Consider the following 232188-nt stretch of genomic DNA (forward strand, 5'->3'; position numbering starts at 1 on the left):
TGTCTGTATGTTATGATAGTGACAGTAGGTTTTTGTATAACTGCAAAACATGTTGAAAGAACGAAACAAAGAAAATTGGACACATAAATAAGAAATGTTGGATAAGATTTAACACAGTGAAGTCAGATGAGGCAAAGTAAGAATATACAAAAACAAAGAAACATTATAATACAAATTTTCTATAGAATAGGGTGGCAGAAATGTTTAAATCTTGCAGAAAAATTGATGTTAATAACACATTTTTATAGTAAATAATACATATAGAATTCAGCTGTAGAATGTGAAGAAAAGAAAAGTGAATAAAATGTGTCACTATACCAAAACATTTGCTTTGAAAGCTCTTCTTTAATTATCATGATATCACTGACCTCATCTGTTGTTTAAAATAAAGTGACAAGTAGTGATTCAGAAGCTGGACCGCAGACAAGATTAATTGAATGTTATTGATTTAATAATTTCACCTCAGCCATGTCATGTCATTAATTTGACTCATTTGTATGAAATTTGGATAAATTATCATTTATTACATTGTTCTTCACTGCTTCCAGGAACTATTGCAACTTTGAATTTTTTCACCAATTAAAAAATGTTTCTTCTTCAGTTGTTGTTGAAGGTTTTCCATCACCCAGGTCATGATAATTCAAAGTGCTGTATCGTAGGCAACTGGACAGTGCAATTTTACGCATATTTAACTCGTCAGAAATGTTGAAGATTCATTTAACACAGAAAAGGAAGATGTGGAAAAGTAGAAATATGCAAAAACATTTTTTTTTTTTAAATGCTTTTTTTTCCTATGGAGCATGGTTGCAGAAATTATGTTAAAAACCTGATAATTATAGTAAATGTAATCAATCAAAAACTCTGTAAAAGAAAATGTTTCAAAAAAAATTTTTAAATTGTAATTATTTTGAACAGTGGTATGCAGAAGCTGCATTTCAACCAAGAAGAATTATGCTTTGCTTGATTTCTCACTTTTGTGTTAAACTTTTGTAAAATTGCACAGAAATCACAAAGCATATTTTCTTCCTGCAGATATGCTGTATTTTTATGACAGTATTATGACACTGAGAAAGGCTTTAATCCAGGAAGTGCCAGCAGCTTTGAGGATGAGATTGAAGGCTACTATTGGCAGGGTAGGCCAGTAGTTTCGAAAATGTTTCTGAGGTGGGAGCTGGGAGACGGGGAAAAATTAAAATTCCTCTTTGGCCTGCTGTCAACCTGCGTCTGCTGACTGCTCAGAGGAGCTGCTGCGTGACGGGATTCCTAATGACACTGCAGCAGCTATTGCCACAAATTGCTTTGACTTGATTTATTTCTCCTTTTACAACCCCCCCTCACCACCACCACCACCACCCACTGCTGCTCCTCCTTTCTTCCTCCCAACATCGCCAGTCAAGCATTCAGTTTCTCTCTCTGTCTGTCTCTCCCTCTGTCTTCATAGACACATATTACTGTGTGCTCATGGGATACCATCTCCTCGTCTGCACCATGCCAGTGGCAGGGAACATCTGTCTCTAGGTCCCCCTGCCACACAGCGTTAGAGTCAGGGTAGGTCGCTCACTCGACTGGCCAGTCTGGAAAGGCCTGTGGGCAGAGGAGGGCAGGACTGGCTTGGATGAGGGCGTCCAGGCGGAAACTTGTCCCCAGGTCCATCCTGCTTTGCCTGCCTCATGCCATTTGTATCTGTTTGTCTGTGTGTGTGTGTGTGTGTTGTGGAGATTTTGCGAGCATAGAAAGTGAATTTGTAGGTCAGAGGGCAGCAAGGCATCAAAAACAACTGAAGGCTGCTTGTTCGTGTCCTCTGGCTGTGCGTGTCTTTTGCTGGGCGTCTCCGATGCTCGTGTCTTTCTGTTTGACTTTGTGAAATTTTGGGCGGGCCGTGAAGAAAAAAACTGCATGTGTGTTCCTCGTCCTCGCAGCAGTGCATAACTAGCACTGATGCATCCCTGTGCTCAGCCACTGTTTGGCCAGTTTTAATCTCCTTACATTTAGACTGTTTAAATTGTCTCAGTTCAGTTAAGTTCCTATTTACCTAACCAAAGTGGAATGCTATCGGAGGCAGCAGGCAGTCGTCTGCCAGTCACACAGCAGATAGCTCCTTCATGCAGCGACAGCCCAGATAAGGGGGAATGGGGGGAAAGTACTGTTTAATCAACCAGCTGAGGGAATAGGGGATGAGCGCAGGGGAGCCTGGACCGGGTTGTACCTACAGCTATTCATAAATCCATCCCCAAGTTTCTGTCTTAAGTCCTTTTTTAAGCTCTCTGTGACTATAACTGGCTTCAAACTTGCGATGTGCTAATTTTTGTGGCCTGTCATTACCCAATCTGAGTCTCATGTGCGAGAATAAGTCCACCGTCTTGGGACAGCTGGTACGGCAACACCACTTGAACAAACCTCATGTAGAACTGCAGTAAAACAAGCAATTTTCAGATCATGGGTACATTTTGCGGATGATTATTTCAGACGGCAGTCATGGCATAACATTTTTCCACTGTTCATGTCGCAGTTGTTGTGTACATTCCAACTATTTGGACAAATTGTATTTTTGCGCTTTGGCAATGTTGTTCTTTAAACTTTCATGCCAATTCAGCCCTCTCAAGCTAGACTGTATTGAAGTGAAAAATGCTGCTATGCTACAACAGACAACCACACACCACCGTCCAAATGATCTTCAGCAAAAGTAATCGTAAAATTGCTGGTTCGACTGCAGTTCTGTGTGGTTCCAAGTTTTTTTTGATGTATCTAACTGTCCAAGACCGCGGATGCTCTCCTAACCTAACCAAAGCCGCCATTTCGTCATTTAGATATTTTGCAATTTGAGGTTATTTGATTATCTGATTTAATTTCTTCCTACTTTATATCATTATTAACAGTATTTTTTGGTCAAATGTCAGGTCAGATATGTCAACCTTTTTTACATCATTCTTACTCCTTTTCAGAGATGCGGACTCAAGTCACCGTTTAGATGACTTGCCACTTGACATAACTTGACTTGACACATGATCACCTGACTGACTTGTGTTTATTTTATGTTTACAGTTTATTTTCTTGTTGTTGTTTTTTTTTTTTTTTGCCCGGCTGTCAGAATTTTACTAAGGTGATGGGGCGGGAATATTTCGTTATTGAAAGGACATTAAGAAATAAAAATCTATCATAGAACACACTTTTTTTTTCTTCTTTTTTTTTCTTTCTCAACACTTAATGATAAATAAATAATAAATTGATCAAGAGTATCATGTTAGGTAGGTACCAATATCTTGTTTTTTGTCTTTCTCGGATTGGCTTGACTTTACTTACTTAAGAAAAACATGCTTGAGAACTGTACATAATTACTTGGTCACACTTGCTCTGAGCCTGTGATATAAGTAACAGTAAGAGCAAGCAAACATTAGCTTTGTCTTTTCATTCTGTTAACTACGTAGCCTACGTAATACACACACTTGGCAGTAAGTGGATGTAAATAGTACTTAACAACTGATCTCAACGAAAAAAGTTGTATGTTTGTTTGGTGCAACTCGTTTTAATTTAGTGATGTGTGAATCTCAACTCACTGAAGGCTTAAAACAAAGATAAGATGGCCCTTTCTCTGTCGTCAATCTCTATCTTTCTTCTTGGATCCGTCCTCATTTTTCCCCATCGATTCTCCTCCTTCTTTTCCCCTCAATCACTCCGTTTTGATATCTGTAACTGTCTCTTTCTTTCCATATCCATCCATCTTTTTCCATGCCCTTTTCAGGAGGTGGGGTATTTATCATCTCTATACCTGGAGGTTCAAGGGGCCGTGCATCGGCCTGATAGATGGGCTAGCCACTGATGTGCAACCACCTCAGGAGACACAAACCAGACAGCTATTTAGTAGCTGAACAAGACACATTGCTTTTTCTTTTATTGTTTTCAAACTGCAAGGATGTGTGTGTGTGTGTGTGTGTGTGTGTGTGTGTGTGTGTGTGTGTGTGTGTGGGAGGGAGGGAGGGAGGGAGGGAGGAGAGACCGAGGTTTAAGAGGAGGAGGAGGAAGGAAAAAGGGAAAGGAAAAAAGAACAACAACAGATGCTCCTTGGCTGTCCAGAAAAATGTAGCAACTGTGCACAAGATGGGCCATTATCCATCTACAGTGTATCACTATGTTGTTGACAAATCAATGGCCCTGACAGTGATGATTCTGTGTTACAGCAAACATAAAGCACTCAGACAGTCGCCCTGCCTGCTATGGAGACTGCAGCGAGGGAGCACTCGGGGCAAGGGTGCTCATAGCCGGGAGGGGTGTGTGTTTCAGCGTGTGTGTTCGTATCTGTGTGTGACAGAGGGAGTCTTCAGTGGGCGTGTTTGTGTTTTCTGTGCAAGGGTTCTGTACAAGGCGAGGGCGTGAAAATTGAATGCAAAAAAGCACGCGAGTTGCTCCTGAAAGCTCAATGCCATTGATCACGTTTTATGAATCATACATATTATTGCTCAGGCTAAATATTATGATAAATTACAGATACAGCTCCGTCTGTTCCCCTAGTTTCTAGAAGTAGTGAGGGCAGCACAGAACTTTAATTCTTTAACACAAATCAGTCTTTTCACAAGCCGTCTGCTGAAGCTTTAATGTGAGCCTTGACCTGCTCCTTGTTAAAGCCGCTCTGCATTAATATCCTACAGACTAGACATCTGCAGACATGGTTGTAGCTCAGCTCAATAAGGAGCCACGACTGCAGACTGGAGCCGAACGTGCTACAGCGCAGTAATCCATTCGTGCAGACATACTGTACACTATATGGGATTTATGGTTAACATGCAACGTGCATGCTGAGACAGGGAGGCGGTGCGCTCCACTGGGTACGTACAGAGATATCATCTGTGTGTGGAAAGTCAGAGATGAGTGGGGGTGGGATGTAATGAGTTAGCCAAGACTTGCATGGTGAGTCCTAAGAAAGGATGATGGGCAGAGTTGGGGGGTCATGTGAGTTTGATTGACAGGTAGTCTCAAAGCCCCCTGTGGCAGGTGCCAGGGGCAGGTCAGCGGGGCAGGAGCACTGTTACCCATACAGATAAAAACGGTTGACTGCTGTCTAAGTGCCTCTCAGAACACATGAGCCCGGTGGTTTCTCATTCCACAGAGAGGAGAAGAGAGCCGAGATGCTGGTTTATTAGTTAATTCACTTATTTGTCAGGGATCGTTCAAAATCATGAATAGAAAAAAAATAATAATAATTTTCCCTGTTTTTCATCTTTTGTCTCTGTTCAAATGTTAAAAGGCTCCAGAGAAACTACATTTCAGAAGATATTTTTTTTTCAGAATCACAGAAGCTACAAAATTGCCACAGCCACATACAATAAATATACTACAAATAGCATGCAGAGGTCAAATACATGTGCGTACAGGTGTACAGCAAATGAGGGAAAATGAAGTTGGTAGTTCATACACACCTATATACGCACAGCATTTTAAAGCAGCTTTTTTTAAATTCAATTTAAGTTGTACAAGCTGAAAAGCTTGAACAACTTCACTTGGAAATGTCAAGGTATTTGGTTTTGACGATTATTTTAAGTGAGATCAGTTTTTGTTTTAGAATTGTGATAATATAAAAGTAAGGTTTTAAATGACTGGCTCCCCGCAAATTACAAAAAAAAAGGTGAGCCAGATTGATTTTTTTTTCAACGAAGTCACCAAGGATAAGCATCTGATTTTCTGAAAAATAAACACTTCCTTAAAACAAACCCGGAAGGTTGTGTAAAAACACTTCTGATTATCCTCGAAAACACCTCTAACCATCTGGATGATCAAAAGAAAAGGGTTTTTTAATCGGTTTCTCAAGTTGCAATCATCTTTCCAAACCAGGTATAACCTCGTCTTTTTGTAAAACACAAAAAACTCAATATTAACGCCTTATTTTGCATGAAAAAACAAAATATTAGAAAGAAAAAATCATATGTAACAATTACGGTAACACATCAGAGGAGGGACAAAATGAAGCTCGGTGACACATAAATTAAAATGGGCTCTGTTACTTAAAAGACATGTTGCTGTTAAATGTATACATTTAACCTGGTTTCTGGGGGCTCGGGGAATGTAAAAACCCCACTAAAGGACAGATGTACCACCCTGCTGCCCAAATGAGAGAGGCCACAAAATCTATTGTGATGATAAGAGAGCAGAAAAGAGGCAGGGAGACAAAATCACGCCAGAGGTCAAAAACAAAACAAAACAAAAAAGCCTAATTCTCAACTCAACTAAGTGGCGCCTCCGATGTTATCCAAATGCAGAGAGCGTGGGGAGGACGGGGGGGAGCTGGAGGGGTTAAAAGGGAACAACATCAGCGGCGCACAGGCAAGAAGACAAGTGTCGACGGCGACAGGAAAAAGACGGAGGCTGCCCATGTGCCTCTGTCCCCTCCACCCGACCCCCAAACAACTCCAACCCCTCCCCTCCACTGCAGACAAGCATATGTGGGCTGACAACATGACATTGCCTGTGAAGAGAGAGAGGGAGGGAGAGAGAAAGAGGGAGGACCAGGAGCCTCCGTAGCCCTGACATCCCTGACTCTGACAGCTGATGGAGGCAGATTAGGCTCATGCATGCACACAACTGTCAACAGCCTCCCACCCCACACTCATCCTCTATCCACCCCCCAAAAAAAGCTATGCAGAGGCCTTCCTCCACTCTTCTTCATCCATCCTTTTCCTTCCTCCCCAGCCATGCAAACCCTCCTCTCTATTTATGTTTAAATTCACATTTCTTTTTTTTTTTTCCCAGAGAAATTAAGTAGTGCAGGCTCAGGCTTCGGTTGTACTGATGCAATGTATATACCTTTTTTTAGCCAGCTATGAGGCAGCCGTATTGATAGTCAAGTTCTAACAGCCGCATCAAGATGCAAGTCAGAAACAACAACGTCGAGACCCGACTGCTGAGAGCAAGTTCACGCAAGACGTCTGCCTATTACCGCACGCAGCAGATAGACTATCCATTACTGTAATGTCTGTAATCCCCATGACTCAGGTGCCCTCACACAGCCCAGACGCCTCCTGCGGGGTTAGCCAGACGTACGAACGCAGTTAGCTGATGGATTAGCTTTGCATATAGCTTCAATGTGTTCTTTTGCACCAGTTTCTTATCTCACCGTGAACAATAGGCTCTTTTTTTTTCTGGTTGGAAGTTATTGTTTATGGGAGAATAAAAGAACGAGAGCAGAACGCCTTTGTGTGTGTTTGTGTGTGTGTGTGTGTGTGTGTGTGTGTGCGTGTGTGTGTTGCTTGTATATTTCTGTGAACAAACAAAAAGCTGACATTTTACTCTGTGAGAAGGAAGGAAGGAAGATAAGAGAGAAAGAAAGAAAGAAAGAAAGAAAGAAAGAAAGAAAGAAAGAAAGAAAGATGTGTGTTGCGTTTGTGTGTGTGCGTACTGAGGCAGACATCCACCCTGGGACAGTATGTCATCGATTGAGCTGCAGGAAGAGGCCTATTATCTCCAGCCATGGTTCAAGCGGGGGAGTCAAGTGTGTCATATGTGTTGTCTCTAATTGGCAACCCACCCTGGTGGAGGCTGGCTGGGGTGAAGGCAGAGCTACAATAACCTCACCACCTCCCAGTCTCTTGCACACACACACACACACACACACACTCACCCCCCTTTACTGCTGCCTTAAGAAATGATACATTGCTTTTGTTTTTCATCGCTGACAAAGAAATTAAAGATTTGTGAGTCAAGTCAACACACATCCAAAGACATTCTACCCGACACAGTAACAAACTGACTATCATGCAGAGATCATTATAGAATAATGTACTGTACAGTTCTGTGTGCATGTTGCAAGGCTTTTGTGTGCTATGCTGATAAGAAGACCTAATTTAACTGTCTTGTACTGTGAGTCATTGTCTGCCTGTTTTTTTTTTTGCATAATATGTTATTCTTCATGCTCACGGTCACCATTTGTTCTATTCTTCAGACAGATCTCTTCTCAGACAAACCCTCCTCACCTCGCCTCGCAAGTTCTCTGTCCCCCTCTCCGCTAGCTGGATGCTTATATGGTCTAACACTGCCCTCTGCTGGTGCACAAAACCACAACATCTGCTGCAAAAGGTAGAAAATACTGCAATCCAGACAGAATGCAAGTCAAAGACATGATTTTCGCAAGTCACAGTTTGAATCTTGATCTTCCTATGCTAGGATGATGCATTTACAGAAGTCAGTCTACACTCTGACTGATGCACAGATTGAGAGAAAAGGTATTCAGTGTATAAAATGTCTGAGAGATGTACGGTAACAGGTAAGGTATTTTTTTTTTTTATTCCATATGTTTGTTTTGTTTTTGTTTGTTTTTTTATGTTATTGTCCACCTAAACAACAGTAATACAGCATCTACTCTACTTCTCAACGCAAATGTAATGTGTAAATGAACTATTTGTAAGACATGGACAAAAAAATGTCAAAAAGAACGAACTCTTACTCTTTAAAACACACCTCATTTAAACTCAACATACAATAAATAAAACTCACCAACAAATTCTTGTAAATCACCTCCATACTGTGCCCCCTGTCAGTCTTGGAGGCTGTGTTTGGTCCCAGTTTTCATGGCTTGGCATGCTCACTTTCACATCAGACAGTCAGATCCAGTTGAGCTAGCCCTTGTCGCTATTAGGGACTCCCCCTGTGATCTGAGGTCCCCGTCCAGACGGATTTTAGGGCCACTGGCTCCACAACTAACCGAACCATGAGCTAATTAGCTAAGATGCAGTCAAGGATAGTTAACAGAGAGCAGCAGTTGTCAGTTACACTGGTGAAATATATCTGCACATTTTTGACATACTCTAAAAAGGGTTTCCTCTAAACATGACAAAGCATTTCTGTTTTGATTTGATTTGTGATGTGTGATACTCACTGTGGATGTTTTCTTAACAAATTTGCAGCTTTTTGCGAAACTTGCAACTTTAACAAGTATTTTGGCAGCCAATCAATGACTCACACTCTGCATTCCACATTATACATGCAGAAATTACATTAGTGCTTTGCCATGCACTTCAATGGGCATTAGAGCTTTGGCCTAATTAGCCGCTTGCTTAGAGGCTGTAATACTTTGTTGGCATTGTCGGCATTGACTTCCTGTCATTGAGGCAAGCAGGCAAAAATAACCATAAAAATAACCCTAACCCTAATCAACATAAAGCCGGCTCCTTTAGCTTTCTGGTTGAAAGTTGTTTTTTAATTTATGTTAAACAAAATCCAACAACTGACATCAACTAACAAATTAAAAATACAAAATATGGTTGAATACTTCCAAGAAAAAGGTCAAGACACATAAGCTAAAGCAACCACAATGTGAGGAAAAATGGGCAAAGCAGGGTATATAGTGTCGATGAATAAGGTAACATGTAGGCCTGTTTATTTGAAGATGTCTTGTTGAACCAATATGGATCAATATACATTCAATCCTGTCAACTGTAAAAGTAAAATTAATGTTAACATTTATTAAAAATACCATTCCTTTAATCTTGTGGATATTGATGAACATATGAAAGTTTGACCAAAAATAATTAAAAATCATCACCAGCAGATTTCCAGACAGTTCACCACTGTGTCTCACACTGTCGTCAGTGATAGCGTGAAAACCGACCACAGGTTTCCTCTGCCTCCCTCCAATATTCATCATTAATAGTGTTACTGTCTGCCTGGTGAGCCAGACAGCTACCAGGTTGGGTTCCTTATTTCCTGATCAGTGGGGCTCCTCCTGTGTGTTCAGAGGAATATTGTGTAGTGATCAGACTGCAGCTTCAAGCGCACCACAAGTCCGCTTCGCTATTATCGCCTCAGTGGGACCCTGCATGAACAAGCCTTTGAAACTCATGATCTCATTTCAGCATGTTCTGCTGGGTTGGATACTCTTCAGCAACTCAAAGTGGACAATGTGGTGCAGTGCGAAATTCTGCTTTTGCATGTCATCTTATTTCCCTTTATAATTAACATGCACAATTCTGAAGTTCATGTTTGTAATATCCATATATATGCAAAGATTATGGCCTGATCTGTCTAACTTCCTTTGCAAAAGAGATTAATACTGTAGGCTCTGATTCTGGCAATGTCTGTGAACTGCTTTGTCTATTACACCTTCTTCTTTAATAGACTAAAGTCTTTCTTTTTTTTGGCAAAAAAGAATATGAAGCAAAACAAGTGTCATTCTTTAGCTCACTGTTTCAGTTTTGTATCTGACAACTCTACTGTTTCGACATACTAACTGTTCTTACTTCTCCACAAAGAGGAAAGCGACTGTTGGAAAGCTGTCAGTAATGATCGAAGCCCAACTCCAAATTAATGCAAAAAAATGAAAGGGTAGGATTCCCTTTCACTTCTTCCACCCCTGCGTACTATTAACTAAGTTAACATGGCATTGTGAAAAAAATCCCCCAAAAACTTCCAAGACACTCTCTCTTAAAATGCTTTAACAGTCAAGCCGTGGTCGTGTTAGACCTAAAAACAAACTCAGGCTGTCAAAGGTAGACCCCAGTAAACGCATTTTAATAGTTTAAAGGAAAATGCCTTGGAGGTGTTTTTTTAAACAAATTAATGGTGGTTGCTTTGTGTCTGCCTTCTGCCAGCTTGTAACTGTATGGTAACAAGTTTTTCCATAACAATTTGAAGTGAAAGTACACAGAAGTATTTCAAACAATACTCCATTACAAACATACAACATATTAACTTGCATTATTTGTAATATTATTCAGTGTATTATTGGATAGTAATACTTATGATGATGCAAGTTGCAGATGCGTAATATTGGGTCCATTATACACTGCTTATTGGTCTCATAATAAACCTCTGCATCATATTTTGTAAATTCCTCAGATGTTGAGCATGTGAAATCTTAATTTTAAAGGTAACTAGTGTCTAAGTACAATGAAGAATGCAAAATGTTTGTCTGAAATGTAGTCCAGTAGAGGTATTAGTAGCGTAAAACTAAAATACATCACCAGCAGTAAAATGTGCTTTACTTTCAATTCTATTGCTGATGTGACAACATTGTGTTCACTACTTCTTCTGCTGCCCCCTGATGGACAGAAAATCAACTAATGCTTATCTGAATAATATGTGTAAAGTCAATTTTATTTACATTTCACCAAATAACAACAAAAGTTATCTCATGGAACTTTTCCGTTTAGTCTAGACCATAATTTTAAATGGTTATGGTTTCATATGTATATGTTTGTATGGTTAATTATAAAAGAAAGACAGCAATAATGCATTTCATTCAATAATACAGTAATATAATCCCTAAATCAGGATTAGTGAACATAGTTTCCGTTCTGGGTTCACTCTTATTGTTGTGATCTAGTTGCAGCTTGTCCACTGTTGAGTTAATGTGAGCAGTTATTTCTGCCAACAGTGGGCAGTGTCTCTGACGCTGTAGAGGGTTTTTTAATAGGATGCCAGTAATTGGTTCAGCATTTCAACTTCAGCATCACCTTTGGACCTGGGCTTGTTTATATAATACACACCTGAATCCCTTTTATAGCAAAACATTCGTCTAGACTATCTAATGGGCGAGCTTTATCCTTCCAGCTCCACTTGAAATGTGTGCATGCACTCTGGAATGAGAGCCCGTTGTTAGTGCGTGGGTGTGTGTGTGTGTGTGTGTGTGTGTGTTTGGGAGGGGGGCTGAAGGAAGGGAAACATCAGGGCAGCTCCTGCCAACTGCCTGAGCCTGAAATGACAGAGACAGGTGCTGTAAAATCACCCCCTTTATACCAGAACCCTCTAACTCTCTCACACACACGTGCTCATGGACACGGTGACACATAGAAGCATGCAGACACCCACTCAGCACGCACAGTCGGCCTGCCAACACACTCAGTGATTTCACTGCCCTTTCTTTCTAGCATGAGATTTTCTATAGCTACTTTAGAGTATCATCAGTATCTCTGTTCGCCAGAGAGGTTCATCTGTGCGGCTGATTAGTTGTTTATAACTGTGGTTCGTTATATTGGATGTGTTGAAACTTTACGATTCTTAAGGCCCAATTTTTAATTGTATTTTATGACAGCACTGTGTTATTGGTCTAGTTTGGTTTAGCCAAAAACCACTTGGTAAGGTTGAGGAAAAGATCATGTTTTGACTTACCTGCTTCTGTTGCCACAAACACAGATGAAAACTCTTCCAATATCTTGTCAAAAACCTCCAGTGGTTTCACACTTAGAAATGTTAAAATGCTGTCTTGACATCTTGATGTGAAAAAATAGCTTATCTACATGTCACCTGAACGTAACTGAATTGATGATATGATACACATGAGAAGTACAAATCAGTCCTTCCAGAAAAATGCTGAGTTTTTTGGTGATTGTTGCGGGCAAAAATCCTTGATTATGCGGCACGTTTTCTTAACTTCTTAACTCTCAAACTTACAAAACATTGATGAGTCAAACAAGTTATGTAGCTTTACAAAAGGAATATACTACAACTTCTGTAAATATGAATAAATAAAATATAAAAAAAATAAAATGTGTGCTTCCTGGTTCACAGAGGTAGTGATACAAAACAGACATCTTCTGTTAAAATAAGTGCTTCCAATGCACAAAGTGCAATCTCTACTGTAACGTAAATTTACATACTACTAATATACTTACAACTGTAAGGTTTTTGAAACTAGTATGATTTTTTGTTGGCAAATGAGACTGATTTGCGGGCTTCATCATGGCTTCATCGCGGGGTTTGCAGCTTTTCGACGATGTTCACGTCGTGTAATTACGTCACTTCATAACGCTCCCATGGCAACAGGGGAAAATGGCTGCTCTTGTGTGAAGTAAACGCAACATTTTTCAACATTCTGCTAAGATATATGTAACTTTTTTGCAATGAAAATGCGGGGATTATGAAATCATGTAAGCCCCGCATATTTTGCGTGGAAATCAGCTATTTATGCGGCGAAAGTGCGCCGTATTTGAAAAAATGCAGCCCCCGCATAAATATGCAGACTTTGCCTGATTATGCATTGAATCATGCGATCGCATAATCGCCTTTTTCTGGAGGGACTGACAAATTGAATGTATCTGTGTAACTTACAATGCTGACTGGGCTGGGTACTTAAAAGTCCAGTGTGCAGAATTTAGTATATATCTAGCTGTGGAGTTGCAGATTGTGACCAACTGAATACCCCTCATTCACACTTCACATGCAATGACCACTCAAAACGCGAAAAGGGCCTCTAAAGGCAGTGTTTGAACTGACAGTTTGAGACGTCATATACTGTAGAAACATGATGGTGCAACATGGCGGACTATGTGAAAGACTGCCCTCTCCCTCAGCAGATATAAAAATCATATCCTACAGTCATGAAACCCAATGGTTCTTCATTTCAGGTGATTGCACATTTTTTCATAATTTTGTATTTCTTTTCTGTCAATTTAGCATCAACTTTTTTTGGTTCTGTCACTAATGTAGTTTTATCCAATTTTGCAGTTACCACATGATAGCTTGTTCTACTTCTTTCTATTCTTGTATGTGAAGGTATTGTGCACTCAAAATGTTTTGAACGGTGCTAGATAAATTAAATTGAAGAAGAAGCGGTAGAAGCAGAAGAATAAGAAGAAGGAGAAGTGAAGGAATAAGTTTCCCGTCAGTCTGGAATGATTTGGATTTTTACATTTTCAGAGACTTAAACCACATCACAGAAAAAAAAACCCAATGGCACAATCCTTGATCAACACCATAAGAAATGAATATATATATATGTATATATATACATATATATATATAATAAAAGTAAGCAGTTTAAGTGTTTAATGAAATAAACAATTAACTATGGTTTATCGGAATAATAGTATTGACATAATATGTTAAGTAAAGTAAACAGTAAGTAAATGTCAGATGTCATTTGTCACTGTTCGATGTCCATTTGCTGTCCTTTAAAACTAAATGTGTAAAAAAAAAAAAAAGTGAACAATGTCAATGTAATAGTGTCTCTATGTTTCCTTCTGCGGTGCCATTGCAACATCCACCCTCCTGCGGTATACACAACAGAGAAAGTGTCTCGGTATGTTTGCAATTGAGTCCAGCACCTATGAAATCATTCAACCGGGAACTGCAGAAACCTACAATATCTATAATGGTATTTTTCTACCGTATTTTTTAGCCTATAGGAGAATAATTAGTTGATTTTAGCAGCCACCGTACCCAGTTCTGAGATCCATTCCTGGAATAAAGGGGATGAAGGAATGAAGCTTTCCACTTCGCTTTCTGCTTACTGACCATGATACTTGTCTGAATTCAATTTGCAAGGGGTTTTTCTGAGTATCCATCCAACAGGACAGAAGGCATAATCTACCCCCCAATTCTCTAAGACATACTCATGGTCCAAAAGGTCTGTCCCTTAGAGCATGACCACAGTCACCTACCTCCTTGTTACATCACTTTTTTGTTTTTTAACATCTGTCCTGCAAGTCTCTGCTGTGAGAGAGAAGTCGACGGGGTCCGCAGTTGTTTATCTTTTTAAAGATCCGTATCGACCTTCGACCTGTGAGCAGACTTGCTGATAGGGTGTTGAAAGTATTGTTGAGAGATCTGGACTCCCACGTCCAGCGTCTCTTAATGCCAAACACATCTTTCCTGCTGGTTGTTTCTCCCCTGAGAAGTTAAACTCTCACTCTGTTTTTCCACTTTCTTGCAACAGAGATGGTTGCCTAAAACTCTCATCAGTCATGGCCACGTTTCAGTCAAATTTTAAGCATTGCAGACATGGCAATCTCTGCTTTTGACATCACCCACGGAGCACCATATATCTTCATCTTCTGCTTTGACAGAGTGTTCAAAATAGCAGGAGATCAAAGAGTCCTGGCTGAATGTTCTGAATGTGCGAGGGCACAACACAGACCGACTGGACAGGGAGGTTATGGATGTGGCCTTATGACATGAAGGTTGATCCAGACAAGAAGGATTTAAGAAGAAAACAAGCGCCAAGCTACGTAAGACTGTAAACACAAGAGTTTTTATGTTGTTATTTTGCACTAGCGACTGTAAAGCTAAGCATCATTTTTTGATGAGTTAGGAAACAAAAAAATAGACCTTTAAAGGATAAGTTCACCCAAAAAATCTAAAAATTAAATTGTTATCTTCTCACCTCCATGCCAATGGAAGTTTTGTAGTCCACTAAACATTTCTGGAGCTTCACAGCAAAACATTGTTGTAGCATTCAACTGAAGTAGATGGGGACTTGCATTAAAGCATAAATAAACAACAGAAATAAATGGCTCTGTTCAGCTCGCCCTATGTTATCTAAGTCTCTGGAATCACAGAGATCCCGAATTGATTTGAAAAGATATTTTTCACCGCAGCTTTACAAAAGTACATAATACCTTAATGAATTGTCACCATTGGTTGAATATCACAATAAAGCCTATTGAGTTGAATTGAAATTGAGTACATTATGCCATTTTGCGGGGCCTGGAAGTGAAAAAAGTACCACTGGTTTCCTCTCAGTGTGGCAGTAACGGATGCCCAAAGACAGAAACAGATCGATGTGGAATGTTGTCAAGGAAAAACTGAAGTCATTTTTGTGGCAGACTTCTCAGTTTTAACAGAAATGGAAAGCAGTCCATTGTTGATATGACAACTTATCATAAATGGAGATAGATGTTTGCCTCTAAGTCTTAAAGTGAAACTCTTTAAGACTTAGAGGCAAGTGTAGAGACCCTGGTGATACTACGAGCAACGTTTCATGCTGTGTCGAGCCTTCTTAGTGTTTTAAAAATAGCGATTTTGATGCTATCGCTAATTTGCCCCAAGTACTCCCATTGAAAATGAGTTTGACCCGAAAACGAAAATACGGTAAATCTTAAAAGTGCCTCTTTCATCGTAATTATGCTTTAACACGAAGGTTTGACTTGTATACATTCACAAAAAAACGTAGGTATTTTGGCGAGAGTTTTACTTTAAAGAATAATTGTTAACAAAGTGGTATAACTTCAATCTAAAGTGATAGATGATTTGCTTTGAATATATAAACACAACTGTTACTGTTACTAAATTACAGAGCAAATGAAATATTCTCTGGTTCAGCTTCTGTTTGTTTCTGTCTCTTCTGCATCTTTGGGTTTTGGACCATTATTCCTCTCCTTCCCCTTCCTTTGTCTTCCCGTCGTTTTGAATAAAGTGTTTAATAAAGTCTACCTACTTTTAACTGGTGCAGACACTGTCTCTGTCTACACCACCAACAGCTGCCCTGCTTCTCTCTTCATCTCTCTCTGCCTCTCTGTCTCGCTCTGAGTGACAGCACATGTGCTGGGGTACATGGGAGGGCCGCTGCTGAAATTCTAACCCCCTTACCCCACGACTGTGAGACATACCCCAGCCATGGACAGGGAGGAGCCGTGAGAGACAAACGCTGGGAGAGGAAAGGAAGCAAAGAGAGGGAGAGAGACTGCAAGTGCAAGAGGACAGAGAGAAAGAAAGGAGAGTAAGGGACAGGTTTCAGGGTCGAGCCACTCAGGAGCCCAGTTCTTAGTGGAGCAGCGTCAGATCTTTGAGTCATCAGAGGTCTGTTCATTCTTCTGAGTTTCTGAGTGCAGGTACAAAGGATGGCGGCAAGGATGTTGATGGTGTGTGTGCTGGGTACTCTGCTTTGTCAGGTAAGAAAAGTAGCTGCTGTGGACTAAAATTAATTATATGTGCAGATTTGTTTGAGCATTATCAGTTGCTTTGTGTTTGTTTTCTGTTTTATATCCAGGGTGAGCTGCCTGACAATGAATGGAGTCTGAAAATAAGAAAAGTTAAAGTTGTCCTTATCATGTGGACTGTGGACAAGGTTATCTTTAGTTGATTTAGTTAAACGTTTGACTCTATAAAAGAGCAAAGGTGCTTGAGCGATGGAGGTAGTGTTGGGAGCGTATCCCTCTCCACTTTCTGATTGCTGTAAAAAAAAAATGTCAATACCAAGTGACTGAACATGGATTGGATAGGCTGCTGTAAAGGAACTGGGATCATGTGATACAGCCACCTCTCTTCCTCGGCTATATGCACCTAGATTCAGATTATTTATTTTTTTTATTTACTCTTGGCTACATTGTGGTGTGGACTACAAACACACAACCAAACCATAATACAATTGTCAACAGCCAAATCCCAAATTTCAGCACAAGATTCTTCACTTCCTGCCCCCTCAGAGCGTGATCCTGCTTAGAGATTGGCCATCAGCTGCCCAGCTCCTAAAAATATACAGTTTATGCTTTTACCTGAGTGATGTCTTCTACCACATTTTCATCAATAGAGGCACCAAACTTGCTCTGCAATCACAAGGTTGCAGCTGATCTAAACACTTCATCCCAGTTGGAAAGGGGATGATGAAGTGTTCTGAGGAGGACGAGACTCCAGATGTGTACAGAGGGGCTCGGGGCATCATTAGTAGCCCCTGTCAGCAGACGCCATTGTGAAATCTAAAATGGATGACAATGTAAACTGACTTATTACCAACAGCACTTCCAGCCATCATCAGTCTTTTGCTCTGTTTGGAGTAGTAATGGAGCCCAGGTTGGGAGGTTGAGTGAGTTGGCCTCCAGTGATTCCTGAGGGAAGCCCCTGCTTTGTTGTGCTCTATAATTCAGTCAAAATGTTGCAGATTTTGTCAAGCTGTGGAAGTTAATAATTCAGATCTCAGTAAAGTGTCTCTGACCTTGTTAAAAGCGTCTGCAAAGTTTCAGCATCCATGTGGTCAAAAGCGGCGAATTTAAGCTGCTTTTGTGTTTCATTTTCATATTCCATGCAAAATTGATTGTGGAGAAATTCACTGAAAAGCTACAGGAGTGACTGATCGCTCACACAGCCACAGGGCAACGCAGTTAGTCACAGTGCACAAACCAAAGACTGTAATGACATTAGGCTAAAGATATTTCTGTCAAATCATCTGGACCTTAATATGATCTTCAATATAAACATAATACTGTGAATTGTCTGTGGATGTAGTTGTCTGTAGATTTAATGACAGAGACCATGCTAAACCATGAAACAAGCAGTGTCCCCTAAAGTCCCCCAAAGTCCCCTTTCAGGACTACAGCAGCTGATGATGAAAATGATACATTTGGTGGATTCTTCCTTTAATGAGTGAGTCTATATCACCAATAATTTTAAAGCAATCTCAAGTCCCTACTTTTTCCATCATGTTGGACAATTTGCTACGCGCTAAATAGCAGTTGCAAAGCTCACATGTGAGATAAACACAAAGGATTTTGTGTTTTGTCTGGAAAGAAAAACCCATAAACAAGTTTTTTTTTTATTCTATGATGTACAAGTACAAACATTTCACAAGTAAAACATAGAAAACTGTTACAAATTCTGGCGAATAATCAGAGTGAAATTCATTTAAACGTCAGCAGCTGTCAGTCCAATCCAAAGACTTCCCTCAGTGTCACCTGATAGCTTTCAGTTGATCTTTTTTCATTTTCAGTGAGCTGCTGTAGTTTTGAATCGAGGCAGTGTTCGAACATGCTGGGTGTATGTTGTGTTGAGAGGCGGGCAGAAGCAACAGCTGTGCAGATGCATGCGTGATGCCATTTGTCCCACTCTGTAATCCTCCTTGCGGAAAGAAGAGTGGGTCGCTCCTGGACCATGAAATCGGGTACAAATCAAGAGTCTGTAGCAGCGTTCAGCTGCTGCTGAGGTCTCATTCATCGGAAACAATCAGTCAGAGGATTGAGAGTCTGAATCACAGGTCCTGCTGGGTGTGGATACCTGCAGGCTGTTTTACACTGGGTAGGGTTTCAGAGGGAGCAAAGGGTACAGAGACAACGTCCAGATCATAACATCTAGCTGACTGAAGCCAATTTCCGCTCCTTTTTTTAACCTTGTCACTTTTTTACAGACTTAGACATGGAAGACCAAGTGGTGACAGCTGTTGTTTTACTGGTCCAGCACAGAAATAAGGCAGCAATGTTATGATGAGTTTGCTATTTGGTTTCCCCAGTAAACAAGTCAATTAACCCATGTAGAGATAAAAAAAAAAGCAGCATTCATTTTTGTGTGTTCTTAAGGTTTTTAATGTTTAAACAGATAGTGGTTTTGTTCAGGCGTATTCCAAGTAACAGAATGTGTCTTCTATACTGGAAAAGTAGAGGCGGTGGAGAGTTCTCATTGTATTGCTGTTGATGGCAAATGTGTGCCTCTTTCACATCGGTTAGATTCCTGAATATCCTTTATTAAGGAAAGAAATGACTGATTTATTTATTTAGCCTTAATCAGCCATGGTTTAATATTATAACCTTGCTCAGCATTCCTTAAGCTCAGACATCTGCTCCAAGAGGGACTCACACCGGTAGTGGCACCATAAATAGGCTGTACATACCCATGCCAGGCCAAGTCATGACTTAGCAATGAGTGGGTGTGTGGGAGAAGTTCTGTTGGTGTCTAACTGGTTGAATGTCTATGTCTGAGGACCAATAACAGAAGTGACCACAAGGACACCTGTGTGACCTCTAACCCCTGTGGCCGAATGGGACTGTGAGGCATGCGGCAGGCATCCCTTCTCTGCTGGACCGTCTTTTCTTGAGTTATGTGAGTGACTGTTTCGCTCACACATATCAGGACAGGAAAACACTCTTTACACAGACATAGTGGACTCTCCGGAGAGGTATTAACTCCTTGTTATTATTATATGAAAACTTTTCTGATGCCGTTTTCCAATTCAGGCTTATACTTACAAGTTAGCTCCAAAAAAAAAAGTTCCACTATGATTCGATAGGTCAACTAGTTATTCAGGAGGTCTCCTGATTTAAAGTATTCCAAATGAACAGGAATACTATTTGCAATGGGAAAGCCAACTTATGTTCTCCAAAGTCAACATCACAGGGGTAGAAGCAAACTTTCCCGAGAACGTTAAACACTTCCTCAGCAACAGAGTGCTCAAGTGTGTGTTCTTGCTGTGGGGGCATATCATCCCGAAACAAGCTGTCCATACTTCTGTGAGGGCCCGAGGTGAAAGGCCAAGCTGTAAAGGTTTCTGGGAAAAGCCTCTAAAACAGTTAATCGGCGTGTGGTGTCATCGCTCAGCCTGTCAGACGAGGCTCTCATTGGTCTAATTGGTAACATGACACTTTTTGTGTTCCTGCACCTCGGTCTGGTAAAAACATTATAACAGAGGCAGATACTTAGTGGAGCCACTGTCCAAAACGCTTCAGTTCAGATCGGGTGTGTGTAAAAGGAAGTGTGCAAAATAACAAATGTTTGCAAGCTTTCTGCCTCTCTTAATGTTTTATATTCTAGAAAACGTGTATGTACAGTTTAACTGATACTGTTAAGGTGGTCACAATGGTACAACAAACTTTAAAACACATAGCCGACCTTCACAATGCGTTATCCACCAAATGTTTTGGGATTTTTTCGCATTCAGTGGGGTCGTGTCTGAGATTGTTTCAGATTTCCTCAAACTGTATATCAGTTGAGCAATGCACAGAACACCACTGATACTGAGTTCACAAAACAACATCATTGTATTACCTCCGCCGAGAAGGTCATGTTTTTGCCCGTATCTGTTAGCTGGTTGGTTGTTTTGTCAGCAGGATTATACAAAAATGTTTGAATTTCCAAGAAACCTGGATGTAGGATGGGACACAGCCCAAAAATAGATCCCATTAATTCCAGCAGGTCAAAGTCTCAAACTGTGAAATATCTCAACATCTACAAAATGGATTGGCGTCAAGTTTTGTACAGACACTTGTGGTCTCCAGATGATGTATACTAACGACTTTGGGGGTCCCCTAACTTGAGCACTACCATGTGGATTATATATGTTGTTCGAAGTGAGATGTATTGACTAAGTTTTGTGCAACCCCTTAGCAACATCATTTAGATTATGACATATGACCTGCAAAACTTATTATTGTATCATCCTCAGCCACAATTCATGTTTAGTGCTAATAAGCATGCCAACACACTTAAATTAGATGTGTCAGCATGTATTACAGCCAAGTACAATTTTGAGGTACTCGTACTTTTCTTGAGTATTTTCATTTTCTGCTACAGTGTACTTACACTCCAGTGCATTTTGAAGGCAAATATTGTACTTTTTACTTGCTACATTTAGTTGATAACTTTAATTACTAGTTACTTTGCGTGCTGTATCAGACCCAAAGCAGCACATGTTTAAATTAGTCATTTCATTGGCATTCAAATAAAAGAATAGTGTTTCTGTTGATCAGAAAAATGCTGAATATCGATCAGATCATCAGTCAACCCATAGTATACAGTATTTATGTTCATGTAAACATATGTATAATCTACTTTTACTTGAACATAAAGAACTTGACTCCATTTATTTCAGGAAAATTACTTTTGATACTTAAGTGCATTTAATATCAGTTACTTTTGCTCAAGTACTGTTTGAATACATGTCTTTCATTTAAAACAAAGTAATATCTTACATGATATCTTTCCTCACCTTTGGATACTTTACACTGCTGCTCATGACTTCATTCATATTTGTCGATTAATTTAACTTACCTCAAAATCAATATGCAGTGAACCATGACAGATTCATCTTTTTACATCATTTCCTATTGTTCAGTTTATGAATAAGGCATGGTGTGCTTGAGAAGAGGTGTATTTAAGTGTGACGAATTTGCACTGAAGATCCCGCTGGTGTGCACCTCCCAGCGTGTGCGTTCTCCAAGTTAGAAAAAAGGCGGTCATGTTTGTCCGAGTGTCCACAAATCAGGCAAACTTAGAAAGTGCTATACTTGGAAATACAACTGTGATGCAGCTGTTATTGATGTTGAGGTTAGGTAGCAATGCAGAATGTGTGATATGCGAGTGGAAGTTTGAGAGCTCGTACATGCAGAAGGCGTGAATATGGAAGTAGATGGCTATCAGGATGAATCGGTGTGGGTGACATGCACTGCTGGAATGCGAGTGTAAACATCCCTTCGAGACTGTACATGACGATGGCTACAAAAAGTTAAATAGCCAGGGGTCGGGAATATAGAACAGTCTAAGATTAGCCTGCCCTCTGACTCGATCTGCGCATGCCGGCCATGGTTGCCATTCTTGCCTTCACTGTCCAGCGAGCAGCGTGCCAAAGGATCAGTATATCTGATCACAGGGCAGGGACCACAGGCCATTCACAAAATATTCAAAAATGTATCCACAGATGCTTAATTTAGCTTATGTATTTGTGACTGGTTATAAATGACTGTTCAGTTGTATCTGAAGCAGACATGGCTTTTTGGTCACTTAATACATCCACATTTATTTCCTGTTTTATGGACTGTGCCTTTAAACTGTTTAACATATGTCAAATAATGCTGTATCCAGTGAATTCCCACAGAAGAGACGGAAGCAACTTACGGAAATGTGTACATGTGCTTTTATGCGTGGGAGGGTGTTTTGTTGATGCATGTACATCAGCTTGTATATGTGTGTGCGTGCGCGTGAGAAAGCGTATACATGAGCGTGTCTGTGGAATTCCTACAGCGGAGCAGATCCGTAAGGTGACCCCAAACTCCCAGTCAGGTGCAGAGCTGAGCATAAAGGGGAATTTGTGAGTGTGAGTGGGAATGCGGGTGGGAAAGCACAGGATCTAAATCCATAGTCGACAGCTGTGTGTGTGTGTGTGTGTGTGTGTGTGTGTGCGTGTGTGTGTGTGTGTGTGTGTGTGTGTGTGTGTGTGTGTGTGTGAACATAGTCAAGAGAGCAATGTCGTCAACGAGAGCTCGTGAAATGAGCATGAGTGTTTGTGTTTCTTGGTCCTGAGATGAATTTGCACCCCGATCAAAGGAAGCTGACAAAGACATGTATTAGTGTGTGAAACCCGAGGCTGCGGCCCTGCGTCCCCTCTGCCCCGGACATTCTTTTGGATTCCACATTACAGACGGCCTCAGTGCTACAGCAAGCATACTGCCATTCCATCAGGCCACTGGGAGTGTTGCAGAGCCGAGGGAGACTCCTGACATGAATTTAAACAGCTGCAAATGACATAATTCGGCTTTTATGAAGCAGAACTGCACATACATTGTACTCAACACATCCTCAAATCTTAAATGTCTAAATAGGGTGACTGCCTTACTTAGGTACGTACGTAACTGAAGTGCGTGACCATACTTGCCAACCTTGAGACCTCAAAAATAAGGGGGATTTTCAAGAAGTAGGGTTCAGTGGGTCCTACCTCAAAAAACAGATAAGAGATAAGAGGTCTTTGGTGTCTCCATTCTGGTGGCATTTAAAGAGTGGAAATCACAAAAAACGAGCGAAATGCAACAGCATCTTTATGTCAAATAATTTAAAATGTTACTTTTTATTTCTCAGAAAACCACGCAGAATAATCTGCCCTCTGGGATGAACTTGTATGAATCTGTGGCATAAAGTAATATTTGTCACTCTTTGTTCATTTTTTGCCCCTGTTCCCTCCGAAGGTCTGCTCATGCCACTGCCCTCTGTTTGTCAGGCCCCCCATGGGGATACATGTGGTGCAGCATCCGTGGCAGATTTTTACAGCCATTTCCTTTAAAACGTTACGGAAGAGGCAGGAATTCTTCTCTCCAAAGTGTCTGAAATTTGTTTAAATATTCTTTCTCATCTCCATTTCTCTCTGTCTGTCACTTGCTTGCACGCTGAGGAGAACGAGGTGCAGCGGTACGGCAGACTACATGCTGTACCGTACCAGAAACAGGTTACGATAAGTAACGGAGGAGAAAGGGGATAAACTGTCTTAAATTGGGTGAAATACGGGAGATTTGTGACGCCCGGAGGAATCCAGGAGAGGGCAGTCAGACTTTCCTGGGAAATTTGTCAGGGTTGGCAAGTATGTGTGTAACCGCATCCTGGGTTTATTGCTGCACAAGACAATCGTGATTGGTTTAAAGTTGCCGAAACAAGTCAGAGCTTTTACAAAAGAATGATAATTGGTTCAAGTAAAAAATAAAATAAAATAAAAAATACACCATTAACAATCCACCCCACCCACCTCCTAATGTGAACTTTGTGACTCTTTATACTTCTACCGCATTACCCAACATCCTGAGCTTTCTTTCCTGAGTTTCATGAAGTTGTTGTTTTCTCTCAGATGTGGAGCTCCGCAGAACCTCATCACAATGAAGAAGAGCTGCCCCTGCAGACCCTTAACCCATGGAGAAATCAAGGCAAGGGAGTGGTGAGGGTGAAGAGGGACTGGATCATCCCTCCGATAAGAGTGCTGGAGAATAGCAAGCAAGTTCCGGAAGACCTTGTCCAGGTAAAACTTTAAAGTCAGAATTTAATCAGTGTGCTATTTCTGGTACAAATTGTGCTTAAAGTGTATGCGGTCTAAACTTGCTGTGCTTATTCCTGCTGTTCATACTGGTCAGTAAAAGAGAGGCAGAAAATCCAGTCTCTCTTTCTGTGTCCCTGGTGGGTGGGGGAATCTCAGAGAGATTTGTCTGAGCAGCGTGAGAGCTTAGAAACTGAGAGCGAGTCTCGAGCCAAAAGCATGATGGTTGACAACCCTGGCTAATATGAGGCTTCAGCTGTCTGAGTTTTATAAATCAAATGGATTTCTGCCAAAGGTACAGTCTCAGTACAAAATTCCCTCCTTGTGTCACTATCCCTCTCTTGCAGCTCTATAGGGAAATAACTATCCAGGGCATAGAGCAAGAGCTAATGCCTTTTCCATTCTCACATATGTCATATATAGTTAAGAATGTTAATAGGAGCTGATTTACCGCTCAAATGATTATGTTTTCTTGAAACATGGTTCCCTAATTTGAGACAGAGGTAGACTAAAGCAAGCTTCTCAATTTTGGCCAGCTGCTGTCAAATTCACTGGCTGAAATGACCACTGTGGCTAGCAGATTTGATCAGTTGTAGCTAGCTAGTTGAGCTAATTATAGCTGACTGGCTAAGTTTTCAATGTTTCCAGCTGGATTTTTTTTAAATGAAAACTCTTTGAAGTCATTAAATATGCACTTGATGCCCTAAGAATTAGGCAAAAGATACATGTCCTTGGCAAAAAGTCAGCACTGTTTACATAAGCAGTAACGCACTGCTCCTATGTAGAGCTGGTTAGTCCTCATATGATGATCGAAAATTATGCTAACTGCTCTTAATGCAGTAACTTCATTTGAACATAACCCTATTTGACTACTTGGCTAATATGACAACTTGGACAAGGAAAATGTTTGTGATTCATATATACATATTTTCACAGTTTCTTTCATTTCCCCCCAGCTGTCTCTGGGAATGTTAGCTGAATGGGGCTACTCCTCTAATTAAACGTTAGCATGTTGTTGGACATTGCCAGAACAAATTGGTGAAGTAGAGATTTGTCAACTTGTCAAGAAAAGTGTGCGTGTGTGTGCTACCTTTTTTTTTTTAAAGTATTTGTTTGGCCTTTTTATGGCTTTATTGACAGTACAGCTGAAGAGGGTGACAGGAAACAAGGAGAGAGAGAGAGGGGGAGTGACACGCAGCAAAGGGACCCAGGCCGGGAGTCGAACCCCGGTCTGCTGCAGAGTCTCAGCACATGGGACGCCCGCTCTACCAACGGAGCTAAATGGCGAAAAATTAGCTAAATAAAAAATGTAAACATGTAGTAAGCCACTATTATAAATACACACAATATATTATGCAAGTAATGCATATGATATGTTTTATGTCGTAGAACAAAACGTGTAAATATCTTAAGCCTGTGCTAACCACAGAAATTATTTTAGGCATTTAACTGAAAACCAATATAAAAAAAAAAACCTTATTGACTCAGAGGCGACGGAACCAGATGTGCCAAAAGGCTAACCAGGAAAACAAACTCCACTACTCTGTTCAATATAGTTTTACTTCAGTGTTTTGGTTTTGGCTCATTACTAAAACCCAGTCCACACACATCTCTGCCATGCCAAGTTACCATTACTGGACACTGACACGTAACTGGTGTGTGGTAGAAGGGTTAGCTGTCAGTCAGCTGTGGCTAGCAAAGAAAAAGGGGTAAGACTATAAGGTAGCAGTAAAAGCATCAGGTGCAAAGTTTTTGCTCAACAAAATACCCAAACAAATTACAAGTATTAAATATTATACCTAGACTATGACAAAAAATTGATTGGTATAGAAGAAAGTCTTAGACAAAATCCGCAGCAAGTGAAATGAGCTGATAGCAGACTGTGTATTACTCTTAGACTGTAGAGCTATACAAGATTAAACTCAGTTAAAACACAGCACATACAGCCATGCACTGTTCTCTTCATCGCAGATGATGACAACAGCACAGACCAGTGTTTAAAACTCATGCGAAATGAAAATGTTGTATTAAGGCTGCTACAGATGACCAGTAAATGTATAAATTGTGTGATGAAATATTGAGCCACTTTACATGGTGATGGTGATGGAGCAGAGAGCATATGTCAAAGAAAGTGAATGCACAATGCATGAAAAATAGACCCCTTGCTATTATTGCTCCTGAATTCCACTTCCTGCCATAAGTCAAAGGCCTCTCTGGGCTTCATCACTCTTGTGTCAAGGTCCTTGACTGTCAACATGCTCACATCTGGCGTTACAACATGTGGTTTACAATCCTCCTCATACTTTCCCTTGAGGTTGCGATGATCATCAGCTTCATTTCTCCTCTCTCTATCTAGATCAAATCGGACAAAATCTTTACAGGTGAGGTGATCTACAAGTTAGAGGGACCGGGGGTGGACCAGGAGCCCAAGAACCTCTTTGAGATTGATGATAAAACCGGAGTTATCAGGAGCAAGCGGCCGCTGGACAGAGAGAAATACGACACCTTCACGGTGAGAGAGCGTTTATAGGAGAGACACTCCAAATCACCCAGCCACTTGAAATGCATTTTAAAGCACAATCAACAGTGGTGCTTAACTAACACAAGCTACAGTGCACTCATTGAGACCTTGCACAGCGGTTTTCAAAGCACATGTCCATGTTATTGTTGCAAATAATATATCAGTGTCTCAAACGCTAGTGCAAACAGCCAAAGGTCAGTTTCCAGGGATCTTTATGGGCACCTTGGGAGAGACTTCAAAATGTTTCAGACCAGATTCCTGTGATGTAACCAATGATGTTGAACCGAACATCCTGCACATATCTTTCTGCCATTTCCAGCATATGTTTTCTGCAGATACCACAAATACCAAAAGTCACCTTGGTTGGCCTGTTTCCCTCACTGACAGCATGAGAGTTGCAATATTTAACTATAAGAAGCAACAACCTCGTAAATGCTGATTTTATTAAGAATCATGTCTCTGTTGTAACTGTTTGTGTGTTTGTTTGTTTGTATGTGTGTGTGTAGCTGAAAGCCTTTGCGCTGTCCCCCAGTGGAGAGAGACTGGAGAATCCTACCACCATAGAGATAGTGGTCCTGGATCAGAATGACAACAGACCTGCCTTCACCCAGAGCCAGTTTGTTGGCTCTGTCTCTGAGTTCTCAGTCCCAGGTACATCCATGTATAATGTACTGCATCACTGGCTGCAGGTTTAAGTAAAATATTCGATTATATATTAATATATTATCCTATTCTTTAAGTATAGGATACTAACATCAAATGAATGACTTAAAATAAAGTGATTTGCATGTGAGTCAAGTAAATCGTTATCACCAAAAGCAGGGGTTCCTCAACAATGTCTCCTCTCAGGACAGAACTGAAACTTATGGTGGAACAAGAGCCAAAAGCAACACTTACATTGTATCGTATTGTACTGTATAGTATTGTTTAGAAGCTAAATGGTACTTACAATCCCAAGTTCCTTTAATTGGCTGACTTGTGTCACTTTTCCCAGGTGTGCTCCGATAAAAAAAAAAGAATGAATAGTTAGGGATCTTACACATTTAAAGAGAATGTTTATGTCACAAAAATAAAACAATGTTAACCAATTTTTTTTAAAAAAGCATTTTTTATGTTTTTTTGCTAGACACATCTAACGCTTGGGGCCCAAGCCCTGACCTAGAGCCACATCGTCTTTCCATTTTAAGAATTGTACGCTGTAAAATAAAAGGTTAAATGTTTTGCAAAGTTTGACATGATGTCAGTGAATCAGCACAAATCACACATCATTGATTCATTCTGACAGATCTTTCCAGCTGACCGAAAGCTTTCGATTATTTTTGACAGGCACGTCAGTGATGTCAGTGTCAGCCACTGATGCAGATGACCCAAAGACAGAAAACGCTTATCTGAGCTACTCTATCATTGGCCAGGAGAGCATCCCTGCCAGCGCTGTTACCAAGACAATGTTCGGTATCAACAACCAGACGGGAGCCATCTACACAAGAGACGTAGGCCTGGATCGAGAGGTAAAACTCAGGTTATGGTTAAGATGCAGATATCTGCAGATATCACAGTGTGGTTCATTTCGCTGAAATTAGTTGTTTTATGTCCTAGGTGGTGAAAAGTTTCCGATTAAAGCTGCAGATTGCCGATATGGGGGGCATGGGACTGACAAGTGAAGGCGTGGCAATCATACATGTGTCCGACATCAACAACCACGCCCCACAGTTCAGCCCCGCCTCGGTGAGTCTCAGCCGCATTGTTTGGATATTTCCAAATATTTCAAATATATAATTGAAAATGATTTTGTCACACTGATATTAATCTTTTGATCTGTTTTCTGTGTGGTGCCTGTAGTACAGTATGATAGCAGTGGAGAACAGGAAGGACTATGAGATCGGCCGGGTGAATGTGACGGACAGAGACGATCATGGAACAAGGAACTGGGAGGCCAAATACTTCATTACCAATGACCCTGATGGCCTCTTCGCCATCAGTACTGATCCCGCCACCAACCAGGGCGTTCTGACAGTGGTGAAGGTACAAACAACGACAACAAAAGTTATTCCTGTCCTCATAAGAAATCCAGTATCCCTAGGTTTTACATCGCAGTGACCTCCCAGTTCACAAACATTTTTCCCCGTAAGTCTTCTAAATTCTAGCTAATGGGTCACAAATGTTTACTAATCCTTTCTGGGGTGCAGAAATAATTCACATTTTGGAAATGTGTGGTATTGTCCTTTAAAGTCAGCATGTGCTTTCAGTCTCTCTTTAGACACAACTCAACAATACCCTCTAGTGGTTGACTTGTAAACTCCAAGTTACTCACACAAAGATGCTTTTGCTCAATTTTATGCGGCCGGGCGTATAAGTTTCAAATGACTGAAATTAACATACAGATTTATCATCAATTCTTAAATATTCAACCACAATGCAGCGCAAAGTTTTCCTTCCACGAACGGCCTTTTTCTGCTCTGTTTCTTCGTGAAGCCTTTAGATTTTGAAGCGCAGGATGAGTACACGCTGATTCTGATGGTGGAAAATGTCAGTCCTCTGAGCAACAAGGCGCCCAACCTCCCAGTGAGCACCGCTACAGTCGCTGTGACTGTTGTGAACGAGAACGAGGCTCCACATTTCAGAGAGGACCCCATAAAGATTGTTGTCCCTGAGTCTGTGGATCCTGGGACTCTACTGACAAACAACATCGCTTTTGACCCTGATAATTCTGACCTGAGGTATGTAAAGTTGTGTGTTTTTTTTTAAGAAAGATGGCAAGACTAACTAGTTTGCATGCCTTTGACTCTACCTCTGCTCTCTGGTGGCAGGTATGAGTTTAGCAGAGATCCCGAGAGTTGGCTGGACATTGACAGGGATACGGGAGACATTAGCGCCAGGAGAGCCTTTAACATGCGATCCCCACATGTCAAGAACAATATCTACATTGCTGTCGTCAAGGTTACAGGTCAGTTCACCTCCTCAATGCGGCAACCAGGTGAATTAGATATACATTTTACCCCACATGGCAGGTTTCTCCTAAGAAATAAATACTTGTGGCTGACATAAACATGACAATTGAATAGGCTGTGTATGAACTGTATGTTCTCCTGTTTAGATGCTGATGGTATGTCGTCCACTGCCTCCGTGGTCATCACACTGAAGGAGACCAATGACTTCCCCCCTCAGCTCCTCCCTCTGAGTGGCTCTGTATGTAAGGGCGCAGGCCGGAAGCGTTCTGGTCTGGTCGTGACCGCTGTGGATGAAGATCTTCCTCCGCAAGCTGCACCCTTCACCTTTGCAATGCACTATGACATGTCACTGAACTGGACTGTTATTCAAGTCAACGGTAAGTAAGAAGCATCAGTGGTGAGGCTGCAGCACATCTGCATTAAACCAGTTTTTCCCTAAATCTCCAAATCTCACACCTTTCTCCATTTCCTTTCCGTCTTCAGACACTCACGCTGTGCTTCAGCCCCTCGTGGAGCTGGAGGCGGGAGATTACATGGTCACGGTGATGGTGTCAGACTCCGGCAGTCCAGTTATGAGTTCCTATGCTCAGGTCAATATCACCGTGTGTCTCTGCGACTCCTTTGGAGATTGTAAGTCTGTAACAGGGGCTATCCTCGGCTCCAGTGTGGGAATCAGCTTCATCTTTCTCATCATCATCATGGCCAGTGTTGCACTCCTGCTGTGTAAGTCTCAACTCGAATACATCATCCACTCTTCAAAATCTTTCCCTACAAGAATTAAGCAAGCAGGTCATAAGTGATGATTGAGAGGGACTACTTTATATGAGTCTCTACATTACATTTTAGAAAAATTTTACTTATTCTGCCTCAAAATTGTTCTTGGAGCAAAAAAGACAAAAGATAAAAAGGTCAGACACGACATTATCCTGCTTTTCTCTGTTTAAAATGATTCTTTGAATTAATATTTTGTAGTTATTGACTGTGGGTTAGAAAAAAAGACTTTTAAGTTGTGACTTTGACTGACTTTTTACCATTTTCTCATATTTGAAGGACTCAATAACACAATTACAAACAAATTGTACGTCGCAGCCCTATTACCAGATAAACAAATAATTAAGACTTGATGGTTTCTTCCTGTTTGATTGCAGTGCTGCTCCTCCTGGCTGTGGCGGTGACCACCTGCAGGAGACGCCACCATATCAAGAAAGGAACAGGTCTGCTTGTCGGGGAATCGGAAGACGACATACGTGACAATGTCTTCAACTACGATGAGCAAGGAGGGGGTGAGGAGGACGAGGTAAGGCTGCCCAGGTCAAAAGGGAAGAGGGGAGGTCTGACTGATCCTAGGGTCAAGCTGAAATGGATGCTGTTCTTAAGTGGGTGCAGGAATTGTGAATGATACACAGTAACAAAGACAGTCTCACTGGTTGTATTTAACAGGAACTTTGTGGTATTTAAATGCCTTTGATGGTTTGATTACGTCGCCAATAATTCTGATTCCCTTTCGTTATTGTGGTTTGGTTTCATTTGTTTTTCCACTTCATCATCACTATATTGAGTTAATCTGTATCCTCCTCCTCTCACCCGGCAGAACGCCTTTAACGTCGACCTGCTGTGGAATCCCCACGATGCACCTTCGACCCCGGGCTCCTACTACCCAGGGTACCCTGGTGTTCCTCGTGGCAAGCAGCCCCTCAGGAAAGATGCCCCGCATAACCTGCCCTCACCTATCTACCCACGAAGGCCTCCTGCAGACCCCACTGACATCGAGGACTACATCAATGATGTGAGAGGCTTCTACTACGAGCCTGCTGTGCCTAAAATTCACGACCAAAATTCACTGTAAAGCCCAAAACCATGATCTATAGTTATATAAAAGGGTACACCCATCACCATATTAGAATTAAAAAACAGAAAATTCAAGAATAAGACTCATAAATCCAGATAGAGCATATTTTCGGATGCTGTTAAAGGTTTCTATTGACTAAAGATAAAGACATTCCTAAATGTCCAATGTGATCAGGCACTAATTGTTTATTTTTGAGTCAAACTCCTCTGTTATTCTGTTTGAATTCCACCTATTTTACACATCTCTGGGAGTTCTGCTACATAATGTGAAAAGGTTACCGAGCCTTTATGACTTCAGCATGAGCTGTGTGGACTGTCTTTAATTGCTTCAAGTGTCATTTGAGTCAGTGCTGGTGAAGGTTGAGGACTATATGTTAAACATTTAAAAAAAAAATTAAAAAATCAGGGTGTGGAGTAGCCCGCTCCTCATCTCTGTATAAATAATAATATAATTCCTTTTTGGTTTGTTTGTTTGAGTTTTAAGTGTTCTTAAAACACTGATTATGGTTTGAAGTTAAAACCTTCATGTTCCACTTCTTGTTTTAATAACTTTAGTGAATACATTTAAACCTTAGAAGTGAGAGGGACAGAAAATAAGACTTTGAAAAGGAGGGCTGATCCTTTCAGTGATGAAGGTCACATCAACTAAACGTATTGTCCCAACAAGTAAAAGCAATGCGAGTTGAGATAACATAATGTTATTTACCCGTTTCTGCATTTTCTAGAGTTATGTGAGAATGTTTTGAAATAGGAAGGATCAGTTCAACAGTTTTAGAGTAATGTTACTCAATTACTGATCTTCAAACACTTTGTTTCGTGTTCAGGTCGTCAGAGACGGAATTTAAGAAAATGTCTTTTAGTTAAAGAGTGAATTATGTCTTTTATATTAAAACAGAATTTGAGGAGTTTTCTTTACCCATATTTACTAAAAATAAACTGTAATTTTTCTCCCATCAGGGCCTGGAGGCTGCAGACAATGATCCTAACGTGCCTCCATACGACACAGCTCTGATCTATGACTATGAGGGAGAGGGCTCACTGGCAGGCAGCCTCAGCTCCATCGCTTCAGGCAGCTCTGACGGAGACCAAGACTACGACTACCTCAATGACTGGGGACCACGCTTTCAGAAACTGGCCAACATGTACGACCCACGTTAAGATGGACTGCAGCCCAGAGGAAAAAGACCGGTGTGAAACACCACCAGTTAGGGACACAGATGATGCCTCAGGTTTACAGAAAAGATTTTAGTCCGGGATACACATTTGAGGTGTACCAAGGAAAAATAAACGGGCCTTCAATCTAATGTGCCTGGGTTTTAATGAGGATCATTTGGACAAAATGTCTTGTTGCAAAGTTTTGTTATTAGTTAAGGAGAAGTAAGCGAGTCAGTGTAATTGTGTGATGACATGATCGGCCAAGTGGAAAGGAGCCGTGCATGTTACAGGGCAGACGGAATGTGTGTTGAAATGATTGTCCATGTCTGGTTTTGTTTAGACCTCAGACCTGGATTGCTCAGTTATGATACATACAAGAAGCCTGAGATATAAAACTTTTAAATGTTTTTATATATGTGATTATTTTATAAGGTAAATTTACTCTGATATTGATTTTGTTTTTCTTTTTTTTGATCATTAATCCTCCATTCCAGCCTCTGTTGATCATTTTTGGAATCCCAGCACAAAATATTACTCAACAAAACACAATACCCTGTTATCTAATTGTTTGGAGATGAATACTTCGAATTATGTCTTTTTTTTTTTTAATATGATCATTTCATTTAGGTTTTACTGGTGTCTACAGAATAAATGTAAATCTTTTATTTAGCGTGTGTATTGTTCATTATCAGATGATTCACCAGCTTCACTGTTTACTCAGAATTCAGACATACACAAAGGCTGCACAAACAGCATCAAGTAATATTTAAATAAAACTTTATTTTAATATTAGCAACTTAATCCTTTGGGACTTCACATTCACTTGTGGCAATCAAATGTATTCACAGCCGATAATACAAAGACTTTTTTCAAAGAATACACCAACTCTGCTATCAATATGTATGAGTTATATCAGCCGTTTATCATCAACATGAAACAGCCTCAAACAAATAAAATGCTGTTTCCTCACAGGTACACATTTTAATGTGTAATTATCCACAGCAACTCACTACAGTTTGTTTTAAGTCTTCACCGCAGCTCACTTGAATACCAAACACAATAATGTGGACCTTAATATGTTTGTACAGATGCACGTCACCTGAATAAATGCAAATACATTTGGTGTATGTACAAACAGTCACCCTTAAAGTCAATAGAATGATTCAAGTTTCAAATGGCTAGCTGCTAGCTGCTCCCTTGCTCTGTCATTTGCAGAAGTGAAATAACATAAACACTCAGAAGCAGTACTTGAATCCACACCTATATATGCTACAGTATGCTTAAGACAGAGCATATAATGTTGATTTTGCATAATATAAGTGTTGATTAAAGGGCTTTTCTATACCATCTGTACTTTGGGCTACTTAGAAACACCATCCTTAAAAAAGGTGCAATATGTAAGAATTGGCCATCTATCAAATTCATCCTCAAAACAGACAGGAGGAAGCATATCACCTGGATAACTGCTAATCGCTGTGAAATGTAAATGCCATTGACTAGTTAGCTCAGTTAGCCATGCAGCTAATGGTCCAGAATGTAAGCTTGGAGGACCAGGGGAGTGTTGGTGCTGCCGCCGCTAACATGGGAGCTTTGGACTGGTTGTCATGCCAACTTCAGTAGATATCTCTTCAACACAATACATAGATATCATTAACTTCAAGTGTTTTCAGATAAAATTCTTACATATTGCACATCTAAACAGAATTGTTTCTATTATTTTCATTTACATAATAACATGGCTGTGCAGCAAGCACATGAGTCAATTGATGGAATTCCTCCCCAAACCATTCTCCAGGTTGCACTGGTTTGTTTAGGCCAGAGCTCATTAGAAATTATGTTTGCACAAAAACTCTGGATTGCAGATTTTAAAGAAACTTGGCAAAATTCTATGTGTGGGCATATAAAGTTTCAAAGTGCCAAATCTATGCCAGGCCAAGAAAACTCACCCAGCCCCTCATGGCCCCCACCAAATGCAGCTGGTGGAAAATTATTCCGAGACATACATTTTAGGATCAGGCAAGCTGCGGATCTACTTCGTCCTCTCTGTTTTTGCGGGGAGGTGGCTGAGGTTCATCTTCTCCCGTGTCTTGTTTGTCCCTCTCAGCCTCCACCCAGCTCTGTGGGGCGATCATCTTCTTGGGCCCATGAGGGGGTGGACCCAGCAGGGCTTCAATGTCGTCATAGTTCACCACCTCACGCTCTAGCAGTGCATTGGCCAACTGGAAAGACAGACCCGGAATGGTTTAAAACTAAACCAAATGTAATACAGAAGAGCTGCACAGAATTTCTGATCAGAGAAGGGAACAACTGACCAGTGTCAGCTTATCTTTGTTGTCCAGAAGCAGCTTCTCTGTGTGCCTGTAAGCACGGGCTATCAGCAACTTAGCCTCCTGAAAGGACAACATTTACCGTCACATCCATACATTATGATGACACGCAACAACATTCAATGTGTTTTGGTCAACATTAAAACAGATTATAAGAAAATCTATTTCGGAAAACCTTCAAAAAACATTATGGCAAAATCTAAAACAAAATTGATACTTTAAAGTGATAACCAAAACTCATTATGTCAACATTTACAGTTGCTACTGAGGGCTAACAGAGAACTCATTCAATTTTAGAACCCACGTGGTCCATCTGCTGCTGTAGACCCTGGCTGAAAGGACGACGTCCAACGGCACCTTGCTCCTCCGTCTCCGGGAACGAGACCTGGCCGACGCCGTCACACATACCATATTGCTTCACCATGGAGTATGCCACACGTGTCACTTTACGTAAATCATCTTGAGCTCCTGGGGACACAGAATGACGATGATTAACCCTGAGTTATACTACACAGTATAAGGGAGTAGCTGTATTAGGATGATCCTATTCAGAGATGAACGTTCATTAGAGTTCAGTACAGAAAACTATGGAGCCCTGGGGTGGCCATAGAGAGAAAAAGAAAATTGCAGAGGACATATGAAGGCTATGTTTTGCTAAAGGAAGAGTGATCCAACTCATTCCCGTGTTTTGGTTCATTTGCAGACATGAGATAAGAGCATTAATCCAAGTCTTATCTTAAAATCTTGATTTTAACCAGCCCTAGTATGCCTTCAAGGATGAGGGTTGGTATAAGCTATGACTGTCAAGTAAATTGTCAGAAAAGAGAGAAAAGTTTTAGGTAGATTACTTTTAGTGAAGCATTCGGGTCAACTTGATTTTACAAACACCTCGCACATATCTCTCTTTTTTTTTTAAATTTATGGTCTAGCTGACCGTGTTGTTGAATGAGTTGTGAGTTTTTATGCAAAATTCAATGTAGTAAACATTGTATATATATCATATTTTGATAAGAATGAGATTGAGGAGGTGTCTCTGAGGAAATTATCTGAAAGCAATCAGCAGGATAAGTGAGTGATGCTGATTGGAATGAACCTGTTGTAACTTTGTTGAAGGTGATGGCTTCGGCAGTTCTTCCTCCCAGTGCCATACACATCCGCTCAAACAGCTGCTCCTTGGTGAACAGGTACTGGTCACGAGGTAGGATCTGGGCAAATCCCAGGGCTGCGTTAGTCCGCGGGGCAATAGACACCTGAAAAACACAACGCATGAATTCAAAGGTTTTCAAAAAGGTTTGTTTTGGGATTTTTTCATCCACATTTTCTTAATTGTCTTTCAGTGTGCATGAAATGGGTTTTGTTTTAGTCATCTTATCAAGTCTTCCTGGACTGACTGTGATCAGCAGAAAGAGACTTTTGACCTCAGTGGTTGCTCTCTCATAAATGTACGGAGGCTGAGGTTGATGGCAGTCCAACTTGCACCCAATCAAGTAACAATCTACATGTTAATTGAGTGCTAAACATCTAACACCTAGTCTGATGTCCCGGTCAGTGTCATTTTGACACATAGTCAGATGTGTGAATTTGAAAAAAAAAAAGATGCAGGGTACTAATGCTCAACCTTGAAATGACTAAATGAAAAGGTGTTGCATATAAAGCTCTAGAAGAAGACTGGTCCTGATGGCTGCTCTTAAATTTTTTCTTTAAATACGGTGTCGGAGAAGGTTTTAATGGAAATGTTCTCCTAATCTCTACACTCCAATATGAGCCTCGATTCAGCCACACTTTGGAAAGTGCCAAAACTTTGTTTTATAGGAAGAATCTGATCATGGCGAAATATGACAGACTTATACAGACATTATAAAACAGACAGGACGTGTCTTACATTTCAAATGGGAAGCCCTCACTACATCGAGGAGCAGCGCGTTACCTTCATGACGGCCTCTGTGTGCTCAAGCAGCCATCCCACCAAGGCGTGTCCAGACTCATGGAAGGCGACCACCCTCTGCTCCTCTTTAGACAGGATCTTACTCTTCTTTACACTTCCTGAGGACACACACACACACACACAAATGTATCAGATTCCGTTAGAGTGGTAACTAACACAAACACAGATTTTCATTTTCCCAGACAAGGCTACTGTTTGTTTGAATCGTCGTACCTGCTATCACTCTCTCCACTGCATACTCAAAGTTAAAGGTATCGATGGACTTGTACCCCTCTCTGGCAGCATGCAGGGCAGCCTCGTTGCAAATGTTAGCAATGTCCGCACCTGCAGAGACAAAGTGAGTTGGCAACAAGATCACATGATCAACATATAGAAGAATGACAGATATTTGTTGACCAGGAGCTGATGTTAATTTATGCAGGTTTTGTTTCACATGAGGACAAAATATTAGAGTATGTATATATACCGCTGAAGCCTGGTGTGAGCTCAGCCAGACGCAGAGAGTAGGAATTAGCTGGTTGGGTCAGCTTCAAGATCTTCAGATGCTGCTCGAAGATCTCCTTCCTCTCCTGAGAGATGACGGCAAAAATGAGATGAAGAAGATTCAAGTGACAAACTGGTTTAGTTGTCCTGATATTATAAAGTTTGTTTGCTTGAGAATATATGATGGAAGAGCTTAATACTGTAGCAGGGCTGTGAGACACGATGATACATATTGAATGATCATAGGAGAGGGTCTAGGATTCATTAGTAACGATGTCACTGTTCAGTTAAGGTCAGTGGTAACTGTGAGAGCTCAGGACTACCTGCAGTGTGGGCAGATCTATAAAGATGTGCCTGTCCAGTCTGCCCGGTCTCATTAGAGCATTGTCCAAGATATCAGCTCTGTTCGTGGAAGCAAGGACGATGACATGGTCCGTGGTTCCCATTCCTGCAAAAGAAGAAGAAGACAAATGCAGGGATGTATTATTCTGTCCGAAAAGTCATCCTCTGGTAACAACCGAGATGTTTTACTCACCATCCATCTCCACCAGCAGCTGGTTGAGGGTTTGCTCCTCTTCGGTGTTGGAGAAGCCTGACATGTTGTTGGAGCGCTTCTTTCCCACAGCATCGATCTCGTCAATGTAGACGATGCAGGGTGCTCGGCCTCGAGCCTCTTTGAACAGACTTCTGACTCTCGCAGCACCCAAGCCTTAACACAAACACAATATTAGTCACATTTTAACTGAGGAGAAAGACAGTATTCGTGTTGGGGTGTAAATAAGTACACTTACTCAAGCACTGTACCTTGTACTGTAATTGTGAGCTACTTGTACCTTATTTGTGTATTTCCATTTTTTTGCATTTTTGGACCACTACATTATGTGGTAACTTTAATGCAGCATGTAATCTTCACGGTAGCTAGAGTCAAAATGGTGCATTTTTATATGATTGATTCTGATAATCAGAAGATAGCTGAATACTGGATACAATGATGAGTCTATCAAAGGATACAGTATAAACATACATGTAAATATATGTATAATTTACTTTTGCATGTACTTTTGATACTTAAGTACATTTGATGTCAGATACTTTAAAACTTCTGCTCACTTTTATCAAAGTCATATTTTGACACAATATCTTAAGCCGAGCAGTGAAGCCTAGAATCCAATATAGTTATTTCTTTTAGCAATAACTTGTGCGACAGAATTCATTCAACATCAACTATCATTTGTTATGAAGTATACAACAAGAAAAGTATGATTTTATCAATAAATTATAGAAAATTCCTGCACTGAAACAAGGGAAGAGACATTCAGTCTATCACAAAATCACTATAACCAACATTATTTACTCTCATACCGAATATTGCAGTGCTATCTTTACCTACCTCCAATGACCTCCACAAACTCAGAGCCAGCCATAGCCAGAAAAGGCACCTGGGCCTCAGTGGCTACAGCCTTAGCCAGCAGGGTCTTCCCACAGCCTGGAGGCCCGAGCAGCAATGCACCCTTGGGAACTTTGGCTCCCAGCTGGAGGTATCGTTCTGGACTCTGACACCAGACACCATCAATTAAAGGTTTTACTCATGTGAGAATGACACAAAGTACTTCAGTTTATAAAACTGATATTGTGGTAAAGCCTTAACTAGAAGAACCATGGCTAAAGTATTATACAATACCCACATATTTTGATGCTGGTCTCTTACCTTGAGGTAGTCAACAAATTCCTTTACTTCCATCTTCGCCTCATGCATGCCTGCTACATCTTTGAAACTCACACCTTTACCCGACTTGCCGTCCACGACAGTGAACTTGGCCATCTTCAGTTGATTCTGTAAAGTAATATGCAGTTCATACGATGGTGAAATCACTGGAAAATATTAATCACCTTAAATGTACATGTGCCAATCTGCATGTGTTTGGATTACTCACGAAAGCACTGAAGCCGCCCTCTCTGCCACCCATGCCTGCGAGTCGAAAGACATACCAGAGAATGGCCACGCCAATAGCAGCCATTCCCAGAGCGTAGATGGCACTGCAGAGTGAACACATGGAAAAACATTTCATTGAGTCTTAAACACTTTTTTTTACTTCAAAGTGGATGAACATCAAAGTTTAAGACATTTAAAATACAGAATTGTTTGCTAATTTCTCCAGTGTTTAACGTTCCCACAAGAGACCATTAGGGGATTATAGTTACAGCACATAATGATGAGACCCATTGGTTGTTACTAATGAAATGAATAAGACAGCTGACAAGTTAATTGATAATTACTCTGGATGGAGATTGCATTCCTTCCAATTGCTCATTAAACATTTGCAGGCTGGGTTTCTTTGGATTTAAAGTCTGCTCTAAGAAAGGTTGTTCTTACTTCCCGAAGAATCCAGTGCGTTTGTAAGAAACCGGTATTCTGTCCTTGCCGTCAATATTCAGCTCTTCTTCAGCAGCTCTCAGCTTCTCCTCAAATTTGTCAATGTTGGCGACCTGCATTCTGTACGTGAGCGCAAGCCTCTGCAAAAAAACAAAAAACAAAAAAGGTGAGAAATAAGTAAGAAGATCTGCTGTAAAAATACAGAAAAACAATGCTAATAATGTGTTTCATTAAATCCGGCACAACATACAGGCCTTCCGAAGATGACCGCTCCAGGATGAAGGTTGATTTCTACAATGTCACTCTCGGGAATGACCTGCACACGTGACACCTCTCCCTTGGCCAACATCTCATTGACAAAGTCATTCCAGGAGATGTTACCGCCGCTGCTATTAATTAAGTTCAACACAGACATGACGACTGCTATAATGATGAGGGTCCGCACGCGCTCCCGGGACATCTGGTCATTCTGCTCTCGACGCTTCTTCTCATCTGAAAGGTGAAGAAGATTATGGGACACGAGTATAATAAAAGGGAGCAGAGAAAGAGCAGTGAACAATTAGGTGTCAGGCAGCTAAAGCAGTTCATCACTTACCTTCATCTTCCTCTGGAGTTTTTCCCTTTGGTCCATTACCTTTATTTTTCTCTTGTTTAGATTGAGATGTACTGAAGAAGTTTGTTGCCCCTGAAACAAAGTGTTTTCCCCATCAGTAGCTATAAATAAAATCATAAGTATTAGTATGTATATAATCAGACTAAAACTGGGTGTTTACCTAATAGATTTGCCACACCGACAGGGTTCCTCAACAGGCTGTTCCTGATTAACTCTTTGCTGATTCCGACCATGGCCGGACTCAAAGGTCTGTGGAGAAGACTCTAAAACAAGAACATTGGGACAACATCATAAAAGAAAGAAATGATGACAGACAGCAAGTGAAAACATTTGCTGTTGTTTGCACATGCATATGACTATTTCATCACAGTACCATCATTTGAGAATATATATCAAGAAAAGGCATCAGGGTGAACAAGTTGCAAAATATCAACATATCGGATATTGGCAAAAATGCAATGATATACATCCCTACAATACAATGCATTTACAACTAGGGCTGCAGGTTATGGAAAAAACAATCTTTTCACATTCTGATGGGTCTTTTTGCTAATTATCTTGTGTGGCCTATTCTTTTCCAGGACACCATGGTGGAGTGGAACCCACTTGGTGATGGCTCAGCCTGCTCAGTCCTCCTCCTGGATCCACACTCTTCACAAATATTCTATAGAATTTACTTATATTACTGACAGATATTCTGTGAAATTTGTAAACTGTGATCTTGCTGTTCAGTACTGCACATGCACCATCTATTGCACGTCTGTCCGTACTAGGGGGGTGCCAAAATATCGATACTACGATATATCGCAATATTTCGTCTTGAGGTACGTTATCGATACACTGGTGCCAAATATCGATATCTAAAAATGTAAAAAAAATAAATAAATAATTAATGAAAATGAAAAAAAAAATTTGGCCCACCACCACCACCCCTCTTCGGAGGACAGCTTTATCTTTATTCAAACATAGGTATACAACCAAATAAAAAAAAAAAAAAATGGTTTAAGTAGCTCTGAAACCCACACATATAGATATTTAATGATAGTTGTAGTCAGTGTGTGTGTTAAGAAGAGACACTTGGCAATATACTCTTTGTTTACTTGGCTGTCATTCATGTGAAATTGATTGACAATGTTTTGTAATTACTGTGAAATGGATTCAGTGCAGTCAATAAATTCTGAATTTCTTCAGAGACACAGATATCGTGATGTATCTTGGATGAAATTTCTTGCAATATGTCGATTATCGCAGAATCGCTGTGTCGTGATATTATCGTTATCAAGGGCAAAATATTGTGATGGTATTGTATCGCGAGGTACCTGGTGATACCCAGCCCTACAATTAATTCAATGGTTGTATTGTCGTATTCACTCACAAGATGTCACCAAAATCACACTGTCCCTTTTAAAATCTTTTTTTAGAAAATGATGTAAGTGTATCGAATCGTATCGTTGGCTGAATATCGTGATATATATATCATATCGTGAGCTGAATATCATGTATTGTATCGTATCGTGAGATTAGTGTATCGCTACAGCCCTAGTCGGTACGTGGCTCTGCCTGAGGTTTCCTCCATCTTTTTTTCCCCTTTTACAGGATTTTAATTTTTTTTCTCTCTCAATATGGAAAGCTCTTCCTCACTTGAATCGAGAGTCTAAGGACAGCAGGTGTTGTTCACTGTACATATTTTAAAGCCCACTGATGAAATGTGATTGTGATTTTGGGCAATATATATAACATTGATTTGATTTGATTGTTTTGACAGATATTAAGACTGCAAAATAATTCACAGTTTTGTATCATGATTTTCATTTTCAGTGGAACAAAAATAAACAATTTAAATCATGCAGATGTGACATTTGTTGAGGTCAACCCCAAACAAACATGTTTTCTTCCATCTGTAGAATGAGATTTGTTGGCCAGGAAATCTTTGGAGCACTACAGTACTTCATTATCATGCTTTTTTGTCACACAGTTTATCAAGATATGATATGGATATTTCACTTGGCCATGATGTAACTGTCCCGCCCTATTTACAATCGTGTATGAGAAGAAAAGAAGGATCTAGCTAAATATCAGACGTAAATCTGTTGAAATCATCTTGGCTACAGACATAGAAACACATCCACAGGCGTTAACAACCGATGTGGATGCAGGGGGTTGTCCTGTCCTTGTTATAAAAAGGTGCCAACAGCTCTGAATCAAAATCTCGTCGTTATTTTCTTCAACAAAGTAAAAAGTACTCACATCATGTAAGTTACTTACACCACTAACATGTATCACCACCGGAAAAGGACACAATCCAAACCTTTCTCGTTTACTGATAGATTGTTTTATTTTTCTTGTCTTACCTGAATGACTTTCTGTGGCTGGCTTGTAAGGGTCCGCACTGACTTCGACAGAAGCATCTCTGTGACACTATCCCATCTGGACAGCACATTATTAACACTGCTGCTGGATGTCGACTTGTTTGCTAATAAATGAGAGTTTCGTCTGGACAGTGTCCACAACAAAGCTCTACTGTGTTTTCTACAGAGGGCAGCATGATGCTGCAACAACATAGCTGACATATTGTCACTTATAATGAGTACGTTAACTACAAAATTGCAATGCCATAGCTATCGGTTTGCTATTAAGCTGAAATTAAGTGTTATGACACGCCTGTTTACCTCTACCTCCGCTCAGCGCTAGCTAGCTAACTTGCTATGTTATTCAACTGTGCAACCTGGCAAAGATGCTGCCTCGACATCAACACGGCAACTATCCACTTCCGGAGTTCCTGCTCACAGAAAATTAAGCCAAAAAAGAGATACGCATTTGGTCTAAATGTGATTTTATCCTCATTGTCTGATTAGCATTGGAGTTGAGGCTGGAATAAATATGTGCTGAAGATAGAGCAGTGCAGCTTAACACATCTCGAAGACTTTCAAAACATCTTTGTCCCGAACTTTGAACTTCAACCTTGCGCCGTGCTCTTCGAGGAGCTACTGGCTGCGCGGGGGTTTGCGCAAAGTTTACGCAGTATTACGTATAAGTCCTGCAGTCCGCAGTCTCACATAATAATCAGTCAGTTTTACAGTAAACTGTAACGTAGATTTAATAGATTATTATTACTGCTTCTGAACGCTTATTTATTGTTACATTAAAGGTTTACAGAAAAGTTAAATTGATCATGAAACTGATCACAGTGCGTGTGTGTCCCCAGATGTAGTAGTACTACATTTGGGGACACAGTAATGTGATCAGTTTTTTCAGCTCCTTGTGCCAAGTGGCAGTTTCATGGATGCAATAAACCTGTGTACAATTTTCAGGTACTTTACTTGAGTACTCTGACTTTTCCGGTCTTGCTGGTGGCCAGTCACCAGTTATTTATTACTAGTTACTTTGCAGATTCTGATAATTCAATGTTTGAAGGTTATTCATTGTGAAGTGTTAGCAATCAGATAATTAGAATCAGAATCAGAAATCCTTTAATGTCCCGCAGATGGGGAAATGTGTTTGTCCCAGCAGCAACAGAATATTACAGAACAAAAACCAATAGCAAAAATAAACAATATAATCAAAAAGGGAAGAAATAGAATAGAATAGATGTATATACATATTTACATGATATAGTGCAAATGTTGTGTTAGCAATCAGATAATGTAGTGGGAGAGACATTGTGTGAGAGGCTGCTGCATTGGAGCCAAAGTAGAAAATGTTTTAATTGAATCGGCTAGGGCTGATCTCTACCCCTAATCTGCACATCAGTAGGACAGTACAAAAATGTTAGAAATACATAACATTATATAGACGTTATTTTTCCAAACACTAGATAAAATATCACAATTGCCCTGTTTTAGGGCTCGGTAATACATTAATATGATATTGTTATCGTGATTGACAAGACTATATGTCATATTAAAGTTAGAAAATGTATATATTGTGACAAAATTGATAACTTGGGGTTTTAAAGGCTGTATTACAGTACAGTGATGTAATTTTCTGAATTAATCAGACTGTTCTACTTCTAATACTTGCCTTTGCCCACTTAGTCATTATATCCACATAACCCTTGATTATTTTCCAAAGAAATCTCATTGTGTTCATATTTTTTGAAAGTACCAATAGTCATCCGTAAAATATTGCTGCAGTATCAATATTGTGATATTTGATTCTGTCACCCAGTCGAAGATTTAAAAAATATTGTGATATCGGTGTGTATGGTGATACAACCTTAAGCTTAACACTTTAAGGCCATATTGCCAAGCTATTGTAGAAAGCTGTTGAAAAATAAGCAGAAAAGTACAGCTTAAAAAAAGACATTCTTACTAGATAATAAAGAAAATAATGTTTCATCTTCTAAAGTGATTTTTGAGAATATTAGGCATATATGGACTAAAACCTAATAACTAAAAGTGTGCTGACATTGTAAGAATGCTCCAGCAGAGTGCGCTGTTGGTCGACTCTGGGTCCAGTAGACCTGGGTCCGGTTAGATTTAGCAAAATAAATGCATACACAGATCTTGCTGTGAGTTCGGAGACTCATAACTTGCAAGAGGCATCACACAGGCAACTGTGTGCGATGCAGGGCCAGCTATTTGTTGGTTTTCTTTCCAAATAACCACCACAGGGAAGTACTTTTAATGATGACTTCCTCCTCTTTACTAGAAGGACCGTCAGTCAATGAATCAGCTAGAGGAGTCTGTAGTAATTGCAGTAATAGGCTGGTGATCATGCCGGTTGCTGCCCCTCATATCCTTGTCGCTGTTGTAAATAATCAAAGCAATGTCATAATAAGTGACGTGTACGGGTCAGTTTGAGTGACATATTCAGTTCACCAATCAGAGTCGAGAGGTTTTATTTGAACCAATGAGAGGCTTCCTTACATCCTTTCGCGTTTCAGTTTGACCATGGGTGCGTCAAGTTTGTTCACCGGCACACTCCGTTTTCTTGCAAACTCCGCCTCGTCTGACCGAAAACCAGTGTCTGAGGTCTGACCCATGCGCCGCAAACAGAACTTATACGTTCAGTAGACCATTATATATCGCAAATAACCCACTGAAACAAGTGATTGTACGTTTATGAGAGGAGATTAAACGCGTATTTACATTTAGTACGTTGTTTGTGTGAATGCCTTAGTAGCAGCTTTGCAAAATGCTTAAAACATATGTATTGTATTTGCACAGAGTACAAACGCACGTTTGCATTTGAGATAGCACGTGAAGAAACTAAAATATTTAACAACGAGTCAGACTAAATAGCGTTTCATGTTTCAACAAATGTAATAAACAAAGTCCAGAAATGTAGAAAACGAGTGCACTCGACGTCTGTACTCCATTTCCTTTTCTTGGTCTCCAACTACATAATGGAGTGCGGTCGCTTGAGTTTGAAACTGTGAACCTCGGTCAGCCACGTTGGCGCTCAGCTTGTATTTGTTGTGAAGGGAGAGCGGGATGCTGTATAGACCCAAAATGGCGTCTGTTTCATCCTGTGCAGAAACTGTATCCGCCCACTGCTCCAGCGCCAATCAGGACGGTCGTTTCATTCCCGAAGCGTTTCCGTCCCGAGCGTCCACACACACTGAAGTCAAAGGCCGCTCGAAAACCGCTCGAATGGGTTGGCGGAGAGGATTAAACCGAAACAAAATATGATCTTTTGATGGTTTAGATTCACCCAAGCAAGCCTACCGTTGTACAAATGGAGTGTTGAAGGTTTGTAGTCTGTGGTGAAGATCAAATAGCTACGCTGTAAACGAGTATTCGTGGATATTTTATTGTTTTTTTCTTTGGGACCTCTGTTTGCTGGTGTGCACGGTTTTAACAAGCTAGCGCTAGCCTCGATTCTAGTGAGCTGCTTTTGAGCTGCGATGGTCGTCGCGAGTTTATGCGGATGTCTCCGGACCAGACTATAGTAAACCAACGACAACAAATGGGATCATCCAGCATCGGCCGAAAACATCGCGGCGTAGACTAATCATTACAGATTCTTATAATTATTTGACTTTGTGGAAATTCAGACAGAGGTAAGTCGCATTTTCACTCGTCTTGCATAGCTAATGCGTTAATAACAACAAACTGACTGTTGCTGCCCCCGTGGCTAACTCAGTTTGACTTGCAATATCTTAATTTACTAATTATTTCTAAGCATGACTATGCCTTATGTATGCTTCATGGTTATGTAATTTGTAGTCAATGGAAATGCTGATCTTTAGCTCGCCGTTCTACTTCTTGAACGCAGCCTTTTTATGCTAAGCTGGATTTGTCAAAATGCTGATAAATGCTTCAAAAAGGCATTCATTTCGTGCATTACGCATAGAGGTAACATCAGATTTCACAAGTTGTTCAAACAAATCAAATTCAGCTATGGTACATCAATGCCCATGTGTGATTGGATTGCAACTGACGATGTGTTTATGTTTTATAATTGCAATTAAATGTATCGAGGAAGCAACTAGTGTTGCATACACTGCTATCGTACATGCACGTATACGCACATGCATAACAACAGATTCAGATCCCGGGCAATATCATCGAAGGTTTTTTCCTAGAAGTAAAGGGGAATTAACTTGCAGTGTCAATCTACACTAAGTTTTCGAGCATACTCGGGATAAGCTCTAATGGGCACTTCCAATATCCCAGACACAAAATATCATTACTTTTCCCACGGGAGTGCAATCATCACATCCAATTGTTGACCCATTTTTGTTTATCCAAAGCAATAAAGTGTACTTGGATAGTGTCAGAATAGTCTATCTGCATTTCCGCTTAAGTGTGCACAGCATCATGAATTCCTGTCATGAAGCACTATGTCTTGTCCATGTGCTGGTCTGTTCCAGCACATAACCACAACAGATGTGCTACAAGACTGGCAATAAGGCAAATAATGAATTAGATTGTCATAACTCAAACACATGAAGAAAATGTGAGTGTGTTTTGTGGGAATATTCAAAGATCCGTGCTTTGAAGTGTCTGTGTACAGTTGGATGACTAACAGTGGGCGGTATGGATAGATAACTGTCGTAATCACTTAAGTTAGTTCAATGGCGTGCCTGTGTTTTCTGTGTTGAATAACATGTACTTGAGGGAAGATGGTATACATGGTAGGACTTGAGATGGGCTGTAAAGGAAATGGAATATTGAGGAGAAGCTCTCCGCTTTGGTGCAGTACCAGTGCTGAGGAAAACACTGCAGTGCCGCTGGTGGTGTTTTCCACCAAGATACTGAGAGTGTTTTAGCTTGTTGGGGCGTTCATGTTGACTACACTGCAGAGGCAGTGATGCATATCTCTGTCCCTTGAGCTTGCGTAGGTCCTATTTCTCTGCACTATAATTAAAGCCTCAATTCAAATGGTATCACATGCACTATTCAGTTACATATGCAGATCAAGATGCGTGGGATTTAGATGGACACTAGGCATTTTTGCAGAATTCCTTACACGTAGTATTTCAAGTACATTACAATGCATCACTGATGTGTTTACATTGTGAAAGTAAGACAGCCCAGATACAGAAAGAGAATCTCTGACGCTGCGGTTTCTCTTCAACATATCAACTGGAATCAGTCTGTCAATTAATTGAAAGTTTTCTTTTTAACATTACATGCTGTACACTTACTTTTCACGTGCCTTTTAGGCAGTGGGAACTTGTGTGTCTATATTTGCATTGTTTTGTTTTGGAATCCAATTCTTTATTAGTGTTAAATTCTATTTTGTTTATTAAAGTAAGCAATCCAAGATATTAGTGAGGACCTATAGTTGTGTGTTCCTCTTAATGAGGCATGACTTAATGTGATACTGATGTTTTTAAGTTAATGCAGCACATTCATTCTTTCTAGTTACAATAATGCAGGCTTATTGAGGTGTTCATGTAGGTCAAAATAATGGCAAAGTGATTTTTTTTTTTACGTGTCCTACAGCTTTTCATTTTCCTTGAAATCAGTGTTTTCAAATGAACACAACTTAACCAAATAACACATTTCTTCACATTTCTTACACATGTCTTCACATCAGTGGCATGTACATTATGACGTATTGATGGAAATTGTTTTTTTTTTGTTGACTTGGTTATATGGTCCTGTTTAATGCTGCTTTTGGTCGCAGTGAAAATGTTGTTTTTGAAATGCTAAACGTCAACAAATACAAAACAATCCTAGGCAACCATCACTGAAATCTACAATTCTATAAATGGTATGATACAAAAAAATGTTAGTGTAGCCATCTCTTTATGTGCAACTGAGCATAAATTCTGATTTTAAACAGAATTTATAGATACAGAGAAAAGGGAAATGCTGTGCAGAATTCCAATGTTTAATTTGGAATTCATATGTCAGTGTTATAAATGAAGCTTTCAAAGTCTCAAAATATTTGGTACATCCCTAGTCAAACTATACCGTGTCGTGAGGATAAGTACCATTTTACTTGACACTTTTGAACTGCATGTCCCATCTGCTTCCCATTAGTGATGGCTAGATTTGACCCCTGTTCCTATAGTATAGTAGTAGTACCAGAGAATTAGGCCTTGCCCTCTGCATTCAACAGGAAATGGAGTTGAGAAAGGTCATGAGATGTGATTGTAGCTTGGGGTTACACGTTTTGTGTTAAAGATAGTCAGCTAATGTTTCTATGTTTCTACCCTTATACTGCTGTGGCTGTGTGCTTGTGTCTCACAACTCTTCATATTCCATTAATGGCCGTATTACCCAGATACGGGAAATTTGCTGACCAGTGTGGACCACGCCACAGTCAGTCAGCCTCTGGGTTGCTTGCACATCAGCCCACTGTGACGGTGCTGTAAACAAAGTGTTGTCGTAAACATGCCTGACTGCACCGCTTCTCCTCCTTGATCTTAAGGAATGGATTTTAGTTGCCTGAATCTTAGGTGACCTGTCTTGTTTTTTGTTTTTTTTTCTAAAGCAGAGTGAAGACAAACTCAACTGGGTCTTGCATTGTGGTTGAAACACAACAAGATTGTTGTTATTGCTGTTTTTTGGTAGCTTGACAGAAGCATTTGCTGACGTCAACCTGATGATCATCGATAAGCTCTCAGTATCACTGAGTAACCCACTTGTGCACAAGTATTGATATGACAAGATATAATACCGTCAAACCTAAGTGAAAGTAGAAATGTCATCAAAACATGAAGAGCATATCAAGGATAATATACAAGAGAGGGCAGGGTTTTTAAAAAGCAGATGCAGAGAGAGCACTGCAGCATTAGCAGAGTAGGCATAAAGCTTCAGAATATGACGCTGCATAGCAAGTTTACAGCTGCATGGTTTACTGTGTTCTCTTAAATGGACATTTATCTGCCTATGAAATTTACTACACCATCCAGCAAATGTTTTGAATCCATCACTGTCAGATTTGGTAACACTGAGCTTCATGTTCTTGGTGAAATTCTTTATAGCAGCATTTTAGAAATGATCTCACCACCCTCAGCATGGTGCTACAACAGTTAACGGAAAGTGTGGCTATGTGCAGCATCAGTCACATTCCACTTATCACATAATAAGAGTAAGGAAAGTTGACAGGCAAAATGATGGTGGAGAATTTGTTGTCAAAGCGATTAACTAAAGCACCTATTGGGTAATATTTCTGTAATATTTAAACCCAATACTAACTGAGAACTTGATAACATTACTGAGGAAAAAAGAGTTGGTTACTTCACTGAGAAGTTAGAGGTGTACAGTCTGTTGCCTGCAGCTCTTCACACAACAACCTTGTTCCATTGCTCTCAAAGACTATATAAAAGTACACCCTGGTGTACTTGAAAGTGATCTGCTGTCAAAAAATGCAGAAAATGGCCGATATGCGCTAAACTCACCAAACACATTGCCTTTCCTGTGTTTAGCCTCCTTCAAAATAAAAGTTAAATGTCTAGTCTGTGAAGCTGCAGCAGGAGGAAATGTTCTGTTAGCAGTAAATTAATTCAGAGGTCTACGGATGGTGGGCATCGTTTCATGTAAAAAGCCGGGTGTAAAAGGTATCACTGTTGTTGTGGTGAGCCTATGAGTTGGTGGGAAAATTGCGTCACCGTGGCAACCCTAGCATGCTTGTGCTGTTGTAAACAGGAAGCAGTTTGTCTACTCTGTGGGTGGTTGCCTACAGAAAACACTATGAAAGAGGGAGGAAAAAAGTGCTCCTCTTAACACTATCTTTGTCAGTAATGCTATTTTGTATACAAAACATTGCAAGCAGCAGTTTTTTCTCTTTTCGTTTGTTGTATTATTAAAGTCAGTCAGTGCGTTTACATGCACAGCTTAGTCAGATTACAGCCATAGTTCGACATTGCTGCTCAATCGGACAACTGCAATTATCTGAGTATACATGCCAGTGAGAAAATCGAATTACTGGCCGTAAGCATGTCATACCCCGGTACGCTAGGTGGCGCTGTACCGCTTTCAACTAGTGTTAACGGCGCACCTCCGGCTGACCTCTTGACGTCACCAGCTGCCTCGGCATTCAAGAAAGATGGCGTACGAAGAGCGAGACGAAGCTACATCTTTGTACACTTCATATATGGTGTACATGATAATTACACAAACTAGGTGCACTCTGGCGCTCTTTATTGCGGTGATTTCGGAGGAAAGCCGCCGCCGCCACCGCCATCGCCGTCCGTCTACTTCCGGCTCACGGCCCCAGGGAAAAATCTCGCGCCTGCGCAGAACGCAAAATCCGTTCCGATCCGCTGGAAACGTATACATGCAGGAGTAATGCGACTATCAATCGAATAATCAACGTGGTGTAATTCGACTATGAGAAATCCGATCCGGTCCGATTTTAGTCAGACTAAGGTGTATACATGCATCTTAAAGATCCGTTCATAGTCAGACTAACGCAGTAATTCGGTTTTCTTGAGTGTCATGTAAACGCACTGACTGTGTGTCTTTATAAGTAAATGCCACAAAACATAAAGTATGTCAATGCACATATTAAGATACTCCAACATCATAACTTATACTCCCAAGTTCACATTTGCCAATGACGCTGCAAACAGATATCTGCGTCACCATGTCCAAAAGTCTGTTTCTGCCCATCCAGACGTAAACACTGAAAGTGAACATTCTGAATATTGTCATCCTATAAAGAGTATTCCAAAAGGTCCGTTTTGTAACCTAAACGCTGTTACGTGTGTACCAATGGTGAAAACATAAAGCAAAGGCATTATTTTGAGAAATACCAGAAAAAATGCCTGATTGTATTTATGTTACGTTACTCTTGAAAATTACTAGCCAAGATCATAACAACCACCTAGTTGTTCATATTCTTAGACAGCACATTTGTTTTTTTTCTGCATTTCCTGGGTTAGTATTTTAAGTAGTTGCCAGGAATGGTGTTGGTCTTGTTTGAGTTTCTAAATGTGAGACATTTGAGATTATAGAGATTAAAAATACATTTTATTTAACATTAAGAAGATGAATAGGTGGCTTTCATAGTATGCAGTGTACTTTGCAATTTCTTCCTTGAATATTGCTGTGAAGCCTTCATGAGTCTCAGATAGAAGAATAACAGCTGGCGTTGTAAGAGGGTAAAGAAGCCTTTAGCTGCAACTCCAGCACCAGCACCCATTCGGCCTGCTTTCTGTCCATGCAGGCACTCCCCTCCCCCTCCCGTGCTGAGAGTGTGGTCCTTTTAGGTAAACAAGCATGGCTACTCCTGTTTCTTGCCTGTCTTTGTCTGTCCCTGCCTTTCTTTTTCTCTTGATGTCTCGGTGTCCCTCTCACTCCGCTCTCTTCCTGCCTGTTCGAGTTGTGTTAATCTTTTATAGCTGCTGTTCTACCAGCACAATCTCTGCGGATACTCAAATGGCATCTGAAGCCCTTTGAAATTCAGCCTAGTCCTTTGCCCCCTCCTCTATCCTTGAAGCGAAATGGAACAAAATGGCGGGGCCCAATCCTGCTGTTTCCCTCAGGGACTGTAGAGCCTCATTTCAGGGTTTAGGAGGTCCTGATGGTTGATGGTGTTTTAAACTCATGTTAGGTTGTGATGACTTCCTAGCCCACCGCTGCACCGCTTTCAATAATATTTTCTCTTCCCTGAGTCTCTTGTACATCAAAGGGAAAGGCTTTCTATTCTGGCATGCCGCTGCTTCTCCAGAAATGTGCTTTTCACAGACTTGGCCTTTGATCTTACTGATCGAAGCTTGGAAAAGGAATATTTTGGGCCCTTGTTTTTAAAGGAAACTTACTGATATGCTCAATTATAATTTCAGGTACAATTTTAGAATGTAGCTAGTTAGCATATTGATTTACAGTATTTAAGATCCTATGACAGAAGTAATATTTCTCATTGTAAGATTCATAAACATGTTTTTTTGGTTTTTTTTGTAGTTGCTATAGATGTAATATGGATTTGTGAGGCCTGGTCTTGGTCTACGATCTGAGATATCTGTGTAGGCCTACAGGGTGCACTTTAATTGCAATTTCAGTTTCGCTTTGAATTACCCCAGAGAGACGCAACCATTATAAGTTCAAGTCACGACTGTCTCAAACTGTGAACTCCTCAAGTAAATATATTAATTGCCAATTAAATTTGTTACCTCATTCCAACAAATCTTCTGAATCGTTTCATTAGTTAACATATTTGTCATAGACGTGCTGCCATTAAAATTCAAGATAAGACTAGGTTATCTTAAGGAAGAATAATAATAGGTGAAAGTATTGGCTATAAAAAGCACCTTCACATCTGTGCATTTGTTTCACACTGAGAGAACCTGAGTAGGTAACACTACTAGGAAAATGGCTTTGTGCCTCAGACTGGGCAAGTATGAATTAGGGGTGGTGCAAATCTGGAGACAACAGTTGGTGTTTTGATGGGATGTGCTGCTGAGCAGGAGGCTGCAGGGGATGATGTATTATCCATACATGGTGTTGGAAATGTTCTGAGGTTAGTCGGCCAGGTCTGGGAGCTGATGGGAGAGACAGTCTGTGTGGTGTGTCCCTCTGGGCTTGGCTGTTCTGGTCTTTTCAGCCTGTTGCTGACACACAGGGAAAAAGACAAGACGGGCTTCTTGCTCGTCTGGTTACTTTCTCTGTTTCTCCTCCTAAACCTTAAGGCCTTTTTTAAAAAGAATGTCCATGCCTATCTTATGCTAAGGTGGCATACTATTTTCTAAATCTAAAATGTTACAAAACTGAACGTGTTGTACATCTCAAAGCCAGATGTTTGAGAGTACAAGTGAGAGAAAAAGATCTTTTCTGATGCAATTTTTCTGTTGATGCTAGCTCATCATTTATTGAACCTGCAGCTTCTTGCTTTTTACAGCTAGGATGTTCATTGAGTAGAATTTTTAAAGACTTTTAATGTGAAGTTAGCGTTGCAATTCTTGCTGGCATAGTTGTAAAGTAGATTAGTTTGGTGTTATTAAAATCTCTATCTACAGATATCTGCAAATGAACACAGTGTATATATAGGCAGGGGACACGATTTTGGTATCAGGCGGATTCTGGACCTTACAAAAAAAAAACACTTCATGAGGCAGTTTTGTCACATTTTGCCTTTAGTGATTGCTCTTTTGATACTGGACTTGGACTTATAGTGATTTATATAGTTTTACGACTAATTGCGGCCCTAGTTTGTTGTCTTTATAGTATTGACCAATGGCGAACAGGCCTGGGTTTCATGCAGACAAAGAGTCCATGTGGAAATAAAAAGACAAGCCAAAATGCACTCTTGGAACCCATTGGCTGTTATCTGACAACAATTTAGCTTTTTATTACATTTTTAAATCTGCATTCATATGCACATATCCGTTTATGGAGCTTGTCCATGTCTCAACACCATTCTTGTTTCTCATGTTGGTCAGCTGATTGTAAACGATGACCAGTGCATGGCGGGGGAGCACCTGGGCCAAATATCTCTTATCCAGATATCCGCTGGCTTCACTGAAAGCCCCAACACATCAGCTAAACTGTTGTCAGGATAGATCTATGATGGGACATTTTAACCGTGGTCCCTCAGGTCAGGTAAACACAGTGAACTGGTTAGGCTAGAGCTGCAGGCCGCTTACTGCTGATTCAGCAATAATTTGGTGGTTGGGTGTGCTAGTAGTACTGAGGTAGTTTTACTGGAAATCAGAAGCTTTGTTTGTCAAAGATTCCAAGCATGGAGCATCCCGAAGGACTCTCTTTATGCTGTTTATACAGTAATTCTGTTACAGAACTTAAACAAATGCGTTTCTTAGAAGTTCGATTGCTGTGACAGGTTTTTTCCCTATTGTGGTATCAGCCCCCTTTTCCAACATGGTCTCTTAAAAGAGGAATGTCAGTTTGATGGCAAATGCAATACTTGTGAAAGTGGTTTTGTCTTTTCTGGTTCCCATCACTGCAGAGATGGAATAAGATTTTGTGTCCTGTCCATAACCAACCTTTTTCACCCCGAGATAAATAAAATATGTCGGGGATTTATTGCCACTCTGAGAAATTGCTTCATGCTGACTACTGTTGTGCTCAGAGGCAAACAGCTATATCAGTTTTTGTTAAGCCGTCCTGTGCCCAGCCGTCCTCTTCATGTTGGTCATAAGCTATAAGCTGAGACAGGGGGTAAGGGTGTTAGGACAAAGTGTTGTTAGGTGGGGGAGGGTAGAGGTGGTGTGGCCTGGCTGAATCTCAATCACCAAGGCCCTTCAGTGCGGCTGGCCTTTTGATGGGCCAGCTGCAGCCATTCATCCACCCATTTACATTGAAATGCAACAACAGGAAGGGGGAGGGGAGGACTGTGGGGAGATGGGCCTCTGCGCTGGTGCGGTTGGGATGTGAATGAAAAGCAAAGGCATACCTAAATACCAAAGAGATGAGGTCCGTCAGTCGGGGCCCTGCTTACCAATACGTGCAGCCATACTTTGTTTTCCCCCCAGCATGCTGTGGGGCAGTATACTTGACACAAAGGATCTAAGCACCCTTTTTGACCAGTACATGCATTTTCACCACTCAGCTCTTTTCTGTCTTTACAACCAGGCTGGTGGCTATAAAGAGGTTGTGATTCACCCCAGTGTCCGTTTTAACAGCCCTCTACTGTTACACCTTTCGTCGATGCTGCTTTTTGTACATTGCCGTCTTCTTATTTAGTGTGTAATTGCCTTCAGACAGATGATTTACTTGTGTGAGATCTTTATCAAGGCTTATTTATGAAGCCTGTATGTGCTGCAGAGTTTCAAGTTCTTGTTCCTGGCTCACTGTAACGGAGGTCATATTGTGCTATTGGCTGGTGGAAGAAGCCCGTTCTGTAGCTCATTAGGGGCTTCAGACACAAACTGTAGTTCAGACAAATGAGGCCAGTGTGTCACTTTTCTGAGTTCTCCCAGCTTTCCAGGATAACTTGGTGTCCTCAGAAGTCTGCATGTGACATTGATTGAATGGCATTTTGGGGAATGTGTTCAAATCATGTTTAGACCGGCAATAACACTGCACCATAAAGCTGCATCCCTCTCATGTTTGCTGGTTTTTGCTTCTTATATTTCATTTATGATAGTAAATAAAGAATGTTTGGTTGGACTGAAAAAGCAATTTTGAAGATGTCACTTTGTGTTCTGGGAAATTGTAATGGACAGTGTTCTTTTGGCATTTCACGTTTAAAATGTTGATTATAAAAGTAATCAGCAGATTGATTGATAATGAAAATAATTGTTAGTTGTAGTTCCATCTCATTAATTTCAGTAAGACCACTGCATTGGCAGCAAAACATGTACAGGAAACTTGAATATTGCGGAACCTTTGCAACAACACAATGAAACATTATCTAGGAAAAATACGGTGTTGGCCAGTCAAATATTTTCATTCTCAACTTCCAGGTTAAATACTGCAGCTATGCAGATCTAATGTTTACTCTTGAGCATTTAATTGGAGGATGAATGATTGTGTTCAGAAGGACTCACAGCATCATATACAGCTTTGCAGTATTTTGGCCTCCATCAGTGCTTTCCACAAGCGCCGGCTGCCGGCCATATAGCCGACTACACAGTTAACTCCAGCCGGCTACTTTAATGACTATTATTTTTCGATTTTAATAAAGTTAAATGTTTTTCTAACAGACTGACAATAATGTCAAACTGAACCGCACTCATTAAAATTGTGATTCGCTGTGCTTGTACTGATAATAATCACAAACTACTCCGATCATCGCCGACTTCATTGATCACAAGGGAGAGAAACTCATCCGCGGCCCCGACACGCGGTGTGCGCACGCACTCAGCGGAGTCAGTGTGTCGGCCGTCGGAGGCAAGAAGCAGGGCTCACCATAATACGCTTATTTTGTCACCGGTAATCCACTCTTCTCTTCCAGCGTCCATTTAGCAATACCTGCGACACGTGCTGGCATCAAAAAACACTGTCGGTTGTACAAATGAAACCAAACGGACTCTAAGAGTGTATTTTCATTAGTTGCTAAGGGAGAAACGTTCACTGAGTGTTTAATTGTGTAGCCACCACTGCAGACTGTGAAGGTGTCATGCACCGACAATAAGATATTTACAAGCCCAGAACGCCTCATGATGCAATATTATGTGAGCTTGTATAGCCTATTATTTATTATTTTCAGTGCGCAAATCACAGTTTTTATTGGTGCATTAGCGTCTGGCATACTTAGTTACACTAATGAATAAAAGAAGATGCGATATTTTGTAATAACAATAATATAATATATAGAGTAGATATTGATGCTGATAATAATAATAATAATAATAATATTAATAATAATAATAATAGAGCAAATGTCTGAGAAATTAATATAGGCTGCCTGCATCACCTGTTCTACACTTAGGCTAATAATAATAATAATAATGTAACATTATTATTATTATTATTATTACATTTAAGACCAGTATATAAGATCGTACCCCCCCCCCCCCCCCCCCCCCCCGGCTGGCTACTTATGTATTATGGCTGGCTAGTCTGTGTCTTAGTGGAAAGCCCTGCCTCCATGATATATCGCCTCAGCATCGACATCACTGTGTGCATTCGCAATAGTCACATGGCAAGATGTGTCTGCAAGTGCAGTCAAACATGTCCTGATACAGCTTTTTCTCCTTGACACAAAAGGAAAACCTTCACGGTTCTGTTTGTCTCTAGTGAGTGCCATGCAGTCTGTACATGCACAGCAAGCGTGTCTCCGAGCCGCCAGTGTTTTTTGGTCAGTGGAGGAAAGCTGGCCAGCTTCACCCTTGTCATTTGATCACGTTGTAAAGTCTGTGTCACTGTAGCCAGCTTGTGGTAAAACATAAGCCTTGTCTCTTGTGTCTGTTTCAGGAGGTGTCTTGCTAGCGGGAGTGCCAGGATTTTGCTGGTGCTCTCAATAGCCAGTTGACAGTGCAGGTCATTTTGTGCCCTTATTAATCTCCCAAAGAAACTGATAGGAAGTGTGAGCAGTGCTCGACTTCATGTACCTTATGGGTGTTTTTCCCAGTCTGAGTTTATTTGGGAATTGTCATTGTGGAGCTGTTTAGTGGAGACCTGCAGTAAAACCCAGAGCAAAATCATTACTTTTGAACTGGATTGGAAATGTGGAAATGTGGGGAAAGAAAAACTATTTGCCAAAACTAAGGGCACTTAGTTCTGGTATGGTCTATTTGTTGTTACAGTGCCGGTTTTTGGTGATGTATATTTCTTTCCCTCTTGCAATTGCTTTGATTTACTGAGATATTTTATTTCTATATTTTATGAGATTACAATTCTTGTATTTTTTCATATAGCAATATATATATCGCAGCACTAGTCATAATTAGGGATGTCCCAAACAGGTTCTTTTCACCCCAATCCGAGTCCTTTTAATATTTAGTAAATGTCGATACCTGTCATGTCCTGATCTGAAACCAAACCTCAACTAATATTTTCCTGGATAATACAGCTGCATTAAGAAAAAAAGTACCTGCATGCAAGCTGTTCCTTAATAGGTTTTTTATTTTGCTGAAACAAAGTATATAATTTGATATGGCTCTTTCTTACTCTGCATATGCTATTGCAACACTGGCCTACCACCTTCCTTGCATTAGCAGGTGAGTCTATGACGCTGCACTGCGACAGCAGAACCTCGAGTACAGCCAGCTGAATTGTGTGCGAGACGCAGCCAGCGCTTGGTACCTCCATATTATCCATTGCTTTTTTTCATATTCCTTACGTTGTCACGTTAAATGACATGGACACGTTGCTTGTCTATTTCACACGCGTTCAGCATCTCCTCGATTGCCTGTTCTACATGCTTTGCTGTATTAGACCCACGAAACTAGTGCGCATACTGGCACGTTGTAACTCGAAAGTGGAATAAATGTAATGTAATGCTGAGATCGTGTGGCATACCGGGGATTCAAAAACTCCAGATAATAAAGAAAACCCTGATCTTCTACCACGGAGATGCGCTGGTTATACAGAGCGATTGATTTAATTACCTTCTCTGTAATATTATATTGTACCAAATGAATAACATTAAATGCAGCTCTTTTTTACCCCTTGTCAAACGGTCGTATTGCAGATGTTACATGTCGCTGTTGGACTGCTTTTGCATTCTCATTTCTAAAGTTATTTCCACACTGCAGACATTTTATCCACAGGTTTGCCAGAGTAATGTTACTTGCATGTTTGAGTTCTGCCACAAATTCTGCTCTGATGTAAAAAAAAAAAACAGCCTTGGGCCATGTTCTAAATTGCAGATCCCCAATCAGTGGAAAAATTCCCATATCGGACATCCCTAGTCATAATTTAATTTTTCACTGGTACGTGTAGCAGAATGCCCACATTAAGGCATCTCCTTGCATTTCATGAAAGCAGTGCTATTTTCTGTCTAACTGCCTACTTACCCAAGCACTAAGCTAATGTTACCCTAGCCACCAACTAGAAGTATTCTCATTGGAAGACATCTCCCATTCAGCAAAACTTTAAATCTGCTTTTGGATAGAGTGCAAATGCACACACAAGAAGACTTCCAGCATTAGATAGCAACCGGGACAACCCAGGCGAGGTCAGTAGCATGGGAGGACAGTCCAAAGGAGCATGCAATCCTTTCAAAAGTAATGGCATTTGGAGGGTCAATAATGATAAGTAATCCAGTTGTCTCCTTTGCCTATGGGGTAGACTTACTTATAAGTGTTTTATATTGTTCATGAACCTTATGAATCAAATGAGATTGCATTTTGTTTTGACATAGAAAGTGTTTCAGTGCTTGTATTTTCATATCTTCGTTTCATTTTGATGCTGGCATACATCACCGAGGATATAGGAAATGTTTTGATTGTGGGTATGCTACCTGTCAACCACGTATGATAATAATTCCTGGGCTGCAGCATTGAGACTTGCGATCAAATCTGTATTTCATGCTCACCAAGACACTTGACAGCACTGTATTTTCAAAAAGCTTCATGTTCCCTATCTGCCTTTTTTATGTATTCACTTCGAAGAGCCTTATTGAAAATCTCCATTTTCTGTTGTGAACAGTGTGACTGGAACGCCACCACTTATAGATTATATATATTTTTAGACATGTTCTCCATGGCCATTATTGCTGTTGAACCAAGGCCATGATCACCTTTTCTTCTTACCTCCTCTGTGATGACCACAATGAGAAATGTGAATGGTTTACATGTTCAAGTAATCAAATTATAAAACGTTGAGTTTTGTGTGCTGCAATTAGGAATGGAACATTTAAATTTAAAAAACAAAGCTATTTCAATATACTTGCAAGCTAGTAGGTAATATGAATAAATGGCATGAGAGGCAAGACCGTAATAACATATTGCCAATTTAAGCTGATCTACCTTTCTTATCTTCTGCATTACTGTAGCTTGTAAATCTACTGCACTATAAATACAATTTGGCACAAAAGTTTCAAGTTCATCATTTGTCAATAATTGTTTCTATCTCTGGTGTAATTTGTTGTAACCTCAAAGTCATTGAGTTTGGGACTATTGAGGCTCTGATAGTTGGCCGTTGGTTATTATTCGGGCCGTTGGTAGGCGTTTTGACTCCCGACTGCCCTTGTTGTTGGCTTTTTGGCCGGTTCAGCATGTAGACCTGGCGGCAAGAGATAGTCATTGATTGTTCAACTAAGTAACAGTAACTTAATATGAAACGGAAAGCCTTGCTGTATTATCCTTGATTTCACTCACTTAGCGTGGTGTCCCCTTATTTTTCTCCTCTGCCTCCTGCGCAACTGCAACTTTTTATCAGACATATTCGCAAATAGAAGCAGCTATGTCAGCAAGTGATGTCAACAAGTGCTCCTTAATCATAACAATGGTTTGTATGTTGTCAGCGAGCTATATCCTTTCACCCAAGCGCAGAAAGTACAAGGTTAATCAACGTTGGCTGTAGTCCTTGTGGTGTGTTCAAGTGCAGCATTTTGGCAGAGAGACAGGAGACATGAGGCAACTCAATGCTCAACCTTTGACGCAGCTAGCTCTTTGATTTCAGTTTGGTATTTCAAGGCCTTAAAGGAGAACTTCGGCCGTTTTTAACCCATATCCCTGTTGATGGAGGTTATCGACTGCTGTCATTAGGAAAAATAACGAGAACATTTAGCACACCATTTACCGAGTATCAGAACGGCAGCTAAAGCGAACCTATGGGGGCAGACATAACCGAAAGTGAAACTTAATGATGTCTGCCCCCATAGGTTCACTTTAGCTGCCGACCTGATATCTGGTCAATATTATGCAAAAGATTCACATTATTTTTCCTACTGATAGCACTTGGTAACCTTGATCAACATGGATATGAGTTCAGAACGGCCGAAGTTCTTATTTAAGACAAAAGTAGCACCTGGAAATGATGATGGGCAGTTTTCATTTCCCATCAATTTTCTGAGATTTTCAATTGGTTGATTAATCCTTAACAATTAGTTAACAGAAAAAGCTATACATAATCATAATCATAAGTTGCAGCCTTGAGCAATTTTAACTTAACAGCATTTAGAATATTCTCACTAAGTGACAGACGAGGTGAAAAAAATGTCTTGACTCTTTTTTTTGGTGCAGGGACAGGAATTAGCCATTGTGTTTAACCAGAGTAGTCAACAGGGAGTGGAAAATCACATCATCTTCAGTCAGCCTGCACAGGGACTTTCCCTCCTGAATATGTGGCAACACAGAGCAGTTCTTAAAGCTACAGGCCAACATGTGTCAGGCCCTCGTATCTAGACTTGCTCATCCACATTTAATTCCCACATCAGATTGTGAAGACACTTATGTGAGGTATTTGTTTTGCCCAGAAAGGAAGCAGTCTAAATGAGAAGTGGAAAAATAGAAGAACAGGAAATATAAAAGACATTTGAAGTTGGCCTGGAGCTACCAATAATCTCTCCAACATTTCACTGTGTTTGCCTGCCAAGGCTTGGAATAGTCACAGATCTGTGATTGGGTGACTAGAGTTAACCAGACGCTGATCTTTTAAAGTTGTTTTGATACTAGAATCTTCTTTCCTATAAATATACTGTCTTGTTTTTGTGCCCGTCTGTGTGTGTGTGTGTGTGTGTGTGTGTGTGTGTGTGTGTGCGTGTCACTCATACTCCCTGCAGTGGATCTTTTTATAGATACAGCAGCCAGCACTGTAATCTCTGGAGTGGATGTAGGACAGTCTTTTATTCTTCCTCATTACCTATGCAAAGCCAGTTCTCACCCACAATCACTGCATAGCCTCTTTGAATGTACAGTTTTCTTAGAAAAAGGTTTGCTGTTAAAGGATCGTACCAATGTTTTTGCCTCTCTTTTTTTTTTTTAGAACAAGTGCTACCCATTCTGTATAATTTACTGCTTGTTCTTTCTTTGAATGGGTATATTTATTTTGAATACATTTTTTGAGTTTGAATCAGAATCGGAATTTGTGTCCTTTTATTTGTCCTTCAAACAGGGAAATATAGGCCCCATTTCTTTATGTACTTTGTGCAACTTGTAGAATCTGGAAGAATGCTTTAAGAAGTATCCCATCCAAGGTCTCTGACATCTGAAAATCACACCTGTACGTCAGTTGGCAAACAACGCTGTAATAAAAACGGTATCAAGTGTTCGGTGACCTTCTGCATTAAAATGGCCTTTTTCATGCCAGGGTATTGGAGTCCCAACATTAAGTGTTCTGTGAGTTGAAAAAACATATGTCCTGAGAGTTTTAACTGGTACATATTCTCCCATAAGCAATTAATTTCACACCATTATGTGTGAAGTTATGTTTTGGTCATACTTCATTAAGTGCCCCACGGTTTTGATCTGCCAAGTAGCGTCACACCGCACCGCTGTTGAGCGCTTTAGAACGAATATTTCTTTTGCAGAATGTTTCTAGAATTTAAATCTATTTAAAGCTACAGCTGTTCTATTATGAATGTTTTTCCTGTTTAATTATTTAGCAATACAAGGCTAAGTTTGGAGTGTGTGGTTGATGTGGCATTGGGGTTTTGAGTCCATCACCATAAAAATGAGTGAGGTCAAGTGTCCCTTGGACTATTCCTTTGCCTGCTGGCTCTTCCTACTTTTCGCGCCCGTTGACTTTGATGTATGTAGATCTGTTCACTGCTCATGCTCTCCACATATCTGTTTCATACAAACGAACACGTGCTCTTTGTATGAACGTGCAACATACCAGTGTCCGTTTAATTTCAACATATCACCCCCTGTGACTCTCTGACGGATTAGATTGTCTGCTGAACTCAGTCCTCTGGTGCACTGTTATGCTCCACCCTCACACACTTGGCTCGACTCTCCCCTTGTCCTCCTCTGTCTTTCCACCCACCAACACCTCTGCTCTCTCTCCTCCTCTGCTTCCACTTTCTATCTGCATCCTCGCATGCTCGTCTCCTCTCTCCCCTCACTCTCTAACAGGCTCCTCCCACATCTCCACCTCTATGCAGTAGCCCTGGTTCCTCAGGAAGCACTGCTTGCAGGAAGCTAAGGGCGTTGGACCTAACTGTTTGCCTTGTTTCCTCCTTTTACAAAAATCATAGTAAATTAGGCGCACACGAGGACAGCCTTGGTATTTTTCCTCTTTCGTCTGCTGCACTCTGTTGGTTGTCCAAAATTTGAATATGCATATCATAGTAAGCAAGTAGTTTTTCTCTGCTAATAGACCTTAATGTGGCCAACATAAAGTCCATTATGACACTCGCCATTTTTTTTTCTTTCAAATTACAATCTGTATACCTGACTGACTGTATTTCACTTGTTTTGTTCCTGAAAAAATAGATTCAAGTAGGAAGCAAATGGATAGAAAGTTACGTGTCAAGTAAGAGGTGAAATCGAGTATCTGGAGAACCACAACATAGGTCTAGGTGATATGGCCAAAAGTGTTATAACGATTTGTTCTTTTATATTGATCCATGTTGATAATTATCACTATAATAATAATAATAATAATGATGATGATGATGATGATGATGATGATGATGATGATGATAATGATGATGTTGAATTTACAGTTTTAAGACTGTTCTCCTCAGGACGGAACCCAAAACAAACCAGATGGTTAATTATGGTTTTTGAAATACAATTATATTTTGTCAGATACTAGATGACAAATATTCAACAGAACCAACCAACCAAATGGCTTTATGTTAAACACTGAATAAATAAAATGATCTGCGTACAGCTGAGGAACTGATGTTTGGCAGAGTGTACTTGGTAGAGTTCTCAATGGGCCTGAAAATTACAACCCGACCCGACCCGCGGGGTTTTAAGCCTGAACCCGACGCAGCCCGACACACCAGCGTGAATTGTCTGCCCGAACTGGCCTGAACCCGACCCCACGCGCGCCTGCATTGTTTTCCTCATACACTTGTTATCGTACGTAGCGGCGTCAGGTCTGCGTCTGCCCCTCCCCATGAAGCAGGCAACCAGACTTACTCTTCACCACACGTGAACAGCCATGATTCACAACAAACAATATATAATTTACAACCTGCAAGAAATGTGTTTTATGAAATGTGTTTTATAAAAAAGGAAGCCCGAGGCCCGACCCGACCTGACTTATTTGCGTATTTGACCCGTTGAGAACTCTAGTACTTGGCATCCATGACTGTCATTAGCTTCTTGCTTCCCTGTTTTTAAACTGTGCTTATAGACATCCTATCTTTAGCGGCACAGTATGTAACTGCACTTGTTATGTCTTTGTATCACTTTGGTTTCTTCTCATATGCGGCAATGGCTGAAAAAGCAGTTGGTTGTCGAAGTGAATTTTGACTAGTAGAAGCAGTGGGGCTGGTCTGTTGGCTACTTGCAGGGAGGCTGACGCTAGCATGATAGCGCAAACTCATGCTTTCGGAGTACTGTTTGGGGTGGTAACTGCTGAGATAATGGAAGTGGTTAGTGGTCGCCGACACATTTTGCACCTTATGCTGGCCTGTCATTTGTTAGACTTCAGGTAGGAGAACTATTTCCAAATAAGCGAAGGGGTGTGACCTTTCTTCGGTTCAATTTTTTCGTCTTTGTCAGTTTCCTCACATTCAGTTACGCTAGTTGGACCACTCCTTTTCTTGTGTTTGGCTCAACACCGTCATTCTGAGTGTTGTGAGTGGGAGGGGCTACTATATCATCGTTATTGTGGAACATTTTATTGTGAAAATGATCGAGAACGTTTTATCGCCCAGCTCTACCGCAACTCACATGATTGCAGAACTTGTGCACTTGCAAACCAGCTGTATTCTGTCCTGTGATGTAATACTACTGCTTCTGTCCCGGTGTCATGTATACTTTTTGACAATAGTCTGTTTTTGTATTGCATTACATTGTCCTTGCCATTTCTATGTTTCTGCCTTAGTGTGCACATCGCTGCAGTCATTGTTAGTTGCTTTTCATTTGTGAAGCAAAGCCCTCTGTATCAGACCCTTTGTGTGATCTTTCCACTCCTTGGAGTGAGAGAAAAAAATTACATGCACAACACTCATGCTGCATGGGTGTGTATACGTTCATGGTATACAGCCCACATTGGGAATCAGTGTTTATTGTAGTAGCTCAAGTATACTCTGGTGGCCTCAGGTGTCATATAGCATGTTTATTGTCAGTGACAAAACTCTAGAAGTTTTTTATTGTCTTCACATACAGACATAACCACAGACTGCCATAGCAATTTTCCCACTCTGTAAGCTTTGCAGTAGTTTCACACTGGTATAATTCATGCGCACCCCGCTCTGGCATTCCGACAGCTTTCCAATGAGGACCAAATGAGAAATCTCTGAGAGGAGCTGTTTGTGTGTGGCTCAAGCCTGTCATTCGGGGAGAAGAGGCATACTGACAGTAAAGCCCAGCAGAATATGAGGAAGGTTTGAAATGGCTCCTCGTCAAGGTGACAGTGGCATCATGCATGATGCGCATACACTTGCTCATGCAGCAAGCTAGCTTAGTTGTGCCTAACAGTTTCTGTTACTGAAATCTTGGCTGATGAATGTGCCTTCATATATTGGGGAAATTAAACGATGCATGCACATGTTGTATTTTGAATAACAACTATGCATTAATAGAATCTGAGAGAGCTGGCTTTGTAGCTGGATACATGATTTAGTATGTGTGGAGACGATGTGTGTCAGCTGGAGATATTTATTAAATGACTACTTTTTAACTCGCTGAGAATTGTGTGGGTGAACGGATGGCCGCAGGCTTTCAGAACCAACACAGTCGATGTTCTGTGGCGTTAGAGCATGTGCGGGTGTTTATGTTGATAATGTACCATGTGCTGCTACTCCTCCATTTCCAATATTCACAGAGCGCTGTCTTCCTCTGCAACCATGGCAACAGAAAATGACAAATGGCAGAACGGTGGAAATGCGCAGGTTGTTTGTGAGTGTGTGAGGCTGAATGACGGAGCGAGCTTTCTTGATAGAAAATCAAATCAATGTCAGTGAATAGGCTGACTGGACTGCACTTGGTGTATAATGCCATTGTTAGAAACATTTAATATTAAATTGGATGGTGATTGAATAACTCTTTTCTACTCAAATATGATATAACTTTTGGCAGAGGCTGAAGTGCCACATCGCATTATTTGGCTTAATTTTTAATTTCATGATTAGGGACAAAAATATATATGGTTGATTTGTCCTCACGACGCTGCAGAGTATCTATCGGCATCAGCGAGAATGCATGCCTGAAAATATTTAATAGTCCAAAGCTATGGAAATGGTTGCTTTAACAATTTTCAAGCTATCACATTCCATCATTTAGGCCATTTATACAGCAAATCAGAGTACTCTTCTACCTTGGTATATTATTATCCTTATCACCTGACAAGAGAAATAATCAGTGCAGAGTAGCAGGGATGTGCCAATTGATAGTCTGAAAAGAACTGCTTCTGTTCAGGAGCATCAGCCGGTGTTTATGCGTAAAATACGACAGTGGCATATTCTGTTGCAGGGCAGCAAGTCCACCCACGTCAACCCATGCCTCTTCGACACTGAAGTGTAGGTTTGCATAGAAAATAATAGGAGCGGCTGTTCTGATGTGCATCGTACATGGAAGTGTGTTTTTGGACGTGACACATATTTAATGCCAGCGATTCTGCTGGTTCAGATTGTGACGTGGGCATATGTGACATGAACACGACCGGTTAACTACCATGGTTTGGTAGCTTTTAACATTTCAAGAGCTGCAGCGTGAGTCCAGAAATGATTTGTGTGTTGTTTGAGCTGTCAGGTGACAGAAAATGTGGAAAAAAAACCCAAACAAACCTAATATTGTTAAAGGAAACTTTCACTCTTCTGTTGTGTAAGAAATAAGGATACATTTGCTGTTTCTAAACTGTGGTTTACTTGCTTGCTTCTCACATTCTCACATTGTTAATGGATGAATACCTTTGGGTGTTTGACTGCCTGGCAGACAGAATAAATTGTTTGAAGACGTCACCTTGGGCTCTGGTGACTTGTGATAGATTAGACATTGTCAATGTTTTTGACATTTTACACAATAAATGATATGCAGTACAGACAAAAATAACTGGAATGGCACTCAGTCGAGCGCCAACCTCCGACAAGGCCCAATAAGTCCCTGAAAATTTAATTAAACCTAATCCAGTATTAAATAACACATAGTTAAATCCACTACATCTGGCTCTCTGTCCACATCATATTATACTCACTCACAGGTACGAGCAACCTTTTATTTAAGCTACTCATTCCAGATCTGCACCGAACCTAAGTCTGTGTTAAGCTAAGACCAGTCCTCCATCCAAGTGTCATGGAAATTTGTTCACCGAAAACATAACCTCCTTGGTTGAAGTAAAAATATTTGGTAATTGCAATTATTAGAAGCTTTAGATAGGGTGTTGATGTGACTTGGCACATGAGTGCAGGTTGTTTTTGGAGCAGTTCTGGCCTTTGCTACTTGTTTATGCACAATATGTATAATCATACATAAAAAGATTTGATGAAAGCAGAAAAGCAGCTGTACATTCATAAAAACAGTGAGCTAAATCCTGATAGAAAAGTGTTAACCCACAATTAATAAAATCCTAATAAGACAATGAAATAGTCTTGCAAATATTTCTAATCCTGCACAAAAGTAGTAGTCTTGACAGGCCTATTAGGGCTACTTTAATAAGTAATGATATCTGTCATAGGTATAGTACCATGATACTACAGGTGCTGATATGCTTTTAGCCCTGTCTTTTGTGAGCGCAACTCTGGAGGTTGATTGTGGAGCACCATTGTTTTATCTGTAAAGTCCTTATACAGTTGCATATTAATTTTAAGAGAAATCTTAAATCATCTTTAAATTGGACTTTATCAGAGCGTAACATACTTAAGGACTTAAGGACACACAACAGCTTTTGCTGGACTGCAGAATTTGTTTTCTTCCTGCCCACACTGTAATTGGTCATTATATTTGTGTATATGTGAGCACAACTCACCTGCTTTTTGGTTTGTACTTTTTATTTTGTATTATGTGAATTCTGTGGCTGTTTCGCCTAGTCAGACAGGACTGTAGTTAACTGGCTAAAGACTTTTTGGTTTAGCTTCTGTGTCGTTGACGCCTAGTATTCATCGTAATTAATTAATTTGAAAAAGAACTCTAAACGGCATCAGTATGAATGTTCTAAATACTCTGTTGTAAATGCTGCCCTTCATTTCCATTCCAGCTACATCATTGAAAACACCCACAGTGTTAAGTAACAGTAATGTTCAAATTCCATGGAAAATAGAGAAACATTTGTCTTAGCAGCACAGCAGAGCTGAAGATGCCTTCGGTTGCACAGGCTGTATATTAAGAATACATGCAAGCTTCAGGTTAAGGCCAGCATTTGAAAAGACATCTTTTGAATGTGAAGATTTTTTTTCCCAGTCCAGAGAGCTTGTTACCTTGACAACAGCAGAAGATTCGTAGCAAGTGGAGCTGAACGAGTGAGCTGAGCAGTCCCGAACAAACAAGCGCTGTCGCTAACTGTGTCACGAGTGCTGCTGCCGCCTTCTCATTGCAGCCCTCATCCCTCCCTTCTCCTCTTCCTCCCCTCACTTCTCTGCCTTCATTTAATATCAGGCTTTTATTTAGCAGGTTTGTTGCTCAGCCTCTATACCCCCATCCTGGCCATCTGACAAACTCACCTTTTTTATCTTTGTATTCTGTCTTGTTTTTCCTAACCACCTGCTCCCTGTTAACCCTCACTTCTCATCTTCTATGCTGCATTTGCTTTTTTTACCTCTAACTGCCGTCTTCTTTGCTGATGCTTTATCTCTGGCACTAATGTGGGCGTCCTTTTTGTAAACCGATTCAGATAGAGCTGCCAATGTGCTGTCTGTGTTGGTTGCTCATGCTTGAGATATGGAGGATCGGTGTGCTGTGGTCCCTCCCTGCAGAAGCCAGGCTTTATCAATAATGTAGATGTTTTTGAAGAGGAGAGGTGTGGTGTGCATCTCTTTTTCTCTCTCCTCCCCCCTGGCCTATCTCCCCCCTCCCCCCCAGCTGTCTCCCCACACCCTCCAGTGTCAGATTTCCCCTCCAGTGTTCGAGCATAGAAGAGCAGATGACTGAATCTAATTAGTGGAGATATTACAATAAGCTCTGATACCTGATGCTTTGACATACTGCAGGCCGAACTCAGGCTGGTATACTGAGCTGCTGTTGCTTCCTATTGTTAAGAGCTCAGACATTTATATGGGGTGGGTACATCATCAACAGCACTGCATTTACCATCTGAGCTCTCTAGTGACAGCCAACCTCCCTAGATACTAGAGGCAAATTACCCTCTTATCAGTCATGCACAATATTTTGTAATGCATTATTTTACAGTAGAAATTAAACAGTCAAATGTGTTTGTCAGATTTAAAACATTTCATTATCTCCATTTGCTTAATTACATGCACCATTCAGCTGTCTTGCTCTCTTGCTGGGCCTGTCTCTTGCTCTTTTAGATACATTGAAATGTTAACTATCAGACTAGCCTTTTTGGCTTTATTGACAGGACAGTTGAAGATATGACAGGAAACAGGTTGAGAGAGAGAGAGGGGGAGTGTCATGCAGCAAAGGGACCCAGGCCGAGAGTCGAACCCAGGTCTGCTGCAACTAGGACAAAGCCTCTGTACATGAGACGCCTACTCTACCCACTGAGCTAAATGGCGCCCCAATATATGAAATATTTTAATGAATAAAAAACACTAGCACTATTACAGCTTCTCCATACATATGTGCTGGCATGGCTTGGTTTGACTCGGCAAATCAGATTAACACAGCAGGGATTTGTGTTTTCATTATAACAGGGCTAACCTTTTGAAGGTATGTCTTTAATGACATGCTTGTCTCAAATAGTGCTCAATGGAGCGGTTGTTAATACTCTTCCTTCCCACATTGTTATTGAAGAATATAAGCTCACTAAACTCTGCTAATTTAGTGTTACATTTTCACAATAAAGTACTCTGTTTTTTAGTCATTTTAACTGTTTTTTCTTGAAGAAGCAACATCTGAAAATGCTGGGTTTTCTTCAGCAGTAAATTAACACCACGCCTGAAACAGTTGAAAGTGAACATGATGAAACAGTAGACTAATACCGCGGTTCCACCAAAACTAGCAGGCCCACTCCATTTTTTAAGTGCTGGTCAACCTGCTACAAAGCGCCTATTGACCCCATTCCCACTTCTCGCAGGCAAGTGACTTCTATCTGAAGTGGTAAGTTGTACGTCACCGATGTTACGTTACACATCAGGAATGCCGCAAACAGTAGTAATGAAAGAGTGAACAACAATAGAACCATTGTGAAAGAAGCATCTGTAAAAAGTTGATTAATTATTTGATCGTCACAATTCCAGCAAAATGAGTAGTTTCACTGTCAGAATTTGAGCCATTTGGTCCAGTATCATTTGGAAAGTCAAGAAGAGCCGCCTGATTAAACAGTTTATCCCCTTTCAAGTTATCTGGGCATTTAACTGGCAGTTAGTCGGCTCAGCTGGCGATCCAGGTATTTTCATAGCCTGAAAATCAAATTGTTTTGGCTTCAAAACACCACTGAGCAGCTTTCATAGGAATGAACAGGGCTCCACCTCCAACACTGCGTCCAGTAATAAAATGTCCTTAATAGACCGCATCCCAAATTCCTTCTTGAAGCACAACACTGCAGCATGCTTAGAGGCGGGCTGGGCATTCTTTGGCCCCACTCTGGACAGTGTAGTACCTGGCATGGCTTGGCTCATGCTGGTACGTTTAAACTGGTTTTGGAAAAGCAAATCTGCGTGGCATGTTTTGAAACATGCGGCCAAAAGTGTCAGTGGAAAGGGCCCATATCTAGATAATTGTTATTTTGATGTATTTTGACAGATAACATTACTATGCAGCCTTATTTAGGGACACATATTTTAGTAATTCTGTCTATAGATTTAGATATTATGGAGACATGTCCTATACGCTGAAGGCGTGTGATCTACTTCATCCTTATTCAGCAGAAAATGTTGCTTGTTAGTAATCCCTTGTCTTTGTAAGGACCTTGTGGGCGTTCAGATAACAATCAATCCTGCCTTGAAATCTGTATTATTCGGGGTTGTTGTTACAGGTACCGGTGCAGCATTTGCTTTTTATTCATTTTGCACTGGTGATAGTAGGCAATTTTTGGTATGCGTTCCATGTCTATCCCTGTAGGTTTTACCAGGGGTTTGCAGCAGTGATATTGTTAATTTTGGCAAACTAATCACGATTAAAGGGCTTCTTCCACACACTAGGCCTTACACTTGTCGGTATTTTGTTATCTAGATTACAACATTCACTTTCCTATTTTATTGAGCTGTGATGGTAATGTTCTTACTGTGGGGGTCAAACTCCTGAATGAGTGTGGAGGAAACACTGTGGTGAGACTAACAACGATCCAGGAAGTTCAGTTTGACTCGACATACCAAAACGCTGCACAAAAAGACAGTCATCATGACTGCATTTTAGTAGTCATCGGCTAATCCCTACAAGTTGTCATGTCATAAATGTCTCAAATACAACCAATAAAGGTTTAACTAATAAAAGCAGGACCAACATGGGTGTAAGTGACATAGCAGAGTCCTTGATTGGCCCAGGGAGGTTGTTTACATTTGAGCCCTCATTTTGATTGGACTAACATGCTTGTTTAAAATATTGGCAGTCTTTCATTCTCTGATTATCTTAAGTTGTATTTATTAAGATTTTGTAATATGGATTTTTTTTAACCAACAAATATATGTTGAATAGCAACTAAACTTACAGTATGTACAGTTCCTTTTGAAGTTCACCTTACAGATTAAGCAATCTAAAGTGTATGCCTGCAAATGTTTGGCCAACGCAGCTCCTGCTGGGTAAGGTCTTGTAGCTTTCCAACAAAAGTCGAGTCATGTTAATTTTTATGCTGGACAGCTCTGCATTTTTCTGCATTGTCACCCCCACTGTGTTGACAGAGAGGCACTGCGTTTTTTCACACAGTGCTGTCTCATTTTGGTTGATATTGCCTAACATGTTTTTACCACATTTCTCATTGATTTCCCTCAACTTAAAGCTAAGAGAATGATACAAGCTCTGTCATCTGGCTGTGGTGGGTGAAAGTGCTTTATTTCTTCAAGCCCAGCAGCACTACATCTCAGTTTTGTCTCGCTTAGATTTTTTTTTCTTCCTGTATATGAACTCCACACAATTCAGGTTGCCTGTGAATTTTGAATTTTGCTAGAAATGATCTACTGGCTGCAAAGACTGCAGTGTGAACTTGAATTAATGCCCCTGCATGATGTGTACGAGGCCACGCTTTATGACATCAGACAGAGTTCAGTGCCCGTGTTCCAGGTCACCTTTCAGCTGGCTGTGATCTGTTCTCTGATAGGACAGCCAGACAGGATTGACTGGAGAGGTTCTCTGTAGCCTCGGGGTGTGTTTGAGATATATGGTCCAGATTTCCCATATAGAATGAAGCAGTGATACCAGTTTGTGGAAATGGAAGCTGTTCCTGTAATCAGATGCCAGCTGACAGAGAAGCAGGACAAAAGATGACTGTGTCCTGAAGCCAGCATTAGAGCCTCTTGTGTCCTCCTTAATCCTACTGTACAGAGGGGAGTCCTCCTTCGTTTGCACACACACAAATGGCATGTGTCACCACTGGTCATGCTTATAGAACCAGCGGTCTCCTTGTAATGTTGTTTTTGCCAACCTGGAAATGTTGTCAGAGGCCTGATGGCTTTGGTATGTATATTTCACAGATTGGGAGATTTAAATGTTAAATTTAATCTCCTCTGTGTCACCTCAACTCTTAAGCCTGATACTATAACCTTGCATGTTGCGCTGTGGAGCATACAGTACGCTCTCGTCATACGCTACATCCACACAATTACGTTTTCGTTTTGAAACTCTGTTTTAAATTATCAATCATTACAAAACAATCTCTGTCCAGATGAGCATTTTAGCACTGTTTCAGATCTAATCTCTATCTCCATCCATAATCGGGGCTTATTCTGACATTCAAAAGTTTTCTTGATATTTGCCAGGAACCAAAACTTCATCGATAAAATTGGTCCCACCAAACATCGGTTCCTCCTGGCCTCACCCATCTAAACAACAGAGCTTCATGTGGGGGTTGTAAGTCTGCTGGATATGGGAACTGTCACATGTAGGCAGTAGTAGCATTATAAATTAAGAATTTAACTACACACAGCTTGAAAATGTGTTCTTGCTTGAATAGACAAATGGGTCAGCAACGCCTGTAATTCATTACCTATGTTGAATTAAATGCTAGTCGTCGCAGCTGATGACTACTGTTGTTTTTCTTCCGGAAAACGTGGATTGATGAATCAGGGCAGTTTTCAAACTAAAACTAAAAATTTCAAAAGTCTTATAAAAGGTTCTGTGAAGCCGTAGTAATGTGGATGCCAGGTGTAAACATAGTAATAGTTACACATTTTAAAACAAAAATGTATTGGGGTGTATGAAGCCATAGTAGGTTAAAATAGTGGGACATGTGCTGTACTGAGACAGCTGATTCAACAGTTAGCTAAACCAATAAGCAATAATTCCAGCTTCACCGCAACCAAATGCAGTCACTGAAACATTTGCAATACCATTCTCTGAGCTCCAGTCAACACATTTATCCTTATTGCAATCATGTCTGTCTGCATCAGCCAAGGCCTCTGATTTTTGGAACCAGTCTCACTTACAGCAGTGTTTTGAGAAGTAGGAAAGCTCCCTCACTACACACATGTGCAAGCTCACCTGTTGTAACTGTCATGTTCCTCACTAGTAGTTCGCACTACCTCCAACACTGTGATGAGCTTAGTGTTCTAAAACACACTGCTGATATTTCAGCTATTAGATAAGAGGGACATGTTATTCTGCTGTTAGATAACAGGGACATGTCCATTGAACATGCAGATGAATTAAAAATGCAGACATGTTGTCATGGTGATGCAGAACTGAAAAAATTGCTGAAATTATGCATGCTAATGCTGAATGTTGAGCCTCAGCTCCACATTGTGTGGAGGCAGTGCTTTTGTTATAAGGTTGGCCGCAGTGGAGTCCAACTTAAGGCAGGGCCTTGACATAATAATCAGCTCCACTGAATTAGTCTTTTTAATTTATGTTACATGGCTTTTAGATTATATTGGAAATGTATGTGCCAGTTTGTTAGCGCTTGTGCACACCATTTTTTATCTTTCTTATGAGTAATCTGACTGAGTATATAATCTATGTTTTGTGTTAAATTGTCCTGTCATCAGTTTTTTGTGTGTACTACACATATTTGTTATCCTGTCATTCTTTAATGGTGTAGCTTAGTCGAAGCTAATTAGCCAGTAAGCAACGGTTACTAAGGAGCCTGTCAATGCCACCCAGTGAGCAACCACTCCAGCCCTGTAAACATATTGGATAGTTGGAAATTTCTTCATCAGCACAGTTCTGTTTGACACTTCCTACCATTAATGCTGATGGAAGCAACTGAAAGATGCTTGCCCAAAAATGTTTAGTAGTAGTCGTAATAGTAATTTCTCCGTTAATGTGTATGTGCATGTGAGTGCATTTATTTAGAACTATGCTTTACTCACTCTGCCTTCAAGTCTTGCTGTTACAACCATTCATCTTAGGGAGGGAAAGACAGGATATTGATTCAAATATTGTGATAAAAGCACAAATTTCTCCTGGAAGGCACGATCGGTGTTGCACTCAGTTGCACATGTGAAAGTGACAGAAATTGTTGCATAAAGAATTTCGAAAAAGAGCAGAACGGAGAACTTCCTACTCAGTCTTGTTTCACCTCAGCACAGCTGGCCATTGGCCATGAGTCACTGTGTTACGTGGGTGTAGATGTCAAATTGATGGTTACAGCTTAACACATAGAGCCCAATCCTGACTAAGTGAAGACTCGTGTTTTAAATAAGCTAAATTTGACCTGGTGAAGAGCTGGTGAAAATGACTACTGTTCAGTATCTCTACACCAAAATAAAAATTCGCTGCTGCTAATTTTTGTACAATATCATGTTTATATGTATACAAGTCTATTATGTCTTACCTTTTTAATTATATTGTTTATTTTTTGCTGTTGTTATTGTGTTTTTGTAATATTCTGTCCTTTGGCTGCTGTGGCAAACAAATTTCCCCGTTTGTGGGACAAAAAAGGAATTCTCATTTTGACCTAGGTTGTAAGTATGTTATCCATGGCATCTCAGTTTTTGTGGGCAGAGGGAATGTCCTACGCATTGTCTTGTTGTTCCTAGGAAGAGGACTGTTTGAAGATACACTGTAGAGTTTTGTTAAGTAAAAGTGACGTGTCAGTCTGGACCTATTGTAGTAAGCAAAATCACACAGTGCGTTTACATGTACAGCTTAGTCAGATTACAGCCATAGTTCAACTATGCTGCTCAATCGGACAACTGCAATTATCCGAGTATACATGCCGGTGAGAAAATCGAATTACTGCCGAAAGCATGTCATACCCCGGTACACTAGGTGGCGCTGTACCCATTTCAACTAGTGTTAACGGCGCACCTCCGGCTGACCTCTTTACGTCACCAGCTGCCTCGGCATTCAAGAAAGATGGCGTACGAAGAGCGAGACGAAGCTACATCTTTGTACACTTCGTATATGGTGTACATGTTAATTACACAAACTAGGTGCACTCTGGAGCTCTTTCTTGCGGTGATTTCGGAGGAAAGACGCCGCCGTCGCCGTCCGTCTACTTCCGGCTCACGGCCCCGGGGAAAAATCTCGCGCCTGCGCAGAACGCAAAATCCGATCCGATCCGCTGGAAACGTATACATGCAGGAGTTAATGCGACTTTCAATCGAATAATCTACGTGGTGTAATTCGACTATGAGAAATCCGATCCGGTCCGATTTTAGTCAGACTAAGGTGTATACATGCATCTTAAAGATCCGATCATAGTCAGACTAACGCAGTAATTCGGTTTTCTTGAGTGTCATGTAAACGCACTGACAGCTTTGCTTCATCCCCTGAAATAACAAAATATCAAAGTTTAAATGCAATTATCAACCATTAGCAGCACTTAAGAGGCTTAGTACACCTGTGAAATTGTTTCTGAAATGGACAATAATCAGTTTTCTTACTTGTGAGGCAAGTTTTTTTCATCATTGAAATTGAGGGTCGGTGGACGGAGGACGTCGTTAGCTGTACAGATTGTAAAGCCCATCGAGGCAAAGTGATTTGATTTTGGCTCCACTTATTTCACTTGGTGATCATTGTCGATAGGGCTGCCCGGTAAATCATCGCGATATGAACATCATTTTATTTACATGCGCCATGCATGCACCTTGACCATGCCAACATTTAGCCGAGGGCCAATCAGATCAAGCCCCAGCTAGCCATTAGCTACCCTGACAAGGTTTATTGGCATCAATTTGGTGGTGATTGCCAGGTTATGATGGCTGAGGGAGGAGAGAAAAACGATGAAAATGTGGCAGACGAAGACCTTGTGGTGAACAGAAACAGCACTTCTGCTTTAAGGACTTATTTTGGATTCAGGAGAGACGCCGTATTACAGGTACTATGTAAAACATGCAGAGCAGTTGTTGCAACTTCTAGAGGAAACACAACCAACCTCCATCGCCACCTGCAATACAACCATAAAGATCTACACGAACAATTCAAAACGTTAGCCATCATTAACTGTATAGTTAATAATATGCAAACTTCAATATTTGTTTATTTATCGCAAGTTATATCGTCATCGCAATATTGAACAGTGTTATTGCACATCGCAGATTTTCCTCATATCGTGCAGGCCCAATTGTCAATGTAGAAATGGTCACCATCATCCTCCTTACCACTTAGGCCAACCCAGTGAAGTCTGGCCTTAATCCTGTCCTGTGTACCCTCCTGCCACCCTGCCAATGTAGAAAAGTTCATTGTACAGTATTACCTTTGGAATAATGGCATATTGCATATCTGTCCCTTATCTATGGAGACTAACCTAGGTCTACCAAGAGGTTCTGAATTTGCCTTTGTTGTTATGCTTGTTGATGTAGCCATGCCTTTTTATACTAGGCAATTCTTGGTTAAATCTGGGTCTCTTGACAGTTGTTGTAGGTGATCATCAACGGGGATTATCTGTATGCTGTCTCCAAAACTCTGTTGGGAGGGTAGTGTTGTGCTTCCTGGCTGGATTATTACAATCCGTCAATCCTGTCCTTCCCGCTGGGAAAGCCCCACAGGTTCCACTCCAGTACAAACACAAATACGCATCTAACCATCATCCTCCTTACCACTTAGGCCAACCCAGTGAGGTCTGGCCTTAATCCTGTCCTGTGTACCCACCTGCCACCCTGCCTGTGCTATCAAGCTTTGTACTCTATCCTGTAAAACCCTCCAGACAGGTCTTACTGATATTATAACACTTAAAAATAATAACTAAGCACTTGTCGGGTTAAATGCGTTTCCTAGGCAAGTACTCTCTTTTTAAATGGTGTTGAACCTGACAGTGAGTTGCTACTGACTGTTGGTTTTCTGTCCCCTTATGAGGCCTTTAAAAGCAGATTGATGGAACAAATGTGGGTTTAACTTGGGGAGGGGGGATCCCATAATCACTGGAATGTCACCAGTCTAGTCCAACACTGGGCCTCTGTTAAATACCCCCCATGTTCTGCCTCCTAAATCCTGATAAATCCCTGTCCTCATAGTTGGGAGGGGACTGGGGGAAGGGCAACCGGCCACAATTGTTAGAAACATGAGCAGGGCTGGGATGCTGGTTGGGCTTGGTTGTCTTTTGCTCCAGTTGGCTTTCATGATATGGACACATTCTCTAAGGGCAACCACACTCAGTACACTCAGTGAGTTTGCTGTTATAGCCTATTTAATTTGGGTACAACTAGTAGTCAATATTACATAATGTTAACCATCCTAGCTAGATATTGCCGTTTTTTTTAGTGAGAGAGTTCAGTGACCCATAGGTTTGGGGTTTGGTATCAATTAGTTAATAAGCGGTATTGCTCATCCCTAGATTTAAGTCCTAGTTCTGTAATTAAACTGCAACTTAAATTAAAGCTAAGAAAATGAAACTTGTTACTGAATCTGTTGAATGCGTTCTTTGCCATGCTGTCAAGTCTCAGTTTTATAGACTTAGAAGTATGCTGACTGGTGTGTTGAATAGTGCAATGAATATGTCCAGTTAGCTGTTTTTCACAATACCAATTGTAAAAAAACAAAACGATATACAACATATCAAGGGAATTGGAAATCCGATATCTGTATGCAGAGTTCAGTAGGAAACCAAATGAATGTTGAAAAACATGCTAGTGCAGTGTCACTATTGTTAGCATTTTATTGGAACTGACGGTAGCATAATTTTTATAGTTGGATTCCTTTCACAAATTGAACATGTTGTGTATTTTACTGTGTCAAACTTGATTATTTGAGCAGTTGTTCAGTGTTAATTGGCTTGGTGGTGTCAATAAATAATGTGGTTTGGTCTTTTCCCGACAACACAAAATACAGGCTGTTTTTTTGATGAGTCTTTTCAAGATTTCAAAACCTTTCTGACCCATAATGATAGAAAATTGTCTTAGGGTAGGGGCTCAGAAACAACATAAAAACATACACTCCATAATTTTAAACCCAATGTTGCGTAAAAAGAATGTATAGTTCTTTTGTGCTCTTATCATAAAAAATAGAATATTTCAGATTGTCTACATTCTTATAAGGGGTAAGGTAAACCTTAAGTCAAAAATAAGCCCATAGTTCTGGAGGTCTGGGTTAGTTGCATTCTGTTTAGGCCATGACAAAGTTCAGATGATGCATCGTGATCATATAGGAGCACAGTGATCAAATACAGAACCAGGTTTTTATGGATAAAGATCAAGTTTAGAGTGCCCATTGTCAGGTTCAGGGAATGAAAAGATGACCAGATGACCCACTGCAAGTCAATGTCCCTTTATCTGGTTCTTTCATTGTAAGGACTGTGGGAGAACTGATTCTGGGAAGAGAAACAGGACCCTCTGCATCTACCCCAATACCCATCCATTGTAACGAATGTGAAACTGCTGTTCAAGTAATTAATGCTTGGTCTTTTTTTATCTTGTTTTTCAGGATTCTGTGGACTCTGCGGCGGCAGGTGTTTCTCTAGTTGGATTTTAGCCCACTGACATTCTCCCACAGCCATGGAATCGGTATGTTGACAAATTAGGCTACATCTTTTTAGAAATAATTGAAACACTTTTGTTAAAGCGCTTGCTTCTTAAAGATAAGTTCTTTGGCTATTTTTTCATCATTCGTTTGAGCTGGCAACATAATTCATCGTATGCTGTACAATATGGTATGTGTGTCGGCATTCCTGTAAAACACAGCAACTCAGCAACACTGGACGGAATCGTCACATTTGCACCGTCTATCTTTTTATCATCCTCCCTCTATTTGTGTTTTTTGAGCATACTTATTTTATCATAAAAGTAATGGTGGCTCCTCTTAAGAAGTCATAATGCTTTAGAAAAATTGAGTTAATGTTGGTGTTGAACATGTGCCAGGTAAAGACCTGAATTTTGTCTAACATATTTGTAATTTATTTAGCTTAGTCATTGTTGGAGCAAATAGAACATCAGGTAGCTCAAGTACCTCTTGCTTGACCAAACAGCCATTGTAGTGTTTCTAAAAATATTTTAACCAGGTTACCGAAGAACAGTCTCTGCTTGAGTGTACTTGTATACATACAGCATGTGCTTGCGTACTACAGGTATCAGGCTCTACCCTTTCTTGTCAGTCATGCAGGAGACTGTGTATGCAGGAGATGCTTGTACCAACAGGCAGGCTGAAAGCACAGCAGCGTTGAACTCTATCCACTGGAATGCATGTATTAAGAACTGGGCTTAGTGCATGCCTAACCTCTGCTTTCCTGTCCCTTTGTCAGAGGCTGTATGTCTGTTTCAGTGCATGCACGACTATGTGTGTGTGTGTGTGTGTGTGTGCGTGTGTGTGTGTGTGTGGGGGGGGGGGGGGGGGGGGGGGGGGGGGGGGGCGTGTGTGTGTGGGCGCGTGCATGCACAAATGTGTGTGCTTGTGTGTGTTAGAGACTGTGAAAAGTAGGTCATAGCTTCTGTAGTGCAGAACTAGCATGTGTCCACTAAAGGCCCTTCATTACCCTCTCAGTCTCACTCAGACATGCATTGAACATGCACAAAAACATCTCCGTCAGTGAGTGTGAATGTAGATGAAAATCCTGATCAAATTCTAGATAATAAGCACAACAGGACTTTTATTGGACATCATCTATGTTCACAGCCTCCACATCAACCAAGCTATTGGCATTGTACACACCTGGATGGAGGACATAGTTGTTCAAATACCTGTCAACGAATGAGCTTTTACTTGAAGGTTGCAGTCTTGCATTGCATTCATGATTGGTGCAATCATGGTGTGGTGGTGCAATGAACATTACAAGAGAAGCAGGAGCATGTCTGTCACATGGGAAGTCTATCCCGCTTGTTCATGTGATGTTGATTACAAGATAGTCGGCTATCAATCTGGAGTCATAGCAGTATTGTTAACTGTATTGTACTGTAACTATTCATTCATGATTGAGACTGATGTGATTTAAGGCAGCTGATATAGTCCGCTATCTAGCAGTAGACCCTTTTGCACGGTCAGCACTAGAACCTGACCAGTATATTAGTTGGCTGATGTCATTCGGCCATCAGAGATGCATTGGTATTGGCGTATATGTTCTCTGATAATCGATATGAAGGTTATTTTTTAAGAGATTATAATGGAGAATGTGATGCTTAGGGTAATTCACCCAGCAAAGTTTACCGTTTCAGTACATTGATGTCATTTTAGACAAAAACGTTTTATCAGTAAACAGTATCCTTCCAAATGTCAAATATCCTGCAAGTGTTCGAAAAATCATATTGTAGAGATCATTACAAAAAAAATATTTGTTTATTGGCAACTTATCGATATTGACATTTTTTAAAACTCCTTAATATCAGTGTCAGCATCATCCTAAAGAATCGTATATCAGCCGGGCTTTAATCTGCAGCCCTAACTCAGCCACTTACAACAACACAACCACACTATTTAGTGCAGATGAACATGTTTACTGAGAAAAGGCACAGATGGAAAGATCAATCTTGGGGTTCAAAGAAACATTAAATAAGAAAACATAAGAAAATGTTGTTTTTTTTAATTCTTTTTATCCACTTCTAACCAACAGCTGCAACACTGGCTAATCTCCCTCTTCTGCACAAATTCATCCCTCTCTCATATCTCTGACTCTCTTACTCTCCTCACGCCCGCCTCTCTCTTGTGTCTGTGTGCCTGTGACTGTGCACCAGCAAGAGCTGCTACTGTTTACCTCTCCAAGCTGCCTATATCTGCTTACTGTCAGTGGAAACCAAGGAAACTGATCACAAAGCTTATTATGGTGCCAGGAGTGGAGTACATGCTGTGTGCGTGTGTGCCTATGAGGTCGGACTGACAGAGACACACACACACACTGCCACTCTCCACCTCCCTCTCCTCATGTGATGCCAGTCACATGGTTTCCAGGCAAGCGGCTAAGTAAATCAGAATCAGACTTTTATTTTTAACTGCTTTAAATCCTCCACCTGGTCTCCACGGTTAGCAGAACAGACTGAGATGCCTGTTGATCACTTGTCCTCTTCTTCACTCTTGTGTTTCTCTTTCACTATGTGATGATCTTGGTGCCACTTCCTCTTAGCCCCAATAAGCTCATGCCATATACAGTATGCCTACTTGCTCCCTATCTCTGCTTTATGTGGATTTGACAACTTGCAGCTTAAGCATAAAGATAGAACCACTATAATGTACAATTGTGGTAGAAATTAGTGGTGACTAGAAGCCCTTTCACACAGACATTTTTCTACAATCTGTTGCAAAGACGCTTGAATAAGAATTTAGAGCTGAAGTTGTTGCATAATAAGCATTAAGTTTTAATAATATGACTGAATAAAAAGGTCCTACTGCACAAGACCAGAGCTTTTGCACCAGCTGCTTTGTTGAATCTTTCCAGTATAACACACTGTAAATGTAACATCAATGTTCATTACATATAATTATCACAGATATCAAGCATTAATGTATTGTTTAGCATTGATTTGTGGGGAACTACATTAATGAATCCAGACCTTGTGTGAACTATCACTACCTTTTATGTAACTGTTACGAAGATTCTGGTGTGAGTAGCCAAAGTGTGTTGAATGTGAGTCACTATCGCGTATCATAATTAAAGGGTTGAGCAATTGGCTGAGTCATCACTGGTTGATTTGGGGCAATTCTTGTCATTTCATTTTTGCTGAACCTAATGGTCTTTCTTTGAAGAATGAATGAGAGCTGCTACTCATTTGTATGTTCTTGTTCTGCGAGCTAACCCGGTAGCACAAAGAGGCCAGCGAAAGCAGAAAGGGGCAGCTAGGGAAGAATATTTTCTCAACTAACTCGGAAAATTAAGGCCTTATGTTGAGAAAAACCATAGTTTGTGATTGTTGGAACAGTGGAAAGACTAACTGTGATTGTTTTGGTGAGTTTTATGTGTTTATGTTGAGCTTGAAGTGTGTTTTTCTGTGTTGATGGAACAATTAAGGTAGTATAAGTTTTGTGAAAGCAAGGCCTTTGAATTCAGAAGGTGTGCGGTTATATTTTCTTCTTCATATGGACAACATGTGTCAGAATGTATCACTAAGTGACATTTTGTGAGTTTATTTTGTTCATTTATTACGACTAGATTACTATTACTAGAAAAGCTAGCTTGTGGGGCATAGCAAACTCTTTGCTTGCATACATTTATGAGTTTAAACGACAGTTGAGGTCGGGTTATCAATGAGTCACTTCTCTAGTGACTGGTACACTGGACAAACCAAACCACTTTAACCTTTTGTACAGTGAGATGATAAAAATACCCCTGTCATAAAGACACTTCTTTATCTTTGTTTATTTACACTGAACATACGAACAGCGGCAGGCTGGGTTTCTGTTAGCAAAGAGGTGTGGCATGCAACACAACAGCATCGATGTCTAGTGTGATGTTTTACATGCGCAAGCGCAATGGTCTCCGAAAAACGGACTTACATGGTAGTAACAATCATTTATTGTCCCTTTTTATATGGTACTGTATCTTGTCCTCTGCCCGGAGTGTAAGTGGAGCTCCTAGACCTCGATGTATGCCCAATTTCCATTTGTTCTTGGCTGCTATTTATCTTTTTTTGAGATAGATGCTGATTTCTGCTAGCTGCTGTTCAAGTCTCCAGCCTCTGGGTCACCTCAAAACATGTCATTAAAATGTCACGGCCCTGTCCAGTCCTGTAGCATTGCCGGCTCACTCTTTTTACACAGACGTCTACTCTACGACTTTACTTTCGACTCCTGGTTGAGAGGCAGAACAACAATAATCCTTTATTCTATCTTTAAACCTTTTATGAAAGAACTGCTAGGCGGTATAAAGGCGCAACAGTCCAGCCATGAGAAAGCTGTGTTAACAGCTTTTAAGGAACACATCTTAACCCTAACCCTCTCATCACTAGTGTAGGGAGTGGGGGCGCCCCTGTCCCTTGCTCATGCCGCGCCTGTGCAACTATATTGGCAATCGCCAGTTGTTGAGCTGATGGTGGTCAATTGGAAAATGTTGACATATCGCCAAACCCTACACCTCTATATGCTGTATCCGGCCATCAGAATTGCTGATATCATTTTGAGTCTTATCTTTCAGCAGAGGAGCTGAGAGGGGAGGTGTCTGTGTGTTCGATTTGCTGCAGATGAAAGGCTAAAATTCTTGTAATCACACCTTGTCCACTTTTTCCCTCACAGCTCCCCTTCTGTCTCCTCCTCCTCCTCCTAAGCAAGGCTTGTTCCTCAGTGGGGATTAGTGTGTGCAGCAGCTCTGAACGGGGAAGTGGGCCCTGCCAGTCACATTACATAACTCGCCCCCGCTAGTGCGGCTCGGCCTGGCCCGGCTGGAGAGACGACTATAGAGGCTTTGTTTTCCCAGCCTTCCCTTCTTCCTCCCCTCTGCTCCTCCTCCTCCTCCCCCTCAGGCAGGCTGCATACTGATGCCGTATAGAAGGGGTCTGTTTGCAGGGAACAGGCGAGGCACTGTGGCATGGAGTGCGGCAAAATACGCTAATAGCAAGCTGAATGGCAGGGAACCCATATCTTAGGCAGAGGAATTTGAGGTCTGCTATAGGTTGTACAGTTTCAGGAGATGGGAAGCAGGGGAATGCAGTACTCTGTAGTACTCCCTGCCCAGGGGTTTCACATGAGCATACCCAGCGGTGACACAGAAGGTTAGAGTTCAGTTAGAGTCTGAGTCAGATTTCTCTAGGCTGACAGGTTGTTAGATGATTTGTAAGTATTCCCTAATTTTGTGTTTTTGTGCCATTGTCTTGTGCAGTTTCGACCACACACAAACACACTCTTCCCCACCTGGCAGCCTGCCACTGTTCATAGGGTGGGAGTGGGAGGCCAGTGTGCTCTGTGTAATGGAGGTTCAGACCAGTTAGCACTCTGTGTGAGTAGAAGTAAGTCGTAGGCGTGAGAGTGAAAAGGATAAATAGCAGTGCATGGCAACAGTTTTTTGTACAACATCTAGCAGCATTAAGTTCAAGGTTTCTCTTTATTTCCGTATATTTCCCTCTGAGGTGTTGGAAACTAAACTGATGAAAGATGACAAAGGACTTCAGTAGAGAAATGATAAAGGAGAAAAGTAAATCAGGACCAAACACACTTGCTGTTAGAAGTATTAGCAGTAGTGAGGTTCCAGTTTACCACATTCAGTAGATAATGTGTTCAAGACGTATATTTGTTTGTAAATGATGTGCCTATAATTACTGTAGAAGCATTTTCAACAAGCAGGGTTTGTGAAGTGTCTTAAAAGTTTAAAAAATGTTATATTTTAACCGTTATGCTTTCAAGTTTATTAATATTCTTACATTTGAAAATATTCTTTGAAAGTAAAATTATCAATAGAATGGGAAGAAATATCAGTCCGTTGCAAAGATCTACTGAATTTAGCATGCTAACCAGCTAGCCCCTTGCTACTTTATACCTCTAGAAGAGATAGTCTGAGTAAACAACACCAACACTCTGCCAGTGCTGCAGGCTAATATGAGCTAATATGAGCATGAGCCGCACAGCTAGCTGAGCTAACTAGCTAATGGAAGCTAAAGTTAGCAGCAGTTATCCATCACCCTGCTGCTGATATGCTGCTCTTTATTTATTTGAGTATGAATTTGATAGATGGCCAACTGTTACATTTTTATACACAGTTTTTGCCTATGTTAAAATAGGTGGGGAATTTCATTCTTGTTTATTAATCTTTAAGGTTTTTGATATTTTTATCAGTGTTAAGGAAAGGATATATGTATAAGGACCATAAAAGCCACCTATCATCGAAAATCGTATTGGCATTTACAAAGAAATCTAATGCCTTGGCAAAGAAATGTTGATACTGTAAGCATATCTTTGGTATCACATACGCTCCTTCTGCTGTCTAAAAATAAATACAAATAATGTGGTTAAACAAATGTGATAAAAATACTCCAGTATCTAGTTTCTAGTCTAGTATCTCTGCTCAGCCATGAGCACAGGATGCCTGTTTGCTTTCATCATGAGTTCTTTTTTTCTGCTCTTGCTGGGAGGTCATAGTTTCTTCCCAATCACTGTTTTCCACAAGCTTAAGTACATGTTAATACACGCACGCACAAACAGGATCTGTACCTGATGGTTAGACTGTTTTAGACTCACTGCTGCTTTATGATGTTGGTGGTCTATGCATTGCCATGTATCCATCTACTCATTCCGTCATCAACACAAACCCTGTATTTAAGAGAAATTGCCTTTTTTTATGTACAAGTCTCTCTGTTTAGTTATATCCGCTCCATTCTCTTGTTGTAATTCTAATTCATCTTTAGCATCACTTTCATATATGTACAGTAGCTACATACATGAAATGTATGGCTCTTGTCCTGTCCTAACTAGCTGATGCTTAATTCATGTTGCCTTTTCTTTTTCTTTTGCATGATGGTTGATTGAGTGTCGTTCTCAAGTTTTCAATTACTAACACAAGTTTGGAGACACCCACCAACCCAATAATCAGGATTTGACAAGTGTGAATGAGACTCAACATTCAACTGTCTTTCTCCAGACTTTCTCCACGCGTAACAGACCAGTTGTGGCAAAGAATTCAATAGCATCACAAATAATATAGGCGTGTTGCTTTTCTCCAAATCCGCCATTTGATTTGACTTTAAGGCCTTGATTTGATTTTCAATTGATATTTTTAATTTTTTTATGTTTACGCCATTGTTTGACTATCAGATGTGATTTTTTTGACAGATTGGGTGATTTGGTTGTAGTTGGTGTCATTTATGTTTTCACTATACATCTAGCAACAGCATGCAAGTAACTTAAAATGGATATGATTGTTGTCACAACAAGTATTAATATGTTATTATTGGTGGTTATCTGGTGTTCACACATTTGTTTCATAATAAAATTACGGTATTTTGCTTGATTTAATGCATATGTTATTCTCTAGCTCTACACAATATTGATGATTTATACATTTATACTACTGCTGTAGTGGGTTGCTTCCATGTCACTTTTGTTCAGTGCTTTATCCAATGCCTCCAATGTAAATACAAAAAATGGAGACTGTCGAGGCCTCTTTGTCTCGACTTTGCATTTGTATGCTATCTTGGCTTCATCTCCGCAGTCGGGAATGGGCTTGAGTTTGCTTTCAGTGTGTCAGCCATGAGCCAAGTTCCCATCAAAGCGTAGCTGCTACACCAAAGACTGTGTTTAGATGTGACGGCTAATTTTAGAGCTGCTAGGCCCTTGTCCAAGGTGGGGGAGGATAAGATAATATTGAAGTAGCCCTCCCTCCTTACACAGTTTGGTTTTGTTTGTCCATCCAACAGCCCTCATCCAACCCCTGTGGCTGTTCTGCATGAATACGAATATTAGGTGTTGATAATATGTACAAATACAAATTCTGCTTATTCATTTTCTCCATCTCTTAGTTGGTCTTGGATCTCACTGAGAAAAAGCAAGGAGGACTACTTTCACAGATCATTCAACAAAGTTTAGAGTAAATTGGTAGTTGTACTATGAGTATTTATAATGTCACGTCAAATATATTACTGAAAAAGTGACTCTGCAGAAGACGTACAGTTGACCAAACAGAGATTAGCCGTCTGCTGGAGGGAGTTTTCCAAAGTGGGATGTTTACTTTAAGTTAAATATTTTTCATAGAGTTGCAGCTAAGCCACTCATGATTCCTTCTTGGCATTGCTGATGCTGCCATCAACTTGAAGACAGTGGACATTTAAAACAAAGAGACGCATGCTGCCTTATATAGTTTTATGTCTCCACATCAGCATGTAGGAGCTCTGCCCAGATTAGCAGCTAGTTTGAATTGCTAAACTTAACCATATGTTTGACAGTGTCGAGTTTCTTAAGGAAACTCTGCTCTAATCTTTTGCTGTATTACAGTGCAGTGCTAGTCAATGGGCCTGTTTTTCGAGGAAGGCAGTCAAAAACACACAGGGCCATTAAAGATTGAATGAGTAAAGAGAGCAGCTAAGATCCCCACTCTATGGTTTCTAGCCCTAATGGCAGCGATAATGGACTGATTTGTTTATGTCAGAAAGGCATCTGGTTTCAGAAATTCAGCCCTGAATGTTATTTGTTCATTTATTTATTTATTTTATATGCCAGTGATCTGAATTCCACCAATTTCAAGGCGCACACACACACACACACACACACACACACACACACACACACACACACACACACACACATATACACACACAGACACTTAGGCACTCATTCAGATTGCACAACACATGAAAACTATACATAGGCCATGTGACAAAACTGTCCCTGTCTGGCCCTACTCTCCTGTCCCTCTCTCTGCCACAGAGCAGTGACCTTGGTTTCAAGTAGCTGTACTGTGTTAGAAAACCAACACCTCTCCCGGGATGGGCTGACCTTGTTGTCTGACATACTGTAAGTCTGCATGCCCCTCTCTTTCCCTCTATCGGTCTCTCTCTTATTCACTCACATCAGCAGCCTGAATAAGTTCTTCTGTGTTAACTTTGCCATTGCAAATCCGGTACAGTGCACTTCATAGGAGCAGGTCTCTTTGTTGTGTTGTTTAAATACAAAGACGGAATAACTGAGGGTTCAGCAGGTTTGGGCCTCTCCCTAACCAGGTGTTCCTTCATCAGACAGCCTGTCCTATCATAGACAATATAGTCCTTTATGAGCGTGTATACGGCAGTGCAAACTGTTGTCCCCTCCCTTTATGCTTCTACCTTTGATTCCCTGCAGCTGTCCGGCTGTGCACAGTCCATGGATGGGTCCAGACATGTGTATACATTTCATCGTAGGGCCAAAACTGAAACAGTGTTCATATGCACAGCCCCGTCCTTGTTATTGTAAACTTCACATTTTATTTATGTATGGTTAAATTGAAATTAGTTGGAACAAGTACTGACACATCAGTAGATTATCTTTTTGTGTAGTTGGAGGAACCAGTAGGGAAGGCAAATTAGAAGTCTATGAAGTTCAGTGTTTACATGCCCTTCAATTATGTAATCACTGCAAACAAGTTGTTATATAATGTACAGCTATTATCAGAGTAAGGGTATCTGAATTAAGTGCACCTGGATGCTCAATATTTTAATATACTCATGCTTTCTTGCATACTTATACCAAAAGCAACGCATATTCAGTCCAGTCCACATCAACCTCCATATAAGCTTTTACTGTACTCTTTAATTTATTCTGAACTTTCTGTTCCATTTGCTTTATTTTGTACTTTACTGTTCTCTTTTAAAACATTTGAAAGAGAAAAATGTTGTTCCTGGTATATCGAAAGTGCTCTTTTGGCCCAAAGGTGTCTGAGTGGGCGGGACAGCGCACATGTTTGACAGCTGAGTGTGCAGCAACAGAGAAACACAACATAAACAGAGTGGCCCTGGTAACTGTTTGGATTATATTTTAATATCTGTCTTGTAACTTACAATTTCCCAACTTATATGAATATATGAGATTTGTAGGTAACTTTGTAAAGCTGTTGAACATGCCACAGCTATCTAGCCAACCAACTGTTTATCCTGCAAAGATGATGTTAGCTCATGTAGTTTCCCTGGGAGGTGTTTGTTTGCTCACACGTTCAACAAGCCAAGGTGAAACACAAGGAATGTGTTCATGCTTATAGATAATGGTGAGGTAGAGTTACAGCAGAATGTGTGGATGTGTCTATTCAACTTTTACCCTGTGTATTGTTTTAGTCCGTGCAGAAAAAAATTTGATATTTTGATTCATTTCTTTTTCAAATTGGAGAAAAATGGGTACTTTTTCATAGTTGTTCAGGAGGAATAAAGTGTTAAATATATTTTCAGGTGTTAACTTAAATGTATTAGCCAAGTTTGTGGCCCAGGGCATGAGTATGTTGTTGATGGCCTTTTGTAAGACCTTGACTCTTTTATGTATATAAAAAGAAAGCTTTGCAAAAATGCACAAATCCATCAGCGTTGTGGGTTTGGTGTGTGTTGTCCAGTTGTGTGCATGTGTTTATGCTTTGCATCGGGCTGCAGGCTGTGTAAAAGCTGGTCAGGGGCCAGCAGCCAGCCAGGAGGACAGACGAGGAAGCAGATGGATCTGTTTGGACTTAACCCTTCCCACGCCACTTCATCCTCCCGGCCCTCCTCTTCCAACCTGCACGTCTCTCTGCAGAATAGAAGGAAGGGAGCAGAGTGGGGGTGTGTGTGTGTGGTTTGGGGGATGGGAGGTGTATGTAATGTTGCTAGTACCAAGCAGAGAAAGCAGGAAGGCAGACAGAAACAAGAGAGAGAGAGAGAGAGAGAGAGAGAGAGAGAGAGAGAGAGAGAGAGAGAGAGAGAGAGAGAGAGAGAGAGAGAGAGAAGAGAGAGAGAGAGAGAGAGAGAGATAGAGAGAGAGAGAGAGAGTGGAGGAGAGAAGAGGAGAGATAGATGATAATCTCTCTAATCAGAGATCTCCTAACCGAGATACGCTCGCTCTTCTCTCCTTATCTCACGACTATATCTATCTGAGAGAGAGAGAGAGACTTTGCAGTCCTTCTCTTACAGACTGTGTGTGTGTTGAACTGTTCTGACATATGGCCCCTGCCTCCATGTTGGAACTTCTGGACTGCTCCGTTCCTCTGTCGTCTCTCCTAAGCTCTATTCTCCCTCTGCAACGGTCTGCTGTCTGCTCTCTCAGCCAAACCAGCACTTTACTTGTTTGGCCCGTTAATGTCTTGCCTTTTCTGGGATATAAAGTCACCACACCCTGTGAAATCCACTGGTTGTCGGGTGACTGTTTTAGCCACTCAACCTCCTACTTTCTAGCTGTGGCTGCCTTTCAGTGGTAGAGGTTTCACCTGCAAACATATAATTGCTATTGGTTCCATGGTAGGACCCTTTTGCCACAGACAGACTCCCACCACTATATACAGTACACTTTTATGACTTTTTCAAGCATTTAGTATGCAGTGTGTGGTGAGAGGCGGTTTGATTTTGACCATGCTGCTTAGCTAGTTGAATGGCAGGCTCCACAGTCACCTCTGGTTTGGTAGAAATAAAGCCTCAACTCACCGAGTAAGATGCGAAAATATTCCAGCTCTATGCTCCATTACACCTGCTGCTGATTTCCGACTCTCTGTCGCTTTCCTCTTGCTGTATGCCTCTCCCTTCCCGACCTGCCATATCTTGACATCCCTGAATTCATAGTTTGACCAGAGCTGCTGTTTCACCTCTGTTGAGCTTGGCCCCATCTCCCATGGTAACTCCACCTGTGATCTGAGGTACCGGTTCCGACAATCTGTATGGCCACTCTCACAGAACTATTACTAGGCATAACATCCGTTTTCTTTTAGTGTTACATAAACACTATTTTCTGCCACATTTTTGTGTCCACAAACCACGAACTGTCTAACTAGTTCTGCAGATAATTGTCCATCCTTACATTTTCAAGATTTTTGTATGTTTCCCCTTACTGGTATTTGGGGCACTGAATTGCTTGAAAATATGTAAGGTCTGGCAGGATGTTAGAATGGTAGAAAGTTGTCTACCAGAAGAGATTTGGCAATATGTTTCTACCGTTTGAGCTGTGCCTTGTGGTGTGTTTTGTAGCAGATCTGTGGTAGATACTCCCATGATCTTAAGAATTCAGCTGCCTCACAACGTATCAGTTGGTGGTGGTAATGTACCTCTAACCTGGTTTTCTAACCACTTCAGACACATAGTGTGACAGGAAAACATGGAGGTGTGATTCGACATTGAAAGTGTAAATACATTCCCCAGCCAACACAAGATCAGGGAGAAGACCTTGTAAGGGATGCATCTGTTGCTGTGTGAGCATGGTTTGAAGTTAATAAAGTTGACATGTAATCGTTACTTAAACCATTTTACTAATTAAATGTACAGAACAATTATTTGTGATTTAAACGGTTACGTGATAGAAAATTAGATAAACCATGATGGAAGATTTTGGCTGCATCACCCACCCCTAATATGATATGCATGCATTCCCTCTATTTGAGGCATTTTGGAGTCACAGATTTGGTGGAGGAATGCAGGTTTCTGGTTTAATTGCAAATCAGTGTTCGCTGAGCAAAGTTTCTGGAAGACACCCGCCCTGCTCTCCCTGCTAACCAGCAGACTGTAAATGGAAAACCCCGAGGGAAGATCGATACCTTCTCTGCCTGTTGATGAGGAGGGAAGCTCACTGTGTGTATGAGTAGTATAGAAGAGATACAAGAGATGTTTTTATAGAGAAGAGAGCCTTATATTGTGGCCAAAGTCTTGCCACTGTCTTCTTGTTAGAGTGGCTGGGCAGGTTGTTCCACATTTGTCTTTGTGTCTACTTAGCTATCCTTCAGGTTTTTGAGGATAGCAGAAATATACTGACTTGAATCCTCAGTCTCTCCATAACATACTGGCTGCTCTTGTCCACTTCGCTTTAGTAGAGCGTGCAGCTGTGGGCCAGTGAATGATGTCATCTGTTGCTATATGGTAACAATAGCTTCAGTTCCCCTTTCCATTCCTTCCTACCACCCCTCGATTACCACCACCACAACCAGAACCCATCCTCTACACTCAGCCTCCCCTTTGCCGTCTACTATCAAAAGTGAGAGCTGAATGTGGCATGGGGGTGGGTGGCGGGACAGACATCTGTGGCCCTCGCCGGCCCTCTTTGGGCTCCACTGCCATAGCCTTATTGTTCTCAGAGATGTAGATAACCATAACAGAAGGAGAGCAGGAGAGTCACAGTCAAGTAAAGAAAGGGGGAAAGGGGAGGACCACTGAGGGGCAGCTTTTGTTTGGAAAAAGTGTCAGGCCTGTAGTGTGTGTGTGTTTTATGGAGTGTTGGTGGGGGATGGGATACAGGAACCTCTGATCTGAAAAACATTTTAAGGATTTTTGTGCTGCATTGCATTGACAGACTCGCACCAAGCACATTGAAAGAATAAATGTTAGCCAAGTAAGTTCCTGCAAAGCAACAGATGCGTTCAAAATGAACTTTTCTTTTTATGTTGCAACTTTGTTTAGGTTAGATTTTATTTCTCTATCTTGTCAAAATGCTGTGTGTTTGTTCTGGTCAGGTTTAGGAGCGAAATCACTTGGTTAGGGCTGGGAAAACATCATGGTTTGGCTTAAAAAGCTGTTTTGGTCGCCACAATCACAGATTGAAATGGTCCAACCGGTTTTGGTCACCACCGAAGCCACTGGAAAAATCTGCAGGTCTCCATAAAAGAACACGTGCTTTAGCAGGGCCAAAAATGGGTGGAAGTGTCCCCAGTCCACATTCCTGATAATTCTATATCAAAAATCTCATTGTATATCTATTTTCTGAAAGTATCAATAGGCATCCCTACAATATTGTTACAATATAAATGTCGAGGTGTTTGCTAACACAGTCCTAGCATTTATGAAGCATTTTAGAGGAGGTATCAAACTATAGAGGTATATCATCTATCGTGATATATCCTAAAAATATTGCAATATTATTTCAAGGGCCAGCCCGGCACTAACTGTGAGTGTAAAGTATTATCTCTTTTTTTAATACACCAGATGATGGTGGGACAGGTTTCCCTGCATGTTACATCAGAGGCCAGCAGTATACGACCTTTCAATAGCCTAAAAACGAATGTGCGCCTCTGAGGCAGTGCTGCTGGATTTGGAGATGAAATTCATTTATTTCCGCTGCACTGATGCCTGCCAGGCTCCCACAGCGTCTGTGTTGTACAGCACTTGCCAGCTCTGACACCACCTCTCTGGTTTGACTTGGCCTTGGAGAGGACAGAAATGCAAAAATTGCATTTTTGAGAAGAAACCCTCTGTGCTCCTCGTTTGTGTAAGCGAGTTTTGTACAATGATGTACCAGTAGTTTGAAAAGCCTAGAAGATTGTCATATTCATATCGTTTGTAAACTTAACATTTTGTCTCCGACAGGCAGTTGATGTTATTTATATGTAACTGCTTCTACATGTTTTTTTTTTTTTTTTCAGGTTATTTTAGACCTGTTTTCAATCCCTGCCTTCCTACCAGCTGAGATTGAAAGAATTCAAAAATGTAAAGATGAGTAATCAAAGGGTTCACATGAAAATTATAAGTGGCATCATGGCAAGTTTAATTTTTGCATATGGTTGGCCGTGAGCCTTGCTGAAAAATGGATAATCTTGTTTAAATTTGTGGGACAAATTTAACCGGTGATGTCTTTTCCTTTTCCAGAACCTCCCGCGCTTCATTATTCAACATTTGCTCCAGTTGTGGAGGGTTATATTTAGAAGTGTTGTTGGGGAAACCAACAGAAAATGTATACCAAATGTAGTCAGCTGCTAGTTCCTCTGTTTTGAATGTTTTGCCTCTCAGAAGTTATATTCAATAAGCCTCTGTCTTAATCACTCCTGTCTCAGACAATGAGGGGAAATTGAGACAATGTGTGAGGCTGTTTCCCTGTTCGTCACTGTCTTAGTCTGACAGTCACCTCTACTTACGTATTCAGTGTTTATTAAAACAACCTGTTTATTTGCCTATTAAAATATGATACCATTGTTATTCCCATCCTTGAAGTGCCACCTTGAGAGCAGCTTCATTTCCAAATGTTTCACTTACCGCTGTCTATATCTGCTCTTGTCTACCTGAAGCATTCCTGCCTCACTCATTACCTACCTCCAGTGTATAATCAAGTTCCTATCTTTGCCTTGCTGGGGCGATGTGGTCTGCTGCCATCACAACATGGGTGCAGACTGACATCCCAAGTCCGAAGCAAGTGTAATTTATTTCTCTCAGCTTCTGAAACTAGTCAATCAGTTTAACTCAGAAAAATGCCTGAGGGATGTGCTTGACACATAGATATTGGAAATGCAGTCTCAGAGCTGTTTCATGAAGAATGAAAGGTCTTTTCTTGTTGCTTTGAAGGAACATATTGACCAGTGTAACAGTATGGCTCTTGTGTTTGTTTTTGAAGTTTTTAGATGACAGTGGAGTTCTATGGCATGGAGGCAAAGGCTGTGTCAGGCTGGTGGACACTGTAGACGGCACTTAACAGGGTAGATTAATTGTTGCTTTTGGTTTCTTCCTGTACTGCAGCATATAGACCTTTGATTAAGGCACTACTTTATGCTCCCAAAATGTAATCTACAAAACTTAAATGTAGGTTATGAAAACATCTTAGTGTATTGTGTGATTGGCTTTATCAACAGTCCAGAGGAGAGAACACACAGAGCTGAAGGCAAGACCTGTGTTTCCCCATCGATACGACAATACAAGACTGGCATTTTGAGATCTGCCCACTCTGGAGATGCACCATGATGGGTGTGAGAACATTGTCGTAGTGCAGATGGAAGGCCAGATCTTGAAGCAGTAAGATGCCATTACAAATTCTGCAGGCCTTGTGTGGACATTGCTGTACCTGAAAGTCCTAGATATCAGCCCCTCATAGTATCATGTTTCGTTAGATTGCATCAGCTAGATTTAGAACTGCTGTTTTTGTCTTTTTTCTTTCTGCTGCCATCAGTGGTTGATAAAATAGAGGGTTTGTACTGTACATTTTACTCTAAGCTGTATGAAGCATTGCTTTTATGTGACGCAGAGCATCCTGGTCTTCACTGATAGCAGTACTCTCCTGGACAGCTTGCAGCAAATATCTCTATACTATTGGTACAGTAACCTTTTTGTTTCAAGCCTCATAATTCAGGCGGCACGATATGATACCATCTGCATTAAAACATGATTTTCTAAGATTGCAATATCATTAAAAAAATTATCATTTTGAATTACATTTTTCCCTTTCAAATAATAAACTCATCAAATCATGATGATGTGACATTTGTTAGAGTCTGCATCAAACAATAATGCTTTGTTAAGTCTGGAGAACACGATTTGTAGTCAAGGACATCTCTGCAGCACTACAGTACTTCATTATAATGCTGTTTTGTCACACATTTTACCTTTAGCTTCTGCGATTTGGATATTGCACTTGTCATTTTGTGAATTCAATAATATTTTGGTTAATTGTGCAGCCCCACTCATAACCAAAGATCTCCATGAAGACATTCAAATCAGTCCCCATCAATCAATTAACTAATGGGCGCACAAACATTTGAAAAAATTCATGAATTGTGTATTTAAAGCAAATTTGTTAAAGCCCAGTCTCTCTGCCACAGATTGCTTTTTTTTCATGGCCAGAAGCGAGAGTGACTCACTCTCATCCGCCCTCACATTCAGCGAGTGTGTGTGTTTGTGAGGAGCGAGTGGATTGTTTGTGTGACAGTGATGTGTTCAGATAAGACATCAGAGGTGTGGTGACTGTCTATTTTCTGTGCTGCATCTTTATCTGCTGCTCCTGGACACAGCTGAGAGCCAGAGACTCACCCACTGAACACTTTAGGCTTGATTCAGTCTTAACCATTGTCGAGGTGGAAATAACAAACAGCACTGTTGTTTAGATTAGTTTAGGCGACTGGACAATAGATCGAGCTAGCGTCCAACATGTCTGTTTTCTTGTGTGATGGTGTCATTTGCCGTCATGTATTTGTGCTACATTTAGCAGAAGTGTCACTCACAGCACCCAAAATACAGAGACTAAGACAGAGGCTCAATATAATAGTTTATATTGTTTATCATTTGAGGTTCAATGTTTTGAAATAAAGAGCTGCATGTGCATTACTTTTAGGTCTGCTTAATTATTCAAATACTATCGAAATTGCAGTATGGCAAAGGCCAGTATCCCAAATGACGGAACATTTTTGGATAAATGTATGGTGATGCAGTGAGGCCATGGCCTTAAAATGTTGTCCAAATGCAAAAAAATCATGCTTGGCACAGACCCCAACAAATGTCACATCATATAAATTTGCCAGTCTGTAAAATTATTTAAAATTTGTTTTATTTATTTATTTATTTATTACCATAATGTGAAGCCCTAATTACTTCTCATCTTTTGACTTCCTTGACTGCTTTTATTTAGGCCTGTTAGGCCTGAAGATGGTTGTTTACCAATAACTTTACTAGTCCTTTTAAGAGTGAGAGTGCTGTGTTTGTAAATCCAAAGTTATTTTGGTGTGTGTGCTTGAATCTCATTTCAAGAATGGAAATAACATCTTCAAGGTCCAGATTTTACACTGTGCACCAGTTTGTGTCTGCGTGTTGGTGTTGAGAACAACTAAAAATGGCAGTTTGCCCGACGTGCCAGCATTGCAGAGCTCATGACGTACAGTTGGTGTTTATACTGTCTTAGCGGTGCCGTTTTAGATCCATGGTGAATCTGAAGCTGTCCTTTGTGGTTTTGGGAGTATTGCTTTTCATCTGTCAGAATTGTTGTTCAAACAAAACAGCACTCAAATCTCATTGTTCGTTTGACACCATATTTAAAGCTGACATACTAAATGTCCTTTGGTATCTGTCAATTTGTTCAATTAGTCTCTTTGTACATGTCTTTTGTAGTTGCATCCAAATCTCTTTAAATATGAAATTATATTGCATTTTTTTCTTCTTTCTGCAAGTTACTTTTTAATGGCTCAGTTCATTCTACTAATATATTATTTTAATCTACCAGTACTTCAGTCTTTTCCATTGCTGAAGTTTGCCAGTTATGAGTGCTGACTGAGCTGTTTGTGGCTGTTAAGCTGTCTAGACAAAGCCTGTAACATTTCACCTGACTGTCCTGAGCATCTGCCATATGCTCCACTGAGATGAACCCTGCTCTTGCTAGGACTAACCCCCAATAGGGGACAACAGCTCACGTACAGTATAGCCAACTCAGTCTGTACATTCATGTTGCAGTCAAAACTCATTCAAGGCATTTAGAAAAGAACATAAAACCATTTTGTAAAAACAGCTGGATCAATGCAGCGATCCACACTGCACACTGGATACGGCACTGATGCTAAACATACCTAATGCATCAAATATCAGCCAGATGTCACAAATTCCCAGTAAATTGTTTATTTTATCATGAATTAGATGCAACAAATGTTTTAATTTGTTGAAATTTGCATAAGCTAAAGAGGTCTGAAATGACAAATTCATCTATCAGTTTGTTGTTTATCAAATAAAATTCACTACGCCCATGTTAGTAATTGTAAGAATTTTCTGTTTTATGTCATTGCATATCGTAAGGGTTAGGGTTAGGGTTGGTACTTTGGAAAATTGTTATGGACTATGTACTCTTCTTCCTGTCATCACTATGTTATGGCTTAGTCTACTTATGGAAAATAAGGTCAACAGATTCGTAAATAGCAGAAGAATCATCAACGAATCAAAGTTAGCTCCAGCACTTTAGGGCTCTACGCTGACATTTTTCCCAACAAGCACATGTGCTCCTAAAGTAAAATATCTGGGAGCACAAAGACATATAAATATTTGTTCATCAATTTATTGAACACTTCACACTTAAATAGGCAGCACAAACAAAATGATTCACAGTGTTGGGTTTAATTTTTTTTTTCATTTCAGGCAGCACAACATTTTTTAGATTTACAGTGATTTCATTTTGTTCATTTCATTTTGTATCCAATGTGTACTAAACACAAAGGATGTCAGTTGTCCAAGTGCATATTAATATTCATATAAAATAGAGGAGGCACTAAAATACAATAAAAAGAGGTGTGTCTTATTTGGCCCACTTATGAACACGATTTGATGCTGGTTTGGAGTCACTGGGTCACATGACATGGAAGCTTTTGAGAAAAAAATCACGATTTATGCATATTAATAGTCATATAAAATAGAGGAAGCACTCAAATACGATAGAAATAGGTGTGTCTTATTCGTCAAGTTTACTAATACAATCTGCTGCTGGTTTGGAGTCACTGGGTCACATGACATGGAAGATATTGAGAAAACTGCAATTATTTTGGATTCATGTATTTATGCCAAGTAATTTAATGACTTAGACTCACTTTTATTGTTGTTCGAATTACACTTTACAGTGCTATGGGAACGAAATTTAGTTTCAATGGCTCAGGATAGTAGGGGTGTTCCAACAAGGGTACCTCACGATTCGATTCGATTTCAATTGTGGGAGCTTCGATTCTTCGATTATAACGATTGTCGATTCGGTTTGATTATTGGTGCCACGATTCTTCGATTATTGCGATTTTTAATGCAGACATCAAGTTTAAATATTTGACCAACAGTGTTTTACAGGAGGAGGATGATCTGAACAGCTGTTCTATTCACAATCAAAATGTTTTTTGTCTTTTCAATGTAATTTTCAATCTATGAAATCAAACTGTGCCTTTTTTTGCCAAGCTTCTCTCAAGTTTTACTCTTTCAAATAATCAACCATCTACAGAACTTTTCAGTACACTATTTTTCTACTTCTTCTCATCATCATTATTATTATTATTATTAATAATATCGTTAAAGTGAGCCTCTTATCGTTTAACAGAAAAATACATCACACAAACAGCAACTTTTGCAGCCTTGTCAGTCTGATGGCGAGTTATCACCTTTCTGTCATCACTAACTTACTGTTAATAATCAAAGAAGCTCTGAGACTTTACATTTGTTCTGTTATAATACAAGATTTCAGCATTGAGCTACAATCAGGCTACATTCATGATTTTGTACAGTCAAACTAACCAAAAACTTCTTATTGATTATTATAAAGTTTCAGGGCGTTCCTGTAACCATGGTAACTCGTGGTGTTTTACAAAGATACACTCAAGACAAAGTCCAGACTATAGTTGTTATTTCACACATGTAGCACACAACAGGAGACTCTCCATGTCAGACGAGTTCTCACGTGTTGTATAAACTCAATTGATAACGTAGCAGAGTGACGAGTCCTTGCTAGCTAAGCAGCTAAACTTTAGCGCCGCTCCGTGTTTAGAACCCGCCCTGTGTGGGTCACTACACTGTCATTGGTCAAGCGCGCCCACGCTGTCAACGATACCATTGGCTGTAGAGTGTGACAATCTGTCAATAAAGATCAGCCAACAGTTGTTCTCCTCCGATCTACATCGCTCTCTTAAGTCGCCTCCGTGAAGTTTGAATGACGGAAATCCGTTGTAGCGACGGAGAACTTTAATCCTTGTGAACTTATTCAGTCTGGAGCTTCAGTACAGTGAGGTGAACACAACACAAACACAGTAGAGCAGAGTGGCACTCACACTCATCAGTTAGGGAGTTTGTAGCGCAGCTCCATGGTGCGCACCACTAACCGAAACTAACATTACTGCTCCGTTTGTTGTGGTCCCACTCACTAAACAGTCCGGGCGGCGTGCATGCTAAGGTTCCGGTTACATGTTTTTTTGTTCCGGTCTTGTGGCAAAGCATCGACGTTAATTAATCGATGCCAAATCGTCACTTGACGCATCGCGATGCATCGCCACTTCGATGAATTGCACCCACCTCTACGGGATAGTGCAGGATAAAAACAGCATGTAAATGTTGAACGTTGGAAAGTAGGATGGAGGGAAGCAGCCTTCTCCACAGATTTGCCTCCAGCCCTGCTGTTACCCCCACTCGACAGCTGCGCCTCCGTCCTTGGTAACAACACCTCCGCTTGCGCCTCTGTCTGCTTGTGATGCTAGGAGCATCCATAGCAGCTGGGTCTTGTCGGCCTAGGTCCCTAAATGAGTTTCCAGCAATTCAGTGCGAGGCTCTGGGAGGTGAGCTAACCGTCCTCCTGCTGCTAACACTGGGCGATCCTCAGTAATGTCACGGCTGGACCCGAGTGAATATCCAACCTGAAACTAACTTAACCACAGGCTGTTGACCTGTCACCTCTCGCGTTACACTGGTTACGTCATAACAGAAAACTACTGTAATTGTTGCATTGCGGCCAGAGGATTGTAGTTTTTTGAACGATCACAGACAAAGTAGGTTGTGACGGTAACTTGTGACCTTTGCTCGCACACTGTGTGCCGAAATAATTTTCCCTGTTCGCACATACATTTTTTTAGGGGCAAATGTGAGTGAAATGCTTGCGCTGTAGAGCCCTGCACTGGTATGTAATTGTGGTTGATTTTAGTCCCTTACCTCCCAAATTTGGAAACAAATTCAGCAGATGATTGTGTTATTTGTGTTTGTTGTGAAATACTTTATTTTGAAATGTAATGGAGAAGTTGAAGGATATTTTCTCTGCTCAAATTCAGTCAAATCATCACAGCAAGGTTGTTTTCTATCCATGCAGTTCATCTTGAAAAAATTCGGTCTCAGATGTTTCCATTTTTCGTATTTATTGTAATGTGACTCACAATTCAACTTGTAAATCCATACAACTCAGCTTTGATATGGAAATATGGATTGTGCGAAATCTACTGTTGTTCTGTCAAAACAGATTCCAGTAGATGTTCCTGTGTATGCTGCTAAAACTGTCAATCTGATCTGGTTGAATGCCAGAATTGGACCTGTAAATTATCCCGCTTATGCCTGTCATGCACAGTTGAAAGAAGAGGAAGGAATTTATGCTTTGACATAAAAACATGATATGACACAAATGGAAATGGATGGATCTTTGCTCCATTTCCAAGATAGTATAAAGGCAGAAGTGATTTTTTTTTTTTTTTTAGCACTACATTTGCACCTTCTCGTCACGGTGGCTGCTGCTGGTTCTTGTCAGGTTTTCTGGTTTTTGCTGTCGTGTAGACCATCAGCTGGTTTCGACTGTCCCTCTAGTATTGGTATGATGGAGATCACCGGACCTTGAATAAACTGAAATAAATAATTGGAAGCATAATCTCTTCTCTGTCTGACTCTCCTGAGTTTCCTACTCGTGTTTTTAGCCCAGAGTAGAGCGGAATGCTAAGGTTTGGCATGAGCTAATGGTTGCCACCCCTGCCACCGTATGTGTGTTTCTGTTTTTCCTCCCACACAATCATGTCATCAAGTTCAGCCAGAGTGTAGGTATCAGACACTTACACCAGCTCATTGTTTTTCTTTGAGACCAGTTAAGCTCCAGTTTCATCATTGAGCTGATTTTTATTTATTTTTTCTTCAAAAATGTTGATTGTGACCTCATGCTCAGTTCACCTGTGTCCAAGTTGGCATCGTATTCTTCAGCTTCTCTGTGCTGTGCATCACGTAACCAACTTGGGTGAGCTGCAGAGAAATGAAGTTCTACATAGCAGTGGAAAAAACACAGTACCTGTCACAGAGGCCTGAGAGAGAGAGAGAGAGAGAGAGAGAGGAAAGCACCTTGCCAGCAATGCTCTCTTTGTATGTTTCTCCTTGTATGTATGGATCATCTATTACCCATTGACTTAGCCAGTAGGACTGCACTATGTATCAGGTTTTTATCATTATTATGATTGAATGTCTATAATCTGCACATTATAAGGCCTGCAAAATCTAAACACAAACGATGTATAAGACCAGAAACCCCGACTTGACCATTTGCAACACTTTGTTGGAGCTGAACTTTCGTCCAATCCTGACTTGCAGTGTTTCAAACTCAGCTGCCAACAAAAACATGGTGAAGACTGGGAGGGGTATTATGACACTCCTTCATATTTTCAGGTTTTCAGGTTTCAGGTCTAAATCGATTTGATTTGATAATTTTGTCCAGAAAATTGGCCATCCCACTTGGTGTCTTCTTTTTTTTTTAAACCCTAAAGCATTAATTCACTATGAAAATAAAATCAGATAAAAGTGAGAATGTTGCATATTTAAGAGGCTGAGGAAGCTTTTTTGTCCTCTAGCATGAAAATTATTTAACAGTGAATTGAAAATCAAATTTGTTGATTTTATTTCATTCAGCTTATCAATTAGTCAACTGGTCGTTGCAGCTCTAGCCTGGAAGTTATGTTTGTGCTTTAGTGTGATAATTTAATGTCACTGTAAATGAAACTATTATGTATTATATCACAATTTTAAGTGACGGTGGAACTTGATAGGCTAGGCATAGCAGCCTGCTGAAATGAAAGTTATTGTTATTAAACATTAAAGTTATTGTAGCATATCGGTTGTAATTGCTGTATGTGTGTGTGCACTACAGCACTGAGTGACTGTCAACATGTGGTAGGCTTACAGGAAAACAACAAGCCTTTTCCTACAATGGAGGTTCATCTACCAAGTAGTGACAGTACATATGCAAATGCTTCAAAGACGAGTAACACATCAGATTTGAGAAAGCATTGACAAGAACATACAATTAAGAGACTTAAGACTTCACCGTAAACTTTACTGGGAAATTTATATTATATTTTTTTGTATATTGTAAATGAACATATCAGACAACATATGCCATATGGGTGATATATGGCAGTGTTTCTATCCGTCAGTAAGTTGATGTATTGATCTTCTGGTGGTGTGGTCACTCTGCCTGGTTGAGCATTGAATACAACCAATCCAGCTTCTGCAATGTGCTTTGGAGTTGGCTTGAGAAGCCCTGCTTTGCTTAGAATAACAATTTGACTTCTGAATGCTTTATTTACTTTCCGAATCCCCCTTTTTCTTTTCTTTTCTTTTTTTTTTGAGCCAAACGTGACAATTATAGAAATGTTCAATATGGTCCTAGGCTTTTGGACAACACTATGCCTGTGATAGTCCAATATCGGCTGATAATGTTGGCCAACAGATGTATCATTGAGGCTATAGATTGTAAATTGTTTTATGTTTTATTTTATTTTGCATTTGTGTGTGTGTGTGTGTATATACTATATGTAAAAAATACATAAATAAATTGCAAGACATGTAGAAGGTGGTTACAATCAGATGTCGTCACAAACTGGAAGTTGAAAGACAAAACATCTCAGTGAAGCACATCCTTGTTGCTGGGAAACATGAGGTGGATAACTACCGCCTTCTGTTCTGCCCATTTTCATAGTTTGAGCAGGGTAGAGTGGTGTGTTTGCGTGTGTGTGTAAGTGAGTGGGTGGATGGGGGGGCTAGGCGCTGCTGTGTCCTAATGGAGCTGGATTCGTACGTGATCAGGAATGAGATGAGTTAGATCTGCTCCTCACCTGTCCTGTAGAGAGGGGGTAATACACACACAGACAAAACCACACATACACACACACAGTGCGTCAAGGCAAGCCTGCCCTGAGTGCTGGCGGGATAATCTGATGAATCTCCCTAGCAGCATGTGTGCCCACCTGTTAGTACAGCCCTAGTTCCCACTTCAATCACTACCATATTACTGAGGGGGTGGTATAGTGTGTGTATGTGTGGATGAGTGTGCATGTGTGGCTCTAGGAATGTAAAGCTAGTTAACTGTGCGGGTGACTGTTGGTTAAGGTTTGCTGGGTACAAGATAATGTAGGGGTAAAGATATGTGTTTGCATTGCTAATTGATAGGAATGTGAACACACATCCAAACAAAAAACATGGAAGGTGCTGGGTCAAAAATGAGCTAGCCTACTTGTTTCATTCATTGTTGATTGAATCTCTTAAATGTTAAGATTGAGGTAGTGTTGTCTAATATATGTGCTGTGCATTTGCTGCTGTCGTCAGAAGCAAAGTGCTTCTGCCTGATGTGAGGCATCTAATCTCCTGGAAATATAACAGAAGTCGTTTTTTTTCCAACTATCAATAAAGTTTAATTTCATATTGTGCTCATTTTCAGGTTCATACTTTATTTTGGGTTGCTTCTAGATAGGTTTACTTGCTTTAATGCTAAAAAACAAAAAACTCTTTCCGTCCAATGCTGCAGCACTGTTTTCCCCCCTCTGAAATGCTTAAAAGCTCCTGTCTCTTTAAGGCCCCCCTATGAATACCCAGTCCTTTTCTGATTGGTCAGCTCACACACACCCGAGCCAGCACTGCTTTAAACAACAGAGCAGCTGCACATAATTGATTCTTACCACTAATCATAGATTATGAATATTATTATGACATACCATTCTGTCGTGGTGACATAGTGTGATGTCGCAACTGGAGCACTAGAACCTATATAAAACGAAAAGGCATAATATGGCTCATTTAATACAGTTTTGAAGATGGACCCACGTCGTGTCCTAATCATAATATTTGCTTTTCTGCATTTCTTTATAGTTAAAACAGGGGGAGAGTCCATCAAAAAAGCAAAATCAGCCACAGTCTAGTTCGATTTTGCTTCCAACATGTTTCTGTCCCTCCTCATCTAATGTAACTCACATGTGTGGTACACATGCACAGAAAGAATGTGTTTATTCCAACCTGAGAGAAACTATGAGATAAAGTGTTAGCGTGGCTGTCAACCCAAAATGTTTTCCTATTAGACGGGTTGATTGGCGCCTGCTCTCTTGATTGAAGATGTGTTCAGATTGGGCTGTATCGGACCAGTTTCGTCTGATGTAGGTGTTACATGTGTTGCTGTTTTTTTTGGTTATTGACCTATCACTGTAATTATTAACAGAATGTTAGGCTCTGTATAATTGCAGCCTATGTAAGCTTTGAGGCATGTGGTGTTGAGTTATGAAGAAGGATGTCCAAATACCATCCAGGGCTCTGCTACAGAGCTGTGTGTGATGATTGCTAGACCAGCCAAACCTCTGAGCTACTCCCCACTAACTGCCACTTTTCTGGAACACTACTTAATCAGCCACTGTTTTTACTCAAGAGCAGAAATTAATGGGCAAACACTAACAAGCTGGTCTTACTCCTGGTGGTATGGTTTAAAAACCTTTTTAGCTGAGTTGTATTAATTCATCACTGTGGTAGCTGGTGAGGGTGGCTGACAGCTGTTGAGTGTAGAACATGTTTGCTGACCAGCTGCTTGTGTTTTTCGTGCGGGAGAACTCATACTTATTAGTTGTCACAACCCCGGCTCAAGAAAGGACATAAAAAGTGAAAACTGTTTTGGAATAAAACCAATCGACACCAACAATGTAGGATTATTGGCTGTTGCCTGTGCTGCATGGAAGCTCTGAATCAGAGACTGGCTAAAACCAGCTTATATAATTTAGCTGCTAGTCAGGCCAAGTGAGCAGAGTTGATGGTGACCCTGGTGACTCCCCCACATCCTGCAGGCTCCTGCAGACACAGGACGAATACAGGAAGCATAGAAACCCTGTGGAAATAGGGTAATTAAATGATACATTCCTGCTCACTCCTCCAAAACACCATAAACCCTCCTCTTCTGTATCACACTTCAGCTTATTCCACTCTGTGTCAGCCTCCCTCGAGTTTTACAGAGCAGCCCCAACAGCAGCAAAGGGGGGATGGGTGGATTGATTAGTGAGCAGTGATGTGAATGACGAAAAAAGCATTGGGTGAAAAAAAGATTAAGAAGCGCTAGCTATAGAGTGAGCTGGTGAATGTTGAAGAGTAAAAGAGATAAAACTGTTTGTCCTTTTTTTTCTTTTTGTGTGTGTTTGCTGAAACTGTTAGCTGAGCGTCTCTAGGCAGAAGTAACCAGCGCACAGTCATTCGTCTCCTGCACTTCCCCTCTACCGCTCAGTGGCTTTCACACTCCGCAGAAACGTGAGCCTGAATAAATTGTCACACGCTCACAGATTATCTTCCCAGGATGTTATTTTGTGCAGGGAGGATGTTTGAAATGCCAGTCACAGACACGCTGCACCCTCCCCCATCCTCTCTCTCCCACACACACACACAGTCTTTTATAATGTACTGTTGAGCAGCAGTGGAAGAGTGCAGTGTAGTATTGTAGAGCTCTGCAGGGCTTATTTTTTTGGTGTGTTTTTTGAAGTGTGTGAGCATGCCGACGCACATTGTGACAGTGTGGCGTAACGAGGTTACACGTGAGCTGTTCTCGCAGGGAGACTTTATGGAGGGGCTGATTTACAGCACAGCTATTCACACCACCCTGCTTGTTCCTCCAAACCCTCCCCTCCGTCTTTCTCATTGAGCATCTTCCTCTTTATCTCCTTTCAGACCTTTTCTAGTCCTTTCTCTCCAGCTCTGTCCCTTTCCCATCCCTCCCTTTTCTTTTAAAAAAGCATCCAACCTCCTGAGCTAACGGGGAGAGATGAGCCATCTGAGGCGGGGAGGGAGGGAGACTGAGCTCGGCCGAGGCATTGACAGAGTAGTGAGACCCAGCAGGGGTGTGAGCAGCTAAATATAGAGCGCCTCTTTGGAGCGGTGATGATGTCACAGGCCGGAGAAAGAGAAGAGAGGCAAACAGGGGAAAAAGAAGAGCTGCAAGGCTTGGAAGCAGCAGTCACTTTTACAGGTTGCTAGTTATTCATGGGCTGGATCTCTCACTATTTCACTTAAAGCCATACACAAAGAGATGTGTGATATGTTTCTTTTAAAAATGCTTTTATAGTCTTTTTTAGGGGCATTATAAATTGAAAAAAAGTGCATGAAACAGGTACTTAGTATTATCATTGATGATTTTGACTTTTATCTCACAGTAGACATTTCAAATTGTAATATGGTTTCATTGTTTAATTTCTGTAAGGACACAGAAATTGTGACATTATGTGGAGAGTTGCAACCCCTAGTTTATTGGATGTTTTTAGGTGGCTCTCATATGTATAGTCCTCTCAGGTGTCTAGCAAGAGATATATGTGTATATATGAAATCGTCTGCTGTGGGTCGCAAAAGAGGAAATGCAGCTAGGTGTACTGCAGCAAGATCTACGTGCATCCACACACATACAAGCCTCTACTTTTTTTTTTTTCTCTGCTGGGATTGTAGCATAACACAGGGCAGATTATGGCTACTAGAGAGTGTTTAACGTAGTAAGTAGCATGTGACTGAAATGTTCAGTAAGGTGTGTGTTGCAGTGAAAGGAGAGAGGTCAGGGTTTGCTAGTAATCCAACACAGTTTTTTTTATAAGTAGTAGCTTTTGCCAGGTCAGGGCCAGCAAGGCTTTTATTGCAATGCGGCAGCTGCAGCACAAAGCTAGGGCCTATTCCTATTGATCGTTAAGCCTGATGGATTCTTAAGTACAGAAGGTACGCTTGTCTGGTTGAAGCTGTCTTACATCATCTGCATTGACTCAACCTGTTCGCACTGATAAGCTGACCGCCCTCAGAGAATCCTTATGATAAGTCTTCGAGCAGCGTGTGACCAAAAAAAAGTCCTGGCAGCTAAAAGGTTAATTTATAACCAGGCTGTACATTTAAGGTTGAAAGGATTTCAGAGTAAATGACGTGTGGTTGAGCCGAGCAACGCTGCACTGGACTATGCACTGAAGCTTTTGTGTTGGTAAACACAGCAGCTGTAAAAGTGTTAAACTGGCCCTCTTTATGACCCATCTTCAAACTGAGCAGTGTCCGCCTCACAATGCTTTCCTTTCTCCCGTACTCACCATCTCTCTCTGTTGTTGTTCCTGTTCCTCAGTACATTATACTAATTGTTTCTCCTCACCTAGCAACATGCTTTAGCAGGCAATTGTCTAAGCCAAATAACATTGACGTTTTCTAAGGCCTTGCAACAGCTCGTGCTTGAAAACTTTGGTTGCCACTCATGGTAGTAGAAATACCGTTTGGAATAAAGAGTTGTGACTGTTCTTCCCGTTAATCTAGGTGTAATGGATTCATCATTTTTGTCAACATATTCTGTTATGAAAATAGAATGCACTAAGCTATATGAAGTGTTTCTATTTTTCAGTCATTCTGGATTTGGCTTGAGGGAAGCATAAACCCCATCATATTGTGCATGTGTGTGGGTGGGTGGGTGTGCACAGGCATGCACATGTCCCTCATGTGATCTGATGTAGTGTGGCTTTCTTGTGTAGGTTGCTAGGCAACATGCTGTAGAATTCTCAGTCATAATCTTTGATTTTAGCTGAGAGACACAGAGAGCAGCGAGCAGCGGAAGAAACAAGAATGAGCGAGTGTTTCAGAGTACACAGCTAAAAAAACACATTTAGTGCCTTAACAAGCTGTAGTCCTCTTGCTGTGGTCGCACTAAATTAATGGTTGCTTTTATAGATTTAATGATGATCTTTTTTTTTAATGGTTGGATGCGAGACAAACTGTTAAATTTGGCTATTAGGTTGCTGCTCATGTGAACATGAAAATACTGATCGTTTCTTTTATGGGATCAGGAGTAGAAGCGATTAGAATGCTTTCAGATCGGTTGTTGTAAACTCCACCCGTCTGTGTTATTTCTTAAGAAATAAAAGGTTTAAAAAACAGAATATAATCTACTTGTGCTGTACCTTTATCACATTTTTTCCTCTAGCCATAGGGGACATGAAATAAATGTAAATGTAGCTCAACTGACTCCAGGGATGATACTGATATTGGGGAGTAAAAAAAGTACAAAATTTCAGCAGATATAAACACATTTTTCACTGATGTATCGGTCGGGTTATTCACAGTGGTAGAGTAACAGTGTCAGAGTGCTACCAACACTGGGTTTTGGGGGGCGATGCTGATGCATTCATTGGGGAGCAATCGACTCATCTGCTGATATTCTTAAATATACAGAATTTTTACTTTAACAAACATATTGTGGTCAAATGTGGTCATAAAACATTTGTGAAAAGATATGTACGTAATGGAGGCAGGATGTTTTACAGCTTCACAATAAAAAAAAAAGAACAGCTTAACTTCACTTCACCTTGGTCAGAATTATGGTGGTAATTTGATAACTATTATAACCCCGAGCATCTTTTTTCTGCATTATGTTCTGTATTAAGGTTTATTATCTTTGCATATTGGACAACATAAACACCAATATTGATACCTCTGTGATAGGCCAGTATTGGTCAATAATATTAGCCAACTGATATAACAACTGACAGTCCCTAAATTTAGTGATGTCGCTTAATAGACTGAGCGTGATGGGTGTAATCATTTTCAGAAAGAGTTTAACATGCTCATATTGTACCTTTCACTCATTGTTTTTCTGATGTTTTTGCCTGTAGTCAGAGGGGACATGCAATAAAGGTAATTATTCACAGAGGAAGGGGAATTTTAGTTGTGTTGCTCAATAGATGGAGCATGACGGGTGTAGTAATTTGGCTTATCCTGTAGTAATCCCTGCTAAGAATAAATGCAGTCATGCAGAACAGTAACAATCTCTTCCTACATCATATATCAAGTTGGTCCCAGTCATGCATGTTGATTGGCTGAGAAATTCCATGACTGCTCTCAGTCCTTATCACCATGGTATTATTCTACCTTGTTTACACTGCTTTCATTTGTAGCTTGACACTCCATATACCTAAAGCATTATGGCTAGACCACATTAAATACACAGTGCTATTTAAATCCACTTTCCCCTGGTTTAAATGTGTTATCTGTCATAGTTACTGTGTTACTGCTTTTCTAACTGTATCACAGTCTCTACTCTCTACTGCAGGAAGGTGTTTTCACAGGCTTATCAAAAATCTGTGGAAGATAAACTATAGAAGCAGGGAGACGAATATGGAGAGCCTGTTTTGAAGCAAGCTGAGCAGAAAGTAGAGGGATGGAAGAGGTGGAGGCTAATTGTTGAAACTGAATATTTCTGAGTAAAGAGCAAGTTGGTGAGCAATAAAAGAGGCAAGCTGGAGAGAATATGGATGGAAGAAAACCGCTGAGTGACAGCACAGAGGTAGTGTGTGTAGGCTGATGAGCTAGCTAGCACCCTAGCTGTAATGAAAAGCCTTTGTGTGCTTAATAAGAGTGCTGGCAGTGGTCCAGCAGCTCTGGCTAGTGTAGGATTAGGCTTGGACAATCAGGACTGCAGGATCAAAACAAGGGGCAGGAACACCAGGGTCATTCTGCTTGCTAGGATACCATCTGCCCTGCTTGCCTGCCTGCCGCAGTCAGGGGGAGGGGAAAGCGAGAGAGCGAGAGAGCGAGAGAGAGAGAGAGAGATGGGGGGAAGGGCAGACCAGTGCTCTACAGGCAACAACAATGTTGAGGCAGAGCTAGGCAGCTCTGTATGCAGGTCAGCTGTGCTCTGCTCAGTTCAGCATGCAGCGCTCTGCTTGCATTTGCACATACGGAAACCAAGAATATATGCCTGTGCACCAGTATCATCTGCAAATGTTTACATTTAAAGACCATCTGTCTTTGCTAGAATCTCACAATAACCAGACATTTCAGCTCTGTAAAATGACCCTGAAATTCAAAAACATCATCTTGCACAATAACAATGATAATACATGTCCATTTGCCTGAATAATCATATCGAATTCAGGTAAAATGTGATTCCCTTTTATTGATATCCACATGTCGTGCAGAAGTTGGACACATTTTATTTAGTTTGGACCTTAGAAATGTTTATGTTTCTAACTGTTGAGCTCCATTGGTTTACATCAGCATAAGACAAACGATTACAGTGATTGCACACAGAGATCTTGTAAGAGATATTACCACTGCACGCTCTTGTTTTTCTTGTCTCCATCCTCCCGCACTCTTGCTCTGATTTGGCAAAGAGATGCTGTATAAGAAAAATGGTTCATGTCTAGGGAAAGGTAGTATAACAGGAAATTGCATGCATAAATATGGATAAATGTGTTTGTGTTATTTCTCTCTGGCTGGGCTGGAGGGGTCTCTTGGACGACTGAGCTGATTGCTAAGGCTCTTATGGGATCTGGTTTAGTATTCCAACAACATCGTGCGATCAAAAAAATAAGCTGCTTGCCTTCATTTTGTGATGAACGCGCAACAACAGAACAGGCTGAACACTATTTCTCAATTATCTTTTCTTTCCCTATTTCCCTAATTTCTCCTTACCTCTCCATTCGGCCTCAGCGTTGTGCTTTCCTTTGCTCCCCAGTCTCAGACACAACAATTCCTGCAGGCCCATGACACACTCACTCACTCCCTCTTTCTCTCTCTCTCTCTCTCTCTCTCTCTGTTCTCACACGCGCACACACAGAGCTCTGAGTAGGGGTGGCAGTCGCATTGGTTCAGTCCCCCCTTTGTGTTTGTGTCGAATAGACGTGTCCACCACCATGTGCCGTGCTTGGACTGCACTCAGTGTTGTAGGAGCTATGTTCGTGGAGAGGCTCTCTAGCCTCTACATGAACTCCGATCTTGTAGTACTCGTGCTCGAAATTGTGTACAGTGACTCTTAACACAAGTATAAGTTATTTCAAATTATTTTTAGCCCTTTTTGGTGCATGATTTGGAATTTCCATGACAGAGCTAAATATGTTGGGTTTTTTTATATTGGACGAGCAGGATTCAGTAGCAGACTGTGGTCAGGCTAGAGGAGGGGAGGGTGAAAGATGTATGGCATATCAGAGGACAGGAGACAGGTTGGTGTAAAGAGACAAGAGGACGGACAAGCTAAATTGAGGCTGAGGTTATGGGTGGTGGCTAAGAAAGAAGGAGAGATGGGAGGAGGTGATGTAATGTGTAACAGTATCCACGCTCTGTGTAAATGCCTGTGTGCACCTAGTGTGTGTATGTGTTTCCGTGCATTAGTACCGAGGGCCAGCCTGCTGCCTCTCATCAATAATTCACCAGTCCTTTTAGTACGTCTCCCCTCCTCCTAAAGTCCCCTCCACCAGCTGCCTCCTCCTCTGGACTCCCTCTTCCCCCTAACCTCGTCTCCTCCTTGGCCATCTCCTTAAAACACACACATACACCACACACCGTTCTCTATTTGCCACTAATCCCCCTACCAGGACAGGCCTTTGCCCATCTCGTTGCCCCTCCCCTTCCACTCACAGACAAGTGGCGGCTTTCGAAGCATATGCCTAGCAACACAACTAATAGTCTGTCGATTATTCTCTCAAGTTTATGGTACGGGAGTCAAAATGGGGACATATCCCAAGATAATCCCTGTCTGTGTGTGTGAGGGGACAGAGAGCCAGTGGACAGAAATGTATTCAGAGAGGTGACGTAGTTGGTTGTTTTGGTTGCAGCCGTCCTCTAGTGGATGGCAGTTTACAGCTCTTTGGCAGAGCTCCCATGGCCGCATTTACTAGTGAGGCAGCACAAAACAGAAAGAGAGAGAAATGAGACAGTGGGGGGAGAAGAAACCTGCTTCTCTCTTCAGTAAATTATTGTGTTTTTTAACAATTTTGTTCCTGTTATTTTGCTTGTCCTTTGCCTTCAGCTTTACGAATTAATTGCAATGTAATGTCTTTAAAAGCTAGCTACTGCAGTGTTCCCAACGATGCGCTGTAAAAGTCCATTATATAGATGGCCACATACTATGTTTTGCATTATATTCCCTTATTGTGTGCTGTGTTTTCTCCATTTTGGAATTGAATATTTACAGGCATATAGTGTGATACTTTTAGGCAGCATAATTCTAAAAAAGGACTCTAGGTTTTGTGTTTTCCAATGAGGCCATGTGAGGTTTTCTTTTCACATGAAACTACTTTAATTCCACAGTCTCATTCATACTCATTCATTACAACCAGTGTAGAGTGAGGGGCATCACCACAGACACTGTTAATACCCCATACATTGGGATCTGAAAACTATTTCAGCTGCAAATTGTGTGGCACAGAGATTCAATAGCAGGCTCTTGTGTTGTCCCACTTCCAGAATGATAGCCCTCTCCTCCGTTTTACTGCTTTTCCTTGTTCTCCTTTTTTGCTTTCCCTCTGTGCCTCTCACCAAAGCTACTACTCCCCCCTCTTCTCCCCAAAACAGGCCGACCCAGCTCGGGTCCACATGTAGTGTGAAAACTGCTCCATTGTATTGGAAAATCTGTGGGAGGGACAAAAGAGGAGGAGGAACAGGGTGCAGTGGTGGAGGTGATTAGGAAACCAGATCCACAGCTCAGCTTCAAAGGGAACTGGATCTCTCTGCAGTGCTTATTGATCAACCAGGAATATTGCTAGTCTCCTCGGTATTGGAGTGAATTCTAGCTGATATATCATGGAGACACTGCGCTGCCTCCACATACGTTTTAATCGCAGTGCTTATCATTTTCTTGTAAGACAGTGCCTGTAGCATATAGGAGAAGCACACTGGTTTAATATTAGTTTGCTGTGTACCTGTTCAGATAATAGAGATGTTGGGCTGTCTTTGCCAGTCCTGGTTTTGGGAAATAAGTAGAGCATTTTGTATGTCATGAGGTGCAGAGATCAAGGGAGGCAACAACAGTGACAGCTATTGTATTATGTTGCTTTTCCACCTAAATAAGCGGGACTACACAGGTTTTTGAAATGCCGGTACCCGGCCGTGATTTTTATCTGAAGTGTTACATATTTACGCTTGATGTTACGAATGCGCCGGAATCAGTTGTAACAGAAGAGAAAACGACATGAGACCAATTGTGAAAGACGCGGCGGTATAACCATGGATAAATTCTTTTGAGCGTCACAAACCCTGCAAAATGACTCGTTCCACGGTCATAATTTGAACCTAACCCGGAAGTTTGCGGGCTCGCACAGCGATCCAGGTATTTTCATAGCTGGGAAGTCCAGCTTTTCTTCTTCAAAACACTACTGAGCAGTTTTCATAGGAAAACCGACTATGTGTGTAGTAATAAAACATCCCTGAATAATTTTCAAGTACAAATTCCTGCCTTGTTATCCGCCACCACCGGATGTTGATAACGCATCATCACTTTACATGGCAGAATTCAGCGTTTGATCGTGTTAAGATCAAAGTCGAGCAGAGATGATAAAAACCTGTGTCTACTGCAGAGTCAGCTGACCCAGGTGTAAATGCAGAGTGAACGAATTGCCATTGCACACAAAAGCACAATCTTATTGGGTTTAAGTGGGATTTTTGACCAATGGAAAAGAGGTGTCATTTAACTCACTCTTTCCTGTCCTTTCATTTTCTTTTCCATCCTAATGTTATCTACCCCCCTCTTGCTTTCCTTTTTTCCCCCCTTCCCTCCCTCCCAGAGAGAAGGCGCATGCAGAGCCAAGTAAACACTTTGATATGCGGAAGGAATCTCTCCCACCCCCCACCCACCCCCTTCTTTCTCTCTCACTCTCTCCCCACAGCCTATGTAGGTCATCATGACTCACTCCTTTATGCTTCAAAAGCCGGATCCCTGCTCAGTTGCTCTATCTTGAGCCCTCTCACGTTCAGCGTTGTGTAAGAGAAGTGTGTTTGAGTGCAGGCAAGGGGAGCTACAGACCCACCATTTTATGTTTGAAATTGGTTTTCTGCTTCATTTGTACTCCAGGATTTCTTGAGTGTTAATTCTGGTGTTTTGTTAAGTTTCTCTGGTTCTGGACAAAGCTTTCACACGAAGTGCAAGGTGGAAAAACTATACACTTATGTATAATACCAGTGCTGCCTGCCTCTCTTCTCCGGTGTACACTGCATTCACTCTGACGTAGATGCTAGATCCAACAGCTGCAGCAAGCAGATTTAGTATTGCGTCAGAAATAAAATGCTAAGGCCTATTTCCAGATTTTAGTTTTTCATTTAAGTTTGCAATAAGTGTGGCGGTTCAACACTCTCACTACTTTCTTTTTCTGCTGTATCTTATAAGCAGGTTTTCATCTTCAAATATATTTAGTATTTTTATTTTTTATACATCCATAAACCTTCGTGGCATTTTAGATTGATATCACACATGCTCTCTGCTTTTAAGCCCAGACCCGTTGCGTGACCATGTTAACAATCCAATAGGGTCAAATCCAGGCCAGTGCACACTGAACATCTGTTGGTGGCGCTTGCTTTTACTAGTCTTCCACCCTGCGACCTGTTGATGGTTAGCTCACATTTTGTGTGAGCTTATATTTCTCATCAAGGAGTGAGAAAGTCAAACTTGTGAGAATTAAAAAAAAAAAGTATTTATTTTCTCAGTGTGTGACTCCTTTCCACTTTTAACACATTTGTTAATAATCAATAATACAAACAAACAGCAAACAGATAAATAGACTTCCATTATCTTTGCCCACTCTCAACCATCCTGAGTAGCCTGACTTGGATTACGAACATGTCACACGTTTACATCTCCCATCCACTTGGTTGAGCCAGAAGTAAGGTATAGCCATATCTTACAAAGTTATTACAGGAACCTCTTGTATCATCCTTGTGAAGGATTGTTTAGCCTTGTTCTAGTTTGGAGGGAAGCCTTTTCTGCATTGCTCCTTTCATACATGGCATAGTATCTTCATGTGAATGGTGCCTTCTGGTTCTCAGCTCTGACACTAAAGTCCCCCCTCACAGTGGCCTCCGGACGTGCGTGTGCAGGTATGTGGACACGTGTGTGTCTGCATCATCAAAGGCTACGTTCACACTGCAGTTACAAGTGACCTGAATCCGATTTTTTCGCTCATATGTAACCCATATCTAATTTGCTTTTGACAGTGTGAACAGCACAAGTCACATTGAATCTGACATTTTCTAATCAGATTCAGGCCACATTTAAATGTGGTACTGAATCGGATACGTATCGGATTTTTTTGAATGCGACCGCAATCTGAACAGCCACGTCGCATTTAATGCGACTTTGACGTCATTCTGACCCGCGCTGCACTGTTTTGTAAATGAATGACAAATAAAGTTGATTGAAAAAAAAGTGTGCCGCGAGTGGGAGCCACGAACATAATCAAAACAAACATGGAGGACAGCAGTGATCCTGCTCGGTGTAACCAGCCACATCCCGATCCCACCACTCCTGGCTCCGATGCCGCATCCAAATACTCCTCTGTACGGATGTTGCTGCTATTGCTCCGCATAGAGCCATCATTAAAATATGACTTTTCTTTCTCCTCTTCCTCCTTCGTGATATCACCCGCTCACAAATTTGCCGGCTGCCGCCACACTGTTTTTAGCATTAAGCCATACAGTCCCACGTTACCGGTTGCCGTTGCCATGTTCGCTTCCGTAAACACCGCTGTGGCGTGATGTCATCAATGATCAACTGCGCATGCGGGTCACTTGAGGAGCGTGAGCTGTTCACACTGCAATCCGTAGACAGGCCGCATTTAAAGAGGTAATGTGAACAGCCAAACAAAAAAATCGGATTTGAGCAATAAATCGGAATTGTGCATTAAGACCTACGGTGTGAACGTAGCCAAAGAGGATGAATTTTTCAGTGAATTCATTCCATTTTTTTTTTAATTTAGCAGATGCGCTGAAACTCAGTTGCCTGCAACAAAATCCTCTGCTTGTGAGACTGTGAGTGAGTTTAAAGGGTATTATGAACTGCCTGATGCTGCAGGCTGTAGGAGGCGTTTACTCGTGAAAGCCAGACTTTGAGGAGCAGTTCACTATCCTGACCCAGATCCCAAATGGCCTTAGCGTGTCACATGTTTGTCCCTTTGTCCTCGTCTCTCCAGGGCTGCTTTCATATTGGCCAGACCTCGGATGGGAGCGAAAAGAGTGCACAGGGGCTTTTTTTTCTTCTTTTCTTTTTTTGATGAGTCACTCAACCGAACAAAAACAGAAGGAGGGGTGAAGGAGAAAATACAATGGCTTGCAACCCTGTCCCCCCTCCAGTGCTTCCTGAAAACACTCCGATATTACATCACATACACTGACAGTTTAGAGGGTATCTAGAAGCACTAATGGTGGTCAACCGTTACACACAACATTATGCTATAACATAAAAGGGCACGCTGAGAGTGCATTTAAATAGCCGGGCAAGTACAATAGGGGGTGAAGCCGAGGAGGGACATGCATCTGTGTGCAAGATGAGGAGGGGGGTTGGGTGTGCCGTGGTAAAATGGAAGCTTTGTGGAGGAAATTTGAGCAGGCCGGGTTTTGGGGCTGTACATTCACACACATGTATCATCTATCCCTTTTCCCTAGCATCAATGCACCCCTTGTCCTCTGAACTGCCTCACAACATCGAACCCCCTTGCAACCACTCTTTAACTAGTAAGAACAGAAAGTGGGCAAGTGGCTCTTTTTCATCAACCAGGAAACAGTCCAAGCAAAGACTGAGATTGTCTCTAGTCTTGAGTTCTGTCTAATCCTGTTCAGTATAGTAAAGTGCAGCTGACTTTGTCTTCCTGCCCCATATTCCTTAATTACTATCAACCCCTTTTTATAGCCTGGTCAACAACTTCTGTTCCCTTCAGTAACATTTGTGTGTTTTCAACCGTTGTTTGTGTGTAATTTTAGTAGTAGTCTGTCTCCGTGGCTTGGGTAAATAGAAAAGTGTGCCAGCAGTGTAAACTTTCCAGATTTTGCCATAAGGCACCATCATGACACGCATTTCTGTTCTGTAGTTTTCTCATTCTTCTGTCTCTCATGCTCATCTTCAAAGTTAGTTTTCTGCAAGAGAGTGGGCGTTTGCACTGGGCCATCAACAGGAAATTCCAGCCCTGGAGCGTGGGGGTAGGGGATGGCTTAGAGAGAGGAGAGGAAGATCAGGAGTTTGTTTGGCAGCTTTTCGAGAGCACCCAAAGGTCTCCGTCTGCTTTGGTCTGCATGAGATCGTCCTCTGGACAGCTGAATGGGAACTGAAAGAGCAATATCTTCAAAACTATATTTGCATCAGCTCTATCCATATCTTTGTGTTGGGGTAGCATTACATTATCTTTCCACTTAAGTTTGATTTGCTATTTGCTTGTTGTTCTTGTTTGTTTTTAATTTCTCCCCATCACACTTAATTTTTTTGCCTCTGTTCATTCATTTTCCAGAAAACATGCTTGTGTTGGTTGTGCTCATATTCTTTCTCCAAAATCATTGTTGTTGCTGAGATGACCAAGCTGATATATGACCAGTATATATACATTCACACACACACACACACACACACACACACACACAGATGACTATACAATATTCTAAAGATAAAACTTGGTCATTGATTTTTACAGGTTTTGTTGGTGGATATGGAGTAGAGATTAACCATGCATGGCGGACATGGCACTTATAGGCTATACGCTGCATTAATGAATAGGACTCTAACCAAGAGGAAAAATAAAATAAGCTAATCTGATCTCTTGACAACACACTTCAGTCCCTCTGGATTTGTTTTACTACAGTTGGTAGAAACCAGATGCATAGGAGGAACTGGTGTCCCGGGTCGCACAAATACTGTTGTGACAACTTTTCTAGCCAGGGGAATCTATGACATTTTCCATTCCACCAGTAGATAGGATGTCACTTAGAAGGTCTTAACTTCTGTTTCAAAACTGTCTGACGCTTGTGTAAAGAACCGCTAGTCCCTAAAGACTAATGTTGGTGTCAGAGTTGCAGCAATATAGCTGTGCAACAGACATCAAAATAGGCATCGGCCTGTTGTGATGTCTCTGGTGCTGCTTTCTAGGCGGCACTGGGAGCCGCTCTGAGTCATTGGCTCTGGTAGTGCGGCGTTAACTTGAGCAAGCTGCTAACGTAGAGAACTGACAGAACTTAAACTCAGCTGGGATTTCCTCAGCATCGCTTTTTGGTGCAGTGCCAACTTCAAATGTACATAAACTTATACACAAATATAAATGTATAATATACAAACATAAAGAGCAAGGCAACACCCACCTATAAACCAAAAACACACCTATTTTTTAACCTGAACGAGATCATTGAGTAATCACTAATATCCCCAATCTGTATTCGTAAATTGAGTGGTTTCATGGCCATTGTTCTTCTCCTAAATGGTGACCAATTTTTGCAGATACATTGTTTTAGTGCTACAGTATATGCATGTTCTAAAGATATCATTTGTTCTGTGTAAAAGCACAAAAGAGCTTGCCACCAAGCAAACAGATGATGTTGACTGTGTATGGCATTATCATTTAAGGACTGCATGAGTTCTTAAATTCCTATCAAAGTTTTGCATCGGGTAATGGCCTTGTGAAATGTGGAATTGAAAAGGGAAATGGCCCAAGCAGTGAAAAGCGCTGCTGTTTTCTATTAATATACGTTACACCTCCTTTTTGCTTTGTTATTATGATATATCCTTTATTATTCCGTGTGTTCTCTCCGCTCACATGAAAACAGTTTGTGTTACCTCTGCGGTAGGGCTGCACTGGGTTACGGGTTAGAGCTTTAATTGGCTAAATTGCATACATATGTTGATCGCAGTTGTCTGGTAGTGTTTGTGTGCGTGCGTGCGTGCGTGCGTGTGTGTTTCTGTGTGTAGGCTCAGATGTTCAGAAGTGATACCTTGTGAACACCGGAAGAACAATTCCCTCAGGGTAGTGCCTCTTTCAATTATTGCAGTTTTCATTTCAAACGTAGATGGAGAGTCAGTACACATTCACACACACACACACACTCATACTAAGCAATAAACGGATGATCGTTCAAAACTGCATGCAACCCAGTTGTGTTGTGCAGCTTGGCCTAAGCATTAGATCTAGACTAGACCAGCATTGTCTAGTCATAGTGTTGATCAGTTCACTTATTTGAGGTCAGAAGAATTTGCCATCCAGTCTTTTTATATAGCAGGTTGATGATGTTGTGTTTGTTCTGTATTTTCCAGTGCTTCCTAGCTGGTTTTGGACAGCTCTTTTTAAGCCCGAGCTCAGAGACGAGTGTGTAGGGGATCATAGAATTTAGCCTTTATCTCTATTTGGCCGGAGGACCCTGTGATGTGTGGTCACAGCAAGTATGTGTCCCTCTAAGCTATGTTGCTCTTTTACAGTGTATATTTTGGGATCTTGCCACAAATGCTAGAAGCCAACAGTGTCATGACTTCATTTATGCCACACATATCTTTGGCTCAGATGGAATTGCAAGCCAAGAATCAAGATCATAGTTGCAGTTGTTGTATTGTTAATTCTTTTGTTAGAATCTATGTTGATATGTTATTTTTACAACAGTGTAGAGCTGAAATTATTAGTAAGCAGAAATCCTTAGATGCAACAATTATTAGCTAATGGAAAAGGTCAGTATCTTTTCACATTTGGTGAAATGTTTTCTCCCAGAAAAATTCACAAAAAAAGTTTTTTTATTTAATACTTAAAAAGGCAAATGTTGGTATCAGTTTATTGGAGATTTCAGAGGGTTCTTGTCTCGGTGAAACTGTCCTTTGATATCCTGAACAGCACTTGCTCAAGTAACGAATTGGAGAACTTTTGTTTAATCTTATGAGTTTATTGATTGTTCCATTATGAGTGACTGTGGTCTACCACAAACCATACATGGTCAGTTGTTAGTTTGTCTGGCTAACTGATTATTTGTTCTGCATCATCAGTATTTACTCCACTAAGGTTAGAGTTTCTTTAGCTAGCTAAAGTACAGACAACTGTTTCATGACAACAATGTCTTCAGAGAAGCCTTACATATATGCACATGGCACACCCATAGCTGATTTGATCTTTCGCTAAATTTAAATCATACCATCATACCATAATTTTGTCGCTGCTCAAACATAAACAACTGGCACATGTGTGTTCAGTGCGCATGCTGGTACAGCAGAGAATCAGCAGGCGCTTTCTGTAGTGCTCCACAGCTGGCGAACTGAATGTTGCAGCTGGCGAACTGATTATAAACTTATCTGCATCGAGACATAATCATTCTAGAGAGAATCGTGATGCATTGAAGAATTTAACATTTTTCCCACCCCTAGTGGAAAGTGCCATCTCTGTTCTTTCAGCGTATTCAAAAATGGAATGTACCTTTTTAGTCATTTAGTCCAAACTTACAGTTAGTTTTAAAGATTCTTTATTTTGTAGAACTGTCTTGTAAAAAGATATCTATTGCACCATAGTTGCACTGCAATTACTAGCAAAACTGCACAGACAACACCAACCTGATACTGAAGCGTTGATACAATTTGGAAGACTATAAGGTCCCAGAAACACATTATCATAGTTCAGATCATTCAAAATTACAGTTTTTGCAGTCAATAGGATGTTGAAAAGTAGGGCAATGTTGCATCTAAGGATTCCTGCTATGCCTGAGTGAATGCAGTGGTGCATCACAGTCTTTGGAGATGTGGGAGCTACTGTTCTTGATGATGACCCTTTTCTGTTTTGACATTTTTTTGTTTGTTCATGGCATCAGAAACTTAACTTTAATTTGTATTCAAGTGAGATATTAGTCAGCTCAGGTTGGAGTCATCATCTCAAGGAGAAGTATTTTCTTAGATTGCTCAAGACTTTTAAATGGTATTCACACACCTTTCAGTTCATGCACTGATATGCATATGTGTAAGCGTAACACACCCTAAAAAATCGGCACATACATGTTCTTATTAAGAATATTCATATGTATATATTCTTATTAAGATTATGCAGATGCCCTTACCACAGCCTCAGTCTGGCATCAGTTCCCTGCCCCCTCTTAAAGCAGGCACCGCCCCAGCCCTCAGCTGGCTATGCTCTGCAGTAGCAGGCCTTTCATCCCTTCATCCTTCCATCCCTCCATCCGGCCCTGCCCAGTGATTTATAATTCATCTGGGATCCTGCCTCCCTCCACCCCTTTGCACCAGGACAGCATTAACATTCTGTTTGGTCCCCAGCTACGCTGCACCCACGTGCGTATGTTGTGTGTGTCTGAGGAATGACTCCCCGGCCCAGCCAGAGAGGCTCCATTTGGAATGGCTGTATGTGTTCATTCTGTTCTGGCTCTGCCTGCCTTCCTCTGTCATTGGTGGGATCAGGTTTCTTGTCTGGCTGTCTGTCTGCGGCTGGTCTCTGCTGTTGGTTCTCCTTCTCCCCGCATGTGCCAAGTCAGCTGCCTGTCCTACCTTCTGGTCCCTGTGTAATAACAGAGACATTTTTTAGAGAATAGGTATGATTCACGATTCAATTAAACAAGTGACATCTGTTTTTACTAAGCTAAATTTGACCCAGCCAGTTATACATTTCAGGGACGTTTTACTTCCCAACTCCAGGGTTCCAGATTATTTTATTCTGCTAGGATCACTTGTGCACCAGTCCAAATTTATGAACACCAAATACATTTTTGTTTCTCTACTTTATTTTTATTAATATTCTAAATGCTAGCCTATATCGTAGGTAAAATGTCTACAGTTACAGGTGATATAGCACTAAGAATTACCATGACATGGATGACTTAAAACATTCATCAACATTATCATTTATACTTGTTAGTTAAAGGTATTGGTATTTGAAGTAGGTTTTCCTCTGAACTGTACTAGTGCTGTACTTTGCTTCATGTTCCTCCGAACAGATACTCACAGTCCTGCTATGTTTAGCTGTAAGCTGTTAGCTCTATTAACTGTCAGTTCCATGCTGTTCCAACTTCTAACTAGCACTTTTCTGCCCGCTTTCAGCATGGATTTGTTGTTCAAAATATGCCATATCTATCCGATGAAAGTTTACTGCGTGTTTTCAGGGTGTATTTCTTTTTAGCCAACCAATAATGGCAAAAGCATGAGAGGCACTGCTCCATTGTTGATGTTTCCTGTTCAGTTGTTGATTCGTTAGAGGTACTTAGACATGCTTAGAAAAATCTCCTGAAGATGTCCCGCTGGAAAACAATGCCCAGGACTAAGGGCAGGAACACACTGGCCCAACCGTTGGATGTCTGAAGTGTTTGGGGAGACTCGGACGAGGTCGGGAACAAATCTGTTCAGTGTGTTCAGCTGTGTTGGAAGGTTTTGGAACCACACAGACGTTGTCTGTTCCGATTCAACGTGCGAAGTCTGAGAAGGTTGGCTGTCGGCCGTCTGAGCCATTGGATTCTCTGATTGGTTGTTTGTTAGCTGTATGACCATTCTCATTGGTGGTGTGCTAGCATATCAGCGCGGTGTGTGGGAGGGGCGGAATATTGTGTGCACTTTGTTTTTCTATGCACTCCGTTCCGTTGTTTCCTATTTCAGTGTTTCCCCTAGAATTTTTTTCAGGCCCAGTGGTACCCACCGAAAAAACCCTAAACAGACGAGACGTGCGGGATGGTGTATTGGTGCAGTTGGATTAAGTCAGGTGGCACAGCAAGCAGTCTGCAATTCTGCAATTATTATATATATGCTGAATGTTATCACTTAAATGAAATCATTAGGCTTAATCTAACCTTTAATCAAAGTTGCATGGGCCTGAAGGGCTGCAGCGTGGTGGTCTGAACCCATATGAGCATCAAGCACATCTTTTCTGTACATTGCAGAAGGGATCTCAATGAAAACCCTCTGGGATGGTTCTCTTTTAACGGGCTGCTTATGCTGACGGCATAAGCGACAAAACATCCCTACACATAATTGAGATTCTATCAGTTATAAATATTTTTTTTAACAAACACAGAAGTTTTTTATTCATTTTATTATAACAGAGTTACATACATTTGACAATGCCTGGGAAAACTAGCCTATTGTCTGTGTTATTTTCATCATTATTGCTTAACCAAAAAAAAAAAAAAGGAGAGAGAGAAGCTCCTCAATCAGAACAAAAATATAAGCTAAACAACAAATTGTAAACTTACCATGGGGAGTGTGGTACAACCAAGGGCTGCAGTTATGGTTATTAAGCCATTCGGGATCCAAACTAGATGTTCTGTGTTTAGCTGTATTTTTTTTTGCTGGGTCAACATTACCATTCGGTCCGGGCCCGCGGTCACCCGTCTGACGGGGGTCGGCAGTCGGATCGGCGTCACCCGTCGGACAAGGGTCGGCAGTCGGTCCGGGCCCGCGGTCACCCGTTGGACAGGGGTCGGCAGTCGGACCGGTGTCAGGGGCAGTAACGGTCCTCGAGCAGCCCCCCTCTGCACTGCAGTCTGCCCCCCTTTCTTCCGTCTCACCTGCACCTGTAATTTTTTCTGGAGTTGCCTCTGTTACTCTCCCTTCATCTATTTTCCTTGGCAGAAAAATTTCTTTATATTAAGTTCTCTGTCACACGCAATATTTTTTTCTTTTCTTTGGCGGCGCCATAGTTGGTTAGCTAACAAACCTTAAACATCCCAGAATATATGCCCGTGCTCTCAGTAGCGGTACTCGCATCGTTACTAGGCAACGAAGCAGGTTGACTCGCGTTGCGCTGCACAGAGGCGCTCCTAATGTAAATGATAATTGATTTATGAATGAATTGATAAGTGGCTTATTTTTGGCATGTTGATTTTTTTTTTGGCCTGGCGGCAGGTCTCCTTGGCCTGGTGGCCCGCCAGACCTGTACAATGGTAGGGGAAACACTGTATTTTCATGTAGCGCCCCCCGCTTATTGAATCTCGCTCACGCACAGAACGTACACGCTACTGTAGAGTTGGCAGCATGTCGAAGCAGTGTGTTCAGTGCAACTTTTCTGTCAAACGGGTCAGACGAGAGGCAACAGAGTGGTTGGATGAAGGCAGTTGGCTGTTGGTTTGAGTCTGGGTGGTGTGTGGGGGCCTTAATAGTGGGTCATAGTCCAAGGAGACATCTTCGGGAGATTTTCCAGATGTTCAGTTGGAGTGATGAATATATAGAATAAAGGCCCAATCTTCGCCTTGTGATAAAAGACGTACATAGCAAAACTGTGAAGACTGTGATGTGAAAACGTTATTTCTTTGTTGTAGTCTTCTAGCTTTCATTCCGTCGGAGGTTGATTCTGTTTGTTATAACACCTTGCACAGCTGCGCCTGCAAAATTAATGTAATGCAATAACATATAGTTATACAGTGATTATTGTGGCAAGAAAATGAGCATGAATCAAATGCTGAAATCAGAAGAAACAAGAAAAAAACAAGAAAACCGACGACAGGTCTTAATGAAGCAGGCTCCAGTAGGTGTGTGCAAGAGAGACTTTGTGAAGGGAAAAAAACAAATGGCCTGCTGAGAGCCTAATCATTATCCTTTAAACAGATCTTCTTTACCCAAGAAAAAAGAGCGCCTGGTGCAAGAGATAAAGAATGTGTAAAGACTGTTGTAGCCATGTGCAGCCATACGACGGATAGATTAAATCACCGCAAAAACAGCGCTGAGTGTCTGGGGTATCTGTTCCTTTGTATGAGGCTGGTACAGCATTTTAATCAAAACTTTTGTCAGAATTGTATCCTGGCATACAGTCTGCTTCAAAAGTGGGAGGCTTTTTAGATGACGGCAGTTTTTACATCAGTGTGTGTGTGTCTGTTTGTTAGCCATTATAATGCTCATCTGTGGAAAGGTCATATCCACCCTCTGTGCCTCTCCTCCCTTGCCTCTCTGGCTCTGTTCATTATCCATCCAGGCTTTCTCCCTCTGCTCTGCATTTATTTTTACCTCCTCACGTAATCCTTAATTAATGTAGATCCAGTCACCGTGCCTCACATTCTACTACCATACACACTTACTTGTACACATACACACTCACTCATTCATGTTCTCTCAAGCAGGCACACGCACATTCAATCACTTATCATCTGTCAGTCTCTTGCAGAAGCATAATGATGTAGATCACACAAGCACACACATCTTAACACGTTTCACACTTTACAATAATGGGCAGATCGGTTGGCCTCATTGCTTAGTGAGCTAAAGCATATACTGAACAACCATCATGTTCTGGGTTCAAATCTGGACTGGGACCCATGATGCATGTCAGCTCCTACATTCTCCAGCTGTTGGTCCAGATGGTCCAAACTAAAAACAATCACACAGCAGAGACATTTCTAGTTATTTGATCCTGACTTATTTCTCTTTTTTACAGAATACTTATTTTAAAAGAAAAGAAAAAAAAAAAACACGCCTTCAACTTGTCAATACTGGTTCATAAAAGGTCACCATGTTTTATTTAGATTCAGATTGTGTGCAGGTACTTGAGTCTTGAGCCTTGATGAGTCCAGGTAATGACTAGATTCTGGCATTTTTACATGTATCAAAGGCTTAATGGGGAGCTTGAGAGGTTTCCTCTTGTAGTCCAAACTGTGATTGATGATTTCTTCTCCTCGTTTATTCAGTATTGTGCTACCTTTGAGTCACATGGGATCAATTAACCTTTTTTCTAAACTGATCACCAGAACAACTCTTTTTGATATCAAAGTGAGAACAAATCTTGTTGAACTCTTCTACATGAAAACCAAATTGACATTTAACTTTTTCACTATTACACACACACACACACACACACACACGTGCATTGGATAACTGTCCACTGATTTCCTTGTTGTTTTACATGTTTCAAATCCAAGTCTCCCTCTCATTGTCCACCATAGGTTGTGAGCAACAAACACTTGTGTTTTTAATTGACGTCACCGGTATGATCAGATCCTAAATGCAAGGGGCCGCATGTCGCTGTTTGATGAAAGGGACAGTACTTCAGGCTGTGGTGCTGGCTTTGATTCTTTTATTTAGGTGTAAAATTAGAACACACATGTTGGTGTTTGAATAGTTTTCTTTTTCCTGTTGTATTTGCATCTGTGTATCTCATGTTGTTTATCTTCAGTGGATCCAAGTTCTCTGAGGTGCATTTTTGTTTCTTGGTAGGACGTTTATTTAGTCACCATTTAGGTCAGTTAGTGTTTGATGTAGGCAGGGTTCTTCTTTGCTGCCATCAATATTGTCTGTTGTGTTTACGTGTGTGTATGTATGTATGTGGCATACAATTGCACACAATTCCTACTGATAAAATATTGTCTAACATAAGGTATTTATAGGCCTAGGCTGAGGAAGTGTCTAGATGTATTATTCTGTGCCAGAGGTATTCTTTACTCAGGCACTTGCATCCCTAATCCTTTCTTTCCAGTAACCAATGGGTTTATGTTATATGCAACATAGCTGTATAATGCACTACCTGTATCTTTAGTTCCTCCAGATGTCAGCAACACATTAAATGCTTCATTTTCATTCCTGCCATGGTGGAGCAAAATGTTTCACGGGGATGGTGTGGCTTTGTTCTAGATTTGGTAAAGGTCAGAAGTAGATGAGCATCTTAAGTATGGAAGAAATATTGATACTGATCTGAGTTGTGAGTCCAAATGTTCTGCAAACCAGTTAAAAGACTTCTTGAAACATTGGATGTTTTGCTTATGAATTTCTTTAAGGGCTGATACCCAATGACTGGTGGATTTTTGACCAAAATATAAACTCAACAAATGATTAGTTTAAGGCCCAGATTGCCATGCTGTACATATGTGATCATGCTGGCTCTGAAAAATGTGTATCTGTACAGAACTGTTTCTGTCTTGTGATCTAAATTCAGTGAGCTGCTCAGTGTGGGTGTAGCTTAAGGGTAAGGCTGGAAGTGGCTAGCCTTCTAGCTGCTTTATATGTGCTGCCACACACACTCTCAAGAGATAACAGACTTGGCTTGTGCCAAACGATTTCGGACTGGAGAACTTATGGTATCAGGCAAGAAGAATTTGTGGTGTTGAGTTGAAATAAAGTATCACTTGTTAAAGAATACACTCAGGTAGCAAGGACACCTTTGAGATAGATTGTTGTTGTTTTGGTGCATTTTGTGCTTGTCTCTGTCTGATAATGATCCTAATCAGCCTGGGTACATTGCCCGCACAGGGAGATGGGTCTACCAAACACTGTTGTTCTTTCCATCAGTCCTGTTTAACAGCCACTCAGTCAGAACATGTGAAAATAAGGCCAAGCTATCCAGAGAAGTGGAGCGAATGATGTGGCCTCGGATAATGTTTGAAGGGCCATTTTTGTTGTTGTTGTGTTTGTTGTAGTGATGGTAGTGCTTCAAACCTATATTGATTATACTGCAAGATAGTATGTTCACTACAACGGTTTCAGTATGTTAATTCACATAAAGTTTTACTGCACAAATTCTCCTTTCAGTATCCTATTTCAAAATTTACAAACATTGATTTAAAGTGACTATAGACAGCTGTGTACATCTGTGTTAATTGTTTTAGAAATGATGTTTGAGTCTGTGAATGAGTAAAACAGCTCTGTGTGGTCAGACGGTGATCCAAAGGTCATAAAGTGATTGAATCCTCATTGCTTGAGGTTGATATGCAGGGGCACTCTTCCATCAATAGGTTCCCTCTCTCTCTTCACAGCTCTTTCACTTGCTTCTCTGATAGGCCTGCATCTGTCTCATCCCTAAGTTGCTAGGCAACAGGCTTTCCTTGTGTGTGCGTGTGTGTCTGTGTGCTCACACGTTGCTGTGGCAATGTCAGGCTTTCGCCTGTGAGAGGGGAGAGAGATGTTGAGAATAGAGAGAAGGGCAGATGAGAGAGAAGTACTCAGAGAGGAGAGGGGGAAGAAATGAGAATGAGTCAGAGCACTGATGTAGCTGAGGAATAGACGAGGAGAGAGCCAAAAAGCACTAGATTGTTTCTGGCCTTTCCTGCAGCCTCGCTGCATATATATACAGGCCTGCCACTATCTTTGCGAGGTCACTGGCAAAGACGGCATGATTTACCAGACTGGCAGGCAGGCAGGCAGGCTGCAAGCACTGAGCTGTTATTGGATGGAACAGAGAGGTGTAAGGGAGAGTGAACGTGCCCAGAATAGAAAATCGGACCAAGTGATTGGTTTCCTCCACACATCTCACTCCTCTCCTGCTCTCTGGCTCTCTCTACTTCTAGAGCCTTATGGATAATAGGACCACTCCCACTCACTCACATTTCAAATATACTTTGTCATTTCCAGATGCCCTTGTGTATCACCTGCTGCACATATCGACATTTAAGCTTGAGAGCTTGTTTTCTAAAAAGGAAAAGAAAGATTGAGATCCAAATAGTGTGTGAATTAACCCAAAAAGCAGTTCTTGGAACATAGTGTAGATGGGCTATCATACTAAACTTATATATTTTTCTATGTTCTTTTCTTTTTTTAAGATCATGTAGGAGCTTGATCTCCATCTCCAGGAAGAAAATATAATCATAGCTCTTTATTACCACACTCTGCACACAGCAATCCTGCTATTTTCTTCGCTCCTTTTGTAAGCACCCGGTCCTGTTCTAGCATAATGCATCTTTCCTCTCAGCATTTGTGTATGTGTTAGCACATGTTTGTGTGTGTGTGTGTGTGTGTGTATGTCTTCACGTGTCAGTCTCTTCTTTCTCTATGCAGGTTTATAATGAAGTGAATGGGCCCAGGTCAGGGACTGAGCAGCCAGGCTGGGCTCTGGTTGCCAGGAGACAGCAGCCGAGCCCGGCTGGCTTTATTTGCACACCAAACAGGCTAGCTAGCTGCTGCTCCTCTCCTTCTATAGACCCCTCTCCTGCATGCCATGTCAGTAGACACAGACACTGCAGTACGGTTGGCCGATTGTTTCTATTTAATATCGTCCAATCGTAGTCACTCACGATTGCAGATAGGTGATCCTGTTGGCAGAGGATGGCAGGAGTTGGAGGGGTAGGGGGAAGAATTAGGAGGCAGTAATGGATGACACTTGACCACTGAAAGAATGGTCCTGAATAAAAACACAACAAGCTGCGTCAGTATCTGTGTCTTTCACTCAATTGGTACTATTTGCCCATTGCCTTAGTTTGAGGGACTTGAAAGTCATTTGTGTTGCTGTTGTGTGCAGAGGGCAATATCATTGCTCCAACATTCAGACATTCTGTGTTTTTAGCTATTACCATTAGCCATGAACGAGTGGAACGATGTGTTGGATGCCTATAATTTGTTTGAAGCAATGTTTAAGTGCAACTTTGGATTTTTTCATTCCGAATATCTTTATGGCAACGAAGATTACTGTCAATTTATTCCATCCTATAGATGCATATTTGTTTAGCTGCAAGTATTGCAGAACCTGATATGGTAAAAAAAAAAAAAAGTATAATCGTATTGAAATTATCTTCGCTTTATTATGTTTGTGATATGATTCACAGTAAGTAGTAATGATCATTTCTGCTTTACAATTTTCATTTCTCTGAAAAAACTAATTCAAGTCATGATGATTTGACATTTGTTGGGGTTTGTACCAAAGAAACATTTTCGTACATGAGTAGAACAACCTTTTAGGCCAGGGCTTCTCTGCAGCACTATAGTACTTCCTTATAAAATCACACATTTTACCTTTTATTAAAGATCACAGTTTCTGGATTTGGATATTGCACTCAGCCATGTTATGATTTTGATATTTTAATTAATTGTACAGCCCTAGAAACAGGAGCACTTGCATTATTTGTCAAAATTGCATCTTGGTCTCTGTCATTACACATCCTCTTACAAATACTCTTAAAAGGTACTCACTATAACAAAACATTGTTCTAGGTACACCTCAGTTCTTTTGCTGGCTTCTGATTGATTCCGTTGCTGCAGCAGCAGTGGTCACTTTCAGAGGGATTTGTGTGCAATTAAATAATTAACTTCAAAATGCATTTTGTGACTCATAAATGTCTCTGGTATGAGGACGCTTTGACCTGTATAACAGTTGCTTCAGCTTTTATGTTACTGTGTGTAAGCCGTAGCATATCTGTTAACCGGCACAGAGATATCAGTTGACTGACTGCCAGGGAGTGTGCTGCTGATTTGTATCTGATTGTGCAATAGGCAGTGGGGTTTTTTGCACTCACCACACACCAACATGAGCACAGACAGAGAGCAGCATGCTGCAGCTGCTGTGTTGTGCAGCTGTCGATGTGGAAAATGAGAGGTGTGTTTCTGTGTACAATGACAGTCATGAGTTAGGAGTGGCATGGTGTTGGAGCAAACAACTATTTTTCCTCTCTGCACCTGCACCCTCACTTCTGCTTAGCATGTGTTGATAATCAGGTGTGTGTGTTGTAGCAAAATATCTTGCAGTCATAAAAATTAATACGGTCCAAGAACCTTCAAGGTTTGGGGTCACATTTTTGTTCATTTTTGGTGCAGCAGAGGTCTGTAACAAAATTGGCATTTTCATGACGACCCAGTACATCTTACATGGTGGACTGTCACACCTCTGTAAAAGCATATATGAATGCATCTCTGGTATTTTACTCTATATAGTATCATTATTTTTGAAAATAACATCATGTAGATCTAAGTACATGACCAATAATAGCCCTTCCCAAACATAAAAAAAAAAAAAGGCTGCATGCACTTTTACTACTCGTATGACTTCTTTTACACTAGGTCTTTTAAAATTGGCCAAAACGAGAAACAACAATTTAACACAACCAAAGACATAAATACCTGTGTGGGTATATTTATTCAAAAATAAACTGTCTTTTAATAGATCTGCATATGTAGACATTAAGAGTAGACTAATAAAATAATTTCTGTTTAGGTATCACTAGCTATCATATCTTACACACGACAGTATCCCACAGTTAGCCAATTTTTTCTACTGACCAAATCCTGAAGTATTCCAGAACAGGGCTTTTTCAACAGCTCAAAGTGCAAATCACCCTCTGCTGCTGATTTTTGATGTAGAATCATTTGCTGGTTTGAGCTTGACCTACATTTCCTTTTCAATCAATGAAAGTGATGTTAGCAATTCCTGTCCGTCTTACAGTGCAATCAGTGAAGCAGGGTTGTTTTGTCCTTTTTCCACAATCAGGTATTCATTTTCATGATCGTATGTCAGTTTTTATCTCCCCCCGTTTGATTATACATTTAAATGTAGTATATTGTTGACAGCCTTAATACACTTGTTCGCAGCGTTTTACAATGGCTGAGGTGGCACCATTAAATCACTAACTGCTATTTAGCTTAAGAGCAAGAGTGGGCTGGACATGCGACACATTGTCATTACTGAAAATATTTGAACTGGATGAGCCACTGTACATTTAGCATGACAGTTTCACCATTGGGGAAATTGTAACAGACAAGACACGTAGGTTTTTTAAATCACGGCACATTGGCAGTCTTGAAGCCCACCTCAATGTTATGTTTGCCCAATAAATGAAGCTGGTACCATAACATCCTGATGTAGGTTTGTGGTGTGTGTCAGTGCATCTGTGAGAGTGCACACAGTATGCTGCAATATGCTGAAGTGTTGGCCTCTATCTGACCGCAGAGGGAGTGGCTCAGAGGATAGAGAGGATGAAGAGCAAGGCGAATGGGGGGCATAGCAAAAAAAGGTGTGTGTGTGTGTTTATACAAGTGAGAGAGAAGGGATGGATAGTAGTACTGGCAGGCCTTGTCCTTCATTGGGAAGAGATTGCTTCTCTGGCTCCCTTCTCACCACTTCCTTCTGCAGTCATCATCTCCATGGCCAAGTCTCAACTTGGCTGACGTCATGCATAAAACATTAAAACTCCACAGTGCTGCTCCGTTTTTTTTTTCTTGTGTCAGTGAGTATTATTAAGTAGTACAACAGTCAGTAGACAATAATCAATCAGTTGCTCATACATTAAATTTGACTTCACTTTTTGAATATTTAACTAAACCAGACTTAACTCTTGACTGATATCAATATTTTGACTGATATCTTTTTTAAACTACAAATCCTATTCTGTTGTTAGGGTAAGGTAGTGATTATATATCCATGCCTTTGATTCATTGAAAGCCTCACCACTAGCCTATTTAGTTCCTCTATAAAACTGTAACTTTGCAATACAGTCTGACAGTCCATATGATGACTTGATGGTGGTCAAGAATGTTCATTACTTCTCCTTAAGCCGACTTTTTGTGTCCCTTCACCGGAGTATGTATATTGAACTGAACCTCGCAAGCTCCTCCCAGTTGTAGCTTTTGCGGTGGTTTGCAAGCTAGCCATGCTTGGTTTCCATTACATTACGTGCTCCGTTTTTGTTTAAGAATGTCATAAACACCCTGATTTTCTACATTCATAATCCAAAGCATGGTGTGCACTCCACAAAAAAAGACGACCTTCACAGTCGAGCTCTGAATAAGAACTTTGTTGACAAAATTAATGGCAGCTTGACTACATCACAAAATATATGATATTCTGTCCTATTGCAGGGAAACTTTAACTTGTTTTCTCAAGCGGGGCCTTAAATTTGTCAAAACTGGTTAAAACACTCCACCTTCATGTAAACACATCTACACATGAGAAATTAATCAACCGTTTAATGGCATCAACACCTGACAGAGCGAAACACACTCACGCTGTTAGCAGATGTAATGTATCTTCTGATTGAGATGGAATTACAAAGGAAATGAGGCTCTGTGGTTTTGAACAGGGCTTCCTCTCCCCGTGTGTGCCTTTGTGGCTGCTAGCTTGAAAATATTATTTTCCTGTATTTCACATGTCAGCGAAAAGGCTCAGTTGCTATAACCGCCCATCATAGTAGTCCCAAAATAGTGCACCGATTATTGTTCTCGAAGCCTGGTTGACCTAGTTTAAGGTGTGTGTGTGTGTGTGTGTGTGTGTGTGTGTGTGTGTGTGTGTGTGTGTGTGTGTTGCTGCAAGGTTTGTTTATTTCTGAGAGTAGTCGACCTTCCTGCCACTTTGTTTGGTGTGGAGAAAGGTGGGGAGTTAAGGGGAGGTTGGAGCGAGTGCCCTTGGAGTAGCAAAGAGGGAGTAACTATAAGCAATAAGATAGAGGAAAAGGGTCTGTGGTTTGCTGTCTCTCCTTCCATACACCAGTAAAAGAGGAGCAGTGCATCCTCTGTAGCTGTGTGCCTCTCTGGTTGGCTGGTTGGCTGTCTTGACTTGACTGACTTGACTGGAGGGATATAAATAGCAGTCTTTGAATAGGATAACTGCAGAGGGAAGGGAAGGAGGCTGGGGGGAGGGGAAGGGAGATGGAAGTGGCGCCAGAGAAGATAGGATTGCCAGTGTCTTAGAATGGGGGGGGGGGGGGCGGGCAAGGATGCAGCCATGGTCTCATCTGTTCATTCATTCATTCACTCACTCACTCAGTCACAAGGATGATCATACGCACTCAGTAGAGAAAGTGCATTATGGAGGAGAGAATTGAGGGATGGAATGTATGATTAATTCATGGCCCTGTGAAACAGAAGGCCTCAATTCATGATGGAAGGCAGAGGATAGTAATGCACATACTGCTGTTGTGTACTTGCACACAGGTCAAAGTAGACACAGAGTATGTTAAACTGCACTGAACACACTGATCTATAAGTTCATGTTAATGCCGATCAGTCATATCAGGCACATTTCTAGTTGTTGTTTTTTTGGCTATGGCTGAGCTTCGTAATTGCCTTTGGGGAGGGATGCCATGAATTAGGACAGGGTAAAGCCTACAATTACAAGGGTGGCAAGCTATGGCAGTAAGTAGCTGTTAGAGTTTCGTTGAGACGTGCCAGCCACGTTCCTGGAGACATTCCTTAGCTGTTCCCAACTCTTTCACTATCCCAAAACATTGAAGTTATGCAATATCATTCCTGGTCTGTCTGTTGTCATTCCTAATTTCCAGTTTATAACTGCTTCAACTGTGATATTGCTGATAAGAATAGGGTGCCTCTGTTGTATTTGAGGTTCTCATGCTGTGAAGTAAGCTGAGATAAAGTTAGCACAGATTACCAAGCATGTTTAAAGGTATTTGGGCAGACCTAGCTTGATCTTTGGGTTCAGCCTGGATAGCAACTAAGCTTTTTGCCAGCCACAGCTGCAACCCAGCCCGATGTCCTCCCTCACAAACCGCTCTTCCTCTAGAATAGGGGTATAATGGTTGAAAATAGAGTGCTTGATGTACCGCTAATGGCTGCATTGTCTGGCAGTGTGTAAATGTTTTCAAAGAAATGTAGTGGCCAGTTGCTAACCTCCCCCACTGTCTTTTTTTCCCTTTCCCTTTGTTCCAGACGGTTGATGACGATGCAATGGCAGCGTGAATGAAGCTTGGCGTGGGGAGAGCTGAACGATGCCCAAAGGTGGGGGTTCTAAAACCCCCCAGCTGGACCACTTCCCACTCAACACCGACATGGTGGAAAAGCAGGGTGGGAAGAAGGTAAGACTGAAATACAGACGCAAAGTCCTATAATCAAGTGTTTGTTTACAGCATGTAATCTTGTTTTCCAAGTGCTTTTTGTCCTTGAAACCAGACGGTCAACCACCACATCTGATCAACAATTATAAAACCTTGGAAGGCTCTAATAGTTCAAATAAATAAGCTATACAACAGAAAGTACGTGCCCACCCAAATGCTGTTTTTTTACACTAGCAATTTTGGCCACGCCAAGTCAAATCGAGCAGCAACTGCCCCACCTCCAAGCAGGCCCTGGTGACATCTTGCGACTGCAGCCAACCCATATAAAGCACCCGTCTCCCCTTCACATCGATACTGTACACATGTCTGTGCAGGAAATCTGACAGAAAGACGTTTTTAAGAGATCATGTCCATTAATTATGTTAATGTCAGAGTTGTTATATCCAATTCAATTCACTTAAAAAAAACTTTATTTGTCCCCGGGGGGCAATTAAAGACACGTGGAGTAGTTGTACACAGACACAAACAAGTCAGCACGTTAAGTACACAGTCAGCATGTTGGTTAAACAGAAAAAGAAAAAAAAAGCAAGTCAGATAGAATAAAATAGATTAAATAAACTAAATAAGATAATTAAAGTATTTACATGAGATGCATACTAACATTCAAAATAATTGCAGTGTATTGGGGTTTTATGGTTGTTTTTCTTTTGTTTTGTTTTGTTTTTCAAAAACATGCTGCCCACAGTGGGATCTATTAAATAGTGATGAACATCTCATCACTGTACTGAGAACAATAACTTAATGTTATTTACACTAACAGGGCTGTTAAATTGTATTCATAAATGTGATGTATTAACCCGTGATGACCTCAGGAATGCAAATTCCTTCTAAATTCAGTGTATTTACTATTTCTCAACTTTACCAAGACCACCTAAATGCACAATTACACAACTGACTCTTACATAACAGATTGTTGGATAGTGACGGCTGCAAAGAATGCATTGTTTGTGTCCTTGAAACCCAGGCAAAGGAATTTTTCATCTAGAGGCACCTTTTAGGGGTTAGCTTTGTTGGCCTGTTAACACATATTTCCTAAAAATGCTGGCAGTGTGTAGAGCACCCCCTTAATTTGACACAGGTACAGTCATGTTGTTTGCTGTGTTAGGCGCAGCTTGATGATGTCACAGCGTGTGCCAACTGTTAAGCTACCACCAGCAGCACCAAGAGACTGAGAGAGGAGAGGTACGGCTTATGCAGGCATGGATTTACAGCCCTCTGCAAAGGATTGCATCAGACTCTGGCATGGAGGAAGGGAGGGAGGGAATGAACCGCACAGGGGTGGGCGGAAAACGGAGTGAGACGAAAAGAGCAGGCATTGCTAGGAGACCATCAAACAGGGTGTCTTATGAAGGCAGATCTGAGGAAAGTCTCTCGTTGTCAGAGCTTTCTTTAAATTTAATTCAGCAATAAACAGCCCACCTCAACTCAGGAGATAAACTTTGGGGATTTGAGCATTTTCTGCCAGTGCAATGAAGCTCTGTGTTTGCTGTATGCTTCCTTAAAGAAGTCGCTCCAATTCAACTCTTTTTTGTGTGTTCTCTTGTAAAAGCCATTGTGTAGCTGAGCGGAGATGCAGACAGAGAGAGGAAGAGAGAGAGAGATCAGCTAACTGTAGCTGACACTGTTTGTCTCTACTGTACCATGACATCATAGTCTTATGACTGGGGCAGGGCAGGGGGAGGAGTTCACAGAGTTGACACATAATGGAAAACCTGCCCTGAGGATAGAGAGAGATGAGTAGGGGACAGAAGGTAGGACAGAGAAATTAAATGAAATAAAGTGAGTGTGTACATTACATCTGACCCCATTATGAAACCTTAAACCTTCTGTACCCGAAGTCTACCGATTACAACATTGTGACACCAAAATATACATATGCACAATCATGATTATTGAAAGCCACAGCCTGTTAAGGTGATCAGCGCCCTTCCAGTATACACATCTGGGCAAATAAAAACTTAATTCTACTTTGATTTGTGGCACACATGCTTGCTGATATTTGTTTACATCCTCCCACAACCGCATACATATACAGTATGGATTGATTTGTATTAAATCAACTGAACACTGCACAGTTGAGATAAAGATTTACATTAAAATTGTTGAAGCATTTTGAAAATGTTTTGCATCAGTAGTTTTGAATTAAGCTTTGCTCCTCTCCCCTATGTCCTCCTTCCCTCTGCAGACCATTTCCTCATTTTCTTTGAGTATTGTCCGACAGTGCGTGTTTTGTTGCCTTTTTTTGTTTTTAGTCAGTGGCTTGGCTTACTTTGTTTGGTAAAACAACTGTCCACTTCATCTTCACATGCGTCTTCTCACTCAACAAAAATGTTATTTCTTAAAGAATAATTGTGAAAGCAACTCAGTATTACTGTCATTTCTTCTTTGAATGTAATTGTGAATTAAAGGCTTTGTGTTTTGCAATATTTGGTCAGACAAAATTAGCAATTTGCAGAATTCCCATTGTTTAATATAATTATATTTACTAGGGCTGTACAAAAATCACATTGCAATTATTTTTTTTGACAGATATTGTGATTGGGATAGGATTCATTATAACTTTTGCATCATAATTGGTATTTTCTGAATAATAATGTTATATATATTTACTTTTAACCCTACAAGAATTTATCAAAACCAGCTCCAGATATTTCCTTTTGCCGTGTGATTTCAGCTGCAGCTGTTGTAAAGCTGCTAGTCAGGATAAGCATGTAACTATCGGATACCAATACAAAGAAACAAGTTGAACTAACACATAAGTATTTACATCTGTTGATAGCAGATACACTTGGGCTTGTGATTGTTTCCAGCAGCTGTAGACCACAGAGCCGAGCTGGCGTCAGCCTAGCCTCCTCTCCCTGCGCCTGGCTCTTTGTGCTGCGGCTGGGGAGCCAGGAGTCTAAAAGAAACTCCATGGAAAAGTTTTGCTCTGCAAAGCTCTTAATGATTAAAAGAGTGAGGCCAGAGAATAGCACCAACTACAGGAGGAGTCTGCAGCAAGCACTTGCATGCCTGTCTTTATCAGCCTATGTCTCTTTGTAACATCTCATACTTTCTGTTCACATGAAAGTAGACGTTTAGCTTACAGCACTGTTACTTGTTTTTGATTAAAAAAAAAGCTCTAGATCATGTCATCTAAAGTGTTCTTCATGTTCTGATTTGTCTCTTTCACAGGATAAAGTGTTGTCAAACAAGACTCCCAAATTGGATCGCAGTGATGGGGTCAAAGAGATGAAAGAAAAGGCCCCTAAAAGGAAGCTGCCCTTCACTGCTGGAGCTAATGGAGACCAGAAAGATTCTGACTCGGGTAAGAGAATATTGGAGAGCGTTTACTCAAATGTTTTTTACATCTCCACCTCCATGTGACTTTGAAGTGGGAATCAAAGAGGAATGGGAGTTTATTACATCACATCCTCTCAAGCTTGCAGGAAGTACTTAGGTGTGCTCTGTGAAAGAGGGGTTGGGCTTTGTGGAGTGAATGAGCTCCCAGCTCTAACTTCAACCTAGCTGTGTGTCTGTAGCAGAACCAAGGAATTTGTTCCAGCAATTGCAGTCCGAAAAAGAGAGGAAGACCACACAAAATCATGATCCAATTAAGTGGGAATTTGTGTAACGTACAGGCCTGACCAGGCCTGGCTTTGGTAAGGCTCCGGCTTTGTGTTTTCTTTAATTAGGGAGTGAAGGACTACTGCTCATGCTTGTTTGACTTTGGGTTTTAGGGGTTCGGAATTTAGTTTGTTGATAATGGTCCAACTCAGAAGCTTTGGTAGCAGCCTTCATCATCAGCTCTGGCTGAGTTGCTCCATTGGTTTACGTTCTTTGATTACACTTGAAAAAGTAGTTTGAGGCTAAAAGTGTACTTGTTGCAACAGACTATTGTGGTTTGGGTTCAAGTTTAGGAAGTTTGTGCATGTGTTTTGTAGTCGTGTTGGGTTGTGTGTAACGACTATGTAGCTCAAAGAGACTATGAATAAGTGGAATAAGTTAAATTGTCAAACTCTAACTTGTTTCCTTATTATTATATTAATTGTCATTCTTGAGTGATTGATTAAAACTCCCTCATGTTTATGTGCAGGTTCCTTTTGCTTGTTTACATGCATCCTACAAGGTTCTGTAGTTACTTGTGGGCTTTCTCAGGCTACTTGTTGTTTCTCCAACAAAACATCAACCGCAACCCCCCTCTTTTGGGTGGGGGGCAGTTGAACTCCCATCCCAGGAACAATAGCTGGATAGTCTGTGTATTAGTATGCTAATTATTGATTGCTCATTTTTGGGTTGGGCTGTATGGCCTTTCAGCACTTTACTCTCAACTTTCTCTGTCTCTCTATGAACTGAAGTGTCTCTTAATAGTTTTGTATGTTTACAAACTGTAGACACCTAGAAGATTGCAGGTTTCACAACCCTCACAGTTCCTACAGTCAAGGTGTCAATCATAGGACTGCATTAGTTTTTATTGATTCATTAGTGCTGGAGAGATGTATTTTCTCTGTATGTCTGTGTGTGTTGTTAGTCAGGACTGGTGTGTCTGCACACCTTTCCCAAGTGTATATTGAGTTGTTTATGCATATCTGTGTTTTACACTCTGACTTAGTTGCTTGGCCTTTCAAGTTCTGACCCTGCTGGGCTAATGTCTGGCCCCTCTTCAAAATTTTACACCTCTGACACATCACAGGCCCCCGCCCAATTCAATTCCTCTGTAACTTGAAGGAGAGTGTCTGAGTAAACTCTTTGAAAAATACATATTTATTTTCTGAAACTACTGAGCATGTTAAATAAAAAATAAACCTAAAGGAAAAGTGTAATGTAAAATGCTTGCATCTACTTAAAGAGCATGTACAATAAGACCAAAGATATATATTTTTTATTATTAAATTAGTTGATTGGGTGTTTGATGTGTCAATGTTTAAGAATGTTGATTGCTTCAGGATAACTATCAGACATAAAGTGAATGAATATTAATTTAGTGATTGCCTTGGTTTAAGAGATGGCAGGTAAATTCAATATGGATTGCACAATATTTCCCAAAGAATTTATTTTGAAAATAAGTTCCTAACCCGTAGTTTATGCACACTTCAGGCTAAGAACGCTGATTTATTATTTTCTTGCTCTGTAGTCTGCACAGCATGTCTACAGCAAGTTGCAGCAGTTTGAAATCGTGAGTGCTACAACCGCTAATTTGTCCGTTTCTTCCTCTACTCTGCGTTTACCGACAAAATGCAAATCAACTTTAGAGGGGCATGCTTCCACATATTTACATGCTATCCATCCAATATTTATCATGCATGACTTGTCATGCAGGTTGGGTCGGGTATTGATAAACATAATGACCGGCCACCACTGTCAATGTATTTTGTCATGATGGAACTTCATTCAAAGCAGACCACCAAAAAGCCTGCAATCGTTGCAGAAGGTTATCTGATGTGTCAGTGTTTCCCCAATATGCATTCTGCTGCTGGATTTTCAGTGATGCCGCAAAAAAAAAAAAGCATGATTTTTTTAAGTTTAATATCACGGGCGAATGGTGAATTTAAGTTGCACACAGTGAAAGCACTTCACCCCAAGTTATCTTGAAATCGATTATTATTGTCATTTCTGCTATTTGTATAATTTCTGCAAGTCGCTATTTAAGTTGAGTGTCTGAAATCCTCGTCATCCTATTCAAAGGCTGCAATAGGCGACTCATCGAACCGGGGTGAAGTTAGATTTAGGTTGGATATTCAGCGGATATTCACTCGGGTCCAGCTGTGACTTTACTGAGGTTCTCCCAGTGTTAGCAGCAGGAGAATGGTTAGCTCACTTCCATGAGCCTCGCGCTGAATCGCTGGAAACTGATTTAGGGACCGTCATTAAATTACTTAGCATAAATATATAAATACAAAATAATTGCAGTTTTTTCAATATCTTCCATGTCATGTGGCCCACTGAGTCCAAACCAGCAGCAAATTATATTAGTAAACTGGAGAAGTGAGACACAGCTCTTTCTATTGTATTTTAGTGCTTCCTCTATTTTATATGAATATTAATATGCAGAAATTATGATTTTTTTTTCTCAATAGCTTCCATGTCATGTGGCCCACTGACTTCTGAAACAGATTCTGTTTCCATTAAAAAATCTATTATAATAAAGAAAATAATGTTAAAAATCCTCTAATGCTCCCCTATTTTCAAGCAACAATGTCCACTTATACACTATTTTGTCTCATGTCTTAGATTCTGATTCTGAAATTCTGAAAATGATTTTTTTTTTTTTTTTTTTTTTCAAATCTCACCAGTAGTATAAAGAAATAAACATTTAAAGGGTTATTTTTACACATTTTCTTCCGGGGTGCCCCCATGGACCCCCCTACTGTTGCTAGGTTACCGACTCAGAGAGACATAGTGGGGCCGTATATTTTCCTGCTACTTTGTCCTTTGCCAATCACACCTATGTTTCAACGCGGTCTCTAATTTGCGTACAAGTTGTGTATCGGTGAGCTAGCGTAAGGAGAGGAATATGTAGTCACTTTAATCCTATGGAAAGCCCACAAAGCATCAGTGCCCATCCCTCTCTCCGTAGAATCGCCAAGCTTCCCTTGACCTCCCGACGAGTGCTAGACAGCAGCATTCCTCCTTCCTGAGGTCATACTCCTCCTCCTGCTCTTCTCTCCCTCTTCCTCCTCACCACCACTAGTAGCAGCAGTCAGAATATTTAGACGTAATTGGTAATGCTGGTGTATGGTCATTAATGCTGAGTGTCGACTAATTCATTTTTAAATTCAAAAATGGATCGACAAGTCTCCTGTTACACAAGTTTGGGTTTGGGGCTGTCGGCTCAACAAGAAGCTGATGTGTTTTTTTTAGGGCTCTGAATAATTTGTGATTTTTGCAACAAATTAATTCATCAATAATGAAAAATGATATTTTTGTTCAACTGTGCATTGAGATTTAGTGAATAAGTGTTGTAACACAGCGGCAGTAGCTGTATTTTTCTCCATGATGGTTACATTTTGTCGTTAATCTGCAGTTTACATGCGTGCTGAACCATGTTTGGTCAAATTCTCAGTATAATTTTTATTTATTTGGTACAATCTTTTAACCGCCAATTTTACTTGCCAAATGTAAAGTCCAACCACATGGCCCTTGCAAGTGTTCATTTCAGACCCAGAGCTGAGGTGACAGTTCACTTCTGCATTGCTGCTCTGAGACGGTCTTTATTTATTTGGACCCTCATGAGCTGCCATCTCTACTCTTCCTGTCCACACACAACTAAACATAAAACAAAAAACATCACAACACGTCAAATGGGCAGTCAGTTAGCTATTTTATGCACGAAACTATGCGCTGACAGCATAAACATAAAAGACAACAGTAGTATTGTGTGATCTGTTACATTGGCACTCAAAATGAGCATTCACAGTAGCTATTTTCAGCATCCATGCCACACAGCACATTACCCTTTACATGTTTTGGTGGGTAAATGCCTGCTTAGAATTCACAGAATGCTAAAACTTATCGGCCAAACAAATTTAGCCAGCTTGCTCTGAGTCAGCTGCTCTTTTGTGTTTCTTTGGATTTGAGTCAGGTTGTCCTTTTTTTTAGTCTTCTAGGTTATTAATAGTTATAGCAGCTTTGTCTTTGCCACTGGGTCAGTTGCATGGCACGATGATGATGGTCAGGGTTATGAACATTGAAGGAAGGTGTGAGCTGAGCCATGGAGATTTCATTGCAAAAGGAGACAGTGGTTAGCATATATTTTCGGCCCACATATCTTTCCCCCCTGGCAGATTGCAACACAGAGATTTGTTTTGGTTTCTGAATAAAACTAGTGGACAGAAGAATTATGCTGACTGCATAAGTGATCCAAGCAATATGGAAGAAACCTGCCAGTTAGACAGATAAGACAGACAGAGCATTGTAACCCCACTATGTTCATAATATATATTTATGAGTCTCTTTTGCTCAATTCAAAGCATTGACAAAACATCCTGTGGCCACTTCCTGCTTCTTCTCCCTTCACTTCCTGTTTATGCAACTTTTATTAGTCCCTCAGCAGATCATTGTTTCACTCTAACGTGCCACGTTTAAGCATACCTGGTCGGGCTGGTTTGAGTGGTTCATCTTGTCTTGGAGTCTGTTGGCTGAACCAGACAAGTCTTTGTTTTGGCGTTAGCTAACATTGTATTGTCTGCCTGCCATATCAGAATCTGCCTCTATTCTAACAAAACATTTATGTTTGATGTGGTCCCCTCCCCTGACTCAGGTACGCAGTCTGTTCATGGGTGGCTATCCTTAGCGAGGTTGCTTTTCTTTTTTTTAAGTCCCCTATTCTCTTATCTTGTTAGTCAGGTTTCAAGCAGCAAGGAGAGTAAGATTTCAACCCTGTCTGTAAGCTGAGCAATATCCTTTTACTGAGACACATAAAAGCCCCAGAAGTGTTCCCTAAATAGACATCCAACAGAAATACTGTACATACTATGGGAGAAAGGGGACTATGTTGCGCAATTGTTAGCCCATTCGTGTAATTCAATAATCCATATTGTATATTTTTCATCCACGTGAATAATAAGACATACATTGGACACAGTCTTGTTTAATCAAACCTCTTTTATCATTTTGAGATGAAGCAAAATCATATCTCTGCATTTATAAACCAGCTGTGTCCCATTTTCCCATCCCGTCAAATTAAATTCACACGCGTTCGTACAGACAGTAGCTGCCTAGCTATGAGGGTTTTGTGATAATACCTGGTCCTAGCGCCCCATCTGAATTTAGGTCTGTGCTACCTGGAGTCTGCTTCATGTCAGACATGAGCGGGTCAGATGCTGCCACTGATGATGAGTCTTGTGTCAGAGACTCTGGCCTTGTATGTCGTTTAGTAGCAGTCCTCTGCATATGAGCATCAGGGTAATAACCGCCTTCCTGGTTCCCCCTCTTGTAAACTAAGCCTGGAAAAGCTAGCGTAGCACTTTCTCTGTTCTGCAGTTCGAAAAAACATGTTTGGACTGCCTCTGTGGTTCCTGCTGTTAAAAGTCCTCGCAGAAGGAATGTGTCTAAATGGCAAATGCTTCGGAGAACGTGAGAGTGTATCAAAGAGGGGTGGGGGCACATTAGCTGTAAGTGTTCACAGATGTTAGTGAAAGTTCATCAGCTCTGCTCTTGTGACTGGAAAAATCTTTTCCTGGAATGCCTTTAGCCACCGGAAGTGTGAGCCGCCATGCTCCCTTCTTGCCTTATTATGCTTGTGTGCTTGTGGCTTTGAGCAATGCAGCCAGAATGAGAGAAGCCCAAAAGGAATCTATTTCTCAGCTGCTGTCTCTTTACTGGCACATGTTTCTATTCCTCTCTTCATGGTAGGTGTCTGCATTGTTTGCTAGCGTTTTCTTCCCGTAGGCTGTAGGAGTTGTTCCCCTTCAGTCATGTGTAGCTTTACCCTCCGTGAGGGTCATCAGATGGTATGCTGCCACTGAAAATAATTGCTGGGTGTGTCTATGTGGAGCAGCTGCTTTTGTCCAGTAGCACCGTGTCTCCAGTAAGCCTGGCAGGCAGGCAGGCATGTGGTGACCTTGGCAAGGCCACGTTGAATTGAAATGTAAACCAACTATTTCGTAATAACTGTGGTCTTGCCAAGTCACACCCTCTTTCCTCTCTCCTCAACTGGGGCTGATTGGCTTGGAGACAGACAGACATAAACACACTGCTTGTTGGCCCCTCCCTTCCTCAAGGGGCAGCTGGGTAATAACACTAAAGTCTACTAATACTACCAAACCTTTCACATACTGGTCTACAGTATGTACCACTTGAGCAAACATGTTTCATTTCTACAGAGGTTTATTTTTATAATAGGCATGTACATTTTTATTTACAGAAAAGTAATACTTTTACATAATTTTCTTTTGGAATTTCTTATTCCTTATTTAACACCTAAACAATAAATTATACATTGTTTTTGTTTTTTTTTAAAGAGTGTTTAACATGCTTTTGAAAATGGTAAAAATAGATAATTTTTTTAATGAAAACAATATGGCATAATTTAACATTGCTTTTTGTCTCTCTCTTTCATTGCAGAAAAACCAGGTCCAGAGCGGAAGCGCATTAAAAAGGAGCCAACCAACACCCGGAAGGCGGGCTTGCCGTTTGGAATGGGGATGCCAGGGATCCGGGCTGGGTACCCCCTCTCTGAGCGGCAGCAGGTGGCCTTGCTCATGCAAATGACAGCTGAGGAGTCCGTCAACAGTCCAGGTGCGTGCTTATCATGGAGGCCACGTCTTGTGTGGACGAGGAAAGAGGGATGAGAGGGAGCTTAATATGTAGAGTGTGTGTGTGTGTGTGTGTGTGTGTGTGTGTGTGAGAGAGAGAGAGAGAGAGAGCGCAATGAAGGTGGGCTTGAAGAAGCTGAGCAGGGTCTGCGACATGGAGTTTATTGATTTTGTTTATTTTCTGGAAGTTGAGCACTTTCACCGGCTTTTTTTGTCCAATCATAGTCACACTCACTCTGGACAGGACAAATTGCTTAATTAAATCATGTTGGACATTAATTCTAATCACAGCTGTGATTAAAAATCTATGCTGTTAGTCAGAAAGTGGTTGTTTGGTCTTAGCAACAATAAATGCCTGTAGTAGTGAAGAATTTCTTCATACAGCATGGGGCCATCAAAGGAAATGAAACCAGCTCTCTGTAAGTCCAGAACAAATGTTGCAATCTCAGCATCTCAGACATTAGCATCCAAATACAAAAGGCCTGCCTGCGTTTTGTTTTTGGACATTTATTGTCTAATATCCTTTGTTATAAGATGATTATTCATAACATGCTTCTTCTTCACTAATTATTGGTCCACAATTCATTTAGCAGTAAATGTCATAATAATAGATACCTTTTATTGTTGCAAGATTGTAGTTTTTCTTACTGTTGACATTTGAGATTATTTTGTGAGGACCACTGCATAGCATGCTCTATTTATATATGAACTCCTTTGTTGCATGCCTGAAGGCATGGACGTTGTTTAAGTGAGTGCGTTTTAAATATCATTTGGGACAATAGCTGTGCAAACTCAATAATGTAAATGTGATTAAGGCTTGGTTTAATCTTGTAAATGTGATGAAATGAGCTCAAGTGAAGTAGGTCCAACCATTCTGCTGTTGATTGTTGGAGTAAGATTGCCCCCTTCTGGCTATAAGCACCTTATACAAACTTGAATTGTAGTAGTACACAAAAAAGAAATGACACAAGAAATTTTTAAAACAAATGTGCCATAAAAACTTTTCTTGTATTGAAATTAAACAGACACAACACCAAAGCATCAGTCACAGTCCAGTCTGGGTCAGAAGGGAACACCAAACTCTGCATCTAAAACCAAAGACAAAGTGAATAAACGGAATGAGAGAGGAGAGACTCGGCTGCACAGAGCAGCAATCCGGGGAGAGGTACGCCGCATCAAGGAACTCATCAGTGAGGGAGCTGATGTGAATGTAAAAGACTTTGCAGGTGAGAAACTCTTTGTATCAACTGTCCTTTATTTTGTTAATGTTGCAAAACGTAGTCATTCATATGTTGCACACAGTCTCTTACAGTAAATCCTCTTATTTTTAGGCTGGACTGCATTGCATGAGGCGTGCAACAGGGGGTACTATGATGTGGCTAAGCAGCTGCTGGCAGCCGGAGCAGAGGTCAACACCAAGGGTCTGGATGATGACACCCCTCTACATGATGCATCCAACAACGGACATTTCAAAGTAAAGTATAGCAAATAAAGACAGCTCCTGTCCGAATGAACTAAACAATATTATCAAAATGTTAAAGAATAAAATAACATACACATGGAAGCAATTACCAGGAAATCCTGAAAATGGAAACAGTTCTGCTGGTAGAGACGGTTTCTAGTCTTTCTCTTCTAGATCATTACTGTGCCTCTCTGTGAAGCTTAGTCATGGCTCGTGTATATGACTTTGACCTCTCAATTCTTCATCTACAAGAAAACTTGATAATATTACGTTTGAAATTGCAATTTGTAGTAGTTTAAATGTTTGTTTTCTTTTATTTGTTTCAGGTGGTTAAGCTACTTTTGCGGTATGGAGGGGACCCACGTCAAAGTAACAGGAGAGGTGAAACACCATTGAAGGTTGCCAACTCTCCGACCATGCTGAATCTTTTGCTTGGGAAAGGCACCTACACCTCAAGTGAAGAAAGTTCATCAGGTATGTACTATGAAATCAAATTGTACGATTTTTTTCATTAGTTACTAGTAAAAAGTATAGTGTATATGTTGACATGTGTATTGATTGTGCCTTTTTTTGACTCCCTACAGAATCTTCAGAGGAGGAAGATGCCCCATCGTTTGCCCCTTCCAGCTCTGTCGATGGCAATAACACAGACTCTGAGTTTGAGAAGGGCCTGAAGTCGAAAGGGAAAACCGCCGACCCTCCGAAATCTGCTGTCACACCCGTCAAAGATGAATACGAATTTGATGAGGACGATGAGGAGGAGCGGGTCCCTCCTGTGGATGATAAACACCTCTTGAAAAAAGATTTCCGTAAGGATCCGATCAGCAAGGCCAACAGCTTCATCTCCATACCCAAGATGGAGGTCAAAACCTATTCCAAAAGCAACTCGCTCACACCAAAGAAAACTGTCAGGCGGATCATCTCTGACAGCAACAGTTCAGACGAGGATGATAGGACGTTGTGTTTCACACCAGCGCCTACGCCACGGCAACAAGCCCAGCAAACAAATACAAAGACTAGAGACTCTGGCAGCATGAGCTCTAAACAACAGAAAGACAAGAATAAAGTCAAAAAGAAGCGGAAGAAGGAGAGTAAAAATAACATTAGTAAAGAAGTCAGGTTTGGCAAAGTCAATGACAAATTCTGTACATCTGACTCTGATTGTGGGGATATGGAGAGTGAGGATGATAAGGGCTCAAATAGTATAAAGGACTCTTCTGCAGCGAGCCTGAAAGAATCCCCTGGCTTTAACGCATCCTCCTCCTCCTCCCATGGAAACTCGAACTCTCAGAAACAAGTACCATCATTAGCAGAACAGCATCCAAAGCAGTGGAGGACAGATGGCTGGAAGACTGTGTCATCTCCTACATGGTCAGACGTCAGTTCCCTCTCAGATTCAGTCAGAACGAGACTTTCTAGTGAGTCTGACTACTCGTCTGCTGATTCCAGTGTGGAGTCAATAAAACAAGTTAAGAGGAAAGCGCAGGAGAACAAAAAGAAGAATAACAATGTGCACAGTAACACAGTAGAGAAGAAAAATTCAGAGCTCTACAAAAACTCCAATGCGGACAGTGCTGTCTCCAAAACAGATGTAGATGGCAAAGTGCTGAAAAAGCATAAAGTGAAGCACAAGCACAAAAATAAGGAAAAGGACAAAGCTCCGAGTCTAGTTCTTAATCAGGACATGAATGAGAAATTTGTCAAAAGCTATTCTTTTGACTTTGACGATTCAAGGCAGAAGTCCCTAATTGTTGAGTCGGAATCGCCAGCGGAGAGCAAAGTCAAGTTATCGAAACATGACAAAGACCATTCAAAAAAGGAGGACAGGCTTTCGAAAAGCAAGTCTGAGGACAAGGACTGGTCATCTGGAAAAGACCTGCATCGATCAACAAAGGAGGAGAAAAATAAGAAAACAAAAGACTCCACCAAGGACAAGGCAAATAAGGAGGAGAGGGAGAAGCCGGCAAAATCTGACAAGGACAGAAATGTCAAGGAGAAGGAGAAGCCCAAGGAGGATAAACAAAAGGCTCACAAAGAGGAGAAAAAGAAAAAGTCCAAGGAGAAGTCATCCTCCAAGGCAGACAGGAAAAGTGAACAGAAAGAGGAAAAACATCTAAAGGTGGACAAGGAGAAGAACACCAAGGAGGAGAAGGAGAAATGTAAAAAAGACAAATCACAGAAGGAAGAGTCTGAGTATGAAGGCTATGACGTTAATAACCGCTTCCTCAACCTGGAGGACACAAAGCTCAGTGCCTCAGATGACCATCATGACAGATGGGGCTCTGAGATGTCCTCTGACTCCTCCTATGGAGATGACAGCTGGGATGCTCCTGTAAAAGAGTACAAGGAATACAAAGCAAACAACTCTGTTAAACTGATTGTTGAGACTGTTAAGGAAGAGACAAGGAGGAAAGAAAACAAAGTCAAGGACAAGAAGTCAGATCACAATGAGAAAAGATCAGATAAAGAAGCCACTTCTAAGAAGAAAGAGAAAGACTCTTCAGAAAAGACAAATGAAAAGAAAAAAGACTGGTCAGAAAAACAAAAATTAAACTCCAGTCACACAGTTGAAAAAGAAAAGAAGCGGAAAGAGTCCACGGAAACAGTCAAAGACAAGAAAGACAAGGACTCTCTAGAAAACAGCAGAGACCGTAAAGACTCTTATGAGTTTGTGAAGGAAAGGAAGGATGTTAAAATCAAGCAGGAATCTATAAGAGATGAATATGGCACTGATACCTTCTTCAAAGAAATTGATGCTGTCGGTAAATCGTGTGATATCAGAGAAAGAAACCACTCTGGAAAGGAGAAAGAAAAGAAGGCTGAGGGAGTGGAAAAGCGAGAGAAGACTAAAGCTGACAAGCACAAAGAGAAAATAAAAGACAGAGGAGCTGATCTGGAGAAGGATAAGAGTGAGAAAAGCTCCACTGAAAAAACCGTCAAGGACAAGGATGCAGACCGGAGCACCAAAGACAAGAAGGAGGGAGTCAAAGACAAACACAAAGAGTCTCATGGCAAAGACAAAGATCGAAAGATGTCTTCAGAACAGACCAAGGACAAGAAAGAAAAGGCCTCTCAAGACAAACATACTGATAGGGAGAAGGATTTCTTGGAGGTAAAAAAAGAGGAAAGAAAACCTGAAAAAATCCGGGAGAAAACTTGGTACAAGATCGCTGACATATTCACAGATGAAAGTGATGATGATGAGGACAGTTACAATGGCGGTGTTGGACTAGTGTCTGAATCCATCAGAAAAGACTCAACACCTGATCAGGATGAGCTGGATCACTTCCCTTCAGAAAAAATTAGAAAATCTTCTGCAGAGGCTAAACATAACACAGAAAAGGCGAAAGACAAAGAACACAAAGAAAAGAAGAAGGAAAAGGCCACATTTGACACAGGTAAAGAGAGGAAAGGCTCCCTTGAGAAACACAACAAAGACAAAAAAGATTCTGTAGATGCAAAACATAAGGAAAGGAAAGACAGGATGTCAGTGGACTCAAACCAAGACAAGAAGAATAAGCAGAAGCTGTTGGACAAAAGGGACACAAGTGAGGAAAAGACAAAGAGCAAATATAAAGACAAGCTGGACCACTCTAAGGAAAGGAAACTCTCAAAAGGCAGTGGTGAGAATGAAAAGTCCCTCTTGGAAAAACTCGAGGAGGAAGCTATGAATGACTATAAGGATGACTCCAATGACAAGAACAGTGAAATCTCTTCAGATAGTTTCACTGACCGAGGTCATGAGCCAATCCTCACTGCTTACTATGACTCCATCAGCCTGACCGATGTGTCCGAGGACAGGAGAGACTCCCTGTCTATATCTACACCCCAGGACAAGTTCAGAGAGAAAGAGAGGCATCGGCATTCCTCTTCATCTTCGTCCAAGAAAAGCCATGACAAGGAGAAAGAAAAGGTCAAGAAGGACAAAGGAGACAAACGGGACAAGACAGAAGACATCAGAGACTCCTACAGCCGCAGAGAGAGCCTACCTTTTGAGAAAGAGCCCATGCCTCTAGAGGCAGACCCTTACACATTCCCATATGGAGGTAAGGGAGATGGTGAAGACGATTTCGATAAAACATTAGAATTTGAAAAAGAGATGTCCAAAAAGGACAAAGACAAAGCATCTGGTGTCATCAGTGACAGAATGAAGGACAAAAAGAAAAAGGAGAAACATAAGGAAAAAATTAAGGAAGAGAAGAATAAGTACATTGATGGCTTTGGGTCACTCAAACACTCCAAAGAGGATGTGAAGTCAGGGCTGAAAGATAGCCCACAGGTCACTGTTCTGAAAGACAGATCAAAAGAAGATAGTCCTAAATTTGATATGAAAAAAGATAGAAATCGAGATACATTGGACAAAGACAACAGAATGGACCACAGTAAATCTAAGGCTAAGGATGAAAATGAAAAGCTCTCTCAGTCAAAAGACACCGTGCGGAAGGATAACCGTCCACGTGAAAAACTGTTGGTGGATGGTGATTATCAAATGACAAGTTTTGGTCAGATGTTGAGTCTAAAGGACCAGGAGATAGAGGAGCGCCACAAGAAGCATAAAGAAAGGATGAAGCAGATGGAAAAGCTGAGACCCAAGTCAGGAGACCCTAAACTCAAGGACAAAACCAAGTCCACAGAGGAAGTACGGAAAAACCGCAGTGAGCTGTCGAAGAAATCCAACAGTCTGGAGTCGGGTCTTAAAGAGAAGAAACTGAAGGACGTGGGTCTCCCGGCCCAAATGATGTCCCCTGGCAGGAAGTTCCAGCCAACTGACAGTCAAAACTCGAAGGACTGGCTGGCCGGCCACCAAATGAAGGAGAACCTCCCAGCGTCCCCCAGGCCAGATCAAAACAGGCCAACTGGTGTCCCCACACCAACGTCTGTCATCTCCTGCCCAAGCTTTGAGGAAGTAATGCAGACTCCACGTACCCCATCTTGTAGTGCAGAGGATTACCCTGACATTATGTTGGATGGGCTGGACTGCCAGAACTCATCAGCAATGACTATGTCAATGAATGCCTGCTCCCCATCCTTCTTTGAAAGGTATTTAAACGTGCAAGGGGTTATTGTTTTGATCATTTGAAGTGTTTTATTGTCCGTTTAATGTGATATTTTCTAATGTCTTGTTTTTCTGTTTTCCACCCAGCAGGTACTCAAACTCCCAGAGTTTCCAGGAAGGCACCTGCCCAACCCCTGCGAAAAACCTCCAGCTGCCACTCATCAGCCGTTCTGCATCCTCTGATGTCCGCAGGCCTCTGGAGGAGGAGTTCAAGGTTGAGGCTGACAAATTCCTTCGACAGCAGAGTGATCCAGCAGCTGAATTTGATCCCTCACATTCCTCCCAAACTCTTGAGGACAAATCAGCAACTGTGGATAGGCTGGAGTGCCTCTCATCTCCTTATTTCTCTCCAATTAGAATCTTGTCCCCTCGACGGGAGCCAGCTCATCCCACGCCAGACATGGCAGCACCAATTCTTGCCGGCACCGAGGGTAATGAGCACCTTCCTGAAAATGTATACAACAGTTTCTTGCCCAAACCCTCTACACCGGTTCACAGGCCAGACCCCCAGGAGCCCTGCTTCGACATAGCAGCACCACCAACCCCAGCTCCTGCTGCATTGCCGCCTCTGGATATCGATGACATCTCTGAGCCTCACCACAGTGAGCCTAACCTGGTCCTCTCAGATCTTCCCTCTGTCACAGAAGAACAAGAACAAGAACAGGAGCAGGAAGAGGAGGAGGAGGAGGAGGAAGAGGAGGAGGAGGAAGAAGAGGAAGAGGAGGAGGAGGAGGAGGACGACGACGACGACGGTGATGGTGACTTGGGTGAGATGCATGAGAGAGCTGAAGGAGAACACTGTGCAGTGGAGGAGCCAGAGCAAACAAGGGAGCCATGTTCCTTCTCACCTCAAGTTGAAGACCCTCTGAGGAAGAGTTGGCCAGCTGAGTCTCCAGATCGGCAGGATCCAGTAGTCCAACCCATCTCCCCTGCACACTCTGCACACTCTGCTCCAAACCATGGAGAGAACTGTTTTGATCACAGTTTGGGGTGGAACCCTGATATAGACCTCAAATCTCCCCATAGGACGTACGGGGAGATCGAGGCTGCTGTATCTAAAATAACCAGCCCTTACTCCCATTCAGACAATGACATGCAGCACTTGACTGGACTCCCTTCTGTAACTCCACCTTATGCCACCTGGAATAGGTGGCACAAAGAGGACCCAGAGGACCAAGAGGACCCAGAGGACCCAGAGGACCAAGAGGACCTGGAGGACCCGGAGGACCAGGAGGACCCGGAGGACCCGGAGGACCCAGAGGAATTTGATGAGCAGAAAGAAGCTGTGGCTGACATCCCTTCTCCAGAGAGACCTGAAACGGCTATTGATGGAGAACCCAACTATCTAAACACCTCATCATCCTCCAATAGGCTGGAGTCTTTCTTCCAGGAATGTAACAAGCCTGGCACAGAGGGCAGTCACCAGATGGACACTGACTCAGCCTGTGAAGAACCAGACAACAGGCAGACCACACATAGCTTTAGTGCTACCACTGAGGGCCACATGGCTCCAGCTGTGGGCCCCGAGCCTGTGGTGCCCTGGGCGGACCCTTTCTCAGCTGATGCGGATGAACTGGATGACCTGGGACCGTTCTCATTGCCTGACCTTCCTCTACCAGACAAGGCAGAAGAAGCAGAGTCTCGACACCCAGAACAAGCTGACCACATCAAGACTGTGCAGACCCATATAAGACATACAATTACAGAGAGAGATGATCCAGATATAATGGAGGTGGACTTACCAAGCCTGCCCAAGACTGCCTGTCCTGCCGGAGACCTCGGTTTAGGAGAACCCACGGGACAAGACTTAGTTGTACCATCACCACACGCCAGCTTCCAGCAAGAGTTGGACCCTGAGCCTCAGAGTGTGCCAATTAACACCTCTCTGTCTCTTACACAACAACAGGGCAGCATGTTGGAGAGAAAAGGACCTTATGCAGGATCTGATGAGTCTGACCCCAGTATTTTGTATTCATCTGTGAAACCTGATTCCGGTCAGCAACATCACCACCACTCCCTCACTGAGTCATTGCAGTTACCCATGGATTCAGTATCTGTTGTCAAAGCAGAGGCGAGACAGGAGGAGATGCCTGAGCCCGTAGCAGAACCTGTGTCATGCAGTCCTCTTCCTCCGCTCCCAGTGGCAGTCACCATCTCCAGCACAGTGGAACTACCAGACACTCAGGAGACCACATCCAAGCTAACACCTGTAACCCTGAACACTGTGTCCACCACCCCTGTAGATATCCCCAAGAAGGTGGATGAAATCCCTCAAAGGGTGACCCGCAACCGCGCCAAGAACAATCCCTCTATTGCTGCTGCTGCCGCTGCTGCCGCTGTTGCTGTTGTCCCTCCAACCTCCAGCGTATTAACCTCGTCTGCCACTGCCACCCCTGTAACCATCAGTCCTGCAGTGAGCATCAATCCAGTTCCTACTAGAACCCCGACACCCACCTCCGTCTCCCCCCTCACAGCTCCGAAGAAAGAAAAGGAAACTGTCCTTAGTGTGTCCTCTTCTGCATCTAATTCAACTACAGCAGTCTCCATATCTACTTCTGTGACGACGTCTGCGTCAGTGGTTCTCAGTAAGACGACTAAAGGTCGCCCCCTCCCAATGGACGAAGAGGAGTCTCAGACCCAACACCCACGGAAGAGAAAGTTTCCACGTTCTGCCGGGCAGCAAGTCCAGGTCCAGCTGGTAAACACAGCCATGCAGCAGACCAGAGAAATGATTCAACAGACTCTGGCTGTCGTAGTCAATGCCATCAAGCTGGACGATATTGAACCCTACCACAGCGACCGTTCCAACCCTTACTTTGAATACCTACAGATCAGGAAGAAGATTGAAGAAAAGAGGAAGATTCTGTGCTATATCACCCCGCAGGCCCCACAGTGTTACGCTGAATATGTGACCTACACTGGCTCATACCTGCTGGATGGCAAGCCCCTCAGCAAGCTTCACATACCTGTTGTAAGTGATCGTGTCTTCTTTTTCCTTTGTAGTGACTAGGTTTGTTATAAGCATAAATACTGTATCTTACTCCAGAAATGTAAACCTTGCCTGTTTTCTACTGTCTGTTCTTTTTAATCGAGGATCAGAATGTACATAATACTTACTGTGTTGTGTTTTTTCATCAGATTGCCCCACCTCCATCGCTGTCAGAACCTCTGAAGGAGCTCTTCAGACAACAGGAGGCAGTGAGAGGGAAGCTCAGATTGCAGCACAGCATAGAGCGGGTAAGAAATATGGATCATTTTCCCAGCTGAGTCTCTTTGCTTAATTCACTCATTGCTCCCTCCATCTCTCCCAAATTAAGTTGCCACCATTATGTAAAATATACACAGCTGAGTTGTTCTTTTCTGTTAACCTGACCAAGCATCCTGTTGCTCTGGGTTAGGGTTAGGAGAAGTTAAACCACAATTTGGCCTACAGCTGCCAAAGAGTCTTATTCCTTCAGCTGCAACATTACCCTGCAGAGTCAAATAGACTGAAGAGTGTTTTTTTAGGAAACTATAAGAAAAAACAAACAAAAAACAAGCTCAAATCATTACTTTCTATATCTTATAAAAATGATCAGGCATTAGTGTTTCAATCCATCTCTGTTATAGGATGTTATCGGTTAAAAAAAACGGAAGGAAATGACTTTGATATCTCTTGCAGCCATAAAAAAAGTGTATATAACTGATATAAATGTTCTTTTTCTCGTTTGTTTGCTGTCCACAGGAGAAGCTCATTGTCTCCTGTGAGCAGGAGGTTTTAAGGGTCCACTGCAGAGCAGCAAGGACAATAGCCAATCAGGCTGTGCCATTCAGCGCCTGCACCATGCTCTTGGACTCTGAAGTATACAACATGCCATCAGAGAGTCAGGTAGGAAACATATAAAACCAGTTATAATATAACAGATATTATGTAAATTTATAAGAGGCAGCCAGTTATTACTTAATCTACATTGTAACTTGTGTATGTTCTCAGGGTGATGAGAACAAATCTGTGAGAGATCGCTTCAATGCTCGTCAGTTCATTTCCTGGATCCAGGATGTGGATGATAAATATGACCGCATGAAGGTAAATATCACTGTTGTGTTTTCACTTAAAGGCTTTGTACCATAATCTTGTATATATACCAAGTGGATTTATGCTCGGCTTCTCCTCCCCCAGACATGTTTGTTGATGCGGCAACAGCACGAGGCAGCAGCCCTGAACGCAGTGCAAAGGATGGAGTGGCAGTTGAAGGTCCAGGAGCTGGACCCAGCAGTGCACAAATCCCTCTGTGTCAACGAAGTGCCGTCCTTCTACGTGCCAATGGTCGATGTCAACGACGACTTTGTCCTGCTGCCTGCGTGACACACCTGTGCTCACAGAATAGAGAGCAAACTTTGTCTGAATCACTTCTTCTCAAAGAGACTTCGTTGAACAGAACGAATGGAAAGGGCTAGCAAGTTTGAAAGAGAACTTTAGACAGGAAAACATTCTTCTATAGAAAAAGAGTAAAGATAAAAAAAAACTTGCTCTCGATTCCCTTCCGTGAAGAAGGAAACATGTTTTTACTGGGGAAAAAGAAAACACACAACTTGCACTTTCATCCTCAAAGTTTTTACGCTTTCGTTTGATCAGAGTGCGAGAAGCAGAAACAGTTTTTTTGCTTTGAGGCTCTGACATCGGGACAAAACTCCTCAGTGCTCAGTTACGGTGAGACGGGGGACAGAGATATATTTTCTGAGTTCTTTTTGGTCCCTGCTTAAATAGACCCACCACCACCACTGGGAGGAGGTATCAGAGAAGAGCTCTCCCAACAGCGTGGTGCCTGTCCTGAGGGAGGACTGAGGAGAAGCCTCCCCTGTTGACCCTGGGTTCCTGGTGGGCCGGGAGAACTAGACCGAGTCCAGCGCTGACCCAGAGGAAGTCAAACGGAGCAGTGGTGCATCAACTGTATCTAAAGCAAGACAGCTGGGACGGACAGAGCAGGAGAACCAGCCGCTGATGGTTTTGGGGCTATAAGACCGTATACCCAGAGGGACGCCCTCTATGTTCAGCTAAACAGCAGTGCAACAGAGCCTGGAGCAGGTTTGGAATACAGAAGAGGGTTAGCGATGTGTGTGCACGTCAGGGCCCAGCGTCTGAGAGGAAGAGACTGACCCCTGCGGCCTCTCAGCCTGGCTAAAAAGAAGAGGACAGGCGTGGATCTCTGAGGACAGACCGGAGTGTTCCTCAGTCACCCTGCTTGTTCCAACACAAACACATCAGACCGCCATGGACTGCAAAAACACCACAGGACAACCAGAAGAAACAAACATAACGAATGTTGAGATTCAAAGAGACTATTGAGAAATTTGTGGTTTGGCAGGAGGAGAGAAATATTGTTTTTGTCTATTTCTTTACTTGGGCATTTCATTGTTTCTGAGGAAGTGACTTGAAACACTACAGAGCCAATATTAGTTTAATGGAAAAAAAACAAAAAGAAAAATGAAAAAAAGTTCTATTCCGTAAATTATGTACAGTTTTTATATTCGTTAACCAATGTATTCTTGCTGCCTTCTAGATAATTTATTTTGCCACACATTACTGCACAGTTGTAAATAACCTATGTACTGTAATATCACTCAGTTAAGTGTAAAGAAAAAACATAAAAGAAATAAAAAGTATCTTTTTATGTACAGTTCACTTTTGGGCAGCACTTTCCCCCCCTCATATCCATGGGCCAAAATGTGTACACGATTCTGTCAGTATTTGAATGACTCCAGTGCACAGTTGTATAATCCCATCTTCTAGCTTCAGTTCAGGATTCAAAGTAAGGTAACTCCACTGGACGTGGATCACCACTATTCACAAATAGCTGACAGAGAAACACTTCTGGATTAACCACCATATAGTCCCTCAGATGTAGCAGAATAGTTGTTGAGGATTTATTTAAAGAATAGACAGAGGATTATTATTCATTGCTTTACAATTATATCTGAAAAAATTCGAACCAAGAAAATGCCTTTTTCAGTGAAAAAAAAAAATGTACTCATTGTTGGGCAAAGTCACATAGATATATATGGGTGGGATGAAAGTTTAGAGAGATGTCATTCACGAGCAAAACCATCTTGTTACTGTAGATTGGTGTTTTTAATTTACCAAAATTGGACTGAAATCATTTCTAATCATCACAAAGCATCATTCTCCAACACCAACAGGACACGGGTCTTTCAGCACATGCTCTGTTCCCCCCGCTCTTTACGGTGAACGGACTGAAGAGGTCAAACAGCTACTGAAGGCTTCACTCCACACTTACTTTTAATTTTTTGTAGATCAGTCTGCCCCCTTGTCTAATGTTGAAGAGCAGCTTATTTTCTAGGTGCTGTTCCAACTTTTACCCACTGGGTGGTGCCAGTGTGTGTCACAAAACTCCAGAAACTATATTTGGCTTTGCATGAGACCGGTGGCCTTTCACTTAAAATGGGTGTTTTTAAATATATTTAAATTTTATTACAACCTAAACATTGTTGGAAGTTTGGAAGTAGTCACATCAGCCTTTTTATCTGATCTACAAGGGGTATAGCTAGTGTTGTCAGGGATTTTAAATTTTATGTTACTGCCTCGTATTACTCCGTCGTGTGGTGGCTTTTGCCATAGTCATGCTCTTGAGTCAGGCCCAAGTGAGACCGTTAATGAGACTTAAACCTTCTCGGAATGAACCAAAAAGTGGACAGACATGAACACAAACAGTTAAGGGGAAAGAAATAGCTGAATGCTGAATAGATTTTTTTTTTTTTTTAATTGTCCTCGTTTAAAAAAAAATCCCATTTAAAATGTTGATTTGTGATGACTTGTATTGATTCTCTATTTTTACTGGGTTTTTGAAGAGCTTTTCCCGACCTACAACACAGACTGCCTGTCTGTGTGTGAGAGCTGCTCATGTATCCTGATGGCAATATTCTCTGAAACATTTTAAGTTATTTACACACTGTCAGTCAGCATAGCTGTGTATGGTATGTCTAGTCAAGTGCAATGGTTGTTGCTATTACACTGTGCAGACAAGGTGGCTAGATGTATAGTCCTGGATATTTTTGCGAGATACACACATCCTGGTTGGTATACTTACATATTTGGATACAAAAAAGCCAGACTTTTTGGTTTTTAAACCCCTGTTTGTCATGTTTTTGTTTTTTTATTTTGTTGTTGGTTTCTCACACCGTTTTGGGGAAGAGGGTTGAGGGTGTCTTTTGTTCACAGAATCCTTGTGTGTTTTTTAGCTCAGTGTATGTAGTTTTTGAATGTTGTTGTGTTTATCTTTAGGGGTTTTTTTTGTTCCTGTATAAAAAGCATAAACACCAGTGGCATGTCAATCACATTGCTTATCGAGAAGAATGTATACCGTTACTATGCCCTGACGACCACGCCCTCTCACTATTGTTTACAAGACATCAAGTGTGTTTCCGTTTCATGTGTCACCTTTTTTTAACGGTTTAAGCCCTTGCCTTTGTTTTTACTTCTGAAATCAGTCGTTAATTTGAACCACAAAGGCTTGAAATGGTGATGGTCATCACAACTGACAGGCGACCCCCCCCCCCACCACCCCACCCCACCGGAAGTCTGCGGTACACCGCTGCACAGAGCAATAGACTAAACACATCCATCCATGTTGACTGTCCAGTGTGAATATTCAACTAACAAAAACAGTGATTTACGGATTGATCGAACACATGCACACACACACACACACACACACACACACACACCAGTCCTCGGTTGCACAGTAGAGCACTTGGCCGTGGTGATACAGATGCTAGCCTGGCACCACCTCAGTCAGCAACATATTACCTCTACTCTCCTCACATTCGCTCATAATGTTTATTTTAGATTTGATATTTGTTGTTTTTTTCTTACTGGACATAAATATACATAATTGCTATTTTTTCATTCTATAGAATCACGATTTCAAGCCTTTTTTTTTCTAGTTTTGTTTTGTTTATTTTTTAATTAAAACCCAGACTGTAGCTATTTCTTTGTTCCATTTTAGAGTGGAAAATGACTAATAAAAAGCATGGAGAACTACTCTTTAAATGGTGAGAAATAACCTATTTATTATCTTTTTTTTTTTTTTCTGACACCTGTGGTAATGTTTTTGAGTTGAAGTTGGTCTCCGCTGTGTAAATTTTCCTCCTGGTAATGCGTGAAAGAGACATACTGTACATAGCTCTGTAAATAAAACCTCCCAGGACGTTTTGCACCCTCCTCTTTGTACTAGTCTGAAAAATTGCGTAGAATGTGGGGTTCTAACAGCAACGAGCTGCGTGCGCTTGCTGCAGGTGATTATGATGTAACAATGTAACATTTTTTTATTTGTACAATGTAGTTTATTTGTGTACATATTGTTGGAGCAGCTAAGAGGGGGGGAGGGGTATTCGAGGAGGGTTGTTGATGCTATTGTCAGTGCTGTAACAGAAATCCAGTACTTTCACCTCTAGCTGTTGTTGATTTCCTGCAAAAAAAATAAAGACAAAAAAAGACAATAAAAAAGATAAAAATGCGAGAAACTGAAAATGAGGATGGATGGGAAAAAAAAGACTAAAACTGAAAAGTAAAAATTCTAAATTGTTATTTTCTACAGTTGCATGTACAGAGAGCGCGAGAACTGCTGTTGTTCCTCAGAGATTATGTTCGTTAATAAAATTTTGAAATATTACCAGCCGTCCTCCGGTTCTTGATTTAGTGTTTGCTTTGGTCTGTGTCGTCATATGAAAAGCTGCTACCTCATCATTTTCAGCCAAAGAATCTCCAAGGACAAAATAAGCTGCATTCTGAAATGAAAACACCTTTTAAACGAACGAATATATGTTTACGTTCAAATATTTTGACCAACCAAATTCTTCTTGTGGTCTTGTGTAATCCAGGGTCCAAGTTTCCACTGATAGTAGAGGTCGGCATGTTTGGTGTGAAAAAATCTATAGTGTAAGCAAAACATGTTTCGCAGTCAGGATGCCTGAAATGCCTTCTCTGACCTGGCTAACAGAACTGGTGCATGGAGACATCTTATAGCCCAGAAGAGTTCAGAAGGAGCCGTTTTTCCTCTCATACTGTTATGTCGTAAAGAAGAGCCCGAGTGTACTGACAGTAGTAATTACAGCGTATATTTCTGAATTCTTAACCTTTTTCTCTGACATTTCCTGTAACTCGTGCACACTGGAGGCCTGTCATGTTGACAGATTACATAATTTTGCCTCATCTTGGTTTCCGTGTGAATTAACATTAACACAGAAAACTGGTTTGTATTATGATCAGATGCACGTGCCTTCATTTCTCACTCCTGTTCCTTAAAAGTCATTTCTTTTGCTGGAGGGAACGTGACTGTTGACTTTCAGCTTAGCATGTCAGACGAAACTGATCCAGAACTCGTCCCAGCCCCGAGAGTATGAAGGAAAACAAAACACTTTAATCCAGGCTGTAAATAAAACCTTCAAGATCTCCATGGACATTAAAGAGTGCAGCTTATCTTAAACTTTCTATATGGATAAAATGATACCAAGTTATGTGACAAGTGAAATCAGGCAATTAAAAGTAACGAATAACGATCAGTATAATGATAAAAACAGAAGTTGGTTAAATGAAAGACAGTAAAAAAAGAAGGAACTAAAACATGATAGTTTGATTACATTTTGGATTATATAATAACTTGTGTTTATATAATAAACTATAAAGTAATTAGACATGTTTTACATTTTCTGTGATATCAGGAAATTATTATTCTTAATATCAGAAATATAATTTAGGCCAAAAATATAAATAAATAAATATTAAAAATCAGAAACAACAGGATTTTATAAACACATTTAAAGGAGCGATACAACCAATTTTACACACGAAGCTCTGTGTTTACACATCAGGAGGAGAACAGTTGTATAATATCTTCAGTGATTACATCATAAGGGATGTCGCACGTTTGTGTTTAAAGATTTAAAAGTTTAAACAGCCTATTTCAGACTGCAGGTGAGGTGTTTGAAACTAGTGGCCATTTAGTGGGAGGGACAGTTGTTGACTTGCATTGTGGAGCCAGCTTTTCTGGAGCCTGATACATGCTACACTCGAAACAATAGTTATGCCTCACACGTTGACTTTAAGTGTTTTGATTTAGATTTTTTTTACAATATTTTAATATAAACTGTCACATACAATACAAAGTTGTTTCTGTCATGTTGAGTCAATGTGGGTGAATTAAACAGCTTACTTATTATTATAAACTATTTTACACAACAGTCAGGCATTTCACATGGGTAATTCTGTCTCCTGTGATATATGACACATCTAGTTATTTAATGTATAGAGACTGTACATGTAAGAAACACTTCCCAATAAATGTGACCTTTTACCCTAAACGTATGTGACAGGATTACATTTTTAAATTTTAAATTTTAATTATTCTTTTTTTTTTTTTTTTTTTTTTGTAGTTTAGGGATGATATAAAAGTCCGAACAACTTGGTTTATGTTGTTTTAGTTGTACTATTCTGTCTCCTTAACTTACTTAAAGGTGCACTAAATCATTTTGGGGGAAAAAATCTAATCAGAAGAGAAAGATTTTCATTGACTAAATAAACAAACTCTTCACTTTCATGACTGAATAAAGAAACAGATCTTAAAAGGGACAATGCAATTTCATACTGTTTTACTTTGCATGTGGCGGACCCTGCCATCTGTCTAGCCTCAAACAGTGTTCTGAGACCTTATTTTCCTCTCAGAACAGCTTGTTTATTCGCTCACTGGAAAATAAAATATATAGTTTGTATTAGTTCCTCATTTATATTACAAATATTAAAATTCTGAGTTTGAATTTCTTGCCCAGAAACTACATATTGCCCCTTTAATCAATGGACTAACTGTTTAACAGAACTTAAGTCCTGATGTGCCATTTGCTGATGTCACAACTTCATATTTTCTTTCAAAAATATTTGAAAAATATTATTTTAATCCGTTATCAGTCATCTCCAGAGTCACACGCTATCTGGACCGGATCCAACCATATGTCTGGTGACTCGGCTGTGTCGGTTCCGTGACTCAGGGACGACCCTGACATGAGTCACTGAAGCAGCAGGTGTCTCATAGGTCGGTCCCCTGAACTCCTCCTCCTCTTCCTCCTCCTCCTCTTCACCTGCTCCTTCTGCGCGCTGACAACACAGTGTGCGCTCCGCCTGCGCCATGGCCACAGCATCGTCGGACCACACACACTCTCGCCCTCAGATGGACTACGAGACGAAGGTTTTCCCTCACACCGGCGGTTACGGACGCTACAACCGAATCGTGGTCGTGTTCAGCTGGTTCCCCAGCTTCGCCGTCATGTTGAATCTGTTCAGCGACGTGTTCTACACTTTGATCCCGGACTCGTACCACTGCAGACCGGATCCGCTGCTACTGCCCTCCACGTTCCTCCTCAGCAACTTCACCAGGAAGGGGTACCTGCACCTCGCCATCCCCTGGGTCAACGGCACCGGGCTCAGCCACTGTGAGCTCTTCAGGTACACGTCCAACAGCTCGGACTTCTCCGGGAATGTGCCCAGGGTGAGGGTGTCCTGCACCAAAGGGTGGGAGTACGCCCACGGAGCCGGGCTCCAGAGCAACTTTGTCACTGAGGTAAGGAGACTTTTCAGGCTGCTGGTCATCTTTCAGGTCCGTGTGGGGCTTTGAACTTTTAAAAGGAGTAAGAAACGGGGATGAAGTGGAGGATAAACTCACCTGAAGTTAGCGAATCTACATCTTAAGTCCATAAAAACAGCTTTTCTGGATCCAGTTGTACTTAAGATTGTTGGTTTTCCGAAATGTTTCTTTATTTAAAGGTGCAATATGTAAGAATTAAGCCACCTGTCGAATTCACCCTCAACAACTAGGGGGCAGCATATCAACATGGTGACGGCTAACTGCTGCCAACTCTAGGGGCAGTTAGCTAGTTAGCCTGGTTAGCTGTGGTGCTAGCATTCTGGACTAGCAGCTCAAAGCTACTGGTTGCTCATGCTGCATTCAAGTGCTCCTCAGATGGTCCCGATGGTCCCGTTTCCCACGTTGGGAAGTCATTCTTCCAAATTCGGTGTGTTCATGTGTCGGAATGTTGTTTTGCATTTTATCGCTCAGAGCGTTTAAACAACAGCTACACACTGCATCTTTTAACTGTCACATGCATTAACTCAGAGGCTGGACAAACAGTTCCCCCCGTTTTTTAAATTTCACAACTATTCAAATTTTTTGGTCTTGCTCCAAGATGGCGGTGCCAAAGCTGGTATCTGTTCCAGTCTCCGCTCAACAACAGCAGTTTATCTCTACTGGAGGCTCATGTGGTCGTAAAAACGGTTGTTCACGTCACTCAGTCAATATTTGCACAGTTAAAACTTTCTTTTTCACTCTCACTCATCTGTCTGGCAGGGTGCTTTCCCTCTGCTTCGTAGATCATACAGTATGCCTGCATTGAGCTCATGAACTGAATCATGGACTCTGAGGAAGCGCGTGCGGTGTGCATTGACTCCTTGTTTTTAAGCAGAATATGGATCTTGTTTGATTGTGTCGGACATACCATAACCGACGGCTGTCAACACGATTGCATCTTGTTGTGCAACTACACAAGTAAATAAACAGCAAGATAGAGTTTATCTTCCCCGCTGTCTGTTACTCGTCAGCTATTCAAGGAGCTATCCCAGTCTGCAAATGCTGATTAAGAGTTCCAACGAAAATAATTCTCCATGTGACGCTTGTACAACACATGGGCACGCTGCAGCTGTGTCAGCACAGGAGTTTGTAACACACCTCAGTGTGTTTGATGCAGTCTCTAAACCACAGGAGTGAAACTTACGATCTTTACTTGAGACAAGCAGGATGAAGAAGTCATTATGGGTAATTACCCCTCAACTGCTACTCAGAGTATTGTATGTGTTTTTTGCGTCATGGCTTCAAGGAAGTAGATACTCTCCTTTTTCCCCTCTTGATAAGCTGTTGCTCCCGCTCTGGGAAGTCTGAGGCCTCGATGTTCCTTCCTGAGACCCCGAACACCTCCTTTGCAGCAGCTTCCTCTCCCCATGACGACGTTTGCTGCGCCAAAGGAAAAAATTAGTAGAGTACAATGTGATCATCACCTTGAAATACACCAAGAAAACAACAGAAAAACCTTGGAGGACAGTTGTACTTACAATCATCTAAAAATGTTTTTCTTTGAGACGGAGGAGCAGAGTGTTTGTAGCGTCAGTGTTGTGGGACACTCCTCCTAAAGCTCATTTCATCAGAGTGGTCTATGCCTGTCACCTTTTTCCAACTTGTTATCCATTTGTGACCTCCCTATAGATCCCCACTTCCCTGTGTTCAAGAGGGACGTGTCGAAATCTACTTTTAACACCTTCATGTTTTGCTTCTTTTCCGCATATTCTTGATTCAATGTGTGATTAATTCCAATAACCACGTAGCAAGCACGGAATAACACTTACACCGGCACCGTGGGGATTCACAATGCAAACACAGGTTATGAGGGAGAGTCGGGAGAAATCCTGTGGCCTTCATAATGTACCAGAGTTTTGACGTCTTCAGACTTTTCCCCAGGGATCCCTTCTCTGATTAATGTGGGTCTGACATTTTACATTTTCTGTAGGTCGCTGTTGCAAATTAATCTGGCCTAATCTCTAATTTGTTGTCATGTCGCCATCCAAAATATCAGACCTCTGTTGCAGATGACATGTACCCTTAATTAGTGTTATGCGTTGTTGTTCACTTGCATAGCGGTTTTGTATTAGTGATTTACTGTACAGTGTTGCTGCCTGAATTTCTGCCATAGCAAACCATGAAATAACTGTGTATTTTGTGACAAGGAGAACGTCTCAAAAGTCTTGATGTGTTGGTGAAATTCAGCAGCAAGTGAATGAGCTAAACTCTACCTGTACTGGGTTGTAAGTAATGTTACTGATCATTGTCCAGCAGATATCCTGAGAGTTTAGTAAATGTTAGTTGTTATGAAATGCCTTGACTACAAATGGAGGACATGCAGGGGAGATAGAGGGAAAACAGGGGAAAGCAGTGACTGTTACTAACCAGGAGTAGAGCACGCTCTACTTTGAGCTCTACTTTGTTCTAATGTAATAACTCTGTCAGCAGACACCTTAACTCAATTACAGACGACATAATCTACATTCCTGCTTCCTCACAGAAACCTCTGTGTGTCCGACTTGACTGGTATCCTGCCGTTGTCCCCCGTTACGTAGTCAAATTAGACGGCAACATTTGTGGCACGGTAATAGAATTCACAGAAACCAAAGACGCTTGAAACATCATACGTATAAAATGTTAATGTACTGCTGCAGGAATTTTGCTCATGACATGTCAACAAATCCCCAAAACAAGTAGCAGAAGAATGCAGGGCTCATTTCTCTGTGCCGGAGAGCTCCATTGTTATCCAGAAACCATTGAAGACACATTAACGGGTCACACTGGGTGACATGTACCTGCAATACAATGAGCATGGCCACTGCAGTTTATTTTTAGTCTCACGTACTGTCCTTAACACTCACCAGAGCGCTAAATGTGTATTAATCCTTGGCTAAAGATGGTCCCCAGGCATGCACTCTTTACGCCTGTTTGAGTGTTTTTTTTTCTAAAAATCCAGCTGTTGTAGGGAATCGCTATATATCTGTGATGTTTTTTTTAAAAGATTTGAGTTTTTTAGTTTAAAACAAAATGCACAAACATTGGTTTAATCCCTAACAAGTTTATTTAGGGAAGAGAGAGCACAAACAGTTTTGCTGGTTGGTACAGTATGTCGCTCACCACATGGAACATTTTTATTTAAAGCTCATGATACTGTACGTTACAATAATTTGTCTCTTTTTAAACCTAATCGAATGGCCGTGCTCTCTGTTTAAGAGGCCTGTCTTTTTCCGAAGTTAATATTGAGTTTTGTTTTGGTCTAAAAATGCCTGAATGTACTTCTTTGTCTTCTTTCACAGTGGAACCTGGTTTGCAGTGACTACTGGAAAATCCCTTTGCAGCATATCTGCTTGATGGTAGGATGGATCCTGGGATACATCTTCCTCGGTACATTGTGTGACTGGTAAATAATGATTATACTTTTTATGCTGTTGTGTTCAGTATTACATTTTAAGAGAACGTTAACGTTGTTACTAAGGCTGCACATATCATTTCAGCATCAACACGGCAATGTGCACAAATGTAGTAGTCCCATTCTGCACGGTCAAGTGAGTGACGTTATAATTATAGCTGCGCTCCAACACGTCGTGCTACAACATTTAGCTGCTTTACTTGCCTAAATTACAAGAGAAGTCTATCTAATATTACATAATTTAGTCCAATTTAGGGGTCTTGTTAGACATGGAAATGTGTTGTTTGGAAGTGAACCAGCAAACAACCGGTCACAATCTTTATTTATCAATAAATCAAACAAAGCAGATTCTGCTTTGGTTGTTTGATAAAATGCATTTCTCTGAACCAACTATTTGTGAAATATCGACAACTGAAAAACAAGCTCACGTGTATCAACATGCATTAGTTCAAGTAGGACATTACAATTACGCAATATAACCCCTTAAACTGGCATCTTTCATTATACAAGGTGAACATACGTATTTATTTAATATTCCTGTGAGATGATAGTAACGTTTGTGTTTTCAGGTTGGGTCGTCGGCGGTGCTTCCTCCTCTCCATCAGTCTGTCCAGTCTGTTCGGTGTAGCCGTGTGCTTGTCCAACAGCGCGGTGATGTTTCTGCTGCTGCGTCTCTCTCAGGGCGCCATGCTCGCCGGGGTGTTTGTCTCCTCGTACATTGCCAGTGAGTGTCCTGTATAAACATTTAACGGTTAAGCTTCCTGCAGCCTTTTTCAGTAATTGACTTCTCTGGGGATTGGGGAAAAACTCCTTCCCCTATGCTGCGACTTAGTTCTTTGTTTATTTTAGAGAGCACTTTTAGATTCCTGTGCTTCACTCTAAGTCACTTGTTGCTGTGACTGTGTTTATGTAAATGTAATTTTTTTGCTAAATTGCTTTACTCTGTTACTCCCAAAGAATTCCATAAATTAGTAAAGTATATAAACGTGGTTAAAATAGACAAAATGAGAATCCTATGGGTAAATAAATGAGAAAAAAGAGACACGTGAACTTTTACTTGTACTGTATATCCAGTTGTTCAGTCCGAGACATGCTGTTGTAAAGTGCGCTTATTGAGAAAGTGCCTCAGCTCCACATGCTCTCAAAGGTTTGACTATTAAGACTAGTTGATGATTGTTCAATCTAAGTTAATTAAAAGAATTCTCTCTTGACGAAAATCTAATGTTCTGTAAATGTTAAGCAATGTAAATGTAATAAATCGTGACCATGTGATTCCCAGCGTAGAATAAAATGCTGTCATGCTGGTGCTGTACAATGTGAGCTCCTGAGTCAAGCAGACTGGCTGTGACTGCACAGTGAGTAGTCACAGTCTGTTTTAGTGCTTTACTCTGGGAAAACAAATCAGATTGTGAGATAAAAGCAGAATACAAATGCCTAATGCAAGCGTTTCGACTGAGCTAGCCGGTGAATCTTATCAGTCAAAGATAAGAAAAATGCACCCTCGCAGAAGCGAAGTAAAAATCCTGCCTATCTCTCCCATCTTATCCATATTTCAGGAAACACAAACACGTTTAAAACATACTTGATACATTTATTTCTGATGTCTGAAAGTCAAGAGTGAGACCTGAAAGACAAACCAAAGACAAAACAACGAAAATCTGAAGTATATGCTACGATTATATATGAGTGACAGGTCAATGACAGGAGAAACTTCTTATGTAAAAAGAAATGTAGCACATTAATTGAACAGTACATTATGTAGAGAGGAGCTGTAGATAAATGTATTGACATAATGTTCATCTGTAAGCACCTCCCATCTCCTCAAGTCTCTCTGATAGAAAGAATATAAAGAATAATTAAATGACCTCCATCATATCACAACCACAAGTCCGATTAATGGGAGTTCATTATATTAGGACATCTAATGACATAAAGGGGATGAAGAGGATGCATTTTTCTTCTTGGGTAAAAAAATGTCCACACGAACGCTTAACCCTCGCATTGAATGAATGCATTTACTTCCAGGCCTGTTGGATAAGCTAAGAAATCCATGGTTTTCCAACTAAAAACAAGGTTTATTGTTAACTGAGAAGTGGAGACTCACCTAGATACACCTATGGAAAGTAATAACCATAAAACAACTTGTAGATGCTGGTAAAACAGCTTTGGGTACACCGAAGAAAACAAAATATATCTTTTTAATACCTTGGAAAAACATTTGATATCTCTTCTTAAATTGTTAAGTTGTAATCTGTCAGGCTTCGGTCCAGATTGATTTGGTGAGTAAGACAACAAATTAAAAAAAAAACACAACAGAAGATCAACTGGTGTATCATTTACATTTAGGGATCAGATATTAATATTGGAATAGTTCATGTTACTATGGCTTTGTCTTGAAAAATACATTTTATTTTAATAGTTCCCAGTGATTATCCAATAGCATGTTTTGCTTGAAATGCCCTTCTCTACTTTCCAGCGCAGCCAAACAAACTCACTGTAACACTAGATTACATGCTGCATGGTTTCTTGTGACTTCCTTGTGCGGATGAAGTTAATTTGAATCCCGTGTGGGAATGGCGGACCCCGTCACAAACAAAAAAAACCTGAGTTTGGAGAATTAATTACAGAACCTTAATGTTTTGAACAGCTATTGCTGAAAAATGCCCATGATAAATTGCATAAAAATGGGGGGTTGACTTCATAAAGATAGGATTACACCTTTTAATTTGCAGTGGAGATTTAAACTTGCAGTTCGATTGACATGCATTGATGATGTATGATTTCCCGGTAAAGGCAGATGTGTTTGTTGACTTTTTCTTCATTCTAGCTTCAAAAACGTTATGCTCACCCAAATAATATCTGATATATATGATAATAATTAGGACACACAGTAGTTCAGTGAGCAACATGTTTGATTGCACTCTGGAATGACAAATATGTCCATAAATTACTACTGACAGACTCTAAGAGTTGTGGGGCAATTGGAGCCGATGAGAAACTACAGTGCGATGTGCTGAGCTCGGACTGCCAGCAGACAGCTGGTCGGTTTCTTTTTACTTCTACCTCTCAGCTGTCCTCATTTAGGGGCTCTCCGGTGTTCGCCCCCTCTGTGACGAAGCTTTAGCTCCCCTTCTTACTCATGTTTCTCTTTAAAGAGATGTCACCTGACTAGTAGGAAAACGTAGCGCATCAAATACAGTGTGTTTTCTTTCTGAAGCTGTCTAAAGTTGAGTGAAGTGGTACAGGAATGTTATAACATTTGTAGAACACATTCCTGCGTAGGAGGAGGTGGTGCTAGGTACACTTTTGTGTTTTGTTTTTGACATACCCCTCATACTCCCACATTCCTGTGAGGTCAGGGCTAGATTGAGTCCAGATTTTTGGGTCATTTGTTTCTTAGATTAGGCAGATGTTGGGCTGGGCGGGATGGGACCTGAGAGAAATGTTTCTCTGTGGTGTCCTGCCAGCGCTGCTCCTCCGCAGAGAGGAGAAAACAATAGTTGGACAGAACTGAAGGCGAGGAAGTGAGCAGGAAGCGAGGTCCTTGTTTCCCCCTCTGACAAGGGAGGAGGTGGAAAGAGAGTAAGAGCTCGGGGGGGGGGGGGGGGGGGGGCCAAGGAGGTCAAAGTTCAGCAGAAACTCTTGCAGCTTCACACGCTCCCAAACAAGTTTACGTCAGTGCCTGAAGTTAGGAGTACTTTATGTCCCAGCAGCATTACTGTGCCTTAAACTACCAAACACAATGCAACGAGGTTGCAGCAAAAGAAAAGAGACTTGTACATGCACAGACGCGCAACAGTATTTGTTATATTTAAGTATTTTGTCTGCTGAGAACTCCATAAAAGAGAGGGCAGATTGTTTCGTAGCTTCATCTGTGATGGGTTTCATTTCCTGACAGACAATGGATTGGTTTTGGACAAATGTATTAGTTTGGCTTCATCTGTGTCTTGATGGCGTCTGTCCTTCCTGCCTCTCTCAGGGTTGGAGCTGTGTGACCCTCCCCATCGTCTCATGGTGACCATGATCAGCAGCTTCTTCGGCGTGTTCGCAGAGCTGCTGTTGCCGGGTGTCGCCATTCTGTGCCGCGATTGGCCCGTCCTCCAGGCCGTGGCGACTGTGCCTCTGCTCCTGCTGCTTTCTAATTGGTGGTGAGTCATCTGGTCGTTTGTGTGTTGGCTGCATTGTGTTTGGTGGAGCTTTAAGGTCAGTTTTTAAACATACAGTCTCACATTGGGACGCAGTATGTTTGACCCATCTGCAGTTTGGAGTTGGTCCTGTTTCAACCTCACACCTGAGTGTTTTATTTCTTTTATAAAAGAGACCTGAGAACAAATTACAGAATACACGACATCACAACAAGACAGTTCAAACACATTCACTGATGAACTGATAATGTTGAAATTACAACATTTTATTTATGTATATGTGAACTTACCAAAAAATGCCAGGAATATTTTTGCCCGTGTGTTCATCTGTACACCCCCACCCTCTGTTGATGTCACAGACCATGTTTGTACGGAGCCCCAGACATTACATGGTTAAAAATAAAAATTAAATTATGACCACAATGTAGCTATAAATAAATATAAATACTAATTTGTGGACACAAAGTAGGTATAATGTGTGCACGAGATACAAATTAATAATATTGATATCATTCCTGGACAGCTGGGTAAGCAAATCGAGTGCACCTTCTCTACAAACTGCAATAGCCTACGTGATGTCCTTAAGATGAGTGTTCTTCTTATTCTGTTCACTTAAATATCTTGTTATCCTGCATTTAGGCAGTGCCTTTCAGAGATCATCTATTTTGAAAGTAGCATCATGTGTGTCAGACTCTCAGCTGAGGGAATACATAGGCTATATGAGCCGCAGTGTTTAATGATGCCACCGAACGCAGCCGTGCAGTTACAGTAGCGCTCACTGTATGTATTGCGTTGCCAAGGGAACCTATAGCCTATCAGTGATCAGAATCTAGTTTGTATTGATTTGCAGGTTGTTGTTGCTCTGACTGAACTACTGAAGGTGTCTGTAGTGTTCTGTGGACATTTGTCCTTCAATAAAATCACAGACGATTAAAAGTTCACTATATTATAGGCCTACTTAAATAACTGCCTAAATGCGGGATAAAAAGATATTGACTAGAACAGAATAAGAAAAGACACTCACCTTAAGGACATCACGTAGGCTATAGCGGTTTCTAGAGAAGGTGCGCTAGATTTGTTACCCAGTTGTCCAGGAATTATATTAATATCATTAATTAGTATTTCGTGCGCACATTATACCTACATCGTGGCCACAAATTAGTATTTTGTGGCCACAAATTAGTATTTCGTTCGGACGCTATAGCTATATTGTGGCCACAATTAAATTTTTTTTTGACCATTTCATGTCTGGGGCTCCGTATGTTTGAGCTCTGTATCTTTCTAAGATTTAACAACAGAGTTGTTTTTCCTCAGCTGTGTGTCAATGTTTCCTGAGTCTCCTCGCTGGCTGCTAGCCACAACTCAGATCGCCCAGGCCAAGAGGAGCCTGCAGGAATTCTCCACCAGGAATGGAGTTTGTCTGCAAGATGAAATCTACCCTGGGGAAACCCTGCTGTCAGGTACACACGCACGCACGCACGCACGCATGCACGCACGCACGCACGCACGCACACACACACAAACTGTCAAAGTTTTTTTCTTCTAAACCAATTTGATTTTAAGAATTAAAATGTTGCATATTCTTGATAACACATAACCCAGAGCATGAATAAATTGTCTCTTTTCATACAAGTTAAACATAAGCAAAGTCTAATCATAATCAATTTACAATGACCTCAAATGCACGATTGGCTGTCTCATATTTTCTATGAAGGCAATACTTCTCACAATGTCGCAACTCCATCTTGTACTTCACATGTCGTTTAGTCAGAATAAAAAGATTAACATGCTAGCTGTCATCTAACAACTCGTCAGTTCATATTCCCACATGAATCAAGAAGCTGCAACTGCCATTATTTTCAGTTAGAAATTCTTTTAATTGTCCTAAAGCCTCCCTACGTCTTCAGATGTTGCATTTCTTTCCATCTAACCAATCAGAAAAACTTTTTCTACACTACAACTGCGAGATTTGTTTCTTAAAGCAATGACTTAAATAAATCTATTGTCAAAACAGTTGCTGGTTAATTTCGGACAGTCGACTAATCAGTTAATTGTTTCAGCTCTAATCTGAATCATTATGTTTTAGTATGCTCAACATGTTTTGCTCCCTGCAGACCTCTGCACGCAGTTGTATCCAGAGGAAACTCTAAACTCTACTAAAATGATTTTATGAAATCCATATGTCGACATAATTGCATTTCTGCTCGTCTGTTTGACTTGAATTCAGAAATAAGGCAATCAGCATGAAACGACATTAGAGCGTATTAGTTCTGCATATTGCTTATTAGTTACTGTTTAAGAGCAAAGAATCAGTCCTCATAAAAGCATATTCTTACTTTAACATGTAGTGACAGGTACAGGGAAGAAAAGGCATTGGTTGTTAAAAATGTGACACATGGGACCACAGTAGTTTAAAGTTTCAGCCTGTTTCACTTTCAAACACACCCACCATCTTCCTAAAGGATGTCGTCGATAAGGTGCTCTGTTGAACCTGTAACTACATCCTACAGTGATTTCACCTGGGCTGCAGTCAAAAAAATACGTCCAATGTTGTTTTCTAGACACTTCTTTGAAGTATTTTATTGGCCTTTTGGCATGATTAATAGGACAGCTTGGGGAGACGATAGGAAATTGGATTAAAGGGAGGGGGGATGACACACAGCAAGGGGCTGCAGGTCAGGCTCGAACCCGGGGCTGCTGCAGCGAGGACAGAGCCTCTGTCATTTTGCAGAGACAAGATCCTCAGGGGGTGTTAAGTGTCTCTTTAAGACAGTAAAGAATGAGTTGAAGAGCAAAATCGCATCAACAGGGCTATCACATGACTCCACCTCTCTGCCTGTACACATTTTGGCCCTTTCCAGTTGAAGTGTGTGTTTGTTATTTGCACTCATTGACTTCCCAGACTTTTCCAATCCATATATTGATGCATTGCAATTGTAGTACACTTACTGGCAGTCATTATTAGCATTTGTGACAGCAAGATTCTAACCTTCCTTTTAAAACTTCCTTCTTTTCTGTCTGCAGAAATCGACACAGCATACGGAGAAGACTGCCGGCCGAGATACTTTTCAGTTCTGGAGCTGCGTCGGACTCGCGTCATCTGGAAAAACTGCCTCATCCTCAGTTTCACACTGTAAGTTTATATTCTTAATGTGAAAAAGCAAAAACAAAATGTCCATTTTATATCAAAATTGAGATGCAGTGTGTTTCATTGATGTTTATGGTTTTGACTCTCTCACCTCACCTCTAGGTTCATTGGAACAGGAATTCAGTACTGTTTCACCAGAAACCTGCGCAGTTATTCCACCAACTTCCACTTTAGCTACTTTCTCAGAGTGCTGACCGGAGCACTGGCCTGCATCTTCATCTGCCAGACAGTCGATCGTTTTGGTCGGCGTGGCATGCTTCTGCTCTCCGCCATCATCACCGGACTGTCATCGCTGCTGCTGCTGGCCCTCACTCAGTGTACGTAACACCTGCATCTTTATTTCATTTTCAACTCTGTTTATCGGTTGGTTGGTTGGTTTGTCAGCGGGATTACACAAAAAACACACCAGTTATCTCGATTAGCTCTGGTTACGATGGCGCTACAGTTAAAATTATTATGTTATTCATTTTTACTTCAAAACCAACTACCAAACACACACCCCACCTTCATAAACACAACAAAACAACAACAAAGAAAAGCCAGAGCGACGGACTATATAAGTTTCAGCCTAAAGAAAACTTGTAAAAAAGAATGTCCCAGCCAGATGTCACCAAGCAGGGAGTTAAAGGTCTGATAATTTAATAGATAATTGAAGATTAATCAGTTTTTCTTTCCTGTCTCAGACCTGCGTGGTGGACTGGTGTTGGTGCTTTCTGTCGTGGGTCTGCTGTTCTCTCAGGCTCTCGCCATGCTCAGTGTTTTCTTCGCCTGTGAGGTAATGCCGACTGCAGTTCGGTGAGTGATGAAACAGACAATATATTGTCTGATCATGTCACTGTGATGTCGTCCCCTGATGATTCCTCTTCGTTTTCCCTGCTCCCCTTTCCTCTCTCTGTCAGAGGTGGATGCCTCGGCCTCGTGCTGGCAGCGGGTTGTGTTGGCATGGCGGCCTCCTCCCTGATGGAGCTCCAAAACAATGGCGGCTACTTCCTCCACCACGTCATCTTCGCCTCCTTCGCCGTGCTCTCCGTGTTGTCCATAATGCTTTTACCTGAAAGCAAACGCAAGCCGCTCCCAGACTCCATGAAGGAGGGCGAGTGCCATCGGCGGCCTCCTCTCCTCCGGTCGCGGCCCGACAGGGACAGCCTGCCGTTACTGCACACCCGACCCCCGCTGTCCGAGTACAATCCTGATAACTATTCCCGCCTGGTGTCTGCCACCAGGAAGATGTTGACTAAAGATAATTTGCCTTACAGGATCGCTGTGCTGACTCAACCCCCTCTTGTGATGGACAGTGAAACACAGGGAGAAGAGAATGAGACACTGAGATAGGTTGTGTGATAACTCTTCTAAACAGACTTGGTCTATCCCTCCTCCTCTTTCTAGGCATATCTCTACAGACAGTCTGCCATCGTCCCTTATTTAATTATCGTCTGGCTGGTCATACCTCAACTGACGAGCCGCCCTTGGCTGGGATGTAATGCACTTTAGAGCGATGACTCCAAGTCTGTTACTTTTCAACAGTAGATCTTCTTGTTACATTTTATACTTGAAGCTGTTACTATTTTGTGGTTTTTTCGTCATGTGGATTCAAGTAGCACACTGAAAAATAAGAATAGATAGAATAGTTGTTTGGTCTGTAACATGTTGATCAGTGTTTCCTGAAGCCCAAAGGTGACATTCTCAAATGTCTTGTTTTGTCCACAATCCAAAAATGTGCAGTTTATATATACTGTAGTAGAGGAGGAACAGGAAAACTAAAACATATTCACATTTAAGAATCAGAGGATTGTCCTCTTTTTGGTATTTTCTCTTTCAAAAGATCACACTAGAGTTGCAACAATTGTTTGGCTGATCAATTTGCCGAAACACCAAGTATTTGATAATCAGTTAATTAGTAATATGTCATTTTCCAAGCAAAGGTACGGTTGTCAGCCTCTCGAATATAAATGTTTTGTCTCCTTTAATCCTTTTTGGACTGACAAAATAAGACATTTGAAGACATCCCCTTGGATTGTCTGATCTAGTGAATAATGGACAGATGGATTGATAATGCAGATGATGTTCAGTTGCAGCCTTAGATCTCCCTCTGCTGAGGTCACGCTGCTCGCCTGTCCGGAACCAGATTCTCAGACACAAGTTTGCCCAGAAACGCTGTCTTAACTGCGCAGCTTCTGTCGATCATGTGAGCTGCAACACTTTGTCCATTTGTGAGTTACTCACGCACTTTTCATTAAGTCTGATTCACCAGCAGTGTCTCTGTGCTGAGAGGATCCCGAGGAGCAGCAGGACACACAGCCCGCTCACACACGCTGTTGTTGTGGAGTCCTGTGTTTTACTTGTGAAGCACACAAGAGGGCGCTAATGACGCACTGGTCACTGAACATGATGGTGGATGTTCCTGACGTTGTGCCACCTATAAACCTTGTTCACCCTGTTATTTCACTTGGAAGTATTTTGCCAAAAGTTGGGATATGTGTGGGGGAAAAATAGATGATGGTGAACTTTGTCTGCAGCTGATGAGTTTTTCCACTCTATAAACCATTTTGTTAGGTTACAAACTATTATTTAAAGGTGCTATTTTTTTATGCCTATGTTACTTTTGTCTTCGAAGGCTGGAAGTAGATGATGAATTTGCAAACGTGTGAACATTTGCAGCTCACCCGCTCGCTACCCTGTAAAGATGATGAACTGTCTCCTCTGAGTTCTATTAGTAAAAATTAAAGGGGCTCTATGTAACAATTTCCTGCAATATTTTTTGTTGGCCATACGTGAGCAGATTGTAGCCTGACGTGAAAAATGAGCCCCTCCCCATCGCTCACATTTACCTACACAAGTCTGAACAGCTAACATTAGTTCAGCCTTTAATCTGTGGTTCAGTGGTTCAGAATTGAACAGGACCAACCTTCACTTGAGGACAGTAGATGTTTTTACCTGATTCAACAAGAGTCCTCTTCATTTTCATGTAAAAAAAAAAAAATGTAATATGTAATGTTGAACAGTGAGGGCAAACTGCCTGTCAGTGTCGCTAAACTCTGAATGAAAGGCTGTTGAACTCAAGCTTGCAGTGTGTCTGTGATTGTGTAATAGGAGAAAAACGCACTGCTGTTTTTGATTAGCCTTCAGGAGAGGTCTTTTTTTTAATTAAAGTCATGTTGTGATTTCATCCTCAGTGCTCTTACAGTTGCTCAAAGAATCTCATGCCATTTTTTTGTGTTGAAACTTTTTCCACAGACTGCTTGTTTGCCTTGTTAAAGAAGAAACATTGACTTTTTTGTATCTAAATTATCATGCCACCACCTCACTGCTTGTCACATGTTTGTAACCCAAAGTAAATTCAAAACATGCAAATTGGAGCTGAGAAGCCGATGGGATGGGCTCCCAGTGAAAAGGTCAGTTTAATGATGTTGATGAATACTTTTGTGTGTGGGTGTGTTCTGAGTACACAAGTATTACTAATAGTTGCCTCTTTCTGATGGTCTTATGGTGAATTAAAACAGCCAGATGAGTTCTGTAAACTCTGACACTGTTGAAGTCACTAGTATCTGGTCATTTTTTTAAAGCTAACCTGCAGAAAAAACATTAATATCAGACAAGCTGTTAAATCAATTTTAAAATGTAAACAGTAAACTGAGCCTATTAACAGATTTTCAGATTGTATCAGAGCCACTGGACAAACTGTTGATGTACATACATCCAGCTGCACTGATGAGCAGTCTATAGAGCTGATAGTAAGAGAAGACCCTGGAGAGCCAGTGTGAGCTGCAGGCCCAGCGTGCTGAGTGAACTCCCAGCTCCAGTTATATCGTCGGGGTAACCGTGGCTCGTCCTGCAGAGAGAGTTCTTATTCACCTCAGCATACGGAATAGGAACATCATCTGGTTTGTTGTTAGTCAACTTGTCACGGACCTGAGACACAAAGAAAAACTGTGAAGCAGCAGACAGGTGTGTGTGTGTGTGTGTGTGTGTGTGTGTGTGTGTGTGTGTGTGTGTGTGTGTGTGTGTGTGTGTGTGTGTGTGTGTGTGTGTGTGTGTGTGTGTGTGTGTGTGTGTGGCTCACCATCTCAGCCTCACTAAAGACACGTAGCAGGTTGTTTCCCAGAGCCTTATTCACCTCGTCATCAGTCCATCCTCTCTTCAGCAGTTCAGCCACCACATTTGGCACTTTGGACACGTCCTCCAGCCCCTCCGGCAGTCTGACAGACACATTTGAAACAGTTTCTTGATAAAAAAGTCAATTTTTTTTATTTTGATCTTTCACTGTCTCAGCCCAGCTGTCCAGAGGCTTATGTTTAAAGGTCCAGTGTGTAGAAGTTAGGAGTATCTATTGACAGAATTGGAATATAAAATTCACAATTATACGTTCATTAAGGTGTAGTCACCCCAAAAAATAATTGAGTTTTCGTTAACGTAGAATGAGCCTTTTATATCTACAGAGGGAGCAGGTCCCCTTCCACAAAGTTCGCCATGTTTCTCCAGTAGCCCCTTTCATGTTTTTTAGTGGCCACCGTATTTGAGGGTGAGAAGAGGGATTCTACACACTGACAGAGAGGTACACTGGAGTCCTGAGTTGGACTTTAGTCACCTCAAGTGGCTGTTTAAATCACTTGAGACTCCACTTGGACTCGTAGGTTAGACACTCATGAGTTGACTTTTCATTTTATGTTTTTTCAGTATTTTTTTTGATCAAGAAAAAAGTAGGAAATTATAATTACAGATGCAGATGATAAGTTTGGTGAAGTTTTGTAGTCTGCAAAACATTTCCAGAGCTTTGCAACAAAACAGCATTGCAGCATTCTCCTTAGCAACTAAAGTAGATGGGGTCTAAAAAACATGCAAAACAGCCACTCGAAAACACATTAATTGGCTTAATACAGCTCATCCCGGGTAATCAAAGTCTGCTGAAGTACCAATATTATACATTTATTTGAAGAGAGAGGCTTTCACCCTTCTTACAGATGAACTCTTCACTGTTGCTGCTCAGCTAAAAGCGTTGGCATGCACCCGTTCTGAAGTGGGTGGCCAAATCAATTTGCGATCTCGGAGCCTCTGGGGACTTGGATTACATCCTTCGGGTTGTTTTTTTTTACATTTTAAAACAAGTCCCCATCTACTTCAGTTGTATAGGAGAATGCTGCAACGTTGTTTTGCTGTTCCAGAAGTTCCAGAAATGTTTTGTGGACTACAAAATTTCACCTGGCATGGAAGTGAGCAGATAGTGACTGAAGTGAATTTTATTTGGTGAAGTTGAGGCTTTCTGAAACTTGGACCAAATGACTGAGGTCACATGTCAGCACACTGGACCTTTAAGTTGATGTTTGAATGTTTTCCACTCACCTCGTCACCCCGTCGTAATCTCCACCAAAACCAATTATGTCCGCCCCTGCCACTTTCTTTATATGGTCAAAGTGATCTGCGATGAGGGCAGTAAAGTTGAGAATAAAGCAGATGGGTACAGAAATGATGATAAATGTTAATATTTAACTGGGTTTACGGTAGTTCTTCATGGTCATAACAGGTGTTTACCGGCCACGTCTGAGATGTTCGCGGTCTCGCTGCAGGTCACGTAGTCGTTATAGAAGTTCACCATGACGATCCCTTTTTTCTCTCGCTGGAGACACAGATGGGATGTGACATGACAGTGAAACACTTACTGACCTAGAAACTCTGATCTATAGGAAGGAACGACACACTGCATCGTTTCTGCTTTGTTAGACAGGACACACTCTCCGGAGCAAGGTCGGTGAAAGACACGACCAGGGCCAAGAGATGCGTTCAAACACAATAATAATAAAGTACACAAGGGTAGTAACCTCTGCTTTCTTATCATTTTTATTAGAGTCCTTGTCTCCCGGTTATCACTGAGATGCTTCTTTATTGGTTTGTTCTTTTTTTTTTTTTTTTCTTTTTTTACAATACTGCACAATAATCTCCTGTTACTGTTTTACTGCTTATTACTGTGAAACTTCCATTACAGACCACAAGTATCAGTAGAAGTGGACACAAGGTGCTGATTTCAACTCTTTAGTGTGACAAAGGCGATTACAGAGCTGTGTTCTCTGAGATAACAAGACTCAAAGGCAGGATGTTTTTTCTACAGCCTCAGTAGGGGGGTCGTTTCAGCGCAGTCAGGATAGCTGTTGTCTTCTGAGACTTTCTGCCACCTGTACTTAAGTGCAGTTTTGAGTTATTGCCACTTCCTTTTTGCTGCCATGCCACTACAATTCAGAAGGAATTATTGTACTCATGCATTTTGTTATAAATTAGAGTAACTGTTCCCAACAATAATGGCCTGTGAGCCCTTTAAAGAAGAAGTGTCTAGTCGGGGCTCCTCATCATGTTTTATATGTTGAGTTAAATCAATTAGTTGTCAAAGAATTTAATGAATCATCAGTCATTTTTTAGACAAAAACATTCACAGATTTTAGCTTCTCAAATGTGAATATTTTCATAGTTGTCTATAACTGCACATTAAACATCTTTGGGCTGTGGGAAAAAAACGGGACATGTGACGACATCTTCTTGGTCATCAACATTTTTATGGACCAAAGAACTCACTGATAAAGTGTCTACAGACCGACCAATAATGAAAATAATCTTTGGTTGCAGACATTCACCTTCTAAACATATCAGATGGCTTCATTTAAATGTTTTCCAAAAAAAACCAAAAACTAATGAGGGAAAAATGATTTCGTATTTCACTATAAAGAAGAATGAATACATATTTGTGGAGCAGAACTTTGTTATATATTCTATTTGTCTCTGTTTAATATTTTTACAACCACTGCGATTTATCTGGTAACACTTTGAGGGGTCTGACTGAGAGGTCGGGAACTACTGGACTAAACTACCTAAATATCTATAAAGTAGTTTAAAATCAGCAACCTGCTGCTCAGAAATGAATGATCAGCATGAATAATCCGATAATTTAATCAATAATAATATATCTTTCACTTGGGCCATTTCTCTACATATCCAGTACTACTACATTTACCTGCAATTAACTAATTTATTTTTAGGTACATTTATTCGAGTGAAGGATCTAAATTGTCCATTATACACACACACTCTTACCACTCTCCTGAGGACATCATCAGGGACGTTCCTCGCGTGTTTACAGATGCTGTAGGCTGATGAGTGGCTGAATATGACCGGAGCTTCAGACATGTCGAGGACCTGGTTCATCACTTTTACTGTCACATGAGCGAGGTCGATGAGCATCCCCAGACGGTTCATTTCCATGACTACTTGCTGTAGTGGACAGGGAATGCTGTTAAAAGCTTTCATTTCTATCGTCCATGTCAATAGTTTCCCATGTCTTGTATTGAATATTGTTTCAGATATCTGTTTTCACTTGACATCAAATTCTGTTGATTAGCATAAAAAACAAAACCCTTCGTTGGTTCAGGGCTGTTGAACAATGAAACATAAGAACTGAACTTTTTATAAGCACTTACTCCATCTAGCAGTATAAGAAAAGAAAATGTTACTTTGTCACTGTATTTCTTTAATTAGTTTTTGTTGAGTTATATTGTAGGAGTAAAACTTAATAACTTTGATTGCATCATCTAGTAAACATCTAAGTTTGTCCATTTGCGCAATAAACTGAAGCTGAATAAAACACAATGGCAGTAAAACAATTTGAAAACACCAATCGGTAACTTATTACACATTATAAATCATGTAATTTCCTCATCTCTGCCAGCTCACTGACCTTGCCAAACTGAGATAGTCCATTATGCTCGGAAGGGTCTGATCCTTCGTCGACAAGCCAGTTATCAGCCCTGATGGGAAAAGACACAGTCACCATGAAAAGGCCAAAGTAAGCGAAAACAAGTGAAGGAAATTAGAGTCGATGTCTTGGATCTGTCAAAGAATAACCAGGGATCACATCTCTAGCCTGGACACTGCATTTAAGTACTCTTAAAGACTTCATTCCAAAGTAAATTTGATGATTTTAAGGGCCACAAATTGCACATTTATTACATATTATCGGAAATCAGAGATAACAAAGAGCAAACAACAGACAGGTGAATATGCAGCTATATACTTTGGTAAGTTTACATTTACAGTTAATTAAACCAGCTTGACTCCTCACTGCAGCTTTATAACTCAGTGATCAGGTTAAACACTTCTGTGCTCTTCTGGATAATCCGATACTGCTGCCTGGAGTGCATGAGAGGCCTGCAGAATTCCCCCAAACTCCCCACAACAACCGAACGTGACCTCTGATGGTGAAACACCACACTGATAAAACCGGTGGTGGAGGAGGAAGTTCTCAGATCTCAGGTGCTTTATGTCTTCAGTACATTTTGAGATAAGTCATGATTGTCTGTTTTCACTATAATGACAAAAGTGAGAACCATGACAAAGGTAATTCAGTGTTGTGCAATTTGAAAAAAAACCCCACATACTGTAGCACAAGATAGAGCAACTGTCACTTTTTCTTTGCTTGAAATGAAAACCTGATTCTTAAAAGGGAGGGAAACGTAAAAGAACCTCAAATTTGATTTGTAATATTTGTCATTTGTTGATTCAACTTACTATCTACAGTTAACGGAACATGTTTCCTCAAGTTCCGTTGACCCAAAATTTGGTTTGATTTTTTGCTTGTAATGGAACATTTTTTACAGCGTGCTTTTACAGGAGTACAGATTCGGTATGATTCCTCCACAACTGGCTCGATCCCCTCACACGCACAAACACACAACTCGTGTGACGCCTGATTGGCAGTTGTACTCACGTGTGTGTGTTTGGTGGAGTAAACCTGCTGTGCTGCTGGCTCTTACCAGGGTGTGTTGCAGGAGTGTGTGAGAGTTAGGTAGCGGACCCCCAGTTGGTACATGGTGCGCAGGGTGCCCAGACTGCTGTCGATGGAGTGACCCCCCTCCACCCCAATCAGACTGGCTGTCTTGTTCTGGTTGAAGGCCGTCATGATGTCTGTGAGTGATAATGGGTGATTCAGCCAGGAAGAGAGTGGAGATGACGCTTAAATGTCTCTGAAACTACTATCACAATCTCACCTTGGCTACTGGTGGCGAACATGAAGTTGTCTGGGTAATTTTGGCACATCCTGTGAACCACATCGATCTGCTCCAGTGTTTGTCGGACGGCGTCTTTGTACTGAGTGTCACAGGGAACGTAGGCCGACCAGAACTGACACAGAAACAGACGATAATGAATTAGCAGCACTCCTGTGTGTCCAGGGAACGTTTCCTAACTAGAACCAAGTCCCTTTTTTAGTGGAGGGTTTTATGTAACATTTTATATATTATATAACACTTAAAATACGGATGTTTACAGAGAAAATCATCGCTTTTCAGTGATGAAATATAAGTACATTTACTCAATGACTGTACTTAAGTGAAGTTTTAAGGTATTTGTAGTTTACTTGAGTATTTCCATATTGTACTCACACAAAGTACTGATCCCATACCAGTTCTTCTCCCCCCTAATCTAAAATGTGCATATTTTACTGGAGAACTGATTCGAATGAATGAAACACCAATTTCTTTCTAATGTCACAGAAAAAGGAATTTGTGGATTGGGCTGGCCAAAGCTGGCTGATCAACTTAATAAGGTCAGTTTTGGGGCAGATGTGGTATGGTGAAAGAAGTATTCATATCCACTCGAGTACAACCCTGAAGATGATTTACTTATCTACTTTCCACCACTGCAAACTTTTTATCTCTTACAATTTAAAAAAATAATATGGACTTACATTTCTTGGTCAGGCAGGTCAGTAAATGTTTAATTTAAAGGGTAACTCCACAAATGTACACATTAAAGTGATATAAGATTAAAATCTTCTTTAAATAAAGCTTAAAAAAAACGTTTTGCTTTGAAATCAAGAGGCTTTATTGACTGAGTGTTTTCATTTTGAACACTGGCGACTGAAATCTTAAAAACATGTTTTTTCAAAATCATGAAAACAGTGTTTATTCATTCATCTATATGCATTCCCAAGTTCTGGCAATTATTTTTTCTTCAACTGACATTCCAGTGTTTTAATCATGAGCCTCTACCCAACAATTTACAGCAAAAGAACACATTAAAAGGAAAATGATACTTGTAATGTATCTACCATTAAAGGGTTATAGGATAACTCCACTCATTTTACAGATGTGTAGAATAAAAAAGGGGATATCACTGTCTCTGTGTGATGCTAGACAAGTGGAATGCTTTTCAAAACCTGATGCCTACATTACCCACAATGCAACTAAGTATAGTAGTATACTAAGTAATACCACTGAGTGACATCCCTTGATGTACTTTACCAGATTACGCGCAGCTACCAATGGAGCCACAAAAGACTTTATACCACTTTTTTCACATATGCAGAAGTACTTCCTAACACCTGAAAACACTTTAATGTGTAAAACTGGTGGAGTTACCCTTTAGAGGAGGATCGACTATAGATAACTGTGTCATCTGCATACAAATTAATCTATACGTTTCATTAAATTTGGTTTTATAACACAGAGAACAAAAAGGTTGTAATGTAAAACTTTCTTGTTCACTGCCTCCCTTTTTCCATGACATCTTTGAGCTGCTCACCAGTTTAAATAATTTCAAGCAATCCTCCCACATTGTTTGTTTTATTAAGAGCATCAACTGAGCTGGTGTTTAGAGAGACCAATTCTACATCTCTTCATAATTTTTTCTCTGATTTATCTCTTCCCCAGTACACTCTGTTCTGTTTGTACCTGAGCTCCCAGTTTTCCCTGCTTGATCTTCGGGATGTTGGTGTGTGTTGTGTTTAGTGTGTGAAGGTCCACTGCATTGAGCTGATTGTTGAATTGCTTTAGAAGTTGCCAGGGCAGGTCGTTGTGGCTGAAAGAGCAGGAAGTAAAAGGTCACACACACGGCCTCTTTGATCATTAACTGTGATTTTACAGCAGCCAGGAAAACCGCTAGAAATGATTTTGATCCAAAGTCCATATTATTTTTTTAAATTGTAAGAGATAAAAAGTTCGCAGTGGTGGAAAGTAGATAAGTAAATCATCTTCAGGGTTGTACTCGAGTGGATATGAATACTTCATACTAAAAACAGTTGGATTAAAAAATAACCCAATTTTAACCCAATTGCTGGGTCGAATAAGGACGAACCCCTTTTTGGGTTATTTTAACCCAACAGGTTGGGTTATTTTCTTTCGACCCAACTTTTGGGTTGAATATTTAACCCAAAAGTTGGGTTATGCTTAACTACAATGTTGGGTCTACACCTCGTCATCATTTTTTCTCTGATTTATCTCGTCCCCAGTACACTCTGTTCTGTTTGTCCCTGAGCTCCCAGTTTTCACACACACACACACGGCCTCTTTGATCATTAACTGTGATTTTACAGCAGCCAGGAAAACCGCTAGAAATGATTTCCAGAAGTGCGTTTTTTTTTTACCACAGAGAGCGTCATGTTTACTGCTGCTGGTCCTCATTATGACAGACAGACAGCAGATGAAATAATTAAGACCATCATTCAAAGCACTTTTTCAAAAAAAAAATGCAAGTGACGTTTTTTACTCACCCATCGATGAGAGGGGTCTCAGACATCAGCTTCAGAGCTTTGGTCAAGTATGGATCCTCAGCAGCGAAGACGGTGCAATGACTTACCCATAGCGTGAGACATAAAGCTGAGATGACCTTAGACAGCATTTTTCAAACTTTGACACGCCGTGTTCTTCTCTTCTTTTTCTTTGCGCCTCCAAACTTTCGTTCCGCACCGTGTGCCCAATCCCAACAGTGCTCCCCTTGACCTCTCTCTTACCTCTGAATAACGCTGCTGGAATTACTTTCTGACAATCTCTAACCTTTTAGGTTCTGTTGTTTGTACACAGCAGATTCTCACTCAAGTTTTCTGTCTGTTCGGGTGTGATTTTTGGCTTTAAATATATACTCTGCTCATCGCTCCTCCTCTCTCTTTTGTCTGTTTCTAATTACAGTGTCAGCAGTCGTAAATGCAGAACAGTAGCTTCAACATTCTCACGATCTCTGCAGATGTTGTGGGTTAATGAATAATGCACAGCTTAACAGCTTTTTCTCAAGTTTAAAACATGTAATGTAGAGAATTACATATGTAATTCCTGTGGCCTTGGAAAAACAAATTCCCCGCAACTGCTAGGCAGAAATGTGAGGGGGAGTGATTGTGAGTTTTATACAAAGTTAGACTACTTTAGTTTCAGTACTTTTTCTTTCTTTATAATGATTCTGGTTCTAGGTTGCTTTGGCAGTTTATATAGCTACTCTACAACAACGTACTGCTATATCACAGTAATCTGACAGGTATTTTACAGGCCTGTGTGGAGATTTGTCTGAGAGCCACACACTCACTGCAGGGGATGATGTAAGATCTCGTCTTTGAGCCCTCATGAACTTTAGACACACAAAGCACAACTTCCAAAACAGATCTGGAGGTAAAACACGGTATACTGTATTCAGGAAATTTGATATGATATATTAAACGACTAATGGAGATACATCTACAGATTATTTTCTCAATTAAATTATTTAGTCTGTAGAATGTTAAATCTCTTTTAATTATTATTAATAATTATTATTTTTTCAAAAAAGTCAAGGTATTCAATGTTCTACCATAAAAGACAAGGATATGTACGTTAATATACAAAGATTCACATTTGAGAAGGTGAAACTAGTTCATTTTAGTCATTTCTCTGTAAATCAACTAATCAATGAATAGACTGATGATTTCAGCTCTAATATTGTAGTGATAGCACATTTTTCCTTTCCTCTCAACAACAAAGTTGTTAATGAGAGAAAATAAGCTAACAAACCAAAGGCCAATGGTGGATACAGTTAAGTATTAACTTAATGTTGAGATTTAATGAATGACAGTGTTTTCATTTTGTGAGTTCCTGTCATGGTGTGCTGCAGCTGATATAAAGACAAGACAATAACCTGGTGATTTGGTGAACCGTGTTCTTCTTAATGATTCCAGGGTGTAAAGATCACAATGATTCTGATTCATCAAGTTAGACAAAATGTATAATAATTAAATAATAAAAAATTCTGTGTAAAGATACAAATCAAATTAGTTTCTTTTCACTATAACATGTAGAACAACAGATGAGATGATCTTAGGTGAGGTGTTCGTTATGAAAGCACCAATTTATTGCCCCCAGTAACAACTTCACCCTCTTATCTTTAAAGCTGATTCTCCAATTTGTCAATAAAGATGATGGACTTTGATAAATGACGCCCACTTTACCAGGTCAAAGTGTTTAATAAAAATTATTGTGATGCAGTGCTTTACAGTCTTTATTCATTTTCATTCATTCATGTATGTGTATGTATGTATATATATATATATATATGTATATATATATATATATATATATATATAGATAGATAGATAGATAGATAGATAGATAGATAGATAGATAGATAGATAGATTAGATTTAACTAAGCAAATAGGTAAGAGCCTCCTATTGGATTATTACTGCATGGGCGATTATCTTTCAGCTGGCAACAAGTTATTTAACCCCAACTGATGCAATGAGTAGCTTGAACGAACCAAGTGGAAAGATACATCCCGTGGTCGTGAAAAAAAGATGTTACTCGGTTTGAGAAGGGTCAAATCATTGGCATGCATCAGGCAGAGAGCTACTACTACTAAAATTGGGTTAAGAACTGTCCGACGCATTATTAAAAACTAGAAGGATAGTGGGGAACCATGGTCTTCGAGGAAGAAATGTGGTTGGAAAAATATCCCAATTGATCATGATTGGCAATCACTTATAGGTTTGGTGAAACCAAATCGTAGAAAAACAACAGTAGAACTCAGGGCTATGTTTAATAGTGAAGAGCATTCCCACACACACAATGTGAAGGGAACTCAAGGGATTGAACAGCTGTGTAGCCTTAAGAAAACCACTAATCAGTAAGGCTAATCGGAAAAAAAGGACTCTGGAGCAATGGAAGAAGGTCATGTGGTCTGATGAGTCCAGATTTACCCTGTTCCAGAGTGATGGGCGTATCAGGGTCAGAGAGGGGTGGATGAAGTGCTGCACCCATCATGCCTAGTGCCTGCTGTACAAGCCTGTAGGGGCAGTGCTATGATCTGGGGTTGCTGCAGTTGGTCAGGTTCAGCATTTTTATGTGCCCAAGAATGAGGTCAGCTGACTACCTGTATATAATGAATGACCAGGTTATTCCATCAATGGATTTTTTCTTCTCTGATGGCACGGGCATATTCCAAGATGACAATGCCAGGATTCATCAGGCTCAAATTGTGAAAGAGTGGTTCAAGGAGCCTGAGACAACGTTTTCACACATGGATTGGCCACCACAGAGTCCAGACCTTAACCCCATTGAGAGTCTTTGGGATGTGCTGGAGAAGGCTTTGCACAGTGTGCGACTCCCCCATCATCAATACAAGATTTTGGTGAAAACTTAATGCAACGCTGGACGGAATTAAATCTTGCGACATTGCAGAAGCTTATCGAAACAATGCCACAGCGAATGCGTGCCTTAATCAAGGCTAAAGGCGGACCAATGAAATATAAGAGTGTGTGACCTTTTTTTTCTGGTGGCGGCTTTTTTTTTGGGCAGTGTATATACACTGTGGACTTATATCAGGAAATCTATCAAAAGTTATTAATTTATCTATTTGCACTTCTAAGTTTCACCATTTATTTTCCCTTCAACTAACCACACAGTGTTTTAATTGGTTTTGAATACCAACTATTTACAGTAACGGTACGTATTACAGTACAATAAAACGCATTTTCGTAACTGTGGAATATAATCCTAATGTATCTTCCTAAACAGTCATTCAAGGGTTAACACATACCTCGCATTTTCTTTAACCATAACTGACATAAAATCTGGCGACACTCCCATTCACCGCCTTCTAAAGTCTGGAAAACAATGCTCACTGTGAAATGATGTAGCCTTTTGACCAAAGACCAAAAGGAATTACAACTCCTCAAATTATAGACATCTCTGTGCCGTTTGTGTAGTGTGAGCCCAGGTTCTTTCAAGAGCTGTTCAAGCACCACCACCCATACAGTAATTCTGATTAATGGGACACGTACAAACAAAATGTCAAACAGATCGCACAGCACAATAGAAACAAACACTACACAGTTAATCAATTATATTTTTTCTTTTTCGTTTAGACAGATCATTGTTTCTTGATAAATATATTGTTTATTCCTGCTTTGTTCACTAAGTCGTGTTAACAGCTGTTCGAAGTTCAGAATCACCTTTTCATAAAGGCTCTTTTAAAATAAGACAAACACATAAAACAGTACAATTCAGACACCAAATGTATGATTGACATTTGAAAGAATTAAATGATTTAAAATGTATTTCAGCTCAGTGTTACAGGCTAAGGAAGAACATTGTTGCAGGTTGCTCATCAGTATGCAAGAAACACCCACTGAGTGACTCACAGACTTTTTTTTTTTTTCCCCAAGTAAAGCCATCGTGTTGTTTACTCAAAGGGACAAAAAAAGGAGGCATGAAGGGACAGAGTAGAGAGACAGAGAGGCAAATCACAAAGAAAAAAAAAGAAATCACAGGGAGGTAAACAGGAAAAGAAAAGTGGTACAGCTATAAAAGACGGAAAGACAGACACCAGCAGGTACTTACAGATATCACGGTTGGATATGTCCAGGATGGATGTCATGGAAGTGTTTAATGGTATCCTGTTTCCTGGACATCTGCACACCCAGGATTCCTTGGAAATTGCTCTAAAATTTCCATTTCAGGACACGGATATCCTCATAGCCTCCTATCCAAAGTCAGGTAAGATGAGAACACGAGCGGATCAGGATTCTCCAGTAAGTCAAAGCGCGATGAAACTTCAGAGATAACGCCTCATTCTATTTTAGTATGTGATACTTCTACGCTGGCATTTTCTTCAACATTTCTTTTATGATTTTGCTGTTTGTATGAACGGACTTGATTAAAAAAAGTTGATGTCATGGATGTTTCACTCAATTCTCTCAACAGGCACCACGTGGATGCAGGAAATGGTGACCCTCATATCCAACAGAGGAGACCCACACTTGTCTCAAACCGTCCCAAACTGGGCTCGAGCTCCTTGGCTGGAGCAACATTACTTTGCTGCGGTGCTGGAGGCTTCGTCCATTACACCTCGAGTCATCACCACACACCTGCCTCATCACCTGCTGGGCCTGACCCTCCAGAGCTCCAAAGCCAAGGTCATATATATATAAGTTTAGGCAACTGTTCAGACCACAGTCTAAGTTCTATGTAAAGATCGAACAAATAAATTGTCCAGGTCAATATACAGGCTGCGATTAGTTAGAGGTGTTCTGAAATCGAAAAGGGCTCCATGTCACAAATTGTAGTCATTTAGATGTATTAATCACTTTTTTAATGGCCTTATGAGAGCAGATTGTAACATGAAGTGAAAAATGAGACCTTGCACCACCTTTTTGACTTCACGCACATTCTCGAGTGTTTCATCTCAGTGCCTCTCTGCTCCGCTTACAGAGAGCAACAGTAGCTAATAGTTTAGAAAAAGAATCCACTGACGTACACTCCACCACCAAGCAGACTACATTTGATGTACTATGAATTGGGACAAGCTTAATCTTTTTCTGACTTACTAAACAATGTGGTAGTACGGGTGTTAGCACAAAGCATAAGAAACAGTGTCACCATTACATTCTTTGTTCACCAGAACGAGCATATGTTGATTTTTCAGCTGTAAAACATCCTGTTCTGTATGTGTCTTGGTGGAAATACACAATTCATACAATTGTCTAGAGAAGGGTTTGGGTCTAGAACACTGCGTGTGGTGATAATTAAAGTTAATGGAAGCATTATCTAGTGCACAGACTCTGTGGGGCCAATATATTGTTATCACAAATCGTCAAACCCCCAAATCTCAATAGCTCAGTACAAACACTCCCTCACTGTTGCTCTGTGTCCTCTCACAGGTCATCTATGTGAGCAGAAACCCCAAAGATGTGTTGGTGTCCTTTTATCACTTCCACAAAATGGCCAACTTCCTCCCTGAGCCCGGCACATTTCCAGAGTTTTTAAATCGATTCCTGGAGGGCACATGTGAGTTGACGTCAAGAAAAAAAGATACATTTATTTTTCAATGTCTTGTAACGATAGCTGACTTCATGCAACTTGATGAGATGTACAATATCTTGTCACATTTATTTGTTCCAGTGTCTTACGGATCCTGGTTTGACCACGTTAAGGAATGGACCAGTCAGACAGCGACGATGAGCAATCTGCTTCACATCACCTATGAAGAGATGTCGCTGGTAAAGAAGAATTGATCCATGATTCTCATAGATTATTTTCATAGTCAATATGTCTTTTTAATGTAAAAAAAACCTCAAGGTCAAATCTCGACATTTAAGAACCAGCAGATGTTTACTTGAAACATTTTTAAATTTTTACTGGAAAAGTGACTGAGCTGATTCATCGATTATCAAAATAGTTGGCAAATCATTTTCGTTCAATCAATGTATCTTCGATCAAATAAGTGTTGCAGCTCGATCTGTTAGTAGAGTTTTATTCATGGTGTAAACTGTTTACATTGCAGTAATTTGCTCAAACTGAGCTTACCTTCAAAACGTAACCTCAAATCTTACATCAGATTAAATTAATATTTATTTAGCATTTTAAAAAAGCTGTTTCGCACCACTCACATGCAACAGTCACTTCACTGTTGCGATCCAAATTTCATTTCACTGACTACATCTTTATAGAAATTATATTAATATCACCATTGTCTTCGTCCTGCTATCAGGACCCACATGGCACCATAAAGAGGGTGAGCTCTTTCCTACAATGTCCGCTGATGGATGACGAGGTCAACAACTGTGTGAAACACTGCAGCTTCAGCAGCATGAAAGACAACAAGATGGTCAACTACACCCAGATCGCTGAAGAAATAATGGACCACAGCAAAGGCTCCTTCATGAGAAAAGGTGGGGTTCTGGTTGATTATACGCAGATAACTCAATCTTGATGATTGATGGTTTGCCTATGTCTCACAATATGTTGTTCAAATATTTTAAAACAATCATAGTCACCAAAACTGGGACCTGCTATCAATCCCAAAAAAATAATTGAAAGGTCTAGACTGGTTCCCAGCCTGGGGGTCAGGACCACACAAGGGGTCCCAAGATGAATCTGAAGGGTCACAAAAAATATGTCAAATTTTCTAGTCCTAATTTTGCTTTAATCTTTCCAGGCTTCCAAAATGCCTCAAAATGAAACAATCAGTGACCAGAAAAAAGTCTTTGAAGTAAATATTGTTGTATTTAAGGGGTCACTAAAAGAAAAATATTGGGAACGCTTTGTTTAATGCACAATATTACAAAGTAATTGACAAGTAATTATTGCTTTCTGAACCTGTCCGAGGCATTAATAAATTAAAGGAATAGTTTGACATATTGGAATACAAGCCTACTTTAGATAGCTATATTGCAAATCAGCTACAGTCAGCAGCTGTTTAGCTTAGCTTAGAATAAGGACTGGAACCAGGGGTGAACAGCTAGCCAGGCTCTGTCCAATCGTAACACTAACAACCTACCTGCAGCTTAAAAACATGTAAGTGTTTAGACAAATTCTGTTGCCTTTAGAAAAATCCAGGCTAGTTGTATTTATCATACAAAGGTGAGAGAGCTGTATCAGTCTTCTCATACCTCTCAGCAGGAATGTGAATACGCATATTTCCAAAAATGTTCCTTAAAAAGGGTTTGTTCACAAATTAGTCAACATGTCCATATTGAAAATCATGATCAGTTGAGAAGAAGAAAAATGTCTTTTTGAACTTTAATCATTCAGAATACCCTTATTTGACATTTAATCAACGATAAGAATAATTTTTTATTTACTACTTGTTCCCTTCCTTCAATTCAGGTAAGATTGGAGACTGGAAAAACATGTTCACAGAGGAGCAGAATCAATATTTCAGAAGTGTCTTCAAGTCCAAGATGCAGAACTGCATTTTAGAGTTTGTGTGGGATGAGCAGGATAAAGAGGAGACAGATAATGAACAAATCCCACTGAAGAACAAAGAACCATGAACAAAGCTATGTATCGCATCTCATGAGATGGATCACAGGTGGATGGTTTTCTCCAAGTTGTAGTTTAGATACCAGCTGTGTAAAACCTACAAACATGCAGTGAAATTATGTAAAACTTTAATCAAATGTTCCAGGAAACACTTTGAGACATGCAACAGTCACACACTCCAATGCCTCTTATGTCTGTCTCTGTCTGGCTTTCATTAATGTGTCTGTGCATGATGTATTCAATGTTTTGATGCGATATACATGTGAATAAAATCTGGATCAACTAAATTGTCTGTCAGTTGACCATGACCGATGTAAACGATTTGCTGTTTGGTACAGAACGAGTGGCGCTAGAGATTGCTTACGTGCAGCACAAGGAAATAAAATAAATTGACAGTCACGCATGCAGCACAACAACGAGCAGAGGGCGAAGGACAGGTCAAAGGCTTTCATACAAAGCTACTCGTCCAGAGGGCTGAGCCGTCCTTGTACGTCCTGTCACTTCACACACCCAAAGAAAGGTGTTTTTACCCTGCAGTTTCCATGAACTGAACCGCTTTAGTCGAATCCTATTGTGTGGGTTCAAGTGCGAACATATGATACAGAGTGTGCAGAACACATTGCACTCTGTGACAGCAAGAACCCATCTAGACCCTCAGAGGCGTACAGCTGACATCTAATTGAGGAATTCTGATTTAACTCATATCCCACAATAAAGACAGTGTGAAAATGGTCAAGTGTTCCAAAATCTAGTAAATATTTTATTAGCAGAGGTTAAAACTTTTGGATCTCCATGCTAAATAGGATAGCATGGATGTGTGCATATTATTTTTGCATTGTTGTTTGAATTCAATCTGGATTTAAAATGCCTAATGAACCAAATTCATGTCCACTAAACATGTTGACGTTAAAGTAACAGCTTGTAATTTTAGTAAACGCATGTTTGTTTTCTTGCCGAGATTTAGATAAGCGGATCAATCCCCCAATCATGGAGATGGTTGACTTAATTTAGCGTAAAGACTCTAAACAATGGGGAAAAAGCTAGCCTGGATCTGTCCAAAAGTCAGAATCATAATCAGAATTACTTTATTAGTCCCGCAAACGGCAAAGTTTGTGCGTCACAGAAGCCAAAGGACAGTTCAAAATGACAATAAACAATAATAATAGTAAAAAACAAACAATATAATGAAGGTAACAAATACAAATAGACTCGTATATACATAATAATTACAAATATAAACAGTGTAATTATAAATAGAAAATTGTTATTGCTAAATAATAAATTCGAAAATAAAAATTGCCCAGTTAGTGCAAACCAAAATGAAAAAATTGGGTTATGTATAAAGTTTTTATTGTACAGTGCACAAGTGAGGTCCATTCAGGTCCTCCGCCTACTATCTCTTGACTGAGAGCAGTGACGTCCTGAAGTCTCCTGTTCAACTGACAAGTTCACAACAAAAGCAAGGCAAGCTGCCAGTTTCCCAAGATGTGCCAAAGATACACATGTGATTAAAGGTACAGTACCAGAAAAGGGCAATAATGACAGGATCAATGCCCAAATTGAACTCACATATTATAAAAACCCTGATTCTGGGTACAGACAATCCTTACAATTACTGATGAGATTCAGGCCAGGGTGTTTCTGTTGAGCAACACATTGTCAGATCATATTGATGAGAGACAAACCCACTGGAAGAGTGTCTGGAAAAATAAATCCTTTTTTATCCTGTTGCACAAATACAGTGTGGAGAGATGCTATGTTGCAAACTCTTACCATACTATAATCTTAAGAAAATTAAGAAAATATTTTGTGTCAACAAAACTGAATTAAAACTTGTTGAATTTCTTCCTGAAATGTCGAGGGTTGCTCTCAAGGTTCTTAACATGTATTCGAATGTCAGTATTATATTTCTGACAACAAGGCTTCAGTTGTTTAGATGTGTGTCATAACCTTTTATCTCCTAATAGACGAGGCGTTTCAGCCATGTGCAGATCATTTGAATAATCAAGTTTAAGCAGCAGAAGCAGCAGCAGCAGCAGCAGCAGCTCTAGTCTCTGTTTGTTCGGTGCCTTCTATAAACAGCCATCAAGCTTATTTTGGATGTTAGGGCTGTGTGTGTGAATATTTCATTTGTGTATGCATGGATCTGTGTATTTACTTATGTGTACTGACGTGTGTGTTTGTACGTGTGTGTGTGTGTGTGCGAGTGTATTTGAATAGTGATCCGGCCTAATTTGAAAGAAATGACATTCAAACTTGAGCTTGCGAAACCTTGGAGATGATTGACTAGCGTCTTTTCAGAACATGGTGTGAGAGCCTGTTTTATGAATGAATCATTATTCCAGCCTGAGGATTTAGTTTGAGGCCGGCCGGAGGTGCACGTCTGTAAAGTGGATTCAGCTGTTCAGGAAGCCCACTGGAGGACGAGCTGAATGACGGGAGGGTGAAGAACACAGGGCTCTCTGCATTTGTGAATAGTACAGAACAGTCAAATTAATTTGAGGCATATTTTCTACTCTGTGATCTTTTTATAAAAGTGGTTTGTCTCTTTCTCTTCTTTCACCTTCTGTCAGTAATCTGTTAGATTATTGTTAAATGTGCACTGAATATTCAAGCTGACAAGGGCTCCAATGTGCTGTTGTATCAGCTGCTACTAACGCCCATGTGTGGTCACACACACACACACACACACTTGATTGTAGCCTTCACCATCTCCACACACACTCACACATCTCAGCCATGTGAGAAGCCTCTTCACACCTCTCTATATATCTGGCTTCAGACTCTGCTGAGGGGAAGGAGGTTGAAGGGTAAAAGTGGCGTCAGTGTTGATGGCCTCGGATCACGAGGGGTTCAAACGAAACCACGCGCTTTTTTAAAATTTGGGAATGTATTTTTCAAGTTGTTATGAATTTTTATTTGTGTTGTCGGCCTGTTTTGCATGGTAGAGTTTTAGCAACATTCTCAGACAAAATCATTGAATCATCACAGCAAAACAACCATATCCACCGGTTAGTATTATGTGCATTCTTTATCAATATGACCCACATGTGTTTTCTATTCTGGCTAATGTTCTGCGCAGGTTGAAAATAAAACTTAAACCAATAAACCATTAAATAAAAGTAATTAAATAAGGGCAGGTAAACATACTGCAGCTCCAATATCCACTTATTTGACACTATCTGAAGTAGTGCAATTTCCAACAACAGACTTAAATGTAAACACATTCTGAACTTAATTAAGACCATGAATTATTTGAAAAAAATACACACAAACTAGGCTCTTTTGTTCATGGAGATCTTTTCAGACGACAATGTTAGTAGATAACAGCTCTGTAGCTACAATCATCTCTATTTCAATACCAGTCATCATATAGTCACTGCAGGTAAATTATCACAGAGTTGTCACATATTTGATGACACAAATAGGAAAATACCTGGCGGTTTGTAAAGTCTATAAAAACAACATGATGCACATGACTACATTAACCACTAGGTGGCCTTGTTTCACCAGCATGCATCTCTGTGTGGAGGCCTCTGGGAAGAAGGTTTCTTCACCTGCCTGGATGCATCAATCTATAGGCCTTAGATAGGTCTTAAAGGTGGACCAATTTTACACATAAAGGTCAGTTTAGTAATCATGAAGAATGTAACTTAGCCTGTGCTGTGGCTCTCGAGTCTAGGAAAATTACTCAACAACATTTGGGTAATATTGGCTACAGGAAGAATAGGACTACAGGTTTTTGAGAGAAAGGTACTCAAATCAAGGTATTCTGGTCTCTTTGGCACCCGTTTCAACCATGTTAATCTTGTTTGTCTCTAGCCGCTCCCACAACTAAATGTAGGTTTAATCATTATTTGTCTTTTTAGGACAGTTTAATAACATTGCCTCTAAAGAATCACCAATAAGAGACAGGAGTCCTAGCCAGTATTGGAATGACAATGTAGAAGGTGCAGTCAACCTTTGACTTTGTTGACCCTGCAGTAGACTCGTGGACAGTAGACTCCATCTGAAACTGATAACTCTTCAGTTAAAAGTGTGAAAAAGCGGCTCTGTCAATGCTGCATCAGTCTTCTTGTTGTTATTGTTAAATGAGGAGGAGGAGGGCTGCATTTCTACGGAGTTGTTGTTGAAAGCGTGCTGACCTTTTTACGTTGCTGTGGTGTGTCAACACGACAACCCATGAAAAAATTTTGCTGCAGAGGGTTGTAGGCACTCTAAACTTCTCACTAGTACATTTATTCATGAGAGCAGAATTGCCGTGACAGCACAGAAATTATTATTCAACCAGAGCAGCTATACGACAGGATATTATGTTAACAGTTGACGTTTCTCCAAACCCAAGTACCAAAAATGGAATATCACGTTAACATTATTGATAATCAGCCACCTTTCACATCAGGAGGTGGAAGGGTGTGATGGTGGCATTACTACATGCCAATAAGACTGACAGCAGTTTGAGTCACACCATTGGACATTTGGAAGGAGACCTGGAGACATTCCCAGACGTTTTTGTGGCGACTGAAACAGGTATTTTAACCATGATGTTTTCCTCACCCTAACCAAGTGTTTTTTGTGCCAAAAAAATATCAGAACTGGAAATCTGATAAACATTTGAATCACATTAACGCTGACCAGTAACAACAACTGTTGTTCCTCCCTAATAACAGACCAGTAATGAGACCAGGAGATCTGGAAGGAAGTCATGGCAGGTGGTTGTTCCCCACAATGGAGAAGGTGTGACAGTGGCATTTGCATGGCATTTATTCTCCATCGGCTCCATCACCCTTCCCCATTGTGACAGAACCTTGGAGGGCACCTAACAGCGATGAGTGGGTTCATCTCAACATCACACAAACACACAGATTAAGATGCACAAGTATCAGAGAGGAACATGCAGTGCAGATGGGACTGACTGTATGCCTGTAAAATGAAGAGTTAGGAGAAAGAGACCTTGAGTTTCAATAATGTGAATGAGAATGTTTGAACAACCTGATGTGGTTTTGTTCACACCTGAGTTGCAAAACTTTTTTTCCTGTATATCCAGACTTTATTTTTTCACTCTTTCAAATGGACACACCTAACCTTGAATTGCTTGTACTTGTTCTCCCGTGCCTCTGTCATAAAACACAGGACAATTCATGTTGCCATAGCAGCACAGAGCATCCATTTTGGAGGTGTTGACTAAACTGCAATCCACACAATGAGACTGTTTTGTAGATGAGCTGGAGAAAAACCCCTTTAGGTTTATCGCAGGACTTACAAGCAAACAAATACAGACTTGAATGAGAACTATCACGACTCCTCAATATACATTATTGCTTATTCTATCAGGGAATTAAATCAAAACTACATGTATTATAAACAGTGATATTGTACTACGTTAATTGTTTAAATTATGTGAACTATCGCAGCTGTCAGTGGGTTGATCAGTTAAATCATGCCAAAACAGAAAACAGTTAACAAGAAGGCGATGGTTAAACCCTTTTTTCTTAAAGCAGCAAGAGGGAACTTTCATTTCATTGATTCTGTCGGCCCCTGTGGACTAAAGTGGTATAAACACCTCCACCTCATTTATAAAGATTTTGATCCGGCCAGAATTTGCATTAGATTTGGGAGTGGCATGAAAGAAAGATGTAAGTGTATTTTACACACCTTTTCTTAAAGATTTTTTCTGGCATAGACACCTTTATTAAGCAGTAGACAGATAGGAAATATGGGAGAGAGAGGGGGATGTGACATGCAGCAAAGGACCTTCAGCCAGAATCGAACCAGGGTCAACTGCGTATGTGGCATGCGCTCTAACCACTCAACCACCTGCGCGCCGCCTCACCTTTTCTTTTTTAAACAGATGTTTGCAGGATGCATTGCTACGAGGAATTGTATCCATTTGTGGCTGCATAAGACTAATAACTGTTGATATGACGATGGTGAAACAAAGTGAACCTTGTTTTAGTGCCACCACCACCATCAAAATCCAACCTGATGACAGGTATTAAGAGAAACTATACTAAACATATAGAAAAAGCCAATCTTCTCTCTGATGGTGTCCTTTGCTTATGAAGCTCACATAGTGGCGTCAGTGTTATGTTGAGACTGATTGATAACCAGATAAACATGATAATATAAGTTGTTTTTCATTGGCTTTGTGTCCTCAGCTTTTAAACCCGCCATTATCAAGCTGCTGCTAGAAAGGCCCTAATATCAATAAGCAAATTCTGAACAACTATAGAAACATTTCCAACCTTTCTTTTATGACAAAATTGCTTGAAAGGGCTGTCGCTGACCAGCCTCCTGCTTACTACTACTGCCTATCCAACAACAATCTTTTTGATACATTTCAATCTGACTCTTATTCAACGGAAACTTCCTTGACCTAGGTGGTCAATGATCTAATTAATGTTGACTCTGACAGTGTTGTGCCTGAACGCGTTCAATGAGCGATCATTCATGAACTCGTTCATATTTTGGGCGAACGTGAACTGAACGTACTGTATTTCTGCCTGATGAACGTTATTGTGAATGCGTTCATTCTGGCGTTTAAGACAGTGCCAGATTTCCACCAAGCCTTCCAGGCGAAAACCGGCTAAAACACATCGTGAACAGGTAGCGAAAAAACACCCAGTCTGGCTGTTGTGTATTAAAAGTACGCTGGACGAGAGTTTTGTGCACGCAACTCGCTTTACTTTCGGTCAAAACGAAACTTAACTAGTTCAGACAGAAACAGCTGCATACCAAACATGCAGTGAGGCATTACCAAACGAACATAGATTAATTCGTCCAGGACGGACATAACACTGGCAATACCAGCCACCACAGAGTCGCACCGCCGCATGCGTCATCAACATGTGAAGCATGGAGGCAAAAACAAATGAAGGCAGCAGCACTACCTCAGACTGTGCCTCCACCATTAATACGCCATCTATGATTAATGATGATAAGTATGATTACTTAAAACTATTTTATGAAAAGGTCAGTCATGATCCAAGTGGGAAAAATCTGACCTTTTTGTGTAAACTTTGCCCGCCGGGTTTCAAGAAGCAACTCCATACATCAACAACGTCAACAGCGAACCTGAAACGGCACATTGTACTAAAGCACCCGGCTAGCCTTTCAAGGTCTGTGCGAGTGAATGAAAAATCAAAAGACACGGCAACAGCGAGCCAAAACAGATGCTCTACCACCCAAATCACATTAACCGTGTACAGTAGCGGCTCCGTTGTCTTCATTTCCCAGCCGCAGCTGGACAACCTTCTTTGCAGTATATTGTGGGAGAGCTGCAGTTTCAGTGTTAAAACTGATAGAATTGCTGTCTGTGGTTCTAAATGGGCAGTGGCAATAATTTAGAAAAATAATAGCTCGCAGCAACATATTGAAAAAAAAAAGAACTATGAACTAGTTCATTTTTGGAACTGTGAACTTGGTTCAAAATTTTTAATTATGAACTATGAACTGAACTAGTTCATTTTAACATTTGTGAACTGAACTTTGAACTAGTTCATGTAAAAAGTGAACTTTCCCAACACTGGACTCTGACTCATTGCTGCTTCTTTACTTGGGTGTACCACAGCATACATACATCTAAGCTGCCTGGACAGGCATATTACTATCAGGGTATGGTGCTGTCATGGTTTCATTCATATTTAACAAGGGCCCCCATGTGTGTTACATTAATACAGCCTCTTTCAAACGTGGATATTTTACTAGGTTTATCTATTTTTTATTTTATTTTTTTTCGGTTAATTTTGCTTTTGAAAGCTAGACACACATTAACTGCCAACCAACCAGTTAATTTAAAAATACAAGAGACGCTTTCCTTTAAGTCCGGTGCTCAATCAAATCAATGAGCTTCTGATTGAGGAGCACAGTAGTCCTGCATAGTTAGACTTATATCCCTCTACGACTGGTCTAAAAAACAGCTTAAACTTGCTAAGAAAAGTCTTTTTTGTGCAATGGGAATGTGTAAACTTACCTGGGTCAAGTGACCCTGCAGTAGACAAGGGTTTTTAATCACCTCGGCTTGGCCTTGATATAAACATTCCTCATGATAGTGATGGCTTATTCATGGTTAAACTTGTTCTGCCAGCAGTTGCTAACACTGTCCTTTTATAAATAGTTCAGCATTTTGTTTGTTTGTTTGTTTGTTTGCCATTGTTCAAATGACCTTTTGTTGGGTCTAACCATTCTGGCATCAGACTTTACAACTGGCTGCAAAGTCATAACAACAACATACAGTTGTATATGGACTCCTCTCATTACCAAAATAAGCATGACCACGTCTGAAGGCGACAGCTGACGAGGTGAACGTGAACACAATACTCTTAGGAGTACAAAAGGATACGAGGGCCATTTCAACTTCCTTTATCGTCACACTATGAACTCAGAAACATCATGCGCTAAAATTGTGAGCTATGTCTGTTCTGACGCTTAATTCTTCTGTCTGTGTCCTGATAATATCTGATTAAATATTTGAAGGGTAGTATCGTTCATGACCAAACAGGCAGCATGAATAGAGCTTATCTATGACCAACTAAAACTCAGTAAATCCTGTTTTGGCTAGCAGTGGAAAATGTCTCTTCAGGTGATACAGTTCACCATATTTGCTGTATTACTGCTTTGTGAAAGGCATGGTGTGTGTGTGTGTGGTATGTACAGTAAATATAAAGGCGAGTGATTAAGCTCAGAAAGCTTCAGTTTCCTGGTTACCCATCAGGACAGAGCAGCTGAGTACACAACATGCTTGCATCAGCGGACTGGCAGAGAAAATACCATTAATTTGTATTATTTCTACCACAAAGCCTTGAATCTACAGACGGTCCTTATCAGCAGTACATTCGCCTGAACGCAGCAATTAACGTGAGACACAGTCAACAGTACCTGTACATGTTGGGATAGAGCTACAACTAATGATTGTGTTCATCATCAATTAATCTGCTGATTATTTTCATGATTAATAATTTTATAATAGGTGCCTAAGCAGCTCAGTTGGTAGTGCGGGCATCCCATGTACAGAGGCCACATTTTCACTACAGCGGCTCAGGGCTCAAGTCAGTCTGTGGCCCTTTGCTGCAGGTCATCCTCCTCTCTCTCTTATCCCATTGCCTGTCAACTCTCAGTGCTGTCCTATCAATAAAGCCATCACAAGGCCTAAAAAAACACTTAAAGAAAAAAATGGTCTATTAAATGTGAAAAATGCTCACCACAATTTCTAAGAGCCCAAAATGATTCTCCTGTCCAACCAACACTCCAACATCAAAATACTTTTATTAAGTTCATAAATAACACAGAAAAGCTAAATCAATCTTTACAGTTAAGAAGCTGAAATCACTACATTCTGAATAATGTATTATCAAATAATCGTTGCAGCTATGCAGCTTTTTACATAGCAAGAATTGTTTTTTGTGTAATCCTGCCGACACACCAACCAACAGAAGACATGGGTGAAAACATGACCTCCTTGGCAGACTTAATTATAAAAAAATGAGGTATGCATGGCAGTATTTTTCAAAGTATGATGCAAAAGAACCTCTATAGTTGAGATGTTTAGCAACTGGACAATTTTACTACAAAACATGCAAAAGGAATTTTCTAAACAAATTGTGAGATGGACAGGTTGTTGTGACATGCTTACTTTTGCAGATAAGATCATGTCAAAATCAATTGGTTGATACGAGTTATATCTTTACCACTTAAAGAGAAACTCCAACAACTTTACACATTAAAGTGTCTTGATAGGTTTTGGGGAATATAACTGCATTTGGTAAAAAGTAGTATAAATCCTTTTGTGGTTTCAGCAGAAGATGTGTATAATCTGGTAAAACACTTCTAGTGATGTCACTCAGTGACTAAGCTGCATTACGGGTAAAGTAGTTGCCAGGTTTTTGAAAATCAACTGATTTAGCATTATAAACCTGTAACATCGTTGGACTCATTATGGCCAGTAGAAAACAAATTATTAAAATCTATACAGCAGAACGAGAGACATTTCTCTTTCCAAGCGTTCCTCTTCCTTTTTAAATCCTGGTGCCTACATAACCCACAATGCAGTTTTATCTAGAGCCACAAAAGACTGTAAATGACTTGTTTCACATATGTAGCAGTTCTCCCAAAAAGAACTGGTAGAGCTCCCCTTTAATCAGACACAAACTTTGAAAAGGTTATTAGAAATGATGTATTAGATTCAATGACATTCATTACTTTTCATGTAATTTATTTAGTGCAGTGAGATATAAACCTCTGAGGCCTATACTTTTCTAATCATTAGGGCTGACTGTGAACCACAAAGAGAACTCCTCATATTGTTTGTGTCGAGGTTTTAGAACGAACACATACAGACTTTTCATAAAAACAGATTTAACCGTCTGCACATACAACTTATTAACAATATTCATCATCCATGGTAATTCTGCTTTAAAGTGCCATAAGAGACTGTTTGTGACCTCAGTGCTCTGGAGGAGTGATGGAGCTGGAGAGAGCACACTCTGAGACTGGTAGAGAGTAATATCCCTTGACAGGGATATTAATATTTTAGAAGCTATAAAGGAGAACCTCCTGCACCCTGCTGCAGACCTGCTAAAATCTACCTCTCACTCACTTTCAGAGCTCCATTTTGGAAATCCAGAAAAAATGTAATTTAAAGATTCTTTATAGAGTTGACAAAGCAGCTAAAGATATCGTTTGTGTTCAAACCTTTCATTTTGCTGCTAACACGATATCACTCACAGTAATCCAAGACACACTCATGTATACTGGCAAAAGATGGACTGATGTACAGGCTGCTCCTCTTGGTACATTTGCATGTGAAAAACATATCACATATCACATGGCCATTTAGGTACACTGGCTATGCGCATGCCGTTGTGAACAGGAAAAAGATTGTATGGGTGAGGTTTGTTGGTTAGTTGCGGAAACTATTCGGAACTATTTATACTTTTACCTCATTTTAGTTTTATTTCCTTTCACAGGACAGAAAAGAAATGTGACAGACTCCTCCTGGATTATGCTTTTCTTTATTGTTGTCAGTAGCCATTATTGTTTTTCTTTTCTCTCACTATATTATCACTGTCCTTTTGTGTCTTTCTTAAGATAGAAAATATTACATCCATTCTTTCAATGCACAGTATTATCATATTTATCAATGATGCTACACTGATACAACTCCATTAAGAAGAGACTTTACATGTCATTGTCATTTGTGCCGTTGTTGACCAAAAAACAGAGTCTCTGAATATCTTCACCCTGGAGTTTGACTAGTCTATTACTGTGACATAAAACGCTTTTTATGTGTGTACGAAAGGCCAGAATACATAGAAAGGGCTACGTTTGAAGAAATATTCATGATGTGGGGACAGGACCTGAGACTCCAATGAGTAAAAAAACAGTCATACATCCTACCTGTCCTTTAAAGTCTACTGAAAATGCTACTGATAACAATCTATTTATAGATATTTTTTTGCAATATAAGCAACAATTTTAGTGGGAACATTCATTTTTGCATTTTTATTTTGACTGAAAAGAAAATTTAAAATTATTAGATTTTTTTTCTGGGGTCTGAAGCAAACAAGTATGTTCCTCTCATTTATAATAGTTTATTGTGTCACATTTGAACTTTGAAAATGAAATTGTGCAGCTCCTTGGCCATAATGCAATTTTGGTATTTCGATGAAATGTGTTCCTCCCATCATACATAATGTTTCATCACTTGTTTATTTAGAGCAGGTGCCCAAACCTTTTTCCTTTGAGGGCCAAAGGCAAACAAGTATTATGGTTTATTGTATTGTTAAGATATAAAATAGTACTATGATCCCAAGTTTCCTTCATTAAAGTTTCACTCTACTAGTAATGTTTAGATGCTAAACAAATCATGAATAATTACGGATCCTACATATTTAAAGAGCATAAACAGCATCAAAAATATCTATATCTTTGTATCTTTAATTTTTAGAGCCCCACTCTGGGCAATCCCGATTTAGAGTTTTAGATTTAGATTTAGACCCCAACCATCACAACTTAAACAAGGCAACTTTTAATGTAATACCTACGTAAGTTTAATCAGGACTATTTTTTAGCCAATTTCAAGTCAGACACTACAGATTGTAACACTGATGATTACAGAGCTATAAAATAATCAATGTGGAAATATATGATGATAGTTCTCTTTTATATGTTATCACAACATATTCGGCTTGGTTGTTACGTTGCTTCCAAACAACCATTATTTCTAGCAGGATCGCCAGTCAATGTGATGATCATGGAAAGTGTGGTCAGAGACATTATCCTTATGTCCTGCAGGGAACAGGGAGATTTTTTCTTTGTTGAAGCTGTTTGTTGGATCTTAAGCTATTATGAGCAGATTAAATAAATGATTTAAATAATTGATATAATAGTAATGAAGAATATCAGCCTGTTACGACCCAGCTCTATAGGGGAAAAGGAAGTAACATAAAACCAGGTGTAATTGGTAATTTAAGTTTTTTTTTTTATGGACGCGGGATTGTCAAAAAAACACAACCAATAAACGAAGGACAGAGGGCCTGCAGGTGCTGTTAAAGCAAAGAAACAAATATAACCAAAAGAGGACTCACAAAACTGAGCTACTGTTTTTAAACAAACTGAAAAAAAACCTCTCTGTCTACTTCCAGACTACTACAAACCAAAAACAGTCAAAACAGCACCCCTCTTCCCAGTGGGTCTAACAAAGAAAAACTACATGTGTGTGCGATCAGTACTCTAAAGAGTGTCTAAACCTGGCCCAGTCCACAGACAATTGACAAGTGTCTCAATCACAGAATTCAAATGTACAAATCTCGAGAGACACAGTGGCATGCTGCTCAATGGTAATCACAGCTGCCCCAACTGCCATGCTGGCCAGAAATTTATAGCCACTTCCGCGATTTGCTCCGCCCAGATTGGTGCGTCGTCCAGGTGCCGGTCCAATCAGATTCCCTCAGGTCAAGAAGGAAGAGGAGCACCCACGTCCTATAACACCACTGAGAGACAGGCAAACACACACACACACACAAAAAGGGGAGGCAGAGCTCGGCGACGGCCGTAACACAGCCTCTATATTCCTGCCCCCTCATCCAAAGCGTGTATGTCCTCACATCCCACTTCAAAGGAGACCCAGAGGAATCCACTTTGCACTCAGATTTTTTCCTTCCCTCTTATCTTTCCCTTTATATTGTATTGGCTGGACAGGCATCTGTCATCATCCCACTTTTCTGGTGTGGAGAAAAGCATTTGTTGTTTGTTGAGGCAATTCACGATTTGTGGCATCTGCAAGACGAAAAATACATTTAAAGTCCTGCTGCTATTGGCCTGGAAAAACACAAAAAAATTCTGTGGGCAACACTCGAAAACAACAAAGTCTGATTTGTGTCATTCACTTTTTTATTCTGCTGTCAACTTTTGCTTTCACGCTGATGATTTAACATAATAAAATTTCAATCTTTGAACCTTTGATGCTCTCAAGTTCTCTTTTCAAAGTGAATAACACATGTGGGCACAGCAGTTTACTTTAAAGAAATCAATGGTGCACTCAAAATTGACATTGAAATAATGACTCTTCCTTTTCTTATCTAATGCCTCTGGTGTGCGTATCTGCTCAGTAAAAAAAAGGGTGGTTTAAAATAAATGGTCAAGATTTGGTTAGGATCAAATTACTTTGCGTCATAGAAGATTGGTTTAGAATAAAATACTGTACCTGGTTAGGCAACATTAGGCAAAGATCATAGTCATCAAAAGAACCTGACAAACAAGAGTCCTACATCTTTTAGCAGCTGCTACATACAACATACATTCTTTTTGGATTTTGGTAGTAATGTTCTAGAACAGGTCTGCCTGAAGTGGAGTCCGTGGGCCAAAGTTGGCCCTTCATCAGGTTTGATTTGGCCTGCCAGATGTTTCTAGTGAATTAACAGATTTAAAAATGCATTTTATGAAATTAGATTTGTGATTAGTGTTCATGCTGTTATCTTTTGGACTGCTGTTGTACTAGAAAGTAACATTAGTTGGCGTGCCAAGTTACACGTTTTGTATTGTTGCACTTGCATGATGGCTAGCTGTGTTAGCAAGGTTTTCAACTCGCTAGTTTTTTTTAATGAGCCAAGTCAGCCCATTTCAACAGAGGTTTAGCTGATGGCATGTTACAGCCTGGTGTTATTGTCTCAGGACAGATACTGTTAGCTTGGTGTTCTGCTACTCCTCTGAGTTGTATTGCAACGCTTATGCAAACTTTGACTGCTGAGCGTGAGCATGTATGTTAACTTCAAAATATACCAGTGTTATGACATGTTGAGTTTTGTGTGTAGTTTGTGGAACATACAGTAACGTTACATTACGACTGACAAATTGTTACAGAAACCTGGGATTGTATTAACAACATCTGTGTTGCAGCCAGAAATGGTGGGGTACGCCACATCGTACAAAATAAGAATTACTACATAATGTTGCATTAAGGGAACTCCGGACCCTACCACCATTTTATTTTGTACAGATACAAAACGACACAATACAAAGGAGTTTGCTTTTAACTTTTTTTGTGTTCCACCTTTGACTTTCAGTTTTGGCCCTCCAAGAGAAACGCTTTGCTCTAGACACCTCTGCTTTAGAAGGTAATTTGTGTGTATTATGGAATACAAGAAATACTTAAATTTTGTTTAAATATTGGATTTATTTACTCAAATGTATACAATAAGGGTGTTTTTCCCCTCCCATTCATAATAATTACATGACAGAGCACAGACATGGTTACACTACAAGCAGCAGTTTCATAAAATGACCTAATACATTATAATAACTGCTCTACAAAATTAAAGGAACAGGGCCTGAAGCTCTACTGCTGCTGTGAGTAAATCTTAGACATTGCATCAGTGCGCAGAGCAGACGAGTTCTCTGTATCTCCTCTGATGACTCTGTTGATCCAGGGCAAGTAAGAGGAAATCTTCATATAGACTCCGTGATTGTACCGGCTGCAGCACTTATCGTAGGAAAGGATCCCTGCAGCGTAAACGTCCCCAGTTTCAGGATCTGTGACAGCCAGAGCGCCTCCTGCATCCCCAAAACAAACATTTCTCTCAAAGCTGGCGGGTCCAGTGCAGAACATGTTGTCGTCTACATCTGGTGTGAACGGAATACGTGAATATTCGGCCTTACAGAAAGAGTGACCGGCCAGGGGCAGTACCAGGTGTTTCAGTGATGTAGCAGAGGTGAGGAATGTCCCCCAGCCCCACCCAGTGATGACTCCTGACTGTCCCATGGTGTTTTCCAGGCCCTGACCTCTCTCTGGCAGTGGGATGGGGGTGACTTTATCGCTCATAACCACAGCCTTTTTCAGCTGGATCAGAGCCAGGTCATTATCCCAGTCAGATCGGTTCTGGAAGCCAGGATGGAGAACAACCTACAAACAAAAGAAAAGAAGTATGATTGAGTATTGTAATTCATCTGCAATGCATGAGTAGAGCAATAAAAATGGTCCCCTTTTCAAAATATTATTTTCTGTGATAATTGACAGTCAACAGGTGACAAGTCTTCCTGGTTTAAATCTAAAGGTGACCATGCGTTTTGTCTGAGGGCCCCCTGGCCTTGGACAGACCTACGTGAGGAGATAAGACTTGCAGCATCAGTTACTTCTTAGAACCCATTTACAGACCTACTTTAATGTAAAGAATTAAAAAAAAAAAACTTTTAGATTACAGGCTTTGTATCGTCCTCTTACTGCTTATATTAATTTTACTTGTATTTATTCAGATTTAAATGTTGGGTTTGTGTTGTTTTGATTCAACTTCTCGTAAGTCTGGACTTGTTTCTGTTTGGCTTTTAATCTGTTACAATGTACATTTAACCTCCATCAAATGTTTTTCTCACGCACCTTCTCCACAGAAACCTCATTGGTGGGATTAGCATCTGATTTCTGTGTAATTCCCAGGTACACTTTAGGAATGACCGGGCCTTTTCCTTGATTATCCTGGCGACTCTTATTCACAAAGAGGTTCCTGCCAGCCGTCAAAACCCAACGGTCAGAGATGAGAGCACCGCCTGCATAGCCTCCATCCAGCACGTCTTCAGAGAGGTAGACCATGGCCTGCCAGGGGACATGAGGAGCCGAATTCCCCCCAATCATTCGCCTGGAGCGCTGTGATGCTGACCTGGAGGCTGAGACATAAACAGAGACACAAGTTGTTTTGCTTTTTTGTATTTGTAAAATGTTCTGTTATCTAACACATTTTACATTAAATGTTGTTCTCTTAAGGCCTTCAATGCAAATTCCAATTTAAACATCAAGGCTTTTGCTGCCCCTAATCACATTTAATAAAATGCTTTCTGCTGGGTTTGATTAATGTGCTTACAGCTAGTTAAAATCATATCTAATACCCCTTTTCCATTGGTCAAAACAACAGCTTGAACCCGCTTAGATTGGGCTTTTTTTGCAATGGAAAAGTATTTACAGCTTAGTCAATTGACTTTGCAGTAGACTCAGGTTTTTTCACCTCAGCTTGGCTTTGCTTAAAAGGTAAGATCTGGTAGAAGGCGCTAAATTCCGCCACGTGAAGTGATAAAGCGTTCAACATCCACTGGTCGCGAAAAAATAAAGAAGGAAAGTGGAATGCAACCTATCAAGGAAGTTCTATTGCTGGACTCAGCCCCGTTCATTACTATGAAAGCTGCTCAGTGGTGTAAAAATACCTGGATCGATGGCCGAGCAGGCTAACTTCCAGTTTAGTACCCGGCTAACTTGAAGGGGATAAAATAATTGAATTGAGTCGCTCTTCTACACTCGAAAAAAACAAATTCTGATTCGTGTCATTCACTTTTATTCTGCCGTCAACTTTTGCTTTTGCGCTGATGATTTCACATGATGAAATCTCAAATCTTTGAACCTTTGATGCTCTCAAGTTCTTTTTTCAAAGTGAATAATACATGTGGGCACAGCAGTTTACTTTAAAAATCGAGAGGTGCACTCAAAATTAACTTCAATAATGTCGTTAAATTGTTGTCTTTTTCTTATCTGATGCCTCTGATGTGCGTATCTGCTCAGTAAAAAAATTATGGTTTAAAATAAATAGTCAAGATTTGGTTAGGATTAAATGAATTTGGATCACAGAAGATTGGTTTGGAATAAAATATCTGGTTAGATTTTCCAAATGTTATTGAATCGAATGGTTCAAATTCTGACAGTGAAACGAGTCATTTCACGGGGGTTTGGATGCTCAAGGTGATTTTTCCATCGTCTACAGTATGTAGACAATGGACACTATATTCTCGGTTAAAGTAATACATTTAAACATGTAAATACATGTAAATTTACTGTCCTTGCTTACGAAGTCAGTTTTGCATGCCATTTAAAAATATTTGAAAAGGCAGTACTTGTATGTATGTATTGTAGTTTGCTACATTTCAATCTCCATATGTTACAGAGTACAGAAAAGGCACATGACAAAGTCCAAATAAATGGTGTGAGAATGGTACAAAAGAAAGGTGTTAAATCAGGGGCAGGAGCAGAAGAGAAGCTGCTGGTGTGGTCGTGGAGGCAGAAGGGAAGATCTTCACGTCCAGAGAAAATGATGTGGGTGTGAATGCTCCCTGGACAGGGGGTGTGAGGGCTGCGGTCAAGCTCGGGTCACCACTTGCATTGAATCAGTGATTAATTCATGTTCACAGTTTACAAACAGCAACTCAGAACTTCATTGTAGGTGGGTGATAAATAGTGTCATAGGCCATCTCCTCAATTTAAAGACGGTTGATAAATTATTTTACTCCTATTTGAAAGCATCTGCCTCCTCTGGACAAATGTTTACATTGTAGTCCTCAAAGGAATGATTTTTCTCCTTCAGATGTACATGGACAGAAGCGTTATGACCTAAGGAATTGGCCCTCCTGTGTTGTGCCAGTCTTTTATGGAGAAGTTGTTTTGTTCACCAAATGTACAGATCTGTGCCTCCAGGACTGCACAGAACACATAGAAAAAGCAATGTTTTTAGATAGCTTTTTCATTTTTTCCCCCTTTTCCTTCAGTATTATATAGTTTCTTGTGCATGTTAAAGATCTTAAAAGTTAAAAGATCACAGTCCGCACCAACAGAAACTCCTTTCTCCCACAAAAAACAAACACTGCTCCTGAAACACTCCCGAGACTCTGTGACATCACACTTCGTCACCATGTCACTCATTTGCATAATTTATGTCTAGCAGCTGGTTTGACATATAAGCACTGATTTAGCACAGCTGCTCTGTTGTTGTTAGTGGTGCTGGGTCAGGCGTGAGTGAGCTGACCAATCAGGGGAGACTGGGTATTCAGGAAGAGTGGCCTTAAAAAGACAAGCGCTAAAACTGAGGGATTCAGTCAGAAGGGGGAATAAATACAGTGCTGCAGAATGGACAGTATAAAAAAACTGTTGGGTTTTTGAGCATTAAAGGATGTAAATCTATTCTAGTAGAAACCTAAAACAAAATTATAAACCTCAAAATGATCATTATATGTCTCCTTTAAGAAATACCTGTGTACAATTGGACAGTGCCTTATATGTTCACTTGAACATGTTACCTTCAGTGAAGTATGTGACTCCTTATTTTGCAAATAATCACTGCCACAGTTTTAAGTTCAATGTGCTCATTTAGTTCAAATGTTGAAACCTTTCAGAAGCGCAGTGGAACAGAGACGCTGAGTGGACTTATTATACATTACATATTTATATCAAATTTATTATATATATTGTTATTTTATGCTTTGAGAATTAATGAGCAGAGAAGTTGAACGTAAGCCTAATTTAAAAGTGTTCTTTAATTCAATAGTTCTATCAGATGAAATCATCATTAGAGTTTAATATAACCAACCTACTTTATGCTCTTATCACTGTCGATTTATGAAAAGTTGTTTTCCTTTTACTTTTCGTGTTTCATGTTGATACCATCTTATAGGCCACTGACTCCACTGAATATCTCCAGGTTACAGTTTGCTCTTTGATGACATCTATTACTTTATCTAAAACCTGATCAAAACTCTAAAAACAGCAAGTGTGTGCATTTCACAAAAACAAAAATATTTTATGTTCCTACAATTCATGAAGTTTTAATTGCAGATCTTTTTTTATTTTCTGTGTGTGTGTCTATGATTGTTTCCTGTGACTAATTTGAATTGTTTATCTCTGGTTTATATGTCATGTATGCAAACATTTCTCTTGATCTCAATGAGATCTGCTGAATAAATGAAGCCACTACAAACTTATTCCTATTCAAGATGTATTTTGATCCCAGAAATTAAGAATGCTTCACCCATTTGACTAGTTAACCTTATAAGTGTTTAACAAGCTTGTTTCCCCTCGCGTAGAACTTAAACATTTCTAATAAAATATGATATCCTACACAACAGGGTTATTATATTATAGCATATGCAATGCAGTGGGGAGTAAACAGAACTCTCCAGAACTCTCTTGTCTCATCCAGAATGTGGCCTCTTATTATTCATCATGAAGACAAAACAGGAGTCCATCCACTCTCTGTGCTTTGAGCTACTGTTTGTGTTCAAGATGTTGTAATTCTACAGCCCAACAACATTTATTTACCAGGAATTATCTCCAGTGTCTTGTTCAATCAATGAATTCAGCACAGTATACAATGGCTTACAAGCATAATTAAATTAATGAATGACTAATGAGTTTGATGCATTACAGAGACGGCATGAATACACCAGTATAAGCACCTCGCAGCTGTAGGCCTCTGCAAAATAAATTGGAAGTTAATCCTATATTTATGATTCGAGTTTCCAGTGAGAAACATGCCGTCATCATGTAGAGACTATTGTACAGAGGAGTAGAGGACTGACAGAGAGCTTTATCAAATGGCACAATGACACACAAGCTTGCGGTGAACTTCTGCTGTTTGTCAAGTTCCTTGTATGTGTTCACAAGCTTGACTCATAAAACTGACTGCAGTATAACAGTATAACTAACCCTTCAGTATCTGATCAAATGTGAAATACAGTCACAATCTCCCCTTCTGTTCCTGAGTTATGTCAAGAAGCCTAAAAAGGGTCATTACATCACTAAATCTTGCTGTGGTGCCAGACTGTGGGACCAGCTGTACTGAAGTCTTTGGGTGATGCATGGAGAAACACACTAAAACCCAACATATTCTCATCTTATGACCTCTTGATCTTCCCATTGATCCCATTCACCCATTGATTTTCTGATTAAAATCAGAAGATCAATGGGAGAAATAATCAGAGGTAAAGGTGAGCATAACCTTTTCTCCCGGAAAATGGATGAAACAAGAAGAAAACACATTTTTAAAATTCAGTTCATTTCACTTGGTGCAAGACTTTCCTCATTTTGGGATATAAATCTTAAATGTTTTTTTTTTTACATTTTGTATGTTTTTTTATTATGTGACTATGAGCTATGATTTCAAAATTACTTTAAAAAGTCACTCACTTTCACTTTCTTGTGTTTGTTCTATTAATCCATGGTGAAGGGGACCCCCAGCCCAATATAAGGGTTGGGGGTGTTGAGGATACATTTGCCCACACCTAAGAAAATCTGTAGCTAATGGTTTGGCAGGTATGACGTAGAGATGGCTGGACAGATGGGTTGTCTTGCTGGTGCAGAGGAAAAAAAAATTTATTCAAATCGGATACATTTATGGTTTTCTGACTCTCATTACTTTCATCTTTTTGTCGAAAATAAGCCCCACCCCCGCTCTTATCAACATGCCTCCAGTCGGTTTAGACACATCTCTCAGTGGACTAAGCTTATTGTTATTATTTAAACAGAAGCAGGGATGCAGGCAATGTCCTTTATAGATACCACAGTGTTACAGCCAAAAGATATGTATGAAATGAGGGGTAATAGTCCAGCCCTCGGATCCTACTGGGAAGGCTGTGTTATTTCATGCAGCAGTTATCTATGTGAACAGCAGCTGTCGAAGAGGTATGAGTGTAAGACTGGAGCCTGTGGTCGCTTAGATCCATCAGAATGTGGGGAGCAAATGTGGGGTTATAGTCTACTTTTCATATAGAGCAGGTCTAGACCTTATCCATATAAAAAGAGGCTAAACATTAAAGCTGATGAACATTAGCATGTTGCGATGCTGATATCTAGCTCAAAGTGAAGATTGTACTAGTCTCGTTCTTGTTGATTAAATACAGAAACCGACCAACATACTTTCTATTTTCATTCATGTGAAAACTAGCAATTGGACTTGAATTAAGACTCCATGTTTATCAGTGCAGACATGGTTGCGTTAGTGTGTGTCTGTGAGCGTTACCTGACACAGAGCGTTTCATCCTTTCTTCAGAGTGAGCCACATCTGCCAGACAGGCCCATGTAGCCAGGAGGAGCACAGTCAAAGAAAACCTTCAAACAACAACAGTCATATGATTAACAAACACTAAATGTTCCTGTTATTCTGGATCAATGGAGACAATAAAGCTAGGGCCAATTAATGATAGAGAATGACACATATTTGTCAAATCATTTGTTTATCACAGAGTTAGATAATTAAGCCTTTGATTTACAACAGCTCAGGAAACATTACTGGATGATTATAGTAAAATTAAGTTAAATATCTTTTAAAAAGGGGGGATTTTTATATTCTTAGTATCAAACATTCAGCTAGATGAAAGAAGAACAAAGAAAGAGCATTATACTTGTGTAATATATTATTACAACTTACCACATTTTGCTGGTAATATCCATCTTCTGCAGTGATGGCTGTTTTCTCACCCCTTGAGTGTGATTTGCATTTTGGAGCTGGGAGGTTTTTATATCTGTAGTGAGACAGAGACTTTGGCCTGGGAAATTTCTGCTTGGCACAAAAACACTGATTCCTGGAATCTGACATAAATGGTTGTGAAATCTCACTTTCCAGCAGCAGCAGCTGTTGGGAAAGATCATTCAAATCAAAACATGTGGCACACAAAGGCACCAATTTTATTTATGTTACCAGGAATTCGGCTGAGTCAATAAAATTAACGTCAAGGACACCACATCACAACACTTCTGTTTAATGTTTTTTTTTATGGTTGTTTTCAGCAGTTTGACCGTGTGGTGTTTAACATCATGTTCGTGTTTAAATAATTAATTCAGCTTCTTTTTAAACTGCTTAGTTGTTGAGCCTGTGTTGAACGTAAAATGATGGGAGGTTTTGCAAAATAAAACTTTAACACATGTCTGTGTTTGATAAATTTGCAAGGCAGGACAGCCACTCAAAGTTTGTACTGTTTGCTTTATACTTTTGCATCATAGTTGACTAAAAGCAAACAAGTCTGACTGTTTCTAGCTTCTGTGAATTAAATTGTACAATGCACTGCTCTGTTCCATTTGTTATTACAGAAAGTAAGGCACATTTGGCCTCATTAGTTTTCTCTGCAGCAAACAGTTAATGGTGACAGCAGTCAGATAGCTGCTGCAGGGAGGGAAGTCCAGCGTAACTGCTTTGTGTATTTACAGGAGGTCACAGAGAGGTTACAGAGGTTTGTAATCATTGTTTAATTTGCTGCCTTGTGTAATTTAGCATCTTCAGATAACAATCATCTGCATTATTAAAAAAGCTGCTGTTTTCAAGTCTAACACGAGATACAATATTATTAAGTTAGTGTTTGATTTATGATTGTAGTGCCTTATTTCAGTTGTTTTCTGATCATCTGATTATACATTTTCTTTTCATCCTCACAATTTTTCACTACTAGTTTCAAGTGTATATTAAAGTCCAAAGCAAGTGAAAATTCAAACCAAACAGTTTCTTGATGATCGAAATCGTCAACCTCTTGCCAAATTAATGACTGAGCACACTATGTGATAGATAAAAGGACTACAGATTAACATGAAAAAAATAATAGTCCTGAGTCATTTGTCACTAAAAGATCCTCTAACACATATATATTACGTGCAAACATTTGCAATAAGGTTGGGCTGATGGACAATGCCACTGGTGGTGGCAATGTTTCTTTTCTGCCGGCCACTGTTTGTGTTTCTCTCAACTGTGCCATTTTAGTTTGCTTTTTTTGAAGCTTAGCTTCTTTGGTACAGCTAGTCAGCTAACTTTGTTTCAAGGTTCTGAAGTTACGACATGTCATGTGAAGATGATAACACTTTTAAACCTGGCACAGGGATGGATGGTGGTGAGGGTGGGTTTTTCGGCTGAGTGAGATCAGTGAGTAAGTGCAACAGTGAGGATCAACAGTGGCTACAGTGTGATGCTAATGAGCAAATCCTGTCTCGCTCCAACTCTACACTTGATCATCTGTTTGAGTGTGGATGTTATGTTATGCCAATTTGTTTCACATCATACAACCCTGGTTTGCAATATCTTAATATTGCAACTATGACAGAATGTGCACGACTACTGACAGAAACTGTGTAGTGGCCTGCCCTTCCTTTATGCAGTCAGTGAACACATGTCCCCACATATAACAAGCCTGCCTAGAAAGTCTGCAGATTCATATCTGAGACTTGAAAGTCTGCGTAATTGCGAAAGAGAATTTCACATGGGTTCTTGAGAGCCTTGTGAAAACAATTTCCAGGGGGTTATTAGTTTCAGTTTGAGCACATAATTGCATATGAAAATCCTGAAAATCTAATTTCAAATAAAGTCAATTCATGGTGGCAGTGTAACTAACGCTTTAAGGTGCTCAGTGACTCAGGCAAGTGCACTTTTAACTGGTTCAGACACAGAGGCTTTTCAATTAGGAAACACTAAGGACTGTAAAAAAGTGACTGGTGTGCAGAAGAGGAATGTTTGGCCCTGGATATCCATTATCAGTTATCTGGATATTTACAGGCTACACTGGCAGTTCCACACAAATGCTATAGCATCATCAGACAATAACTGATGTGTTCCAAGATTGCTGTTTACATGATGAATGAAACAGCGCCTGTCACCGTCACCCCAGATGAAAATCCATACAGGTATATACTGCTTGTTTTGTGTTGTATTATTCATAACCTGACCTTTATCAGGGCTTATACTATTTGGCTATAAATAGTATGCTTATTGACACGTGCTGGGGAATTACAAGACCAGTCACTTAGGCTACTGGATCCCAATATTTAATCATCCAGAAGACAGGTAATATCGTATTGGAGAGCAGAATCAGACATGTATGAGCCTTACTGTAACATGGAATATGTCCTATAGTTATTTATTTGGCAGGTTTACAAAACCCTTGAAGATTAAGTTACATAATGCTGCTAAGCATACACATTGTGGTTTATTCCTCTGCTCCATTCTCATTGGCATTTCTTCTGCATTTATGTATCAGAATATAAGCTTCAATTTCCATTGTATCGCTTATGTTCTGTTGAATATGTTCAGCATGTCTCATGGAGATTTCTGTATTCAGACAAGAGTGTCAAGGCAAGGGCAAATCAGTGATGTGTCCTGCAACGTGTTGTCCAGTGTTTCCAATCATATCTGAGGGCAGGGGGTCTTACTTGAGCGCTGGAGTCTCTTTTCCCTGGGGATAACAAAGAGGATGGGACGTGATCGGTGTGCCAGACACCATCAAAGCTAAGCTCATGGGCCAAGGCCTTTAGGGTAAAACTGGACAAATGCCCAGGAGAGGATGGATGCAGTTTGCCCCCTCTCCCACTGTAACAGGGTCACCTCTCATTAGTGCAATGTAGTATCCCTCTCTGGCTCTAGTTCCATCTCTGCCCCCCATTCTATATCTTTCTGGGTGGAGGTTTACAGCAATAAGAAACAGATGCTTAAATATGCTTGAAGACAAACAGCCTGTGAGCAGAGAGTTAAATGAATTCAATACAATTTGGACTGAAGGCAAGAATTCAACAGTGATGGAAGCTGTGAAGATAGAAAATATGAGCGATGTCTTAAGTGGTAAGGAACACGGGGTGAGTGAGAGGGAAGGTGGGGGTGGCACATCAGAAGACAAACAAGGAGGGGAAGAATGAAAAAAAAAAGTTTACTTTGAAGCTCCTGGGGAAGAGCATGTGCATGTGATAAGGACTGAAAGCCATGCAGAGGGTGAGGGGAATACAGGGGCGGAGGGGGGAGTGGTGGAGTGGGGACTGGAGGCTGAGCACTGCACAGAGCGAGTGAGAGGCTGAGGAGGCTGAATCATAGGGACAGAGAGCTGGAGTGTGTGAGAGGCTTTGTGCTTAATGTGTGCTTCTCAGCAGAATGAATGATGAGAGGACTACAGCTCTACTTTCTTCTTCACTGGGGGAATTTTAGCTGGATTTTACTCGCTCTAAGTCAGCACTTTAAAATTGGAATGTGTTCTTGTTATCAACCTCTGTCTGCACAACCGCTATATGGTCTGTATCTGGAAATGCTGGTAAGGTTCTCTGTTTCTTTTTTTTTTTATATGACAGCTGTAAATACCACATTGAGATAAACCTTTTCTACACTTTGACATTTTTTCAAAAGAAATCCAAACTTCTGTTTGAGCATTGATTAAATATGGATATGTCTCAGGCTGCATTCACACATGCATCTGCATATGAATAATTTGTTTGCGTAGAATGCTTAACTGTTTCTACTCTTGAATTATATCAATTTGCAATATGTGACTGTATAAGACTGACAAGTACTGCACATCTTTGGAGTCAGTGGTTTCCACATAATTGCTTTAGGTTGACAGATTTTTTTTCCTAGGTCTATTGAACACATTTAATTATGACTTATTGCGAAGCACTGTTGGTCATCATAATATTTCAATTAAGAGACTGAAAACGAGCACGGCTTTCCCAAGAGCCAAGTTTATATGCCAAAGAAATTCCTGGAAATGTCAGTTTAAATAACAGAAAGATGTTATTTGCAATGACATTAGTTAATAAGTGGAAATCTTTCTTTTTCTTAATTCGTTGTTTGATGCACACATGCATTGGCTCATATAAACACATTATCACACGTTCCCATTTTGTCCTGTTGGATTTAAATTTGTACCTCACACAGCAGGTGTTACAGTTATTGCTGCTTTGCATTTTGATGCACAAAGGAGGACTGTTCAATAGGATGACATTTGAGAGAATATCTGACCACCATGAAGTGTTTTATTAACTTAGAATGGCAAAATATTTCTTAATGTCAGCATAGTTAAGCTTTAGCTGTCTATAATACTTTTTTAACCAAAGTTCAAATCACTCGCATAAAAATTCATTTAAACCTCAGACGGACCCACAGAATTCTCATTTCCCAGCCAGAAATCAGTTTAAAGAATTTATTGAGAATATCAGGTGGACTCCTGTTTGCTTCATGTTTGATCATTCAGGCATGCAGTGGCTGTCGACTGAGTAAAGAGTGGAGGGAGTGACGACTATCTGCAGTGAGTGATTTGTAATGGGACTCACTGACGAAATGGAGACAAACACACATGCACACAAATTCAGAGACACATACACACATGCACACACATTAAGTTTCACCCGTGAATTCAAGGTAATCTGTTGAATGTGGTGACGCTTTAGATTAAAGTACTGTGTAATAATTATCTAGTATAGACAGGGCTATCAATATGATATTTATTAGGTACATTACAGTCAGTACAAGGGAAGACGAATGAAAGTTGGGAAAGAAGGGGTTAACAATTTAGTGCTCAAGCATAACTTAACAATAGCAATGTCACTACACTAGGTAACAAAGAAGGAGCTATGAAGTATCATTCTTGATATTGAAATGAACTCTTATTATTTTAAGGATTTACTCTATTGTTGCTGAAGAAATCAAAATATGGCTCATTCTGGGAAGAAGAATTTGACATTATAGTAGTAAATATAAAATACTTTTGGTTATGTTTAATGTTCTTAAAGCAACATATTGTTGGCCTTTTTTGCAATTTGGCAGCCCCACAGTTGCTCAGTGCAACACCACTGTCAATATATTTCATATTACTGGTTACCTTCATTTAAAATAAACATATTATGTTATAATATTACAGTCCACGTAGAGTAAGAGTAGAGTAACACTACTTTTTAGTTACTTTCAACAAAATGCCCAAAAAACCTATATAGAACAATTAAATAGCCTATATCTTTTTAAATAAACTAATGGCCTTGGACACACAGACAAGCAGGCAGACAAAGGATCAAAGTCTGATATTTTATGGGATAAGAATAACTTTTTTTAATGTAGGCTTAGGCTTAGGCTTAAACACTTAGGCTTAAACACAATAGACCTATTCCTTCTATAATGTAGCCTATAATGACATGACAAGACAAAAATATCTTTTTCTATGGCTTTTTATCATAGTCCACAGAACAAGGAATGCATGGGCTTATGTGATTCAAGAATGTAAATTAAAGTGCGCTCGGAGGATTAGGCTTAATCATTAGTCTCTATGCAGCTGAAATGAGCCATTATCAGACTCTATTCAGCCACACAGAGACTTAACAAAGAACTGATAGACTCGGCTTTATCAAACACATGCATAGCCTATATTACTATAGTCCTGCGCTGTGTGGATGGGCTCTTAAAAAAACTTCACAGTTCACTTCAGTTGGTAATGCGTATAGTGATGCATTATGTAACATAACTGCAGTAATATATTACTGAAATATGAAGAGTAAATGGTTATATCATTCTGTTTACACTAAAAAATATATATATTACAGTAACACATTGCTTTTGTAATGCAAACAGCCAACAATGCTCCTGAAGTCAAAATTATTTTAACTGTAAACTATTTTAAATGTTAGAATTTCCAAGTGAAGTTCCAGTCAATAGTAAAATTACAGTGATTGAATGCAGCTGCAAAAATAAATGCTTCCAGAGGAAACTTTAAAGAAAAGCTTGAAAAAATATACCCAGCGAGACAACACAGGGAAAGATGAAACAACAGCAAACAACAAGAAAGTAACACTGCTTATGTGGTGGTATCCGTGTTTGTGTGCCTATGAATGTGTTGCTTGTGCACTTATCTGACACACACAAGGGAAACAAATACAGACAGAATGACAGGCCAAGATGTGAAGAGAAAGTTGTCTTTCTCCTCATGTACTGTGGCAGTCGGCCTCAGGCGGCTCTGAGCCAGCCTGTCCATTATTACTGCACATGACCCTTCTGTGCATCGGGCGACCTGGCCTGAGAGCCCTGACCAAGCCCCCATGGTCTTCCTACATATGCCTGACCTGTCAATCAGGGACACAGCCCTGTCAAAGGAAATTCACTGCATTCATGAACAACAAGCTGAAGCCTAAACGCAGCTATTCCAGCACAACGGTCTCCAGAGAATGACAGACTATAGAGGGGCCCCATTCAATAAGGGTTAATTTGCACACATGAAATCAAATATTGTTAATAAACGCATGTTTAAGCTGTTATCAAAAATATTTTCCAACTACTGGATGTATTACCATTAAGATGTGTACAAATATCCTTGATCCAAAGTGGATAACTCCAAATTTAGATACCTCAACTTTCCCTCTAGTGCCCCCATGAGGTTGACAGTTGTGGCTCAGAGTCAAATATTTTGACCATTGTTGGATGGATTGTCATCAAATCCGCTACAGATACTCAAGGTCCCTTGAGGATAACTTCTAATGACTTTAATAATCCTCCGAGCTTCACTTAGTCTGTGACGTATCTTAAATCTACTTGATGGACTGGCATACATTTTTGTAGACATTCATGGTTTCCGGAGAATGTATTCTAATGATTTTACTGATGCTTTCCTCTTGAGTCACAATGTGGCTGACATGTTTGTTAATGTATTTAAGTTTCTTGATAACATTTAGGTTGCCTGCAATGGAGTTTTGATACTGACATATTTATGAACCACACAACAAATGAAAGCTTATCAAATTTGCAAATAATCCAAACATGTCCAATACATCCAAATACAATCCACAAAAATACAATTTAACATCGCTTGAAAGTAAATGGTTAAACTGAAACTACACTACTCAAAATTAGTTAGGGGTACTGTGATAGTTTAGTGTTTGACTTCATTGTTTATTCAGTGACATATCAGAATTTTTATTTCAAAGATACTGCCACACATTTAATTTGACTTTTCTATATTCACCCATATCCCAATATCATTTTGAGATGTGTATACAGGACAATGGGGGCATTTTACATGTTAGGTACTAAATTAGTAAGTTAGGCTTACAAGAAAACGTTTGTAGGTGATTAACGAAGCCTATACTTTAAAAAATATAAATTGTGATTGCAATCCCCTTATGTTAGCTTGTAAGCAAATAGCAAGAAATAAAGATAGCTGAAATTTAAAAAAAAAATATTCAGGTAAAATTAATTTCAATAGATTCATGCTCCAGCCTGGGGCTGCTAGCATGGTTGTAGACTCTTAAACAAAACAGAACAAGGTAAAGTCTACCTTTTGCTTAACTTTGCTTAGTTGGATTCACTCTCTTCAACACACTCTGTAGTTGGCTATTTCACAACCTGTCTCAATTAAAGCAGTTAATAAAGTCAGCCAGTGAGAATCCATCAATGTGACATCTCCTATCTGTGTCACATTTCGTCTCGTGACACACAAACCATAGCCCCATCTTGTTATTTGGTGTCTCATTTCAATTCAAGTATATCTGACTGTCTCCTCAACAGTGATGATGAGCTAATCAACTGCACCCTCTTCACCTGTTATAAATCCATAACACAGGTTCAAGTGATTAACAGTGTGGGCTAGAATAGGATGAGTGCATCACAAATTAATAGTTCTATATTCACTTATATATAACAGTTAGTGAAAAACTTAACAATGAAAGCGAATAAATTAGTAACCAAGTGTGTACTGCAGAGGTACTGCAGAGGTAGCAGTTTGCGTCAGAAGTTATGCTGCTACTCTGAGTCATACTTGAGTTACACAGACGGAGTAGGCCTACACATATATTTTTTGATTGAATGCGACTCACTCTTTCAAAAGATGCCATTATCCTCGGCAAAGAAATGTCCATTAATCCACATAGAAATCCCAGAAAAAAGACGCTCCTCATAACCTCCAGATCATGCCTGAGAATCATCACGTTTGAAAGTTTTCGTCAGTTTCAAGTATTTCATTGATAGCTGTGTATACATGCAAAAGAACAATACAAACAGGATCTGTTTATAGCTAATTCGGCATACATGCAATGGTGCTAATTTTCCAACATGTAAACACATTTAGGATAAAAAAAAAAAACGGGTCTCAATTTGCAAGCTTACCACTCGCGCCCCCGGCGAGTTATTTTGATTTAACAAGGCCCTTATCTGAATGGAGAGATTAAGAAATTAACTTTTAATGGTCACCTAGACTTACAAACTGCATGTATAAAATCGCCAGTCAAATCTATTATTAACCACTTAAAAAGTTCAGTGACTATGCCCCAAAATACAGACTGGCATCTTAAGGTATATCTTAAGACTTTTGCAACACAATTGTTTAAAAACATATAGATGTAGAGCAACTTGTACTGAGTAGTGTTTCATTTTCCCTGTCGCCAAAGACACTGGTAGTGTAAGCCTCTAACACTAATACAGTGTGTGTACACGTATATGTGTTGTCGTTGCTGTCAGCTGCTTGTCTCACTACGCCTGAGGTCTTGCCACAGGGTATACTTCCGCCTGTCATCTTCACTTAAGGTAAAGCTAAAAAGCCCCTTAATGAGGTTCCTCTATCCTCCCAAAAATACATTTTCTAACTAACAGTAAAGAAATTGCTCACTTATGACATGAAAATAATTACCTGAAGCTGTTAAAAATGCAATTCATTTTACAAGCCAGGAGTGCTGAATGTGTATAATTTAGATGTTTGTTTCAAGTAACTCATAGATCCTCTCCAGACATTTTAAAGATGCAGCATTATCTTGTTAAAATCCTTTATAATTACGTCTTCTCCTTCCACATCATTATAACCTCGGGAATTTATGACTATGCAAATGTGCTGAATACTGGACCAGGATCGGCTTCCAATCTATTTGCAATGTCACAAATCATGCTCTTAGGCCTGCGTCATAAAAATTTGATTTTTGACGAGCACAAAGAATATTTTAACTTTCACAAGATTAATGTAAAAATAGTTTCTCTGATGTAACTCTGCACATACATCATCCTACACAGTGAAGGTCAAACATTCAACCATTGAAACAAGAAAAAAGACTAGAATAGAGGTGGGCTTATGTAGTTGAATGTTTCATAGATAATATTAATATTAATTGATTAATTAATTAATTAATTATTATTATGATTATAGTTATTAATTAATATTAACAAAGGATAAACTGTTTGATGTCAAAATATCTTACCTTTCCCTCCCAGAAATCCAAATTGTCTGAGGCTGTCTTTCACAGTGTCAACAATCAGAAGCTCCTTTTCAATCTTGGCCTTTATCGCTTTTAAATAAATTGTATTTTATCATTCCTGAGTATTACAGTCACAGGTATGAAGTGAATACCAAAGTGGATATGTAATAATTCTTTCACCCAACAGCATGATAGAAGCCAATTCTGCAAGACCGATTCAGTTGCAGTATATGTGATAATTAATGTGATCTGTTTGAAGTATGTATGCAGAGCACCTGCAGCAAAAGCTAAAATCCTATAAAGCTAAAAGCTTAAATCCTCAGCTGAGCTGTGACTGGCTATTGGACAACAAGGCAGAGATTATTGCAGAGATACACATCATTTTATGCTGTTGTCTACAATGACTAAGTTGACATGAAGCGAACAGTGTAGAACAGTATGGAGGCTACAAATAATAGTATCAATCAGACAGCTATATTGTCACCTGAGGCACAAACACAGCCAGCTGGGATCCATGCTGTGTGCTTGTTTCAAAGACATTTGATTGATAAAAGAGGGCGAGCTCGGCGCAGAAATACGGGGAGCAGAGGAGCTCTCTGTGAAGTTGAAGAATATGGTACTAAAAGACTATACTGGTGGTGACTGTTTGTAAGGGAAAAACGGGACAACATGAAGCTTTGTTTAGAAATCATTAAGGTAATATCGAGGATTCTGAAAAGACTTTGTGGTAAGCCATTAAATGAATGCCTAGTTTTTATGGTGGAGCGCTTAGGATGAATTGAGGTGGCACAGACTAAGGTAGTCTGATGGGATGGAGTTCTGTAGTCTGATGGGATGGAACAGCTCCAAAACAACATTTCCACAACAAATGCATCATCCAAGAACTTTACTGCAGGATGCGCTGATGTTCTTACACATTTTGTCTACAGGGGCCCCTTGGCTCAACACAAAAAAGTTCCCTGTCTCTGCTAACACTACAGTTTTTAAAAATAAATTGCACTTAAGTTGTTTGAGTAGAAACTAATTCTGTGCATTTACATGAGTGACTGTTTGAATGAGAAGCTCCACTATACATAATAAACTTTTTTGAGGGGCAGGATGGTGCATTAGCTTGAAAGGTGTGGGGCTATGGGAACATTTTCAGGAGATAACAAATAAGACAACAAATGCTAACCATAACAAATCTAAATAATGCATTTGATAAAGCATTAGGAGCAAACTTCAAACTTCAGTGTCAATGTCATTTTTATGTCATTATTGTGAAGTTGTTTTTCATCTTCTTATCAGAATGTATCAAAAATGTCATTGACCAGATACTGGGGTATTTAAAAACACTGGCATTGAGAAGGTGAACAGTGTTTACTGATGAGGTAAGATCATGGCTACTTTCTTGTGTCAATTTCTTTATTTCTTTGAAATCTTTTGCTGAAAGCTGATCCGTAGACTCAAGGCCACAGTTGCTGCCAGAGAAGTATCTGTAAATCTTCACTTGGAGGGTTTTAATAATATGTTATGTTGTGTTTTGCCTCTTTCACACATGCACCATTTGATCGTAATCTGATGGAAATTTAACATGAACTCTAAGTCTCATATCTGAATGTGTAGGACTGAATAATGTAGGATTTATGAAGTGAATGTTACAAGGCTGGACCTTGAACACAACTGAAATCTGAATTGAATGCCATCAGATAAACATACAAGGCTTAAACACGCAGAGAGAGAGAGAGAGAGAGAGAGAGAGAGAGAGAGAGAGACACACACATTTTACTGCCTTCTGAAGATCACTTGAATTAATTCATTATGTCAATTTGCATCTCATAGACATCAAGAATGTAAATTATTTGTTTGATAGTGAGACCCTTAAGGGCAGAAATCAAATATTGTGCGCTGAAAATATAAAGAATTCAACTATTTGCTTCCAATTAAATTGTCAATGCTGTTATAGCACTGCATATTAGAGAAAGGTCATACATGTATCTTATTATATTGACATGTGTTTCATTAGCACAGAATATTAATTGGCTTTCTGTAGCAAAAATTCAAAGCAATCAAGCATTTGTTAACAAGTTGTGAGGGCAGACAAGCTTTGTGATCTTTTCATTTGCATTTTACATAACTCACTTCATTAAAGCCTGAACGTATGCTGCTCCAAAGTGTTTTATTCCACATCTGAAGGAAGCCTCATTATTCTGAAGCTAATTCACTGCTGGTAACAGTTAATAGGATTTCAAGTCGACTATGTTTCTGAACCCGAAGCCAGAATGTGAGCACAAGATTTTGGTTTGGTTTTGCCCTGGTCTGAATATGTCCATTCCTGTTACCCTTTGTTTTCTCCGATGTTTGTACCTTCCTGCTCTCCAGCCCAGTGAACAGCATAAATGATTGAGGGACCCGTGTATTTAGTTGTCAGCTGAGAAAGACATTTGGTACTGAACTTTGAGTTTCTGCATGGGTACTGACAGCATCGAGGTGCTCCCAACAGTGTCAGGGTACAAGAACAGCATGTAACCAGAGCACACAAGTGAAAAAAAACACCCTGTCCTTACTCTATTTGGAAATCCTGGATAAAAGACTTACCATTCATAAATAGGGTTATTTTTTTCTTGTAAAATCTAATAAAATTCAGCCTTTCATATAAAACATGTGTACACTGCACCCTAAGCAAACCACCTCACCAACTTAAAACAAGACACGCATCCAAATAAATGTATGCGCACACGTAGTTTTAGCTCTCTACACCCTCTCTTCATTATTGGACCCTGTGCTTGGCTTGAGATAATACACAATACAGTAAAACAATAGGTGAAAGGTATTTTTAAATAGGTGTGAAAGCAACATTTAGCATCATATTGGATAGAGTGCTGCAGGGATCACATATTTTTAGAGGCTATCCAGGAAGTTAGCATCAACCTGGCTCCCTCGACAAATGGCCTTCAGGATGTTTCCCTTGAACTTTGGATTAATGCAGAAAATTAGGCAAAATAGTTTATGATAGGCTTTTTATAAGTTGTGTTCAGCAAAATAATCTTCACGAAAGAACTCCACTTCTATTATATTAAAGTGTAAACGCAGTCACCAGAAATAATAAGCTAACGTTTGTCTAGAAACTAGCTACAGTACAACGTGTTTGCATGACGTAAACATCGCCACCAGTAGCTTTCTTTTATACTACACTATACACACTACTTTAAATCGAGTTTGCAACAAGCTTATAAAACACTGACAGTGAGTTTCTGTAGTCTCTTTTAGCCACTTGTCAGCCACCGCCTTTTTAAAGACATGTTAACTTTAGAATAGTGGGGTATCTGCTGATGTATTTTATGCCATAGAAAAAAACATGAAACTCTCATAGGCTTGTGTTAACCACAGACCTTAGTTTAGGAAAACCCATTAAAAAGAATTAAAAAAAGATTTTGAGACGAGGGACCAGGAAGTGCAAAAATGTTTGCTTGTCTCTCAGGTTTCAAGGCTCATTCCTGGGGCACTCCTAAGCAGCAGGATATTTAGGTGACTTTCAAAATGTACTAAACTGATAATAGTATTGCAGATGATACAGTTTACTATACTAGTCAAAAAAAGGAACTTTACAAACTGGTTACTCCAAATGAATGACTCACTTAAAGGAACATGGTTTGCTGGCTGAAAGTCCAAAGCTAAAAACTATTCAGCCTGACTAGAAATAGATATTACTTTGGCTTTTATGAATAAGTACCCTACATGCTGACATTTGCAGCTGAAACAAAAAAAACTAGAGGGCATGTCAAAATGTTATTAAATTGAAATGTCTGCACTTAGGGTTAGATCATAAGAAAGTAGGGAGTGAGCATGATTTTCAGTGACAGGACAGTATTATTATTTCAACTCATATTTGATTGATGATGTTGGAAGGTTAGTCTCTTTCAGCTATGATTACCTAACTGGTTGAGGGTTCATTAAAAAGATGAGTACTGTTCAGCCCTTATAAAACCAATCCAGTAGGTTTTACAAGGGATTGTATCATTAGACTGATGTTTTACCTGTGTGATTGATTAGAGAGTGTTGATTTAGTAAGTGAGAGAAAGACTGAATGTAACATAAATATGAATAACTTTGTGCTGCTTTTTACATTATTATTTGGACGGATTATTTAACTGCCACAATATATATATTTTATCTTTTATCAGGATAGTTTCCCAGTCCAGGACATGGTTTCCTGAGTGGCCCTTCCACCGACACATCACACGTGGTGAAGCCTTTCATCCTGGGCCATGACTGCTCTACCTCCAAACATCAGCGTTCCCGGGAGCACAGCAGTTCTGCTGCCGACTGCAGACTATCTGTTCAATCTGACTGCAGCTGCTCAAGCAGCACTCGGTTCAGGCCAGTCACTGGCCCCTCTCTGTACCATCTGCTGCTGTGGATTTCTCAACCGCACCTTGGCTGTGGTGTTCATGGTCAGCCTGGCATTTGCCATTGTGGTTGGAAATGTGGTCACCCTCACTGTGTTTGTACAAACAAGACAGTCTCGAACACCACAGGGATACCTGAAAGGTAAATGTTGTTTATCATCTTAATACTACATAGTCGGAAAGTTCTACATTTCAGAAATTTCTTAAACATATCTAAGTGTAATCAGTGTCAATCGCATGAGAATCTATAGATATGGTTCCCTCCAGCAAGATGCAATAAGCCTACTGAAAAAGAATTAAGCAAAATAGAATCATCGTTGTGAAATAATAATAATTTATCAACCAGCTATCACCAAAGACCTCCGAAGCTTTGTTTGCAAGGCTCTAAGAAGGTCTTGATCATTCATTTACAGTAACTATCCAATTGAAATCTTTGCACTAACCAGATATGATTATATTTCATGTGTCACACAATTTTACTCCAAGCATCCCCTTAGCCCTCTTCTTCTTCTTGTCTTTCTCTGACAGTGTCTCTGGCCATAGCGGACATGATGGTCGGCGTCCTCGTCGTCCCTTTCTCTGTCTACACTGAGATCTCTCTGATGGTGGCCACCACTCCCCCCATTTGGTACCAGGTTAGTTCTACTTCCCTGGCCACCTCCTCTCTGGGGGGACTAGTGAGCCCTTGGCAGCCCTGCATGCTGATTGGCCCAGTGTTCGCTGGATGCACCTTTGTCTCCATTAGCACCATCTTCCTCATGACACTGGAGCGAAGTGTTGCCATCTTACGGCCACTCCACAAGGATGCTTTGGTGACCCGGAGACGAACTCTGCTCCTCATCCTGCTCTCCTGGGCTGCTAGCTTCCTGCTGGCTCTTGCGCCCCTCATCTTCAGCAGCAACTTCACTTTGGAGTACAATGAGTGCAGTCGCATGTGTAACTACACCCCACTGATGTTTGGAGGCCAGCTGCCACCTGATGCCAACATTTTGCTGTTATTCCCAGCATTTGACTTCACACTGCTCGGTGGCACGTTAGCAGTTAACATTGTGTCTTTCACTAGCATCCGACGGTACTCCCGAAAACGCAAGCTGCTCTCTGAAGGGAGTCTGAGTGACACAGGGGGAGGAGGAGGAGCGGGAGGGTGCCCCCACAGGCCCTCCTTTTCAGACATCAAAGCTGCCAAGACAATTGGCATACTAACATTCGCCTTCACAGCATCATTCTCCCCCATCGCTGTGTTTGTGCTCGGTAACGTGGTGGGATACACCTGGTGCAACTTTTCCTTTTTTGCCTTCTGGATCCTGACTGGAAACAGTTGCTGTAATGTAATTATCTACAGTGTCAGGGACCACCGCTTCAGGAAGGGTGTGACCCTGCTTTTTCAACGAGACCAGTCACCCCCACATGGCGAGAAGACCTGAGGAATATGTGAATTTGAAAACAACAAATGATGGATTTTTTATTATTATTTTTTTTTTTAGGAACAGTTTGACAGTTTTGGGAAATATGCATACTATTTCCTTGCCAAGATGATAAATGCCATGTCTGTAAAGTAAAGGTGCCAGCTTAGCTTAGCATTAAGATCGGAAAAGGGGAAAACAGCTAGCCTGGCTCTGACCAAAAAAATAAAAAAATAAAAAATCTAAAATGTTAAAAAAAAAAGTGTAAAAACAACATGGTGTATTGTGTGAGCATGAGAGGTTTGGACAGGGACGGGCTAGCTGTTTCTTTCTCCTTCAACTAATTGCAAAAGTCACTTAAAGGAATCATCACCTGGTTTTTTAAATATCCAGTCCCTCTTGGATTGCTTTGGATCAATTCTTAAAATTTATTATAAAAAACAAATTAAAAAAAAATCAAACATAGAGCTTGTTCTGACACTTTTTCATACCGTGACTTTCTCACGTGAGATTATGCGCGAGGTTTTGACCAGTCCGGATGTGCACTGTATTAATATGTAATGAGGCGTGCGTTGATTGGCCGCAGGAAGGACAGAGCCGGAATGGGGGGCGAGCCTGCATGCACACAGACTCCAAAACCTAAACAGGCCCCTGTCATGGCGCACACACAAAATGACGAATCTCACGGAATTCAGGCATTTATGTACGAGCCGGAGTCGGAACCCAAACGGGAGAGTGAAGAGGCAGAGACGGTGGAAGAGACACGTTTACAGCAGGATGTCTCTGAATGGTAAAATCTTTTTTTTTCCTTCTTACTTTTCACACTCGTGTTTTACATGTAAGACCTGAGTTTTAATGCTGCGGTCACGACGTGTGATACTATTGTGTGCTATTCCTGTTCGGAAAAAGAGCCAAAGCGAAAAAAATAAGCCACTTTCAAACTCCAGCTTTTCAGGCAAGTTTCAACAGAGGTCCAACACCAATATGCATGATTTAACGAGAGAAATTGCGATTTCCGGGTGATGACTCCTTTAATTAAAACTAAAACAAAATAAAACATACCAACACAGTCTGGTTTGTCAATAAGAGTAAGGTGTGAATATTCCGGCCTCACACGCCATTTTCTGCTGATGTCCGACGCCCTGTCGCCTCCCCCGTTCCGCTTTACTCGTCTTCTCGTCCAAAAAGTCTTTTTTTTTTTTTTTTTTCAAACTGATCTCCTGGAGGCTGTGTTCATTCTCAGTTTGGTGTGCAGCCACGTTCATTCTCACGTCAGGGTGTCGTATCCAGTTGAGCTGGGTCCAGTCGACCGTAGGGACTGCTAGTTACAGCCAAAGATAGCTAGCAAAGAGCAGCAGGTGTCATTTACTTAGGTGATATGCTGCCCCCCGTGTTTTTGGAGTTACCTTTGAATTATTGCCATGTCTTACAAATGATACCTTCACAGTTAGACAAAGACTGTGATTTCAGTAAATTTAATTTAATATATTTAATATTAATTCAAAAAATCCTATGTCTCACATCAGTGCTGACAGAATTATGCTTTCTGTTTATCCCATTTATTATGTTTATCACAAAATGTATTTGCGCTTGCAAAATGTAATTTCTAGGAGATGGATTGCCTGTTTCCTGTCTTTGTGCTAAGCTGAGCTCACTGTTTCTTGGCTACATATTCATACAGTAGCTCTGTGAGAGTGGTATCACTCAGCAAGAAAGACATTATCCCATGTCTCAAACTTTCAAACTATTCCTTTCATTCAGTTGTAACCCCTATGTAAAACACAAGTTCTTCAATCATGACAGCACTGCAATTCTTCAAGGCTGAGAACTGCAAATGGAAGTCGAACTTATAATTTTTTAACATTTGTCTTTGGACAAACAGACCTAAATCTATGCATTGCATGATAAAACAGTTTTCAAGTTGGGAAAAAACACACATGTAGGTTTTGAGGGAAAGCGGCGGACTACTGCCACAACAGTCCACATCCTCTCCTCTGGTCTCCTTGTCTCAACGCACTCTACTGTCCAACCTCTTGCCTACATCAGATTACTTTTATGAG

At 40.6% G+C, this 232188-nt stretch overlaps 8 protein-coding genes across 10 annotated transcripts; 5 read left to right on the top strand and 3 right to left on the bottom strand.

Moving 5' to 3' along the window:
* Positions 1 to 16363: 16363 nt before the first annotated feature.
* On the top strand, positions 16364 to 32806 carry cdh15 (cadherin 15, type 1, M-cadherin (myotubule)). Its single transcript, XM_030414763.1, has 14 exons — positions 16364 to 16589; positions 24005 to 24172; positions 26544 to 26699; positions 27215 to 27359; positions 28035 to 28216; positions 28305 to 28433; positions 28548 to 28730; positions 29181 to 29425; positions 29516 to 29652; positions 29803 to 30033; positions 30140 to 30379; positions 30805 to 30953; positions 31248 to 31442; positions 32462 to 32806. Exons 1-14 carry the CDS (start codon positions 16539 to 16541, stop codon positions 32660 to 32662), a joined length of 2412 nt encoding a protein of 803 aa, XP_030270623.1. The 5' UTR covers positions 16364 to 16538; the 3' UTR covers positions 32663 to 32806.
* A 613-nt stretch (positions 32807 to 33419) lies between these two features.
* On the bottom strand, positions 33420 to 43350 carry spg7 (SPG7 matrix AAA peptidase subunit, paraplegin). Its single transcript, XM_030414761.1, has 17 exons — positions 42753 to 43350; positions 40562 to 40664; positions 40384 to 40473; positions 40039 to 40280; positions 39789 to 39928; positions 39349 to 39451; positions 39123 to 39248; positions 38805 to 38967; positions 37950 to 38123; positions 37738 to 37862; positions 37398 to 37500; positions 37145 to 37255; positions 36914 to 37029; positions 36080 to 36236; positions 35291 to 35454; positions 34972 to 35049; positions 33420 to 34878 (listed from the first exon to the last, which is right to left on the bottom strand). The coding sequence occupies exons 1-17, from the start codon at positions 42969 to 42971 to the stop codon at positions 34672 to 34674; spliced, it is 2421 nt and encodes an 806-aa protein (XP_030270621.1). The 5' UTR covers positions 42972 to 43350; the 3' UTR covers positions 33420 to 34671.
* Positions 43351 to 45945: 2595 nt separating this feature from the next.
* On the top strand, positions 45946 to 160428 carry ankrd11 (ankyrin repeat domain 11). Of its 2 annotated transcripts, none has more exons than XM_030414673.1 (14): positions 45946 to 46405; positions 79283 to 79362; positions 134822 to 134967; positions 138181 to 138313; positions 145051 to 145224; positions 146267 to 146467; positions 146573 to 146715; positions 147030 to 147177; positions 147288 to 151743; positions 151847 to 154730; positions 154898 to 154996; positions 155484 to 155627; positions 155733 to 155825; positions 155919 to 160428. In XM_030414673.1, exons 3-14 carry the CDS (start codon positions 134881 to 134883, stop codon positions 156102 to 156104), a joined length of 8748 nt encoding a protein of 2915 aa, XP_030270533.1. In that variant the 5' UTR covers positions 45946 to 46405; positions 79283 to 79362; positions 134822 to 134880; the 3' UTR covers positions 156105 to 160428. The 2 variants fall into 2 exon arrangements, with proteins under 2 accessions (XP_030270533.1, XP_030270534.1); XM_030414674.1 differs by having other exon boundaries at positions 151850 to 154730.
* A 2291-nt stretch (positions 160429 to 162719) lies between these two features.
* slc22a31 (solute carrier family 22 member 31) lies at positions 162720 to 177278 on the top strand. Of its 2 annotated transcripts, none has more exons than XM_030414675.1 (9): positions 162720 to 163365; positions 166707 to 166810; positions 167389 to 167543; positions 170799 to 170967; positions 172279 to 172424; positions 173989 to 174097; positions 174215 to 174429; positions 174796 to 174907; positions 175012 to 177278. In XM_030414675.1, exons 1-9 carry the CDS (start codon positions 162934 to 162936, stop codon positions 175442 to 175444), a joined length of 1875 nt encoding a protein of 624 aa, XP_030270535.1. In that variant the 5' UTR covers positions 162720 to 162933; the 3' UTR covers positions 175445 to 177278. The 2 variants fall into 2 exon arrangements, with proteins under 2 accessions (XP_030270535.1, XP_030270536.1); XM_030414676.1 differs by having other exon boundaries at positions 174796 to 174887; positions 175012 to 175304.
* Positions 177279 to 177341: 63 nt separating this feature from the next.
* Positions 177342 to 185998, bottom strand: dpep1 (dipeptidase 1). The gene is made up of 10 exons (XM_030414677.1): positions 185637 to 185998; positions 184819 to 184945; positions 183136 to 183268; positions 182902 to 183052; positions 181827 to 181896; positions 181187 to 181363; positions 179639 to 179723; positions 179450 to 179525; positions 178173 to 178308; positions 177342 to 178021 (listed from the first exon to the last, which is right to left on the bottom strand). The coding sequence occupies exons 1-10, from the start codon at positions 185762 to 185764 to the stop codon at positions 177830 to 177832; spliced, it is 1275 nt and encodes a 424-aa protein (XP_030270537.1). The 5' UTR covers positions 185765 to 185998; the 3' UTR covers positions 177342 to 177829.
* Positions 185999 to 189543: 3545 nt separating this feature from the next.
* On the top strand, positions 189544 to 193432 carry sult5a1 (sulfotransferase family 5A, member 1). Its single transcript, XM_030415007.1, has 6 exons — positions 189544 to 189878; positions 190086 to 190297; positions 191042 to 191168; positions 191283 to 191380; positions 191872 to 192052; positions 192990 to 193432. Exons 1-6 carry the CDS (start codon positions 189740 to 189742, stop codon positions 193154 to 193156), a joined length of 924 nt encoding a protein of 307 aa, XP_030270867.1. The 5' UTR covers positions 189544 to 189739; the 3' UTR covers positions 193157 to 193432.
* A 14364-nt stretch (positions 193433 to 207796) lies between these two features.
* On the bottom strand, positions 207797 to 214871 carry hp (haptoglobin). Its single transcript, XM_030413457.1, has 4 exons — positions 214811 to 214871; positions 214403 to 214491; positions 209014 to 209297; positions 207797 to 208542 (listed from the first exon to the last, which is right to left on the bottom strand). Exons 1-4 carry the CDS (start codon positions 214831 to 214833, stop codon positions 207979 to 207981), a joined length of 960 nt encoding a protein of 319 aa, XP_030269317.1. The 5' UTR covers positions 214834 to 214871; the 3' UTR covers positions 207797 to 207978.
* Positions 214872 to 218167: 3296 nt separating this feature from the next.
* Positions 218168 to 230547, top strand: LOC115580568 (adenosine receptor A3). Its single transcript, XM_030415078.1, has 3 exons — positions 218168 to 218435; positions 228501 to 228867; positions 229254 to 230547. Exons 2-3 carry the CDS (start codon positions 228585 to 228587, stop codon positions 230147 to 230149), a joined length of 1179 nt encoding a protein of 392 aa, XP_030270938.1. The 5' UTR covers positions 218168 to 218435; positions 228501 to 228584; the 3' UTR covers positions 230150 to 230547.
* The last annotated feature ends 1641 nt before the right edge of the window (positions 230548 to 232188 follow it).

This window comes from Sparus aurata, chromosome 4, assembly GCF_900880675.1.
Source record: "Sparus aurata chromosome 4, fSpaAur1.1, whole genome shotgun sequence".
Taxonomy (NCBI): Eukaryota; Metazoa; Chordata; class Actinopteri; order Spariformes; family Sparidae; genus Sparus; species Sparus aurata.

Excerpts from the sequence above, each read along its gene's own strand:
- dpep1 (XM_030414677.1), bottom strand. The coding sequence starts at position 185,764 with ATGCTGTCTAAGGTCATCTCAGCTTTATGTCTCACGCTATGGGTAAGT. Across the intron at positions 183,269-184,818 it reads AGGGAAAACTGGGAGCTCAG|TTCTGGTCGGCCTACGTTCC; the intron begins GTACAAACAGAA and ends TTTCTGTGTCAG. Across the intron at positions 183,053-183,135 it reads GTTCGCCACCAGTAGCCAAG|ACATCATGACGGCCTTCAAC; the intron begins GTGAGATTGTGA and ends TATCACTCACAG.
- LOC115580568 (XM_030415078.1), top strand. The coding sequence starts at position 228,585 with ATGACTGCTCTACCTCCAAACATCAGCGTTCCCGGGAGCACAGCAGTT. Across the intron at positions 228,868-229,253 it reads ACCACAGGGATACCTGAAAG|TGTCTCTGGCCATAGCGGAC; the intron begins GTAAATGTTGTT and ends TTTCTCTGACAG.
- cdh15 (XM_030414763.1), top strand. The coding sequence starts at position 16,539 with ATGGCGGCAAGGATGTTGATGGTGTGTGTGCTGGGTACTCTGCTTTGT. Across the intron at positions 28,217-28,304 it reads ACGTAGGCCTGGATCGAGAG|GTGGTGAAAAGTTTCCGATT; the intron begins GTAAAACTCAGG and ends TTTATGTCCTAG. Across the intron at positions 28,731-29,180 it reads GCGTTCTGACAGTGGTGAAG|CCTTTAGATTTTGAAGCGCA; the intron begins GTACAAACAACG and ends TTCTTCGTGAAG.
- hp (XM_030413457.1), bottom strand. The coding sequence starts at position 214,833 with ATGGATATTACCAGCAAAATGTG. Across the intron at positions 214,492-214,810 it reads GATATTACCAGCAAAATGTG|GTTTTCTTTGACTGTGCTCC; the intron begins GTAAGTTGTAAT and ends TGTTGTTTGAAG. Across the intron at positions 209,298-214,402 it reads GATGAAACGCTCTGTGTCAG|CCTCCAGGTCAGCATCACAG; the intron begins GTAACGCTCACA and ends TTTATGTCTCAG.
- sult5a1 (XM_030415007.1), top strand. The coding sequence starts at position 189,740 with ATGTCCAGGATGGATGTCATGGAAGTGTTTAATGGTATCCTGTTTCCT. Across the intron at positions 191,381-191,871 it reads CCTATGAAGAGATGTCGCTG|GACCCACATGGCACCATAAA; the intron begins GTAAAGAAGAAT and ends TCCTGCTATCAG. Across the intron at positions 192,053-192,989 it reads AGGCTCCTTCATGAGAAAAG|GTAAGATTGGAGACTGGAAA; the intron begins GTGGGGTTCTGG and ends CCTTCAATTCAG.
- ankrd11 (XM_030414673.1), top strand. The coding sequence starts at position 134,881 with ATGCCCAAAGGTGGGGGTTCTAAAACCCCCCAGCTGGACCACTTCCCA. Across the intron at positions 151,744-151,846 it reads TCCCCATCCTTCTTTGAAAG|CAGGTACTCAAACTCCCAGA; the intron begins GTATTTAAACGT and ends TTTTCCACCCAG. Across the intron at positions 155,628-155,732 it reads ACATGCCATCAGAGAGTCAG|GGTGATGAGAACAAATCTGT; the intron begins GTAGGAAACATA and ends GTATGTTCTCAG.
- spg7 (XM_030414761.1), bottom strand. The coding sequence starts at position 42,971 with ATGTCAGCTATGTTGTTGCAGCATCATGCTGCCCTCTGTAGAAAACAC. Across the intron at positions 39,452-39,788 it reads CGCACTGGATTCTTCGGGAA|TGCCATCTACGCTCTGGGAA; the intron begins GTAAGAACAACC and ends TTCACTCTGCAG. Across the intron at positions 38,968-39,122 it reads AATTTGTTGACTACCTCAAG|AGTCCAGAACGATACCTCCA; the intron begins GTAAGAGACCAG and ends GTCTGGTGTCAG.
- slc22a31 (XM_030414675.1), top strand. The coding sequence starts at position 162,934 with ATGGCCACAGCATCGTCGGACCACACACACTCTCGCCCTCAGATGGAC. Across the intron at positions 172,425-173,988 it reads TGGGGAAACCCTGCTGTCAG|AAATCGACACAGCATACGGA; the intron begins GTACACACGCAC and ends TTCTGTCTGCAG. Across the intron at positions 174,430-174,795 it reads GCTGCTGGCCCTCACTCAGT|ACCTGCGTGGTGGACTGGTG; the intron begins GTACGTAACACC and ends TTCCTGTCTCAG.